The sequence below is a fragment of the Lontra canadensis genome, unplaced genomic scaffold (genome assembly GCF_010015895.1).
Source record: "Lontra canadensis isolate GAN:19392208 unplaced genomic scaffold, GSC_riverotter_1.0 scaffold6, whole genome shotgun sequence".
Lineage (NCBI taxonomy): Eukaryota > Metazoa > Chordata > Mammalia > Carnivora > Mustelidae > Lontra > Lontra canadensis.
In genome coordinates this window covers 34,780,846-35,069,203 of record NW_022631000.1, presented here as the reverse complement: position 1 = coordinate 35,069,203, position 288,358 = coordinate 34,780,846, and the positions used below count along the sequence as shown (strand labels likewise).

The window sequence follows — 288,358 nt, the reverse complement described above, 5'->3', positions numbered from 1 at the left end:
GAGAGCTGGAAAAGGAGGGAGAGCAGAGGGCAGGTGGGAGCAGCTGGTGGAAAGATAAACAGAGACCATTTCCTCTTATCTCTGGAGTGCCAGGTCATGTCACCCCGTGTGAGTCTCCCCTCCGCGAGTGCTGTGCAGGGGAAAGTACCTTCCCTCTTGTTCTGCATGACTTCTGTCTGGAAATGAGTATCTTGATGGTCGATGGTCTCATGAAGGCCTATGTGCCTACCAGTTCTACCTCAAAATACCCCAGGAACACTTACTTGAGTGCCTTTCACGTGCAGTGATCGTTCTAAGCAATGTGTACCTTATCTCATTTAAACTGCGATCCAGGAGGTAGGTCCTATTTTATCTCTTTTATGCAGACCAGGAAACTACCGCTTAGAGAGGTAAGCCACTTCACTAAGGCCATCCAGCTAGCAGCGTAGTCTGGCAAATCATCAAAATCAAACCCAGGGCTGTCTCATTCTATGCCCAAGTCTGGGGCACCCATCGTCACATTGCTTCTGATGTATTCGTGGTTATCTTTCATACCATGAAGACATTTAGTACACCTCATCAAGGAACTTGATAAATGCTCACCAAAGGAGCACCTAAACCATGCCACTAAGAGCCGGATCCGGTCCTAGGTGCCAGAATTCAGAAATGCAGCTTTGGTCACTTCCCACCGCTTCCTTGGATCAGTTTCCTTGTCTGTAAAATGGAGGCATGAAGCAGAAGCCTTGTAGGGAGCCTGTGCCTTTAGCTTCCTGTGGCTCCCTTCCAACGGTGCACGCTCCCGGAGGTGCCTCCAGGAAACCGGAGAGCGCCTAACCCACGCAGCTACCTCCTCCGCGGGCTGACCCCGGGACCCGCCGCCGACGCATGCGCGCCCCCCCTCCCCCGCGCGGACGCCCCCCCCCCCCACCTGCTCCACGCATGAGCCGGCTCCAGCGGCCGGCGCCGCTGTCCCGGCAGTAGAAGCGAGTCCCTCCCCCGGCGGTGGGGAAATCGGTGTTCCCTGCCGGGAGGGGGAGCGCCTCCCAGAAACGATCCCGCAGGGGAGGCTCCCGGCCCTCATTAGGAAAGGCCAGAGCCTCTCCTAAGGCCCCTGGGAAAGCTGCTCCCCGCACGGGAGGGAGTGTTCCGGCCCGGGCGCCTTCGTACTGGACGTGCCGGGCGGCACGGAGGGGCGGTTCTGTCCCGGCGCAGATGGAAGCGCTTTCCCGGCGCCGCGGCCTGGGGCGTGGAGGAGGGGAACGAGGCGGGTTTTCCTCTCCAGCGCCGCACTCCTGATCAAAACGAAAATGTCTGAGGTCACCGAAGACCTGTATCTGGCGAGGGGTGGGGAATGGGACGTGTGAGGCGTCACTTGATAGTACAATCTGCTAAAGGGCGTCAGGCAGTGCGGGGAGCTGCTGCTTAGGGATGAATAACAAAACCTGGACAGCTATTTTTACACACTGATTGAGACGTGTGTGTTGGGGTGTGATGGGCGAGGACGTGGGGAGAAAAACACGTGCAGCCTTTCCCTACCCATCCTCCTGTGATCTGATTCCTCTTCCTGCTGCAGAGGCCCTCCTCAGAACTTAAGGTTTTGTATTTTTTTGAAATCGGGGAAGAAAAAAGGAGGCTAATCAAAAAGTTCCCTGAATGGTGAAAATAAACAAGATCGCAGCATTTTGATTTTGCCTCTTTGATCCCCTCAGTCCTTCTTCCACTTTGCCATCTTTTCAATGTCCGAGTTGGAGGTTATCTTTTCCCTAGTGAGTTACGGTGGGATGATGACCTTTAGGAGGGTTGGATCAATGGGCTGGAGGAGCCGGGAATATGGAACCCTTCTGCCAAATTGCCATTCAGGTAGTCACTCTTAAGGGTATGACTTTGTCTTACTAGGACTTAAAGTCCTTCCTCAAACAGGGGTTTTTCAGTCCATGATAAGTGCTAGGAAGGCAGAAAGTTGTCCAGAGAGGGTGGTTGCCTTGCATTTTCAGCTGGTCTGGGCCAGCCGGAGTCTGCGTGTGTGCTTTCCTCTGTCAGAATAAATGTAGTGCTGAGCTCACCAGTCCCAGGAGATGTGATGTGGGAGAGAGCTGCTTGCGGAATCATTGCTGACATCAATTCATTTTGGATTACTCAATTTACTTTGAGCTCATTTAACTTCATTACATTTTCTTCCCAAGTCCTAAGAAGTCTGGAAAAGATACTAAATATAATTTAAAAAGTTAAACTAGGCATGAAATAACCCCCAAAATTAAAATGAGGCTGTCGAGATTCACCATCTGAAGGGTTTGCTTAGGTGACTTTTAGTGTTCTTTTTTAAGACTTACAGAGACAAAAAAAAGAAGAAGAAGAAGAAGAAGAAAAGGAAACCGTCATGAAGGCAGAAAGGTTACCTGGAAACTCTTTATTTAATTTGTCACTTCTAAGATTCACCATATCATGATAAGGATATAGGGTGGGAATGTGTGGGGCTGGTGAAAGGGGGTGGGGGTAGTTTTAAATGATGACTAATGTCTCCAACAGTACTCTTTGCCTTCTGCAAAGGGAGCTTGAACTTCAAAATTACGGAGAAGCAATCTACCCTGAAAGCTGCCACAGCATCCTAGGTTCTGGCACAGCTGGGCTCTTTGAAGTTCATTTACTTCTTCTAATAGCAGGTCAAGGAAGATGGTATTTTACTAAGGAGATAATACAATCCGGGGACTCTTTCATAACAGAAGACCTCCAAACACCCACATTATCTGTATGCCAGTTCCTTTTTAGCCAAATTTGAGGGGGGACCCTCAAGTTATTATCATTGTTTGTTTTCATGTATGTTTGTTTTGTTTTTAAAAACATAGGAGACCGTCTGTATTTAAATGGCTGCAGACCCTGAGAGCTTTCAGACAAGCCAAAAAAGTGGGAGCAGGGCCATCCACATACATCTCGGGGGAAAATTCTGTCCTAGTCCTCTTTCCTCCACCCCCTCTCCCCGCCGACCCCCCGCCATGTGGTGTACTTCAAATGTGGGCAAGTTGCTCTCCTCTCTAGCAACCTGTCACTCTGTCCATAGCAATTACACCCAGGTCTGAGAATCAGAAAACCAGACCTTTAAAGAGATGAGATCTCACAAGAGGTCAGTGTCAATAATTTGCTATTGTGGATATTCTATCAGATATCACATTTATTTGCAAGAAAAGAAAAAAAACTGTCAGAGTTCAAAAATCAGTTTCTGTTTTGTAATATAGTACAGGAAAAAGGGTTCCGGAAGTGGCAACTTAATTTGTATCTAATTTCAGCTAAGTAATTGCAGACTGCTTCCAGCTTGAATGAGCAGTGAGGTATAGCTCGCAGTAGTTACTTATTTTAGTGGTACTCCCTCAGGATGAATGTTAGTTATTTTCAGTTGCATGTGGGAAAACCAAGGTCCGCTGCCAAGCCGTGGCAAGTTGGCATGGCGCGTATGAGCTGTCAGCCACGATACTTAGTTCACTCAGATTCATTTCTAATTTTCAGTTGGCGTGTGACCTTTTTCTTGATTCAATTTGGGGTCCTGATCACTTCCTTTCTCTGCCTCCCTACCTTCCCACCTCTCTCTACCCACACAGGCAGCTTCTGGCTGAATCTAATAATAACAGTGTGAGTGCCAAGTGGGTTGTATAAAATCCTTAGGGAGAGACGTGAAATAAAGCACACTGTTCTTCAGGGCTCCTAGGGACCAGAGTGTACCCATCGACAAAAACAAACTAAGATGCAGTGAAATTATAGGTCTTTCTATATAATTTATGAAGAATGGGATGATGCTGGGCTTGTGTCTTAAATAGCTCTCCTCTATGTGGTAGGCGGCCTCCAAAGCAACCCCAGGGATCTCCACCTGTTAGTTTTCACACCCTGTGTAAACCCCCTCACCTGTGGGCATGGGGGCTGGATTTGGCGACTCTTTAAACAAATAGAATTTAAAAAGTAATGGGATGTCACTTCTGAGATTAGGTTAAAAAAAGACTATGTCTTTCTCTCAACACCCCCCCCCCCCCGCCCAACTGGCATGTTGTGAGCTGCCTTATGGACAGGTCCATGTGGCAAGGAACGGATGTTTTCAGCAAGAAGCCAGCAAGGACCTGAGACTGGCCAACAGCCACGTGAGTAAGCCTGGAAGGTGATCCTCCCTCAGTCGAACCTTGAGGTGACCGCAGGCCCTGGCCAACACTTTGATTGCAGCCTGTGAGACCGTGAGTCAGAGGACCACTAAGCTATGCCTGGATTCTTAACCCACAGAAATAGTGAGATAATACATGTCTGTTGTTGTATTATTTTTTTTTAAGATTTTATTTATTTTTGAGGCGTAGGGGAGAGTGAGAGAAGCGCAAGCAGGGAGAGCAGCAGAGAGAGAAGGAGAACCAGGCTCCCAGCTGAACAAGGAAGCTGATGGGGGGCTCAATCCCAGGAGCTCAGGATCATGACCCGATCCCAAGGCAGAGGCTTAAGCGAATGAGCCACCCAGGCACCCTCATGTTTATTGTTTTAAGCACCTAAGATTTGGGGTAATTTGTTATGCAGCAACAGAAATTCTAATACTACACTAATGTCTAAAGCAGGTAGTTAAGATCCTTTGTGACCCACCAATGCTGTCTCCAGTCTCACCTCTGGCTATAGCCCCACTGTCACCCCAGGGCCATCACTTTTTGGTCACACCTCATTCTTAGGTATGTTTGCGTCTTTGTATCAGCTATTTTTTTTCTGCCTGAAACAATCAGTCTCCACTTCTCCAGATAAATTCCCGCTCACCCCTTGACTTGGCTTAGATGGGCCCTCTGGAAAATCTCCCTAATTCTTCTATCCCTGCCTATGTTGTCGCCCATCACACCGTGCCCTCCTGACTGACGGGTCTGCAAGGCTGCAACTCCTGGAGGGCAGGACACTTTTCTTCCTCTTCCAGTCCTTGATGCCTAGCCCAGCACAGAGAGAAAACCGCATTCCTGAGATGGATGGGTGGCTGTGCTGTAGAAGCAGGGGTCCTAGCAGGAGGGCTTCTGGTAGCTAGGTGCACTCCCAGCCAACTTGGGAATCTTACAAAAGCATCCCCTAAGTGTGCAGTAGAAAAATACGTCAATTAATTGGACCATACATGAATTTCGAGCTCTCGGTCAGCCCCTCTAACACCCCAGCAGCCCGCAGTGTTGTTAAGCTCTCTTGGTCTTGTCCCAAACCTTCAACCCTTCAGCCAAGGTCAGGGAGCTTGGAAGTTGACAATCCTGTAATCTGAGTTGCTGTCATCCTTTCAATTTGTGACCTTTGAACTGATATGTTCCACGCACCATGGACCTTCTTTCCTTCATATTTAGAGAAAACTAGAAAGGAATCATGAAGGCCTCTCGAGGGACACACCTGACAAAGAGAATGTCGCATCTGTGTCTCAGATAGTAATCTAGCCCACGGAGAGAGGGCTTATGGCAGGGGGGGCTGTCGGAAGATCGGACAGGTGTGGAGTACATTGTAAGCCTATCTGTTCCATCACCATGTCTTGACAATTATGCATCCTAAATAGAATTCCCCGCCCCCTGCCCTCTGCCTGCCTTTGCTCTCCTCCTGGTCTCGAACTCGCCTGTAACGGCTTCCTAACTGGTCTCATGACATCCACTTATGACCTTTTCCACACTCTTCTCTGCAGGGCAGCTGGAGCAGTCCTTCTGCAATGCCTCTTTGATCACATGGCCCATCCGCTCAAGCCCTTCAGTGCCCACCCAACCCTGCCCCCACTCACTGGCCACGTCTGTCTCAAGACTAGCCTTGTCGTGCCTCCTGCGTGCCTTGCTGTCTGTACTCTGGTCACACTTGAGTCTTTCCATGGCCGAGACCTACCTGGCCTGGTTAATCCTATTGGTCCTTCAAATTTTATTTCATTCATTCCTTCCTCAGAGAGTTCCCTGACATCTCTGATTAAACCAAACCCCTTACTATAGCCTCAGAGCTCCCCATACTGCAGTGTCCCATAACTTGTGTGGGTATTCAATCAAGATCTCTCCTTTTCTATTGTGGAAGTGCCACAAGGGCAGAGCCTTGTCTGTTTTCCCTGACATTGTGTTCTTGGTACCCAGCCTGACCTGGAAAAGGGCAGGCCTTCAATTAGTGTGTATTGAGAGAAGGAAGGAATTATGAACCCATGGTGCGGGGGTGGGGGGTGGTAAGCAGGGAGAATGAGGATTTAATGGAACCCAAAGCTCGGGCACGGGAAGAGAATCTGAATGCACACCATCCTAAAATAGGATGGTGGAGTGTCTTCAGACTAATTATAACATTTGCAGGGGGCACAACATTTGTAGTTGTGTGTCTCTTTCCTTCCCCCAGGCCCCAACAGCCTCAGGGAAAGCCACAGATTTCAGGTCTGTCCCCAGAGGTCTTTGGCTCTGCCTTCCCACCCCTTCCACACTCTCCAGCCGCACTGGCTCTGCCCCCGTGGGGCCTCCTGCACGCTCTCCTTTGCCCAGGGTGAAGGGCTGGCTTGGGCAGAGAACCCCCAGACTCCTTTCTCAGGGGCTCCAGTGTTTGCGCCCTCTAGCCCAGCACTGTCCTGCAGTCCTCACCCGGGGCACCGCCTGCTGCTGACTCTCAGTTTCACCCCGCCCCAAAGGGGCGCAGGGCTCACACTGCTCCCGCTGCTCCTGCTGGCGCTCCTGCAACACAGTGGGGCAAGTGCTTTCCTCCGAGTGTGGAGAGTCCATCAGTGGACTGCAGTGGAGCACAGTCCATTCTCCTCTCCTCTCCTGGGATTCCCATCCTTCCTCAAGGGCCATCTCTCTCAGTAGTTTTGTGGCAGGTAAGTCATTTCCCCTTATTTGTTCATGAATCTTCAGTTGACAAGTCTAAGATCTGCCAGTGGTTTTGCTTCCCACCCCTGTTCCTTCCCGGGCTCAGGCAGCCTGACAGGACTCAGGGTGGCAGCCATTCTTCCCACAAACATTTATTGCCTCAGAGGGAAAGAGAGACAGAGACAGAAACTGAGACACACACACACACACACACACACACACACACACACACAGAGAGAGAGAGAGAGAGAGAGAGAGGGAGGGGGGAGCGAGCTGATGCCCTCACCCCAGGGACTTGTCATCTTCTGGGGCTCTTTGCAGGTCCCTTCACCTCCGGATGAGAGGTTCAAGATGCGTTCAACTCAGCTGTCAGGCCAGGGCTCAGACTCTGTCTTTTCTACACTAATTTTTTGCCAAGAGGCAGGAGTTTAGAAGAACATTAATCTGTTTCCTTCCAGCTTTGCCTACACAGATGACAATATTATTACCCTCAGGCTTTCAAAGTGAAAGTCTACACGGAGATCACAGAGTCCAGGAGGGCTCCTGAGTCATTGGAGATAATTACCTTTTTTTCTTTCTAGGTCTTCCAGAGCTGTGAATCAGCAACGTGCAAAACGGGAGCTTCAGCAAAATTAAAGGAGGCTTGAAGTGAGCAAAGCAGAGCAGAGTGTGGGCAGGAGCCGAGGGCTGCCACAGTGGGAAGATCACGCCCTGTGTCATCTGAGGGAGCTCCCGGCAGTGTCTGCCTCTGCTGGGACAGTCAGATCACGGTGACTTGGGCAGAGATGGAAATACCCAGCACAGCCACGGTACTCCAGAGGTGTGCGTTATCAGGACAGCCTGTGCCAGCCTCTTTCTTTCCCTGGCTCATTTGAACAAAGCAGTTGCTGGACTAACTCTGCTGTGCCCAGAGCCCATGACAAATTCAAATGCCTCTTCCCCTACTGCCTTATTCTGGAGGCACAGAACTGAGAGCTTCTTAGTGGCACCGACCTGATCACATGGCGATCGATGGATAAGCTGTCGCTTCCCTGGGCTGTGAGCTCCTCCAGGTGGGATCCTTGGTATCGTTTCCTCCGTGTCTCCAGGGCTGGGCATCTAGAAGGTTTCTGATGAACGAATGAATGCCTCTCTGGACATACAGGATGCACGAGAGGCTCCTACAGTGGGAACGTGTACAGCACCCTGTACATGTTTAATAGTAGAGCACCCTGTTGGTTCTGCACAGTTTGTAGGACTCAAAGAAGGAATAATTTGTCCTTTCTAGGAAAGGCATGTCTCCTGTGGAGACCACTCAAGGGACAATGTCTGCAAGTTGGGGATGGGGGCAGGCCGAGATAGACAAAGGCCCCAGGAAAAGGACACAGGAAGTGGAGGTGTTCATCCCAGGGAGATCCCAGGGTCTCCAGGCAGAGCTCTGATTGTCCAGGAAATCCACAGACAGTGCTTGGGAACAGGCCGGGGGGAAAGCATGCTCTCAGGGAGCCATATTTCAGTCCTCACAAAGCCGGGCAGGATGACTTCCACACTTCCCATGCTTGTCCACTAGGGGGCAGGCAGAGGCAGGGGAAGAAGTGAGATGGTGGCTGGTGGGCTCCAGAGCTGGGCTCTTCAGGTGGCATATTCAGGCCCACATACAACACACAGGGCTGTTTGTATTACTCAGACAGCAGGGCCAGGCCTCTCTTCCTGCTTGTCATGGCCTCTGCGATTTTATATGTGACATCAGATACCACGCGGCCACGGGAACCAAAGTATACAGCTTGGTGTGAGTGTTAATAAACAAATTTTAAAAAGTGATCCCTGGTTTTCTTATTTTGCTCACCATTGGTGGTTTTTCTTGTCATGTCTCACGTATCCTTTATTATCCTGAACAATCAAGACGTACCTGAATTCCACCACTTTCAAAATGAAAAGATAAATGAGGAAAATGTGCACTGGTCTCCTGTTCATCAAGCCTTCAAAACAGCTACTCATTTCCTCACTGGCCGAGTTACCTCTTCCTCTTGCTACCCTGCCCGGCACTTCTCTCGTGTACCAACACATCATTTCAAGGGAAAATTCTTTTCTTGACAATTCCCACATGCCTTGAAAAGTCATTTCCTCCTAAGAAACTCCAGGTGATGGAAGCACTTCATTGGTTTAAGTTTTTTTTTTTCTAAGCACCAAGGATTAAATGAAAACAACACAACTCTCCTTCTGTACACATCATCCTCATATCGAAATTATTGGGCCCATGGATCTGGGCCTAAAATAACCAAGCTGAGTGTAAATGAATAAACGTTTTACTAGGCCAGACTACAGAAATGAAATTCTTTGTGTAGAAAGGAGTCGCTTCATACAAAATCAGAGGGTTTGAAAGTGGCATTCTCCTGCCTGCAGAGAATGTCCGCTTAGAAGCCCATCAACGCTTGATAACCTTAACAGAAAGCTTTGCTTTAATGAAGTTAAAGACTCTTTAATGAATTGCATCTTTAATTGGAATGAGAACAAACCAACCATATTACATGAGCCAATGGAGAATGGAAGAACTGGCCTAAAAGGACTGGTTTTCTAATGGAATCAGAATTCTTATGCAAACCTTTTTATGTTGCAGTCTTTTTTGAATGCCACCCCTGATTTCATTCCAATAGTAATCACAGCTGAGAAATATCTTTTAAAGATAAAGCATGATGTCGTTACTTTAATGGTTTGCAAAATGCTCTCAAGAATTACCTAAAAATGTGCGTTTGCAATGCTACCATAGATGAGTTCATCTAAAATTGTTTGATTTCCAATTAAAAACACAAACAGGCTTGGATATATTTGGACACAGATGTTGCTGTAGTTTCCAGATTCCATTGTTTAAAGGTATTCCATAAATATGACAAAAAGTGTTGAGAAGGCAACCATCTGATTGGGTATTCAGGCTTACAAAGAAAGTAATTACAGGGCCAGAGCCTGGGAGCCAGCCCTCATTCATCTAAATTCCCTTTCGCATATCAACATAGCTTGACCTTGATTTTTTTAAATGCAAGTAAGGGACATTGATGTAATCTGAATAAACCAGTCTTTCAAATACTCTGAGGAGTCTGGAATAAGAAATGACAGAATTGATGGACAGAAGCTTGAAGGACTAACCAACCCTTAAGTAATTGTGGTGGTTTTAAAAACAATGTCTTCCCTTCCCATTGAGCTCAATTTTCATCTTCTTTTCAGGGAACAAGTGTTTGCCAGGCCCTTTGGAAAGTGCTGGCTCTCCCTTCCCTCCTGTTTTTGAGTCTCTCCACCACCATTCCCCCAGCAGGCCCTTGGTGTCTCCATGGTGGCCTCTGTGGTCAGCCACCATCTCTGCGGCCAAAGCAACCTCCAGCCTTCCTGGCGTTTCTCTGAGGCCGGGGCCTCCCTTCTCTCCCTGACAAAGCACTTTCAGTCAACTCTTGGATTTCTTCACGGGTGATTAAACTGTCTGTGTGTATTCAGGACCCTTCTCCTCTTTCTGTGTCCGGCGGCTGACCTTTCTGTGCGTTCATTGTCAGAGGAGAAAGCTCACAGGGCCGTCCATCTGACTACTTGTTAGCAGCTCTGGTAAAGATTTGGTCCCGGAAAATGTTTAGGCTGCTGAATTATTAGCACCTCTTCAAAGCATATGACTTTTCGCCTGGGTAGGTTTCTGAGTTGCTGTTTCTGAGTGAGGCAGAGGTATGGGAAAGGAAGCAACATCTGATGGCCTGTAAGTTAGAACCACCAGCATCACCAACATTGATGGGTTCGCCATTAAGCTCCACAGGGTTTCCCCCGGTCCGTGATTCCTAGTAAGAGTAGGTACGGCCTTATTTCTCAGAAAGAGTTAGGAGGGAGAGACACAGAGGTTTTGTTGAGTGACCAAAACACAAGTCGGGATAAAATCCTTCAAGCCAGAAGCTGCTTTGCAGAGATTCTTGCCAGCAGGACAAACAATCCCCCTCCCCCACACCCCACCCCCCAGTCACCCAGGTCTGGGGCTCTCAGGCAAGCTCAGCTCCCCCTGCAGTGCCCATGCACCAAGGCCCGGGTCACGTGCAAGTTCCTCCACGTGCAGGCAGTGCTCCTGCTGTGGAACACTGTAACCTGTGCTTGAGGTACCTCTCTAGAGCACATTTTCGTCTTTTGCTAATTAGCACCTGAATCCTCAGTCCCAGGTGACCGTGAGTGTTTGGAGGTACCCTCCGTGTCTGCCTGCCCTGGGGGGGGCACAAGACACTCCATGTTGCCGGGAACCTACGGGGTACAGGAGGTGACATGGCTGCCCTCCTCCGGCCTTCCTGTACATTCCTCGAATGCTACTGTATTTACCTGGGAGCCCTCTGTCTGCCCCTCAGCGTTTCTCAGCATTGGACTCAGTTTCCGGCTTGGCTTGTGCAATCTGCGTGGCCTGTGTCTCAGTTTGGTTATTTGTCTGTCTTGCCTTTGTCCCCGCTGCCCTGTCCTTCCTCCCCATCTCAATCTGTAGACCTGGGCTCCGTGGAACCCCTGGCCTACAACTCGGTAGCAAACTGTGAGTGGCTAGACGCTTAATGGACTTCAGCAGACGGTGGTAGGGAAAGGGATTCACTCACTAGAGCCCATTGCCCACCCGCTTAGAACTCAGGTTTAACAGTCCAGGAATCCGCGCATGTTCTCAGCCACTACTGAGCCTTCCCTCGTCAGGAATCGCCCACATACACTTTGTTTGGTGTGGCTGCAAGTGGGTTGGTGAGAGATCAGAGAATCTTTCTCTGCAGGCAAGGTTTCTCAAGGGAGGCACTTTGACACTTTGGCCATGGGGGCTGCGGTGGGCATTGTGGGATGGTTGGCGGCAGGCTTCATCTCTACCCTCTAGATGCCCGCCTGGCATCCCCTAGTGCAGCAACCAGAAATGTCTCCAGCCTTGTCGACTGTCCCCCTTGGGAGGGGAGCAAAGAGTATCATTTGGTTTGTAAGCCTACTTTCTGGTGAGTTCTGTTTGTGTGAATTATATGGCTCCAGCATCTTATTAATTGCTGGTTAGGAGCCTGAGGGATGAGGGCCTGAGGGAAGGGAATGAGAATCACAACCAGAAGTTCTCCCCCTCTTTGGAGGTTTTGTTTTGTTTTTGTTTTTTTTCTTTTCTTCAAAAGAAGTTATTTATTTATTTATTTGAGAGAGAGAGAGAGCACGAGAAGGGGGAGCTGCAGAGAGAGAGAGAGAGAAGCAGACTCTCCACGGGGCAGGGAGCTTGACATGGGGCTCAACTCCAGGACCCCTGAGATCATGACCTGAGCCAAAGGCAAATGCTTAACTGACTGACTTAACCAACATAACAAGGCACCCCTTGCTTTTGTTTTTAATGTAACCAGCATGGTGTTCTGCCCTAGTCATTTTCGGGCGTCTCCCAAAATGCATTTAAAATTATACAGTACTTCACCACTTTGCCCCCTTTCCGTCCTTAGGGGCCATTACTTTTCACCATTATCACTGGGCTGGGTCCTGCTCTCTGTGGTTCAGTCTCATCTAGTTTTGGAAATTCCACCAGCTTTCAGAAAACTCTCAGGGGCACAAGAGAAACTGTTAGGAGGGGCAGCCCATCAGAGAGGCATGCCAGGGCCTCCTGTTGTCCCAGAGCCCAGAGGGAGGGGGCACTGTGCTTGGGGATCTGCTCTTCTACCTTTCCCATCTGGGAACTAGATTTTTATCTTTCCTGGCAATTCATAAACCCTTGGGGCCATAATTCACAGGAACTGGATTCACCAGAAACTAGGCTCACAAACCAGCAGACACTATTGCTTTAAAAATGTGGATCTTCCTGGAGCTCTCACCAGGGTGTGGAATGCAGGGTAGGCAGCATGAAATGTGGTCCAGAGTGCACGCAGGGTCCCCAGGCCAGTGGGCTCCAGGCCCTGGCCGGGCTTCTGGCCCCTTCTGTCCGCCTTAGCTGCCAAGGAGATGACCCTTGTGGGATGGCTAGGGAAAGGGCGGGCAGGCTGGGATTTAAGAGGAGAGAACTGAAAGACAGTACAATCTTTAGAAATCATTTACAGTTTCTGCTTCATTTCAATGTCGGTGTCCTGAGGCCCAGCGCCAGTTGCCTGTCCCCAGTAGACACCTTTCCAGCGTTGCCTCCCATTATTAGGAAGACCAGGAAACTGCAATAGCTCTGGGAGATGAGGAATTAGGACAGAGGGAGTGGGGCAGTCTCATGAGATATTCTCTCTGGGCTGTGGAAAAACCTGATGAAATAGTCTCGCTTCTGAGAAAAGCTCACCTCCCGAGAGACGGGAGCTGTCACGGCTGCCCAACGAGCACTGCTTTCTTGCCAACCGGGGGAGCTGAGTGCCCCTGCGGGCTCTCTCTCTCCAGATCCCCTTGCCCTCCCTCCCTTGCAGACCACCCTCTTCTGTCGTCACATGATTTCCTCAAGGGTCTGGTCATCCACATTTGCTAACAGGGAGTCCCCCTGGGCGTGCCCCTTGGCATTCTGGGCTTGCTGAGCATAGCTTCTAGAACCCAGTGATGGGTAGAGATTTCTCCTGAATGGAGCTGCAACCCCAAAGTTGCCCTGAGCGATAACCCAGGTTAGGTGTGTTCTCCAAGCTTGTCAGCTGGCTGGACCCTGTGGGCTACCCCTTTTGTGGAGATGTCTTCTCCTTGATTGGCATCTAACGTTGATATTTCTTCAAAGGGGCCAGTGAATGCCTCTGAGAAGTTTGTATTTCTTCTAAGAGAGAGACAGGAGAAGGTAAAGAACATGGTGGCCTCCGTGTTTTCAAGCGATGGAAGCAGAAAGCTGTCTCTTTTTCCATGCTGTTGATGTTCCCGGGGCTGCCTTTTGAGCCTTGTCCATCAGAGGTTCTCGCTGGCTCCGGGCCGGGCAGGAGCGCAGCCCTGCAGGGCTGGCAGCGGGCCCTCTGGGTGTGGAAAAGCTTTGGCTCAACCCACTTTCCAGTCAGGAACCAAGTGGGGCAAGAAGCTAGCCACACGGAGAAGGCCTTTCTGCTACTGAGTCATTCTCGCTTCCATCGCCGGGCCTTTGTCAGAGTCCTTTGTCACTTTTGAAAATGTTATTTCTTTGGAAATAAAAGAACAGTATGGCCGTGGTTAGTGTTGCTGGTAAGTTCTATTACTTGAGGCACATTTACTGTAATAGAAAAATATGAATCTGATCAGTGTGTTACGAAGCCTATTACTGCCACAACCGTCATCTTTGTCCCCAAACACCACGGTACCTGAACTTCAAAAGCATGTTCTTCAAAAGCCATTGTGCTGGAGAAACAGGATGAACAGTGCTTACATGACGCTGATTTCCTTTAAAAAGGAATGAGAAACAGCCGTGAGCTTCCAACAGGGCTCTCGGCAAAGCGTTTCCACACTGGGCTGGTTCATCACTGATTATGGTCAGGGATGGTCCATATTTTCTCTGTGTATTTAATTTGCGTGGTTTCTTATTCAGCCCTGTCTGAGTCAATATTCTTCATGCTTGTTTAGGTTAAATGTGTCTTTGCCTCCTTAGAAGGGTCTTTGCTTCTTGGGGCTTTCACACTTGCTGTGAACCTCCTCGAAGGATGTGAACAAGTGTGGGATAGGGGCCTGGGATAGGGTTTTGGATTCCTAGGATCAATAAGGAGCAGTTTTGCGGATCACTAATTTTACTCACAGGCTTTTTGGGAAATGTTTTCATATTAAATAGTGAGGTAACAATGGACTGGAGCGCTCAATTTGCCTGGATTTTAAAGATAATGAAAAACATTTCAAAGACATCAGACTCCTAAAGTGGGTAATGTTATGGATTGAATTGTGGCCCTCCAAATATCTTGAAGTCTTAAACCCTAGTCCTTCAGAATGTGAGCTAATTTTGGAAAGATGGTCATTGCAGAGGTAATTAGTTTAGAGAAGGTCATACTGGAGTAGGGTGGGTCCTTCAAAAAAGGGACAATTTGGACATAGACATGGACCCAGGGAGAATGCCACTGAAGATGGAGGCAGAGATGGGGAGGTTGTGTCTACAGCTCAAGGAAGGCCGAAGACTACGGGCAACCCTCCAGAAGCTGAGGAAGAGGCCTAGAATAGAGTCTTCCTCACAGACTCAGAAGGAGCCAACGCCGCCCCTACCCCACGTCCATTTCCGACTTCTGGCTTCCACAACTGTGAGAAGATCAATTTCTCTTGCCCAAGCCAGCCGGTTTGTAGTACTTTGTCGAGGGAGTTCTGAACAAATGAATCCAACGTATTAGCTTTTTCTTTGGCTGAAGATGCTTCTTTGACAGAGTTTGAGAAACACTGAACCGTGTTGTGGGAGGAGCTCAAATTTTGGGGCTGCCAGACCAGCTTTGGATTCTGGCCATGCCACCTACTGGTCATGTGGCCTTGGGCGTGGATCCACATATCCCACTGTGAGGATTAAACAAGAGACTTCGTGTAATAATACCACAGATGGGACCTGGCAACCCGCTAGGTTCTTCGTAGATGTTATTCTTCTTTGCCCTTTTCACGTGGACCTTCTTACCCCCAAAGGTCATTTTGTCTGAGAGATGAGGGTCCTACTCAGGGCCAGGAGGGGGAAGACGACTTCTCTTCTGTCATATCATGAGCTGGTACAAGGTTGGATATCACCTTCCAGGCCTTCTGACTCCAATGTGCACTGTGGTTCCCCTTGATGTTATCTTCCAGAGCTCCCCGGCAATAAAATTTCTCCAGGCATTGTTTCTCACAAACAGTTGTAAAGGTGATGAAATGCATGGGCCCAGGATGCTCTTTACACCACCTAGTGAGAAGTACCTTATATGGGAAGGTTCTCACAGTACCTAGAAAACCTTCTTAATGGAAGAAATGTCCACTTCACTTTATTCTTTCTATATACTATTAACATGTAGTTGTTAGCATGAGGTAATTACTACCTCATAAAAAGATTATGTTTTGTTTAAAAGTGTTTTGCAACATTACAGGATAAAAGAGCTTAGGCCTTTTAAGAAGAAAACAAATAGGGGGGCACCTGGGTGGCTCAGTCGGTTAGGCGCCCAACTCTTGGTTTTGGCTCAGGTTGTGAACTCAGGGTTATGAGACCAAGCCCCATACAGGCTTATCACTCAGCATGGAAACTGCTTGAGATTCGCTTTCCCTGTCCTTCTGCCTCTCTCACCCGACCCCAACCTCACCTGTGCTCTCTCTCAAATAAATAGATCTTAAAAAAGGAAGACACCAATTAAAGTCCGAGGGCTGATCAAGGTTTAACAACTCTGGAGGCCTGTCCCACAGGAACTCAGCTCATTCCCTGGCAATAAGGCATTGATAAGCAAGGTATTACGACAAATTGGGTGGTGACCTGTTCCCGATGCAAAATGGCCTGAGTTAGGTCATCCTAATAGAAGAAAGGTATCAGGGAGATACCAGTTTGCAGATTTAGGATGGTTGCCTACGTTCCGAGTCAGTATGGATAAAGGCCAAAGACTGGAGTCAGACCTGTGTGGACCTTGCTGCCTCTGAGGAAGATGGGCACTGTCTGGGAAAAGCCACAGGCCCCAGCCCCGAACATGTCCCAGTGTTGCAAACAATCACAGGGGGTTCAGATTTCTTCCACTCACTCTTAGGTCCCCCAAACTCAGGTGAAGGGATATCACCGTCTCCCTTCTTGGCCCGTAAAGGGAAAGCTAAGTGCGAGCTTCAAGGAGTGTTTATGGCTTCTCTTCTGCTTAATGACTAGAGGCTGACTTGGAAACAAATTGTGCAGCTGGAGTGAAGAGTAGTTACTGGTATCGAAGCATTGGTGGGAGAAACTAAAACTCAAAGCTTCCTGAACCAGCAGCACAGTCAGAGGCGGAAAGGCCTGGCTGGGTTTGGGGCTGCCACCACAAGGTCATGGGGTTCGAATTAGTCACTGGGCTTCTCTCAGCCTCCGTGTCCCTGCGAGCACCCGCAGAAGGGATGGTGCCCAGCTCACAGCCTTGTGAACAGCCAACAGGATAATACCCTGCCTCACGTTGCACTGTGGAAACTGTCACACAGATAGAAGGCGATCTTTATTCGAAAAATGAATGTAGTGACAAAAATACCAAAGCACGTATATTTTTAGAACTCTGTTCTGAATTCTGAAAATTTTAACGCCTTCTAATAAAGACTATATTTCACGAACAAAAAAGGGTCCCATTTTATTCTACATGGGAATTTTTGTGTCTCACAGAAAGCCTACTCCACAAACTGCAAACCAGCCCACAAACATGTTACTTCACCTGCAGGGCATTAAACAAGTTTGGTTTGGTTTGTTTTTTAATCAACTGCCAGCAGGTAAAACTAGAGGATTTCCCATTAACAACAACAAAAAACCCCCCACTAAACCAAATCCTAGATTTCAGCTTTTCTTGGGGAAATAGAAGCAGAGTTGCTGGCATTGCTGGGCACTGGGTGCGGTGTCCCCCATCCCGGGCTGTTTACTACCCTGGGGCCAACCACACCCAAGGCGTCTCTGCTTCCTTGCTGTCACTTTCCCACTGGGAGGCCTAGAGTTTCAAACAGCAGTGTCCTTGCAAAATCAAACCCGTAAGTCTCTTACTTGCAAATGCTTGATGGAAGCTCAAATGCGGTGGGGGTGGGGTGGGTCTGGTCTTAGCCTTTGCGGGTCTACTTGGCCCAGGTGTGGTGAAGTGGAGCTTCTCTCAAGTCAAAGGAGCCCCGGATCTCTGTGAGGATTCAATGAGATGGCCTAAGTGAACCCTTGCAAAGAGTCCACCCGGGGCATGGCAGCTGTGAGCAGGGCGGCCCAAGCCACACAGGGCACACACAGATTCTGACAAGCAATCTGTGGTTCAGACTCTAGGAGTGATGGTCCCGTCCAACAGGAGGGCGCCCTAGGGCAGCCAAGCACCTTTAAAGGATCAGGCTGAGGAAGAAGGTGCTGAGAGCACGGCCTCTGAGAGCAAGAACACAGGCGGCCAGGACTCCCACGAGACCGGAAACCCGAGGTGGACACGGATCCTCAGCGTAGCACAGACACTCTTTGTTTTTGGTGACTCACTCCCATGTCACCGAGAGTGCTAGAAAGCCAGGCTAAGTGTGATACGCCAAGAGATGCCTCTTAGTTTTCCCAGGGCAGCATGGGGCGCCTGGGTGGCTCAGTCATTAACCGTCTGCCTTCGGCTCAGGTCATGATCCCAGAGTCCTGGGATCGAGCCCCGCATTGGGCTCCCTGCTCCACGGGAAACCTGCTTCTCCCTCTCCCACTCCCCCTGCTTGTGTTCCCTCTCTAGCTATGTCTCTCTCTGTGTCAAATAAATAAATAAATAAAATCTTAAAAAAAAAAAAAAAAACAGACAGCATGTAGCTGATTTGATGCGTACCTGTCTGCTCGGAAGAAACGTTCAGCAGGGACAGCCCAGCACCTGGGTGCCAAGTCCTCACCTCTAGTGCGAATACACGGCTTCCTGCGGAGAGCCAGGGCCCCAGAGCCTGAAAACCCATCCCTACTGCCTGAGCTGCGTTGGGGTGTTGGGGAGGCTGCCATTGGGCCCCATAGTGACCCAGATTGTGGCTACCTCTGAGGCTAATCCCTAGAAGCTGTGCCCGGGAGTGAGCTCACAGCTCTCTTCTCCTCGCCAAGGGTTCCACCTGAGCCTGTTTTGTAGGAAGGTGCCTTTCTTCTGAGCAAAAGGAGACTATCCTTGGGTTGAGCAAAAGATGAGTAAATGATTCCTGGATGCGCTAAAAGGATCTCGGAAAGCATTTCTGTTGTCCCACAAAAAGGATCTGGTTTTTACACAGCTGTCTTTTTCTTTCCTTTGTCACGGCAGAAGGCTGCCAAAGCCCTTCAGGGACACCAGGGGAAAGGCTTGCTTTGGGAGACTGTGGTAGCCAAGGATTTGGGATTTCCCCACACCATTTCCTCCTCCATCTCATGACCCGATAAAGGCAGGTCTCTGAGTCACCCCCCGAGCTGACTTGTATGGAGGAAATAATCCATTGGTGATGATAAACTAGGGAGGCCCTCAGAAACAAAACCAGGGCTCTTTCCCAAGTGGGCCTGCCCTAAAGGAGGGCAAATGATACAGCACTGGGGATGTGGAAATGAACAGGGGTGCATTTTTGAGGGAAACTTGAGGTCATTCCGGTTCAAGCTGCAACAGAGGCAGAGACTGGGAACCAGGGTGGGAGGGTCCCCAGGGAGCCTGGATTCAGGGAAGTCTGGGCTGGATCTCCAGATGTGCGAGTCTATTCCACAGATTCCTTGGAATGCTGTATGAAAGTGGGAGTGACTGACTCGATGTTGTCAGGGTTTCTCAACTTCAGCACAACTAACCTTTGGGCTGCATCACTCTTGGGTGGGGGGCGGCTGCACTGTGTACGGGGTGTGTAGCAACATCCCTGGTCTCCGCCCACTGGATGCCCATAGCATCTCCTCCTCCTCCGGAGTGTGACAACCAGAAATATCACCACCGGCAATGTCCCCTGGGGGCAGAACTGGGGGGGGGCGGTGAGAACCACTGAGGTAGGAGAGTCCCTGAGGAGGAAGGGAGGAAGTCTGAGACGGGCCCTCCCTGGTGAGGCTCCCTCCCTCCCTGCCCGGAGCCGCTCTCATCATCAGTGTTTTCATACATCAGCTGCAGGCAGCTCTTTATGCCTTCTGGCCAAATATTTTGCCCTGACAGCTAGTCAAATGCTGGAATTTTCTCTCATACGCTCTCTATTTCTTTCTTTTTTACTTTTCTTTCTTTCTTTCCTTTCTCTCTCCCTTCCTTCCTTTCTTTTTTAAGATTTTATTTATTTATTTGAGAGAGAGAGAGAGCATGAGTGAGGGGCGGAGGGAGAGGGAGAAGCAGGTTCCCAGCTGAGCAGAAAGCCCGATTCGGGGCTTGATTCCAGGACCCTGAGATCATGACCTGAGCCGAAGGCAGAGGCTTTAACCCACTGAGCCACCCAGGCACCCTGATTCCTACTTATTTTAACTTTGTCTTCCACAATAGAAGACCATAGCTCAATGCCTCTGTAAGTGCTAGAATTTTCTTAAGTGAGGTGGGGAAATAGAGAAGTAGGTAAGGCTCTTCCCTTGTGAATATAAATATTTTGGGTGGGTAGGTTGTAGCCTTGAGATAGCCTAACAGCTACCAGGAGGTGCCTGGGGTCACATCAGCAAGAACACAAAGGGAAAAGGTAACATCAAAATGAGACAAAAGACATATTTTTTCTGAGCACGTCGTGGGGAACCAACCCCACTTAACAAGCAAGTATATACAAACTCAAGGAAGGTGCACACCTGTTTTGACACAAGGCCTCGATCTGGGAGTAGGAATGGTTTGACATTCTGGGTGTGCATAGAGGTAAGCCTCATGCATCATCGCCCCGGTCTCTGGGGGGTGGGGTGGGAGGAGGCATCTGTCAGTCCCACAGTAGCCTCCAGGCAGGCAGAGCTGTGAAGAAGTGCATTTGCTCAGACACTGCAAATGGTGCCAGAACAAACCACCACTCTTGCTTTTCTCTGAAGCTATTACACTCTGTCATGTCAGGGAGCTGAGTCTGGGGATGCCCAAGTGGCCAGAAGGCACTTGCGGTCCCGGACTCTGGAGGAGCTGCAGGATTGTCTCCTCCACCTACCCCACCACCATCCCAGCCCCCCCCGCCCCCGCCACCCCCCACCCCCGCCCCGTGGAGGCAGTCTGGATTGATCTTTGATGCAGTGACTGAAAGCCATTATGCATTCACAGCCACGTGAATGGGGACTTTCGGCCGTCATGTAAAGCATGGGCTCAATGCTCCTTCATGCATGACTCCTTCCTCATCACATCGTTCACCTGCGGGGGCCCGAGACCTGTGCGATGTGGATGGCAAAGCAAGGGCCTGCGGTTTGGGGCAGAGCCTCTTAGGCCGCGATAGGAGAAGGATAGCCAGCCGCCGAGATAAGCAGCTCTGCCTGGCACAGTCGGGGCCACCTGGCTGCTCTCACATCTGACTTGGCTCTGGCTGCATTTGGCTTGGGGGAGCCAGCCGGGGGGGAGGGGGCTCTGATAAGAAAATCAGAGATTCGAGGCAACAAGCAGGTTGTTGCGATCCCACTCTCCTCTGACACCAGGAGAGAAACTCGCTGGCCGGGGATGAGCTGGGCTCGGCAAGGGCACTTTTTCATTAGAAGCCAAACATCGTCACAAAAGCAAGAAGAACAAGAGAGAGTTCCCGCGCTGACGCACAGATACTGACTACTGACAGAAGAGGCCTTTCTCGTGTTGACCTGGCTCTTCTAAGGGCACATCTGCAAAACAGGTCTCAAAGGAGACGGGGAATCTGGGCAAAGAGGCAGGGCAGTCCGCCCCTCAGAGCAGCCTGGAGGAGTCTCTCTCCCAGCCTTACTTTTCCCACCTGCGAGATGCATTATCACAAAGCCTGGGCCAGCTGCCTGGCAGCTTGGTGGAAAGAGCCGGTTTAAACAGGGCCTCTTAGCTTAGGGTCAATGGTTGGCCAGGCTTCGTGGGGGCTGCAGAGCCCTGAAATCAGCACCAACATTTTGCTGACATGTGATTATGTGCATTTTTCTGGGGAGTGGGTCACAGTTTTCGCTATACTATCATGGAATAGAGTTACTCTTAAAAGATTAAGAACAGTGGGTTGGATAATGCATGGAAGTGATGTGTATTTGTTATCCGCAACAATTTAAGCTATGATCAGTAAAGGATTTTGAGGAAAAAGGGACCCAGAAGAGCACTATACTAGGTGTTAGGGTTTGTGTGGGACATTCAGAGAAGTAGTAAGATTCTTGGTCTCCAGGAACATAGGAAGGACTTTTGGACAGGAGAACAAAACAGGTCAAAAATTAAGAAGAAAAGGGGCACCTGGGTGGCTTAGTGGGTTAAAGCCTCTGCCTTCGGCTCAGGTCATGATCCCAGGGTGCTGGGATCGAGTCCCGCATCGCGCTCTCTGCTCAGCGGGGAGCCTGCTTCCTCCTCTCTCTCTGCCTGCTTCTCTGCCTACTTGTGATCTCTGTCTGTCAAATAAATAAATAAAATCTTTTTAAAAAATTAAGAAGAAAAGATAACAACTATCAATGAGGTGGCTGGGAGGTGAGAGGAATTTAAGTGCCACACGAATTCAGAAGTGGGGAAGGGATTGGAAGGAAGTCAAGTCTGGGCTCAGGCGAAGGCAGAGAAGGGCCCCCACTGGGAGGACTGGCCCCACGGAGAGCCCACGCCCCCAAGCTTGCCAGGTGAGGGTAGACACACTCCGGGTGTGGGGCCCTCTGAGTGGGACTGAGAGTCTCAGAGGAGGGAGTTCCCAGGGAAAGAGTCCATCATGGATGCCCCTTGGCTGGTTCTTGGTCTTTCAGCCTTTGCCCCCTCAGAAGGGGCTCCCTTGGAGAATCCCTGTGGGGAGCACAGAGCCTGCCCAGGACAGAAATCCCTTCCTTGGGGAGGGATCCCAGTGACTCACAAGTTCCAGGCAAGATAAGCTTCACGTCTAGACTCCATTCTTGCTGTGAGACATCCAGGCTGCCTCCGCAGTGAGCAAAGTCCCTCTGGTCAGGCCTTGTGGAGACAGCACTTAGTTACCCCAGGCATGCTAAGCAGACAAAGCACTGGAAGATGGAGAAAAAGACTGGAAATAATTTCGTATTTCAGAAATAAAATTACTGAAGTGTTTCCCATGAGAAAAGTCATAACTTAAATGTCTTTGCACTTATCTTATGGTACGGCAGCTTCTAAATTCTCCATATGGCAGGGAACCTATAACCTCTATTTTCTTTTTTGGGGGGGAAAAGTCTTATTTATTTACTTTGAGACAGAGTGGTGGGGAGGGGCAGAAGAACAGAATCCTCAAGCAGACTCCCCACTGAGCGTGGTGCCCATCACAGGGCTCCATCTCACAACCCACGCGATCACAACCTGAGCCAAAACCAAGAGTCAGACGCTTAACAAACTGAGCCACCCAGGCACCCCCCACTCTAAGCCCTCTTGTGCCCAGGGCTCCCTCTGGCCCTACTCTGACCCTGGGCCCACTGACCGACAAGACCACCCTCCCTAACTCAGTAAGACCCTCGAACAAATGGCCATCTCCCCACTCCCCTCCAAGGTGCTGGAAAGGTTTTCTCAGGAACACATGAGATCTTGCCATCGTTCTGCAGATGTAAAAATCCCACAGTTGTTTTGTTTTTTGTTTTTTTTTACAATATGCTCTTGAAAACAGAAGTCGACTCTGGCAACCAGAACAGGACTACTCTCCCTACCTTGCACCCCAATGCTCACATCTCAAGGGAGCAGCTAATTACCTACCTTCCTGATGACTCAAAGGGAATATTTTAAGAAGTCTGATCTGTCATACCTTAAGATGATTCTCCCAGTAGTGGAAGCAATGGGGATCTGAGACCAGGGCTCTGGCCTCTTTCCAGAAAGAGTAGAATCTGTCATTCCCTAAACACCCTCCCGTCTTCATAGGCACCTCTTCCCCTTGATGACACTCTCCCAACCTAAGAACCCCTCCCTGACCCTGACTTTTTACGTCCTGTGTGTGCAATAAGGCTTGTGTTACCTTGCTTCTGTCCTTAAAACTTACCTGTCCCCTTTGTTATGCTGTCCCAGCCTGGCTAAACAACAGGGGTCTCTGAGTGGGGAATCAGGTCTCTTCTTCCCATTCCCAAGCCCCAGAGGTAACTTCGGGGTGAATGGCTTCATTTTCATCAGTTGCCAGCTAGCAGGGATTGACAAGTCTGGGAAGTAATTGCTCAAAGGGTGTCCTCTTGGGGAGAGGTTACACCCCAATCCATGTTTGACCTCCTCCTCAAACGAAGCCATGCGACAATCTCTTTCAGCTTCTCTGTTCTGTCTCGGGCTTACTAGGCGGTGGAGGGCCTCGAGCCTGGCCGAAGGCAGCATGTAGCCCATGGTTCTAGCCCTCTGCAGAGACTGCTTCCAGTCTACTTGCTTTCTGGTTGCTTTGAATCCAAGCTTCCAGACAAAAGGAAGTGGGGAGGGGAAGAGGCAAACACTCAGTTCAAATTAAAGCAGGATTGTTTATTTTAATATTTTATTCATCCCATCATCAAGCACAGTGCTTCACACATTGTAGCTCATATTTAGTTTCCCACTGGTTCCTCGGCAAAGGAACTGTGTCTCTTGTCATTCCCACAAGATTCCTACTTCAGTGTGGTGGGGTGTGGTGGGGTGGGGAGGCAGAGGCTCAGTGTGGCAAATGAATTTGGGTTCAGGGATTAATGATGATTGGGTACTAGTGTGCCTCCCTTGCCACGTAACATGGTATGGCAGGTAGTTTTTGGTTTGGTGGGCTGTGCCCTGATTTACCTCTGGTAGTTACTTCTCCCACACGTGGGAACCTGCTTTCCTGTCTCTGGCCCCAGGAGAGGCACTTGAACCTTGTGAGGTTGGTTGGATCTGCCTTGCCCAGAAACTGAAATTTGAGCCAAGTCATCAAAAGACAGAAACCAATTAGAGCTTATTCATTATTCACAGAGATGGACCCAGTGAACCCTGCTAAGAGGCCCTGTGTGTTAGACCCTTGATCCTATGCCGTTTCCTGCCCACTGAGTTTCCCACTTCCTGTCCGTTATGTTCTGGTGTCTGAGCCCGGTTTCCCAGTCATTGATAACCCAACTGTTTTTCCAGTAACCACCTCCCCATCCTTGGTTTAGATGAGCTGTGGTTGGCTTCTGTTGCTTACCACCTAAGGAGTCCTAAGTCATGCCCACAGTGAACCTTGGTTTCTGAGTGTCCTTCGTCACACTTAGCTTTAGAACATTGCCCCCAAGCTATGCTAGAAGCCAATGAAGCCTTTGCACCTACCCTGACTCTGCAGAAGTCATATCCAAAATCCATCTCTTTAGCTGCCAAGTCCATGCTGCTTATTAGTTGACTGTGGTTTATAATGCTTTTGGTTTCTTTCAGTGTTTTTTCGTTCAATTCAGACTGGGCCAAATATCTCTACCCCATACCCCAGGAACAGGCTGGCTTTCCACGTGGCCTGCTGCTTGATGCTCCTCAAACACATGCTAGGGAAATATAAACCAGGACAGCCTTTTTTTTTTTTTTTTAAGATTTTATTTATTGAGAAAGAGAGAGAGTGAGTGAGAGCAAGGACAGGCTGGGGAGGGGAAGAAGAAGAGGAAGAAGCAGACAACCTGCTGCTCAGGGAGCCCATTGTGGGGCTCGATCCCAGGACTCTGAGATCATGACCTGAGCTGAAGGCAGACACTTAACCAACTGAGTCACCCAGGCACCCCCAGGACAGCATTTTTGCAAACCAAACTGGAAAACTATAATCAAGAGCTCTGAAAATGTTCTTACTGAACTAGTAATTCAACTAACTCAGAGATTTATCCTATGAAAATTGTCGGCAAAGCATACAGATGAGTAAGCATGTTTAGTACAGTATTATTTTGTAGTAGCCAAAACTTGAAGACAATCTGAACATCCAGCAGTAGGGGAATGGTTAAACAAACAGTGGCCTATTCATATGATGATATATGATACATTCATTCAAGATCACAGTTTTGTAGAATATTTAATACCGTGAGGAAAATCCCCATACTATCTTGTGTATTGGGAGAAACAAACAAACCAGGACACAAAAACATATGTACAGGATATTCAAATTGAAAGGACTGCATCAACATATTAGATGTGGTATCTCCTGATGGGATGCTTATGGGTGGCCCAGTGTAGACTGTGCACACTTTGAGGGTAGGAACTATTTCTCTTTATGGTGATAGCTTTAACTCCAGCTCTAGGCACATATTTTGCCTATTGAAACAATGAATGAGTTTCGTTCTACTTTTCCATGTTTTTCTTTTCTTTTAATAATGAATATGCATTCTGTGTAAAATCAGAACATTTTTTTAGGAAATAAAGCTTCTGTACATGAGGTTTATTGGAATCCTGTTCATGCTTCAGGGTCATGATGGCAGTTTTAAAATATGGCAATAAATCAATGTTTGTTTACTCCTTCCATAGAGAGAGTCTGTGTCCTGTCCTTTTGAGTGAAACTGCTTCCACCAATGGGCACAATGGAAATGGTGCTATGTGATTTCTGAGGCCAGGTCATAAGAGACTATGCGGTTTCTGCCTCGTTTGTTAGGAGCACTTGAAACGGAAGCCCTGGATCTCAGCGTAAGAAGTCCAGCACTCTGATGCTGCAGCACAGGAGAGGCCATCTGGGGGCTCCACGGCTGGTGTTTGAGCTGAGCCTATCCTTCATTCCAGGGATATGACCCAGGAAGCCATCTTAGAAGCGGGTGCTTCCCACACTCTGAGTCGCTCCCAACCAACTGGGGTTCAGACAGCCTGGAGTAGAGACAGTCTCTTCACATTGTGCCCTGTTCCAATTCCTGACCCACAAACCCCCGAGCCTTACAAATGTGTGGTTGTTTCAGGCTCCTACTCTGGGGTGCTTGGTTAGACATCAACAGATACCAAAACAATTTTCCTCAAACTTCTCCCTCTTTTCGAAACCTTCCCTGCTCCTTCCTGTCGTTCCCACACTCCCAAGCCCCAAACTGAAATTAGTCATTCTTGTCTCTCATAGTCCTTTGTTAAACCTGTGTTAGAGGACTGACTCATCTTGTCTTTCTCCAGATGATGAGTTAAGGGAAGCAACGCTGTGAGTCATTTTTTGCCTTTTCAGAGCACCTAGTGCAGTGTCCAGCACACTGAATCTAAGGGATGGTTCTTCGATGCCTCGTGCTATTAGTGTAATGCACAAGAGAGATGAAAATGGACACAGAAGCCAAATTTGGTGTGTACGTCAGGCTTTCATGGAATTCTGGCTACTTCTTTGTTTCTGGGCTGCAACTCATTATCACAGTGGGATGGCATTATAGCTCCCAATGTTTTAAGTTTGTTTGGGCTGTCATAACGAAATACCACAGACTGGGTGGCTTAAACCACAGGAACTTACTTTTTCACAGTTCTAAAGGCTGCGAGTTCAAAATCAAGGTGTTGGCAGGTTTGGTCTCTCTGAGGTCTCTCTCCTTGGTTTGCGCACCGCTGCCTTCTCTCTGGGTCCTCGCTGGTCTTTCCTCTATGCACACAGACCGCTGGTGTCTCTTCCTCTTCTTATAAGGATGCCAGTCCTATTGGACTAGGGCTCCACCCTTATGACCTCATTTAACTCTACCTCTTGAAAAGTCCTATCTCCAAATACAGTCATGATAGCAAGTAGGGCTTCAGCATATGAATTGGAGGGGGACACAATTCAGGCTAGCATACCAAAGGACACAATAAATTCTGAGTTATTATTTGCATTGCCTGTAGCTGTAGCTGTCAGTGAAAAGAAATAATGAGCTCAGTGATCCAAATTCTATCCTTAAACACCTTCCTGGTTTTAAGTTCCAGGCTTACACCATTCTCACTCTCATAGCCTTTCCAATAATGGCCTGCTTAGGTGATGGACGGCTGCGATAGCTGGTCCTTCTCCACATCCAGTGGCAATGTTTGATAGCATGTGGGTTTTATTTCTTTGTTTGGTTTTCACTTGATGCCCAGTGCATCCTTCAGCAGATCTTCGGGATCACTGTCAGCCGTGACACAGTGTGGGCTGCAGAGTGAGCCACACACTCTGCTGTGTGTCCGTGGGTGTTCTTCCCCTGCAACCTGTTGGTTTACTGATGCTGAACCGAGCGTATCAGCAAAGAGGCTTGGGAAGGAAATCGTTGAAAGCAAACAGAGAATGATGTAAGGAAATGCAGGCATGTCGGGAGCTATAGTGACAAGCAATGACTTTCTGGAATTTTTCCTTTCAAATTAACTCCTAGCAATTTCCTTTTTGGCCAGCCTCTGTTTTTACTGTCTTATATCATATCACAAAACTGAGTGAGTGAAAGAGAGAGAGAGAGAGAGGAAAGAGAGAGAGAAAACACAACCTTCTACTGCGTTGAATTGGATCTGGGTCAATTTTATGCCCAGATCTGTGAGCTACAGGTGCTGAATAATGCATGGGGCAAATCTTCAACATCCCACATTTACCCTTTGCAATTCAAATGAAAGGGCACTCATCTTGCAGTTTTCATCTTTGTGTTCAGCTGGTCTTTGCCACATTACCTCTATGTCATTCCCCAGCCCTCTGCCCACTGTCCTCTCACTACTTAAGGAATAAGGGGGCACTGCTTACTCGGATTCCTGCTATCACCAATGCTCCACAAGACTCTGCTGACTCTCATTTTCACACAGGGTAGCATGTGTAGCCTCTGTGTTAGCGCTCTGCCTATATGGAGTGCTCGAATTCTAAACAGTTCTTTATGTGAGCATCACTTCTGAAATGCATTTCATCTGTTGGTTGAAACTGGTAAGAATTTTGTTCCAAGCTGTAAGGAGGCTTTATCCCTGCTCAACACTGTAAAGATCTTAAGATTTTTTTTTTGAATTGTCTAAAGGTAGGATGAGATTCAATTTATTAAGAGTCCTTGTTTTTGGCACAAGACTAATATGCATTCCTGTGCGACTTCACAAAACAATGATTTATTTATTTATTTATTTATTTTTAGATTTTATTTATTTATTTGACAGAGAGATCACAAGTAGATGGAGAGGCAGGCAGAGAGAGAGAGAGAGAGAGAGAGAGAGAGGGAAGCAGGCTCCTTGCTGAGCAGAGAACCCGATGCGGGACTCGATCCCAGGACCCTGAGATCATGACCTGAGCCGAAGGCAGCAGCTTAACCCACTGAGCCACCCAGGCGCCCCAATGATTTATTTTTTAAAAAACCCAGGATCATGAATTCTCCAGAGAGAGAGAGAGAGTGAACCCAAGTCATGCTTTCTCTATTAATTTTAGTATGTTCTCTCTCTATTGCTTCATTTCAGAAAAGAGGTATAATTACTGTGAGTCAGACTCATTGCCAAGCACCTGTTAGAAAATTAAAAAATATTTTCCCCACATCACATTACAAAGCAAGGCCCATTATTTTCGTGCAGTCGCTGGTATTCACGCCTTTGCCAAAATGACTATATCGGAGGTTTGAAAAGCCATAGTGATAATGAAAAGCAATGACTAGAGACTTTTCCAAATGCCAATACATAAAGATAGTAACATGAACTTGATAAACTCTGATTTTCATTCCTTTTAAATTGTTCATAAATTAATAAAGGAGAGTCTATTCTCCTAGGCCTGGCAAAATGGCACATACATACAGCTGAGAGATTTTTCTAAAAGCACACCCCAGGTAGTCACTTACACAGTAGGTATGGAATTCAGTCACTGTTAACTATGGAAGGAGAGTTGATATATTTGAGCATTTTGCGGACTTAAAAAGAATAATTTTAACTAAGTAAAACTGCTAGCATGACATAAAAACTATCTACCTCAGACATAAAAAAAGTCTACACAGTCAATCTCTTGCCTAAATGCTGTATAAAAAGATAAAAGGTCAAAATACTATTGTTCTGTAGATGATAGATGGTAGTTAGTGTTTGATCCCAGTGTCAGACAAAATACAGTTAGATGGTCAACTGTCTCAGCTTTGCCATACTTCCCCAGCAACTTTTTCAAAAGGGTGTTTCTTAACAAGACTAACTTGAAATTTACTTTGAATGAGAAATACATGCTGCACAGTCACATAAAACATTGGGGGTACCACAGGGCGAATTTCACTAACCCTGGCAACCAGCCCAAGGTACAGGTAACATTTCCAGGCCTCTGCTATGCACATAGAAGGGAAAAGCAAAGAGCGCGAGGCAGTACAGTATAGGCCCTTGGCCAATGATGACAGGAAGTAAAACGCAAAAGAGCTCAGATGCAGAGGGAAATCTGTGTCCTTTCTACCTAGGATTTTTGATTAAAGTCATTTTTCATATTTTTTTCCTTTTCCTGAAGCCATGAATCAACTGAATGAATTAGTGAATTATTGCTTGAACAGGCAATATGTTCTTCATCTCTTAAAGAAATTCCTTATTTCATCTACTTCTTTATAAAATAATCATAAGGTCAATAGTTTGCTAATGACAAGGTGAACAGAGCACCTGGGCTTCATTCAAATTGGAAAATTATTGGGAATCAATTTGAAGCCAGGCCAAGCAATGTTTTATGGTCAAACAACGAGTTGTGATCTGTAGAAAAACAGGGGTTTGATTTCCCTCTTTAATTTTTTTTTAAACAGTATTAAGTACAAGAAAATTCTCCATCTGGTAAAGATATTCCTTAATTCACTACCTCAGCATAATGATTGGAATAAAGAACTTAATAAATGTTCATTGAATGAATAAATGAACAGATGATATAAAATTAAAAATTATGGATGACCATTATACTTAAAAATCAGCATTACCTTTCTGGATTAATTTTATATAGGAAAGTTTATTCTAGTTTGCTATGGACTAAAATTAACCACAGAATCAAAATAAATAAAACATTTTCCTGGGTTGTTTTTTCCCCCAGACAGAAAAATTTGCTTCTCCCAGATTTGCTTCTCCCAGAAACAGATGACAAAGGAACTTTCTAGCTTTGAATTCTTATATTGGAAAAAAAGAGAAACATTTTAAATAATTATGCTAAGCCTGTACCTTCACAAGCAGGAATGGGAAGAAAATTTAAAAAGAAATAAAACAAAGGTAATAATAATGTTAAAATTTTTTGAGGGGGGACGCCTGGGCGGCTCAGTGGATTAAGCCTCTGCCTTCAGCTCTGGTCATTATCTCGGGGTCCTGGGATCAAGCCCCACATCAGGCTCTCTGCTCAGCAGGGAGCCTGCTTCTCCCTCTCCCTGCCTCTCTGCCCACTTGTGATCTCTCTCTCTGTCAAATAAATAAATAAAATCTTTTAAAAAAATTGGGGTCTTCTCGGAAGGAGACACAAGACAGAATTAGAAGTGTATGAATTTATTGGGGCAAATTCCTTTAAAAGGGAAAGAAGAGAGAGAGAAAGAACTGGCAGGGAAACCCTTCAGGCCATGATGCAGATGTGGCACCAATGAGTGAGAGAAAGCAGTCAGGAGAGTTGGGGGTGCAGAGTGGAACATGTCTCAGCCAGCCCAATGAGGGAGTTCCCCATGAGCAATCTTGCACTGGCCAGAAATTACAAAAATTCTCACTCATTGCTCAGGGTCTTCCTGGAAACATATGGCTTCAACTTGGAAGAAAAGGCAGATCCTAAAGGCTTCCATAGCTGGAGGTTACTGGTGAATTCACACCCCTTGGAGCAGGTGCTTAATTGGAGATTTGAATAACGCTCTTATGTGGCTGTCACAGTTTACTCCTTGGGCTACATGGATTTGCTTCCTTTACACATCTGGGGAACAGGCCTGCCATGGTTCCTGTATTCATTACCTACTGCTGTGTGTAACAAGTCATCCCCAAACTTAGCAGCTTAAAGAACACATTATTATCTCATACAGTTTCTAAGAGCCAGGAACCAGGGAGTAGCTTAGCTACATGGTTCTGGTTCAAGGTCTCTCATGAGACTGCAGTCAAGATGTTGGCTAGACATGGAGTCATCACAAGACTTAACCAGGACTAAAGAATCTGCTTCTGGGCTTACTCATGTGGTTGCTGCCTGGCCTCAGTTTCTTGCTGGCTATTGGTCTGAGATCTCCATTCTTCTTCATGTGGGCCTCTCTAAAAGCCACCTCAGTGTCTCATGACTAACTGTAGCTGGCAAGTTGGTAAGTGATATGAGAGAAAGCAAGGAAGAGAAAGAAAGAGAGAGACTAAAACAGAAGGCACAGCCTTTTATAACCTAATCTTGGAAGTGATACAGCATCCCTTCCACCACATTCTATTGGTTGCCCAGAACAACTTTGATACAGTGTGGGAGGGACCACACAAGGGTATATCCAGGGGCAGGGATCACTGGGGACTGTCTTGGAAGCTAGCTACTGCAGTTCCCATGAACATCCTTCCTGAAGGCAAACCTGGAAAAGGGAAGTTAGTGGGACAAACTAAAGCCCCTGCCACAGAAGCTGGGTTTAGGGCCACGATTAGTATTCATTGTCACACTCCTCCATTCCAAACTCCCCCAGTTACCTGCTGTCACCTCTGCTGGTCTTTGTGGTTGCCAGTATGATGACTCCTTTTCTCACTTACAGCTACCTGGGCACAGAGAACATAAAGGAACCCGAAGAACCTGGTGGTATCTGTAGCTTGCAATCTGAAGGGACTCTTGATGTGTTGGGTGAGACTGCATCCCCTTGAGAGATGGGGACTGCAGAGGCCAGTAGAAACAGGATGGAAAACTAAGGCCAGTGGGTCATTGGAATAGCTACATGGGGCCACATCTGTTTCCATCTTTTGGTTCCCAGATCTCCGTATTCTTCCAATGCAGTCCTTTATAGAGGTCTTCAACTCAGCATATATACTGCATTCTGGAGGATGGCACCCCATCTCTACACATTGCCTTTACTTTATTGAACTAAGCATGCTAAGAGGCTTACCCAGTGAAAACAACCAAAATGTGAGATAAAATAACAATGAAAACACTTTTAAAATGTGCCACTGAAATGGCACAAAAGTAAAGAATCTGCAGAGATCAAAAAAAGTTAAAAGTAACAACTTTAGGAGAGGAAAACCAAAGCCAGTTCTCTTTGTGTTAGGCCCACACAAAATTGGAAATCTTTTTTTTTTTTTGTACAATATTATTTAACAACTCTATACAGTATTCAGTGCCCATCATGGTTAAGAAGACCCTTAATCCTTTTTAACTATTTCACCCATCCCCCACCCACAAAATTGGAAGTCTTACAAAAGACTCCCACATGAAGCTGGAATCCTAAAGGGCTTTACCTTCAATTAAGGATGAGTGAAAAATGAACTGTTATGCAGAAGGGGAGAGCAACACGTCTGATTTGATTTTTAGGCTGGGGGAGAGTGGTAGGAAATCTCACTTGAGAATTTGTAAGTACAGCTTGGCCCTCACATGGCTTTCTGTATGAAGTTATACTCCCCATATCTGCAAAATTGAAATAGGAGAATTTTAATTAAAGTGCTCCTAGAATGTTTGTATAATCAACTGGGAGGAACAAATGAAATATTTTCTAGAAGAATGCAGTCTCAACCCAGGTCTCAAAGAATTCCTATAGATAAAGTTCCAAAGAACATAGCTCACATAAAACCATACATAGGCACACTCTGCCTTCACCTCTCCCCTGTAGGAAAGTAAAGCATTGTGAGTGAGAACGAGCAGAAACAGGTAGCAAAATCAGATCAGTAAAGGTGATCAGACACAGAATATAAAGCAACCATGTTGGGTATGGTGAAGAAATAAATATTTTGTGACCAAGGAATAAGAGATGGCCTTTGGAAAAAAATCAAGCAGGTTGATAAACAATTGAATAAAATTTTCTGAAATGAAAACCTGCTTTGTGCAGAGACATTAAGAGGCCAAATGGAAGAAGGGCTGCAAGAAGAAATGGTAAGCAAAGAAACGGATAAACATGTTGGGTAAATTTAAACAAACACTGACTACATATCATAGTAAGAATAATGTCTAATTTGTGAAGTTAAACAAACAAGAAAGAATTCAAATATGGGTCAAACTATAATATAAATTGGAATCGGGTAAAAAACTATAGTCTAAATATTCTAGCATTGTTTGGGTCGAGCAACAAGAAATGAAGCAAGTGTGTTCAAATGCCTAGGGTAACTCCTAAAAATAGACATAGAGGTAATTAATTCCAAAGGGGAGGTAGGGGGTGGGGTGGGAATAGCAAAAGATGAAAGGAAAAAAGAAATCTATTCAGAAGATCGCAAGAAAGGAAGAAAGAGAGAGAGAAATGGAGAGCACATAATAAGATGATAGAAATAAATCAAAGGAAGAAGAGCAAAGACAGAGTCTTAAGATCCTCTGCCCCAAATCAAAACAATGGAGGTTTATACACATTCTAAAATGATGGGTGTTAATTTCATACTGTTATTAACAATGAAAAAAATGGGCATAAATGACCTTTGAGAATAAAAGGCTTTATTCCACAAAAGAAACTTTAACTTCTGAAGACCTGTGTCTCAAAAATGGGCTTTTATAGACAATTCTTTATGAGCACTCTTATGATTACTAAATTTAGAACATGTTTTTATTCTTATAAATTTTGGCCTTTGACTTTATCTGGAGAGTTTTTCTTGTGAACAGCTGTATAATTCGTTATATCTCTCTCCTTTTGTACCCGTTTTAACACTCTTTTTCTCCTTTGTCTGTATTTAGAAGGACCTGCTTTTTTAAGGCTACAGCTAGGACATGATATTCTAGAAATAAATCAGAAAGCACAGGACCTAAAGACCTAATATAGAAAATGACACATAAAAAAAAAAAAAAGGATAGGAGACCTATAATATTCTGCTCCTACAGGATGCTAAATAGCTTCCCAAAGGGTCTTTGTAAGATTCTGCAATAGATCTTTTCCACAGATCTGTTTTGTCTTGTTTTTTTCCCTACCTGTTCTTTCCCCACTTCGTTCTATAATGCTTCTTCTATAGGTTCTAAGCTCTGTCTTTTATTTCTGTCTTTTCTTTCTTTTTCTCTACCTTTCCTTCTTTTTTTTCCCCCTCCCTCCCTTCCTTCCTTCCCCTTTCTCTCTTTCTCTGTCTCTTCTTAATTGCTGAACCTTAAATGAGGCTAGATCATCATGTCATCAGACACAGTACAGAGATGTCACTCAAGTTTGCTCTGAAGTGAGGGTCCTAACCCTTTTCAGAGACACAACTGGAGGACAAGGGGATATGCCTTGTCCCTAGTCCAATTCCCAGTTTACAGTGCCTATTTGCCAATCCAGACTTCACCACTTACAAGCTGTGTGACTTCGGGGGAGCTGCTTGAACCTCTCCATGCCTCAGTTTTCTCCCCTGTAAAAGGAACATAAAGTATATACCAAACTCACTGAGTTCTTAGAAAGATGAAATGAAATACTTCTAAATCATTTAGCACTGTGGAAAGCCCATCATAAGCGGTAAGTGTAACTACTATCGCTGTTGTCCCTCCCACCACACTGCTGCGTCATTGCTGTGACCAGTTCTTCAGGGCAGCCGGCCATTAAGACAGGCACATACCCGTGCTCTCAGTGCCCCTATGCTGACCCACGGCTGCCTCAGAGAGACTGCCATGTTCCCGGATGTGACACCTCACTGTCCATCTCTCTCTCGCTACTGCCACACGCACCAGCTGCTCCTTTAGCCTTTTTTTTTTTTTTTTTCCAGGAGTCTCCATCTCAGGGTGCTCCCAGCAGAGTGGCCTGGGTGCTTTGAGGGGCAGCGTCCATGTGGCACAGAGGGGGTAAGGGTGATCCAGTTCCTTGTGATTCTGTTACATGTGTGCTGTTTGACCTTTTCTGTCACAGGGTTTTTAACGAGTTATTGGAAGGGACTGCACCAAGGCCTACAAACCAGCAATCACACTATTTCATGCCAGAGATTTAGTTCCTGTTTTTAAATTGGGAAAAAAAAAATTGGGAACACAGAGTGAAGGCCCAGCCTGATGCCTGGGAGGATGGCTCTTTTACCAGGTGAGGCATCCAGGCCTTTCTTTCACGTCCTCTCAGTGATGAAAGAAAACCCCTTTGTCTCACCTGTGGTGAGACCTTGATTTTAACCTGAGATGGCTGAGGGAGTACCATAGCTCCTTTTGTATACACATTTAGGTAAGTTAAAAGATCTGAAGTGAAATTTTCCCTTCAGGAGTGCTAAGATGAAATCTAAAGATGGCCAAGGAAAACTGCTGAGACAACATTCTCATCATGCTTCCAGAAAAATGCAGAACATTTATGAGAAGCTCTTTATATGGAACCCCACGATATTACATTCAGAATCACATTTGTATTAAACCCGTTGTGACTGAGTTTCAGTAACATATGAATACACAGTTTCTTTATTAAAAGTTTGGCTGCTTTTACACTAAGAAAGGTCAGAAGAGGCATACGTAATACATGAACAGTTTACAAAGATGTTGTGATTGAAATACACTCAGGATCATACACTCAATCAGGTCACATGCCCTCAGACCCAGGTGGACACATAACTTTCCCTGTGTCCTTCCAATAACTATACTAATACTGGAGGCGAGGGATGGTTGGAGAAACTCTGGGTATCTGGGGGCTATTAATTATTAAGAGTGTGCCTATGAAGTTAGCATTACAAACATTTAGGACATTGTGACAAAAGTAAGAGCAGCAATACAGACTCTACACACGTGCAACCGAAATGCATCGTGACCAAGGCAAAACATGAAACTGCAGAGTACTTAACAAACATTTTAAAGATCCTTTAAAACATAAGCAAAGACACTGATATTGGTTGTGTAACTATATCTGAGTTATGAATAACAACATCAGAACATGGAAAAAATCTCTCTTTCCATCAAATACTGTCATCCCTCCGTACTAATGTACTATGTCCAGGGCACAAATGGTGAAAAGAAACTTAACCCACTTCTACATGAGTCATGTAGATATCAAGAATTTGGTGACATTAGTAGTTACTGAATTGGAGTTCCAGCCACATTATTTACAGAAAGTTTAAGCCCTCCTTGACCCCAAACTTGACTTTAATGGCTCACATTCCTCTTCACTACTTCTCCTATTGTTGCAGGGACTGGAAAATAACGAACTTTCTTCTTGGTGATTGCAGGTGTGCCTTAGACTGCATAAGGTGAATAGGCTTGGTCCATTCTGGGGTTCCTTTGGTTAAGAATGTTACAAAGAGTTCCACTGGGACGTGATCACAGAGAACCACAAAGATAGCACCAATGCTGTACTCAGAAATTTCCCTCTTCTCTGATCTGGGCCCAAGGCCAGAAGAAATATGAAGTGGCTCTCAGGATTCTCTCCGTGATACTCTGTACCCTGGGTATAGGCAGGCTGAGAGAAGGGAGCACAACCTCTGTCTTGGATCTGAAGTCTGGGAGACCAACCCTCTGGTCTGAGGTTTTCTACTTGATTTTGTCCAGCATGTCTAATGCTCCAATGCAAATAGGATTCTGGTTGATTTGACTTGCTAACTTAAAGCAGTGGCCTTTACATGGAGAACATGTACCCCACGAGTACATGAAAGGGTTGATGATTGTAAGTTCATAGAGATTGTAAACTTAAGATTCCCCTATTTCCCTGACTTATAAATATTGCTGTTAAAGTGTCATGCTATAAATGTAATATTTTAGCATACATGGGGATTTTCTGGTAGATTACAGAGATAGCAGTGAGATAGTTTTAGACTAATGATTCTCTTCTATGCCATGTATTTGTCAAATATCAATATGAGGGACAGTTTGATGAAAGCAAGGCAAAAATGACGTTAACTAGTGTTGAGTAAGAAAGGTTGATTGTTGAAAATGTCCCCTCTTGAAATGAATTTAAATATAAGCAGCTCTTTACAACTTCTTGATATTATCCCTCAGACATATTATTAGTTACGAAAAACAAAAACAAAAAACTTCAAATAGCAAAGCAGTATTGGTTAGTGTCCCTAATTCTTTTAAATGTAATTAGAATGTATTCTTAGACTACCAAACTTTTCAAGATACACTAGATAAAAGTTCTATGAGATCTGTCTACCTGGCACTTATTCTTACAATCAGGTAGTTAAAACTAATTTTTATCAGGTATGGTTTGAAATGTTTATTAAAATATAGTAAAAATCCTCATCTTCTTTTATCATAAAACATTTAATATTTTCTACCTCCTGTTAAAAAAAAGCAAACAACGGGATGCCTGGGTGGCTCAGTGGGTTAAAGCCTCTGCCTTCGGCTCAGGTCATGATCCCAGGGTCTTGGGATCAAGCCCCGCATCGGGCTCTCTGCTCAGCAGGGAGCCTGCTTCCCCCTCTCTCTCCACCTGCCTCTCTGCTTACTTGTGATCTCTCTCTCTCTGTGTGTCAAATAAGTAAATAAAATCTTAAAAAAAAAAAAGCAAACAATATCCTGTGTACAGACCAATTTTTTTTTACTGCATCTACCTTCTTTTTTATTAAATGTAAAAGGAAACATTAGATACTGATTCATTTCAAGAAGTGCATTATAAATAAATTGAACTTTTATGCTTAATAATTGTCAAAATTTGTAATATATTTATGTTGTTTAAATAGTAGTATATTAATAAGAGATCCTGGAGGGAGCTTGGAAAGATAGTGGAGTAAGAGGACCCTGAGCTTACTTTGTCCCATGTTTTCAACTAGATATCCTTATCCACGGCGATAAACTAGAGAGTGATCTGAGCAAAGAATGGCAGAACTAACTCCACACCTAAATGTAGAGAAGAAGTTGCCTCTGAAAAGTTAGGAAGGTCAGAAAGGTGGAAGGAGGATGCCTACAGGAGGGAGGGAGCTGCACATGTGGAGAGGGCAGAGAAATGGGCCCTTACACCAGGGGACTCACATGAAGAAGACTAACCCTATAACATCTGGATTTATGCCTCAATCAGAAAGGATGAATACCCAACTTTTGTATCAACATGGATGGGACTGGAAGAGATTATGCTGAGTGAAATAAGTCAAGCAGAGAGAGTCAATTATCACATGGTTTCACTTACTTGTGGAGCATAAGAAGTAACATGGAGGACACTGGGAGATGGGGAGAAATGAGTTGGGGGAAACTGGAGGGGAGATGAAACATGAGAGACTGTGGCCTCCGAGAAACAAACTGAGGGTTTTGGAGAGGAGGGGGTAGGGGGTTGGGTGAGCCTGGTGGTGGGTATTAAGGAAGGCATGTATTGCATTGAGCACTGCGTGAGGTGCATAAACAATGAATTTTGAAACACTGAAAAAATTTAAAAAATCCTGAGGGGCTGAATTCCATGAGTTTGTAAAGCCAGTGGGACTAGAGCCTGGACCTTTAAAATGGAGAGCAATAGCTGGGTTGCTCCACTTAAAGAGACAGCAGCCTGGCAGTTCACACAACACCAGAGGCAAATGGAAGATAGATGTGTTCATACTGATTTCAGAGTGTGTTGGGCGACTTCTCTGAAAATGAGGGAGCTAGTAGGTGCTACTTTTCTTCCCTGCCCCATAGCATAAACACAGAGGCATCTGTGGGAGACTGCACTGCATAGACACTTGCTACTTAACCCCCTAGTAGTTATGTAGCTATGCCTATCAGTTCTTCTGAGGACTTTCCCACTCAAAGCCTCCTAGCCTCAGCCCTGGGCTCAGAGCAAATTCTGTTAACCCTGAATGTACCACATGCAGGTGCCAGGTACACAGCTGTCTACACATGCCAAACCCTTCCACTGCACCATGTCTAGCGATGGACACCCAGCCACTGTTGTGTGCTGCACCCAGTCATGTACCCCTAGCCACCCTGATGTGCAGCCCCCAACCACCACAGCACTTCAGGGGGATCTGGACTAGTGGTCCAGTGCAAATTTTGCTAATACCACTGCCCCACTCCCAAGTTCCCTAGTGTGCACACTCTCCCTTGGAGCTGGTCTGCCTGGGTCCCACTACCACCTCAAAGAACAAGCACAGCCTACAGCAGGCAGAGAGTCGGTCCAGATGACTGCACTGAAAGGAAAAGCAACTCAATGACAACAGCCGGGCATAGGCAACACACATAGGATACTTTCCTGATGTTCTAGATTCTGGGGAACAGGGGACACTGCACTGGAGCATTCTAGTACCTCTTCTTCATAAACTCTCTATTTTGAAGAGGAGAAGATGCAGCTGACTTTGTTAGCACACAGAAACAAATACAGAGAGGCAGATAAAATGAGGAGATAGAGAAATTAATCCCAAATGGAAGAACAAGACAAGGCCACAGTCAGAGATCTAAGTGAGACAGATATAAGTAACACGCTGATAGAGAATTTAAAGAATGATCATAAGGATACTCACTGGATGAGAGAAAAGTGTGGAAGGCATGAGTGGAACCCTTAACACAGAGATAAGGAATAACATATCAGAGATAAAGTGCTCAACAAATGAAATGAGAAACACACTTGATGGAATAAACAGCAGGATGGAAGAACCAGAGAAGTGGATCACTGAACTAAAAGAAAGAGCAATGGAAAGTAATCAAGCTGAACAAAAGGCAGATGAAAGGATTATACAAAATTGAGAATAGATATAGGGAACTCAGTGACTTCATCAAAATAATAAGATTCATATTTTAGGAGTCCCAGAAGAAGAGAGAGAAAGGGCGTCACAAAATTTATTTGAAGAAATAATAGCTGAAAACTTCCTTAATCGGGGGAAGAAATATTTATCCAAATCCAGGAGGCACAGATAATTCCGAATAAAATCAAACCCACACCATGACATATTGTAATTAAATTTGCAAAGTATAGTGATAAAAAAAAAAAATTTAAAGCAGCAAGATAAAAAAAAAATGTCAGTAACTTACAAGGGAAAACCCATAAGGTTAGCAGGAGATTTTTCAACAGAAACTTTGCAAGACAGAAGGGAGTGGCATGATATATTCAAAGTGCTGAATGGGAAAAACTTGTAGCCAAGAACACTCTGTCCAGCAAGGCTATCATTCAGAATAGAAGGAGAGATCAAAGGTTTCCAAGACAAACAAAAAACTAAAGGAGTTCATGACCACTAAACCAGCTCTGCAAGAAATATGGAAGGGGACTCTAAGTGGAAAGGAGAGACCAAAAGTGACAGTGTGTAGGTAGAAAAAAGAAGTAAAATATGAAAAATTTACATAAAAATTATGTAAATAATATTTCTGTAAAATATTAAAATTTACATAAAAATATTTATGTAAAATATGTGAATATTTCTGTAAAAAATCATTCAAGGAATTAACAAAAAATAATATAAAGTATAATAATATATATCTAAAATGTGGGGAGGAGAGGAGTAAAGAATGGGTTCAAACTTAAGCATCCATTAACTTAATATAGACTACTATATTTAGAAGAGGTTATATACAAATCTAATGGTAATCATATATCAAAAACCACTAATAAATATGCAAAGAGTAAAGAGAAAGAAATCTAAATACATCACTAAAAAAATCAGCAAACCATGAAAGAAAGACAAAAAAGGATTAGAGAAAATCTTCAGAAACAACCACAAAACAAGAAACAAAATGGCAATACATATATATCTATCAATAATTACTTTGAATGTCAATGGACTAAATGCTCCAATCAAAAGTTATTGGGTGACAGAATGGATAAAAAAATAAGACTCATCTATATGCTGCCTACAAAATATCCATTTGAGACCTAAAAATACCTTCAGATTGAAAGTAAGAGTACAGAGAAGCATCTTATCATGCAAACGAATGTTGGAAGAAAGCCAGCATTACAATACTTACATAGGACAAACTAGACTTTAAAAGAGACTATAACAAGAGACAAAGAAGGACACTATATAGTAATAAAGGGGACAATGTAACAAGAAGATGTAATAATTATAAATACTTATGCATCCAACATAGAAGTGCCCAAATACATAAAATAGTTAATAACAAACATAAAGGAAGTAATCAATAATAAAAAAATAATAGTTGGGGACTTTAATACTCCACTTACTTGCATCAATGAACAGATAATCTAATCAACAAGGGAAACAATGGTTTTGAATGACATACTGGAATAGATGGATTTAATGGATACATTCAGAACATTCCATCCTAAAACAGAAGAATACACATTCTTTTCAAGTGTATGTGGATCATTCTCCAGAATAGATCACATATTTAGTCCACAAAACAAACAAATTCAAGAAGATCGAAATCATACCATGCATATTTTCTGGCAAAATGCTATGAAACTAGAAGTCAAAGGAAAAATCTGGAAAGTCCATAAATATATGGAGTTAAATAACATGTTACTAAACAAGGAGTGGGTCAACCAGGAAATCAAAGAAATTTTAAAAAGTACATAGAAACAAATGAAAATGAAAACACAAGGGTCCAAAACTCATGGGATGTAGAAAAAGTAGTTCTAAGAGGGAATTTATAGAAATACAGGCCTACCTCAAGAAGCAAGAAAAAAATCTCAAACAACCTAACTTTGCACCTAAAGGAGCTAGACAAAGAACAACAAACAAAACCTAAAATGAGCAGAGGGAAGGAAAGAATACAGATTAGAGCAGAAATGAATTGTGTAAGACTGATGATTCACAGACCTGTATCCCTAAAGAAAATAATACATTATATGTTAATTTAAAAAAAGAAAAAAAAAGGAATAAATGATAGAGTAACTAAAACAAACAAACAAACAAACAAGCAAACAAACAAACAAAAAAACAAACAAACAGTAGAACAGACCAATAAAACCAGAAGTTGGTTCTTTGAAAAAAATCAATAAAATTGATAAACCTTTAGCCAGACTTATAAAAAAAAATAAAAATGAGAAAGGATTCAAATAAAATCACAAATGAGAAAGGAGGAATAAGACAACTAACACCACAGAAATAGATCCATAACAGAATATTATGAAAAACAATATGCCAACAAATTGGACAACCTAGAAGAAATGGACAAACTCCTAGAAACATTTAAACTACCAAAACTGAAATAAGGAGAAATAAATAAATTTGAACATACTGAAAACCAGCACAGAAATTGAGTCAGTAGTAAAAAAACTTCCAACAAAAAAAGTTTAGGATCAGATGGCTTCACAGGCAAATTCCACCAAACATTTAAAGAAGATTTAATACTTATTCTTCTCAAATTATTCAAAAAATAGAAAAGGAAGGAAAACTTCCAAATTCATTCCAAGAGGTCAGCATTTTCCTGATACCAAAACCAGATAAAGATATTTCTAAAAAGGAGAACTACAGGCCAATATCCCGGATGGAGATAGATGCCAAAATTCTCAATATTAGAAAACCGGATCAAAAATACATTTAAAAAAATCATTTGCTATGATCAAGTAGGATTTATTCCCAGTATGCAAGGGTAGTTTGGTATTCACAAATCAATCAACATGATACAATACAACAATAAGAGGAAAGTTAAGAACCATATGATCATTTTAATAGATGCAGAAAAAACATTTGCCAAATCACAACATTCATTCATGATAAAAACCCTCAACAAATTGGGTTTAGAGGAAACATACTTTAACATAATAAAGGCCATATGTGAAAAACACACAGCTAACATCATCCTTAATGGGGAAAAGCTGAAAGCCCTTCCTCTAAGGTCAGGAACAAGACAAGGATGTCCACTCTCTACACTTTCATTCAACATAGTACTGGAAGTCCTAGCCTCAGAAATCAGACAACAAAAAGGAATAAAAGGCAGCTAAATCAGTAAGGAAGAAGTGAAACTTTCAATATTTGCAGATGACATGATACTCTATATGGAAAATCCAAAAGACTCCATTAAAAAAGTGCTAGAACTGATAAACGAATTCAGTAAAAGTCACAGGATACAAAATCAATGTGCAGAAATCTGTTACATTTCTATATACTAATAATATGGCAACAGAAAAAGAAATTAAGAAAACAATCCCATTTACAATTGAACCAAAATAACAAGGTATTAGGAATAAATCTAAGTAAAGAGGTGAAAGACTTGTCCTCTGAAAACTATAAAACACTAATGAAAGAAACTGAAGATGACACAAAGAAATGGAAAGACATTCCATATTCACGGATTGGAAGAAGAAATGTTGTTTAAAAAGCCATATTACCCAAAGGAATCTATAGATTAAATGCAATTCCTATTAAAATACAAACAGCATTTTTCACAGAACTAGAACAAACAATCCCAAAATTTGCATGGAATCACAAAAGACCCTGAATAGCTAAAACAATCTGGAGAAAGAAAAGCAAAGCAGGAGGCATCATAATTCCAGACTTCGAGTTATATTATAAAGCTGTAGTAATCAAAACAGTATGGTACTGGCACAGAAACAGACACATAGATCAATAGAACAGAATGGGAAACCCAGAAATAAATCCACAATGACATGGTCAATTGATCTTTGACAAGGCAGGAAAGAACATCCAATGGGGAAAAGACAGTCTCTCAAATGGTCTCTCAAGTGTCTCTCAACTCAAATGGTGTTGGGAAAACCAAACAGCAACATACAAAAAATGAAACTGGACCACTTTCTTATACCATACACAAAAGTAAATTCACAATGGATCAAAGACCTGAATGTGAGACAGGAAACCATAGAACACCGGCAGTAACTTCTTAGACATCAGCTGTGGCAACTTCTTTCTAGATACCTATCCTGAGGCGAGGGAAACAAAAGCAAAAATAAACTATTGGGGCTATATCAAAATTAGAGGCTTCTGCACAGCAAAGGAAACAACAAAACTAAAAGACAACCTACGGAATGGGAGAAGACATTTGCAAATTACATACCTGATAAAGAGTTAGTACCCAAAATATATAAAGAATTTGTTCAACTCAACACCCCCAAAACAAATAATCCAATTAAAAAATAGGCAGAAGACATGAACAGACATTTCTCCAAAGAAGACATCCAGATGGCCAACAGACACATGAAAAGATGCTCAACATCACTCATCATCAGTGAAATACATATGAAAACTACTATGAGATATCACCCTACAACTGCCAGAATGGCTAAAATCAACAAGAAATAACAGGTGTTGGTGAGGATGCAGAGAAAGGGGAACCCTCCTGCACCATTGGTGGCAATGCAAACTGGTGCAGCCACTCTAGGAAATGCTATGGAGTTTCCTCAAAAACTTAAAAGTAAAACTATCTTATGATCCAGTAATAGGACTACTGGGTATTTACCCAAAGAATATAAGAATGTTAATTCAAAGGGATACATACACACTAAGTTTATAACAGCACTATTTGCAATAGCCAAGATTTGGAAGCAGCCCAAGTGTCCATTGATTGGTGAATAGATAAAACAGATGTGATTTTATATTCATATATATAAATATATATATGTACATATATATACAGTGATTCTCAGAGAAAGACAAATACCTTATGATTTCACTCCTATGCAGAATTTAAGAAATTAGACAAGCAAAGGGAAAAATAAGAGAGCTGGAGACAAATCAAGAAACAGACTCTTAATTATAGAGAACAAACTGCTGGTTACCAGAAGGGAGGTGGATGGGGGATGGGTGAAATAGGTGATGAGGATTAAGGAGGGCTTTTGTGATGAGCACCGGGTATTGTATGGAAGTGCTGAATCACTATACTGTACACCTGAAACCAATATAACACTGTATGATAACTAACTGGAATTAAAATAAAAACTTAAAAAAATAAAAAGGTAATAAAAAGAGAAATATTAAAAATAAATAATAGTATATTAGTAACTAATAATGTATCAATCCACAAGGACTTTATAAAGTTATGTATATGTTGTGGTGTAATTTAATAACATACTCCCATGTTATTAAATAAAAGGTTTATAATCACAAAAGTATCTTAATGTTTTATTTTTAATGTCTTATTTATAATATACTGATTATCTTTACAACATCCTTTGTAACTATTTAAATTTATGATGAAATATTTTAGAGATATTTTAGAAATATTTTAGATATTTCTAAATATTTCTAAATATTTTAGAGATAAAAATGTGTGAGAGGTATGTAGTTTTTTCAAAGCAAATTTTCAGGGTACATACCTAAAAACATTGACTTAAAATTCTGGGGGGAATGATGCCTGGGTGGTTCAGTTGGTTAAGCATCTGCCTTTGGCTCAGATCATGAACCTAGGGTCCTGGGTTCAAGTCCTGCATAGAGCTCCTTGCTCAGCAGGGAGCCTTCTTCTCCCTCTGCCTGCCAATCCCCCGCTTGTGCTCTCTCTCTCTTTCTGACAAATAAACAAAATCTTTCAAAAAAATTTTTGGGGGGAATACATGGATTGGGTCCTTACTTCAAGACTGCTACTAAAGTAGTGGATTCTTTTCTCCCTAACTTCATCTTTTCTCACTAATCTCCATTCTATACGGAGTACTGTGTACCCCTTGGAAAAATAAAAATGACTCTGGTTTTGAGCGCCTTGGAGATCCCAGCTAAAATCTCAACCATTTGAAAAGTCTAGTAATAGTGAATGGAAATTTGGCCTACCCTGGATTTTAGGAAGTTCTGCTTTGTATCAGTGAAAAGAAGTAGTCAGTTCAATCTTGGCAGTAACCTTAATTCCCTAGAAATTTAAGGTTCCAGATAGAAAATTGCAGCTCTAGAACTCATTCACTTTAAGAAGACACGATACAGACGACGTCTATTTAAGTTAATGTGTTAGATCATGTCAAGCTTACTTAGGAGAAAGGTGGATGTATCTGACAATGGTGCACACTGCAAAGCCAGATGTTCATACTTCTCAGAAAAAAAACAGATTTCCAGTGTTAAATCTTATAGAAGGCTCTATTTTTAAATGTTTCAAAATTTTCGATTATATGTCTAATTCTTGTTTGAGTTATTACTAATGTGAATTATTAATAATAACAAATAAACATACAAGCTGAACATCAGCAGTAAGAATGTTAATAAAAGATATTTAAAAACTAAAAAAAAAAAGATATTTAAAAACTTTTTAATGGCAAGTGAAGGCAATCCTTCCGTTATTCTCTGAACTGAAAGCTTGAGGAATGTAGCCACTCTATAGCATTAATGATATGAGTTCACTTAATACTCACAGGCAAGTGAGTGTAATGCCTTATTGTGTTAAATACAGATTTTGAAATGTTAAATCCGAATCAAATTCTTATTAATGCTGCTATTTCTACCTTTAAAATAAATTGATCTAGGTGTAATACTACAAGTTACAGTTTTATATTTAAGTGGTTAAGAACTACTTTTGGGGGAATAATGGTATTCCAGTATCCCTTTCATGATTCTATTAAGTTATCTAAGTAGTCTACATTTCACAATCCTCAAAAGACAACCAAAATTACCAGATTTGCTTTTGAAAATCAGATATCCAAATATGTACCATTATGAGATTAAAATTTAAGAATATTCAGTAAGTTGCCAATGATCAAAATGAAAGCATTTCTATTGGATTTTTTTAAAAATAACAAATCTTCAGTTCTTTGCAGGCTCAGAAACTTGGATCAAGACATAAGATTTTATGACTATTGATTGGATACTGACTTCCTTTAATTCACTAGTTTTTCTGGAGAGCTTTCCAGATTTACAATCACCTGGGGGAAAAAAAAAACTGAATTTTGAGTGTACTTTTACCTGAGTAAAAGTTGGATGGGTCAACAATGGGATGGGTGGTCTCAGAGCACCATTGGTTTCAGTTAGGCATAAAGGAACTGAGTCTAGCAAGATTATTTCTATTCAATACTAATGCATAGCTCTTAGAGGCAGAATATGCCAGGGCCAAGGGCACCACTGTGAGCAGAGATTTTCGTACTTTAATAAGAATCACCTACAGATCTCATTAAATTTCATTCGGTACCCTTGGGTGTGAGGCCCGATAGTCTGCATTTCTAACAAGCTCCCTGGAAACACTGATCCTGCTGGATCACTTTGAGTGGCAAAAATTCACAGCACTTATACTATTCTTCCAGTCTAGAAATGAGATGTTTGGCCAAGAGCTGGAGGCCATGACTTTCTCATCAAGTCAGCTGTTAAGCAGTTACAAGGATTTAAAAGATTATTTAAAAGATTATTAATTATTTATTATTCTTATAAAGGTACCGATTTTCTCCTTCTGTAAAATTACAGGTCTGGTCCAGAAGATGTGACAGGTCATTTCAGAATGATAACATTTAAGGATTTTAAGATAACACTTATTTTTATTTTGGCTGCTATGTCCTGTATTTTTCCTCATAAACAGTTAACAAAAATCAAAAAAGGTTTTATTGCACTATATTACTCCCAAAGGCCACCACTGAGTTGTGCTTTGCATTCTTTGAGGTCAAGATGATAGCTATTTTTTTAAATGTCAATTTCCACATTCTTCCTCCATAATTCTTTGAACACTATTCAGATTTGAATTTTCTTTTAACTTTAAGGAAGATTCTTATGAATATGGAGTCTGTGGAATTAGTTACCGGTCGCTCAAATGAAAATGTAATTGCTATGATTTTACATTTTTCAGAGAAGTTGTAATATTCTTTTTTTTTTTTTTTAAGATTTTATTTATTTATTTGACAGACAGAGATCACAAGTAGGCAGAGGCAGGCAGAGAGAGAGAGAGAGGGAGGCAGGCTCCCTCCTGAGCAGAGAGCCCGATGCCGGCCTCAATCTCAGGACCCTGAGATCAGGGCCTGAACCGAAGGCAGAGGTTTTAACCCACTGAGCCACCCAGGCACCCCAAGAAGTTGTAATATTCTTAAGCAGAGGGTGATATTTTAATTGGAGCCAATCTCATACACTGCACCCCCTGCTAAGAGGCAATCACTAGTAACAGTTTCAAAATATATTTAACAGGGAACAAATTCTTTCTCTTCTCTGAATAGAATTGGAGTCAGCTCCTTCTTGTTTATTTCCATTATCAACATCTTTATTCAGAACTTTATGTAACTCTTGTCTCAACTACCATACTAATCTACCAACTTGTGTTCCATCTCCAATCTTGACACTCCATAATTATTCCTATAAAGCCCTGCCAGATTTCAACGAAGTGCATGTCTCTTCTAGACAAAATGCTGCAAAGGCCTTTATTTAACACCTTCATGCTATGGGGTCAGGTTCCTACTACTTCCCTTCGCCAAGTATTTTCTACATTTCTCATATTGGCACCTCTTTATACATCTCCTCTATGTGGTATAACTTCTTTTATAAAAGCCTACCAATTCTTTAAGACCTATGATAAATACCAATTCTTGCCAAAAATATTCCTTGATTCTTCCAGCAAGAAGTTGAATTCACGTAACACCTTGCTTTTGACTCTCTTCTCAACATCTACTGCCCAGGGTTACAGTTTTTGTATATGCTTCCTCCCACTCTCTACTATACAACTCTTGGGAATCTGTAGTCTGTCTTCATTATTGTACCTCTCAGAGTGTTTTTTCAATTCTCTATATCTGTTGAAGAAATGAGTGAATGTATAATATAGCTTCACTGTTATTCTACAGACCAAGATGCTCAGAAACTGTACAAGTTTTAAAATTATTCCTTAGTCTTGGTATTTCTTTTGGATAAATTACTTAATCTCTGTGACACAGTATTCTCTTATATATTTTGGGGTGGGGTAAAAGAGGGCTAGTAAATTTTTTTACTCATTAATGGATATAAAGCACTATGCTATATGAATGCTGGAGAAGAAGGAAATCTTTTGACTTTCTGGATCATGGTAAATATTGCCATTGGATTTGTGTGTTTCAGATTCAAGTACTGTGTTGTCAAGAAAGTTTTATGTGTGAATTAAGAATAAGCCAAGATGACATAATTTATATTTAAGATTCTAAAGATGCACCTAATTATATGGGCTTCACAATTTATCGCTATATGGGGTTAATATTTTCAAAAGGAAAAGTAGAATTTCTTCCTGAATATACCATAGACACCACCTTAGGAATGATGCCATTATTGTCTATCATGTCTTGGGGAGCCATCAAAGGTGTCTTGTGCAAGGTACGGTGGACATACATTATTTTCTTAAAATATAAAAGTGAAAAAGTAAAAAAAAAAAAGCTATACTTATTGTAGGATTTGTGAACTTGGGTACATATTAAATTGCTTTTTTGTGCTCCATTAAATACAATATGATGGTCAGGAATTTTCAGCTCCAGTGCATTAACCCTTTTGGGTTACTTAGGTTACTCTATCAATGCAATATTATAATAATCGTAAGAACATTACAAGATGAAGCTTGAGAAAACTTGTTTCAAAATCAAAGAAATTAGCTATAATTGATCTGTAATATTATAAAAATGTTTTCAGACTAACAGAACATCAAAAAATTTTTAGTTTTACATAATTTTCAACATTAATGCCTCTTTTAGTCCGTTTCATTGCCAGGAAATATAACCTTTAAGTAATTCTGACTAAGTATAAATATGGTAATTTAATTCAATAAAACTTTCATAAATTACTTGAGAAATCTATGTATGTTAACTATAGAAGAATTCTCCCATCTTTGTCTACCAATAGTAGTTTAAGAAGAAAAAACAAATACGATATAATTCTGTAAGGAATGTTTTCTGTGACATTCTTTTCTTTTTGTACCTATCAATCCTTCCATTGAGGTCATGGAAAACATATATATAGAGAGAAATGAAAACTAATAGACTTAAATTAATATGCGTTACATGCATTTGAGAGCTTTAATTCACTATAATGTTCACTACTTTCTTAACATTCCTGATACTGTTTCATGGCAAGAGTTAGCTTATCAGTGAGAAAATCTAGGAGTCTGTGTCCTTAATACCCTCTTTACATACAGTAATGTGATTCTCTTTCCTTTGTCTTTCTTTAAAAGATACCAGCACATAACTTAGATGGCACCATGCAAGTGGTCTAGTTTGAAACAAATATAAATATTGTCCCTCTGTTTATCCATGAACTTACCTTTCTAATATACTTGTGGACTATAACACAGCCTTACTGCACATCCTGATTCTCTCCTCAGAAAGATTATTGACATAATTACTCATTATAATGCAAGAGTGTAACAGCAAACCAAGAAACCAGGTTTTGCACTTTACATCGCTTTAGAAACGCTTACGTGTGACTTTCTTTACAAATTTAAATCTGTTCACATTTTGGGAAAAATATATCCCCATGGCTCCTGAAGAGAGCTGAAACTGCAAAAATTGGAAAAACGTGTATCATCTGATGACAAAGACTGCTGCCCCAAATATTCTTGTAGGCTTAATAAAGTTTTCACTAGTTTTGCCATCTACCTTATGTCACTGGTACTTGCAATAAACCTGCAAATACCAGACCAGAAACATTGAGGTTCCCAGAGTGTGGCATGAGTACTACTGTCATTTTATGAGATGATTTTAGGGGGTACACCAATTAACATTTAGTATTTTAAAGTATTAGAAGAAATATACCTAGCAAATCAAACTCGTTACTCTACAGTTATTCTTTCTTGGGTCAAGTTTTCTTTTTACATAACTTTAAGCTTAAAAAGTGAGTGCACTTAAAGAAAATATTAGGTAAATACTATGTAGGGCTTCTGTAATGATGGGAGGCTGGGGAATCTGATGAGTGGAAAAGCAAGGGCGAAAGTTGGGGTCAGTTAATAGTGGTCTGGTTTTAGCTCTGTCACTAATTAGCCATGCTGCTTTAGCCAAGTCAGACCTCTTTGGGCATCTATTCCTTATCTGGAAAGAGATGGTTGGGGGTCACTATTCTATGATGTTTTATTCTCTTTTCAAATGCCATTATAAGGAATTCTGGTCTCTGTAAAGCAACACTCAGCATTCTAAGTCTTAATACAAGATGTACTCACTTAAACTAGTCAGGGAAATCAGCAGACCTGATAGGGAATTTTTTTTTTTTTTTTGAGGTTAAAACACTGTACTGGTAGATTAGACTAATCCTTTGAAAGATTAGACATAAATCTGAATTTACTTAGTAGCTTTACTTTTTTTTTCCAGATGGTAAGGATTCCAAGTGCCTTTGGATTCTCTCATCAAGATGATAGCCAAACAGAGGAGAGTTTTACGTGCCATATTTCATGTTACTATATCCTTATCCAGGAGTAAGAAGCCTGGATGTCCCTGATAGAATCAGATGAAGGATTTAAGTAAAGTCAGTCCTGAAAGAAAAATACATTTCAGTTTCAAGGGGGAAAAAGACAGACGAACATTAGCTTAAGGTAAAGAGTTGTGTTTTAAGAAACAGGAGGGGCCTGAAGCTTTTTAACTTAAAATAGCTGATTTGGTTGCTCGTTTTAATTTTTCACTCTGAAAACAGAAAATATGTTAACTAGTCACCCATCTTGGGGAGTAATAAAATGTGAACCCCAAATTAGCACTATGTATCTCTATAGAACAGTCTTGAATTAGTTCTTTCCCCAATGGTTGAAGGATATGAGCATCAAATAAAAATCTGATTGTGATTACTAAAAATGTAGAAAATGTAGAAAATCTTTCTTGAATTGGAGTTGCTGTCCCTTTTCCTAGAAGGTCCCAAGTTCACAGGGAAGACTGCCTTCTTGAAGGATACCTTACCTATCATTACTTCTGGCCTAAAAAGAAACTGAATTAACCAATTAGACTGCAAGGTAAAAAAGAGGTTTCTATGATGATGATGAATTCTGTGAATATTTGAACTAAACACTTTGGAAATTATCAAATGTAGGACTAAAGTACTTCTGTTTTCTATTTGGAAATATGAATTACATCTATTTCACCCATTCAGCTCAACAAACAAAGGAACAAACGCTGACAGAACCAATACAATCTAATTTTTTGTGGAAATATATCTGCTTATAATGGTGCAAAATATATATATAGCAAAGATGCCATGAGTGAAAATTTTCACCTATGATATCTAAAAGGGTATATTCATAGACCACACCTAAAGATGCAATATAGAAATATGGACACTGGCCCTCTGGAATATCAACAACATCATTATCTGTGGCAACTTCAAAGGTCTCTTAGAAAATGTGGCTTCACAATTCCTAGTTTTCCCGATTATCTTATTAAAAACATCTATAAACACGCATTCTTGATCTGCGATAATAATTTGACCTTTGTCATCCTCAGTCACCGTGCATCTCTGGCCCGCTGGGGAAGACCAGGTGTGCTGGGGGGAGCTGCTCCTGACTGGACCGATCCCTGCTGACTCAGTCTCCTCCGCAGAATGGTGGCCAGCCTTTGTCTGGTCTCGTTTACTGAAGAAGCTCGACCCCTGGGAGGAGGATGGGGTTGGGGGACAGTGGGCAAACCTGAGTTGCTGAGCCTCTTGGACTGAGGCGAGGTTGGGGAAGCGGCGGGTTTTGACACTCTGTGCAGGCTGGGGATTTTGATTCCTTTTCCAGAGTTCAGTCTTGTAAGGCTCCTCTCTCCCTGATTACTGACCACTACAGCAGAGGAGGTTAGGCTGCCCTGGCTAAGGGAACACGGTGATAGAGGTGAACTTCCACTGAGTTTCCTGAACTCCAGGAGCTGTTCTCTGGCTTGACTCAAAGCCTCTGTCAGTTCAAAGCGTTCTTCGCACTCCCTCCTCACTGTTTCCTGAAGAAAAGTGTTCTGAAACGAGAAAAGAGCGGGGAATGCATCCCTAGCTTTAAACTGTACATATGGAGAGTTACTGGCAATGTAACTAGAGAATTGAACCAGAAATCAGAAGCCTTGTCTTTGACTGTCTTTGTGGATACTCTGCCACATGGGACAGACAAGTCAAAAATGCGAATGATTTGTGAAGCAGGAAAGAACTTTAAGAGGACATCCGGTTCAACCCTTGCAGTTTGCAGAATAGGAAACAAGAGCCAGGACCACTCAGATGGGTAGTGGGGGGCTGGGGCTGGAACCCAGAACTTCTGATGGCTACTTTAGTGGGGTTTCAGCTTGTTGGCAAGTGTGATGTGTAATAGCTAATATCTGTAGGGGCAAGTATGTTATTTTACCATGAAGGTAAATTGCAATATATATGATAAAATTGCTTGAATTATAAGACTGAAAGAATTGAACATATCAGCCATGATATTTAAATAATAAAATCAGTTACTTTATACAAGGCTTTCTCAGTAGAACTTAAATATACTGATCATTTGCTATTTTGTAAGATATATATCAAAATAGGGGTGCCTGGGTGGCTCAGTGGGTTAAAGCCTCTGCCTTTGGCTCAAGTCATGATCCCAGATTCCCGGGATTGAGCCCCATATTGGGCTCTCTGCTCAGCAGGGAGTCTGCTTCCTCCTCTTTCTCTGCCTGTCTCTCTGCCTACTTGTGATCTCTCTCTCTGTCAAATAAATAAATAAATAAAATCTTTAAAAAAAAAGATATATATCAAAATAAAGAACATCTTTTGCTTTTAATTCCATTCAGCAATCATTTGTCAAGTCACTAGAAACTGTAGTGGATACAATACTTGCTCTCAAGAAGTCTGCAGCCTCATGAGTTTGAGCAGAGCCTTTTTTTTAATGTCTCTTAACAGAATTTGGAGCCAAGGGCAAAAGCTATGGAGTTGAAGATAAGGAATAACTTTTTAATAGCCAGAGCTATCCAGAGGATACTCTGAAAGGCTGACTCTCACGTGACTGGGATATACTGGAGCAAATTCAAGCTTCAAATGTGTGACTAGACTAGAGATCACTAAGGCCTCTTCCAATTCTGTGACTCTACAGTTTTAGTTAAAGAGCTACCCATCTTTCATCTATGGAATTCATCCAAATTACTTCAAGGCCCATGATAAGAATGAAGTCTTGGACCTTTCTAACCTCCTGACGTTCATGTCTGTCTGATGTCAAAAAAGAGGTTGTACAGTAAATAAGGTAGCTTCACCGTAGCTACTTCAAGGTAGCTCACAATTAAAATGATTGTGCTATAGGAGTCTTTGACTAAAGTGAATTTCTGTCAGGTTATTGTGTTTGTAAAACTATCCAAGGCATTCCCAACTCTGACTCTCAGCAGGAAGTATCCTCCTAAGGCTTTCCTGACTAATCTGCTGTCAGTGGAACTAAATAACAAAGTATCCAAGAAAGTAGTATCTTGTGTATTTTTCTTGTGATTATGATCAGAATTCTATTCAATTCCAAATTTGGTAATCAGCATTGAAGAATATGGCACAATTCCAGATTAACAGTTGCTCCATAATTTTCTCTAAAATCAGCAGCATGTCACGGTCAAACAAAGTCTCATCATTTACATATATTAGCAACACACATATGTGTCCATATAATCACATATTTTTAAAAATCATGAGGGTTAAGTATTTGGTTCCAGTTAGGTTGGGGTTGTTGTTCCAGTTAGGTTCTTTTGTTGTTGTTATTGTTGTTGTTGTTTTCTTGTTGTTTTGGGTTTGTGTTTTTGTTTGTTTTTTGAGGAATTGGAGACCAAGGATGATGTTTGTGGCCTTCTCTTCTGGTTTTCATTAACTCTACCTGAAATTCTTGTTGAAAAGGTAAGGGAGGGAGGGCTAGAGAAGATTAATCAGCCGCTACATTAGGTGTCATCTCATTTTCTGCTCTCAACAACTATATTTGACAAGGAAAGACACAGAAGCCCCACTGCTTATGTGACTTATTGAGAGTAACCCAGCTCTGAAGTGGCAGGGTCTTGCCTGCTTCCAGAGCCCTGCTCCCAGCTGCCCAGGCCTAAATGAATTGTCTAATTAGTTATATCAAGCAGGTACCATTTTGTTCTATGACTCGGAAACAATTAAAAAAAAAAGACATTTGGTTTTGCCCAAGTTTTCTAAACATAATCTAAACTTTATTTTAAAAGGCACAACTATCAATGTATTATTTTCTCTTTACTAGTGAGTTAGCTGGCAAAATGTGTTGAAGTGATTAGATATAAGAGGTTTCCAATATCTTTGTATAAAAAATCCCCCGATTAAGAAAGCTGTAAGAAAGACTTAAGTTTATTTGAATATATAAAAGAGTGAATAGCAGTTAACTAATGAGGTCAACAAATTGGTGACATGAATAATAGGTCCACCAATATGGAAGGATAACATGATGGGTGATGTTATGACAGGAGCTCTCATTAAAAGAAAAAAGAAAATTCAATCCATTTACTAAAATTAAATTGAAGTCTGAAAGGAAGGGAGCAGTGTTCTATGGAAAACATCCATTAAGCAAGTCACTTAAAAGCTATTTTAGGCAAGTGACACTCTACTGAAGGGGGAAATGAAAAGATGGAGTGAACCCAAAGATGTCCCCATAGCAAGTCTAATGGCAGCAAAGTGCCTGCCAACTCCAGACTGAACTTTGGAAGGGCTGCTGACCATCTTGGTCTGGGGCCCACTGCTCTGGAACTCATCCTTCTTCAAGGCTATTAGCTTCCAGTACAAAGGACTATTTCTCTTTCTTCTATTATTTCCAAGCCAGGAGGACCTCTCAACTGAAAAAAGCCTGCAGTTAGAACTTCTATTTTTGTCTTTGCCACAAACGCTGTGAAATCTCAGGTGAATCTCACAATATCTGCATATCCTCTGCTACCTCCTCTTTTTTGGGGGGAGAGGGGTGGTTGCTGAGAGAGAGGGATTCTTCAGAGAGAATCCTAAGTAGGCTCCAAAGCACAGCCTGAAACAGGATTTGATCTTACAACTCTGGATATCATGGCCTGAGCTGAAATCAAGAGTCAAACACTTGACCAACTGAGCCACCCAGACTCCCCTGCTACCATCCTCTTAAAATTGATGTTACAACTCAGTTTTGTACAACAGGCAATTCAGATGTTATAATTTATTCAACTATGGAGTAACAAAATGGAAATAGAACACATCAAGTTGAGAGGATTGCTATTTCAGGGGTGGACTGTGTATGACAGGGCATGACAAGAGCACACGTGGATGGGGCCAATAAGTAAGTCAGTAAGGCACATTACTGGAAAATTCCATCATGTGTGGAAAAGAATCATTCACTTGTGATTAGATTGCTTTCAGTGATTTAGGCAAGATGTCTCTTTTGGGGCTGTGTTTTTGAAGGTGTATTGTTACAGGGTTTTAATGTGTGTTTTCATTGAACAACATAAGGAAAATGTGTAAGACAGAAGTGCAGTAAGATTGAAAATCCTGGGCAAACTTGAGAATAATCCGGGAAGCCATAACATTATAAATGTTTCAGGTAAAATTATCTTTGGCCATATCTTAGTATGATAAAGTGGTTTCAGTGGGTTGTAACTAAACTATAAGTCAAAATGAAAAGGTAGACATGAGCCAGGTGAAGAAGGGCCAGTGGAGTTTTCTAAGGCAAAGTAGACAGGGAGTGCAAACGCCTGGCAGTGCGACAGGGAGAGGCACATCTTGGGATGACACGTAGCTTAGTAGGACTTGGGCGCAGAATGCAGAAGGGGAAAGAGAGACCAGGACTGAGGCAGAGAAGAGTGAGCAGGGTCAGATTGAAGATGACTTTAGTAACATGATAATATGAGAGTTTTACCTTAATTCATTTCAAGCAGGGGGCTGGCATGGTCAAATTTGCATTAAGGAAAGATCCGTTTGCTAAAACGGGAAAATGGCCCCAAGTGGGGCAAGATGGGACGCAGGGAGGATAGGAGGCCATTATTTTCACAGAGGAGGTTCCTAAACCTTCTGCCCCCTGATTAGGATGGCCTGGGCATGAAAGAACTACTGTTTCTGGGTCTTTGAGCTCTGTTGATGGTGCAGAGCATTAACTATAGATGGGTCTATAACATTTTCAGATGAAGGCCCTTTGAGGGGGTTTAAAATATGGCTTAATCGCACTCTCACTGGGTAAGTAAATGTCAAAAAGAAAATATAAATTATCTCGCCATCTGTTTGAAATTTCTAATATTAAAAAATGGCCAATTTTTAAATTTCCCCCCATTCGTTGCAATGTAAGTATGGTTTATTTTTATGTTTGTTTTCATTTTCATCCTTAGTGACAGCTGGATTGCTTTCAATTCCAAAAATAGTGGAAGAAGCAAGAGAAGGCTTTGCTGGCTAACTTGATTACTCTGAAGGTGAGAGTCCCGTTTGCGATGGCAATCAACTGAATCTGGCGACTGGGGGAACACGCCAGGAAAGCAAGTCCTCAGTGAAGAATGAGCACAGATGGGTGTCTGTCTTTGTGCTTTATACCCAGTGAGTTCTGAACCAGTCATGGAATGATCAAATTATAGTTTTCATCTACCCAGACTAGATATGTCCCAGGGTGAGTGGATGGCTGAACAACTCGGGGCTGGGGAAGGGAGGGAACCCCGGGGGAAGCGGAGACAAAGGGAAACTGTGGGAAAGGTGTGGAAATCAGAACGATGAGTAGGAGCTAGGTTTCCATTTAAGGCTTCTGGTGAACTAATCTGATCAGTCCAAAACATTGCAGAAAAACAGTGAAAATGGCCCTTTGGTAAGACAGGAATGAGAATCTGAATATAGTTCCAGGAAATAAGTAAGATAGATGGATGTTAGGCCGGTTGTTCTAAAATTGCACTCCTATACTTACAAACATAATGGGCACTGCGAAATCACTACCGCTAATACACCCAAACAGAAGTAGAAACAGGAAAATAATCCCTTGGACTAATATGCTTCAAGAGCAGATTTTCTGAAGCGGGAGAAAGAGCCCATGAAGGCACAGAGTTCGGGATTCATTGTTCTATCTAGGTCAATAATCTACTAGGAATTTAATTGATATTAATTCAGTACAATAGAAACATTTTTTTTCTCATTCTGTCAATTTTCTGGCATCTATACTTTGCATCAGGACAAAGAGTCTCCGATGTGTAAAAGGCAGTCTTGTTTAGCTCTCCCTCTCAACTGCTGAAGCTTCTCAGTCTGACCACCACACTCCTGTCTGTCCCATGTCCCACCACTAAGGTTCTCAGGCTGTCACTATCCTCCCTGCCAACTGACCATAGGAATAGCCCCTGACTCCTAAAAGCTTTCCCAGTTCTCCCGCTGCTCCCTGGGGGAGCCAGAGGTTAGAGAAGAGATTCAGATGTTCTAATTGTATTTGGTCCCAAAGTTGAGAACTACTCATTGGTTGATATACTAACTAGTACTTTGTTTGCTCATAAATGGGATTACCAGAGAAATGTGTACCATTTTATCTATGTCAATTGAATATATGTAAATATAGAATATGCACATCCCAAAACTAAGCAAATACCTCTCACAAAAAAAAAGCTATCTGTTTGCAAACAACATGTATTCCTCAAATTTAATCTTGAGTTTACATAGATCCACTGTTGCCAGATTTATTAGTAAACTTTCCTAAATAAATGAGTTTTCCTTTTTAATAGATATTCTCTCAAAAAATATTTTAAAAACCCCCCAAAATTTTAAAGTCATCCATGATCCTCAAATTTTTGAAAAATATAAGAAGTGAAACCCTGCCATCTCTTCCTACCCTCTAGAAAGTAATCACTGTAGATAGTGTGGGGAAAATTCTTCCTTCACTTTTTCCTATCACCTCTCTGTGTCTGTAACCCTACAGAGCAACCTCATGCACTCTCCTTTTTTGTTTTCTAAACAAAATCATATCCAAGATGCCAAGAGATGATTAGGTGAATGAACAAAACCAACAAAAATAGCTATTGTCAAGAAAGCAAGTACACACCTACAATCCATTAGCCAAAATTTTGACATCCACCAACCTCTGAGAAGAAAAATTTGTGTAACTCACAATATTTGGTAACAAAATCTAATCTAAATCTAACAAAATCACTCAGTGGGGCTATTCCTATGCTTCAGCGCAGAAATAATTGATGTCGTTGCGTGAGAGGGTCTGCCCTAGATCTCTGGGGGCATAGGTAATTTACTAATTTTCTAAAATATGAAATAATTTGAATTTCAAAACCTATCTGAAACCAACGTTTGTATAAGGGATTGTGGCCCCATAGAAGTTGCGTGCTCCCTTCTTTAAATTCTTTTTCTCCTTAGAGTCCTTGCTGGTATTTTCCAGCTTTCCTCCTCATTAGATATTCCTTCTCTGACGCCATTGTTGGATTCTCCTCCTTACAGTCTCTAAAAGTTGGAGTGCCTGTTCTCAACTCTCTATTATCTCAATTTCCTGGGATCTCATTCAGTACCAAGACTTAAGTATCAGCTACATGTGGTTGTCTCAAAATCAGTCTCTAGTCAGCCTTCCCATGAACATACTGCCCATTTAATACCTCCATCTGTATATCTAATAGACACATTAAGATTATTTTGTGCCAAATCAAATTCTTGATATTCCTGCACAGTTACATTCCTTTCCTAATGTTTCCCATCTCGGTAAATGGTACTTTCACTCACTTCGTTGCTGACATTCCAAACTTTGGCATCCTCCTTGATTTCTTTTCTGCTTTCACATCATCAAACCCATCAGCAATTTCTGTTGCCTCTACCTTGAAAATATATCCTTAATCTGGCCACTTTTCACCCTTTTCATCACTATGACCATACATGCATTTCTAGACCTTTTCAAGAGCTTTGTAATTGGTGCTTCTGTTTTCATTTTTGCCTCTCTTCGACCTATTTTCTCCATAGCAGAGTTATCCTCTAGAAATAAATCAGATCATGTCACTGCCTTGTTCATAATCTCCAGGTGGCTTTCCATCACACTAAGAGAACAATCCAAAATCCTTGCTGCAAGTCCAGAGACTCCACATGAATTAGTTCCTCCAACCTTGCTTTCTACCACTGTTCTCCTTGCTCACTAAGCTTAAACAATGCTTACTGACTTCCCTGTGGTTTCTCCAAAGTTCCCAAGATGTTCTTGGCTGCAGGGACTTTACACTTCACATTTCCTTTGCCTGGAATGTTCCTGTCCTCACTTTAGGTCTGCTTGAATATTATCTCTTCAGACAGTCCTCTGACCACAGGACCTCTCTTTCAGAAAGTATTCTTTTGCTCTATTTTTCTTCTTAGCATCTATTTTTTATTTTTATTTTCTAAAAATTTTATTATTTATCTTGAGAGAGAAAGAGAGATTGAGAGAGAGAGAGAAGGCATGTACTCGAGTTGGGAGAGGCACAGAGAGGGAAGGACAGTGAAAGGGAAAGAATCCCAAGCAGACTGCGGTGAACTCAGAGTCAGAAGAGGGACTCAATTCCATGACCCTGAGATCATGACCTGAGCCGAAATAAGAGTAAGATGATTAACTGCCCAAGCCCAGGTGCCCCAGCATCTATTTTTTAAAAACCTTGCTTTTATCCTATTCTCTGCCACTTTTTCTATTAGGTCCTTTTTATGTTACTCTTTTCCATTGTTTTAAATTTTTTTTAAATTAAAATAATATCTAACACATATTTAAAAATTAAAATAGTACTACAGTATAATGAAAAAAAGCACTCCTTCATACTTCCAAGTCCTACGTCCCAGAAACAGCCTTTTTCAGGTTTTTTTTAGCAGTTTCCTGTGATATTTATTTCCATATTCCTAAATAATAACATTATGGTTATCTCATGATTTTTCAGTTTTGAAGTCATTATCTACCAGCTTCATGAATAGAAAATGAAGATTTAGCTTCCTATTCTAATTCCTAGTAGATATTTCACGGTCCCCCCCCCCACAAAGATGTTTCTCTTTTCCTGGGAGAAATTTCTATCTCAATTTTATTGGAAAATCTTCTCAACCTCCATGATGATTTTTAATCAAATCTATATTTTACTTTATATGATTATAGTATATAAATATTATGTATACCTGAGCCATGCAGTGTACTACAGTTACATTTTCCTTCTTGTATGGCTTCCTTCCAAAGTTAATTATTGTATCACTGTTTATCTGCTTAGGGTTCTAGGTGTTGATTACTAATTTTTCGTCAAACCCACTTATAGAAATGTAAATATTTTCAACATGTTCAAATTCTCCAGGTAATCCAGCAGCTTCTCTTTGTTTTTGGAAACATACTTCTAAAAATCCTCTGTTCTTCTGACGAACCCAGCCTGGTTGTTCTCTAAGTCTGGTGCCCTGCTGTAATTCTTGGATTTCTCCCTACTATCATCCTAGGGATTCTCTCCATTTCTCTCATATGTTGGAACTCTTACTTCCTGATTCCTGTATCTTCTCCTTTCTTATTTTGTTCCATCATTGTGGTGTCATATATCATCTGATAACTTCCCAAGAAAGGCTGCAAAGGGAAGTACCATTTTTGAGAACTCTAATATCTGAGAATATCCTTATTTGACACTTGCTTGATTGATTTGGCAGGCTATAGAATTCTAGGTTGAAAATAGTTTTTCTTCAGAATGTGGAAGCCACTGTCTTCTGGTTTCTACTGCTATTGTTAAGAATGCTGAGGCTATGTTGATTCTTGATCCTTTTTAAGTGACACCCCTCCCCCCACTCTCCCCAACCCCCAACCCCCAGCCCAGAAACTTTCTAAGTACTCATGTTTATCCTTAAGTATTGCTATATCATGATGAAGTGCTTTATATGCTTGCTTTACCATCCATTATAGAAATGTATATCCTTCAGTATGTGGAAATGATCTTGATTAGTTTCTGGATAACTTTCTTTTACTTTCTCTGTTCTCTCTTTCCAAATCTCTTCTAATTTTCTTTTCTTTTCTCCATTTCTGCTTTTTTCTACTTTTTTTTTTGCCTTTTAGTTTTATTTTTTTATTAATAAATAATGTATTATTTGCCCCAGGGGTACAGGTCTATAAATCATCAGGCTTAAACATTTCATAGCACTCACCATAGCACATACTCTCCCCAGTGTCCATAACCCAGTCACCCTATCCCTACCTCCCCACTGCCAAGCAACCCTCAGTTTGTGAGTCTCTTATGGTTTGTCTCCCGATCCCATCTTATTTCATTTTTTCCTTTTCTACCACCCCACAACCTCCCGCCCTGCCTTTCAAATTCCTCGTATCAGAGAGATCATATAATTGTCTTTCTCTGATTGACTTATTTAGCTCAGCATAATACCCTTTAGTTCTATCCACATTGTTGCAAATGGCAAGATTTCATTTCTTTTGATGGCTGCATTATATTATATATATGTGTGTGTGTGTGTGTGTGTGTGTGTGTGTGTGTGTATGTATATGTATGTATGTATGTATGTATATATATATATATATATATCACATCCTCTTTATCCATTCTTCTGTTGATGGACACCGAGGTTCTTTCCATAGACTGGCTATTATGGACATTACTGCTATAAAACTTCGGGTGCACGTGCCCCTTCGGATCACTACATTTGTATCTTTAGGGTAAATACCCAGTATTGCAATTGCTGGCTCGTAGGGTAGCTCTATTTTCAACTTTATCAGGATCCTCTGTGCTGTTTTCCAGAGTGGTTGCACCAGCTTGCATTCCTACCAACAGTGTAGGAGGGTTCCCCTTTCTCCACATCCTCGCTTTCTTCTACTTTCTGGAAAATTTATTCATCTTTATCATCTAACCCAAGTATTGATTTTGTTACTTCAGCTCTTATATCTTAATAGTTACTCTTACACTTTACTCATAGCCTCCTCCTCATGTTCTAAGGATGCAATATTTTTTCTTTTCTCTCTGAGGATATTAATTATGCTCTTTTTTGAAGCTCACATTTCCTCCCTGCATTATTTTGTATCTTTTTCTTCTGAGTTCTTTTTTGCTTATCTGTTTGATCTTTGTTTCTGTCTCAGATTAGAGGTATTTCTAAAACTTTTGGTGGTCTTTTGGCTGTTCATGTTTTTAAAAATGAGTCTCCAAAATGTTATTGGAAGCTACCTGAGAGTTTACGTGGGGGCTTATTGATTTGCTATACTTCTTAGTGGGCAGATAAGACATGACTATCGTCATTGCACTGGGAGACCCCAATTATCAGGATCCATAGGTCTTGTCTTGTCTTGTCTTTTGAGCCATCTCATTTCTCCAGAGAGGGCACTTCCAATTTCCTAGCTGTTGATATATAAACCCAGTTGTCTGTGTTCTGGGAAGTAAATGGGTAAAGTGGAAGAGGAGGTCTCACTCTTCAAGATAAAGACTTTCATTCCAGCCTTCTCCCACATTCTGCTGTTCTGTAACCTCAGGTCCAAAGCCTCTCACATTCAGTTTTTCTAGAATGTAAATCTTTGGTATCCTGCCAGAATGGTGAGTGAGGGTTGCTTAGGGGTTAGGGAGGGCATATGAGGATCTATCTGTTCCTTTTACATTCATACAATCCCATTTTCAGATCCACTCTTCTTTCTTTCAGAAGGTTCTGGTATCTCCAATTCCTGAGCCTTTCCAGGGCTGTGTCACACAATCCTTTTAGGGGTTCACCCCAATCCCCACAGGCATTAGGTTTTAACATCCTACAGTCTACTAATTACTTCTGAATTATTTTCCAAAATTTGGTCATTATCTCTTTCATCTGATGTCAACTCCTTCCTCTCCTGTTCTCTTTTCCTTATGGATGTTTTCACACTGTCATTTTAGTGCTGTTTTGAGATGAAGCATAGATAAACATATTTATTCAATTCTCCACATTTAACCAAGAACATTCCTTTTTATCTTTGAATGTCTTTGAGTTTCATTAGATGATTAGAGAAATTGATAGCTTTTAAAACTTTTGGACTTACCACATTCTTCCTCTGGATTACAACAAGACCCCTGACAGTGGGGTGGGGTGGGGCCACATTATCTTGACAGGACTCAAATAAAGCTAGTAGGAAGGAAAACTGGCAGCAAGAAGCATGTGATCTATTTTAACCTGGTTTTAAATGATGATGTTCTGTTCTTTAACATATTAAGTTTCTTTTCTGACTTCTTTCTTCCTTAAAAAAAATATTTCAGGGATGCCTGGGTGGCTCAGTTAGTTAAGCCTCTGCTTCCAGCTCAGGTTATGATCCCAGGGTCCTAGGATGGAACCCTGGATCTGGCTCCCTGCTCAGCGGGGAGCCTACTTGTTCCTCTCCCTCTGCTGCTCCCCTTGCTTGTGTTCTCTCTGTTAAATAAATAAATAACATCTTAAAAAAATTATTTCAATTTTTTTTTAATGTGTCTTCTCCCTATGAAAAATTTTCATGGGCCCTCTTTTCTCATTCACATTTCCCATTCAGTTTTACGTTCCATTTTTTCCCTCTTATTCACCTGCACCTCTCATTGCTTCACCTTCTTGACCCCCGCTGTCTCTGTGGACACTCTCCAATAATTCATGCAGGGATGCCCATTTGCCCTTTAGAGGCTCTGGCTTTCCTTCTATCCTTGAGAACATTCTTCAAACAATTAAAAGCAAAGTCCACCCATTGTCTGACCCTTGAAGAGAATAGGGCTTTCCTGTCCTTAATTAGCTTCCTTATTAGACCATTAATTTATCTTCATTCTAATGAGAATTTGCTCTTTACTTAAATGTTTCTTTATTTCTCTAGAATCTGAGAAATTTCAAGTGTCTGGAATGTATGCTCAAAATAATAGTGTTTTTCACTTTACATACTACCACCTCTATTCTTTCTGGCTCATAAATCCTATCATTTTATTGTCTCATTTCCTCTTTTTTATAAGAATATTCTGGACTTTGGCATGCTTAACCAGAGAACCAGCCTTAGTTATTTACTCTTACAGTTCAATGGTAATTATTTAACTTCTAATGGAAAATCTAATCTACCTTCCTTCCTCCCACGCTAGCTAAAGGAAGTCTGTTCCCAGGATTGTCCTTAGGTAACTTTACTTTTAGAATGATCCCTTTCTAGGGGTGCCTGGGTGGCTCAGTGGGTTGAAGCCTCTGCCTTTGGCTCAGGTCATGATCCCAGGGTCCTGGGATCAAGCCCCACATCAGGCTCTCTGCTCTGCAGGAAGCCTGCTTCCTCCTCTCTCTCTGCCTGTCTCTCTGCCTACTTGTGATCTCTCTCTGTCAAATAAATAAATAAAACCTTAAAAAAAAAAAAAAGAATGATCCCTTTCTATTCCCCAGTAATGATCAACGATTGTTTATGGGCCAAACCAGTGTCTTGTATATTTCAAAACTGTGCATTAAAAACACAAACAAACAAACTCCATCTCTAAGGGGCTTCCTTTTACAACTAATGACCAGGAAGGGCTTCACATCTAGCATCCTTTGTCTGAAAAAGAAATTCACTCTTCACTTTTAATCTAGCTTCTCTTGACAAAGTTATCTCTAGTGCCTCTGAGATTGGCAGCCTCCAGAATGGCCCCCAGTTATCCCCATCCTCTTGCTTATTCACCCCCTTGTGCAATCCCTTTGCCTTGAATTCAGGCTGGACTTAACTGACTCATTTCTAATGAACAGAATTTAGCAGAAGCACTGGGATGTCACTTCTGAAATTAGGTTAAAGACTGTGACACCCTCTCTTGCACTCTCAGTCTTGCCAGCTTGCTTGCTCTGAGGGAAGCCAGCTCCATGTGTAAGTTGTTCTATGGAGAAGGTCCTTATTGCGAGGAACTGAGGGAGTCCTCTGACCAATAGCCAACAAGGCGCTAAGGCTTTCAACCCAACAGCCATAATAAAATGTATCCTGCTAACAACCAAAAAGTGAGCATGGGAACAAATCCTCCTCTAGTTCAGCCTTCAGACAAAATTGTACCCCTGATCCCCTGACACCTACTTCATGAGAGGTTTTAAGCCAGAGGTACCCAGCTAAGCCACATTCAGATCCTGACCCACAGAAACTAAGAGATAGTAAGTGTTATTTGAAACTACTGAATTTGAGAAAAACTTATTATGCAGCAAGGGATAACAAATACAGGTCCTTAAGGCCAATTTTTAACACTTCAGTCTATGCTTTTTATATGTTAAGTCTTTGTTTAGGTCATTCTTTCCTCTGGATGTCAATTTTTTTTTTTTTTTTAAGAGGGAGTAGGGGAGAGGCAGAGGGAGAGAGAGGATCTTAAGCAAGCACATGCATCAGTGCAGGGCCTTATGTGGGGCTCGATCTCATGACCCTGAGATCATGACCTGAGTCAAAATCAAGAGTCAGATGCTTAACCAACTGAGCCACCTAGGTGCCCTGGATGTCAATTTAATTACTCATATAAGATTGTCTTTAAATTTTTCTTCGAAATCATGAAATGGCAGTTGTCAGTCTTGTTCATAATTGCAGAGATAGGGCCTAGCACAGTGCCTGGTGCCTACACAGAGGCTCAGTATATACTTACTGGATTCAACCCTTCTATTTCTCCTGCTTGTCCTAGTTTATAGGCTACTCCTTACTTTCCATATTGCCATTTCTTTGGTGATTTAAGAGTTAGAAAATCTGCTGGTCTAATTGCCTTGACCTTTCTTTCCCTTAACATGACGTTCCTTCTCTAGAGCTTCACTACTGCTGTCTCACTTGAAGCAAACCCACATCGCCTTTCTCCTTAGGGTTTCTTCAGTGGAACGGAGTCCATGTGTGCTCTCCCTTCCCCCTCCTGCCTGCCTGTGAAGCAGCTCCTTTTATCAGGGAGGCTGTGCATAAGACTCTCAGCTGACCCCCTAAACATCTGGAGAGGTAAGTAGTGTGCTTAGTGTTATTTTAAAATGAAGGAAGGAAGGAAAGGAGGATGGAAGGAAGGAATTAAGGGAGGGAGGGAGGGAGGGAGGGAGGAAGGAAATGAAATGAAATGAAATGAAATGAAATGAAATGAAATGAAATGAAACGAAATAAAACGAAACCTGGAGATGCTGAGTGCTAAGCCTGAGAGTCACTTTGAAATTTAGAAGCAGAATCACTAGAATTCAGGTTTCCTGAAATAGGAAACATTGTATCATGGAAATTCAAATATGAATCTTGGCTCCTTCATGCTGTGTGACCTAAACTGCTTAGCAGTTCTGAAATAAGACTTTTTTAGGAAAAAACCTCAAATCAAAATAAGTCTATTCTAGTTTAAATAAAAACATTGCTGAAATAATCTTGCATACATAAGAAAGAGGACCAACACATGTGAATTACCTTATAGTTTAGGTTGACAGAAAGATAAAGCCCAAAGAGAAATTACTTTTAAAATATATTGTCCCAGGGTTCCCAGGTGGCTCAGCCAGTTATGTGTCTGCCTTTGGCTCAGGTCATGATCTCAGGGTCCTGGGACAGAGCCCCACATCTGGGCTCTCTGCTCAGCAGGGAGTCTGCCCGTCCCTCTGCCCCTCCCTTCCCCCCCCCCCGCTCACGCTCTCTCTCTCCCCCAAATTAATAAATAAATATCTTAAAAAACAAAATAAAATATATTGTCCAAATTATTTTCTGAACTTAAGCAGCGGGTGCTCTAAAAGTTTCTTTAGCAAAGATTTAATGTCCAAACAAATAAGACATACAAACACAAAGATTTCTAGTCTCCAAAGTTTCAAATGGTCATTTACAACAGAGTAGAACTGGGTGCCAGAAAACCATAGAGATTATGTAGTCCAATGAATTCATTTTACAGAAAAGGAAATGAGGTGCAGAGAAGTTAAGTGACTGCCTAGATAAGAACACAACCAGGATGTAATTCCAAGTCCCTGACTCATAGTCCCCAACTCTTTGAGTGACACCAAGTTGCCTTTCATGTTTCTGTCTGCTTGTCTAGTTTTGGGAAAGAATGTGTGCTCTTTCACTAATGGTGATGCCACCATCCTCTGCTCCCTACCTGTTCCTGGGACTCGTTAAACTGCTGTATCAGTTGTGTTTGTGCCAGCATTACTCTTTCTAGCTCATCTGACTTCTGCTGCATTTCCTTCCTCAAGTCCTCCGAAACAGAATCATTACTAGCAATTTCCTTCTTCAAGCGGGATTCAAATTCTGCAACCACATTTTTCAGGTTTTTGATTTCTTTCTCCTTTGACTCAGAATCTTCAGTGTAGCGGATACAAGATTCACGGAGTTTTTCTTCAAGGGTGGCCACTTCCAGCCTTAGCTCTCTGGTAGCACCTGTGATTAAGTCTGATATCTGTAAGATAATATTGTCTATTAGGTTGTAGGCAATATCTCTAGGTAACCATAAAGTTCTTAAGGTTCTAAGAGGTTTATTCTAAATAATCAGTGTACTTGTCTGATCAAATGAAAATAAATCCTATGACATTATGTAGGCCTCCAAGATTTTCTTTTTTAAAAGTTAAGACTAAAATGTATTTTTATCACTTTAAATGGAATTGCATATTACTCACTTGGGCATCCTTGGAAATATATAAATCTGTGTCTGGATTGAGCTACCAAGGACAGCTCAAGTCTTGATCCAGGTCTGGATTCAGTATGGGGTGGCTTTGGGACCTAGAAATGCCTGATGTTTGGGGATGCATGTAGTGAGCACCACTGTTAAATTCTACTCATACCATAGCAATAAAGTTTTCATTTGATATATTTTTTTCTTATAAAAAAATGACTGGAGGTACCCCAGACACTACACCTTCTAGAGCAGCATTGCCCAGTAGAACTTTCTGTGATGACAGAGATATTCTGTGATGTCCAATATGGTAGCCACTAGCCACAGGTGCCTAATGACAGTACTGTATAAATATATGTTTAACAACGATTCACATACACACAAAAGCCAGATTTGTATCTAGTCTCCATGGTATAAATATTCTCACCACAGCCAATTCCTAGGTGACATCACCAATTATTAAGTTGGGAAGAGAGGCACTCAATAGGCTTTGGTTTGCCAGTACTAACTGGTGAGCATTTAAAATGTGGCTAATGTGACTGAAGAACCAAATTTTAAGTTTTGTTTAATTTTAATTAATTGAAATTATAGTTGCCACTCATGGCTAACATATTAGACTGGGCAATTCTAGAGACTACCAGAACAGTTTGAAAATATACTGTCTCTGTAGGTGGTACCTCTAGATAAAGAGATGAGAGAAGATGAACAGCTTTTCCTGAGAGTCATGGGAGCTTAGAAGGGAAAAGGCTGCTTGTTTTCTTTCTCCTTAAAAAACAAAACAAAGAACAGAAAACAAACCAGGAAGAGCAAAGCTGCTTCTGATGAAATATATCCTTATTATTTATGCTATGGATATCATCATATTATAAATATTAGTACAACCAGAAACCAATCCATGAAGAATCTGGAAAACATTCAGAGAACAAAGTTTCAAGGATTTTGTGAACTATTACTTAAGCATTATGTATCCAAAATCTGTTTCAAATGTTAAATTTACATTAAGAGAAACTTCTGTAATAAATCTATTCACACTTACTAACTTCAAAAATTAAATTAATATTCCATTATATTCAATTAATCCAGGAAGGAAGAGGATCATTGCTAGGTCTGAGCAGTAGTTTCCATCATTAAGAGGAGAGTTGACACTGAACTAGATCAGGTTATCCTCAGGAGAGAAGACTCACAGAGCCACAAATGTGTTTTGATCTCTTCAAAAAGGGAGTCAGCTTTTAAAAATCAAGAGAATTTACTTACAAAATCTGGGTTTATGACTTCTTTTGAAAAACCATAACCCTTGGCAACCCCTGCCTTAAGAGGCCTCTTCTTGGAGAAAACTAGTCTAGAAGAGGTAGAAATTTGGGTGAGCTGAGACTTCAAGCTCCCAGCAAATGCACCATTGTCCCAATAGAACATTATTTACAAAACACAAATTCAAAGATAAGATTATTAAGAATTTCAAGACAACATTTGCAGAGGATTAAACCCAAGTGGCATGAAGCCATTTATTTGAGTGTGGGGCCCTGTGATACTGTACTTGTCATATACTCACGTAGCTGGCCCTGCTTATCATACACAGTGCTATTGAAAAGGCTGTACCAGTGGTGCCTGGGTGTCTGCCTTCAGCTCAGATCATGATCCCAGAGTCCTGGGATTGAGCCCTGTGTTGGGCTCCCTGCTCAGTGGAGAGCCTGCTTCTCCCTCTCCCTCTGCTACTCCCCCTGCTTGTGCTCTCTTCTCTCTGTCAAATAAATAAATAAAATCTTTAAAAAAGAGAGAGAAAAAAAAGAGAAGGCAAGGCTGTACTGTATCTCTTGTACACCTGTAGAGGCCATTAACTCTCATTTGATACTTAATTTACCCAGACTGTTAGTGAGTTTACCCACTGGGTCTTGGTTAATACACACACATAGACATACACACAAACATAGGCATATACACAAAAACATGCATATATATGACACTGAGGTCTTGTAATAACATGGCAACCTAAACAAAACCTTAGATTATGGTTAGGGGGCTTCTGGATGGTTCAGTTGGCAGAGTATGGGACTTGATCTTGGGGTTGTGAGCTCGTGCCCCATGTGGGTGTAGAAATTACTTAAAAATGAAATCTTTAAAAAAATTATGTTTAGGACATACCGTTTCAGAAATTATGAAGGAGGATTATGTTCTTAAAATATTTCCCTCCATTCAAAAATATCTAGAATTGGAAATATTCGCAATTGAAAGAGATAGGCTTTAGTTGTTAGCTTTAGTTGTAAATAAAATGTTAATTATCATTACCATTATCATTTGATGTTGGATATTTGAGGTATTGGTATATCTAAACATGCTAATTATTAGTTATGTAATTTATGCTCTTTTATTTTTATTTATTTTAAAGATTTTATTTATTTGAAAGAGAGAGGGAGCATAAAGTGGGTGGAGACGCAGATGGTGAGGGAGAAGCAGACTCTCCACGGAGAGCTGAGCCAAACCTGGGACTGGATCCCAGTACCCTAAAATCATGACCTGAGCCAAAGTCAGATGCTTAACTGACTAAGCCACCCTAATGTCCCTAATTTATGTTGTTTTAAAAGTAGGAGTTTTTCTTTGGGGGCACTTATTTGGGGGCACTTAGGTGTCTCCGTAGGTTAAACATCAGATTTCTGGCTCAGGTCATGATCCCAGGGTCCTGCGATCCAGCCCTTAGTGCACTGTGCTCCCTGCTCAGTGGGGAGTCTGCTTCTCTTCCCCCCATCCCCATTTGTGATCTCTCTCTCTCTCTCAAATAAATAAAATCTTTTTAAAAAAGTTTTGTAGAAAAAATTCCATTAGTAGTTGTATTATATGCTTATAGGATTTATCTCAGCTATTCCTTCTGTAGACTATCCAAACCATTCCACCTATGTAGTTAAAACCAAGTCATAATGAAACTCAGGAATGCTCCTTGAGTTAAAAATACTGTAGAATGTTCTTAGAAGGAAATAACCAACATCTATAGTTTCAAACCCATTAAATAACAATGAACATCATGATCACAGACCTTTGTTTGTAGTTCCTCTTGTTCTTTCTTATACTTTTGGATTATTTTTTGGTGTTTTTCCTTTTCAATATCAAGTTCCAGTTTAGCTTCCTCCTTAAAAAGCAGAGCTTGCTCCTCAAATTCAACTAAGTGTCGGGCTCTTTCCTTGGCCAGCTCAGCTTCAATCTAGAAAACAGCATTTAACACACGTATAAAGGCATTTGACCTTAAGATGAATAAATCAAGCTTATTTTCAGACTCTAATTTTAAAAAATTCTAATATTAATTTTTTAATGAATCTAATTTTTAAATTCTAGTATTTAAAAATAATCTGACTCAGAACTTAGACCAGAAAAATTGATTTTAGGTCAAATATTTCAAGATCTTCTAAGACCTGTAAAATGAGTAGAGAAGTTAGGACCATATATTATGACAGTTTTCAGAAATATTAAAAGCTTAGTCTTCTGTATATTTGTATTACAAACTCAGTCCCTCCCAGAAACCCTATAAGAAAAAAAAAATTAAAAACATTTGGAGGACTTAGACTACATTCCACTGAAAGCTCAGTGGGGATACAAAGTACAAATGATTTTTGAATGCTCTTCTCTTGATGGTGATCCTAGAAAGTTTGAGAGTCATAAATTATCATTTTAACATGATAGAGGCCAGAAGGATGATTAAGGAAAACACAGTCAAGTTGGGGATGCCTTGTATTCATGTTGTACTTATACAGAACCGCAGCACTGGAAGGGACATTAGAAATCCCCTGGTTCCATTTCTCAAGCTTCTGTGCATTTGTGGAAAGAAAAGCAAGGGCTTTGAATTCAAATCAAGTTGAGTTTAAATCCTGGCTCTAAACCCTGGCTCTGCCACATTCTAACTATATAATCTTAAATTGTGACTGTAACCTCTCCTGGTAGAGTTACGACTCGTTCCCTTGGGAGTTGTTATGAGGATAAACGGGACAAAATATCTGTATAAAGCTCTAGCATGAGCAGGGATTCAATAGTCAATGGAAATGACTTCTGTGCTCTGACTCTTCAGTCTCTCCTACAGATAGACTGACTGCATCAAATGATTGTCTGCCCTATGCCTCAACACCACTTAGAAACCATAACTCATTCCTTCCCAGCAAGCATTTCCATCTTCAGACAGTGCTAAGTGTTAGGCAGTTTTTCCTTTAGCTGAGCCAACATCTCTCTCCCTGTGGTTTTTAACCATTGCTTTTGGCTCTGCCTAGCAAGAGAGAACAAATCTCTGAGTACTGGAGTCATTCAGGCCTGGTCGTTCATCTAGTGAGATTACAGCACCTCAGTGACAGGAGGATTCTGGATTTACATTGTGCCATTATTATAAAGTCCTAGAGGGAGTAAATGCCAGATAACTGGCGAGAATAATTGTCAAACTTGACTTACAGTGATTCACACCACTACGAGAGGAAGAAAGAGGTCAACGTGAATTTCTCAGGGAAACACTGAAGCCAGGGTACCAGGAAACAGAAAATTTGCTAAGAAAGTTTACATAAAGTCCTTCAAATTAAATAAAATACAGATAAAAGACTAGCCCCAGTATGGGGTCAGTCACATTTATTGTACCGTTATAGGACTAAGCATTTCCTCCAAGGCAAAACAATTATGTTTGTACTCAATGCAAGGAGTTATTTTGGCTCTTTCAAAGTAAGTTTCTAGATTGTTTGAGGAAAAGGATGCTAAGGATCATTTAGGAACATGATAGCATTGCTCAAATGTGTTTTTCTTAGACTCCTAAAGGCAAGAGAAGCCTCAGGGGCACTCAGGAAAAAACAAAAAACAAAAAAACAGATGTTCTTCTAAATTGCAGGTACTTATATCTACCCGGCTCCTGCTAGCCATTGAGATATAACACAGGTGTCTCAAATAAACGGTCTGAACCAGAAAACTAGATACAATCCCTCCCCACCTGTTCCTTCCCCAGTCAAGACACAGTAACCACATTCCATTTAGTTATTCAGGTCAGCAACTGGGGCATCATTTTTATCCTTTACCCTTAACCCAACAACAAGTTCTATTCACTTTGTCTCCAAAAGATGCCTTGAATCCATTCATTTCTTTTCATTTCCATTCCTAACACACTAGTTCTGGCCACCATCAACTCTCTACTGGCCTCCTTACTTCCTTTCCTTCTTCTCTCCAATTCATGATCCACCCAGCAGGGTGTTCTTTACAAAATGCAAATTGGATTATATTACTCCCTCTTAGTGGTTTCTCAGGGTGTTAGTATAAAATAAAAGTTCCTGTACATGATCTGCTCTTGGGTCACCACCAGCCAATGTGACACCTTTGTGTGAACTGACAAAGCATCCCTTCCTTAGACGAACATAGCCTCATGCTGAGCATGAGGCACCTGGTGGGCAGAGCACCAGCTCCCTTTTCTCTCTTGGCCCGCATGACTGTGTTGGGCACAAGGCAAGCACACTGTCTACGGCAGCCCTGGACTTCTCCCACCTGACTTGTACTTTCCCCATTTGATTCCGACACAGTGCTCCAACCACACTGGAATAGATAAAAACATATGAAAGGAGGATATCAAATGCAAAACATTTAAAAAACTTGCAAGGTATAACTTTAACAGTTAATAGCCCACAAGATACCTTGACACTATTAAAAAACACAACTAAATAAAACATTTTTTGAGAAGCTCAAGAAAAATGTGTGCTGAGGTACTAAAATATCAAGCGTTCCAAAAAAAATTCCTCGTATAGCTAATTGGTAGAGCCAAATAGTTGTTTTAGGACAAAAAGACATCTTTCAGAATATGGACCGATTGCTTGAATTAAGAGAATAAGCATATATGCAGACTAGACGGGACAGGACAAACTATAAATTAGATGACGGAAAGACTTTAGAAGTACTTAAAATTTTATTTTTTTATTTTTTATTTTTTTTAGTTTATTATGGGGAGGAGGCTGTGTAGGAAATCAGAATCCCTAGAAGATGATGAAACCTGAAAGTATTCAAGGGAAGAAAAGGAAGTAGCTGATAGACTGAATGAGTCAAGTAGCAAGTCAGGTAACAAGTCCTTCTTGCCCCTAACCTTGGAACCAACTACTGTAGGTAAAGAGACGGGGGGAAAAAAAAGAAGAAATAGGAGGAAGTGGAAGCCTGAGTGGCTCAGTTGATTGTTTGCCTTTGACCCAGGTCATGATTCCAGGGTCCTTGGATCTAGTCCTATGTGGGGCTCCTTGCTCAGCAGGGAGTCTGCTTCTCCTTCTGCCGGCTATTCCCCCTACTTGGGAGCAAACGTGCTCTTTCTCTCTCTCTGATAAATAGGTAAATAAAATCTTTTAAAAATTAGGAATAAAAGGAAGGTGGGAAATGAAAAGCATGTAGATAGAAAAGAGAGGAGTGATTTACTATTACTGAGTTGATTTTTAATTTGGACAACCAGAGAAAGAGAAGCAAAGTAATGAGTTTCAGGTGGGATTTCTAAACATTTAAGGAAGTTGCAATGCATGCAAAGGGCCATCTGAATGTGTTGACACTGTAGCATAGAAAGATGATACTACGGGTTCCTTCATAATGTGAACAGTTTGAACAAAATGATGAGCAAACAATGATTTTTATAAAAAATATTTTTTAGAAATCTTTTTTTTTTTTTTTTTTTAGAGTTTATTTATTTGACAGAGAGCACAAGTAGGCAGAAAGATACAGGGAAGCCAGGCTCCCTGCTGAGCAGACAGCCTGATGTTGGGCTTGATCCCGGGACCCTGGGACCATGACCTGAGCCGGAGGCAGAGTTTTAACCCACTGAGCCACCCAGGTGCCCCCATAATGATTTTTTTAAGCCAGTGTATTGTCATTGAGATGAATTCGTGCCAAATTATTGTGTTTATATTTCTTATATGTTGATATAAGCTCTTTAAAATATCTTAGATGGAGGCACCCGGGTGGCTCAGTTGATAAAGAGTCTGCCTTCAGCTCAGGTCATGGTCCTGCCGTCCTGGTATAGAGCTGGGCTCCCTGCTCAGCAGGAAGCTGCTTCACCCTCTCCCTTTGCCCCTCCCCCTGCTCCTGCTCTCTCTCTCACTGGCTTGCTCTCTCAAAGAAATAAATAAAACCTTGAAAAAAAAAATACCTTAGATTAAAAAAAAACTTAGGTGGGAGAACTTATGTCTATGCAAAGTAAATGAATGTGGTGATGGTGCTTATATAAAATATAAACCACTTTATATAGTAACTGATAGCAATTTTAAAAATCATGGGGAAATTCTGATTTCTAAAACCAAAGCATGAATAATATATGATCTTAGGAGTTAAACAAAGTAAAAGAAATTGTTATCTCTGTACGCATTTCATTTTTTTGGTTTTTATTTATTTATTTATTTTTGCTTTTTATTTACCCATATCTCCTATTACCTCAAACCCCTCCTTGGTGAAGACTTCCTGATGACTCTAGAGCAATCTGAGTATGTTGTTTTTAATTCCCTTTGTATTTGTGTTGAAATGCATAATTAGTATTTTATAACACCTGTGTCTAATACTGATGTGCAAAATTCTGTATTTTCATTATCTTCCAAGTTAGATATTTGTGATTGATTCTGCGATAATTTTCTGTCTATGGAGCCAAACACCATGTTGTAACATAATCACTCATTACTGACAATCCCTATAAGCAAGGGAATTTCAGGAAGTAGTAATTAGGTCATTTATTTATATTTGATATACGTATATAATATTAAAAAATATATCTCCTAAAAAGAAATTATTTTACTGTTTTCCAAAAGTTAAAAAAAAATGCTGGTTGAATACTAATTCTTCAGGTTATTTATGAATTAACTGCTGAATAAATATATTGCAAAAGTAGATGATTATTCAAATACACAGACTTTTCAGTAAAAAAAAACAATGCTAAGGAATCAGAATACATATTGAAGTCCTGACAAGAACTGTGTAAACTCAGGATGAAAGGAGAGAATATTCACTTGCTACCAATACAGGCTGGGGTGGCATGGTACAGAACACATTTTATATGTTAATCCATTTAATTCTTACAACATATAATAATAATAATAATAATAATAATATAATTATTATTCACACTGGATTATGAAATAGGTTCAGAGAGGTTAAGTACCTTCACCAAGATCACAGAGGTACTATGAGATGGAGGGGGTGTGCACACTTAGATGTTTCTGGTAGATCCCATGGCTCAGCATGTTTCATTTTTCCATGTAGCCTGACTCCCCACACATCTACATAGCATAGTCATTAAGGGCATAGACTAGGTATTTATCTAGTTTCAAAATATTTGGGTATCTTTCCAGATAATCTTTTGTTAATAAATTGTTTCAATTTCACTGTGGTCAGAAAAAATATTTTATATGTCTTGAATACTTTCAAATTTGTTGAGAGTTATTTATGCTCCAGAATATGATCTATTTTAGTAAATGTCTCATGTGTATTTGAGAAGAATGTTTATTCTGCTGTTAAATGGAGAATTTTATAAATATCAATTAGGTCATGTTAGTTAATAGTGTTGGTCGATGCATTTCTTAAAAATAAGTTGTTTTAAAAATCTATTATATTATTTTCCATAGAATATGTCTCTACTAATTTTCCAGGTATTTTTCTATCAGTTATTATTGAAAAAGGCCTATTACTGACATCTTTTACTCTAATTATAGATTTGTCTATTTCTCCTTGCTGTTCTATCAATTTTTGCTTAATTTTAAAACCCCATTATTAGGTGAATAAACATTTAGGGTTATTATGTCCTCTTGGTGGACTAATCCCTTAAACATTATGAAATTATGTTCATTATCCTTGCTAATATTCTAAATATTCTCTTATCTTTGCTTTGAAATTTACTTTTCTTTTTTAAAAAGTATTTATTCATTTATTTGAGAGAGAGAGAGAGAGCATGCTGGGGGGAGGGTCAGAGGGAAAGAGAGACTGAGAATCCTCCAGCAGACTGCGCTGAGCAGAGCCTGACAGGTGGTTCGATCCCAGGACCCTGATATCATGACCTGAGCAGAAATCAAGAGTCAGCCGCCCAACCAACTGAGCCACCAAGGCACCCCAAAATTTACTTTTCTAATAGTAACTAGTTCCTCTTTCTTTTGTTTGTGTTAGCATATACTTGGTATTATACATCCTTTATTTTTAATCTATTTGTTAAAATATTTATTTTAAAGTGTATTTTTTTTTTTTTTTTTTTGGTAGGGAACATATAGTAGAATCTTGCATTTTTATCCAACATGACAATCTCTGCCATTTAATGGGGGATATTTAGGCCAGGGCTTGACAAACTGTGGCCCATAGACAAAATGCAGCCACGCCCATTCATTTGCTTATTGTCTATGGCTGTCTTTAAACCACAATGGGCAGAGTTGAGTGGTTGCAACGGAGACTCAATGTCCCCACAAAGCAAAAATATTTACTCTGAAGTCCTCTACAGAAAAAGTATGCTGACCCCTGGTTTAGATGATTTACATTTAATTTATTGATATGATTAGCTTTAAATCTATCTTACTTTATGTTTTCTATTTGGCCCATCTCATCTTTTTGCTCTTCCTCTTTTTGTCTTCTTCTGAATTTTTTTTTAATTCAATTTTATTTCCTTTGCTGGTTTGATAGCTATGATTCGCTTTCTATTTTTGTGGTTGCTTAGAATTTATAGACTACATCTTTAACTTAATGCAGTCTGTGTTAGATCACTTCATGTATAGGAATCTCACCGTAGTGTACTTCCATTTTTCCCTTAGACACTGTGTTATCTTTGTAACGTATTTTGCTTCTACATGTTATAAATCTCATTAGTTGTTAATATTTTTGTTTCAATAGTTAACTATACTTTAAAGAAATCCAAATAATTAAATAATATGTTTATTATCTGTTTATCCACATTTTTACCATTTCTAATGTCCTACATTCCTTTGTATAGATCCATATTTTCATGTGGTATAATTTTTCTTCTGACTAAAGGACTTTTAACATTTCTCACAACGTGGATGTGCTGGTGATATATTTGCCTAGCTTTTTCATCTCTGAAAGTCTTTCACCCTTATATTTGAAAGATATTTTCACTTTGTATGGATTTCTAGATTGGCAGCTCACACTCCCAGTCCTCTCATTCTTTTAGTACTTTTAGTCCCACCTACTTCTTGCTTATATTGTCTTTTTTGTCCCCCCCACCCCAGAGAGAAAGAGAGGTAGGGAGGGGCAGAGGAAGAGAGAGAGAATCTTAAACAGGCTCCACACTCAGCATGGAGCCCAATGTGGGATTTAATCCCACAACCCTGAAATCATGACCTAAGCCAAAGTCAAGAGTTGGACACTTAACTGAGCCACCCAGGTGACAGATTCAACATTCCAAAAGAAAAGTCTGGTGAACTTGAAGACACACAATTGAAACAATCCAAATGAAACAAAAATAGAAGACTTAAACAAGAACATCAGGGAGCTATGAGACAAATGCAAGTGGACTAATATATGCATAATTGGAATTCCCAAAGGACAGGAGAGAGAAGAAAGGACAGAAAAAATATTTATCCTTAGGCCCTATCCTGTCTTTGATGAAAAATGTGCTGTCATCCTTATCTTTGTTCCTCTCTATATAATGTCTATTATTTTTTGGTTGCTTTTAAGATTTTCTTTCTATCACTATTTTTGAGCAATTAGACTAGAATATTCCTTGCTGTGTTTGAGGTTTTGCTGAGCTTCTTGAATGTGTGCTTTATAGTTTTCATTAACTCTTAATTTTATTCTGCTATTATTTCTTCAAATATTTTTTCTGTCCTTTCTTCTCTCTCCTGTCCTTTGGGAATTCCAATTATGCATATATTAGTCCACTTGCATTTGTCTCATAGCTCACTGATGTTCTTAAGTCTTCTATTTTTGTTTCATTTGGATTGTTTCAATTGTGTGTCTTCAAGTTCACCAGACTTTTCTTTTGGAATGTTGAATCTGTCATTAATGCCATCCAGTGTACTTTTTATCTTAGATATTGTACTTTTCATCTCTAGGAGTTTACTTTATATCTTTTTAATGTATTTTATATCTCTACTTAACAAGGTCACTTTTTCTTCTAGTTTTTGGGCAAATGGAATATGGTTATTGCAACTGTTTTAACGTCCTTGTCTGCTAATTCTACTATCTGTGCCTTTCTGAATCTGTTTTTATTCATTGATTTTTCTCTCATTATGAGCCATGTTTTCCCTTTCCTTTTGGATGGCAATGTTTTATTGAATGCAAGGCATTGTAAATTTTACCTTGTTAGATGCTGGATATTTTTGTATTCCTATGAGTATTATTGAACTCTGTTCTGGGATGCATTTGAATCAGCTTGATTTTTATAGATCTCCCTTTTAACATTTATTAGGCAAAATCAGCTCAGCATTTAGTCTAGGGCTAATTTTTTCCTACTACTAATGCAAGACCCTTCTGACAAGTTTACCCAGTGCACTGTGAATTATGGGTGTTCCAGTCTGGCCTTGTGTGAGCATTTGGTACTCCTCTCTAGTCTTTTCAGATAGGTCTTTCTCTGCCTTTGGGAGTTTCCCCACACATATGCACTGACCATACATATACTTAATGGGGACTCTTTGTAGCTCTCCAGTATTCTTTCTGTGTGCAGATAGCTCTCCCCAGAGAACACCATCCTGTGAATTGTAGCTATCTTGATCTCTCTGGTTTCCTTAACTCAAAGAACCTGACAGACCTCCTAGATTCACACTTCCTGCACTGTGGCCTTAAATTTATTTCAAGGAACTAAGTTTGGGCAATCACAGAGCTCGCCTCATTTGTTCCTATCTGTAAGAATAATTGTCCTCTGTAGTCTGATATTGAGTATCTCGAAACCATTGTTTTCAATCTTTTCTCCAGTGGTTTAGTTAGTAAAGACGGAGGGTAAATCTGGCTCCTATTAGTCCATCTAGGCCAAATGAGTAAGTTTTGGATTTTGTAGTTAGTTCTTATTTTTTTTTTTTCTAGGTTTGTATCAGTTGTTATTTCCTGGCTAAATAACCTTGGCAACTTACCTAACTCCTCTGAGCCTTATTTTTTCCCATGTGCAAATGGGAATAATAATTTTATAATGGTTAAAATTACATTTATGGAAAGCATGAAGCACAAAGCCTGGCATATAATAAACACTCTAATAATGGAGACTATTCTTATTATCTTGATTAAGGGTTTAAATCAGATGATATTTGCAGGCTATTCTAGATCTATAATTCTGTGATTTTATTAGTTCAATTTTGAAAATTACATCATAATTTTATAAATTAAAAGGTGCTCTCATTATTCTTTTTGGCCATTCAATTATGCATACATGAAAATTGATTATTTTATGACAGGTTCATCCCTGTCAAATTCTGTTATTTTACAAGTTATCCTTTTAAATTCCATTAATAGTACACTTAAACACATTAGGAATTTCTCAGCCATTTGTCTCTTCTATTTTGAAGAAGAATTTGAGATTTTCTGTTTGCTTCTCTTTGGTTCTGGATTTGACTTTTTGAGGTAAACTCCATCCCCCCCCCCATTTTCACTATTAATCCAATTCCTCAGGCAGGAAGTAAGGTTCTGTTTGTTTGAACTATTGGTTTTTAAAAGCTCTATGTGCTATTTAAAATGAGGTGAATAGTAGTACAATTCTAAAATGTTCCTAAATGGGATGATATCTTAATAATAATCTAACAAAGTATTTGGTTAGAATTTGTTTATTACACTACAAAATAATAGTCAACACACGACTACCACTTAATGTCATCAGTCTGGCTATAGGAAATTTTTTTAATTATAAAAGTTTTAACTAAAAAGTAACAACACTGTGTATTTGGGACCAATTTTAAATGTTCAGTATGCACATTAATTCATTTTTTTCCACATCAAAGGAATACTTGAAATAAATATAAATCTATGGCAATTAGTAAATATGCAGTTTATTTTAAAATGTGCCATCCTTGTTGCATAGCAACTATTGATTCTATTATGTGCTTTTTACATACCCTAAAATAATTAAGTACAGGCACAAATTGCTATCTACTTTTTTTGAATGTTAAAAGCATTTAAGCTATGAAGTTTATTCTAATATGTGTATTATATATTTGTAAAGGGAATATTTCACTCCTACATAAAGGCACAGTGACCCAAGAAAGAGATAACAATGTCATATTAGTGATTTTCCTTTCTCATGAGAGGACTTTAAGGGAACTTTTTATTCATAGTCTCAATAATGAGCACAACCAAGACATAATTATCATTCCTTGGCTTTACTGGTCTGGATCTTGATTTACTGCTAAGCTAAATGATAAGATTTATTAACAAGAAGTTATATCCTCTCAACAAAATGAAATGCCCATTTATATCATAGACAATTATACATGCCAAAATACATCTATGATATAATTAATTTATTAGAATGATATCACGGTCTTAGCAAGAACTTAGAAAATTTTACACAGGTTTATTTTCATCATCAGATTAATAGCATGAAGCAAGACTATAATGCTTCTTCTATATGATTAAATGCTACATTAACTTAGTCCACTTGCTATGTTAGCACCTCACAGACAGGGTACAGTAAGCAGCAGTAATAGGGAAGATTGTAAATGCAAAGCCTTCTCTAGTAGATTGTATCTCAAAGTCCTTCATGAGGTGTGACCATGAAGATAAGATAATACCAGTCTAAGAAAAGCTCAGGTATTTGAAGGAAGGGAAGAATCTGTGAATCTCTATTCGCATTAATTCCATCGTTGAAATTTTTGCATCAAAAATTAGGTATTTACAATATCTCTTCATACATACTTCCAAATTGTTCTCCAAGGTGTTGCTGTAACTTCCAGCCCTTTAAAGACTGAGTATGAAAGTTTACCTCACAAGACCTTACCACAATGCCAAAACTACTCTGTTAACTGAATGGATTTTAAAAAAATCTCATTGTTTTAATTTGCACTTTTTTGGATTGCTGGTTAGGTTAGTCATCTTTTTTGTATATTCAAACATGGATTGGTAAGGATGGAGGAAGTAAATAAGAATAGGCTAGTCAATTGAGTACCCCAAAGCTAATAAAAATGAGAAAGAATTAAAGAAATGTGGGCTTTAGAGAAGAAGGAAAAGAAAAAGTCCATACTTCAAAATAAAATAAGAATGAGCCATTTAGAGCAACTTTAGTCTGTACTCTCAACTTTTGATTGTTGCCTCTATGGAATTGTTATTATAGTGTTCATTTCTCTTTTAGCCTGAGTGTGCTATCCCTGAGGGACAAGGAAAGTGGGATTGAGTTTAGAAGACCAATAATGCCTGAGTATGGTCAAATGAGTAAAGAATGGAAATGAAAGTGAAAAATTTAGAACTGACCTGAGCCAGCAGCAATATCTAAAGTGTTTCAATTTGGTGGGTGGTAGGGTGGAAGAGTCCAGGTAGAGATATTAGCTTGATGTGGCCACTCATGTTGCCTGAGGTTACAAGTTATGGGATCTAGTCATCATAGAGAAGAATCTGATAATAAGCAAACAGGTTGTCAGGACTTTAGTCAAGCAATCTGATTGCTTTAGTCAAGCAATCTGAATTTCAGTAGCCAGCTCTACCTCTAGATGCAAATTTACAATGTTATCAGAAAACCAAGGATGAAGACTAGTGCTAGGGCAGACATCAGCTGGGCAAGAGAAAGAGTTGGAAAGGCTTCAGGGCATTTTTTTTTTTTTAAAGATTTTTATTTATTTATTTGACAGAGAGAGATCGCAAGTAGACCGAGAGGCAGGCAGAGAGAGGAAGGGAAGCAGGCTCCCCGCTGGCAGAGAGCCCAATGCGGGACTCGATCCCAGGACCCTGAGATCATGACCTGAGCCGAAGGCAGCGGCTTAACCCACTGAGCCACCCAGGCACCCCAGGGCATTCTTCAGGATAAGATCCTGGGATCATCAAGGAGTACCAGAAGTTTATGACAGGGAGATGATGGCTGTAGCCTTAATGACTAGACCTGTACAAGGCCTGAGAAGGTAGGGACCAATAATTTTTAGAATATTATTTGTATCCTTTAAAATTATACAAGTATTACATATTTATCATTGAAACTTTGAAAAATTTAGGAAAATCCAAAGACAGAAATTAATGCATTTTTCAGCATGGGGAGAGAATATATTTTCTTTTTAAGTAGTGAGCTAAATATTTATTCATTTTACTTTGCCAAAAGTTCATAACTGAGTAATTTTGTAATTTTCCATTCTCTTTAGTATCTTCCTAAAAGCAGAGAAATTGTGAGAATAAATTAATATTCCCCTGCTTCTAAGGATGTAGTCAAATGCAGATTCTGTCCCTTTACAGGAAAAAGGTAAATACTTAAAAATAAAAATCACACTTTTACATGAGTACTAAGGGCTATCTTGATTTTACAAGATTTTAAATTCTGTTCTTACCTTTTCATTTCCCATTATGTTGTCTAATATTTTGGAAAAGACATACACTATAAGCATGTTTGGCCTAGGAAATTCCAGAAGGAATCAAAATGTGCATAGAAGCCAAGATATCTGGGATAGCCCTCTGGCAACAGAATTTTTTTTTAAAAGATTGCATTTATTTATTTGATAGAGAGTAAGCAAAGGGAGAGTAGCAGGCAGAGGGAGAGGGAGAAGGTGACTCCCCACTGAGCAGGGAGCCTGATGTGGGGCTTGATCCCAGGACCCTGAGATCATGACCTGAGCTGAAGGCAGACACTTAATCAACTGAGCTACCCAGGTGCTCCAAACAGACAGAATTTTTTAAAAAGCAAAATAGACACATGCAGATGAAAGCTACATTATCATTACCTTCTCTCTCCAGTTATCATCATTCAGCAGCTTCTGTCTAAGGGTTTCCTGCAGCTGTTCAATGCTTTTCTGATGTGAAATCAGCATTAGTTCCCTGAAAACCATAAACCCAACAAATGAGTCAAGACCCTGACGCTTTTCCTAAATTGCAGTTCCTTGCTCAGAGAATAGTATTTCACAACTTAATCTGTTTCTTCTCTTTAGCAATATATATACTGCCACTAGATACTACTTTACCGTTAACAGCAATTTACAAACACTACATACAAGGTTAAGTATTTTCCCAGCCTTAATTTTTGTTTAATAAGTTATGTTATTACTTTTGCATGAAATAGTAACAAATATGTAGAGTCATAAATATCATAAAACATTGCACATTATGGTTCCAAAGTTTAATGACTAAATTCTAACACTAGACAATATTTTGTTTCCTAAAGAAAAGGAAAATATGTTGGGATATGCCATAAAATCAACACATTTGTGGTTCTCACTAGATTTATTTTTCTTTTACTTGTCTCAAGTACTGATAGGAACAAACCAAATTAAGTAGAAATTCATGTCTGAGATATCGTATAGTACAAAACATATTGGAAAATTGAAAAGAAAACACAAAGAACATTTTAATATTTTAATCCACATAAATGGATCTTGGAAGTTTAGTTTGTAATCCTCTGGGTGGGGTAAGTGCAGAAGATTCATAAGCGCATTTCACAGAGGCACTGAAATTAAGCTTTTGAATATCACAAGTAGTGGCAAAAGCACACTTGTTAATAGGACTCTCCCTCTTCCATAATCACCACGTCCCTCCTTAGTTTCGATGTAGGTGATTCTTCTCCACTGCTTATTCCTAATTCTAATCTCTTTGTTTTCTATCACCACCCTGTTCCTTGTAGCTCTGACTACTTTCTCAAAATTGTGACTTTCAATTGTAACCGCCTGTTGGACATCTCCACCTTAATGAACCATTAATACCAGATCCATTAAAAAACAAGTTTACTATCATCTGCAATCTTGCTTTTCCTTTTGACTTCTAAAAATCTTTAAGAGTCAAATCTTTGGTTTGAAATCCCTGAGTTTTCTCTCTTTCTTCTCCTTGTTCTACCACATCCATTCAATACCAAATTCTGTATTTTGCTTCCTGAGTGGACCCCAAACTATTCCTTCTCTTCCTTTCCCACTACAAACAGCCTTATTAAGGCTCTTGACTTTTTCTCCCACCTATAATATTATTATGGACTCTCAATCTCTCTCTTAATTTCTCTTCTACTCTCACTCTTTTAAATATTATTAAACTTTCTTCTAATAAAATAAAAATAAAATAATAAATATTTTATAAATAATATATATTATAAATAAATATAACTAATAAATATAAATATAAATTATAAATAAATTATTATAAATAATAATACATATTATAAATAAAATAATAAAAATAATGCTGACATTTCTAGGCTAGAAAATTTTAAGGACACAAGCATAAGAAGACATGTTGGACTTGGTAAGCAGGATTATGAATATCATTTGAGGGAAACTGATTTAAAAAAATTAAAACTCCCCAGACTTCTTTCCAGAAGTGTGTTGGACTAGGTACTTTGACAACTTTCCTACTGAAAATTAGTAAACATTTTTTAACTTATAAAAAAATCTTAAAATTCATCAGTGAGCTGGACAAAAAGTAGGAAGGATGCAGAGAACAAAACCCAAGTGAAAGAACAGAAGGATATGAGTGGAAAACTACTGAAATTTAAATAAGGTCTATAGTTTAGTTAATTGTATTATACAATGTTAATTTCTTAGTTTTTACAGATGTGTCATTGTTATTAAAAGTGGGCCAAAGAGAAACATACACTCTCTCTATACTGTCTTTGTAACTTTTCTGTAATTATTTCAAACTAAATCTTTAAAAAAGTGAAGTAAAAGGAAGAACCCCCAACAATAGGTAGAACATTGAAACCAATTCTCAACTTGAAGGTACCTTCCAAAATTGATGAACTTGAGCTTTAAATTTCATGAAGGGCTCAGGAGAGAAAAGGTCTAAGTGGAAACTCACCTGCATGAAGCTGCATCTCAAAGAGCTGCACGTTCAGTGTATGTGTGAAATTCACACCTAGTATGTGTAAAATTCAAATAACATCTCTCAAGGTACAAAAGAAAATTACTGGTTTTGAATTGTGGTGCTAGATACAGGGAAGAATATAAATTTCTCACAGGAATCTGTAAACACAAACTAACCCTAATGCAGGTTTTTATCGTGAATTCAGAGAGCCTGAGTGGTTCAAAAAGCTTCATGTTGAAAATATATATTAAAGTAGTAATAGGTTAACTTTATCTCCAGATGTCTGGTAGGAAAAAACACCAATATTTTAGGGAGCAACCTATCTTCATCCTGGGACTCAAAGGTTTTCTACAGATAAAAAGTCAAGACCTATGAGATCCTGATTTTTTAAAAAATCACAAAACTAGAAAAGAAAAAAAAAAAAAAAGCCAGTAAGAGAGAGAATAAGCAGACACAAATGAAAGCATAATTAAACTCATACTTTCTAAAGTGTTGAGTTTTAAGATACAGAATATAAAACCAGGATGTTCAATGAAATAAAAGTTATTTAAGTAACTAATGAAATATGAAAAAGAATCAAATCAAACTTGCAAAAATTAAAAACATAATAATCAAAATGAAAAACAGTGGGTGGTCCTGTAGCAAATTATTCACAGCTAAAAAATGAAGCAATAAACTGAAAGGGAGATTTAAAGAAATTATACAGAGTGAAGTACAGGAAGTGAAAAATATGGAAAATATAAAAGTGAAGTTGATATATGGAGGACAGAGGGAAAAGATCTAATATATATCTATGCACTATTTCAGAAGGAGAGGAGAGAAAAGAAAGAGGAAACAATATTTGAAGGGACTATTCCGGATTGATGAAAAACACTAACTCACAAATCTAGGAAGCCAAATGGATTCCAAGCAAGATAAATAAAAATAAATCTCCCATCTGGGCATCTGATAGTGGATATGAGGAACATCAAAGTTAAAGAGATCTTAAAAGAAGCTGGAGAGAAAAAATCCAGTATCTTCAAAGGAACCCAAACATATTGAAAGCTTATTCTCCAACACAAAGGAAGTCAGAAAGCAAAATATTATGTTCAAAATTTTATGAGAAAATAACCACCAACTAAAGTTGGGTACCCAGCAAAACTTTCTTTCAAAATGAGACTGAAATAAAATATGCTCGGATAAGCAAAATCAGAGTGTTTACTACCAGCTAAAAGAACTTTACTAAACCTTTTAAAGACTATGCTTTATAGGAGGGGTAAGATTTAGAAGGAAGGTCAAGCATGCAATAAGAAATGTGAGCAAAGAAACTGGCAAACACAAATGCAGGGAAGACTTCTAGAGCATGTGATCAAGAGAGTTGTACAAGGCGCATGCTCAGAAGGGGATCCTGTGCTTCAGAATTAATGCATTATGGTCACCAACAAGAAATTCTTAATAATTTTATCTTTAAATTTATGTTTTATGTGAGGTCTGATGGGAAAATTGAGCATGTACCAGGGGTTTGGCTTAGAGCCTTGGTTCACATACAGTCTTACCTCCTATCACCTCCCTGCCTTTCTAGGATGGTTCTCTAGCCCCTGCCCAGCATCTGCTTTGGGTGTGGGCTCAGGTGTAGGTACCTGCATGGGGAGGGTGAGGTTTGGGCATGTGTACTCCCCCTGCTCTGAATCATGGGGAAGAATACTGGGTGCTTGTGAAAGCCTGTATCCACTCCATGATCTCCCCATGCCCAAGGGAGCACAACATTCAATAGTAATCAAGAAAATACCAGGGGCACCTGGGTGGCTCAGTTGGTTAGGCAACTGCCTTCGGCTCAGGTCATGATCCTGGAGTCCTGGGATTGAGCCCCGCATCAGGCTCCCTGCTCAGCAGGGAGTCTGCTTCTACCTCTGACCTTCTCCCCTCTCATGCTCTCTCTCTCACTCTCTCTCTTAAGTAAATAAATAAAAATCTTTAAAAAAAAAAAAAAAAGAAAAGAAAAGAAAATACCATGTTGGGTTGAAGGAGGTACTGTGAAGGCAGGGAAACAAAGAGGTCCACATTTTCAATTTGTATTGGGCCCTGAAAATTAAGCAGCCAGCCCTGAATGCAGGTAACGGTAAACAAATATCTGTATAAAATATAGTGTTGAGCTCAAGTATTCTTTGGTCCTGGCATGATTCAAGGAGACTGTGAGATATTAATCTTAGACTTCACTAAGTATGCATAGTAAAATTTCTAAAGTAACCACTAAAAAAATACAAATAGAATATACCATTAGAGGAAAAAGCACAAAGAAAATAAACAAAACTCCAACAATACCCCTCCACCCAAAAACCCAAAAGGTAGAAACGGTGCAGAAAAAAAGGAAAAAATATAATGCTTAAGGTAGCAATCACAATGATGGTAAATAAGTTAAGCTCATAAGTTAAAATAGAGAAACAGTCTTGGTAAGAAAAGACACTGAGCATAAAGAACATGTACGTTCTTTATAAGATGCATTCCTAAAACATAAGGGCATGGAAAGATTTCCTTTTTCTTTTTTAGGAAAAGATGTAACAGGGAAATATTAAAGAAAGAGAAGCGTGCAACTATATTAATATTAGACAAAGTAAACTTAAAGACAAAAATCATTATTTTGGACTTACAGTGACAACAGGTTAATTCACCATAAGTAGTCTAAATTTGTATGTACCTGTTAAAATTGCCTACAAATATATAAAGCAAAACTTCATAGAACCATAAGGAGAAACTGTAAAATCCACACTACAGTTAGATTTCAACACAGTTCCCTCAATTATGTAAGTCAGTCTCTGGGATCACCACATAAGGCCATGGAAATGTATACTGCACAACTGCAGCCTAATGTGAGAAGTCTTCCTGTAATGTGCAATGCAACAACCCAAGGTCAAACAGACAAATAATTCAGAATATAGAGGATTTTAGCAATGCAGATAAGACTGATTTAAGGTTCATATAAGCCTATGTCAAATTAGTAGGAAAACACACAATTATTTTCCAGTTCACATGAAATGAACATCCTAGGCCTTAAAGTAAATTTTAAACAACTGTTGTCTGATTAACCTGTATAGTCCAATATGGTAGCCACTAACTGTATGTAGTTTCTAAGCCCTTAAAGTGTAACTGGCTCAAATTAGGATGTGCCTAAATTTAAAATGCATACCAGATTTGAAAATTTACTACCTCCCAAAAATCTAAAATATTTGTTATAATTTTTAAAGATGATTACATATTTAAATGATAATTTGTATATATGGAGTTAAGTGAAATATGTTATACATTTTACCTGTTTTTCTATTTTAATGTGGCAATTGAAAAATTTTAAATTACATAAGTGGCTCACATTATACTACTGAACAGCACTGTTAGAGTCTATATTCTCAGAAAACAAACGTCTGTAACAAAAGACACGTAAAATATCTCTACGTATTTGGAAATTTAAAACATGAATTTCTGTAAGTCATGGGTCAAGTAAAAAAAATCACAATTGATATTTAAAAATACTTAGAATTGAACAATAGTGAAATTGCTACATATCAAACCTTATAGAATATAGTTAAAGCAGAATGGATAAACCAATTGTGGTATAGTTTAGAATATAATACAGATAAAGAAATTAATGCTTTTCAGCTACATGCACCATAACGGACAAATCCCAGAACCATAATCTTGAGCACAAAGAAAAAAAAAATTGGGTAACCCTTACAGTATGATTTTATTTCTATGAAGATATATGCAAACTCTAACTTTTTTAAGGACTGTAAACAAGTCGGTAAAATTAAAAAGTGAAGCAAAGAAACATCAGGTGTTCTCTACAGGTTTTTATAGATCTTCTTTATCCATGTGAAGAAGTTCTCTTCTATTCCTAGTTTGCTGAGAACCACAAAATGCAAGCTGGCGGTTTCCTCTGCAGAATGAGGCACTGTGGTGGAAATGTGGAGAAACACAAAGGGACTTCAAAGTTAATGGTAGGGTTCTGTTTTCTAAACTGAGGGGTTGACACATAGATGTTCATCATATTGTACTTCTTCAGACTTTACACCTATGTTCACTTCCTCTTTATCTATTCAGTATTTATTTAAAAATAATTAGTGATTAAAGCCTGAGCACATGCATGTGGAGGAAAAAGAATCAAAAGGAAAGACTAAGGTGAAGGGCCAGGCAGGTGACCAGTAGGGTAGAGTTGACCATCAGCTATGCACACTAGGGACAAGGCAGTGTCATTGGGCTCTGGAAGCACAGAGGTGAATTAGGAAGGCAGGATCCCTGTCCAAACGGTGCTCAAAATCCAGTAATGTAAAAGAAAATTTATCTTGCTGAGTGTGAGGTGCACCGAGCAGGTTCTGATGCTTGCTTAGCAGTCTTCAGGCTAAGGAAAAGGAGGTGAAGCAGAAGAAACAAAGAATGAGGACAGCAAAAGTGGGATTGCACTAGAAACCTCATTTGTGGCTTTCCTCCAAATATTCAGCCATTCCTGTCTGCCTTGCAGACTCGTCTTCCTGTACTTGTCATTTAAAGATTTGTGCTCCTCAGCACTTTTTCCTTTCTCCTGTTTCTCTAGATGATCTTATCCACTCCTATGCTTCAAATGCAAACTAGATGCTGACAACTCCCAAACTTTATCTCTGGCTCAGATCTCCTCTCCGTATTCTCTGAGGATCTGACTCATGAATCCAACTCACCATCTGACTGCTCTACTTCTATATTTCAGAGACATCCCAAACTTAACATATCTGTAATCTCAGAGGCTCAAAGTACTAGAGTTTATTTTTTTGGCTTATGCTATGTGTCCCCTGCTGGTTTGCTCCCCATGTTTTGTTCCAGGGTGTAGCTCAAGGAGCAATTCTTACCCAGGAATGCTACTTTAGTGGCAAATGGAAAAGGGAGAGCGTTGAATCCTAACCACTAGATCACCAGGAAGCATCTGGCAGATGGAAAAGAAAAATCTCCAAAACATTGGGTCTGTTAAAGCTTCTACTCAGTATTGGTGCACTCTCTCACTTTTCAGTGGCAAGAACAAGTCGGGTGGAGAAGTCTGATCACGGTCAGGCATGGATAGAACAGTTCTCTCATTGGGAGGTGTGCACCTGGCACCCAGTGGAGCCCATCGAAATTCTGAAATTCCCCTGGAAGCCACTTTGAGGATCTCTATCCTGGAGGCAGGGGATATTCCTTGCTTACATTGTGGTTCTATTTTTGTTGCTGAGTAGTATTTCATTGTATGACTATACCACAATTTGATCAACTCACCTGTTGGCAGACATACAGGTTGTTTCACAGGTTTGGGCTCTTACAAATGAAGCTACTATCAATACCTCTGTAAAAGTTTTTATATAGATAATCCCTTTAATTCCTCCTGAGTAAAACACTGGGGGTAGCAAGTAAGTATAATACTTAACTTTTTAAGAAACTTCCAAACTGTTTCCCGAAGAGGTTGTACTATTTTATATTCCAATGAGCTGGGTATGAAAATTCATTTCTCCACATCCTTGTCAACTTTATGCTCAGACTTTTAAATTCTAGACATTGAAGGTGTGTAGTAAGTATCTCACCATGGCTTTAATTTGCATTTCCCTAATGACTAATGATGTTAAGTGTTCTTTTGTGTACTTATTGACCACCTGTATGTCTTCGTTGGTTAAGTGTCTGTTCAAATCTTTCATTCATTTTTTATTAGGTTGTTTACGGTCATATGACGGAGTTTCTGAAGTTCTTTACATATTCTGGAAACAAGTCCTTTATGAGATGTATATTTTGCAAATATATTATTCCAGTATACAGTTTGTCTTTTCATTCTCTAAACTGTCTTTTAAGTCTTAATTTTAATGAAGTTCAATTTATCAACATTATTTTTTTTCTTTTATGGAGTGTTCTTTTGGTGTTGAATCCAAGAAATCTTTGCCCAACTCAAGCTCATAAATGTTGTTCTTCCATGTCTTCTTTAAGAAATTTATGATTTTAGGTTTTATATTTAGATCTTTATTTTGAATTTATATAAATATATTTCATAGTATGAATCAAAGTTCATTTTTCACACATGTATATACAATTATTCCAATACCAATGGTTTCAAAAATACTATCTTTTCTCCAATGAATTGTTTTAGTACCCATGTAGAAAATCAACAAACCATATACATGTGCCTATTTCTGGATTCTCTATTCTGTTCCACTGATCTACTTGTCTTTCTTGAGACTAGTACCCCACTATTAAATATGTAGCTTTACAAGAAGTCTTGAAGTCAGGTAGTGACTATATAGGTTTCTTTCCAAAGTTGCTTTGCTTATTCTAGGCCCTTTGAATTTCCATGTGAATTTTAGAATTAGCTTGTTAATTTCTACAAAAAGTTCTGTTGGAATTTTTGTGATTGCACTGAATCTTTTCTTTTTTTTTAATGATACAGAGAGAGAGAGAGAGAGGAGGGGCAGAGGAAGAGGGAGAGCTGAGCATGGAGCCTGGAATGGGGCTCCATCTCATGACACTGAGATCATGACGTGAGACTAAATGAAGAGTCTGATCCTTAACTGACTGAGCCACCTAAGTGCCCCAACCCACTTATCATTATGAAATGAATTTCTTTATTCCTAGTAATATTCTTTGGTCTAAAATCTACTTTACATGGTATCTATAGTATTTCAGCTTTCTTTTGATTAGCATCAACTTGGTGTATTTTTTTTCATTGTTTTACTTTTAAATTATTTGTGTCATTACATTTAAAATAAATTTCCTACAGGCAGTTTATAGCTGAATCTTACTTTTTCTTATACAGTCTTATATAAAGATTCTTATATAATCTTCATCTTTTAATTGGAATGTTTAGACAACTTACATTTAATTCAGTTGTTGATATGGTTAGCCTTAAATCTATCCTCTTGCTATGTTTCTCCTATGTGTCTCATCTGTTGTGTGCTTTCCCTCTTTTTTCTGCCTTCTTGTGGATTTTGCATATGTCTTATGATTCAATTTTTCCGCTTTTTTGGCTGTTTAGCTATAAATTTTTTGTTTAGTTTTATTTTAGTATTTGCTATAGGAGTAATAAGGGCCATCTTTAACTTAACACAGTTGTAGTAGACTGAATAATTGCCTTCAAAGATATCCATGTCCTAATCTACAGAGTCTGTATGTTACTTTATATGCCGAAAGAGACTTTGCAGATGTGATTAAGAGTCTTGACATGGGGAAATTATCTTGGATTATTTGGTTGTTCCCTAAATGTAATTATCAAAGCCTTTATAAGAAAGAGGAGAAAGCATTAGTGTAGGGGAAGGTGATGATGTGACAAAGGAAGCAGAGACTGGATTCATGTGGCTAGGATGCAAAGAATACCAGAATGCCAGCAGCCTCTTAAAGCTGGAAGAAGCAAGGAATGGGCTTTCCCCTGGAACTTCCAGAAAGAACGTGCCCTAGGGACACCTTGATTTTAGTCCCTGAATACTCCTATGGACTTCTGACTTGCAAAACTATAAGATAAAAAATTGGTGTTGTTTTAAGCTGTTAGATTGGTGGCAATTTGTTATAGCAGCAATAGAAAACTAATGCCATGGTCTACCTTCAAGTGCTATTATACAACTTTAGGTATGAGATTAGAATCTTATAATAGTAAACTTAATCAAATAAGGAACAGCGGTTGATGGAAACTGAAGTTGCACTTGACCGGGTTTTTAAAATACCAGTATACAGAATGGACGTGGCTGGCTATGCACTTGTTAGAAGTAGCAGACAGCACAGTCTTGGCAATTTGGTCCATTTTATTTCATAAGCCCGGTTTCCTATTTGAAAAGAGGCCTTACTGATTAGAAAATTCCAACAGGCATTTTCAGATGGGTGCTTGTCAGTACATTAGAAGTTACCTTTTTTTTGTGAAATGAGTGGTAGAGTATTTAGATGCTCAAATTTCAGTCTCTCTGAAGACAAATATAATTTAGATACAACCAAGGTAAAATCCATTCCATATACATTCCTCTGATGGACTGTGTACAAAATGCCACTGCTGTTACATGTTTCCTTTTAGAATAAAAACTGAAAGTCTAGATTATAGATGCTAAAATAGAGTAGACTAAGGTTTAAACAATGCTAATGAAATGATAATTATTCACTGGATTTTCAAAGTTATAAAGTTCCCTATGACATTTCCACAAAGTCTAAGGTGTTTTGAATGAACTCTTTAAAAAATCATGGACTTAAAGTCTGCAGTGGTAAGTCTGCTTGATTTACTTATGGTTCTAGAAAGAGAAGGGCTTTCAGATCGCTTTGATTCCTTTTGAGCCTCTGACCCAGACTCTAAGACTCTTGTGTGATTCTTTAGTAGGACAAAGCAGAAAGAATAATCTTATGTGATTGTACAAATACTTACTACCCTTAATTAGCATGAAATGGGCATTGAGTAATATAAACAGAGATGATTATATGTGTGAAAAAGATAATCCCAATTCTAAAAACAAAAATCACACTTTCACACTATACCCATTGTTCAGGAATCCAAAACCATTTAAGTCACTGATGATGAAAAAAAAGCTTGTGTTGAAAGAAACTAAAAGGGATCAGTTTTGACTCTTGTGAGCCTTTCTGCTAGAAATCTAGAGGAATGGTAAGAAATAAGACATTGTTAGATGCATTTCCATATTTTTCCATGTTGTAAAAAGTTGAAAATGTATAGCCATTTTTGAATATTATAGAGACATCTAATTTCCTCTTCTGAACCCATTCTGGAGGTAAAAATGCCTTAGAGTTATAGGAAACAATACAGATTTAGGTCCTAAATTTGGATTTTACTAAGAATCTGACAAAGGAGATTATCACTAGAATCCAGGAGTTTGGACTGTATCCCCACCTCTGATTTTTGACAAGTCAGAAGCTCTCTGGACCTGAGAGAAACACAGGGAAATTTCGAACTTTAAATCATGCAATCAGTGGTTTCATAGTGATTAAATTAATTCTCATCCATACATCCATCTATCCAGCAAATATTTACAGAGTGCCCATTACATGTAAGGCATTGTTTTAGTCTCTAGGGATCGGTTCTTTCTCGCCATTTTTTGGTGATACACCTAAGGCAATTGACTAAATTTTAGAAGAAACAAGATTCCAAAGTAGTAAATGACCATCTAAAGTGACAGAATTCATCAGCAATTCTGGCTCACGCTCATATCAGCCTTGAGCTCTCTGCAATGGTATGCTGTCTTTGCTTTTTATATTTGAGAGAGGTGTGGCTATCTGCAGCACTCTACCCTGCACTTTCATGAAATATTGCTTAAAAATAACATTTCTGGAGTTGGCACAATAGGCAAATTAGGATCTCTCTCAATTAGGAGTATTTATTTTTAAAATTTTAACTTTTAAATTCATAGACCCGAAAGAAAATGAGAATCTAATTCCTTACATACATGCAAAAATCTAGATTCCCTTAATTGTAGTTAAAAACGTAACTGCAAACAAATGTCAAACCATAATGCCAAACGACAGCTTTAAATTCTATTTCACAAGTTGTTCTTTTAGAGATGTCTTCACATTGTCAATCAAAGAGATAATTTTGATTTTGCCACAACTCCTGCTTTAGTTAAAAGCAGTTAACTCTGTGGTATCATAAGAAGTTTGGCAAGCCTCTTGTTCTGAGAGCTGCTGACAGATAGGAAATCAGAGAAAGAGGTGAGTCTTAGGGGGAAAAATGATAACATTCTTTATTTTAGAATGATGTTACTTGAAACATTTTGTTTCATAATACTTTCAACTAATAGGATAGCATCCAAATTGAATCACTCCATGGTCTAATCTTTACAACTTGAAGAGTAAAGCAGAAAATATTGGATTGAATAGACATTTAATAAATAGCTACATCACCAGTGTAGGGTGTAAACATTAATGAGATATGATGCTTTAAGGGGTTAGCAACCTAAGAAAAGATGAAAGAGAGAGAATACATTTTCTTAGCACTTACATCCTACCAGGCACAATATTAAATACTTCAGTCTTCATGAGAAGATAGCTATTATTAGTATCCCCATTTTACAGATAAGGAAAATGATCCTTAAAGTGGCTGAGCTGTACAAATTTGATACGGGTCAAGTTGAGAGTTAAACCTATTTGCCTAACTCTACAGTCCGTTTTTTATACTTAAGCCACAGTACCAGGAGGTAACAGACCCTTTGTACACTGCTTCTGAATCTTTTAAGATTCAAAGCAACTTTTTAAAAGATTTTACTTATTTGTCACAGAGAGAGAGAAAGAGAGAGAAAGCACAAGCAGTGGAGGCAGCAGGCAGAGGGAGAAGCAGGTTCCCCCCCAAGCAGGGAGCTCGATTCAGGACTCGAACTCACAACCCCAGGATCATGACCTGAGCCAAAGGCAGACACCCCACTGACTGAGCCACCCAGGCAGGCATCTACATTTCTCATTTTTTTAACCTTCATGAAAATATGACAAGCCTCATTAAAGGAACTAAACAGTAAGCTTCTCTTCGTCTAGAATGTGTTGTGAAATATTGTTCTATTTTCATTCTGAAGATATAGCTCCATTTCTGATTTTACCAAGACACCAGAGAGTAGAAGACAAAAGTCACCATCTTATATTTATTGAGTGAATGGAAGAATCCTGAAAGAGTAGAGAGGTGGAGTAAGAAAGCAAGAGGGTGGGGAGAGGAGACAGAAAGGGAACACTCAGGGTTCTGCTGATTTTCTCAGGGATGGGAGTCCCCTGATGGCTCAGTGTTACAACATGGTTGAGAAAGAAGTCACACAGAGAGAAGCTGACAAAACAGCCTTTCAAGACAGATGCTGAGGGAACTATGTGAACTGTAGTGGAGGGAACATGGGTAATGAGGTTAGACACAGCAGAGCTTGATTACTATCTTTGCCAATTATATGACCCTGAGTGAGAGACTTAGCTTTGCTTAAACTCTTTCCTTATGTAGAAAATGTGGAAAAATGACCTGCTTCACAGGTGAAAGTTCCCAGATCTGCTAACCATGCCTTTGGGCAAATTTGGAAATAACTTGCCCTCTGGGTTGGTAAGACAGAAGGCGTGGTAAGGGGAGAAGGGAATGGCATACTTATGCAAGAACACTGAGCTCCTTCCCCTGTGGCATGTGGCGAGGATAGCAGAGTCTTGACTGGTTTGCAGATCCCTTACTCCTTCCACTGAGTGCCACATAAGGATGCCTCTCACTCAGGACATGATCCCAGAAGCCTTTAGAGGGCTCCCCACAATTGTGATACCTGTGGATTGTGTGTGAGAGAGTTTGAGAGGGAGAAAGAGGGAGGTGGGGCTGGGGGAAAGGGAGATGGGAGAGAGAGCATGAGGAAGAACACATTTAATTATGGGGTCGTATCACATATAGATGCTCCTGAGAAAAAATTGCTAGATTTTGTATATATTCCTCTGGGGTGAGGGTTTGTAGCTTTTCACTAAATAGGAACAAACAAACAAAAACCAAAGACAAAGAGTGAGAGGAGAGGATCTGGGAATTGGAAAGAAGTTAAGGTTACATGTGTGGGGCAGGGAGAGTAAAACCCTTCATTACAGTCTAAAAGATACCCTTCTGGAGGGATAGGGAGTACTTAAGTAAACTTCATTTAAAACAGATAAAGAGGGGCCCCCCGGGTGGCTCAGTTGGTTAGCCCTGCATTGGGCTCCTCACTCATGGGGTGGGGGGTTGGGGGGATCTGCGTCTCAGACCTCCCTCTGCCTCTTCCCAGCTTGTGCGCCCTCTTGTGCTTTCATGCTCCTGCATGCTCTCTCTCTCTCAAATACATAAGTAAATAAATCTTAAAAAAAAAAAAATAGAGTTAGGCAGATAAAGAGATACAGACGTATATTATTTATTTCACAGAAGAAATCACACCTAAGCAACTTGCACCTAACTTCGGTTACAACTAAGCTTTTCTTCCAACAAATGCTCTTCACTAATCCCATCCTGCTATTGGCAAGTCAGTCAAATAAGTATTTTCCTATAGTTCTTGGAATTTACCAAGATGGTGCTAATACAGCTCTTGGGAATGCAGAGTACGAGAGCTGTCACAGACAGCTGCGGGTTTCGGCACTCTGGTTGTAGCCCACATGTTAGTGCATAAATTTCTCTTAAGTGTTATGTGTGGGCAGTTTCCAAGCTTAAACACATATGTCCTTATAAAACGTTATTTGTAAGTTAGTTATAGGGAATTCCAAACACATTTTACCATAGAAATAATTTTCTACAAAAATGGAATTAGGCCTGTTTAATCCACCGTAGGCCTGAAGCACTGTCACAAATGCACAGTCTGAGCAGAGTTCTAGCTCTGGCTGATGAGACCTCACAGTCCAGAAGCAAAAGAGCAGAAAGCTCTTTGTATAGAATTGAGAAAACAGCTGCCCTTTTCTCTGGCGCCATCCACTGTGCCTCCTTCCTGTTCCACCAAGGAGACGTCTCTCTCCAACCTCAGTGTGTCTGTGACCAAGCTGGCCAGACCTTGACCCCCAGCATCCGTGATCTCAAAGGACCTACTTTCCCTCCTTCCAGGGGATCCTCATTTCCTAATAGAGCTTCCTGAGTGTGGGGAAGAAAGCAATGCATAATAGAGTAGATTTGTCCTAATACTTCAACTATTTCCTAGTTACCATTTCCCTTCCTGCCCCAAATTCAATTCTACCCCTTTTTTCCTTGGGGTCAGTTTTGGTCAGTTTTGGCTTTTGACGTCTTCCTTTTCTCCTCTTCTGAATCTACACTGCATCTGAATTGCACCTTTCTCATACTGGTCCCAGGGAAACTTTGGGTTCTATACCAGGATTGCTGAGGGAAGAGCGATGTGTACATGAGTCTGCCCGAGCTTACGGAAGCACATGCCGTCACCCAGAGCAACTTGGGTTTTGGCCTTTGGAGAGCACATCTGGCAGCCTGGTGGGTTGCAAGTCTTTCCATGATGGTCTTTTGGCAGAATTCCAGGCACCACCCTGTGCTACTAAACAAGAATCTCTGTGAATGTTAACAGTATCTCTATCACTTCTTCTTTGGAGGGACTTTTCACATCTCCAACTGCTTTAGGGACACCTCTAATTTAGAGGTCCCTTTGGCACTTCAAAGCAAAGCTTTACAGGGAAACTTGCTCAGTTGAGAGACAGTTTACTGTTAAAGGGAAGAAAGCGGAGAAAGGAAAGCCAAGAGCATGCATGAACCTAAGGAATGTCCGCAGTCAGGAGGGATGGAAAAGAACCAAACAGAGACAGAAAGGGGGCAGGTAAACAGATTGCCCCCACAGTCAAAGGAAGACTTGTATTATTTGCATGTATAATGCCTAATTCATGTTTATAATATTTTGAAGTTGTTCATTGATTTTGCTACTCCCTAGATGGGGAAGTTTTAGTATCACAGAACTATCCATTTTCTTAGTATTTTTAAAATTTTTCTTTAAAGTTAAAATTATAGTCTTTAGTTTCAAATGAGATTTTCATATATCTTTGATAAACATAAAAATATAGTGCCTAAAGTATACTGATGGTTTAAAAATTTTTTTTATCTTGTTCTATTTTAGGCATACCAGATTGCTTAAAAAGAGGATTCTCTGATTGGCTTGTCAACAAAAATTTCAAGGTAAGTTTGGACAGAAGTGTCAAAAGCTTCCAAAAGGTCATTATTCTTCAAGATATCTTTTTTTTTTAAAGATTTTATCTATTTATTTCACAGACAGAGATCACAAGTAGGCAGAGAGGCAGGCAGAGAAAGAAGGGGAAGCAGGCTCCTTGCCAAGCAGAGAGCCCGATGCGGGGCTCGATCCCAGGACCCTGGGATCATGACCTGAGCCAAAGGCAGAGGCTTTAACTCACTGAGCCACCCAGGGGCACCCAAGATATCTTTTTAACTTGGCTTTCTTTTCTTTCTTTCTTTCTTTTTTTTTTTTTTTTAAGATTTTTAAAGATTTATTTATTTGAGACAGAGAGTATGTGGTGAGGGGGCAGAGGAAGAAGGAGAGAAGACTACTCCTTGCTGAGCACAGAGCCTGATGCAATGCGAGGCTCCATCCCAGGACCCCAAGATCATGACCCTGAGGTCATGACCTGAGTTAAATCAAGAGTTGAATGTTTAACCACCTAAGCCATCCAGGCACCCAACTTGGCTTTCATATATCCCTTTTGGTTCAAAATGGAATGAACTCTGGCTATTTTGCCACTATCCACTTGGTCCAGACATTTAAATAACCTAGCACAAACTGGCAAGAGGTGGGAGCTGAAGATTTTCATTTTTCTCCTGTCTATTAGGCTTAACCACATATGAAGTCCTTTCATTAGTATCAAAACAGTAAATGACCTGAGTTGTTCCCACTATCACCACACCTTCTCCACTCAGCATCAGAATGATCTTGCCACAGTGTCACTCCTCTGCTAAAATCCCTTCAATTTCTTTTCATTGCACTGTATCTAATACCCAACTCTCAAAGGCCTGGGAGACCCTGCATGCTTTGGTCCTCACTTCTCTCACTCACACTTGTTAGGCCTATAGTCATGCTGCCATTTCTGAGAGCTCACCAAGCTTGCTCTTCGGTTGTAAAGCTCTTCCTGACTTTTGGCCTGGTTACTTTGACTTGTCTTCCTTTATATATCATCTTGGAAGTCACTTTTATGACTGCTCTTTCCAAATCAGGTCCCCTTTCTATCAGTCACTGCTACTATACCCTTCTACTTATTTTATATCCATTATCACAATCTATAATTATTGTAATTACTACTCACTTTTTTTTAACTGTGTCTCATTAGAATGTAAGCTTCCTGAGGACAGGGATGTTTCAGATTCACTATTATATCCTCAGGGTGCATAGTACCTGGCATATAGTGAATGCTCAACAAATAATTGTTGACTGACTAAATTACCCAAAGCAAGTCATTCATTCCCTCAACAAATATTTTTTGAGTGAATACATGCTAGACTTTGAGGGTACAACAGAGGACAAGGCAGACAAAATTTGAAGGTGGCCTAGGACAAAGAAAAAGGACAATAGGTTATGTCTAGGAATAATCCTATGACAGTATGATACATAAGCACATTTTTATTTGTTATGTGACAGACAGTAAACTTAGTGTCACCAAATGACTAGATAATATCATGCCTACTTTTGGATAGACTAAAGTGTAAAGAGCAAAGAAGAAAACAGGGCAAGTATATGAAAGAAAAAAAGAGGGGGAAGAGAAGGTGGTAGCTCAGTGATGTCTCTATTTTCTGAAAACTTAAAGAATTATCTTTCTCATTCAATACTTACAATGAGGGTAAGATTAGAACCATACTAAAATGTGGCAAAACATAATCATCTAGATGAGTGTGTATTTCAAAGCAATCCTCCAAGAAAGTTCTATATTTATTCTAATGATGCCATCAATCCTCAAAACACTCATAAGACTGTCTTTTTTCAAATTGCAGCAAGAGATAGTTTACTAACCATAGAGAAAAAAACAATTCATTTTTTATCCCACATGGTATTTCCCAGATTGAGTTCCTACCATATTCACTGGACTTGCTTTCTGAGATGGTTTTTAAAATCAAATTCATTCCTAAAGGGCAAAGATTTATCATACAGAGAATATTCTAAAACATATGCTCTTCAGTCAATCCTCAGAAAAGAGTTCCAGAAATGTTTGAGCAAAGACAGGCTCTTTTCAATGACCACTGTAAAGAAGATGGCATTCATTCTGATAAACAAGTAAATATAACTAATCTGACATCATTTGAAATGGGGTATGATAGGTAATATAGGAATATAAGAAAATTACTCAGATAACCAAAGTTATAAGCAGAAGATTTTAAAAAAATTATTTATTTCGTGGTGTCCTAGGACATATGATTCTGTACTTTTTATGTAAAGTATAAAGCTGATTTTTATTTTTCTCATTCAGGGTCATTATGATGGCCACCAGTTATTAACCCATGTTAATAAATACAGGAACATTCTAAGTTACTGATGTGTGTTGGCCTGTCTCTATTGCATATTGGGTCAAATTGCAATGCTTTTCATGTTTTTGTTCGGATTTAGGTTTTTTTTTCCTTCTTATGCAGGACCAATCTTTCAGTTGCCATTTCTTCTTGTTATTAGTAAGCTTGGACCTTGCAAATATCCTGCTTATGGAATTGCTGTTTCTAATATGTTATGGGCTGAGTGACTATGTAATTGTGAAAGGGCAGAGGTGGTGAAGAGTCCTATAACTATAAGGTATACCATCTTTGCAAGATGCAGGTTGTTGGTATTGCTGAGTCAGGAAGAAATGGTGGGTGGCAATTAGCATTGCAGTTGTTCATCTTATCCCAGGATGGACCAGAGATAAGACTTGTTCCCCTATGAAGTGGACAGAACTCCTTCTAGCTTGGAGTTAGAGACAGATGTAACCCAGGGCAAAAAGTTGATAAGAATGTTCTAAGACAACTTAATTCTATAGCTGCCTTTGTAAAGAATGAAAAAAAGTTTATAAATCTTCTAAGTTAGAAAATGGTCTAATACTTATAAAATGAAATTAACAAAATAAAAAATAAACTAAAAAAATTCTAGGAAAAATGAAAAACAAATAGCCAATTTTGGATTCTGTACACAGAGAGTAATATGACAAAAATTCTTGCCCTTATGGGACTTGTGTTCTTCTGGAATATAACAGTTATATCAATAAATGTAAATGGGATAATATCTCCCTTAAAGACTCCCAGATTTGACAAAAACTAATAAAATAAAAGCCCAACATGTGTGGTATATATCAGATATGCATTTAAAACTAAAGAACTTGAAAAGAATGAATAAAGACATACCAGGCAAATGAAAACAAAAAGAAAGAAAGCAGGGTTGAGATATTAAGTACAAATAAGGTTAATTTAAAGACAAATTAACTGAGCAACAATATCTAGGAAGGTTAAATGAACATGCTTTTTAGTTTCCCGTTACTACCTGAATGTCAGAGGTATCTGTGGAGAGCCCTCAAGAAGAGGTGTTGATAAGTAACAGAGAAGAAAAGTAGGAGCTAATGAAAGGAAAATGTGATACAAAAAGATATTTTTCTGTTGGAAAATGATAGAATCCACCAATTATTGGCCTAGGTGAAATTCAGTAGTATAAGATCACACATGGACTTTTTGATACTTTTCAATAAAAATCTAACACCAAATGTAATGTGGATTCCATCTCTACTTTCACTAACTATGTGACTTTGAGCATCTCATTCAACCCTTTCAGTTTAATCATCATCAAATGAGGTGGTGGGATGTGATGAGCTTTCCTGTGAAATAAGTCCTAAATGCCATGATTTCACTATCATTAATATACATAAGACCTTGATATTTCAAATATATATGGAACACTGAGTTAAATAAGATATTTTGGGAAGAAATTGTTGTGGACTGTACCTTTCATTTTTCAGTGTTACAACCTCTTCCTTTGTCTGAGTCAGAAGAGTTTTGGTTATCTGTAGTTCATTTTCTGCAAGGTTAATTCTTTTTTTCATGTCTTCTTCTTGTCTTTCTTTTGCAGTCAGTTCTTCCTGTAAAGTTTTATATATTTGTTGACAAGCCATTAAAGAATCCTCTTTCTCTTTAAGCAATCTGGTATGCCTAAAATGGAACAGGATTTAAAAAAAAGCTCACCAATACACATTAGACACTACATTTTTATGTTTATCAAAGATATGTGAAAATCTCATTTGAAATCAAAGACTGTAATTTTAACTTAAAAGAAAAATTTTAAAAATACTAAGAAAATGGATAGTTCTGTGATATTAAAACTTCCCCATCTAGGGAGAAGCAAAATCAATGAGCAACTTCAAGATATTACAAACATGAGTTAGGTACATGTATAAATAAGATAGTAAGAAAAGTTAAATATATCTCAAATAAAATGCTACTTAAAGTATGGTTTCAAATTCAATGACTAAAAATATTAATTTAAAAATTTGCAATGTATACCGTGATTCAGAAATAATGGATTCAAACTTCAGTTTTCTAAGTTCTCTTTGACAGTCAGCAGCTTCATTAGATTTATTCCTAAAATAATATAAAAGGTTCAAATATTTTATTTCAAAATAGTTCAAGTATAAATGTTTTCCTCTTTTAAAAACATGTTTTTCCTTTATTACTTTTCTTTTCTTTATATTCTATGCGTACTTCCTTGAGATTAGATATATAAAGTCGAGGGGTTTTTCTCTGCCAAAAAATCACCCAATCTGTTAGTCCAACAATGTGTTTTTCTATATCATTTTATTCATTTTTAGGAGAAATTTCTTAGCATCTTTATATTATTATTTCTTTAAAAAAATAAACATTCAGGTCACTTCTATAATGGCTAAGTAGGCCCCTGTCAGACTCATCTGCGTACAAATAAAAAGTCTAAACTTTGAAGAACATTAAAAAAAGAAAAACCCCTATTCGAAGGCATTGGAAAGTGAACAAAAACAAGAAGATTCTAGAGGGAAGCTGACACTTGGAATGAGGTGATAGCATCGGGTCAGGGTTTGTGTGTGTGTGTGTGTGGGGGGGTAATGATTTCAAACATGAGAGTCCAGTCTGCATCATGTAGGGGAACTAACATTCTAATAGAAAACATAGTCTGGTCTAAAGAATTAGAGCACAGTGTTCGGGTCAACCACAGTGCTGAAAAGTGAAGAGTGACTCAAAATAGGAGAGTCAAACACAGGAAGTCCCAATACTGCATATAGACCCTACACACACATCTGGCTGGGCTCTGAACTCTTCATGCACAGGGCAGACTCCAATTAGGATAAAGATAAAACAATTAAACAGAGATCTGAGCTGTTGTGGTAAAGACAGAGTTTACAGTCTGAGGCCAACCAAACTATCTGCTTAAAGCAGCAACACCCTCACCCCCACCAACAATAGTATTTGGAGTATTTGGAGTATTTGGAGAAATATAATAGAATCCAGAATTTCTATAATATAACATTTACAGTGCCCAGAATATAATAAAAATTACTCAACACAAGCAAGAACAGAAAAGCATGACCTATTCTTCACAGAAAAGACAGTTAATAGGGACTGCCTCTGAGATGACCCAAATACTGAAATTTGCAGACAAGGATTTTTCAAAGAGCAGTTATAACTCTGCTCAAAGACATAAAAAAAAATCCACTCAAATTAGTGAAAAGATGATAAATCTCAGCAGAAAAATAAACCATTAAAATGAACCAAATGGAAATTCTAAAACTGAAATAAACTTATGTCTTGATTTTATGTAATTGGGTTTCGTAACAAAACTCAAAAAGTTAATGTATTAAGAAAGAGTAATATTCCAGTTTAAGTTTATATAGGCTATTTATTAATAAGTCATTATCTGAAAGTACCTTAAAATAGCTTATAAACCTTACAATGAACTATATGTTAGATTGCCAATGAATTTGCCCTACTTGTAGAATGACATTAATTTCTAATAAGTAATTATTTATTTGCATAATGAATATGTACAACATTCATTTATTTTTTAAAACAATTTTATTGTAAAATATGATAAAATTATAAGCTATAGGAAAATTGCATAAAACAATTATATAATGAATTATTATAAGGAGAAAACTCTTATAACTACCACCCAGGTAAAAACATAAAACCTGACCAGCTACCCTAGAAGCTTCATATCCCTGGTCCCAGTCACAGCCAACAACCATTTTCATGAATTTCATAGTAATAACTTTGATTTTCCTTAGCATTTTATTACTCAAGTTTTATCTTTGAACACTACATTTTAGCTTAACTTTTTCTTCTCAAAAAAATGTCTTTTTAAAACATGTTATTTTCATTATCTGCTTTTTGTAAAATCGATGAAGGTATCATGTTGACACACAATGAAGTACATATATTTTGATATGTCTGACATATATACAAGCCCGTGAAACCATCAACAGAATCAAGCAGCACACGAGCCTACTCAAAGTCTAGATCTTGGTCTCTAACACCACTCCTATTCAAAGGAACCAAGAGTACTCAGAAATGGCTGATTCCAAGACTAAGGCAGAGTAAGTATATCCGAGATACCTTGTTATGTCAGAAGGTGAAGAAGTACTTATAAAAGATGAGGAAACCACATTCCAATGTCACAGAAGGCAGCTTGAAGGGACTTCTACTGGCTAAGCCTAGATAATTTATGTATCAAAGCAATTCAATACAGTAATCAATTATAAACCATTGAAAAAATAAGAGTTCATAGGTTCACACCAATAATAAATAAATAAATAATGGGGAGAAGTGGAGGCTCTTGCTTAAAGTAGGATGCTGAGGGCTAATAAATGGGGAGGGAGGGCTGGAGTCAGAAAAATCATCATTTAGCAACCACTGTATTAGAGTTTAGATAAGGTAAAAATAATTAATGGATGCTATATTGAGAGAGAAATTTTGATGAGGAGGAGAGCCTTTAAAGTGTATTTAAAGTGTCTCTTATAGACTGCTTACTAGTTGAAAAGGAACAACAACAACAAACCCAGGAATAAGGGAGTGAAAAAATTGAGCAATACCTTCAGGTGATCAAAATTAACATAACCTAGTGAAGGCAGGCAGGTAGTCATACCCTGAGAAGGACACATCCTCACTTACATGGTTTTCTGGTTAAGAGTACATGCCCCTAATCCAATCAAAAGGAAACATCAGACCAATATAAAATGAAAATTTTTATTTAAAAATTTTTGAGGGGTTCTGCATTTTTCAAAAAACGTCAATGTCATAAAAAAAGAGAAACTGGAAATATTCCAAAATTAGGAGGCTAAAAAGACATGCCAAACAGGCTGACTCTACTGGTCCTATACTAGAGGAGAAAATGCTAGAAAGGCCAACTAACAAAATTAGAATATGGATGGCAGATTAAAGGACTTTATATAAATTTATGACACAGATTACTGTGCTTTTTATTATGTTATGTTAGTCACCAAAGAGTACATCATTAGTTTTTGATGGAGTGTCCCATGATTCATTGTTTGTGTGTAACACCCAGGGCTCCATGCAGTGAGTGCTTCTGTATTAAAGTATCACCATCCTGAGGAAAGGCAAGCTAAAGTACTTAGAGGTAAAGGGTCATGTTGTATGTAACTTACCCTCAAACGATTCAGGAAAGAAAAATGTGTGTGTGTGTGTGTGTGTGTGTGTGTGTGTGTGTGTGTGGAGAGAGAGAGAGAGAGAGAGAGAGAGAGAAAGGAGGAGGCCAGGGAAAGGATGAGGAAGAAAGCAATGGGTTAAAATGTTAATCTGGGCAAAGGTTATTTGGGTGTTCTTTGTAGTATTATTATGTTTACAACTTTTTTAAAGTTTTAAGTTATTTCTGAATAAAATATTAGAAAAGAAGGAATAAGGAAGAGTTTCACATACCATTAGAAAACTGGGCAAAGATTATGTTCAGGTGAGTCACAAAAGAAAGAATTCAGAGTCAAATATGCAGGAGTACAGTGTTTCATCCATCAAACTAGTTTTTATTTTCTTTTTTTTTTTTTTAGTTATTATACCATTAGCTAGGAAGTGGAGAAATGGGTATTTACAAACAATGCTGAGATTATAAATCAGTATAATCTTATTGGAAGGCAATAAGTCATTATGTATTAAAAGCATTAAAATTATTTAAGTTTGATTCTAGCAAAAACTATCCAAAGGAAATACTTGTGTGTGAGATTTATCTATATGAATTTCAAAGTACTTTACTTATAAAAGTGAAAAATTTAGAAATTCTACAAAAACAAAAGCTTAGTAAGTAGTTATGATTCACTACACATGAAATACTGTATAGCCATTTAATAGTTATCTATAGATGTATCATGTAATGACATGAAAAATGTCATTTTTTAGAACATGTCATATATTTATCACTAACTGAAAATGATACATTATCTAAGTGAAAATATGCTAAAAATAGACATTACTTAGAAAAAGAAGACTTTAAGAAAAAGTTCTTAGAAGAAGGACTAGAAGGCTTTATCAAAATACAACTAGGATATTCTTTTTTACATATTCCCGTATTTTCCAAGTTTTATTTATTTGCTTTGAAATAAAAAAAAATTTTTTTTAACGTAAAAAAATGCTTTCAGGGACACCTAAATGGCTTAGTTGTTTAAGCATCCGAATCTTGATTTTTGGCTGGGGTCATAATCTCAGGGTTGTGAGCTTGAGCTCTGTGTCAGGCTCTGCATTGAGTGTGCTTAAGATTCTCTCTCCCTCTCCCTCTGCCCCTCACCCCCACCCCACTTGAATGTTCTCTCTCTCTCTCTCTAAAAAAAAAAAAAAAGGGCTTTGAGCCCAAGGTGATATATTGAATTGTTGAATCATTGTATCGTACATGTGAAACTAATATAACACTGCAAATTAACTAATTGGAACAAAAATAAAAACTCTGAAAAATCCTCTGAGGTACAGCATACCCACCACGACATTCACTCCATGTTCAGACTCACATACAACTTTTCTAATCTAGAGGCAGGGACAGTAGAACTTCTTTTATTGGTTATTTTGCTAACTATATGGACAATTAATCTAGAAAGCCTACTGTCCCAAGGATTCCCCTCACCATGGTCTGTTCCCACCCCCATGCCTATTAAGCCACTCTTTCTATGGTTTACTCTTCATGACACAATGGCTATCTTCATCTTCATTAGAATGGGGAGAGGGGGAACTGGATGGAATAGAAAGAAAGCCTGTATTTCTTTCAACACTACATTCCTTCCTTACTCTCAGCAAATAATGTCAATCTTTTCAAGGGCTTGGAATAAACCTTCAGGAAGGCCCCTGCTAATCAATAAAGGAAATAAGGTGAAATAATTGGATGTTTTTCTTGATTTGAAAGGCAAGTTTTGGGGTGCTTCATTCCATTAAGTGTCTGCTTCGGCTCAAGTCATGACCCCAGAGTCCCAGGACTGAGCCCCACATTGGGCTCCCTGCTCAGTGGGGAGTCTGCTTCTCCCTCTGCCCCTTCCCCTGCTTGTGCTCACTCTTTCTCACTTGCTCTCAAATAAGTAAGTAAGTAAATAAATAAATAAATGAAATCATTTTTAAAAGGCAAGTTTCTATACCATTCCACTGCTTCATATGAAATAACCATTTTCTAACTGTCTCCTTGATACTTCCACCCGGCTGTCCAAAAGGCATTCCAAATCGAATACCATCAAAAGCACAGTTTTTTATTTCCCTCGCCCCATATCTATCTCTTCTATAATTTTCACACTTCAATCAAGGACACCAACCCAATAATGACAAGGTAGCCCTTATTTCCTTCTTACATTGAGAAAATGGAGTCTAGAGAGATTAGTGCCACACGCGAGGTGACATACTAGTAAACAGCAGAGCGGGAAGCAGTCTGGATCCAGAATCCAGGCTCATAGTCACTCTACTCTAGCGCCTCTCAACTGTCTACCGTGATGCTGAAAGTCCCCAAATCTCATCCTTTATTCTTTCCTTTCCAGTCCTCTTGCTCCTCAGTCATATCCACTCCACCAATAAATCCTGTCAGATTGAACTGACACATATTTCTCTCCATCTCCCCACTAATACAGCTTTACACTCAACCAGTCACTTCTCACTTGCATGAGCTCATGCCCTCCCACCTGGTCTCCCCGATTGCTCTTGTACTCTCACTCCTGTCCACTCTCCAGGTAGCTGCCATGCTGACACATTAAAACAAATCAGATGAGTTCACTCCCATGTCAAACATCCTCTAATAGTTTCCCATTGCCCTCCATTATAAATCCAAAATCCTTACTAGGCTCTGAACACATGGGTGTGTTAATTTCTTATTGTTGCTATAACAAATTACCACGACCTTAGTGGTTTATGACAACACAAACTTACCTTATAGTTATAAGGTAAGAAGTCCTAAAATCAAGATATCTCAAGGGCTGTGTTCCTTCTGGTGGTTCCAGGAGAAGATCTGTTTCCTTCCCTTTTCTAGCTTCTAGAGACCACAGGCATTCCTTGGCTTGTGTCCCCTTCTTCTAACCTCAGATCACAACATTCCAAACATTGCTTCCACCTTCACAACTATTTTTGTGACTCTGACCCTCTTTCCTTTTATGAGTATCTCTGCAATTATACTTGTAAGTATTTCCTCTTGTAAGTATCTCTGCAATTACATCAGGCCTGCCCAGATAATCGAGGATAATCTCCCTCTCTCAAAATACTTAATCACATGTGCGAAGTTCCTTTTCTCATATAGAATAATATACTCACAGATTCCAGGGATTAAGCCATGAAAATGTTTGGATACCATTTTTCTGTCTATCACAACTGGCTTTCCTCGTGTCTTAAACTTGGTCAGCAAGTTCAATGGGCCTTCCTCATGTCATAACTTTTCAAAGCATCATAAATGATCTACCATGTTAGCAAGCATTACTGGTTGCCTTCTAGACATGCACTATAGCTTTCTTCCTGGCCATCAGAGCTCCATTATCATAACGCTACTTGGTCTACACTAATTGTGTTAGTCTTGTTCCCCTTGTCAGTGATTCATTTAGAAGAGGGTATGTAAAAGGTTCCAGCTAACGAGATGTAAAGAGAGGGACTCTGGGACATTTTTTCCTCATTTCTAAGGAGACACCAGAAAAACAGGCCCTTCCTGTCTCTGGCAGTTCCATCTGGATGTGGTACCATCTTGTAATCACAGGGGACTTAGTAGTTCTTTCGTAACTCAGTTTTCTAAAAATGGATACTTTGCCCATTTCCTAATTTTCGGCAGTTTTTATATAGGGCAGGAAGCACCAGTTTTATAAACTGAAACAAAAGCATTAGCATACCTGCAATTTTATAGTGATGTCCTCCAGCTAATTTGTTTGATGGACTTTAGTGATGTCGTATTTCTCACTCCAACTCCAACCTATTCTGACTCTTGTCATTTCTCAGAATTTATATTATAAATTATGTCAAAAACAATTAATAATGGGGCACCTGGGTGGCTCAGTTGGTTAAGTGTCTGCCTTCTATTTGGGTCATGATCTCAGGGTCCTAGGATTGCGCCCCACATCGAGCCCCACGTCAGGCTCCAGGGCCTACTCCTCCCTCTCCCTCTGCCTGCTGCTCCCCCTACTTGTGCTCTTTTTCCCTTGCTCTGGCTATCTTTTTCTCTCTGTCAAATAAATAAATAAAATCTTTAAAATATATATACATATATATGAGTAATGAAAAATATCACAAAGCATGTTAATTAATATTAAATGGGAATGTGCCTTGTATATATAGAAAATTCTGTGCCAATTTATCAAGTAAAATCAATTCATATCACAACCACTTAGCTTTATTCCTTTTCCTCAGTATGCTTATTTCTGTAGTTAGCATCTCTCCTAACTGCCAGGACTCCACTCCATATGCTAAAGTCTTGGTGGGTCTACAAATTCCCTTTGAGTTGAGTCAGGTACCAACCCTACTCCTCTATTCCTGGAATGTGCTTTTGTCACTTATTGAGATCTAAAAAACCAAAGTCACGCAGTAGCCATGACTTGATTAGGTTGCCCTCCACAAGAGACATCCATATGGCCAAAGCCCTCCCTAATGTTACTAGAGGGTGGGGAACAATGGGTTTTTTTTTGGGGGGGGGTGGGGGAGGTAATCGCATTTGCTTCTTTCATGCTTGTTCTCTTCCAGAAAATCACTTCCTGGGTCCAGTGAATCATCGAAGGACCTCCTGTCCACTCATTCCTTCAACCTCAGCCACTATACACTGATGATTGAATTATTGTATTTATTGTACTATTAACCACAGTGCTATAAAGCTTGAATATTTGATTTCTTTTGTTTTTCAAAGACAAATTATTTTGCTACAAATAATTCAAGTATACATTAATTTGGTAAGGCATTTTTGGAATTTGTTCTTCCTTGTGCTGCTAAGAATTTTATTTTATTTTATTTTATTTTTTCTTAAAGATTTTATTTATTTATTTGACAGATAGAGATCACAAGTAGGCAGAGAGGCAGGCAGAGAGAGAGAGGAAGGGAAGCATGCTCCCCGCTGAGCAGAGAGCCCGATGTGGGGCTCGATCCCAGGACCCTGGGATCATGACCTGAGCCGAAAGCAGAAGCTTTAACCCACTGAGCCACCCAGGCGCCCCCGCTAAGAATTTTATTAAACACATTGTTCTTAGGAGTAGTCCACAGTCAACACAACATCTCGTTGCTAAGCATTCTAAATATTTATATGTCTGATGAGGTTCATTCTTCCAAAATATAGGAACTGAAAACCAGAGCTACCAGATAACATACCAGAAAGTAAAAAAAAATTTTTTTTCAAAGATTACATAAATTCTATTTTAGTATTGTAATTATAGATGTATGATATTTATACCATAAAGTAATTTTTTTAAAGATTTTATCTATTTATTTGACACAGAGAAAGATCACAAGTAGGCAGAGAGGCAGACAGAGAGAGAGAGAGGAGGAAGCAGGCTCCCTGTTGAGCAGAGAGCCCGATGCAGAGCTCGAGGCAGAGCTCAATCCCAGGACCCTGGGATCATGACCCAAGCCGAAGGCAGAGGCTTTAACCCACTGAGCCACCCAGGTGCCCCAATACCAAAAAGTAATTTTTGAAACTTCTGAAGTAAATCCATTTCTAAAAGCAATACTGCTCTGGATATTTTACAAGGGCATTTTCTTGTCATCTGTTTTTCAATTTTTCTTTCTCACTTATATAAAGTGTAAGTACCCCAGCATTTCAAAGATACTCAAAGATACTTCTTCAAAGATACTCTCTTTTTGAACTTGAAATTGGTAATTGAATGGATAATAAAGAGACACGTTAAGAGAAAAAAATTCAGAATATTTCACATTGAGTTACACTTGAACAATCAGGGAAAGCTTTAATACATGACTAGGTTAAGTTTCTCATTGAGTGAAATTCTTATTTCATGTATTTAAAAACATTTACATGTCCTTTAATATACAAGACAGGCCAGAAAAGTGCCTGAGAAAAGCAGACCACATTCACAATGAAATCACTGCCAAAAGAGTCACAGAGAACAGATGGTAAGGGTGGGGGAGGTCTTTCTAAAATCTACAGGTTGTTCAATGTTTACCATCTTACATGAGCTTTTCTTTATAGTTGTCAATCTTGGTCACTGCCTTCTGTAGGTTTAGCCCAAGGGCCTCTACTTGACCTTGTAAATCTGAAATGACACAATGTATTCATCTGATTAGTACATTCAAAATGTCCAGATAGTTTCAGAATGTAAACCATATTCTTTGAGAACTGCCACTCAAGTTCCTGCAGCATGCTACAGCTGTTTACTCTGGTTTGCCAAGATATGCAGCCCATCTCTCCAGAAACCCCTCAGAATTAATGGTTTTTGACAGATCTAATTTATTGGCCTCTTTCTGCCCCCAACATCTTGCTAATTTAGCCTATAGCGAGTAGGCTAAATTTTATTAATGTTTTTAAAGGAAATTTATGTTGCTGACACACACATGTATTTCTGATCATGTGGCTCACCTCTGAAACATCTGACTGCCTGAGCTGGCCCTTGTGGCATGGAACTGAGAAGGATTACTGAGGCCTCCCTGTAGAACTGAAATAGACAAACCATGTGTGAGGCTCCCGGTAAAGAATCTGTTAACTCTGGGTAGCATCTAAGAGGCATTTTAATGACTTTCGAAGCCAAGAAAATACAAGCAGGAAATTGGCTTCCATGGTCTGGGGAATTCAAGCAGTGTTTGAGAAAGATTATTCAAGCAGCCGTGTCTAACGCGTGTGGATGCAGAACTGAAACTAAAGCAGAAAGAACAAATAGCTTGAATGAAGTAGGTCCTGCCATTAGCCTGTGTGTGGAAACTATGATCTGAATCCCCACTGCAATGACAGCCCTTGTTGGCACTCTTGTTGAGAGAAAGGCAGAAAACAAACTTAGATGGACTAACTGGTTTCTATGGAGAAAATAATTTAATACACTGGAACTATAAAAGTCTATGTTACACCTGCTCAGACATGTTTTAATAGTAAACTTTACAATCTTTATGCATCCATACAAATATATAACATTTCTATATATATCGTCAATCTGCCTTCTTTGCTTTGTTTTATGAAGAAGAGCCAGTGCTTTTAAATTAGGAACCAAAACAAAAATCAGAAAACAAATTTACTCTAAATGAATGTTGTAATTAGAATTTGCCAGACATTTAGTATAAATCTTCATGTTTACCCAGGACTTACACATACATTATTTAATTTTATCCCTCAAACCTCTATCTAGGTGCAAATAGCCCCATTTTTCAGATAAGGAGAAAAAAAGGAGATACTCTCTGATTCTCTTGCCTGGTATCTTAAGATATGCTTTTTTTTCCCTCTCTTTTTTTTTGTCTTTAAGATTTTTATTTATTTATTTGACAGACAGAGACCACAAGTAGGCAGAGAGGCAGGCAGAGAGAGAGAGGAGGAAGCAGGCTCCCTGCTGAGCAGGGAGCCCGACACGGGGCTCGATCCCAGGACCCTGAGATCATGACCTGAGCCGAAGACAGAGGCTTTAACCCACTGAGCCACCCAGGTGCCCAAGATATGCTTTTTATTTTTATTTATTTATACGTTTTTTGAAAGAAGGGGAGGGGCAGAGAGAGAGAGAATCTTAAGCAGGCTCCCTGCATAGCATGGAGCCCAAAGCAGGACTCGATCTCATGACCTTGAGATCATGACGTTAGCAGAAATGAAGAGTCAGCTGCTTAACCAACTGAGGCACCAGGTACCGCTTGCCTAATATCTCACAATGAATTAATGCATTAGCCAACAGTTAAACTGACAGAATGTTTTTAAGTCAACTGAGGGGATCAATTTGAAAGAATGGCCCCTCAAAGTAAACGCCAATAAAGACTTAACTCATAGATAATATTTTGGGGTACCTTTTCCCCAGTTATCAAGTGATATCATTATATGTGGAAAAAGATCACATATATATAGATTATTTTTGAATGTGACCTTCTGAAATAAAGCAATCTCTTATGAATACTGCACGATGGATTATTTTATCATTAAGTTCATATGGACTTGCAAAGGGGTTCTATTCACACAGGCATAGCCAAAAGATTTCAGCCCATCCTCTGAAGAATAAGGAAGGAAGGTGGTTAGTGTTTGTTGATGGTGCACTCCGTGGCACTGTACAAAATGCTTTTTTCCTATATCATTTCATTTATAGTCACAACTACCATAAAAAACAAATATATATTTTTACTAATATAGACTCTAAGAAGCTGAGTAATTAGCTAACTTATCAAAGGTGACATAGCTAGTAAGAAGTGCTCCCATGATTAAAACTCAGATTAGACTCATCCTGAAGTCCTTATCTTTCTAACTCTCCTACATGGCTCTCAAATTATAAAAGCTACAAGGGGATATGATATTTGTCTGTGAAAGTATGGTTAGTGTAGCTACAGATCTGTTTAACATCTAAGACTTGTTAAAGGGGCATACTTAAGATAGATGAAAAGTATTTTACATAAAATATGTAGTATATTAGCAGAATGTCTAACTCCAAGAGGGTTTAGATTTAATTTTTGAAAGTTTTAAAAATTAATATAATAAATGAAAGATATTAAGACAAACATGGTATCATTGTGACCAACTTTATGAGACTAACTTCAGAGAGAACAATTATGCCTTTTATTAATGTCCCTCGGTGCCTTCGTCAAAACATAATGTTAAACTAGATGAAGCACGGGTCTGAGCCCATGTAACAAATTTCATGTTATCACTTCCAAATATAGCTATTGTTAAGAGGCAGAACTGATTATCTTGAAAACAAATTCCAAATAATTGGTACTTGATATGTGAATTTTATATAGTTAATTTTCAATCACCCCAAAATTATAATAGTAGATAATAAAAATGGCAGCTAATTAAATCCCTATTTTTATAGCATTTATAGCATTTTAAATCCCTATTTTATAGCATTGAAAAGAGAGAGAGCGCAGGAGAGAGCATAAGAGAGCACAGGGGTGAGGGGGAGAGGGAAAGAGAGAACCTCAAACCGACTCCCCATTGAGCAAGGAACCTGAAGTGGAACTCAATGCGGGGTTCGATGTTACCACCCTAAGGTCATGACCTGAGCTGAAATCAAGAGTCGGAGGCTTGACCAACTGAGCCACCCAGGCGTCCTGCTTTGGAAAGTATTCTTAAGCTCACATTTGAATATAAATGTGCATCACAGTTCCAGAATTTACTAGGTTTAAAGGAAAATAAACTACACAGTCATGACCCACTCAAGAAAGAAAAAGCTACTGTACTTTCCAGTATTATTCTCTCTGCATACCCACCCAAATCTCCCTTTCTCCCTGGCTCAAGATAAGCATAGATAGCTTCGTCTAATTCACAGTGTCCAGTGAGTAAAGAAGTCACTTCCTTCAGAAAATTTACTATGTATTTACAGCAACTCTGAGTCAAAATAGGGAAAGGGAATAAATGTTTTACTCCACAACACAGAAACCACTGAAGGCTGCCATGTGAAGTAAACAGAAACAGAAAATACAAGTTACATCAACAAAGAAATCACTTTATATAAACAGAGAAGATACCACAGAGAATTGCGGGAAAAAAAGATTCATTATAAATAATCCATAAAGTAAACTGACCAGCAGTGTATAATTAAGAGTTAATATATTTTCATGGCTGGTTTTTTTTTTTTTTTTTTTTTTTTTGCAGTTGCTGTTTTTACTTTTGGTTACATTTTCTCTAAAAAAGAAGCACTAAGAATTATTTTAAAAATACACAGAACTTATTATTACTGTTCTGAATGAGGAGTAAGCATGCTACTGGTTTATTATCGGTTCTAGTAGACTAGCAGGGTCGTTTTGTTTTTAGAAGCAGAGTGCCTAGTTTCTGTCCTCAATAAAGGAGCACAGTTAGGATAAGCACCAGAGAGATTAAGCCACCTGCACAAGACAGCTCCTTCAGTTCCTGAGGCAAGGAGTTCTTAAATAAGTGTATTGTTCTGTGCAGTCCTTCTGTATAGTTAAATAAATTCAACTTCAATTTTCTGTCATTCAGCATGACATTGGATTATGAGGCAAAAGGCCCTAACTGCCTACAAAAAGAAAGGAAGCATTGGCTTTAAACACGATGCAGATGTAAGGCGGAACCCATGGAAACAATCCAAAATTTACAACAGCAAATTCTACTATGATGTGACTGCGTTCTTTGCAGATATTAAATAAGAAGCAAATGATTTTAAATGAACAAGACAAAAAAGAGCTCTTAGCCTCTCTTCATACGAAGCCAGCTGCTTGCTGGATAGCGTTACACAGGCATCAGCTTTGGGGTAATTAGTCTTTTAAGAGAATGCTGTTATTCCAAAAGGTTTCTAGAAACTACAAATACAAAAGGTATTCATAGTTAGCTATTTTATAGAAGGATATGAAACATTACAGACACTTGGAGAATATATTTAGCATGACATTTGAGAAAACAATAAATAGAACCTTTATAGTGGAAAGATACTTCAAGTTTAAAGCTTTCTGGATAAACACCAAAAAAAAAAAAAAATCTGGTTCAAAGTAGAGGAAACTGATTGCAGGTTCAAGAAGCAGAATGAAAGATTAAGCAAGCAGAATTGGCCCCCAGAGATCCCAATCAGGGGAATTTTTTTAAAATGAGAAATTGAAGGCTCTATATTTTTTTAAATGGTAGAGATAACTGAGGAAGAGGAAAAACAGAAGTTCGCTATTCCCAATACGTTCCTATGACAGGGTAACATAAAGGTACATGTAGTGCACGGACCTCTAAAGCCAGACCACCTATTTTCAAACACGGGCTCTGCTTCTATGAGCTGTGTGACTTTAGGTACATTAGTTTTTTATCTATAAAATGGTGACTACAGCATAGGACTGAGAATTAAGAGATTTAAAATATGTAAAGAGAAGAGTGGCAAGCGTGTAGTGAGCACTCCCTGCTAGGTCTTATCATTGGTGGCACTAGTGAGGCCAGAACCTGGCTCCCACCCTCACTTCCTCTCTGAATCTCAGCATTTTTCACCTTGAGGACCTTGTTCTTGCATTGGGCCAGGTGTCACCAGCCGTTACCCTTGTATGAGGAAAGGTGAAAATGAAGAGTTTAACTGCGTATTTTTCTTTAACAATATACAGAGTAACAACAGCCATGTTAAAACTTGTTAAATATGGGTGATGGGTCCACCCACATTTGTTATATTATTCTCTGTATTTTTCTGTGTTTGGCATATTTTATGAAAATATTGTTTGGGAAGAGGTCTTGCACAGTCATCGATGACAGTATGCTCTGTACTAAGGAGTCTAATCAACTCAGTTTTCTGTGGTCAAGGTACAAAGAAAACAAGGGTTAGAGAACTTGATGTGGAAGTGGGGGATGAGGTTGAAAAGTTAAAGACAACGTATTCACTTCTATGAATAGCTAGCTAGAGGGCTATATAGTAATCAGGAAGTTTGTTAGTTTAATTTTTAAGACATTGGGACATATTATTTAGATTTGGGAATGATCCATTTTAGAGGGAACCATTCTAGAGCATTTGTGAATTTGATGTACACTTTCTAATTTGCTTATGTGTGGAAAAAGAGTACTTTTTGCAAGTGTTTTTAAAAACTACCCAAGTGTTGTTAGGCTATGCATCTCATTTTAATTCTTACTTGTCTTCACTATACATTATTTTGAGACCTACCCATGTAACCATATATAAATGTGATTCATTTCTTTCGGACTGTCATGTAATATCTAATGTGTGTACATGTCACTTTTTACTGATCTAGGCCTATAGTGATGGAACCTGGTTGCTTGAAACTTGTGTCACCATAAATAATCCTGTGACAAAAGTTTTTACCCCTCTTCTTGAGTACTTATGGGGGAGTTTTTCTGCAGCATGTCCCCAAAACAAACTTATGAGGCCACAGGCATACACACACTTAATTAATGCCAAAGGGTTCCCAGGATGGAGGCACCAATGTACATTTCCACCTCACTAAATGAAGGCCCCTGCTTTCCTAATACTTATCAGAAAGAGCTATTTACTTTTTTTTTTTTTTTTTGGTCAATCCACAGGGTGCAAGATAGTGTCTCATTGTTGGTTTAATCTGCAGTTCTCTGCTCACTATTGAAGCTGGTCATCTCATTTTATACTTCTTAGTCATTCCTGTCTCTCTTTTCATGATTTGACTTATTTCCCCCAGTCTCTTTTCTATCTACTCCAATCGAGCTTTCTTCTTCACTCCTCCACAGAAAATAGCTCTTTTTTAAAAATTTTTTAAAAGATTTTATTTAATTTCTAGTTAGTTAATATATAGTGCATTATTAGTTTCATGCATAGAATTTAGTGATTCATCAGTTGCATATCATACCCAGTGCTCATTACATCATTAACGCCCATCACCCAGTTACTCCATCCCCCCACCAGCCTCCCCTCCAGCAACCCTCAGTTTGTTTCCTATGGTTAAGAGTCTCCTAAGCTTTGCCTCCCTCTTTTTTTTTTTAATTTTTTAAATCTCTCTTTGTCTTTAATCTTACTTTATTTTCCGTCCCTTCCCCTATGTTCATCTGAAATAGCTCTTTTTAAAGTTATGAATGACATACTATCCTGGCAATTCCAAAATTCAATTCTCTGTTCTTTATAATTCAACCTTTTAGCAGCATTTGACACAACTGTTTACTTCCTCTTTGAAACACTCCTCTTGTCTCCATTAAACTATACTCTCTAGTTTCTTCCCACTTCATTGGCTAATTGTTTCTCAGTCTCTGTTGAGGATCCTTATTCATAGAACACTCCAGGGTTCAGTTTGTAGCCCTTTTCTCTATGTGCATTTTCTCTCTAGTGGATCTCATCTAGTCTCATGGCTTTGAATAACATATATAAGGTGTCTTTCATCATCATCATCAGAACTAAGTGCTGAGTACCTACTTTACCAGGCATGTCATTCTATGTGCATTACACTAATTTAATCTTCAAAATACAAAGTCACTAGAATATAAATTCTGCAAGAGCAGAAACCTTATCTGTTATATTCATAGTATTTGAGACATGGAAGGTATTCAAAAAATAATTGTTGAATGAATAAATGAAATGTTTAGATAGAAGAAATAAGAATGCCTACAATTAAATGCTTAAATTTATGTATCTAGGGTTTAAAAGACATGGAACAGAAAGAGTTGTGCAGTTTTCATTGATAATATCTAATATGTATCTTAGCATTAAATGCAAACTTTCTTATAAATAGGTAATTTTATTTCACTAGACACTCATTGAATATCTACTCTGTTATAGGTAGGGTCCATGCAAACTGGATTCAGTCCATAAATACCAATAGGATATATTCCCCTGTCATTAGAGAAATTATAATGAAGTGCCTCCTTCTGCCTTCAAGATGATGAATAATGTTTTAGATAACAAATCAATAACTCCTTTAATCCTAAACTAGTTTTATTTCTCCAATATTTTAAATGACTTTATTTAGCTAGATGGTTAATTATATGGCTGAAATTGTGGGATTTTTGATCAGATATAACTGATGTGAATGAACATACTCAGTATGCTGCATTTAGAGGATATTTATATGTATACATTATTACACTATAGTTTAATGAACTTAGACTTTTACAAAAGTAAGATCTCACTGAAATTTTTTTAAATGAGCATTAACAGGGGAAACCTTGGCAGATGTAAGAATATATACCAATAATAGAAGAAAATTCTATAATGAGTATTCAACTGTATCAATTGCAAATTAACATATTTTAACTTTAGCAAACATTTTACAAAGCTCAGATGGTGATACAGCCACTTAGAAAATTCATTTCATTTTAGGGTTTATGTTTCAGAGGTTTGATTCACATCTATTTTGCAACAAGTATACTTGATGTACATTAACATTTTCCACATAATGCCAGAAAGGACTGAAATAACATTTGGAGATTTTAATACATCAGATGCTAGAACAGGTGTGGATATATATCTAAAAAGTTGTAATTCATTCCAGATGTAGTTATATTAAACCCAGAAAATTATTTCTCTAGGTGTGTATGGGTAGGAGAGAATAGGAATATGCATTAAATCATGCTAAGGAGATAATCAGATATTTAAAATTTGGAAGTGAATTACATTCTAATACTAAGAATCAAAAATTTACTTCAGAATGCAAAAAAAAGTGCTTCTAAACCTTCACTGTAGTTTATTCTAAACATTAAACTAATCCAATATAACATGGAAATAGAAATTCTAACTTATGGGGCACTTATGAAATATTACAAATTATGGATGGATAAGATAAGAGGAGCTTAATTCTAATGTTTTTACCCTGATTAAAACTACTCTCTCTCTCAACTGGCAAACAAATAACATCATTTATCTCATAGGAATAATCCTAATGGATTTAGAAACTACTGAATACTTTAGAATAGTACTGTTTTCTGAAAATTTGTACATATAATTCATAAATCATACATACATATTTTAATGAGATTTTTTTTTCAAGACTAGAAAATACTAGTAATCGATATGGACAGGGACCTACTATGAACACAACAGTATTAGCTAAAAATATTTATGGGATAAAAAGAAAAATACTTAGGTTTAATAATAAAGGAAATGAATACATGGAAGATAGAGAAGTTTAGATCTAAAAATACTTAAGACATTTTCAAATAGAGTCATATAACCATATAAACATCCGTTTCTTTAATGAATCAGTGTGTTTCACAATCAGAATGCTTACAGAGATTTCTATATGCAGGACAGTTTTATGCAAGACTATGAAAGAGATGAAGTACATGGTCAACCACACAGGGCTCTGATTCTTGCTACCCTCCTTCCCCTTGCTGTGCTGGGATGGCAGGAAAATAGGCAAAGGGCAAGAATTTCTTCAAAAGATTGCTTTCATACTTTGTGCTAATTGCATTAAACAAATTCTACCACCCAATTACGTAATTTAAAAGCGTCAAACAAAAAAACAAAGACAGTTTATAATTTGAAGACAAAAGAGATGATAAGGCAACACTCAGATATGTGAAAAGATTTACTATAAGGATATGTATCACAATATTTTAATAGAAAAAAAGTGAAAACAACCATCCAAAACTAGGATACAGTTAAATAAGTTATGATTCACCCTAAATCAAAATACCAAGAATACTTTGACATGGAAAATTTTCAGAAGAGAGGAAATGGGAGACTGGAGATTATAAAACTCTATTATTCTATTCTTATAAAAAATATATTCAAGACAGAGGGTCTAGGAGGATATGCATTAAATGTTTAGAACTCCCTCTGAATGTTGAGATTCCCCAATCAATAGTGAACATGGCTTATTTGGGTAACAGAAAACAAAAGAATCATATTAAAGTAGCCTAAAACATACCCATACCCATACCCATCTCATCACCCATTACATAACCCATCAGGAGTTCCCATAACCTATCATTAGGTGTCTACTGTCCTCCAGACCTCTTCTGCCTACCCCTTATGGAAACTTGTGCTTATCACCAGTACTGGAAATGGTCTGGTACAATAGCTCTCCTGAAGCATAAATTAATGATAACAAGATATATGTTTTAATGCTCCCATGTGGTGGAATTTAAGAGTTAAGAGCCCAAGTTTTGGCAGCACAGTTCTAGAGTCAGGTTCCAGGTGTGCTCATTAGTAACTGTGTGGCTTTGGACAAATGACTTTATTCCTCTAAACCTTGATAAACTCAACTGTAAACTGGAGATAACAAAAGTGATTAATCTAGGAGGGCAGGAGGGTAATGATAAATGAGTACACTGTGACTATATTGTGCATGGCACGTGGTTAGTAATTCATGAATATTAGCTATTATTTAGACTGTTGTAGGAAAGCTACCTGAACGTGTAGGAATGATTTTTATTTTTTAATGATGTAAGGATAGTATTAGTGATTAGCAAGGAGGAGAGGGATGCTGGTAAGAGCTGAGACATTGGACACAGGGCATGTGGGGTGGTCATTTATTTCTCATTCTGACAGAATAGCTATTACTCATGCTATTGGCCGAGACAAAGTGGATAATCTGTAAATGTCTATGAGCAGTAGGTTGTGTGCCTGGGTGAGTCCATGAGTGAAAGAGTAACTAGTATTGTTAAAGCAAAGGTTGACTAGAATATAAATTAGTGGAGGCAAATGGACCTTTGGGCAAACAGGAATTAAAATTCATAGTTTTCCTTTATTATTAAAAGAGTACTTTTTAAATTCTAATACTTTAGCTCAAGTATAATAATTTGGATGACTATTATACCAGGAAAACCAACTTAAAATGTAGTTAAATATTCTGTATTTGTGTAGTTCTGTAGGGGTTCCTACATTTTATTTTTTTAATTCTCTTAATGGTCTAAGATAGGTTAGAGCTCTAAGACAGGTCACATTTCCATTTCTAAGATAGGTCATATTTCCATTTTACCGGTGCAATAATTGAGTCAAAGAAATTAATAATTTGTCCAAAATCTTCTAAAAGGACTGTTTTTACAGAGCCAGAAAGCAGAAGTATTTGACTGCTGGATCACTATTTTTTTTAACTGAGCCACATTGCTCATTATGACTATTTTTCACCTTAATAGAGAAGCTACTAATTAAGGAATACAGCATTTCCACATGTTACAACAGATGCTAAGTCAAAGAAGTGAGATATGAAAGATTACATATTATATGGTTCTATTTACATGAAATGTCCATACCAGGTAAATCTATGGAGACAGAAAGTAAATTAATAATTGATGGGGGAAGGGAAGCAAGGTACAGGTAGTGACTGTTAAAGACCATGATGTTTGTTTTTGGGAGGATAGAAAGGCTCTAGATTTTGATGGTGGTCATATACTTCTATAAATATCCTGAAAACTATTAAGCTGTACACCTAAAATGGGTGAATTTTATGGTATTTAAATTATTTCTTGATAAGGCTATTTTTAAAAAATGCAATGAAGATGTTAAAATATATGCAAAATAACTTTATTAAAATATTTGTGTGTTATTTATTACACCAAAAAGCTTACTGAAAAATAATGTAAGTTTTCTCACTTGGAATAAATTTGGAATTGGTCAAATAAATTTTAGGAAAGACGATAATGCTGAAATGACTTATCTGAACTCCATCTTCCAATATTTGTGACTACTGACAAAAAATAAAGGACATTCTATCCTGCCAGGTGAAAGGAAAATCATTTAAGTGGACTGATTTGTGGGTCACAATGACCTCTGAGAAGAGTATTATCAATTTAGATAAATTGTGCATTTTGGAGGTTATGTTAGTGTAAGCTAAACATAAAATTACAAAACTTACATAAATAAATCTTTAAAAAAGAGCCAAGAATTTAGTCCTCAAAATTTTATATGCTTACTTTCCTGTGAAAAAGATTAAATTTTGACATTAAGAATTAGGCTGCTATAGGGCACCTGAGTGGCTCAGTCAGTTAAGCATCTGCCTTCAGCCTAGGTCATGATCTCAGGGACCTGAGATCAAGCCCCACATCAGGCTTCCTGCTCAGCCAGGAGCCTGCTTCCCCTCTTCTCCCTACTCATGCTCATTGGTCATGATTGTGCTCTCTGTCACTATCTTTGTCTCTCTCTCTCTCTCTGTCAAATAAATAAATAAATAAATAATCTTTTTTAAAAAAAGAATTAAGCTGCTATTAATAGCTGCTACTTTTAAACCACTATTAAACTATATGGGCCAGAGTTATCACTTGAATTTCAATTTTTGAATGTCTATATTTTAAAAGATAAAGGGAAATGTGGAAAAAACAAGGCTAAAATTTTTTATGTAGAAAAATGATCATGAAAACTCTAAACCTGAATCAAAGTTGAAATCATTTAATGGTGATTTAAAAGAAAAAATAAAAATGTAAAAATAAGAACATTTATTTAACTTTGGAAACAAGCAAATGCCATCAGAGTTAGAATCAAATTACAGCACAATATCACCCAGAGGGGTCTCCAAGGCCTTAGTCCAACCCATCCATTGCCTAGATGTGGACATCCCTCATCAGGGAGAAATGGCATGTCAGAGTCACATGGCTAATGTCTAGTCATCATCTTCTGATTCTTGGCCCAACATGCTTTCATTTAATACAACATTAGTGGGAAATGTTGGTAGGGGGTAAGTGGAGAGACACAACAGAGATAGTTATATATTTTAAAATGGAGAAAGATAAGTTTATCTAAAGGTGAATTCTAAAAGTAAGAGAATTGGGAATATAAATAAATTTTATTTTTAAGGGAACACAATAGTGATATAATAGTGAGCATAGGTCTAAAATTGCAAGTATAATATTTCTCCTAACTCCTTTTACTAGGCCCTCATTACCCTGATATCAACCAGACAGGGACACTATAAGAAAAGAAACTTATAGGCCAATATCCCTGATGAACACAGATGCAAAAATCCTCAATGAAATACCAGCAAACCAAATTGAACCATACATTAAAAAGGATCATAAACCCTAATCAAGTGGGATTTAGGCCAAGGATGCAAGGATGGTTCAATGTCCACAAATAAATCTATGTGATACACCACATTAACAAAATGAAGGATAAAAATAATATGATCATCTAAACAGATACAGAAACAGCATTTGATAAAATTCAACATCTACTTATGGTAAAAATTCTCAATAAAATAGGTATGGAGGAAAAGTACTTCAACATAGTAAAACCATATGTGACAAGCCCACAGCTAATACCACACTCAATGATGAAACACTGAAAGCTTTTTCTCTAAGATACAGGAATAAGACAAGGATGCCTACTCTTGCTACTTTACCCAAAAGAGTATTAGAAATCCTAACCAGAGACATTAAGCAAGAAAAAGAAATAGGCATCAAAATTAAAAGGGAAGTAAATGGTCATTATATGCAGATGACATAATATTATATATATGGGAAACCCTAAAGACTAAACCAAAAATTTTAAGAACAAATAGATGTTGCAGGATACAAGGTCAATAAGCAATAAGCTGTTGTGCTTCTCCCTAATAGCAAACTATCAGAAAGAGAAATTAGGAAGACAATTTCATTTGCAATTGCATCAAAAAGAATAAAATATCTAGGAATAAATTTAACCAAGGAGGTAAAAGGCCTGAACACTGAAAACTATTAGACATTAATGGAAGAAACTGAAGGAGACACAAATAAATGAAAAGTTATTCTGTGTTCATGGATTAGAGGAATTAATATTGTTAAAATGCCCATATTACCCCCAAAAAACTGTATCAGTGCAATCCCTGTTAAAATTCCATCAACATTTTTCACAGAAATAAAATAATAAAAGAAACTAACTAAAATTTGTATAGAACCACAAAAGATTCTGAAGAGCTAAAGCAATCTTGAGAAAGAATAGCAAAGCTGAAAGCATCATGCTGTCTAATTTCAAACTTTCTTACAAAGCTATGGTAATCAAAACTGTCATATTGGCATAAAGACAAACTTATAGATCAATGGAACAGAACTGAGAGCACAGAAACCCAAACATTTGTGGTCAATTAGTTTACAACAAAAGAGCCAAGAATAGATGGTAAGGAAAAGACACTCTTTTCAATAAATGGTGCTGGGTAAACTGGACAGCTACATGCAAAAGAATGAAACTGTACTACTATCTCATACCATACACAAAAATTAATTCAAAATGGATTAAACACTTGAATATAAGACCTGAAGCCATAACACTCCTAGAAAACATGGGTGGTAACCTCTTTGATATTGGTTTTGGCAATGATGCTTTAGATTTTATATCCAAAGCAAAGGCAATAAAAGCAAAAAATCAACAATTAGGACTACATCAAACTAAAAACCTTCCAAATAGCAAAGGAAACAACCAACAAAATTTAAAGGCAATGTACCAAATGGGAGAAAACATTTGCAAATCATGTATCTGATAAGAGATTAATATCCAAAACATGTAAAGAACTCATACAACTCAACAGCCATAAAGCAAACAATCAGATTAAAAAGTGGGCAGAGGATCTGAATAGCCATTTTTCTAAAGAAGATATACAGATGGTCAACAGGCACATGAAAAGGCACTCAACATCACTAATCATTATGGAAATACAAATCAAACCACACTGACCTATCACTCCACACCTGTTAAGATGGTTATTATCAAAAAGACAAGAGGTAACAACTGTTGGTAAGACTGAGAGGAGAAAAGGGAGCCCTTGTGTATTATCAATGAGAATGGAAAGTGGCGGTATAGCTACTATGGAAAACAGCATGGACATCCTGAAACATTTAAGAATAGAACTATGAGGTGGTACAGCAATTCCACTTTTGGGTATTTATCTGAAGAAATTAAAACACTAACTTAAAAAAATATATGCAGCCCAATGTTCATTGCAGCATTATTTATAATAGCTAAGATATGGAAGCAACCTATGTACCCATTCCTGGATGAGTGGATAAAGAAAATGCAGTACGTATATACAATGTGGTATTACTCAGTCATAAAAAAAGAATGAAATTTTGCCAGGGATGGACCTTGGGGGAATTATGCTAAATGAAATAAGTCAGACAGAGAAAGACAAATACTGTATGATCTCACGTGTGGAACCTAAAACATATTCAAATACATGAATATGTTTAGTCAGTCAAAAAAGTATATTGACCTTGAAAAACATGGGGTCTAGAAGCACTGACCCCCTGAAAATCTGCATATAACTTTTGACTTCCCCCAAACTTAACTGCTAATAGTTTATTGCTGAACGGAAGCCTTACCAATAACATAAACAGGCAATTAACACATATCTCATATGTTACATGCATTAATACTACATTCTTACAATGAAGCAAGAAAAAAACATTAAGAAAATCATAAGAAGAGAAAATACATTTACAGTACTGCACTTGTATTTACTGATACCATAAGTTCACATTATTTGTTTGCAAAATGGGCATCTGTCAGTACCCACCTCAATATTTTCTTATATGCTACAAGAGACCGTAGATGTCATATGTGTTACTAACACTAGACATCAAAAATGAAAAGATAATACATGGTCTGTGTTTGTATGTGTAGTTTTGATAAATTTTATCTTTTATAATGGATTTGTGCATTTATGGTAATAAAATTTTATGGTAGTAAATGATAAAACAGACTAGTGTCTATGTATGTATATCTATATCTATTATGCATTCATGGCATACCTAACTTTCATATTTTTTGCAATATCTCTAGCCTATACAGTTTGTCGTGAGTTTTTTCATATTGGCCCAAATCTCCAAAAATATTTCCAATAATATTTGCTGAAAAATAATCTGCATATAAGTGGACCTGTGCAATTCAAACCTGTTGTTCAAAGGTCAACTGTATAACATGTTAGCTCATTTAATGAGAGAAAGAATCTAAAAGAGAATAAGAAACTATTAAGAGCATGGATAATAACAAGCTGATTGAAGGACAAGGGAGAATATATAGTATAGGGCCTGAATGAATGCTCTGAGGAAATAATGGAAGGCAGAAGGTGGAGCAGAGAATTAGGCAAGGAATACAGGAGGGAAGTTGTTCAACTAGTACTAGAAAGGAAGCTGTATTGTGACACTTATCATTTAAAGCTAGTTCTGCAGCAATGGAGGCCCAGTAAAATGATTCATAGAAAGGATCATACACCATGCAAATGCTTAGAACTGGATTTAGGATTATAAATAATAAACCATTTATAGTGATCATCAAAAATGAATTTAAATACTATCTATTGTTTCCTTGAGCAAATTATTACATTTCTTAAAAATAAGACACAGAAAGAGTTATGAGATGAATGATATATCAGTCTGCCTTTATTTTAATTTGCCCAAAGAAAATTTAAAATGCTATGCCCATTATGTTAATCCAGTCATTTATCTGGGGAGAAGATATCTACTGTGATATGCTGGTTTTGCTTCTTCACAAATGGTTGACATGATTTCTGAAAAGACATTAATAAGTTGGAGAAGCTATAGATGATGATTATGAAGAAAGGAGAAAATCTTAAGGACATTAATTGGTTAGTAAGAGAAAAATTAAGCATGCATTTAAAAGAAAGCAGAATAAAAAGTAAGAGTGTTAAAGTTCATGAAAATTATGAAAGTAAATGCCATGTGATGGCAGAAAAAGCACAACTAAAAATAATTTGAATGACAACAAAATTGGAGCTAAAGAAATTTGTAGTCTATTCTTAATATAGAAGAGAAAAATATCTGTCAAGAATGGCTAAAGTTAAAGAGTGCCAGCACATGCATCCAGTATGGAGTTAGGAAGTCAGAAATCCTGTGAAGACCCATGAAGAGCTGAAGAATACCTATACGCCAGAAGTCAAAGCAACGATGAGGCCAGTTGGCCACATGTGGTCAATGTCCAATAAACACTTGTTGAAAAAATAAAGTTAAACTCAGAGGCATGGTCAGCCCAGGGACAAGAGGTGAGGTGTGGGAAGAGGCTAATGACTAGGTTCATGGACAGTGGGCAGAAATAAAATCAGGTGGTCCCAAATAGAAAATAGTGAGAAGAGGAGAACAGGAGGGCAGGTTTGGGTCCCTGGAGGTGAGGACACCTGAGAAAAACCTCAAGAAAGTTTACCAGATTTGTGATACAAAACTGCTAAGACCTGAGACAGAAACTTGACTGCCTCTCCTGCACTTGTAGTTTTCTTAAACCATTGTAACCATCTTGGAAAAATGAATTACGAAAAAAGGATACACTGGTACAATCAGTTCACTAAAAGGCTACTTGTGGATAAAGCAAGAGGTACATTTATGAACATTTTTCTAAATGTTCTGACAATTTCTAACATGGGCATAAGATTGTGTGTAGGCGGTGGTGGTAAAAACAAACAAATGAATAAACAAAACAAAATCCCCCAAACCCAGTGCCCTTCATAGGTAGTTTCATAGGAAGTTCTATTTGTCATCACTAGTTGAGATCATTAGAGTCATCATTAGCTTTAACGATCCTGTCCACTCTGACTTGCCAATTTTAAATAGTAAGAGAGATGTAACAGCCTTTTAACATGCTTTCTCTCTCTGTTAACATAGTTCGGGTGTTACCCATGAAGTGAACCTATTCAGCAGCACCAGAAATGAAACCCTAATTTAGTCTTGAAATTATGCACCACTTTGCTCTGCAATTACACTGTCCTTTAGATGAGTTTATATTGCATCCATAACTATACAACCTATACATACACTACTGAACAGATCAGAGTCTCTAGCTGCACGTTTGATTTGAATATAGCTGTACTTAAATGAAGGTGAGGTCTTAATGAGTATAGAAACCATGACTAATTAGTACTACAATGTTTTGGTGAGGTTTTTTAATGTAGGAAGTGGAGTGTGAGCTAAATCTTAAAAGATGTGTAAAGTTTTTTTTCATTTTTGAAGAAAGGTAATTAAAATAACAGTAATTTAAAAGAGAGGAAGAATCACTTATATTTTTATCACCCTAAAACTTATAAAAATAATATTTTCATGATGCTTTCTGGTTTCCATTCATGAATAAATGTATTTTGACCTAATTGTAAGGTACATATAATTTTGTCAGTTCTTTACTATGTAATATTACAATTATAGTATTTCCCATGTTGATACCCCATGTTCATATTGTCATTTTATAAGTCTGGATAATGTTCTAGGTGATGGTATATGATAATTTATTACCCATTTCATTAATGTTGCAGATAAAGTATTTCTAATCATTCACTATTAAAAACATGATCTTTACATATAAATAATTTTTTGTCTTCCATTTCCCAAGCATAGATTCTCAATAAGGAGATTACTTGATCACAAACATTTCTGTGGGTTATAAAAATACATAATTATTGTCATCAAATGAAGGGAAACTTTATCATTGAAGTCTCTGTACTAATTTTTTAAAAAGATAATTTTTTGTTTATTTAATTATTAGTGATCAAGCATTTTGTGCTTATTTTATTTCCTCTGTTTGTTTCTGTTTTTTAGCCATTTGCCTGTTTGTGGTCTTGGGAGTTTTCACACATAGTTAAATAAATTCTTTATATGATACAGATTGTAACTCTTTGCATACCATATATGATACATTTTATTGTCCATCTTCTATCTTTAGGTGGTTTGGCAGGATACAAAGTCAATGTACAGAAATCAGTTGCTTTCTTATACACTAACAATGAAAATACAGAAAGAGAAATTAGAGAATCAATTCCATTTACTATAGCACCAAGAACCATAAGATACCTGGAAATAATCCTAACCAAAGAGGTAAAGGATCTGTACACGAGGAACTACATAACACTCATGAAAGAAATCGAAGAAGACACAAAAAGATGGAAGACCATTCCATCCTCTTGGATCAGAAGAATAAACATTGTTAAGATGTCTATACTGCCTAGAGCAATCTATACTTTTAACGCCATTCCGATCAAAATTCCACCAGTATTTTTCAAAGAACTGGAGCAAATAATCCTAAAATTTGTATGGAACCAGAAGAGACCCCGAATTGCTAAGGAAATGTTGAAAAAGAAAAACAAAACTGGGGGCATCACGTTACCTGATTTCAAGCTTTACTACAAAGCTGTGATCACCAAGACAGCATGGTACTGTCAGACACATAGACCAGTGGAACAGAGTAGAGAGCCCAGATATGGACCCTCAACTCTATGGTCAAATAATCTTCGACAAAACAGGAAAAAATATACTGTGGAAAAAAAGACAGTCTCTTCAATAAATGGTGCTGGGAAAATTGGACAGCTATATGTAGAAGAATGAAACTCGACCATTCTCTTACATCGTACACAAAGATAAACTCAAAATGGATAAAAGACCTCAGTGTGAGACAGGAATCCATCAGAATCATAGAGGAGAACATAGGCAGTTACCTCTTCGATATCAGCCACAACTTCTTTCAAGATATGTCTCCAAAGTCAAAGGAAACAAAAGCGAAAATGAACTTTTGGGACTTCATCAAGATCAAAAGCTTCTGCACAGCAAAGGAAACAGTAAACAAAACAAAGAGGTTTGGCAGTTTTAAAGTCAGAGATTTTATATTTTTTAAAGGCAAAATCTGTCTATCTTACCCTTTGTAATTTTTAAAGTGTTGCTTTATCCCTCCATGATTTGGATAAGTTCTGTATCCTTTTTTTTTGGTACTAGTTTATCCTGTTATTTTTTTCTTACTGAATTTGAGGTTGATTTTTGAGTATTTGATTTATTTTGTTTTAGATATCCCTATGCCACTTATCACATAATTTTGCTTTTCCCCATTTGTTAATAATGATTCTTACCTTAAAATCTGATTCACCTTCTGAATTTGGTATTCTGTTCTAAAAATATACATTGCTATTTTTTAAAACTGCAACACATTCCTATAATAACATATTCTAAATATGCTAGGGCTAGGTGGCCAAACATGGTTCTTACTTTTCAGACTATTTTTAAAATATATTTTTCCCAAGAGCTGACCCAAAAACAATTGGCACCAAGCAACAGAAACTTTAAGAATTCATTCCAAGATCAACCAGTATTCAGGACCAGAGGAGGAAGTAAGGGGATTAGGTAACATATATACATTACAGTTTCTTAAAAGAATATAAGATATCACATTCTCTAATGTTTTACTGTTCTTCTAAGAAATTATAATATTCAAAGAAACTGGTTACTTTCTAAGCCAGATTAAAAGGATGAAATAAAAGAGAGGCAAAAATGAAAATCTTTGTTTTGAAGGAAAATTGCATTTTTTTTTTTTTTAAGGGAGGGAAAGGTGGGGCAGTGTGGGTAACAAGGGCTGGGGCAGAGGGAAAGGAAGAGAGTCTCAAGCAGACTCCACACTAAGTACAGACCCCTGCAGGGCTCAATCTCACAATCCTGAAATCACAACCTGAGCCAAAACCAAGAGTCAGATGCTAAACCAATTGTGCCACCCAGGTGCCCCAAAACCTTGCATTTTGAAGAAAGTTATTTATAAGTGTGAAATGCACATTTTAGCAAATGTATCTTAAATGTGTCCTCTTCTTTTAAGTCTAAAATAAGTAGCATGGCATTCAGAGTTTATTTAACATTTTTTGTTTATTTAACTTTATTTAATTTTATAAATAAGTAATTCACTTAGGTGATTCAAAATATTTTTGCAAATATCATACAGTTGAAATTGTTACACTGACATTCATAATATAAATAGGCCTATAATATTCCTTTAATATTTCTTTGTCTGATTTTGGTAGCAGTGTTGCCTTGGCCTTGTAGACTTATTTGGGAAATAGTCCCCAATTTTCAGTTGTTTAAAAAAGACTGTATAAATTAAGATCTTTTGTTCCATGAAAGTTGGTAGAATTTACTTGAAAAAAAATTTGGTCTTTTCTCTGTGAGAAGACATTGATCCAATTTCTTTAGTAGTTATAGGACCATTTAATTGCTTTGAGTAAGTCTGGGTAAGGTATTTTTCTAATAGTATGTTTATTTAAGATTTCAAAGTTGTTGGTGTAATGTTAATAGCATCCACTTTTATTTTATTTTTTTTACTCTTTATCTGTAGACATTGCCCCTCTTTAATTGCTTGTATTTTTCATTTGTGTTTTCTCTCATCTTCTGACCAAACTTGTCAAAGGTCTACTTCGTTAGTTTAAAAAAAAATCAATGCTTTATTTTGCTTATCTTCTTTATCATCTTTTTGTTTTCTATTTTACTGATTGCCTCTTATTTTTATTATTATTTTTTCTTCTATGTATTTTGAGTTTGTTCTTTCCTTTTTATATCCCTATTTAAAGCTATACATCTCCCTCAAAACACCTCTTCGGCTGTGCCCCACAAGTTTTGATAATATAGTTTTTTAATGTCATTCTTTAGTTATTTTACATTCATTTTAATTTCTGCTTAAACTCCAAAGTTATTCTGCAGTATATTTTCATAAAACTGTGAATGAGACAAGGATGTCTGCATTACCCTTCTATTCAAGATTATATATAAAGTCCCAGCCAGTATATATGTGTCATGACCCAAGGATTATGAGTGATCCAACTGAGGCCCAATGGAAAAAAAGAGAAAAAAAAAAAGAAAAAGAAAAATCTAACAAAAGCTTTCAGGAAAAAGAATGAGTTACCTTTAAATGAAAAAGGATCAGAGCTACAGTAGACTTCTCATTTGCAGCACTGAAAGCTAGAAGTCAGAGCGTCTATAGTCTAAGATAAAAGAACCCAATAATCTTACACTTAACTGAAATAAACTTATATCCATCAGGCTGAGAATTATTTTGTATTTCTAAGGAACATTTATAATACTTGATCATGTACACAACATAAAGGCAAGCTTAACAAACTCAAAAAGGTATTATAAACCTCATTACTTACTCAGAATACCCCCAAGTTAAATAATAAGAAAGTAACTCCTTCCCCAAATAATTAACTACGTAGAAATTAAGAAATATACTCCTAGATAACCCTTTCACCACAGAAAAAAATTAGAAATTACACAGTATTTAGACAGCACTGAAAAGGAGAATTCATATTAAAAATATGACATAGAGAAAATTTTACTTAAAGGAAAACTTATTACCTTATATGTTTTTACTATTATATAAAAAAAAAGATGAGAAATAAAAGAACTAAGTACTCCCTTCAGAAGTCTGCAAAATAAAAACATACAAACAAAAAGAAACTAGGAATAGGAAATTAACAAATATAGAAGTAAAAATTAATGTTATGGAAAATAAAAGTAATGGAAAGCATAAAAAAATACAAAGGCTAGTTCTTTGAAAAGACTAAAAAATAAAGGTTCTGCAAGCTTGATAAATAATAAAAGATAAAACAAAAATAGACAAGATTAAAAATCAGAAACTAGGCCTAACCACAGATAGAGGCAATATTTAAAAGTAAGAGTATTTATGGGGCACTTGGGTGGCTCAGTTGTTGAGTGTTTGCCTTTGGCTCAGGTCACGATCCCAGGGTCCTGGGATCGAGCCCCACATCAGGCTCCCTGCTTGCCGGGGAAGCCTGCTTCTCCCTCTTCTACTCCCCCTGCTTGTTTCCCTCTCTTGCTGTATCTCTCTCTGTCAAATAAATAAAATCTTTAAAAAATAAATACATAAAATAAAATAAAAGTAAAACAAGAGTATTTATGATAGTCACTTAATTTTAAGGCAAAACTCTGATAAAATTAGTGCCTCCTAATAAAGAAAAATTTATAAACCAATCTCACTTATCAATATATATGTACCAAATTTATAAATAAAATATAACCATGCAGGAAATGATATATTCAAAAACTAAATGGTATACGGCTTATTCCATGAGACAAAAGATGCTTCAATATCAGGAAATTCAATAATACTAATCCATTTTACCAGCTGGTTAAAGGGGAAGACATACTATTATAATGACAGATGCTGAAAGGTGCTTAACAAAATCCAAAAGCATTTCATATAAAATATCTAAGTAAAATTAAAACAGAAGTAAAATAGTTAATTAAAATTAAGTATTTACCAAAAACATCAAATATAATCCCAAGTGGCAAAACACCAATAATTTCAATTAAGATCAGGAAGAAAATGTGGATGCTCAATGTCATCATCATTAATACAGTCTCAGTTCAAATGAATTTAAAAAGATATGAACAAGACAAGAAAATAACAGATATAAACACTGGAAAAAACAGATGAACTCTTTTTCAGGGGTATTGGACCAGGTGGTATAATTGTAAAACTAGAAAATCGAAGAGATACTAGTAAAAAACTACTAGAATTAATGAGAACTTTATAAAGTTGGTGGATATAAGACAAATACATAAAAACCATAGTCTTTTTTTATTCTATCAACAAGTACCAAGATTTCCAATCTTCTTCCATTCTCTTAATTAAAACTGCTCTTGTTCCTAAAGCCCTGAAAACTGATGCTGGACAACTTGAGGGTAGTTTCAAAGCAACTGCCACAGAACTCATATATACACAATCTTTGTGCCTGTTGCACTATGGGCCATTCAAAAGGATCACCAGAGTTATTAAATTACAAACCAGAAAAACTCATCTGATTCCTACTGCCTGATCCCAGTCTGTCTGAGGATGCTTCAAACCTGACATCTGAAAATCTTCTCACTGGCAGTACTGGAGACTCAGACACTGGGTTTGTAATTTGCTCCATCCACTAACCTATATTTTTCTTTTGTTCCCATGAAAGTCCCTCTTATTAATTATCTGATTGCTTGCTAAACAGAACAGTCTATATGAAGGCTAACACCACCTGCTCCACAGTTAAAGCCTTAACTGACTCTTAAAATAGCATTACATTATTAAACATTGAAATAACTCATTCATAAAGCACTTCTCCAAAATAAAATGGTATATTATAACTGTTGCACAGGATGAACATGTGCCATCATAAAAACAGAATGCTATGTATATATTCCAGATTATCATAAAAATGTAACAGAATTGCTAAAAGATATAAATATTCAAACTGGCATTTTAAACAATCCCTCCCACTCCTTTAATAATTGGTTAAATTCCTGGCCTGGAGGAGGATTTTAGTCAACTATCAAAGATCTCTTTATTGGGCTTCTTTTTCTCATAATTTTAATCATTTTTTTTTCCATTGTCTCTCCACACAGTGCCAAGACTCCTTCAGTGCCATAACTTCAAGCTGACAGATGATCCTTTCTACTCAAGAAGATTCATATAGGCTGTCTACCTTGGATTCAGCTGTCTCTGCCTTTCATAACTCCTATATCCCCAACTGACTAATGTTGACTCCTAGGTAGGGACATTTCTACGCCCGTATTCATCAGGAAAAAGTTACAGATGATAAAATCTTTCACCCTCAGCACCCTGAAAAATTTAAGGGTCAAAATTGTTCACAAGATAAATGATAAGGAGAACAAAGGCAAGAGAAATGCACTAAAATATTCTCCTTAAACTGGCAGCCCGCTGATACATCCCTGAGACATGCAGAGTGTGACATTCCTCAAGGAACTCATGGCTGCCTTACTGTTGATGTTTCACTGAAGACTAAAGCAAACTTATCTTAATAATAGCAAGCCCTCCAACATCCTGGAGACCTTGCTTTTAACATGCACAAATTCCTTACAGACTATCCCTAACTCCTACTAACTAAAGGGTATAGAACCTGTTACTCCTCACAATCCCCATACAGCTCTTTCTGCCCATGGTCCTGTCCCTGTGCTATAATAAAAACACCTTCCTACGCCAAAAAACAAACAAACAAAAAACATTAAGAAGCTGAAATAGAGAAAATATTCCATTTATAGTAGATGCAAAACCATGATAGTGATAAATTTAACAAAAATGACAAAGAAACATTCAAATAAAACTATGAAATCATTTGAAAACAAACAAATTTAAAGAAATGAAAGGACATATATTCTTGAATGAGAAGATTTGATATTAAAAAGGCTTACTATCACTAAAATGTCAATTCTCCAAAATTTACTATATAAATATAATGTAATTCCAGCTAGAATCCCCGACGGGATTAGAATTAAATGAATTGCCTTAATGTTTATGTGGAAGAATAACTGCTTGTGAATCTATAATAAAAGTATAAAGACTGGAGGAGAAATACTTTACTAGATAACTATTTAGAGTCTTTGGGTTAGAAGTAAATAAAGGATCTTAAAAAGTTCAAATCAAAGAATAACTCCAAACATATATTTAAAAAGTAAGAATGGTGGAGGGAGAAAAGACTTACCAGCTATGAGAATATGCTATCAAGTCACTACATTCGAATGAATATGTATTACTGGTATTTTAAATAAATTAGTGGAACAGAACAGAGAACACAGTAATCAATGTTATTAGCATATATAAAATTTTAACATACGACAGATGATAGTACTATTCAGTGGAAAGGATGGATTATTTAATATATAAGACTGATACAACTGGTTATCCACTTGGAAAGAATAAAATTAGACCCCCACATCTCACACCATATAAAAAACACATCTTACATGTTTGTTTTTGTTGTTGTTGTTGTTGTTTGACAGACAGATCACAAGTAGGCAGAGAGGCAGGCAGAGAGAGAGAGGAGGAAGCAGGCTCCCCGCTGAGCAGGGAGTCCTATGCGGGGCTCAATCCCAGGACCCTGGGACCATGACCTGAGCTGAAGGCAGAGGCTTTAACCCACTGAGTCACCCAGGTGCCCCACATCTTACATGTATTAATGACTTAAATGTAGGAAAACTCAGGAGACTATCTGTACAATTTAAGAATGGGAGGCATATTCACTTAAGTCTCATCACTCTAAATAGCAGAATGGGAAGGGAAGATTGTAAACATGGATCGCAGACACAGTTATTGACATAGTTACTAGTAATTAGGCATATTTGCAACAGAAACTAATTAAAGCAAGATTTTATTATGGCTAGTTGCTAACAACAGCAAAAAACAATTCTCTTTTACCTAGTACTTCTTTTTGCAAGTCATGGCATCTGGTTTGCAAGTTTACTTCCTGTTGTTTGGATGTCTGAATCTGCTGAGACCTCAATATGGCTGCATCTGACAATAATTTCAGATTTTTCATTTCCTCTTCAAGGCATATCTTATTTCTCTGGGACACTGTCAAACTTTTCTTCAGTATCTCTATTTCTGTAAGGAAGATTCAAAGTTTACAAATAGACAAAATTGAATCATAAAACATTTCCCCATAGAATGATTATTTCCTTTTAGAAAATTAATAGTTGAAAGTCAAGATGACTTTTCTGTCGGCATAATGACACCTAACCAAAAAATTTAAATTTAGTAGTTATTCTGAAAAAAGAAATAAAAAGGATTATATTGCTAAATGATGCATGAAAACTTTTAGTAGTTTAGCCTTTAAATTGTAATAAATGGCAATCCATCTTGCTTCTCAAATACATAAATGAATAACATAATATCTGCATAATGTTCCGAGTTTTATTGAAATTGTTTTCTTGGCAACATGATTGAGAAAAGTAAATTTAAAATGTGCTAGCATGAGCTAGTTGGGTGGCATTTCTAGGAGAGTAACTAGAGTACATTCTATACAAATTATGAAGAAAGGCGGTAGCGATGGAGAGGAATAAAAATATGCAGTGTCTAAAACTAATAAATTTATGGACAGAAAGTATTAGTTAATATACCTTAATGATTCTAATAATACTCTGTGCCCTCAAAATGAGACCAGAATTTCATTATAGCAATCACTTGTCATTATTCTATCTACCTAGATTAAACTTAATAAAAATATGCCTTCATAGCATTATGTAGATTTAAATGTGCTAGTTTTGTACAATTTTGTGAGAAATGCATGGAGCATATTATCCTTCAGAATAATTATCAAGCTCTCCTTTAATCAGTCTCCTCAGCACTACTGTCTTAAACCAGTATTAAAGTATTTAAAGAACCACACAATAATGATAAAATACTATAAAATTTGTACAACCACAATTAATTTGAATTGATGAGGATGTGGTCTACATGAAAATCTGGACAGTCTGCTTCTTCAGATAATTCACTCGGCATCCCCTTCCTTGGTTAGCTTATCCTGGGCCATGTGATGGGTTTAGCAAGTGACTGGGTATCAGATGAGTTTGACTTGGTCTTGGAACCACCATAGCAGCCAGAGGGGCAACTGAAAACCAGAATCAGAGATCCATCAAACAGACATGGCAGCAGAGGCAATATAGCTGGCAAGTGGTTATAGGAGAAGTAAAGTGGTAGGCTAGACAGATAAGGAGAAGAGAACATGCCTTAAAGGACGGTGATGAATAGGATTAGGAATGTGGTCCAAGGAGAGAAAAGCAAAATATCTCTTGTGGGTGAAGAGTATGTCTAGAAGAAAACATGATCTTTAAGACAGATCTAGGGCATGAACACACGGGGTCTAGCATCTTCTTCACTTTTAATTATTGCTCAAAATAGAAAAGCTGGTGGAGTGACTGGGTTGCTCAGTTGGTTAAGCATCTACCCTTGGCTCAAGTCATGATCCTCGAGTCCCGGGATCAAGCCCCACATTGGGCTCCCTGCTCAGTGGGAAGTCTGCTTCTCCATCTGCTCGTTACCCCACTAATGTTCTCTCTCTCTCTCTCTCTCTAATAAATAAAATCTTTAAAAAAAATGGAAAACCTGGAGAAATAACCTGACAGAGACCAAATAAGTAAGGTTCTACTATATTCTAATGAATGATTATTTATATGGGAATCTTTTTCCTAAGAAAAACTGTATGCTTCTAAATACTTATGGATATGCACCCATTTGTATAAGGAAAACTGCTAACCCACTAGTGCATAAGATTTTAAAAGAAGAGAGTTTTAAAAATATGGAGGTTGCAGTTTTTCTTCACACCTAAAAAGTCTTGGGTATTTCTGTATCCATAAAGGTGGCTCCTTGTGCTGAATAAATTATATAATATCCTAATCATATCTATGTTTAAGTCAGAATGACACTGCAGAGGAGCCTGCACATGCTGTCACCTATTTTTCATTTGCCAGAATGATACTGCTTAGGTTAGCAGGCTGACTCTGTAAGTGTACACTATTCTCGGTCTCTAAAATAACTACTCATGTCAACATGACTTTCTATCTGACATTAAAAGAATAAGAATCTGCGATACAAATTTATTTGTGAAATATATTCTAACACATGGAAAAGTACAGCAAGATTTCCAAACTAACAGGAGCTGTTTCTAACATGAAATTTGGAGAGTAAACTCAATGAAATTTGGAGAGTAAACTCAAACTCAAATTTCTAACATGAAATTTGGAGAGTAACTCATCCTTGGCAAATTACACATCCCCTGTTGTTTGGCAATCCTGCTGTCAAATATTCAATCCTACCTTCATCCTTCTATAACCTCATAACTGTCAGCCATGTGTCCCAGTTTGGAGTTCAGAAGTTATGATCTTTACCAGGTTAACCTATTCTGGTCATTGTACCCATCTTGTATTTCCCCTGTCTCGGCACCCCTATGAAGAAGGTTCTCCTAACCTCATTCATTTGGCCTGCCACTGTTTATATGCTACCAGGGCCTAGAAATCTTGTCTGATGCAATCTGGAAGTGACCTAAATCTTCCTGGAACTTTTACCAATTTACACCATTTTTTACTGCACTGATCATATGTTTACACATGACCAACTATTTGACTATAAATTATTTTAGGCCAGAGATAATACCTTGCTTATTTTTTTTATTAACCCATAATTTCTACCATGATGTCCTAGAAATAATAGCAGCTCATTACATACCTACCAAATGAGTAAATTCATTTCTGAAAAAAACTTCTAGTTTCTGATATACTGGTTGAATATCCTGAATATTTTTTTACCCTTCATTTCATAGGCAAGCATTCTGAGCCCCCGATTATTTAATGTCAGACTAGATAAAGCAATAAAAACACATAAGCAATTGTGTGTGTTTAATAGGCTATGCAAACAGGCCTATTCTATCCCCAATTTCTTCAATTTTACGAAAAATGTGGACTATATTTCTAAGACTAATTCAGAACTTGAATTTTAAAAGTTCAAGAGCTAGTCAATCAAAAGTTACTTTGAGGATGGAAGCAAATTGATTATACACTTAAAATACTCTACCTTTGTTGTGGTGATTCTACAATAAAGGATTTTTTCCTGAAATTTCTCTTATTAAAATAGGTGTGCTTTGGTTTAAGAAAACCTAATCCATGAACATTTGAACTTAAAAATCTTGATTACATAAAGAGAAAGCAACTCATTAGAGGGGTAAGAAATATTTCACTCATATCTGCTATTCAATAATAAACATACTTTGTCAGCAAGAAAATATTAAGCAATGCCTTTTCTAGGAATACTGTTTTGGCTTTGATTTAAACCTAAATTTTAATGTGCAAATCTTTTAAAGTATCTTGAATAAAATTGTGCAATGTGTATGTGGTTCATGATATTTATTAATTTGTTAGGGCTGCTGTAACAAAGGACCATCAATGGGTGGCTTAAGCAACAGAGATTAATGTTTTTCACAGTTCTAGAGGCTAAGAAGTCTGAGATAAGGTATCAGTTGTGTCGGTATCTTCTGAGGACCACAAAGGACAGAGCTGTTCCAGGCTTCTCTTCTTGGCTTGTAAATGGCTCTTCCCTCTGTGTGTGTCTGTTTCCAAATTTCTTCTTTTTTATAAAGAACACAATCACAATAGAGTAGAGCCCACCCACTTGCATTTATTTCTTTAGGACCCTAACTCCAAATACAGTTATATTCTGAGGGATTGTGTCTTCAATATATGAATTTGGGGAAGTGACAAAAATCCAGCCAATAACACTACATTTTAGAATATTTATTGGCATGTATATTGTGATTATAAATATGCCAAAAATAAATGAGCATGTGATGGATTAAAGATAAAATGGGAAAATGAAAGCAACTGTGTTAGGACAAAGGAATTAGGATTGTGAATTAGGAGATTATTTTACCTCTTATAGAAATGTTTCATTTTTTTATGTCAACTTTTCAACTGAAGAACTATGCCATGCATAATCAAATCACCCCATAAGGACATATCCATGTAGATCACAAATAAAAGCTGGTATTTTAAAAAAAGTATTTATCATTTAAAATGCTTGTAATATCTTCAAAGTGTAAAGCTAATACAGGTTTTTAGATTTAGAATAAGTATTATATAATGTTAGCTAATGAAAGTACAATTACTAGTATTAGTCTTATACAATCAATTTATCTTGATAAGATTTTTCTGTTGTTCTTAGCCACATGGACTTAAAATTATTTTAAGTCATTATGTTTTTAGGAAACCTCTATAATTTTAGACATTCTAATAGATGTGTATTTCACTTCATTATAATTTTCATTTCCCTAAATGGTTAATGATTTTAAACAATTTTTCACGTGCTTTTTTCCACCTGTATATACTTTTTTGATGAAATTTTTCCTGACATATTTTGCCCATTTCCTAATTAGTCTGTTTATTTAAAATGTAGAGTTTTGAGAGTTTTTCATGTATTCCAGATTAAAGTCCTTTGGCTGATCCACGAATATCTTCTCCTAATCTGTAACTTGCCTTTTCATCCTCTTAACAGGGTCTTTTACAGAGCAAAATTTAATTTTGTTGAGGTTCTATTTATCAAGTTTTCCTTTTATGTATCGTGCTTTTAGTTCAAGTCTGAGAATCTTAGGTCCCAAAGATTTCTAGCTGTCCTTCCTCCAACTGAATGGCTTACTTACCTTCATCAAAAATCAGTTTAGCATACTTACATGGGTCTAAATTTATATGTAAATATATTTAATATATTAATTATATACTAAATAAATATGTTTATCAGATAAAGGGCTAGTATCCAAAACCTATAAAGAACTTATCAAACTCAACACCCAAAGAACAAAAAATACAGTCAAGAAATGAGCAGAAGACATGAACAGACATTTCTCCAAACAAGACATCCAAATGGCCAACAGACACATGAAAAAATGCTCAACGTCACTCGGCATTAAACAAATATAAATCAAAACCACAATGAGATACCACCTCACTCCAGTTAGAATAGCTAAAATTAACAAGTCAGGAAATGATAGGTGTTGTCGAGGATATGGAGAAAGGGGAACCCTCCCTATACACCGTTGATGGGAATACAAGCTGGTGCAGCCACTCTAGAAAACAGTATGGAGGTTCTACAAAAAGTTGGAAATAGAGCTACCCTAAGACCCAGCAATTGCACTACTGGGTATTTACCCCAAAGACACAAATGTAGGGACCCAAAGGGGCACCTGCACCCCATTGTTTTTAGAAGCAATGTCCACAATAGCCAAACTATGGAAAGAGCCAAGATGTCCATCGACAGATGAATGGATAAAAGATGTGATGTGTGTGTGTGTGTATGTATATATATATATATATGGTGTGTATATATATATATATATATATACACAATGTGGTGTGTGTGTGTGTGTATATATATATATATATATATACACACACAATGGAATCCTACTCTGCCATCAGAAAAATGAAATCTTGGGGCACCTGGGTGGCTCAGTGGGTTAAAGCCTCTGCCTTCAGCTCAGGTCATGATCCCAGGGTCCTGGGATGGAGCCCCACATCGGGCTCTCTGCTCAGTGGGGAGCCTGCTTCCTCCTTTCTCTCTGCCTGCTTCTCTGCCTACTTGTGATCTCCATCTGTCAAATAAATAAATAAATAAAATCCTTAAAACAAAAAGAAAAATGAAATCTTGCCATTTGCAATTATGTGGATGGAACTAGAAAGTATTATGCTAAGTGAAATAAGTCAATCAGAGAAAGACGAGTATCATATGATCTCACTGATATGTGGAATTTAAGAAACAAAACAGAGGATCACAGGGGAAGAGAAGAGAAAATGAAACAAGACAAACCAGAGGGGAGACAAACCATAAGAGACTCTTAATCAAGGAAACAGCCTGAGGAATGCTGGAGGGAGGCAGATGAAGGCATGGGGTAAATGGGTGATGGACATTAAAGAGGGCATGTGATGTAATGAGCACTAGGTATTACATAAGACTGATGAATCACTGACCTCTACCTCTGAAACCAATAATACATTATATATTAATTAATTGAATTTAAATTTTTAAAAAATATTTAAAAAAGAAAAAAATAAATAAATGGAATACCACACCATAAAAAATCAGTGCGGCATATTCATGTGGGTCTAAATTTATATATATAAATATATTTAATATATTAGTTATATATGAAATTTATTTAAACTATAAGAACATTAATTTTCTTCCCTTATTTTAAGGCTACAAGGTGCCACCAGGAACACTTCTTTAGGATAAATGTGTGGACATACGTTTTTACTTGCGGGGAGGTGGGGCATAAATAACAAAGAAAAGAATTTCAAGGATCATTGGATATGTGTATATTTAGTTTTATAAAAAATACCTGTCAGATCTTTTTGCAAAGTGGCTATAATATTTTATACTCAAACCAATCTGTGTAAGAGTTTCAGTTGCTTTCCTTCCTCACCAGCATTTGCTGTTTTAAATCTTTTTCATTTTAGCCAATTTGGTGGGTATGTACTCTTGACATTTCCCTCTTGACCAGTAACACTGAGTGCTTTTTCACGTCCTATTGGTCATTTGTAAATGTTTCCTTATGAAGTGTCTGTTCAAATCTTTTGGCCATTTTTGATTGGATTTTTTTGTCCTATTATTACTGATTTGTTGGTGTTCTTTATGTAGGCTGGACAGCAGGTTTTTGTCACATATTTTTTAAAAATATTTCTTCTGTCTGTGGCTGACCTATTCATTTTCTTAATGGCATCTTTTGATGAATAAGTTTTTAATTTTGATAAAATTTAACACATCAATTTTTGGTCTTTTTCTTACTTCTTTGCCCTATCCAAGAAAACTTCACTTACTTCCAATTCATGAACACAGTTTGCTCTATTTCTTTGATATTTTTAGCTTTTATATTTAGTTCTATGATTTAGCTTGAATTAATCTCATGTACAATGTAATGTAGGAGTTGAGGTATATTTTCCCATATGGGTATTCAGTTGTTCTATTACGATTTGTTGAAAGACTTTCTTTCTCCCACTGGATTGTTTTGGCACATCTGTCAAAAGTGAAATAATCATACAAATAGGATCATTTACCTGGCTATTTTATTCCATTGATCTATTGATGATCCAGATGCCATAATACATAATAAATCTTAGAGACAGGTGACATTAATTCTCCACTGTTTGGAGACCTTTAGAAAAGTTACTTTTTAGTTTATTTATTATCTTTTTAGCTTTATCTTTTTGTATTTATTGGTTAGTCATTGCTTTATGAGTTATATATCCTTTTTAGTCTACATATAAAATATATTGCATCATATCACATAAAATACAAAAGAAGTGCAACCATTTGCATCTATTTACTCCTTCCCTCCATCCTTTATGTTCCAGCTGTCATAAGTTAAATCAACATACTTTATAAAACCCACATATAATAATTCCTACTTTAAATAAGAATATACAATTTTTTTAATTCAAAGGAAAAAAGTCTTTAATAATACTTACCATATTTATCACTTATGGTACATTTAATCCATCACAAGGGCCCTGGGGTTCTGTTCACTTTTTTTCAATGTTTATCTCTCTTCTTCAAAATGAATAATTTCTACTGATCTATCTTAAATTCACTGGTTATTTTTTCTATAATCACAATATGCTATAGAAGTCTATCTAGTAAACTTTTATTTCAAATATTGTACTTTTCCATTCTTGAATATCCAATTTTTAATAGTTTCCTGCTGAGATAGTCTATCTTTTCATTCATACTAGCTTATTTTCCTTTATGTCACTGAATATAATTAACAGGTAATTTGAAATCTTGATTAGTTATTTCTATCATCTGGATCAACTCAGGGTAGGTCTCTGCTTATATCTAATCTCTTGAGTATGGGCCATGTTTTGTTGTTTCTTCCCAGATCAAGAAATTTGGGGTTATATCCTGAACATTGGGGATGTTATATTATAGAGACCCTGAATTCTGTTATGTTCCTCTAAAGGGTAGTGATTTTTGACATTGTTTTACTTTAATAAGCAGTTAACTTGGCTGAACTCAAACTGTAAAATATATCTCCCCTTGGGTAAGCAGCAGTGAAAATATCAATTATCTTAGTCTTTGGTGGGTTGTTTCAAGTCTTCCCTGTGCACATGTATTTCAGGAATAGGCCAAAAATTAGAAAGAGCTTATATGCAAACTCTGAGCTCTCCCTCTCTGATCATCTCTTTTCTAGAAAATTCTTTCTCAGAGGCTGCCTTAATCTGTGTTCTCCAATCTTCAAGCCAAAAGACTATAGATTTCTATCAGAGTTTTAGCTTTCTGGCATGGAACACACTGTACCTGCCCTCAATCTAATAGCCTTAAACAACAAACAAAAATAAAAACAAAACCCCTAAGGAATTCACCCAGTTCCATTTTCTTCTTTTAACAACAACAACAAAAAAAATCGTAGCCTTTTAGAAAAATGCCTCAGTTTTAGGTTCATAGAAAACTTCAGCAGAAAGTACAGAGAATTTCCATATAACCTCTGTCTCCACACATGCATAGCCTCTTCCATCATCAAAATCCTGCACCAGAGTGCGACATTTCTTACAATCAATGAACCTATACTCACACACAATTCCCCCCAAATCCTTAGTTTATATTAGGATTCACTCTTGGTGTTTACATTCTATGGGTTTTGACAAATGTATAATGGCATGTATCCACCATTATAGTATCATACAAAGTATTTTCATTGCTCTAAGAATCTTCCATGCTCAACGTATTCACCCTTCCCTCACACCCTGGCAAAAACAGATTCCTTTACTATATCTATAGTTTTACCCTTTTGAGAATGTCATTTATTTGGAATCATATATTATGTAGCCTTTTCAGATTAGCTTCTTTCACTTAGTAATATGACTTCTTTCAATATTTGGCATTCCCTCTGTTACGTGCTTGACTTTAGTCACTCTCCGGTGTTTTTAAGTAGTTATTCTGTCCAGAATTTATCAGTTATCTGAGGGAAGGCTGATCCAACATGACATACTAAATCACGAACAGAAGAAAAAGTTTTAAAATACAAATTGGCACATCTAAAAGTAATAAACAGACTTCTGGTCATAGCTCAAGATAGATGTATCTGGTTTATTTTAGATCAGCCTATAATTATTGAATTTTAGGATTCAAAGAAGTCATAATGGCCAGCTAGTTTACCAACCCCAACAAATTTAAAAGTTGATCATAAGTCCCATCACATAAAATGAAGTATAAGTATTATCTCATTACTTATGTACCATATAGCAAAAAAAAGAAAAAAAAAGATGATTACATTCTAAATATGCACAACAAACCTGTAAAGGCTGTTTCACTTATGGATTTAATTTGTAGAAAAACTTCTCCTTTCAGTGAAGTCCAGTTTTGAAAATTATCATATACTTCATTTTTAATACTGGTTAGCTCCCTTTTAGTAAAAGTAAGTAATGAAAGAGTCTTATTCCAGAAATATTTGTACTCCACCAATCTTTGACTGTAAAACAGTTTAAAAAATTAGGAATTTTAAAAATAGCAAGGATAATAACAAATATTTCTTTGAAAAAATGGTTTTCTTTGAAAAATGGTTTGAGAATGACCATATAACCTACTGTCTAAGTGGAGACAATTTTGAACATAAAAGGAGGCATTATTTGTATTCTTTGAGATGACAGATATAAACTGGGAATATCCCAGGAAAACAGGTATATGGTCACCCCAACTCATTTCCATTATTTTAACTATAAAGACAGCTAACTATTCCATACACATTAATTCAATTAATGTTTTAAATTCATTAACAAAATACTTAGTGAAGAAAATTAGGTCAAAGTGACATAACCACAGAGACAAAATGAGAATCTCAGATTCATAGACAATATTCTTGCTCCATACCATGGTTCTCCATGCTGTATGAAACCTGGGGTAACAATATAGAATACCTTTTAAAGTGATTGATCCAGTGCTTTTGCTTCATGAAATGTCACAGTTCAAAGTAATCACAGATGTTTTGCAATCTCAGTGATTTTATTATTTCAGATGTCCTGGCTATAATTTACCTAATAGTCAAAAAAGATTCAGGCATAGATCTGGGAGTTATTAGCAAAAAAAGTGGTGACTGAAGCCATGGAATTGTAATTATTTGGTTAATAATTATCTTCCTGGGGGTACCTGGGTGGCTCAGTTGTTAAGCATCTACCTTCGGCTCAGGTCATGATCCCAGGGTCCTGGGATCAAGCCCTATATCAGGCTCCCTGCTCGGAGGGAAGCCTGCTTCTCCCTCTCCTGCTTCCCCTGCTTGTGTTCCCTCTCTCACTGTCTCTCTCTGTCAAATAAATGGATAAAATCTTTTAAAAAATAATGGTAATAATCATCTTCCTGGATGAACTGTATCTATGATGCAGAGACTAAATCTGTCTTATTCATCACAGTTTCCCAAACACCTAGCACAGTATTACCACACAGTATATGCTCAACAAATACTGCCGAATGGATAAATGAGTAAAAATAATAGATCACCCAGGTGGAGGAATGAAGAAGCGAGAAGGGTTGAGGATAAAACACTGGACAACACTAACGTTTATGGGACTGAAACAGAAAAGAATGCCTCAAAAAAGACTAGGGAGTAAAAGAGAAGAAAAACCAAAAGAATAATATCTGAAATCCAGGAAATACAAGAATTTAAACAAAAAAGTAGTGGTCAGTGTTTAAGCCTTCAGATAAACACTGAACAGAGTCCACTGTATCTGGTATTAAGGAGGATCTGGTGATCTCAGAGAGAGGCATTAGGTAGGAAAGACAGGGCAACAAAGTGGAAGTGACAAAACAGGTGATACCAGCAATCAAGAACCTTGACTTAAGTGGCAAGAAGAGAAGGAGGAAAATGCAAAGTAGAATGGTTTGTTAAGATAGGAGACACCTAAGCGTGCACACAGCTGAGTAACAATACATGTACAGTCAGAGGCTAAAAACACAGACAAGAGATGCAGTGAATTTCTTGTGCAGTCCTAGAAAAGACAGAGATAGGGTAGAGGCTGAAAGAGTAGCCTTTGTCAGGAAAAAGGGTGGTGTCATTCTATTGGTAACTAAGGTCCATCTGAGTGATCAGAAGCCACAGGGGATGCCTCACTCAGCATGCAGAGCTGGAAGCTAAGAGAGATGCTAAAACTGGTAAGACAGGGAGAGAAGAGCTATGAACTAAATCAAGGTCAAGGGGCTAATGGTTTGGCATAAGGCAGCTGCTGAGAATAAGCCATGTGGATGGGAGTCAGGGCTTACAAGGATATTTAACAGAAAAAAGACTGGATGTGGATGCAGGTGCTTCTGTAAGTAGAAAGGCAGAAAACAGAAAATTCAAGGTTGTTAGCCATAAGAAGATCAATGTTCTGTGGATATCTTATAGGATTAGTGGTGAGTGGAAGGAGAGCTTTCTTGAAAAACAGAATACAAGAATGATATCTACATGAGGCACCTGAGTGGCTCAGTTGGTTAAGTGACTGACTTGATTTAGGCTTAGGTCATGATCTCAGGGTTGTGAGATTGAGCCCCACCTCTGGTCCCATGCTAGGTGTGGAACCTACAAGATTCTCTCCCCCTCTCCCTCTGCACCCCCCTATTCTCTCTCTCTCTAAAAAAAAAAAAAAAAGATGTCTATAAATTAGGTTAAAAGTGTGCAATTATCCACAGAATGAGAAAAATCATTACAAATAAAAATTTTAAAGTTGATGAATTCCACTAATATCACAAAATATAGGAAAATAATATAACTTCCTAATAAGTAACAGCTCTATAATACCTTTTATTTTTTAAAGATTTTATTTATTTATTTTTAGAGAGTGAGCCTGGGTACCATGCACGAGTGGGGATAGTGGGAGGGGGAGAAGGAAAGAATCTAGAGCAGACTCTGTGCTGGGTACAGAGCCCAACTTAACCAGCTTAACCTATGTGAGCCACCCAGGCATCCTATTTGCAATTTTTGTATTCATGCTCTTGTTCATATGAGAATCATTTTATATAATACTTTATGTGGAGAAAATATAAAAATTATGTAGCTTTTCATCTAGCATAGCCACTAATTTTTCATAATTCGTAATTTTGAAATTCTTTCAGCTTTATAGTTCATTATTGATAACACTATGTAAATATTATACATAGTCCAATTTGGAAAAATCTTATCAAATTTCTTTATAGGATTATAAGATTATAACCTAATTTATAGCATTTTACCCACAGTAGAACTTCTTTCAAAATTTGAGTCAATCCCCTCAAATCATGCCCATCATTTTAGCAACTAATTTTATATAATATTCTAAATCTTTTCTGTCATTTCAACAATCTTCCAAGCATCTTCACCAAGAGTAGATTCCATCCCAAAGATTAGGAACATTTCAAGTGTTTTAGAAAATGACTAGGCGGGGCACCTGGGTGGCTCAGTGGGTTAAGCCTCTGTCTTCGGCTCAGGTCATGATCTCAGGGTCCTGGGATCGAGCCCCGCACCGGGCTCTCTGCTCAGCGGGGAGCCTGCTTCCCACCCTACTCTGCCTGCCTCTCTGCCTACTTGTGATCTTTCTCTCTGCCAAATAAATAAATAAAATCTTGAAAAAAAAGAAAGAAAGAAAGAAAGAAAGAAAGAGAGAGAGAGAGAAAGAAAGGAAGGAAGGAAGAAAGAAAGAAAGAAAGAAAATAAATGACTAGGCTTAAATTGACTTTGAAATGAGGAAGCTCATAAACTAATCTATCTTAGATGCCCTTGATGTGGTATGATTTTTATGTTGTATTCAGTGATAGTAGCTTTTGTAAATCAGCAAGACACTTAAATCTTTCTTCAATGTATTTGAATAATTAACTCCATTTCAGTAAATGGATTATGAAATAATCCATTCAATATTTAATTGAAAATATTTCTTTCTCTGAATGAATTCACCTGTAATATAATCTGAAAAAAGTTACAATTCTTTGTCAAAATAATTTCTATGCTTAAATTAATCTTTATTGTTTTTATTCCATTAATTTTTTTAAAATTCACATACACCCAAATTTTTCGTCAGTGATATCTTGCTTGTATTATTGAAGCATTTTAGAATGTCTTTCCAAATGGCAACTTTAATAGTGTATTCCCAACTCAATTTTCCCTTACTCAGATTCACAAAATGCTTGTGACTACTCCACTGGCACACCAACATCAGAAGTTTAAGAAAGGGGAAATCAGACTGGAAAAAGAAAGGATTTTAACCAATTACAATTAGATCATCTTACTATTGCTAGGGGCCCTCAGAACCTTAAAAGGGGCTGCCGAGTGAAGGGGTCTGAAATTTGAGCATCATTGAATTCATAGTAAAGGCTGTGTTTATAACATTGATTTCCTTTGTGAAATAGGAAGGAAGATACATAGCTGCAGAGAGATGAGTAGTTGAAGCAAAAGAGTGAGGAGTTAGAATAGTGCTGGAGGAACTAAAGGCTTGGTGTTTCACAATTTGTTAAGTATGAAGACTGAAAGTTGTAAGGGTAATGACAACTAAATGAGCAGGGGTAAAAGGAGTTGGAATATTGGAAACTCCTCTAGACAGAAACATCCTCCACATAAAAAATCTGAAAGAATACACACACACACACCCCAAACAGGTTGATGAACAAACAGGTTCATCAATGTCACAGGATAGAGGATATATGATCCATATGCAAAAATCAGTGTTATGGCTATATACGAATGGTAGTCAATCACAAAAATAAAATTAAGAAAATGATCCCACTCATAATAACATCAACAATAATAAAATACTTAGAAATAATTTATAAAAGGAGTGCAAGACTTATACAGGCATAACTTGGAGACATTGCAGGTTTGGTTCCAGACCATCACGATAAAGCAAACTTCACAATAAAGTGAATCAAATGAATTGTTTGGTTTTCTAGTGCATATAAAAGTTACACTTAGGGGCGCCTGGGTGGTTCAGTTGTTAAGCGTTTGCCTTCGGCTCAGGTCACGATTCCAGGATCCTGGTATCGAGCCCCACATTGGGCTCTCTGCTTGCAGGAAACCTGCTTCTCACTCTCTTCCATTTGTGCTTTCTCTTACCATCTCTCTCTCAAATAAAGTCTTTTTAAAAATTAGTTAAAAGGGGCGCCTGGGTTGCTTAGTCGTTAAGCATCTGTCTTCAGGTCAGGTCTTGATGCCAGGGTCCTGGGATTGAGCCCCGCATCAGGCTCCTTTCTCAGCAGGAAGCCTGCTTCTCCCTCTCCCACTCCCCCTGCTTCTGTTCCCTTTCTCACTGTGTCTCTCTCTGTCAAATAAATGCATAAAATCTTTAAAAAATTATGTTTACACTATAGTCTATTAAGTGTGCAGAAGTTTTAAAAACAATGTATATATCTTAATTAAAAGTACTTTACTGCTAAAAAATGCTATCATATGCATTTTCAGTGAGTCCTAATCTTTTTGCTGGTGGAGGGTGTTGCCTCCATGTTGATGGCCTGCTAACAGATCAGGGTGATGGCTGCTGAAGGTTTGGAATGACTGCAGCAGTATTTTTTTTTTTTTTTAATCGTACACAAAGGTGATTTTTGTTTTCTTTTTTGAAAAAAGGGTGATTTATTAAAGTATGGGGACAGGACCTGTGGGCAAAAAGAGCTGCTGCCCTGGAGTTTTGAGGATGACTGATTATACATTTGGGAGTTGAGGGAGGTAAGTAAAAAGGAAGGTTTCCAAAAGGACTTTAATATGCTAAAGAGGACCTAAAATAAGACAGCAATGAAGTCTGTCATGCCAATTGACCCTTCTTTTCACAAATGATTTCTCTGTAGCATGCAATGCTGTTTGATAGCATTTTACCCACAGTAGAACTTCTTTCAAAATTTGAGTCAATCCCCTCAAATCATGCCCATCATTTTAGCAACTAATTTTATATAATATTCTAAATCTTTTCTGTCATTTCAACAATCTTCCAAGCATCTTCACCAAGAGTAGATTCCATCCCAAGAAGCCAGTTTCTTTGCTCATCCATATGAAGCAACTCATCTACTAAAGTTTTATTTTGAGATTATAGTGATTCAGCCTTATATTTAGGTTCCACTTCTAACTCTAGTTCTCTTGCTTTTTCCAGCACACCAGTTACTTCTTTCTGAAGTCCTGAACTCCTCAAAGTCATCCATGAAGTCTGGAATCAACTTCTTGTAAACTTCTGTTCATGTTTATATTTTGACCTCTTCCCATGAATCACAAATGTTCTTAATGGCATCTTAATCTTTCCCCTGAAAATTTTCAGTTTATCTTTCCCAAACCCATCAAAGCAATCACAATCTATGGCAGCCAGAGCCTTACAAAATGTAGTTCTTAAGTAATAAGATTTAAAAGTCAAAATTACTCCTTGATCCATGGGCTACAGAATGGATGGCATGAAAACATTCACCTAATTGTACACATCCATTAGTGCTCTTAGATGACTGGGTGCATTATCAATGAGCAGTCATATTTTGAAAGGAATATTTTTTCCTGAGCAGTAAGTATCAAGAATAGGCTTAAAATATTTAGTAAACCATATTATATACATACTTGCTTTCATCCAGGCTTTGTTGTTTCATTTCTAGAGTACAAACAGAGTAGATTAAGCATACTTCTTAAGGGCTCTTGAATTTTCAAAATTATAAATGAGCATTGGCTTCAACTTAAAATCACCAGCTGCATTAGCCCCTTACAAGAAGAGTCAGCCTTTTTTTTTTTTTTTAAGCTTTAAAAACAGGCCTTGACTTCTCTCTAGTTAAAAAAGTCCTAGGTGACATCTTTTCCCAATAGAAGGCTGTTTTTTTCTATATTGAAAATCTGTTGTTCAGTGTAGCTACCTTCATTATTTTTCTTAGCTAGATCTTCTGCAAATTTGCTGTAGAGCTTTGACATCAGCACTTGCGGCTTCATCTTGCTCTTTTATGTTATAGAGATAGCTTTTCTTAAACATCATGAAACAACGTCTGCTAGCTTCAAACTTTTCTTCAACAACCTCATGCTTTTACCAGCCTTCACATGAAGAGTTGGGGCCCTGCTCTGGATGGGCCTTTGGCTTAAGGAACGGTTGGGACTGATTTGATATTCTATCCAGACCACTAAAACTTTCTCCATATCAGCATTAAGACTGTTTTGCTTCCTTATCACTCATGTGTTCACTGGAATAACACTTTCAATTTCCATCAAGAGGTTTTTTTTTGTTTTATTTTTTGTTGTTTTTTTTTTGCATCCACAACTTGGATAACTGTTTGGCACAAAGGGCCTAGCTTTTGGCATATCTTGGCTGTTTGTTTGTTTCCTGATTTCAAGTTTTTATTTAAATTCTAGTTAATTAACATATATAGTAAAATTGGTTTCAGTTATAGAATTTAGTGATTCATCACTTCCATATAACACCCAGTGCTCATCACTAGTGCCTTCCCTAATACCCATCACCCATCTAGCCCCTCCCACCCAACCTCCCTCCATCAACCCTCAGTTTGTTCTCTATAGTTAAGAGTCTCCGGGGCACCTGGATAGCTCAGTGGGTTAAAACCTCTGCCTTCGGCTCGGGTCATGATCCCAGAGTCCTGGGATTGAGCCCCACATCGGGCTCTCTGCTCAGTGGAAAGCCTGCTTCCTCCTCTCTCTCTCTCTGCCTGCCTCTCCGCCTACTTGTGATCTCTCTCTCTCTGTCAAACAAATAAATAAAATCTTTAAAAATAAAAAGAAAAGAGTCTCTTATGGATTGCTTCTGCCCCCACCACCACCTTTTTTTTTCCCTTTCCCCTATGTTTATGTTTTGTTTCTTAAATTCCACATATGATTGAAACCATATGGTATTTGTCTATCTGTGACTGACTTATTTCACTTAGCATAATACACTCTAGCTCCACCCACATCATTGCAAATGGCAAGATTTCATTCTTTTTGATGGCTGAGTAATATTCCATTACACACACACACACACACACACACACACACACACCCCTTCTTTATTCATTCATCAGTGGACAGACATTTGGACTCTTTCCATAACTTGGCTATTGTTGGATATGTCATGGTTTTTGACATGCCTTCCTCACTAAGCTTAACCATTTCTAGCTTTCCATTTAAAGTGAGAAATGTGGAATTTGCATAGAGCCATAAAAAGACCCCAAATAGCCAAATCAATATTAAGGGAGAAAAACAAAGCTGGAGACACCACAAACACAGGTTTCAAGATACATTACAAAGCTGCAATAATTAAAACAGTATGGTATTGGCACAAAAATAGATACATAGATAACTGCAATAGAACAGAAAGCCCAGAAATTAACCCACAATTATTTGGCCAATTAATCCATGACAAAGAAGGCAAGAATATGCAACAGAATCGGGGGAGACATCCAGGGAAAACTGGACATTTACATGCAGAAGAATGAAACTGGACCACTTTCTAACAACACACAAAAAACAAACTCAAAATGGAGTAAAGACCCAATATGAAACCTGAAACCACAAAAATCCTAGAAGAGAGCACAGGCAGTAATGTGTCTGACATAGGCAAAAATGGACTATTGGGACTACATCAAAATAAAAAGCTCTGCACAGTGAAAGAAACCATCAATAAAAGAAAAAGACAACCTACTGAATGAAAGAAGATTTTGCAAATGCTACATCTGATAAGGGATTAATACCCAAAATATATAAAGAACTTATACAATTCAAAACCAAAAAACAAAAACAAAAACAAAAAACCAAACTCATTAAAAATGGACAACAGACCTGAACAGACATCATTCTAAAGAAGACCTTCATGGCCAACAAACACATGAAGAAATGCTCAGCATTACTGGTTATCAGGGAAATGCAAATACAAACCACAATGAGATATCATCTGTCAGAATGGCTAGTATCAAGAAGACATGAAATAACAAGTGTTAGCAAGATGTGGAAAAAAAGGAACCCTCATCCCCTATTGGTAGGAATGTAAACTGGTACAGCCACTGTAGAGAACAGTATGGAGGTTCCTCAAAAAACTAAAAATAGAAACATCTTGTGATCCAATATTTCCACTACTGTATATTTACCTAAAGAAAAAGAAAATTATAAATGAGCATTGACATGTGCTAATTCAAAAGATATATGTACCCTTACATTTACTGCAGCATTATTTACAATAACCAAGATATGGAAGCAACCTAAATGTCTATCGACAGATGAATAAATAAGGAAGATAAAATACCTCTAAACAATGGAATATTATGCAGTCATATAAAAGGTTTAGATCATGCCATTTGCAACAACATGGATGGACCTAGAGGGCATTATGCCAGGGGAAGTACATCAAACTAAGAAAGTCAAATACCATATGATTTCACTTGCATGTGGAATCTAAAAATAATAATAATAATAAAATAAACAAGCCAAAAGTTAATCAGACCATGTTGTCTGATTCCATATATCCAAAAATGTCCAGAAAAATGCAAATCTATAGAAACAGAAAGAAGATTAGTGATTGTTAGGATGGGTGGTGAGAACAGTGCAAATGGCATGAGAATCTTGAGAATGACTCAAATGTTCCAATATTGGATGTGGTAAAGCCTGCACAACTTAGTAGGTCTTACAATGTAAAAATCATTACATTGTGCTCTTGACATGAATGAATTTTGTAATAAGTAATTGTATATCAACAAAGCTGTTCAAAATAAGATGTGATATGATAAACTATGAGATTGAGGCTACAAAACAAAACAAAGCCAGATGACAGTCTAGATGGACAAATTACAAAAGTAAGGGAGCACTTGGGTGGCTCAGTCACTTAAGCATCCAACCCTTGCCCTTGGCTCAGGTCATGATCTCAGGGTTGTGAGATCAAGCCCTGCACTGGGCTCCATGCTGGGTATGGAGCCTGCTTAAGATTCTCTCTCTACTCTACCCCTACCCCGACTCTTAAAACAAAAAACAAACAAACAAACAAAAAAGTAAGTACTTTATATTTCAAACAATTTATGAAAGATTCACAATAGGAATCCTCTAAAAATAAACACTTCCTAAAATATTTCAAATATGGATTGATTTGGAGCACTGGATATATACAGATTTATGTAAAGTAAAGCATACTTATATTCCATACTACTTTTTAGTGTCCATTTTACAGACCTTCTAAACTTAATTTCCACTCTAAAGGCACTCTATTCTGAATAGCAGATGTGCTGAGCCAGCTGAGGCAGACCACACCTACTCCTGATCACCTCCTTGCATGAGGAAGGTTGGAAATGATGTCAGGAAAAACAGAGCATGAAGAACATTTTTCTGGAGGCTAGGTGATTAAGGCCCAATTGCAATTAAGTAAATGACAGAATAATTTTAAAAGAGCAACGCGACTCAAGGACATAGTTCAATGTTCTATTGTAAGTTTCTTTTGGGAAGCCTGTGTGACTCAGTTGGTTAAGCATCTGCCCTTGATTCAAGTCATTGGGATACAGTCCCACATCTGGCTCCTGGCTCAGCAGGGAGTACTGGTTCTCCCCCACCCTGTCACTCCCCCACTGCTTGTGCTCTCTCTCTGTTACCTCTCTCTCTGACAATTAAATACAATCTTTAAAAAAAGAGAGAGAGAGAGAGGAAGTTCTTTTTGGGCTCCACAAATAAAATGATTATATCTAAGTACCTAAATCTCATGCTTCTTTTCTTTGCCATGTTTAGAGAGATGATAAGCTCCTTTTCTCCTGTATTCTAGTAGATATTTTTAAGATATACAACTTTAAAATTAGCTTTTGATAATGCAACAAAATCACTGACCTTATGAATCTTGATTTTATTTTCACCAGACTGCCTGTTTCTATGCAACATACCTACTAGTGAGGAATAAAACCAGTAATCGTTTCTATCTGTATATCATAAACTTTTATTTGTACTAAGTGTTTAGTTAAACGGTTACTTCCAAAATTGCTTTTTAGTAAATGCTATGTTTTTATGTAAGTCAGACCCCAGACTCCCAATTTGTAATCTTTTAGCTAAAAATAAACAAAAGTCACATATCTATTGAAAATTTTTTAAAGAAAACAAGCAGTTAAAAGTATAACTCAAAATGATAAAATTAAAACATAATAAAAGTAACAAATACACCTGTTTTTTCAAGAGTTTAAAATGCTACAAAACCACATGTAAAATCTTAATATTTTGAAGCAGCATTAATTATTTAATCTAGTTCTGGCCTAACCTTTAAAATTTAGTCCATCTTACCACCCACTACGGCATTAATGGATAAAATAAATGGGACTTCCTTAGCAGACCTGAGCCAGAGATATTGGAAGAGCCAAGTTTGAATACTGGTTGGCCTAACTAAAGTAAAGAACTAGAATCACCTGCTGGTTCAATACCAGATTTCTAGGACAGGACAGAAAAGATTTCTGATGACAAAAACGATCATCTGTTTTATGAGTAGACTCATTGATTCAAAAAGTATTTCTTGAGCGTCATTATGTGCAAGGCATTTATGAAAGGTAGTTGAGGCAGATGATCACCAGATAGTATATTAAAAAATTATTAGCCCGGGTAATTTTTTTAATGGAACAATGTTTCCAGCAACAACTAGTAGATTGGAAAAGAAAAGAAAGGGAACTAACATTCAAAATATTCATTCAACATATTTTTTAGTAACCCAGAAACTGTCTATTTATAATGTTCACTTATTTCCCTTTTCTAAGAGCTGTTACTCAATTTTGAAAAGAATCATTGTTTCTGATATTCTCAATATTTTCAATTCAATTTTTTAAAAGAAAATGAACTTCCTAATTTATTTAGAACATGGGGTTTAGATATTATAAGCCCTCCAAAGATTATATGAAAACAGAATGAACACCATTTATGTTGGAGATTTTGAAATTTAGGAGGTCTAAATTACTATCATTTAGAAAGTTACCCTATTCTAGGGATGCCTGGGTGGCTCAATTGGTTAAGCATCAAACACTTGGTTTCGGTTCAGGTCATGATCTCTGGGTCTGAGATGAGCCCCTAGCTGGGCTCCACACTCAGCAAGGAGTCGGCTTGAAGATTCTCTCCTTCTGTTCCTCCCCCACTCACACAAGCATGCACACGCTTCCTCTCTGAAATAAATGTTTTTTTCTAAAGTTATCCTATTCTTCTATTACTTTTTGTACCACTAGACTATCAGGCAGAGAATTAAAACACCAAGAAATACTGGTCAAGAGAAAGAGAAAAATGAATTAGTTATTGTGCTTTCATTCTAAATGTTACTGCACAATAAAAGCAAGGTGTTCGTCTGCTAAAACTCTTAAGTTGAGATAATGGCCAAAAAAAAAACCCCAGGTGAAGTTGTTTCTTTTTTTTTTCAACCACACAGAATACAGAAACTATATTACTAAAATCTGTTTGAATGTTTATCAAGTTGGTATTAAAAGTACCTTTTCAATCCTTATCATTTTCGATTCTTTAAAGATAATCTTACCTGAATACTTGTGATTGTCTCTGCTTAATTTTTAATTCATGTTGTAAATGATTCAATTCTTTCTGTATTCTCTGAAATTCATTTTGCTGACTTTTTAACTGCATGCTCACATCTTGAATTCTAAAAATATAAACAAACAACACCCATTACAAGCATAAGTATTCCTTACTGAGAATTTTATTAGATTTAAATATACTTTTAATAAAAATAAATGTTAAAAAGCTATACACATCTTTATATATGCTAAATGAATGTACAGAAAAAGTATGGAGAGACACATATCAAACACCATTAACTCTGGAGAGGAGAGTAGAACTGATGGGTAGGGAAAAGGCAAAGAACACTGAAGGGAGGCATAATTTTTACTCTGTATCTTCTGTATTGTTCCAATTTTTCAATGAACATGTATTTTTACTTCAATTACTAATTAGAATATAACTAAACAAATATTAATTTAATTTTTATTAAAAGTAATACATGTATACAATTTCAAATGTCAAATATTACTAAAAAATCTAAAGAAAAAACAGTAATCATTTGCCTTGACCTCAATTCCCACTGCCCAAAACAACTTTCAACTTTTTCCCCTGATTTCTCTAGTATTTCTTTCTACATTACTAAATAACATGCTTATATTCTTATTCCTTAATTCAGTATTACCTAGTAAATTACAAATCAGCTAGGATCTGATACTGCTACTAATAACTGAGACATAAATAAATAGCTTAAATATACAAGAGTACATTATATTGCATAAAACAAATACATTGTTAGCCAATCCAATGCTGATAATAATAGCTTTATAGAGTCATCAGAGCCCCAGGATCCTTCCAACTCTCTGGTCTACCGTCTTTGGTGTGTATTACTTTCATTGACCATGGCAGAAACCAGTGGCAGAAACCCCAACAACTCCTTTCCCATTCCAGATCAGCAGCAAGATGAGAATAATGGCTCATTCTGTTTTAAGGAGAATTTTTGGAAGTATCGCCAATTACTTCTGCTGAACTTAGATATTAGACACTTGACCATACCTATTTCAAGTAGAGCAGATATATCCACAGTTCTCTTACTAATGAAGAAGGAACAATGATGTTAGGGTAGGTAGCTAGCAGTTTCTATCACAATCCTAGTGAGAACTGATCCTTCTACACATACCAATACTCTTATATACGCATACAAACACATCGCCTTCCTCGTCTCACCCTCCCAGTTTACTTAAATCAAATTTTTAATTTAGTATTTACATTATTCTTCACTAATGAGCCCTATGTTATGATATGATCACATTTCTTTTCTTATACAACTTTTTATTGTCCCTGGATTAAAAAACCATTTCCTTTTCTTCTTAGTTTTCTGTGTACCTATTACTGATACATCTTCCAAATCTGACAGAGGTGTAATTCTCTCTCAACACCTTCAGACACAGCAGAAAGCTCTTCCATATCATTTCTTTTCTAGGAAACATCCTTCCCAGAGCTCTCTATTCTCATTCTCCAATCTGGGTATTCTCTCAATTGACTGTAACAACTGTCATCCTGGGACCTCCCTTTCTTATCATTTCAGGAACTATCCTCAGCTCTTTCATGTCAAATATTCTGTATCCTGGCTCTAAAATCTTCCTCCTCTGTGGTGTACTCCTTTTGGTGGAATAAATCCTCCAGAAGCATTTTGTGCATGAGAGGTAAATTTGAGAATGTTAATATCTGAAAATGTCTTTACTATATATCAGACTGGACAGTTTAGCTGAATATAGAATCAAAGATGAGAAAAATATTCTTCATGTGAAAATTAGGGCACTGTCCTCTGTTTCCTTACTTCTGGTGCTGTTTTCCAAAGTCTGATGCCATTTTAATTCCTACTTCTTTGTATGATACATGGTAGATTCTCCCTACTCTTCCCCTGCCCTGATTCTGAAGCTTTAAAATTTTTTTCTTTTCACTTAGTATTCTTAAATTTCATCAAAATATATTATCATGTCAGTATTTTGTCGTTCTCTGTGCTGGACACTTCATGAGTATTTGTTTTGGAAACTGATGTTTAGTTCCAGGAACTTTACCCTAGGGAGAATGATTCCTTCCCCTTCATTTTGTTTCCTTTCCGGAACATCTTTCGATTTGGATGTGGAACCATCTGGAGAGATCTAATTTTCTTGCCATCTTACTATTCTGACATTTTGTTTTAGTTCCATGATCTTCCATTCTGCCTATAAAATTTTTAATTTCTGCTATCATATTCTAATTATCAGGAATTCTTTCTTATTCTCCAAAAGGTCCCTTTTTTTATTACCTCTTGTTCTTATTTCATGGATACAATTTCTTCTCTTATTCTTTGATGATAATTTTGATATCAGCTACACTGTGTTTTAAAATTTTCTTCAGCTTACTGCATTACTTCTGTTTTCTCTGGGTTTTTAAATTTTTTCCTTGCTTTGTTTTTTGTCTTTCACATTTGAAGCCTCCCTTATAGTCTGGAGATCCTTTATTGTCTATTCATATTTACAAATGAACACAATTGGTCCAGTTCCTACAAGTTAATAATGACGAAGGGAGAAAAGGCTTTTCTTTTCTAGAAAAGTGGCTTTTCTAGATAAAAGAGAAGCAACAGGGGTGCCTGGGTAGCTCAGTCCTTAAGCATCTGCCTTTGGCTCAGGTCATGATCCCAGGATTCTGGGACTGAGCCCTGCATCATGCTCCCTGCTCAGCAGGAAGCCTGCTTCTCCCTCTCCCACTCCCCCTGCTTGTGTTCCCTCTCTTGCTGTGTCTCTGTCAAATAAATAAATAAAATCTTTAAAAAAATAGAGAGAGAAGCAACAAAAGTGACATGCACACCTTCTATAGAACTAGATTCAAACAAATAAGCTAGTTTTTTAAAAATATTAAGGAAATTTGATTATGAACTGAGAATTAGAAAATACAGCAGAACTATTGCTAATTTGGGGATAATGATACTGTTGTTACATAAGAAAATGGCACATCACACTGAAGTAAATAGAAATGAAAATAGCATGCCATCTTGGGTTTTCCTTAAATTACTTTAGCAACAGAAAAAAGGGACAGATGAAACACAAATGACAAAAATTGTGGTAATTTTTGAATCTGTATTAATGGACATTTATTATACTATTTTCTCTTTAAAAAACCTAACAAATGAGGCACTGAAATGCCTTAAGTTTCTGTGGTGTGCATTGGAATTATTAAACGATGGGCTTCAACTGCAGGAGACCATGTGGGGAATTAGCTATTTTGATAGTACCTATGCCATATGCCAGAGTCAGGACAAGGTAATTAAAAGCCTTTGGGGAGGAAGAGTTGGAGAGAGGTTCTGCAAGCCTAAATGCACTTTTTAAATATTTTTGATAAATTTTCCCATTTTTTCAGCCTCACTTTGTACCCCAACAAGTATTTCTTTTGACATACTAAGAGAAAAAAATCAGCCACATGTTGTTTTCAGGAGTCACATATAAAAAAAATAATAATTAACAGAAATGTAGAAAATAAAAGTTAGAAAAATATATACCAGGCCAGAGCTTTAAAAATGATAAAAGATATACATTAATATTAATAACTAGCAACACAGTAAATAGAACCCTTTAGTTTTGATAAAAACCAAGAAAAATAATAATCATGAACTTTTACATACCCAAAACATGGCTCTAAAACATAAAGAAATATCTGTTAAAAATTCAGTGAGAACAAATTATTAATCATAATGGAAGGTATTAACACATTTCTCACAGAAATGGAATGGTTACAATGATATGAAAAATAGTAAAGATATTGAGGATTTGAATAACATAAGTAACAAATGATGTATTGATTTAATTGGAGGTTATATCTAATAATCATTCTTTCAAACACATGGTAAAATCACAAAAAGTGACAATATAACAAGCCACAATTAAAATTTTAGTATGTTCTTAAAAAGAAAAAACATCATATATGCACACTCATTGCTTACAGTAAAATTACATGAAACATTTACAGCAAAAAGCCAATTAAAAATCCATATACATTGAAACTTAAAACATACATCTAATAAACATTGGGCCAAAGAAGAAATAATAATAAAAACTATGTAGAAATAAATAATGGAAACATGATATACCAATGTATGCAGAGAAAAATGTATAGTCTTAAATGCATTTATTTAAAAAAAATGAATGGGTATTCTGAATGTCATGATCCAAGGGAAATGTATAATGACAAAAATGTATAAATGACAAAAAACAATCAATCCTCAGAAGCAAGCAAGAAATAAGCAAACCCAATTTTCACATCTTGGTTTCTAATACCATTTCTAATACCATTTTCTAATACTATTTTCCAATAAAAGAAACCAAGGCATCTTAAAGAATTGGTTGATTCCAGAATTTGTTGGGGCAGAGAAAATCTAAGGCAAGCCTAGAACATTTTGTGGTGCCAGAAAGTAAGGAAGAGCTCAAGAAAGATAGGATACAGGTACCACCTGAGAGCTCCTAATAGCTAAAACAGAAGAGTTTAGAAACAAAATAAATAACTATAGTATTTGAGTATAACCTATAAAATAAATGATTCCATACTGATACTAATAAGTAACTGAACAGATAAATAAATGGAAGAGAAGGAAAAGCCCTTCCCTCACAAAGAAATTCTAATTAATAAATATAGAAGGAATAAGGGAAGTATTTACTCCAAGATATCTGTTAATTGCAAAGGGAAAAATAATAATTCTACAGTGGAGGAACCTGGCAAACACCACCTTATCCAAGTGATCAAGGTTAACATCACCTGTAAGAAGACATACTGACAGCATATACATTCTATATGATATACACATTGCCTCTGTGGTATTCTTGCCAAAAATGAATAATCTCAATATAATTATGAGTAAATATCAGACAAACCCAAATTAAGGGACATTCTACAAAATAACTGAAAAGCACTCTTGAAAAGCCTTGGGTCATGAAAAGCAAAGATTAAGGAACTGTCAGAGACCAAAGAAGCCTAAAACAGTATGAGCTCTAAATGTAATGTGTGATTCCAGATTGAATCCCAGACTGGAGAAAAAGATGGTAGTGGCAAAACAGATACAATCAAATAAAGCCAGTAGGTTAGTTAATAGTATTGTAGCAATTTTAATTTCCTAGTTTTTATAGTTGTACCATAGTTATGTAAGGTATTAACATTAGGGGAAGCTGGGCACATGGAAACTCTTTGTACTATTTTTGCAATCTTCCACAAATCAAAATTATTTCAAAATAAAAAGTAAAAAAACAACACACATACATATGCAATGAATAATTCGTACATGTCAAACATATATGTAGTACAAATTGTGTAAAAAGGTGGGTGTATTTTAAGTTTTGAAGGTTATACAATATTTTTAATAGCAAAATAAAAGGAAACAAATTTCATGGTCAATGCTAGACGAATACTAACTAACCTATATGTAATATATATGTAATACTATATAAAAAAAGAAAAAAGAATAAAGTAGATCTCTATGTCCTGGCATGGAAAAAATACCAAGACTAATTATGGAGGAAAAAGAAAAGCTGTAATTCGGAGATCAATAAAAGCTTTCAAACACCTTTAGTGGGAATGTAAATTAATACAACTACTTTGAATACATAGTTAGATCTATAAACCCGGCCATATGTATAAGGCCTTAATCCAGAATTTCCACACCTAATACATACCCAACAGAAATGTGCTCATCCATTCACCAAAGACATGCCCATGAATGCTCACGGCGCCAGTGATTATAATAGCCCTGAATCAAAAACAGCCCACATACCCACCCACAGCAGACCAGATGAATCCACTGTGGTATATTCATACTATAGAAAACTGAACAGCAACAGGAATGAACAGCAGCTACCCAGTACAACATAGATGCATCTCACAAACATAATGTGAGTGAAGGAAAGCAGACAAAAGAATGTACACTATATAATTCCATTTACATAAGGTTTAAAGAAAGGCAAAATTAATCTATGGTGTTATAAATCAAGATACTAAATTCCTTTGGGTGGGTGACAGTAAAAGAGGTAAAGAAAGCCTCTGTTTCATGATCTGGGTACTGATTACGTGGGAAATTCACTTTGTGAAATTTAATTTAGCTGTACATGTGTATTTATGCATTTGTCTCTATATTGTACTTCAATAAAAACTTAGAAAGATAAAATAGAATTTAAATAAACATCTAGATAGCTTATTATGTGTATATAAGCCTACCAAGATTGATAAATGTAGAAAATTCCAGAAATATTAGAGGAAAATTTAAGTTAATATACTGCTGGATTAAATGACATTTGTATTAAAACATTCCTTAATTAAAGCTCACTCCAACTATTTATTTACCCAGAAAAGAATTCTAAGCTTGCATTTTTACAAAATATTTTCCTTTCTAGAATTAAAAAAAATACACATTAAAATGCTTTCCAAGTTTACTTCTTTTAATATGTTCCCCAAATGAATGTTACATATAAATAGCATCTCAGACCCTCTAACAATACTCCCTAAGAAGTTAGGCCACATTACTTCACTCTGTTCTGGCTATGTAAATTAGCCTCAATTCTTTCAAAATTAAACTGATATGGTTTAAAATGTCATGCCTGGAAAGGCACTAATGTTTGCTTTTACTGCATGTATCAACTTTACGAAATAAACAATTCCCATAATATTGTAATAAAGTATGTACTGGGCAAGCACACATTTTTCCTCTAACAGCTGTAATTCTGCATTAAAGTTGAATACCATGTTGATGTGAGGACATGTTGTTGTCTAGTGAGAGGGTGTTCCAAACAGTAGGGACTAACAGCATGTTCTAGTGTAGAGAGCCCTGTGCTGGAACTTAGAGACCTGTATTATAAACCTCTTGCCAATGCGCCCATGAGAACACCACATTTATTACCCTTATCTATTTCCCAGCTTTTCCCTTAGCTAACTTGACTAAAATGAGTTTTGTGAGAATCATGGAGTTGTTAAACAAACTTGGGAAAGGTATTACAGTCTCTATTTCCATTTGGATCATCTATTAAAACCACTCATAATGAAAATATTCTAAAGGAAAATACTTTAAAAACACCCTTTTAACTTCCCTCCACTCTGTAATCAAACACTTTAGAAAACACAACAAGAAAGCTAATCACATCATTGGGGATTTTACCACCTGTAACCTACGTTCTTTTATGTCAAGCTCCTGGATCTAAGGATTCCTTTATTTTTAGTCATTCTCTCAAACTGGTTTTGCAGCAATCTAAGATGACAGGTGGAAGCTAGGGGTCTAAAGAAACGAGGTGGGGGATTTTCAGGATTATATCCCACCAAGATCTGACAGGCAAGGCATCCAGTTATCAAAGGGAAAATTAGGACTACAACAAAGAAATCAACCAAAATATAGTACTTCGAGAGTTTTTGGGAAATGGATCTGAGAAATGGACATGCAACTAACTGCCAATTACAAAAAGTGGCTTCTGTAACTGCTCCTTTGGAATTAACCACTGCCTAAATGCATCCAAAAAATTAAATTCCTTTTCAAGAAAGTAGGGAATATGAGATGGGGAGCCCAAGTATATGGGTAGGTAATCATTTAGGGTTCAATTAAACCAGAAAGAATTCTTATTTTACACAGAAAAGTCACTAAGCACTTTGTGAAACTCTGGAGACAGAAACCAAACTTCTTTACCTATTATCAGGAGAATGGCAACTTCAAACATGTCACTTGGAGAAAGCCCAGGACCAAAAATGTCACTAACATCCAAGCGCATAGGACAGTAGCAATATTTAAAACAAAATTATTTATGGGGCGTCTGGGTGGCTCAGTTGGCTTAGTGTCTGATTCTTGATACTGGCTCAGGCCACAATCTCAGGGTCGTGAGACTGAGCCCTGAATTGGGCTACGTGCTCGGCACAGAGTCCACTGGAGATTCTTTCCCTCTCCCTCTCCTCCCCCACCACTTTTGAGCTCATTTGTGTTCTCTAATAAATAAAATCTTTTTAAAAATAAATAAAAGAAAATTATTTATGAATACAAACACGTTATTTCCTTTTGAGTAATATCCTATTGCTTTCCATTATAGAATTACTATGATACCTATTTACATCTTCTTACAAGAGTTCTGGCTTAGTTACTAAAACATATCCTTTTTTGAGGTAATTTTATCCCAGTCATTATTGTATACATTATCAATGTATTTTCAGTATATTGATAACAAATGTACTCCTTAATAGTTTGGCTCCTTCTAAAGGGTGATTTCCCTATTGAGGTAAGGATCAGGAATATTTACCTTTGCTAAAAGGTAGAGGTCTCAAAAGTCTAACTATAATAAGCTGTTGTCTTGACTTTGAAATCACAAATTCATTCCTTCCCCTCTCCTCCTCCCCTTTCTCTGTCTCTCTCCACCCTCTTCCAACGATGTGAGAGAATGGTACCTTGCATTGGACTGCATCAACACTGCTTTTTAAATTAACTTCATTTAATTAATCTCATTTGAAAAAAGTAAAAATAATTAACTACATTTGAGCTTTATTCAGTCTTTGATTTCTTCCTTGGTCTCTTTACTTACTTTTTACTTTTTTAAATGGATAAATACCATAACTTCCTAAAACTAAAGCAGAAAGAAACAGAAAATTTGAACAGACTACAGCAATGAAATGGAATCAGTAATCAATAACTCCACTGGCCTCTTTAATATATAGTCTATTAAATAGATCTTCCTTTGACTAAGTATGATACTCTTAAGCTTTACTAGTACATAAGAAGTTAAAAATCTTAACCCTGACTTAATAAACAAACACATAATACTGTATTTTAGGGTTGATATATATTTTCACAAAATGGGGGAGAAATGTTTTACTATATTTTCCTTGAAGGTAAGGGGCATAGAAGACAATTTGGACAAAAATGGAAATCTCCATCATTTTAAAATGCTCTTAATAAAATCACACTGTTCATGTAAAACGCATTTAAATATCACCACCATCATTTTAAGGTACTCTAAATAATTACATTATTTATTCTTTATTGTACGAACTTACAATTCTTACTTCCCTAATTGTTCTGTCCCAGTTTTGGTAACAGCAGGCATTGATAAATATTCTGCTTTTGATTAACTCTAAAGGATGAAATGCATATAAAATCCCTGGATATTCTCTTTTTCATGAAATGGCTAGCTACTGTTTTATCCACCCAAAATGATTCTTTTTCTATGGAATCATCGATACTCTTTGCAAGGAGGAATTATTTTTTTCCACTCCACTCTGAAAGCTCAACTATTCATATGATTGCCACAGAGGTTTCCACGTTCTAGGGCCCAACTCCACTGGCTAGATAGATAAAACACCTCCCCCAGAATGGGTCAGTCAGAGCTCTTTTCTACGATGTGTTTTTCCCCCTTTCGCGAGAGAAAACAGTAGGCAGTCCCTCTCAGGCAGCAGAAAATATAAGTAAAACTTAGGCATTGTGGGCAACCGCTTTTCCTTCTGAAAGGAGAAACGTAAATCTGCAGTGGTAGAGAATAAAGCCAGTATGCAAAGAAAAGCAGAGATGAAAGACAAGAAAATCTTAGGGGTCGTCATGACCTTTGTTCAGGTTATTCCTGAGGCCTAGTTTCATAGGCCCTTCCAAGGTGATCCATTAAACACTTTTTGCCCAAGCTGGGTCAAGCTAGATTTTAGTCACTTACAATTAAGAGGGTTTTATTTATTTATTTATTTATTTATTTGACAGACAGAGATCACAAGTAAGCAGAGAGGCAGGCAGAGAGAGGGGTGGGGGAAGCAGGCTCCCTGCTGAGCAGAGAACCTGAGGCGGGGCTCAATCCCAGGACCCTGAGATCATGACCAGAGAGAAGGCAGGGGCTTAACCCACTGAGCCACCCAGGCGCCCCCAATTAAGAGTTTTAACTAACAGTGTATGGCTCAGGATCTATTATATAGCAAACTTACAATTAACTTCTAAAGTTAGACTGAAGATTGAATGCTTTCTACTAATCTTTAAAAATGGAAAACATTTAGTGAAATAAGCTCATGATAATAAACAGGCAACTTGGAGGAAAGCAATATTCTGAGTAAAAAACTGAAAAAAATGTACACCACTAAAATTCAGAGAAATGGAACTTGAAATATTCATAATTGTTAATTATAACAATTATATATTTATATACAATATATATAACATGTGTTTGAATTTCTACATGTATAAATCCCTCATTGTAGAGTTTCTGTCCCTTACAGCAGAACTCACTTTAACCAATACACTTTGTGTTGTCTAGGACCTGGGAAGTCTCCATGGGCCCTTCAGAGTTACCAAGGGGAAGTGAGCACAGGTCCTCTTGCTGTTAGGTGTTCAGATTAACTTGAGGACTCTATCACACACTCTCCTATTCTGGGACACTAACCAGTACCTACTCTCTCTCTTTTCCACTTTTTTCTCATTTCCTCAATTCACAGGGTCTTTATCTCTCCTAGTAAAGGAAAAAATTATTCCCTTACATTCATCCAAATCTACAATTTTTGCCATGAACTGCTTGCCCTCAGTTCCTTGGGGCTTTGACTTTTCTTTTTAGTGAAGTATAATTAACATGTTATATTAGTTTCAGTATACAACATATTGATTGAACAATCCTATATATAATTCAGAGCTCATCACTATAAACATATACACCATCTGTCACCACACATTATTACAATATTATTGACTATATTCCCTATGCTGTACTTTTCATCTGACTTTTTTTTATAACTCTAAGTTTGTAACTGTTAATCCTCTTTATCAATTTCACCCATCACCCCACCCACTTCCCCTCTGGCAACCACATTTGTTCTCTGTATTTAAGTCTGTTTTTTGTTTGTTTCTATGTTCTTTTGTTTTGTTTTTTAGATTCCAATTATAAGTAAAATCATACAGCTTTTGTTCTTCTCTACTTATTTCTCTTAGCATAATACCCTCTAGATCCATCCATGTTGTCATAAATGACAAGATTTTAGATCTTTCTTTTTAGGGCTGCATAATAGTCCATTACACACACACACCACACATACATACACACACACACACACATACATCCCCCATATCTTCTTTATCCATTTATCTATTCAGTGGACCCCTAGAGGTTGTTTCCATATCTTGGCTATTGTAAATAACATTTTAAAAATATTTTAATCTAATAAAATAACAAAAATTTTAAAAAATGAGTATCCAATCCAATATTGGTAAATTACAATGAAACAACATCCTCTTACACCATTTGTGGGAGTATAAATTTTTAATGGTCTGTTTTTGTAATGTATTTAGAAACTATAGATTAAGAAGCTTAACATATTCATATTCTTTGACTCAGGAATTCCACTGCTGGGGTCTAAATTGAGGAAACAGATCTAACTACAGAAAACTTTTTTGTTTTCTTTGGCCTTGAAGAAAGCCAATCACCTTAGTAATTTGTAGTAGCAAAAATATGAGAGCAATACAAATGTTCATTTTAATTAAAAATTATTAATTGATTTACTAAGGCAATTTTAGTTATTAAAAATAATTTTATAGTAGGTGTGCAATAATACAGAAAAATACTTACCATTATGGTATTAGATTTTTAAATATCAGGATATCAAATTACATAACTTTTTTAAAAAATAAACAATGAAAATTATTATAAATATAAGCTAGATATCATTCTGTATGTTTACATGGAATGCATTCCAAAGACTGCTATTAGTGAAAAGTCGATCTCTATGAAAGTGCTAACACCTTAAGTAAAGGGACAGGAACCACTGTTCTCCAAATATAGGAATACATAGCTAACCTGTATAAGGGGCTGGCTACTCAGATGACCTTGCTTCTATATTTTAAATCTTGGTGGTTCTGACATATATAATAATTTCTTTTTTTTTTTTTAGATTTTATTTATTTATTTGACAGAGATCACAGGTAGGCAGAGAAGCAGGCAGAGAGAGAGGAAGAAGCAGGCCCCCCTGCTGAGCAGAGAGCCCGATACAGGGCTCGATCCCAGGATCCTGGGATCATGACCCGAGACGAAGGCAGAGGCTTCAACCCACTGAGCCACCCAGGCGCCCCATAATAATTTCTTAAAACTCAATTTTAGTGTAGTCTTCCATACTATTCAGGAGCTCCTCAGTGACATTTAGGTTTATGTCCTTTTAGCTAAAATACATGTATTTATTCTTTTCATCCTATAATAATAAAATAGCTATATATAAGATTATTTTTTAAATCTTTTATTAAAATTCTTATAGAAAAAATAACTTTTGATTGTGAAATTCAGCTTCTAAATCTCTTTTTCTCATTAAAATATACCTTTTAAACTGTGATTTTTTTTTTTTTTAATGCTTTTAGGGTAATAAAATGAACACATTTTAAAAAAAGAGATTTGACTCCAAAAGCCAGAATCAGTTACCTCAGGAAGTGACATTAAGGGCAATCTTTTTCATCTACTTTCTACTTTCCAAATATTCTATCATGTGCACAGTAAAATCAAGATACTTAATTTAAAAAAAATAAACAATAGCAAATAATTTATAATATTTAAAGCAATAAAAATGAGGACATTTGAAAGACAGTATGATAGCCCATTTACTAATGTATAATTAGATTACATTAGTTGCTTTAAACATTAGTCTATACATCTGTTCTTCTTTGAAAAGGTTCAAGAGTTATATGTGAGCTTCTAGAAATAATGCATAGAACTGTAAGATATTCAAAGAATCATTAAAATTTGAGGCTTCCTTTCTTCCCATTTTTAGGTTTGAAGCAATAATAAATCTGCCTCAATCAAGGAAAAGAGAATATGTAACAGCTTCAGGTCACTATTTTGAATCTTCTGGTAAAACTGTAATTACATTAAGGAGGAAAAATAAAAATAGAAATCATTTACTCAAAAATGTGTATGACATGCCCACTATGTACATGATAGCACACAGTCATCGCTGAAGATTGGGAAATAAAGGGATGGCACCAGTCTTCTAGTGATTCAGGGTTAGTTGTGGGAGAGGATAAACATGAAGAGTTACATTACAGCAGGTAAAAGAGGAAGGCAGATGAGAGGAGTCAGAGAGGCAAGGAACCAGCTGCTCTTTGTGTGTCCTTGAAAGTATGAAGAACTTTCTGATTAGAGTATTCTCCGATTGCACCATGAATGCTATTGAAAACAGGCAAGGAAAAAGAGGAGAAGATAAGAGGAAAGAGGTTGCCTGGGCATAATGGAAGGAAGAAAACAAAATTTGTTAGAAAGACTTTTATTTTCTTCTCCAAGTATTTAAAAAAAAAAAAGAGGGAAAAGATGTGAATAATTATAGTTACCTCCAATTGAAAGATCATTCCATGATCTTCTTTAATACAATAGTGACATTTAAAAATGCCCAAAGAATCTTTTTGACAAGATATTACATGCACTTCATTTTACTATTCAAAGAGTTAGATAAGGAAAAGAAATATAGTAGTATTTGTTCAAAATTCAACTTATTTCCTGCATACTCCAAGGAAATAAAATTATGAAGTATTCTCGAACTACACATTTTTAAATGACTTAAGAATATAATAGCTAAATATTCTTATAGTTAACAAACCTACTGTATTTTTGGCCAGTTTTTCTGCTATCAGTGTTTCACTAAATATTTTCTAATTCAAATCCTGTAGGCTTAACACTGAAAGTTTTCTAATTACAATGCCATTAAGAAATGTAATATGACTTTTGTAGATCATCAAATAGTGGCACCGTGGTCTCCAACTAACTTAAAGCAGATGTTTATTAGGGTGAAAAAAAAGCACCTCAATTATAGGGTTGGATAAGAATTGTTATACAATTTCTTTGTAGAGGGTTCAGTGATAAACAGAACCCAGAGCTGAGCTGGTATGAAGACTTGCCTGGGTTCTGCTGTATGCAGTCTTACAGTTGCCCAATTCTGAAGTTACAAACCAGTCCCTGAACATGCTTTATTTGGCTTGGTTTCTCATGAGCACCACCATTTCAAATTTCAGAGATTTTATATAAAGATCCAGATTCCCCACTTTTCTTTAAAAATCAAGTAATTCAGGGGCACCTGGGTGGCTCAGTTGTTAAGCATCTACCTTCCCCTCAGGTCTATGATCCCAGGGTCCTGGGATGGAGCCCTGCTTTGAGCCCTGCATCCAGCTCCTTGCTCAGCAGAAAGCCCGCTTCTTCCTCTCCCACTCCCTCTGGTTGTATTCCCTCTCTCGCTGTCTCCCTGTCAAATACATATATACATGCATGCATACATACATACATATGTACGTACATATACAAATCAAGAAACAATGGGTCAACGTTCCCCCCAAAAAACAATCTCCTGGAACAGTTGCCTCCTTAATGAGCATACATTTTCTGGTTTACTATATAGTTCACCCCCTGCCTGTTTCACTCACTTACTTGAGATACCTGCATTTAAGCTTGCCATTCTAAATTCTAATTCCAAAAATTCACTAGCGGGATTTTAGATGTTTTTATAATCATTGTAAAGTCCATCTGAATGAGCCTTTGGCTATCTCAAATATTTTTTCTCTGAAAATTATATAAGGTGGTTGCCTGACATTCACTTGAAGAATTCTTTAGATTAAATGAACTACATTTTTATTTTGCATAATGAAAAATATATATTATACACAGAGAGATAAACAAAGAGAGAAAAGAAATAGAACAAACCACAGAGAAAAATCAGAATTTATACTGTTACCAAGATATTAAAACTTTTAAAATTATTTTTATTTAAATTCAATTAATTAACATATAATGTACTATTAGTTTCAGAGGTAGAAATTAGTGATTCATCAGTCTCATATAATACCCAGTGCTGATTACATCATGTGCCCTCCTCAATGTCCATCACCCAGCTACCCCATCCCTCCCCAATCCTCCCCTCCCCTTAACAACCCTGTTTCTTATGATTAAGAGTCTCTTATGGTTTGTCTCCCTTTGATTTCATCTTGTTTTATTCTTCCCTCCCTTCTCTTATGATCCTGTTTTGTTTCTTAAATTCCACATATCAGTAAAATCCTATGACAATTGTTTTTCTCTGATTGACTTATTTTGCTTAGCTTATGATACCCTCTAGTTCCATCCACATTGTTGCAAATGGCAAGATTTCATTTTTTTGATGGCTGAGTAGTATTCCAGTGTGTGTGTGTGTGTGTGTGTGTGTGTGTGTCCATCATCTGTGGATGGATATCTCAGCTCTACATCTCAGCTCTTTCCATAGTTTGGCTACTGTGGACATTGCTGCTAAAAACTTTGGGGAGCAAATGCCCCTTTGAATCACTACATTTGTATTTTGGGGATAAATGCCCAATAGTGCAATTGCAAGGCCATAGGGTAGCTCTATTTTCAACTTTTTATAGAACCTCCATACTGGTTTCCAGAGTGGCTGCCCCAGACTGCATTCCCACCAACAGTGTAAGAGGGTTCCTCTTTCTCTGCATCCTTGTCAACATCTGTCATTTCCTGACTTGTTACTTTTAGCCATTCTGACCAGTGGGAGAGGGATCTCATTGCGGTTTTGATTTGTATTTCCCTGATGCTGAGTGATGCTGAACATTTTTTCATGTGTCTGTTAGCCTTTTGTAAGTCTTCTTTGGAGAAATGTCTATTCGTGTCTTCTGTCCGTTTCTTGATTGGATTTTTTGTTTTGGGGGGTGTTGAGTTTGATAAGTTCTTTACAGATTTTGGATATGAGCCCTTTATCTGATAAGACATTTGCAAATATCTTTTCCCATTCTGTCAGTTGTCTTTTGGTTTTGTCTGCTATTTCCTTTGTTGTACAGAAGGTTTTTATCTTGATGAAGTCACAATAGTCCATTTTTGCCTTTGTTTCCCTTGCTTTTGGAGAGGTGAATTGCCAGAAGCTGCCATGGCCAAGGTCACAGAAGTTGCTGCCTGTGTTCTCCTCTAGGTCTGATGGATTCCTGTCTCACATTTAGGTCTTTCATTTATTTTGAGTCCAAGTTTTTATATCGCATAAGGAAATGGTCCAGTCTCATTCTGCATATGGCTGTCCAATTTTCCCAACACCATTTGCTGAAGAGACTTTTTTCCACTGGATATTCTTTCCTGCTTTATTGAAGATTAGTTGACCACAGAGTTGAGGCTCCACGTCTGGGTTCTCTATTCTGTTCCCTTGATCTGTGTGTCTGTTTTTGTGCCAGAACCATAGCATCTTAGTGATTCTAGCTTTGTAATATAGCTTTAAGTCTGGCATTGTGAGGCCTCCAGCTTTGGTTTTCTTTTTCAACATTCCTTCAACTATTGGGGTCTTTTCTGGTTCCACAAAAATTTTAGGATTATTTGTTCCAGCTCTGTGAAAAAAGCTGAGTGGTATTTTGACAGGGATTGCATTGAATGTATAGATTGCTCTAGGTAGCATAGACATTTTAACAATATTTGTTCTCCCAAACCATGAGCATGGAACATTTTTCCATTTCTTTCTGTCCTCCTCAATTTCTTTCATGAGTGTTCTATAGTTTTTCAAGTACAGATCTTTTGCCACTTTGGTTAGGTTTATTCCTAGGTATCTTATGGTTTTTGGTGTAACTGTAAATGGGATCGGCTCCTTAATTTCTCTTTCTTCTGTCTCATGGTTAGTGTATAGAAATGTAACTGACTTTGTGCATTTTATATTCTGCCATGTTGCTGAATTCCTGGCATGAGTTTTAGCAATTCTGGGGTTGGAGTTTTGGGTCTTCCACAGAGTATCATGTCATCTGTGAAGAGTAAGAGTTTGACTTCTTTGCCAACTCAGATGCCTTTTATTTCATTTTGTTGTCTAATTGCTGAGGCTATAACCTCTACTAGTATGTTAAATGAAGATACTAAATCTTGAGGGCAAGAAGAAATTATGATTGTTTGCTCCAAAGTTGCAGTGGATCCTTAGTTGAAAAATTAGCTGATATCTACCCTACCGACAGCAACTTCTCTCTCATATGGCTGGCAAGAATAAGCCCGTACCATCTCCTTTCCCATTAAACAACAAAAACAGTAACAATAGCAGCAACAAATGACCCAGCACCAACCACAAAAGGCCCAATGCAACATACATTACAGGTGTTTTCTCATTTAAACCTTTTGGGGAATCCTAGCTCCAGCTTCTAAATTTTCTTTTGGTTTGAATCAAGGGAATTTTGCCTGATTTTTAGCAGTCTCTTTGTCACATCAAATATTTTATTAACCCTTATCTTAGTGTTGTCAAAGTTCTACAGTAAGCCCCCAGCACACTCCAAAAATAGTTTCATAGTAAACTAAAATTAGAAATAACAGATTTTTTTTGTACTGTAAGACTTCTTAGGGATTTTACTATGCCAATATGTAAAGTGAATCACCAAGAGAAGATAGATATGGAGTATGTTCCAAACTTAAGATTTGGCCATATGATACTTTTTCAATGACACTTCTTAGGAATCCCTTGGAACACTCTTTGAGGAACAATGTTCTATTTTTAGTATCAATTTTATAATCATTCTATATGATTAATTTTACTGAAAATAATGTTCATTTAAAAAGGGTATCAGAAAGTATTAGCAAAAGGCAGAAAGTTGAGCAAATAGCACTCGCAACAAGAATAAAGGTCCCTCTTTTTCTAGTGAGTATTGAAGAAGCTCTCTCTGGCCAAATGAGCTCTTCCCTTTATGAGGACTCCTACCCAGGATGGAGTCTTGTCCATCAAAAACCTCTTTCTCATACACACTATTTTAGGGGTTGTCTCCAGCTCTGTCCTACAAACTAGCTTGATCATCAGACTGGTTTCCAGGTCCTGATCCTTTACTTCTGCCTATCTAAATTCATCCTTGGCCCATTGCTCTCAACTTGGAAGACTCCTTGGACAGGTCAATGTACCCCAAACTTCGCCCACCTGGAAGGGTGGGGCATGTTATCCACCCCCAACCAATTTTCTACTCCAGACCCAGACAGTTTCTTTGACTGTGGGAGAAGATTGATAGTACCATACCTAAAGATGCTATTCCTATCATTTTGGTGAAGTTGACTATTACTTTTTTTCTTGTTAAAGATCAATAAAGCCAATACAAAAGACACATGAAGGGAGACAATGAGAACAGAGTTATCTTATACTCACAGCTTGTCAAAACGTCAAACAAAGCACAGAGTCTGACCTATCTGATCTTCAGATATTTGCCAAATAGCCTACACCATGAACTTTAAGAGCTGTGATAAAAATTAGAGCTAGGGAAGGTCTTTCCAATGCCATTTCTCCACCAGGGTCTTAAAGACAGAAACTACATTATTTCTTTTAGATTTCTACACTCTCCAAAAAATAGAACCTAATACCTCCCAGGACAGCAAAGGCATAATTGGAATTCCAGAGGCCTTTAATAGCAGAGATTCTCCTATAGATCCTGACCTTACAAGGCTCCAGTATCCTACAAAGGGCTCTATTGAGAAACAGAAACCAGCCAAGAAGGATCTCTTGAGAGTTTCTGGATGGCTCCCTCACTGCAAACACGAAGCTATCATTAGTAGGCCTAAGGCACTTCAATCAAGCCAACTAACAAACTGGACTGTATCTTAGTAATAATTCTCTCCACTCAGGGTTTCATCTGTGTCATGCATTTACTCATTCATCAAAGAACTTCAGTTATGCAGAAGACTGGTTGGTTGATCAGCCCTAAAGTTTAAGTACTGTAATAGCAGGCACGTACATAATTTTATGTGAGCTCAGGAGATCAGTCAAGGAAGCTGAATGGTAAAGGATGAGTTAGGGTCAGTGTGAAGCAGTGGAAGGCAAAACAAGCAAGGAATTCTGGAAGGGCATTAGCCAAAGCACAGAAGTTTTAGAGAAGATGTTATAATCTGGTTAATTCTTAGTGGTTCATGTGGAGTGACAAGAATTGATGGCAAACTGAAGATCATGTGAACCACGTTATGAAATTTGCACTTTTCCCTCAGTGCTACAGGGCCCCTAGAAGATTTGAAGCAGGAGTCAGATAAGCATTTTAGAAAGATGGCTCCAGAAATTACCTAAGAAATTGCCGCCCAAACAGGAATATTTATGTCATTGAACCTCCCTCTCCTCTCCAGTCTGTCCTCTCCAGAATCTTTTTTCTCCTATAAAACTCAATTTATACATGTTCCTATTGATTGATAATATCAATCACACTTATTTTACCATGATCACAGCTACCACCATATGATCTCCCCACTTAGAGACTCAACTTGACCTCCAACCCTCATGCCTTTTCTCTTCTCCCCTTTCCCCTTCTCATCAGGACCAATTCTGACTTCAGACATAAATTCAACAACCCTGTCCTCTTCTCCACACCCAGTCATTCTTGTGCTGATTCCTTTATCCTCCTTTAATCAATAGGCTTTTATCTGCTTTGTTGTAATCTTGTCTTCTATTGGTAACCCCATCAAAGACGAGATCCTTAATATTCTCTTTCCAGGCCAAGACCACAATCTTGCAATTCAGCTTTCTCTAATTATCAGTGACTGAGTGATTTAGACTTTTCGGATTTATAAACATGAACCCTGCTATCTTTGGGGCAGGTTATTAGTACTTTGCCTTTAACTTCTCTTCTTAACTACTTATCCAGATACATCAACCTTAGAAACTCAAGGAGGGTGTGTACGGGAGGGGAGGGTGGTGTGGGCAGTGGTAGTGGAAGACTACACCTTCACAGTGTAAAGCTGAAGCTGTTTTCCTCAGCACCTGATATAGCCAAAGTGGGTAAGTGTAATTCCAGGTCCCAGCCCCTTCTAGTACTAGTCCTTTTAAGAAACTGAGTGAAGCTCAGCTGAGCGCAGGAAGGTGACAAACACCACTTACTCTAACTGTTCTCTGGGATGACAATCTGGCCCCTCAGGTGATCCTCACTAACACCTAATCTAATGTGGCATGCCATAAAACAATATCCTTATGCTTCTCCCTTACTAGCCCTTTAAGCCTTTCCTTTCCTCATTTAGATTAAAAAGGTTCATGATCCCTTCATTCTTCTACTCTGTCTATAAGCTAGACAGTACTGGGCCTATCCTAGTACTAATAATTTCTTAAGTATGGAATCCTGTAACTTCAAAAGGCAAATATGTACACGTTTTCTTACCCTTAAATAATCTTGGATTGCACTTCCCCAAGTTAAAATTCTTCTGGAGTGTAATAATGTAAACAAACAGAAAAATGCTTACTGGCTTCCAATACTACAGTCCTCTCTGCTAAAAAGAAGCATGGCTTTTAGAAAATAACTGCCTATACCCAGTTGCTGCCTATTCTCTTCCATCCTTCTGTCAAAGTAATGCTGGCAGAGTGTTACTTTGGGGCAGTCTCAGAATGCTGACAGTTGACAGCACAGAGAGGCCTCAGAGTTGCCTGGTAAATATAATGCTAAATTACAATTTTATTTCAAATACACTAACCGGGAATTTCTGATAGTTGGGGGAAAAAGGCTGGGCTGAAGTTTGTCTGCATTATTTTTGATGGAAATATTAACATTAACCTTCCTTTAAAACTTCAGTAAAGAAAAACTTAAATATGAACTGCTTAAATTTAGAAATAAATAAAAATTATAATATTAGGCTTGGGGGATTACTAACACTAATCCATGAAGTATTAAATCACACAGTACTTTGTTGTCTAGTTTTATTAGTTATATGTACTTGCATGAATTAAAATTGAGCACTTACAAAATATTCTACCATTTAGATACTTACTAATTTGGATTGCTCTGGCCAAACAACTGAATGGTGAAGTCACACATTACATATTGGGCCAATTTCGTTATAATTTCTCAGATTTCACTTCTCTTCATTGTGTCCTTTAAGTAAACATCACAATATTCCTAGGAGGTAGATCCCTTATCAGCCCCACTTGTTAGATAAGGAAATAGAGAGGCAGAGACAGAAGAAAGCTACAATAGGGCACACAAGTGACTAAGCTGGGATTTGAACCCATGCAGCCTGACTCTTATCCTGCTACTAATATATAGTGGATGATACTTTGCTCTGATTTTGTACTTTTGATTGTTGCTTTGCATATTATTTTAGAAGATGGGTTTTTATTGCATATTGTACTTTGAATTCTGCTTCAATTAAATTGATACTTAATAGCAATAGACAGGAATTGAAGAGTGGGAAATGGCATTACCAAAAAAGGAAAGAGAGCAATGGCTAAGAACCACAAATGATATGCACACGAAGAAAAGTGAAACACCAGGCTAAATTTGCACATATTTCCAAATATACGTCTTTTTAAAATCCCCTTGCAAAACCCAGGGGTTGACAGAGGGAAAGAGTTCAGTGGTAATTCTCACAGTCATTTGTTTTCATGGGCATAAAAATGTTTTCAGAATCAACCCCAGTTAGTCTCTGTCCTTCAGCAGGGTAAGAATTTGGCATGCTACTCCTTTCTTCCTGAGAGAGAAATCTAAATGCTTGCCAAAGTACTTAATATTCTAGCTTCCACAGCAAATCGCTTTCATCTTCTTCTAGCCGCCTCCCAACTGACTTCAGACGTGGGTAAAAGAAAAGCACTGGAGGAAAGAGGCACAGGGGTGGTTGTTGTTCCTATTTTTTTCCACTGCGACAAACAAAACATGCTTATAATTATGTGAAACATTCATTTTTTTTTTAGTATAATTCTTATCAAACCTAGAAAGCTCTCTAATTGTAGTCTTCCTTCCCATAATAGCATAAAATACCAGGCCAATATAACAGTGTAAATGAGGTACTAAATGACTGGCTTCTAACTTGCTGACAATTTTGAGTTTTACCTCAATAGGCAACTTTTCTTCCCTTTAAAAGAGGATAGGAAATGAAGAAAATTATAACCTATTCTTGTAGATATAAAGATATAAGTGAATAAAATATCTAGCCAAAGAAAATAAGATTATAAAGAAGTCTATGATTTAGCATTTACAAGAAAATAAAACTTTTCTTTTTAGAAGATAGGAGCTATAAAACAGGTTATACTGAAGTTAATTTTTCAAAGGCATAAACATACTATGTTTTCAGCTCATACTCTAATTAGTTTTACATTAAGTTAAGCAGAGGAAAAAAAAGACAGGCTTGTGTTTATTGCTATGCTGGTAAGAGAAAACTAACAACACTGGACAAAGTCTGACACAGAAGAACAATGGTGATAAATATTCCAAGAAAATGCTGCTTTTAACAGACACAATTTACAAAATAAAGCTAGGCTAAAACCAAAAGGTTAGAGAAAGAGAAAACAAACTTAAGCAAAAGAAAAACCGTAGAGCAACAGAGAATGTTTAATTAGTTATCTCTTTCCTTGGATTAGCAGCTGCCCAAATTTACAGAACATTCTTACTAGACATTTTCTCTTCTTTTTTCTTTAAAGATTTTTATTTATTTATTTGACAGAGAGTGCCCAAGAGAGAGAGCACTCACAAGCAGGGGGAGCAGGAGAAGGAAAAGCAGGCTCCCTGCTGAGCAAGGAGCTAGATGCTGTGGGGAGTAGGGGAGGAGGTTTCTTGGGGCTCTGGGATCATGACCTGAGCAGAAAGCAGACACTTAACCAACTGAGTTACCCAGGTGCCTCTGACTAGGCATTTTCAATCTTCTAATTTTTGTTTCTCTCTCCCTCCTCTCCAAAGTCTTCTGGCTTAATATTAGAAGGCATTTACTTCATGTCACAAAATTATTTATTTTGCAAAAACAAAGTTATTAACAAAAGGGTAAGGCAAAGTTAAATCACAGAGCTATGAATGGCTCAGTGAGAGTGTTGTGGATTTGGCCTTAGTTCTTTTACTTGGCAATACTGTACTTCCAGTCTAAGCTTGAGTCTGAGCTATCCTGCTGTTTAGATTGGTCATAAATACTACCGTGTTTCCCAACCGTACATTTGCTTTTTAACAGAAGTGTTGACCAACTGCTTTGTTTTAATTTTTTTTCCTTCCCTATCCTAATCCTCTCCCCACTCCTAACTCTCCTACCTTCTTTGATCATCTGTTACACAGTCACATTAAACTAGTTTCATTAGACATAGTGAAGAGGTACGTGAACTGAGACCATATTTTTGACAGAATTACATTGAAAAACAAAGACATTCTTTGAATTCCCTGATTATAGCATTGTGTTTATTATCACAATTTTATTTGCATGTTAATGATCGAATTTGGAATAAACAACTCTCTGGAGAGTGTCAAAATAACAACAGAATGATGTGAAATACATACAAATGAATATTCAAATGTCTTTCTCAAGGTATACCATCTGGAAAAAATTAGAAAATGATGAGTCATTCATGAATGAATGAATGAGTAAACCTAAATGTTTGTCTATAGAATTTTCTCAAATGGTAGGGAGAGGGCAGAAGGATTATTCTGATCCCAGTACCTTAACACAATAATTATGACCCATTTTTAATTTTTTAAATTTCTAATAGATAAAAATAATTCTAAATTAGATCAATAATAGGATTAGAGGCACCTGGGTGGCTCAGTCAGTTAAGCCTCTGCCTTTGGCTCAGGTCATGATCTCAGAGTCCTGGGATGGAGCCAGGTATCAGACTCCCTGCTTAGCGGGGAGCCCGCTCCCCCCTCTCCCTCTGCCCCTCCCATAGCTCCTGCTCTCTGGCTCTTTCTATCAAATAAATAAATAAAATCTTTAAAAATAATAATAATAATGGAATTAAGACTCATATAGTTAAAGGAGTTGCTGTTTGATTGCTCTTCCCTGAGCAATTACCAGGGGCTTTCACTAATATACCAATAAAGCAGAATGTATAAATTAATCATTCAAATGTTTTTCAGCAGAGAATTCAGAATCATTCTTATGAGCATATAGAATTTCAAAAAAATCTATAATATTTATGAATGCATTTCTAAGTATGAAATCTTGTTTCCTGAAAAAAAAAAACTATTATTTTACAAACAAAAAATTTGTGAAGAAAAATGTTCTCTGTAAAAATAAATTTGATTTTCTTTATCCTTATCTCATATGCAGTATGAGTCTCTTTAACACAAAGGATCCTGAAGGGGAAAAAAAAGCCCTAAAAAGATTGGTCAGCTCATCTATATAATCACTGACAAAAAAATGTATAATTATTACAAATTAAAAATTTTTCTCTTCTTCTGAGCCTTGAATAACTAAAAGCTAATACCTTTAAATATGCATTTTCCTTCTTCCCAGCATCCTTGCCATACTCCACCCCTAACATGGGTAAGGAAATTTTTGTAAATCATTTTACACTTTCCCTCTGTTTTTCTGCTCGCCTTTCCAAGCTCAGGCACAGTTGCACACGGTGCCTGCTGTCTGGCAGCAGATGAGAAACGCCCCTCCTCTTCTGAGGGCAGACAATGACAAAACCCAGGAGTAATCATATACGGGCAACAAAACTCAATATAAAAATTCATGTCCATTAAAAGAAAAAAACAGAATATAAATTCTAGGAAATTATTATGATTCAATATTTTAAATTATATTTGAATGATATACTTTCCAATGTGTCATCGACATTCATCTGAAACCATGCAGAAGCAAAGAAAGAAAATCTTTCACAGCTCTCTAAGCATTTATCTGGGTACAAATATTAGAGGATTCAGCGTGAGTGAGGTTGCCTGCTGAGAACAGAAACTGAAAGGCCAGGAGGCATATTAAAAGCCAATGTAAATGATGCAATTCATGGCGGAGAGCCATCTATAGGCCTACATGCATTTACTGTTAATAGGAAACAGAAGTGGCAGCAAGAGATATACTGTTCCATATCAATCCTTTCTTGGCATGGATATCATTTGTAATACAGAACAGCACATTAGCTTGAGTGCATTTCAGGAGATGTGTAAACATTCTTAGGTTATGTAGAGTGGTAAAATCAAATGAAATATAATATGAAAACCTTAGCTTCACGATTCATTTCATACATTCCAATCACTCAGCAAATTAACAAACATCTATTGTCATGCACCCACCATTGTGCTAGCTCCTATGGGTATTACAAAGGAAAATAAAGACAGTTACTGTTCTCAAGGATTCTGACATGCAAAAAAGGCAAGACTTAGAACAAGCACCAAATAAATAAGTAAACAAATAAATACAAAAGAAGACATACTCAACTGCCAGTTTGTTTAAAATTATAAGTGCTATAAGGTATCAAAAAGATCATTATGGGCTAGAGTAACTGTAGGTTAACACCATAAAAAAGAAGGATTTAAAGAATCAAAATAATCTAACCACAAAAACGGAAATGAAATGGGTAGTTTATTTTGGCTAGGGAAAAAAACATGTGCACACACACTGAAATGGGAATGGCCTCAGATAGTTCTATAACTAACTCAAATCTATATCAAAATTACAGATTTTTTTACATATGTAAATGAGTTATTTTCTTAAAATTAGTCATAAGTCCTAGCACAGTTCTGGTTTAAGCTTATTATTCAAGAAGACTTATAGAGGGTAAGAAAACCTGAACTGGAACTAATAAACTGCTGGAGGCTCACTGTGGATAACTCTAAGAGTTAAAAACTGCAGGGGGACCCAGTCATAGCGCAACCTTCACAACACTGTGAGACTTAGCCCTAGGAAACTGACCAGGGTCTCATAGCAAATACCAAAGAAAAATCCCCTGGTGAATCCATCAGGGGGAGGGCCAAAGGAATCCACTAGATCAATCTGTTCTCTTAACAAGGCCTGCTCTCAGGGAAAACTAGCTAACCAGAGCGTAACCTGCTTAAGTATTATTAGATCCTAACTGACCTGGCAAAGGGAAATATCCAGCTCCAATCTAGTCTAGCCATCCTGTCTTACCTAAGGGCTGGGGGCAGGGGAGGGAGGAATGGGCAGGGGCAGAACTGAGAACCTTGTGAAGTTCACAGTCCAGAGGCTCACTACAAGACTGAGACTTAATCACGGGACTATAGATTGCTTCCCCTCCCCCTATACCTCATTACTATACCATATTACTAAAGGCTGCTGACAGCAGTTCCTTTTACACAGTAGATCATGTCTGGCTATCGGAAAAAATTACAAGGCACACCAAAAGGCAAAACACAGTCTGAAGGGACAGAGCAAGCATCAGAACTAGATATGCCACGAATGTTGAAATTATCAAACTATGAATTTAAAACAACTATGATTAGGGGTGCCTGGGTGGCTCGGTTGGTTAAGCATCTGACTCTTGATTTTTGTCTCAGGTCATGATCTGAGGGTCATGAGACTGGGCACTGTGTCAGGCTCTGCACTGGGTGTGAAGCCTGCTTAAAATTCTTTCTCCCTTTCCCCCGCCCAAAAATTATAATAATAAAATAAAACTATGATTAAAATGCTAAGGGCATTAATGGATAAAGTAGAGAGCATGCAAGAACAGATGGGTAGTGTGGGGGAAAGATGGAAATCCTAAGAAAGAATCCTAAAGAAAGAATCCAAAAGAAATGCCAGAGATCAGAAATACTGGAACAGAATAAGGAATGCCTTTAATGGTCATGGTAGACAGCATAGCTGAGAAAGGATCTCTGAGCTAAAGGATATATCAGTAGAATCTTTGAAATCTAAAAAAATCAAAGAGAACAAAGACTTCAAAAAAAAAAAACAGAATATACAAGTATTATGGGACAACCATAAAAGGTGTAACACATGCACACTGGGAATACCAGAAGAAGAGAGAAGGAACAGAAGAAGTATTGGAAACAATAATGACTGGGCATCTCCCAAATTAATGTCAGGCATCAAAGCACAGACCCAGGAACCTCAGAAAACACCAATCAGGATAAATGCCCCCCAAAACCATACATAGGCATATTATCTCCAAATTACAGAAAATCAAAAAGATAAAGAAAAAATTCAGAGTGCAAAATACCTTATCTATACAAGAAAAAAGATAAGAATCACATCTGACTTTTCCCCAAAAACCAAGCAAAAAAGAAGAGAGTAGAGTGATACATTCAAAGTGTTGAGGGGAGAAGAAAAACCACCAACCTAGAATTCTGTATGCTGCAAAATTATCTTTCAGAAGTGAAAGAGAAAAAAGACTTCCTTGGACAAACAAAAACTGAGGGAATTTGCTGCCAGTATTCCTGCCTTATAAGAAATATTAAAGAAGCTCTTTAGAGATAAGGAAAACAAGTCAAAAACATGAATATAGGGGCACCTGGGTGGCTCAGTGGGTTAAACCTCTGCCTTCAGCTCAGGTCATGATCTCAGGGTCCTGGGATCGAGCCCCGCATCAGGCTCTCTGCTCGGCAGAGGGCCTGCTTCTCCCTTCTCTCTGCCTGCCTCTCTGTCTACTTGTGATCTCTCTCTCTGTCAAATAAATAAATAAAAATTTAAAAAACAAAACAAAACAACAAAAAAAACCATGAATATATTTAAAGAAAGGACGAGCGTCAAAGAAGAAATAAGTGAAAGTAAAAAAATTACTTTTCTTATTCTTAATCGATAATAGTAACAATATACTTATGTGTTCTTATGTCTTTATTTTATGTATATATGTGTATGCTTTTATATAAGTGAAATTAATGACAGCAATGATACAAGGAAGAAGAGGAAGGAACTGGAATTATTTTGGTTATTATAAGGTACATACAATACTACCTGTAATGTGTCTAGTGTTATATGAAAGTGAACTTGGATTAGTTGTAAATTTCTATTACAAACTCCAGGGCAAGCACTAAAAAAGTAAAAAAGAAGTATAACTAACATGCTAATAAAGGACAGAAAGCATAATCATATAAAATGCCCAACCACAGAAGACAGAAAAAGAGAAAACAAAAATCAGAACAAAAAACAATGGCAATAAATAGAAAACAGTAAGAAATATAGTAGATATTAATCCAACTATACCAATAACCATTTTAAATGCCAAAGGTCTAAGTGCACCAAATGAAAGCCAGAGATTACCAGAATGAATCAAAAGCACAAACCAACTATATACTGCCTGCAAGAAATCCACTTTAAATATAAAGAAACATATAGACCAAAAGTAAATAGATAAAGGAAAATCAACCATTTTGATTAGCTAATACTATTCAAAGGAAAGCAGGAGTAACCACATTAATTTCAGACAGAACACACTTCAAAGCAAGAAAAGTTACCAGAAATAAGGAAGGGAAGTATAATGATAAAGAAGTTAATTCTCCAAAAAGACATAAGAAATCTTAACATGTATGCACCTAAAACAGAGTATCAAACAAGCTATGACAAGACTGATAGAACTGCAGTAAGAAATACATATATTCACTACTATAGCTGGAAACTTCAACACCTCTCTAAGAAATGGATAGGAGATCCTGGGTATCTCAGTCGGTTAAACGTCTGGTTTTAACTCAGGTCGTGATCCTGGGGTCCTGGGATCGAGCCCCATGTCAGGCTCCCTGCTTGGCAAGGAGTTTACTTGTCCCTCCCCCTGTGCCCCCTCCCCCAACTAGTGCTTGCTCACTCTCTGTCTCTCTCTTGAATAAATAATTTTTTAAAAAAATATTTATAAGAAATAGATCCAATAGGAAGAAAATCAGAAAGGACATAGTTGAACTCCATAATACCAGTACAACTGATATAACTGATATCTCTAGACTACACCCAATAAGAGCAGAATATAGATCCTTCTAAAGCTCACATGGAACATTCACCAAGAAAAACAATCTTCAGGGTCATAAAACACATCTTAACAAATTTGAGAATAGAAATCATATACTATCTGCTCTCTCAGACCACAATGGAATTAAACTAGAAATCAGTAACAGAAAGATATCTGGAAAATCTCCCAAAGTGTGGAGAATAAATCATTCTAAAAATATATGAGTCAGAGAAGAAATCTCAAAAGAAATTGAAAAATATTTTGAACTAAATGAAATCATATCTTATCAAAATTTGTAGGATGTGGGAAAAAAAAAAAAAGACCAGTGTTTAGAAAAGAAATTGTAAGTATCAAAAGCACATATTAGAAAAGAATCAAGATTTAAAAAAATCAATAATCTAAGCTTCTAACTTAGAAAACTATAAAAAGAAGAGCAAATTAAATCCAAAGTAAGCAGAATAAAATAAATAATAAGAATTAGAGCAAAGGTGTGCCTGGGTGGCTCAGTCAATTAAATGTCTGCTTTTGGCTCAGCTCATGATCTCAGGGTCCCAGGATCAAGCCCCACATCGGGCTCCCTGATTGCAGGAAACCTGCTTCTCGCTCTTTTCCCACACTCACTCACTTTCTCTCACCATATCTCTCTTTCTCTCTCTCAAATAAAATCTTTTTAAAAATTAGTTAAAAGGGGCACCTTGGTGGCTCAGTCGTTAAGTGTCTGTCTTCAGGTCTTCAGGTCGGGCCTTGATCCCAGGGTGCTGGGATTGAGCCCCGCATCTGGCTCCCTGCTCCACGGGAAGCCTGCTTCTCCCTCTTCCTCTCCCCCTGTTTGTGTTCTTTCTCTCACTGTGTCTCTCTCTGTCAAATAAATAAATAAAATCTTTTTTTTTTTTTTAAGACTGCATCAATAATTAATAACATCCCAAAAAGAGAGCAAAGCCCATATGAGTTCACTGGTGAATTCTAACATTTAAGGATAAGTTATACCAATTCTCTACAATCTCTTTCAGAGAGGAGAAGCAGAGGGAATACTTCCTAATTCATTTGATGAGGCAGGCATTACCCTAATTGCAAAACCAGACAAAGCCATTACAAGAAAACTCAGATTATTATCTTTCACGAACACAGATGCAAAAATTCTCAACAAAATATTTATTACCATGACCAAGTGGGATGTACCCCAGGTATTCCAGGCTGGTGCAACATTCAAAATTTAACTAATATAATCCATCACATTGACAGTATCAGAAAGAAAAATTACATGATCATATGACCAGATGCAAAAAATGCATTTAACAAAATCCAATATCCATTCATGAACAAAAATCTCACAGTAAGCCAGCAATAAAGGTGAATTTTCTCAACTTAATAAAGACTTTCTTAAAAAAAGAAAGAAAGAAAGAAAGAAAGAAAGAAAGAAAGAAAGAAAGAAAGAAAGAAAGAAAAGAAAGTATAACTAGCAACATACTTAATGGGGAGACACCAAACCTTTCCTGCCAAGATTAGGTACAAGTTAAGGATAACCCCTCTCATCACTCTTTTTCAACATTGCACAAGAAGTCTTTGCTAATGCAGTGAGGCAAGAAAAGGAAATAAAAAGTATATAGACTGCGAAGGAAGACATAAAACTGTCTTTGTTCTCAGGTGACATGATTATCTATGTAGAAAATCTGAAAGAATCAAACAAAAACACTTCTGGAACTAATAAGCAGTTAAAGGAATGTTGCAGGATACAAGGTTAATATACAAAAGTAAATCACTTTCTTATATATATAGGATATAAAAGATATATGCCAGCAACGAACATATGGAATTTTAAATTAAAAAGCACATCAGCATTTCCCTTAGCATCCCTCAAAATAAAAGTTATGTATAAATCTAACAAATATGTACAAGATCTATTTGAGGAAAACTACAAAACTGATGGAATTTAAAAAAAATGAAAGAAATCAAAGAACTAAATAAATTGAAAGATATTCCATGTTCATTGATAGGAAGACTCAATACTGTCAAAATGTCAGTTCTTCCCAACTTGATCTACAGATTCAATTCAATGCTAGTCAAAACCCCACAACTTATTTAAAGGATACTGACAAACTGATTCTGAAATTTATATGGAAAGGCAAAATAGCCAGAATAGCCCACACAATATTGAAGGAAAAACAAAGTTGGAAGACTGGTAATACCTGACTTTACCATAAAACTACAGTAATAAAGACAGTGTGGTATTGGTGAAAAAATAGACAAAGAAATTAAAGAAACAGAATAGAGTGTCCAAAAATAGACCCATATAAGTATTGCTGGACAACTAGACATCCACTTGCAAAAGAAAAAAAAATGAACCTACACAAACCTTACAACCTTTACAAAAATTAATTCAAAATGGATCACAGACCTACACGCAAAGTGCTGAGCTAGGTGAGCTTGGGTATGGTGATGCCTTTTTAGATACAGCACCAAAATCATGATCCACAAAAGAAACAACTGATAAGCTAAACTTTATCAAAATTAAAAGCTTCTGCAAAAAGCAGAAGTATTTTTTGCTCTGCAAAACACAATACTAAGAGAATCAGAAGAAAATCCAGACTAGGAGAAAATATTTGCAAAAGACACATCTGATTAAGTGACTGTTATTTAAAGTATATGAAGAACTCTTAAAACTCAACAATAAGAAAAGAAGCAACCCAATTAAAATGTGGACCAAACACCTTAATAGACATCTCACCAAAGAAGATATACAAGTGGCAAATAAGCAAAGAAGAAGATGTTCCGCCAGCATATGTCATCAGGTAAATGTAAATTAAAACAACAATGAAATACCACTGTACTCCTGTATGAATGGCCAAAGTCAGATCACTGCCAACACCAAATGCTGAGAAGGATGTGGAGCAACAGGAACTACCACACATTGCTGGTGGAAATGCAAAAAAATACAGCCACTTTGGAAGATAGTTGAGCAGTTTCTTACAAAACTAAATATACTCTCACCATCTGATCCAGCAATCATGTTCCTTTGTATTTACCCAAAGGAGCTGAAAATGTTTGTCTACACAAAGCTTGCACATGGCTATTTAGAATAGCTTTATTCATAATTACCAAAACTTGAGGCAACCAAGATGTCCTTCATTAGGGAAATGGATAAACAAACAGTGGTATGCACAGACAATGAGATATTATTCAGCACTAAAAAGAAATGAGCTTTTGAGTCATGAAGAGACTTGGAAGAATCTTACATATGTATTACTAAGTAAAAAAAAAAAAAAAGCCAGTCTCATAAGGGTACATGTTGTATGATTCCAACCATATGAAAAGGGAAAACTATGGAGACAATAGAAAGAACAATGGTTTGGGGGCAGAATGACGAATAGCTATATCACAGAGGATTTTTAGGACATGTGACTATTCTGTATGACACAAGAGATAGATACACATCACTATACATTTTTCCAAACCTATAGAATACAACACTAAGGGGGAACCTTAAGGTAAACTATGAACTCTAGATGATCATGATATATTGATGTAGGTGCATCCTTGTAAAATATGTACACTTCTAGTGAGTAATGTTGATAATGGAGCAGCTATGCATGTGTGGTGGCAGGGAGGATAGAGGAAATATCGATAACTCCTTCTTAATTTTGTTATAAACCTAAAATTGCTTTTTTAGTCTTAAAAAAGAATAACTCTTACTAATACCCCCTTTTACTCTCAATAAGTTCCTGATATGGACTACGAATTTTATGGTCATCGTACTTATAATATGCTATCTCAGTAAAGAATTATGCTACTTGGCATTGTTGAAGCTGTGATGCCTCCAAGTGGAGATGTCAAATGAAGAGTTATATAGATTAATCTGGAGCTCAAAGGAGAAGTTAGAGATGGAAGTAGAGATTCATAGGCCTACCAAAAAAGTGGGTAACTGAAGTCTTGGGATGGGATAAGAGAAACTGGAAAGTAAGAAATGAAAATAGAAGAAAGCTATGGATGAAGCCTTGAAAGGCTCTATTATGTACAGAGCAAGAAAAGTGAAGAGTCCAGGAAAGGATAATGAGAAGCAACACTTAAGAGAAGCCACACATAATCCAGAATAATATGATATCATGGAAGCAAAAGAAGAGTATTTCAAATAGAACGGGTGAAATACTGTGTGTCAATGCTGCTAAGACGTCAACTAGAGTATTTTTTAGATTTGGTAACATGAAGTAGCTGGTGACCTGAATTACAACCTTTCCTTTGAAATGATGCTGAGTGAAGCCAGATGACAGGAAGACACACTGTGTGTGGAAATAACAAAATGGAGACAGTAAGCTCAGATAATTTACTTAATGAGACTGGCCTGAAAAGGAAGAAGGGGCTAAGGCAGTCAGACTGAGAGACCGTTTCATTTGTTTGTTTGGAGAGTCCTAAGGAATGCTGTTGGAAAGGAAGGAGTTTGTAGAGAAAAGAAGAAAAAATACTCCAGAAAGAGGAAATAATTAGTATCAGGTTCCTGGTAGAGAGGGTACCAGTATAGTGTGTGATAGTTATAGCCATCCACAGTAGGGGTTTTTCGGGTTGATATGCTAAAAGGATAATGGGATAAGGGACTTTTTAACATACTGTCAAGGGAATAATTGACATCATGGTCCATGGAAGCTAAGCTGAACAGGAAAAATGTGTTAACAGAAAGGGACAGAGAAGGTAGAGACAGCGATAGATTTCAGGCCTCAATGAAAGTGACCAAGTTGGAAAGTGAAGAGGCTATAAACAAAGAATGGATGTCTGAATTAGTCATTTCAGATGTGGAATCACTTTGGCTAATGGAAAGAATTTTCCATTTTCATTACATCTTCAATTTATTTTTTAAAAAGGCATGTAATACATGAAGATTTCTTATTAAGTTCTTCACATTGTTTCCAGGGACAGCTTTCCTAGTAGTTCTGCAAATCCAACCAACCCATTTCTTGCTAATGCTACTGGATGGCTTTCTATACAGTGGGTTTCTTCAGCACAATAAGGCAAGACTCAAGTTCTGGTGTGCCCTGTCCCTTCAAAACAACTCTCCAATGACAGTATCTTCATGCTATTTTTTGCCATGGCTGCATTTGTTTGGTTTCTTCAGTGAATTGAAATAGGAATATTATAGAAAAGACAAAGTAGTTAATCAGCTGTGTGACACTGTTATTTAATCTTTTTGTTTGTTTAGCCATCTATGAAATGGATATAACAGGAGTTGTTGATGATACCTCACTCAGTGAGTTCATTCATTTTTTTCTAATTTAAAACTGTTCCCATTCAGAAAAATGTAAATAATATATAAATAATCTGAGAAGAAACCAAACTGCATGTTTTTGAAGATGTGTTAATTCAAATCTGCAACAAATAAAAACCATCCTATTCCTAAGCTAAAAATAACAGGATCTGACTTGTTTATTCAGGCCTAGTGGTAAGTGAAACAATACGAAGGTAGATGGAGAGATGAAGATTAAGAGAAAGCTAAGGGAAAGATAGGATGAGACTGTGTTCTTTCGAAAAGTTTTGCTGCCTCCTCAATGAACAGCAGCAGTAGAGGGGCATCTCCCTGTCACCTATCAGGACTGGCTTCATGCTACACAGATAATGCAGGTTCTCACTAGGGCCTAATGGCCCTCCTAGTTACTTCCTGTAGACTTCTTGATTTCTTCTGGCGCTAAGTCAGCCTTGATTAAATAAACAAATAAACAATCTACATATAAAACCCACCTCTCCAACCCCTACTCCACTCCTGTTTCTAGAAAAAGGCTATGTACAGAACTCCTCAAGTTCGGGTAGGATTTTCAAGAAAGCTGCACTGTTGACTCTAGGGGTTCACCTATTCTGTTTCTTGGTTTTTGTTCAACACCTCCTCCCTTTTTTCTGTCAAGTTGTTAATTTTATTATGTCCTTTTATAACACTTCATATCCTCTTTGGAAATATGGGTGTATAACAAATAAAAGTAACAATTAATTCTAAAATTATGCTTTCTACAAGATCTCTACTCTATTGAGCAGAAATACAGGCTGTGGGGGCGCCTAGGTGGCTCAGTGGGTTAAAGCCTCTGCCTTCAGCTCAGGTCATGATCCCAGGGTTCTGGGATGGAGCCCTGTTGTCGGGCTCTCTGCTCAGCGGTGAGCCTGCTTCTACCTCTCTCTCTGCCTGCCTCTCTGCCTACTTGTGATCTCTATCCGTCAAATGAATAAATAAAATCTTAAAAAAAAAAAATACAGGCTGTGGACATAATCAAAGTTGGTTAGGCATTTTCAATCACTAATTAAAATGGAATTCATTGTTTTGGTAGAGCTGAGATAGGGATATTTCCTAGACCTAAGAACTTCCCTTATGATATTAGGTAATATTCAGATATCCAGGGTAGGTAGGAATGTGATGATACCTATGGAGGAAAAAACTGTATGCTATTAACCTTAATTTAAAAAAGGGAAAAAAAGGTGGGGGGGGAGGAAGATAAAGGAAGTAAGACATAACTGAATTCCTGCCAGGCACAGAGTAATGTATACATCATTCCTGTGAAGTAGCTGGTTCTTTGGCCATTTTCTAGATGAAGAAGCAAAAGTATGAAAAGATTCCAAGCCAAGGTCATGGAACTAGGTAACAGCAGAGCCTCTACTATTTATACCATATTATACACGGCTTCCCTTCATTCATTCTTATAACTCCCAATAGCAATTAGTCCAATAAAAATTGCATTTTATAATGATAAATAACTAATTTTAAGCAGGAGAAATTCAAAGGGAAAAGATAAAAAGAAAGAATATTGAATGTCTGGGACGAAAATTCTACAGTGCTGACTAAAAACTTGAGGGAAAAAGAGACCTCCTTTAAAAAGACAAAGCAGAAAAATATGTACCTTATTTTGGTAACTATGTTGCTATAGAAACAACATAATGGTACACAGAAGAGTTTTCAAAGTTATACTGGTAATAAAAGATATACATGTATACATAGGTCTATCTATGTTGTTGAATAAATATCAGTCTCTATAACCTTGCCAGATTTAGTAACAAGGAAACCCATGTAAGCATTATTTATGCCAATAAGTAAAACACCTGTCAAACTTTATTTGTTGTTTGCACATGTCCACAGAAAGAAGGAATAAAGGAAAATAGTATGATGTATACCTAAGGACTTTGGTCCAGAACATAGTCTAGTACTGTTGAACAACGAAAAGACAATAAAAAGATTAGCTAGTCTTAGACTATATGGTATGAATAAAATTTGTTTAGGTTTCCCAAGGTTTAAGTAATGAATAGTTAAAGATATCAATATAATAAACTCATATGTATACACCTAGACTGGAAAAAAAAACATGATATCGGGGCGCCTGGGTGGCTCAGTGGGTTAAAGCCACTGCCTTCGGCTTGGGTCGTGGTCCCAGGGTCCTGGGATCGAGCCCCACCTCGGGCTCCCTGCTCAGCGAGGAGCCTGCTTCCTCCTCTCTCTCTGCCTGCCTCTCTGCCTACTTGTGATCTCTGCCTGTCAAATAAATAGATAAAATCTTTAAAAAATAAATAAATAAAATAAAAAAACATGATCTCAACTTCCAGGTTTAAATTATTTGTTAATGACCCTGTATCTATTGGAGCCATTTTCAGTGGCCTGAAAAGGAATAAATGCTTTCCCCAGTGGAACTCTACCTTATTTTTCTTGCCTTCCCCATGTTCAGCCCAACCACACTCCCATTCATACCAGCTTACTTCACTGTAGCTAGTATTACTCCACCCCGAAGGCAAAAAATCAGGATCTTAGAAGAGAGGTGAAGGCTTGAAAAGCCCCAGAGATCGAAATGATTACCTAGGAAGTACCCCACCCCATGGGAACTATAGTTCTTTGTTCTATAAAATGTTAATTATTCAAAATCAGTTGTCACAAACATTCTTAATGTGTCTCTTTTAACACTACTTCCACAAATCCAGAGATTACTGCAAAAGTAGAAAAAGCAGAGCCTTGACATGTACAAAAGACCCTTTTAAAAAGGGAGTCCTTGATATATTTCTTTCCCTGGGTGATTATTTCTCTCCCACTCAAGAAACTAAAGGAAGCATGCACGTGTTATTTTCTGGAGGAAGAGGTGATGGTCCAGTTAGATAGGCTCTGCTAATGTCTTCTTCCTTACAACAGAACCTGATACTTCAGCAAGCAGTGAGCCAACTCCCTGCAGTCAGTTCCCCAGAACCCCTGCAGTTGTAGGCAAGCTTTTGATCTTCTAATACAGGAATTTCCCCTGAGTGCTTCACCCCTCATATTCCTGCCTAGAAATGAACATGACATCTGGCAGTGTTGAAGCCATCTTGAGATCACAAGAAGACCAGCATGAGACTCAATTCACTGAGAAAGACAAAGTGAGAGATGGAAAGGGACTGGGTCCCTGGTGACATTACTGAGCTCCCTATATACCCCTTCTTCATGATTTGAGAAACAAAGCCATGTCCCTTTAAGCCACTTGCTGCGGAATGCATTCCTAACTGATATAACTAGTCTATGTGGAAAGCAGATTTGGCAGGGAAGATAATTCATAAAATCTACTTTGTTTGCCCAGTGACACTCTATTCCAGCCAAGTACATTTATAAACTCAGAGACATAATAAACTCTCTGTATTAATTCTGATCCCAAACTGGGGACTCAGTCTGAGTCTCTAAACCCTTGGTACCTACCTATGCCCATTCCTTGGCTGACTGCTTTAGACCTGACTTCTATGGCACAGCTAATTGTTGAGAACAGCCAACCCTGATCAACAAAACTTTCAAGTCTAGTGCCTCACAGTCAGGCCTATTGTACAGCTGCTTAAATCTCTATGCCACAGTCTCAATTTGGTATTAGCAGAATAGAAGTCAAAGAAGAAATGTTTAGCAAACAGAGATGCATTTATATAACTACTGACTTTTGTCAACTAGCTATTGACATTTGTGAAAATGTAATCAATTACTTTGAAAAGTTTTTAGTTATTCAGAGCAATATTTAATTTGGCTAAAATATCAACCCAAGGTCACAACCAAGATGGAATAGCCCTGTTACTCTCAGGTCCTCCCTCTTACAACTAAAAAACCCTGATCGTAACATAACCCAAGTATAGAAAGCCTCTAAAAGGTGAAAAGGAAGACAGATGGCCTAGGAATCTCAGGACTTGAGAAATGCCAAGGCAGTGAGATCCCTGAGTTCCTTATTATCTCCATATATTCCAGACAATGTGCCAAAGTCTCCAAACCAGAAGCACCAATAGCCACAGACAAAAAAGAAAAAGTTCACAGTCGATCAGCAGTAGGGTGACTAACCAACAAAAAACATTCTTGGTAATATCCACCCTCTCGGAGCTAGACATCAACTACAACTGTACCTCCTACCCCACAGTTTCAGTGGGGCTGGGGCCAAGTAGAAAGTTGATCCTCTAATTCACCTGAGTGGTACAGTGTCAGTGGGCTGATCTGGGAGCTGATCTTCCATCTCCCTCTTGCAGAAGTTAAGATATGCTCCAACTCCCCCACAGGGGAAGTATCAGCAGGGCCATTGGAAAGCTAAGCCTCCGCTCCCACGCTGCACCAAGTCTGTACAAAGTAATATAAAGCAGTAGTAGTGACCACTCCACTTTCCCTTCCACTCCTGGAGTCAGTGAGGCCTAGTGGGGAACTAAACCTCCATACCAAGGGACAGCAAAGAGACGAATGAAGCAGTTAAAAACAGTACTAGCAGCACTCCTCTTTCTGTTCTCCAACCAGATCCTGTGTCAGAGGATCTCAGTTAGGAGCCTCCAGCCCTACTCAATGCCAATGAGGCAGAATAAGGTAGTATGAAAGCGAGTAGTCAACAATCTGCTTCCTTTCCTCTGGTGCCAGTGGGACCAGCAGGGAGCTGAGCCTCCACTCCAAGCTGGCATCAACAAAGCAGAATAAAGTGGCAGGAAGCAGGGCTGGGTGGCACTCTACCTCTCCTATCCCTTGGTGTCAGTGGGGCACATAGAGGAGTCAAACTTCTACCCATTCACCTGCAACAAAGCAATGTGAGTCAGCTCTCTGACTCACAGTCTTTGGTGACAGTGAGTTCAGCAGCAGGGAGCCAATGATTTAATCCAGAAGAGACACAAGACAGTGTAAGTTGGTGACCCACTTTAGCCAGAAAAGTGTGAATGGGGCCAAGGGGATAAGTGAACTTCCACTCCACCAGTCTGATACAAGGCAGTATGAGTAAAAACCCACTTTAGCTGGAGTAGTGTCAGTGAGCCCAGCAGGAAGCTGAACAAACATACCCATCTGGCTTTCATGCTATACCTCAATAGGGGGAGTGCCTGCTTAAAAAAAAAAAAAAAAAAAAAAAAAAAAAGATGAAATAAGACGCAGAACATCACAGTATAACCTCAAAACAACCAGTATTCAATGGAAAATCACTCATCATGCCAGAACCAAGAAAATCATAACATTAACAAAAAAAAGATAAACAACAGATCCAACACTGAGATAAATCAAATGTTGGAATTATGTGACAAAGATTATAAAGCAGCCAGCATAAAAATTACCTTAAAAGCAATTAAATATCTATTGAAACAAAAAATAAAGAATCTCAACAAAGAAATAGAAGTTACCAAAAAAAAGAACCAAATAGAGATTATAGAACTGAAAAATGTAATAACTGAAAGAAAAAAATTCACTAGACAGGCTCAAAAGCAGAGTGTAATGACAGAAGACAGAATCAATAAACTTCAGGATAAATCAACAGTATTCACCTAAACTGAGCAGAGAGAAAATAGAAAAAAAAAAAAAAAGACCACAATTAACAAAGTCTCAGAAACATGTGAGACAGTAACAAAAGAGCTAACATTCGTATGATTAGAATCTAAGAAGGAAAAGAGAGAAAGTAGGACAAAATAATAGTCAAAGAAAAAATGGCTGCAAACTTCCTAAATATGGCAAGAGATATAAACCTATAGAATCAACAAACTTTAGGGAAGAACTTTTTCTGTCCAAATATAAATAAGATATATATATATCTTATAGATATATATATCAGAATATAATCCTAAAAATCTTCAAGAAACCAACAGAAATGTAAGAGAAATGGAAAAAAGAGAACCAGAGGAACAAACTGAACACAAATAATTCAATGGCACATTTAAACTCTAACATACCAATAATTGCCTTAAACATAAATGGTCTAAATACATAAATTAAGGGGCACCTGGGTGGCTCAGTCTTTAAGTTGCTTTCAGCTCAGGTCACAATCACAGGGTTCCTGGATGGAGCCCCAGGTCAAGCTCCCTGCCCAGTGAGGAGTCTGCTTCTCCCTCTCCCTCTGCCTTTCTCCTTGGCTCATGCTTTCTCCATCTCTCTCTCATCAAATAAATAAATAAAATCTTTAAAAAAAAATACATAAATTAAAAGATACTGGCCAAGGGCTGCCTAGGTGACTCAGTTGGTTAAGTGATTGACTCTTGATTTCCACTCAGGGTATGATCACAGGGTCATGAGATGGAGCCCCATGTGAGGTTCTACATTTACCAAGGAGTCTGCTTGAGATTCTCTCTCTCCCTCCCCTTGAGCCCCTCTCCACTCTTTCTCTCACTCTCTCTCAAATAAGTAAAAGAAAAAGAGAGACTGGCAGGGTAGATTAAAAAAAAAAAAAAACATGGTTCAACAATATGTTGTCTACTGCATGCTGTCAAAATTTGCTCATAGGTATATTGAGAGCAAAAGAATAGAAATAATAGGGGCGCCTGGGTGGCTCAGTGGGTAAAAGCCTCTGCCTTCGGCTCAGGTCATGATCCCAGGGTCCTGGAATCAAGCCCGCATCGGGCTCTCTGCTCAGTGGGGAGCCTGCTTCTCTTCCTTTCTTTCTGCCTGCCTCTCTGCCTACTTGTGATTTCTGTCTGTCAAATAACTAAATAAAATCTTTAGAATAGAAATAATATACCACGTAAACAGTTTTAACTTTTTTATTTTTTTAAAAGTAGGCTCTACATCTAAAGTGGAGTCCAACACAGGATCTGAACATGGGGCCTGAACTCATGACCCTGAGATCAAGACCTTAGCTGAATTCAAGAGTTGGATGCCAGGGTGCCTGAGTGGCTCAGTGGCTTAAGCCTCTGCCTTCGGCTCAGGTCATGATCTCAGGGTCCTGGGATCGAGTCCTGCATTGGGCTCTCTGCTCCATAGGGAGCCTGCTTCCTCCTCTCTCTTTCTCTCTGCCTGCCTCTCTGCCTACTTGTGATCTCTCTCTGTCAAATAAATAAATTTTATATATATATATATATATATATATATATATATATATATTTAAAAAAAAAAAAAAGAGTTGGATGCCTAACCAACTGAGTTATCCAGGTCCCCCTGTAAACTGTTTTTTTAAAAAAAACAGTAGTGGATATATATGTATCAGATAAAGTAGACTTCTGAGCAAAGAAAATTACTAGAGAGAAAGAAGGACATTACATAATGATAAAAGAATCAATCCACCAGGAACACATACTGATCTTAAATGTGTTCACATTAAACAACAAGATCACAAAATATGTGAAACAAAAATTATCGACTCAAAGAAAAATAGACACATCTACAACCAGAGTTGGGGACTTTTAAAATTCCACTTTTAGTAACTGATAGACGGAAAATCAGCAAGGAAATGAAAGAACTCAACAAAACTATCAACCTAATTGCCATATAAAAAATCCCACCCAACAACAGCAGTACACATATTTTTCTCAAGCACCCATAAAACAGTCACCAAAGCAGCACATGTACTGGGCCAGGAAACCAATTTCAACAAATTTTTAAAAGTTGAAATTATATAGAGCATATTCTCTGACCATAATGGAATCAAGCTAGAAGTCAATAACAAAGATAACAAGAATATCTACAAACACTTCGAAACTAAACATCACACTTTGAAATAACGCATATGTCAAAGAAGTCTCAAAAGAAAATTTTAAAATTATACAAACACACACAGAAAACTAAAATGGAGATGAAAAGTATAGCATATCAGAACATGTACAACACAACTAATAAAGTGAAGAGAATCAAATTCATGAGTAAAACTTTCTATTGGAAATATTAAATGCGTCCATTAGAAAAGAGGGAAATGCTTCCACTAGAAAAGACAGAAGTTCTCAAATATACAATCTAAGAATCACTATATTGTATACCTGAAACTAACATTACACTGTATGTTAGCTAACTGGAATTTAAATGAAAACTTAAATAAAGTTATAAGTTCTTACCTCAAGAAATTAGAAAAAGGAGAGTAAAATAAATCCAAAACAAGCAGAAGAAATACGACAGATAAAAGCAGAAATCAATTAAAAACAAAAAAATGTAAAAAAAGAATAAAGAAAATTTATGAAACAAAAAGCTGGCTCTTTAAAAACATCAACAAAATTTATAAATCTATAGCAGGAATTAAAAGGATAAAAAGAAGACAGAGATTAACAATATCAGGAATGAAAAAGGGAATATCACTACAGATCCTCTAGCCATCAAAAGGATATTAAGGTATTACTATAAACAATAACCCCCAAAATTTGACAACTTAGGATAGAGTTGCTTGAAAACCATGAATTATGAAAGCTCAACCAAGATGAAATAAATAACTTGAGTAGTCTTATAAAAGGCATGGAATCTGTGATTTAAAAGCTATCTAAAACAACAAAAGTCTCCAGGATTAGATGACTTCACTGGAGAATTCTACCAGACATTTAAAGATGAATTAATCAATCTCTTCCAGAAAATAAAAGATAAGGAACCACTTCTCATTAACACAATACCTACACCAGTCAAAAACATAACAAAAAAAAGGAACTACATACCAATATCTCTCAATAATTTAGACAGAAAAACCCTCAACAAAATATTAGCAAATAAGACCTAGTAAACATATATAATATACTAAGACCAAGTGGGATTTATTCTAGGGGTACAAGTCTGGTTCAGTTTTTTTTAAATTAATCAATATATTCCACCATATATGCAGGATTAAGGAGAACAATTACATTACATCAAAGGACAAAGAAAAAACATTTAACAAAATCCATCATCCATTCATGATAAAAACTCAGCCAACTAAGATTAGAGGTGAGCTTCTTCAACTTGATACAGAACATCTACCAAAAAAAAAAAAAAAAAAAAAAAAAAAAAAAACCAACCTTAGAGCTGATGTTACACTTAATGCAGTGTAAGAATGAATGCTTTCCCTCTAAGACTGGGGAATAGGGCAAGAATGTACACTCTCACCACATTTAATCAACATATTACTGGAAGTTCTAGTCACTACAGCAAAACAAAAACAACAACAACAAAAAAGAAAGTAAAGAAAAAAGAAAATTGTCCATATTTGCAGATACCATGATTGTCTGCATTTCTATATGCTAACAATGTCTTTCTGTATACTAACAATGAGCCTGTGGAACAAAAATTAAAAACACAGTATCATTTACAAATGCTCCAAAAAAAAATAAAATACCTGAGTATAAATCAACAAAACATGTACAAGCTCTATATGCTGATAATTACAAAATGCTGATGAAAGAAATCAAAGAAGACCTAAATAAATGGAGAGATATACTGTGTTCATGAATTGGAAGACTCAACATAGTGAAGATGTTAATTCTCCCTAAATTGATACACAGGTTAATTTAATTCCTATCAAAATCTGACCAAGATGTTTTGTAGACACAAGCTTATTCTCAATTTTATATGGAAAGTAAAGAAACTAGAACTAATATAATCTTTTTTTTAAGAATTTATTTATTTTAGGTGTCTGGGTGGCTCAGTTGGCTAAGCGACTGCCTTGGGCTCCGGTCATGATCCCTGAGTCCCAGGACTGAGTCTCTCATCAGGCTCCCAGCTCCACAGGGAGTTGGCTTCTCCCTCTGACTTTCTCCCCTCTCATGCTCTCTCTCTCTTTCTTAAATGGATAAATAAAATCTTCTTTAAAAAATTTATTTATTTTATTTTAGAGAGAGTGTGTGTGAGTTGGGGGCAGGGCAGAGGGAGAGGGAGAGAATCTCAAGCAGACTTGGCACTGAGTCCAGAGCCCAACATGGAGCTCAACCTCATGACCCTGAGCTGAAACCAAGAGTTGGATGCTTAGCCAACCAAGCCACCCAGGTGCCCTAAAACAAACTTTAAAAAGAATAAAATAGGAGGAATCATCCTACCTTTCATATAAAGACCTGCCAAATTCCTATAGTAATCAAACTGTGTGGGACTGGTGGAAAAATAGACACATGGATAAATGGAACAGAATAGTGAACACTAAAATAAACCAACACAAATGTGCCCAACTGATTTTTGACAAATGTGCAAAAGCAATACAATGAAGGGAAGGTGGTCTTAAATAAATGGTGCTGGAGCAACTGAACATTTATAGGCAAGAAATGAACTTTGACCTAAGTCCCATACCTTATAAAAAAAAAATCAAGACAAACAGAATCGTTCTTAAGTGTAAAACATAAAAACTTTTAGGAAAAATGAAACAGAACAAAAAACGTAGAGGAAAATCTTTGGGATTTATGGCCAGGCAAAGAGTTCTTAGACTTGACAAAAGCATGATTTATAGAAAGAAAAACTGCTACATTAAATCTCATCAAAGGTAAAAAGTTTTGTTCTGCAAAAGACCTTGAGAAGAGGATAAAAAGATTGGGAGATAGTATTTACAAACCACATATCCTGAAAAGAACTAGTATTGAGAGTACACAAAAATTTCTCAAAACTCAACACTAGAAAACTCAACATTTCAACTAGAAAATGGACAAAAGATATAAATAGGCACTTCTCCAAAGAGAATATACAGATAACAAATGAGCACAATATTAAGGACTGAAAAGGTCCCTCCAAAATTTGTATGTTGAAGCCCTAATTCCCAATGTGACTGTATCTGGAGATGGAGTCTTTACAGAGGTAATTAAAGTTAAATGACACCATGAGGGTGGGGCCCTAATCTCATAGCACTGGTATCCATGTAAGAAAATGAGGAGACACCAGAAATCTCTCTCTCCAAATGAACAGAGAAGAGGTCGTGTGGGGACACAGTGTGCAGGTAGCTATCTAAAAGTCAGGAAAAGGGGCACCCGGTGACTCAGTCCTTAGGCGTCTGCCTTCGGCTCAGGTCACGATCCCAGGGCCCTGGGATTAAGCCCTACATCACTGGGTTCCCTAATCCTCGTGAAGCCTGCTTCTCCCTCTCCCACTCCCCCTCCTTGTGTCCCTCTCTTGCTGTATATCTGTCAAATAAATAAATAAAATCTTTTTAAAAATATAATAAATAAATAAAAGTCAGGATAAGAGGCCTTGTCAGAAATCAAGCACTTGATCTTGGATTTCTAGCCTCCAAAACTGTGAGAAAATAAATTTCTGTTGTCCAAGCCACACAGTCTGTAGTATTTTATTATGGCAGCCCTGGCAAACTAATACACACATGATGTTTAACATCACGAGCCATTAAGGAAATGCAAATTAAAACCGTGATGAGGTCCCCACTACACACTACTCAGAATAGCTAAAACAAAAAAATAGTTGACATCAAATGCTGGTGAATGTGGAAAAACTGGATGACTCATATACTCCTGGTGAAAATAAAATGGTACAACCACACTGGAACATTATTTGGAAGTTTCTTATAAAGCCAAACATGCAAAAAAATAAATACCAAAAAATAAATAAATAAATAATAAAACTAAACATGCAATTACCCTATAAGCCAGCAACTACACTCTGAACATTTACTCAAAGAAACAAAACTCATGTTCACACAAAAACCTGTTTATAAATATTCACTGCAGCTTCTTTTGTAACAAGGAAAAGCTGAAAATAACCAACATGTCCTTCAGTGAATGCTTGTTGTAAACGATTAAACAAAATGTGGTATATCAATACAATGTAGTACTACTCAGCAATAAAAAAGAATGAACTAGTAATATACACAACTTGGATGCATCTCCAAAGAATTATGCTGAGTGAAAAGGCTATCCCAAAAGACTCATATTCTATGATTCCATCTATACGACATTCTTGAAAGGACAAAATTATAGAAATGGTGGCTGCCAAGAGTCATGAACGGAGGTAGGAAAGGGTAATTGTGGCTATAAAGAGCAACATGAGGAATCCTGTGGTAATGAAACTGTCCTGCATCTTGACTATATTGGTCAATATCTTCATTGCGATGTTATACTATAGTTTTACAAGCTGTTACCAACTGGAGGAAACTGGGTAAATAGTACACGGGATCTCCATTATTTCTTACACTGCATGTGAATCTATCATTACCTCAAAATTAAAGTTTAATGTAATAAATTCATTCAATTCTAAATACAAATATTTCTGACCAATAGTCTGCCATTATGGTTCTTGAATTCTCTGAAATACCCAGCTGTGATCAGTATGCTACTCCATAATGACTAAAGGTAAAACATGCTAGATGTCATTCTGATCAGTTGGTGAGAACCATAAGCTTAAACTAATAGTTTTGATAAACTTAAAATCAATAGAATACCCTAGTAGTAATAATAATAATATATTTAGCTATACAGCATCAATCTGTCTACAAACACAGAATCTCCTTGTGGCTATTCCTTTCCAGAGGAACTGTGAAGTAGACCTCCCAGAGGAGCCCCAAAAGACATTTCTGCCACAATGTCACATTGGGAGCTCACTAATAGATGACAGACACCAAAGGAATTGATATAGAAGTAATAGCATTAATGTATTATAAGCAGAAAGTCAAGGTTAGAAAATGTTATTTGAAACCTATACTTTTTTTTTTAAGTTTCAGACACTCATAATTTTCTGCTTATTTCCTTTGTCTGCTATGTCCTGTTCTTCCTCTTGGTGTGTCTATACTTTGATTGGTTTCATGAGACTTAATGATTCCAGTTGTAAACATTTACACAACATGAAAAGAATAAAAATTTTTAAAGTATTAAGTCACATTTTCAAGTGCCAGCTTAAGACCTCTGGTTTCCAGTCAGGAATGTAAGGAGCTTAGAAGTCAATAGGCTACCCTAATAATAAGTAAAAAGATGAACAAAATGAAAATGAACAGCTCTTGCTAGATTTGTCAGAGAAGTGAGGGCCTAAAGCAAACCACTGCCCCCAAAACTGGAGATAAGGGTAGATACAGAGAAGTACAACTTTTCAGAGCAGAATCCCAGAGAAACCTCCATGGGAACCAATGCGAGGAAACAAAAACCTGAATTGTAACTTGCAAATGACTAGAAACTCACTGTGGACAAGTCTGAGAGATAAAAACTCTAGGGGAACACCATGTTTTTGTGAGTTTTACATCCAGGAGCCCTATCAGGTCCTCAAAGTGAAGATTAGAGAAAAATCTACTTGTGCCTCTGACAAACAGAAGGGAAAAGTAAATATGTTGAAAAATACCAGAGCTTTGTATTCTGTTTAACAAGGCCTGCTCTCAGGAGAAACTATCTTATCAGAGTTTAACCTGCTGGGGTTTTATCAGAGCTCAACTAACCTGGCAAAGGAAAATACCCAGATCCATTCTAGCCATCCTGACCCACATAAGGGTGGGAGTGAGGAGGGGTAAGGCTCTGGCAACTAAGGAACATCTGTGAACTTCACAATGCAGAGGCATAGGCTTACTACAAGACTGAGGTCCAGTCACAGGACCACTGAACACCTCCCCTCATCTCCCACCCACCACATTGCCACTGCATTACTAAAGATCCATTTAGAGCAATTCCTTTTACCAAGTACATTATATCCACCTTTCAAAAAATTGCAAGACATTATTAAAAGGAAAAAAGAAAAAGTTTGATGCAACTGAACAAGCATCAGAACCAGAGGCAGATATGGCAAGAATGTTAGAATTATCACACTAGGAATTCTTTTTAAGACCTTATTTATTTATTTGACAGAGAGAAAGAGAGCATGTACACAAGCAGGCAGAGCGGCAGGCAGAAGGAGATTTCCAGCTGAGCACAGAGCCCAACATGGGGCTCAATCACAAGATCCTGAGATCATGACCTAAGCTGAAGGCAGACACTTAACTAACTGAGCCACCCAAGGTGCCCTGAGACTAGGAACTTTTTTAAAACTATAATGACTATGAAAAGAGTTTAATGGAAAAAGTAGACAACACACAAGACATGTGGATAAGTAAGCAGAGAGATGAAACTTCCAAGAAAGAATCAAAAAGAAATGTTAGAGATCAAAAACATTGTAACAAAATGAACAATGCTTTCAATGGGCTTATTAGTAGACTAGACATCATTTAAGAAAAAATCTCTGAGCTTGAACATATGACAATGGAACAGAAAAGCTTCTAAAACTGAAAAGCAAAGTGAAAAAAAATGAAAAAGAAAGAGAATATTCAAGAACTTTGGGACAACTATAAAAGGTATAACATATACATAACAAGAATAAAAGAAAAAGAAATAAAGGAAAAGAAGAATTGTTTGAGATGATGACTGAGAATTCTTTCCAAATTAATGTCAGATACAATACCACAGATCCAAGAACCCCAGAGTATACCAAGCAGGATAAATGCCAACCCCCCTAAAAAAAACCCAATATGTAGGTATAACATCTCTAAACTATAGAAAATCATGACTAAAGAAAAAAGTCTTGATAGAAGCCAGAGGATAAAAACACCTTACCTGTGGCACCTGGGTGGCTCAGTAGGTTAAGTGTCTGCCTTCAGCTCAGGTCATGATCCCAGGGTGCTGGGATGGAGCCCTGCAATGGGCGCCTTACTCAGTAGGGAGCCTGCTTCTCCCTCTTTCTCTGCCTATTGTTCCCCCTGCTTGTGCTCTTTCTTTCTGTCAAATAAATAATTTAAAAAAACAAACAAACAAACACCAGAAATGACAAAAGGAAACAAAACAAAACAAAACAAAACCCCACCTTACCTATACAGGAACAAAGATAAGTCTTCTATACAACCTCTCCTCACAAATCATGCAAGCAAAAAAAAAGAAAAAAAGAGTGGAATGAAATACTTGCAGTTTGAAAGAAAAAAAAATTAATATAAAACTCTGTATCCTATAAAATTATCCTTCCAAGGTGAAAGAGAAATAAGACTTTCTCAGAGAAACAAAACTTGAGGGTATTTGCCTGCCAGTCAGCATGCTTTGCAAGAAATGTTAAAACACTTCTTCAGAAAAAAGTAAAAGAATACAGAACAGAAACTCAGTCAACATAAAGCAAGAGCATCAGAGAGGGACTAAGTGAACATAAATTAAAAACTTTTTAAGAACAAAGAACAAGAGTAATAAAAATGGTAGATCTGGACCTAACTATATCAGTCATTACTTTGAATGTCAATGGTCGAAATCCATTCATTAAAAGACAGATTGTCAGAGTGTATCAAAAAACAAAACCCAAATATACTTGTCTGCAAGAAACCCATTTTAAATATAAAGATCCAATAGATTAAAAATAAAGCAGTAGAGAAAGACGTACCATGCTAGCACTAATCAAAAGAAAGTGAGAATGTACATATTAGTTTCAGACAGAAAAGACTTCAGAGCAAAGTAGTTACTAGAGTTAAAAAGAGGTATAACATAATGATAAAAGGGGTCAAAACCTCAAGAAAACATAACAATCCTTAACAAGAAAGTCTAACAACAGAGTATCAAAATATGAGGCAAAAGCTTATAGAATTACAAGAATAGATAAATCCACAATTATAGTTGAAGACTTTATAAAAAATGGACAGATCCAGCACATAAAAAATCAATAAGAACATAGTCGAACACAACAGCATCATCAATCAACTGATATAATTGACATTTATGGACTACCTCATCCAAAACAGAATATACATTTTTTTCACGCTCACATGGAACATTCACCAAGACAGACCATATTCTGGGCCATAAAACACATCTTAACAAATTTAAAAGAATAAAAATCATACAGTGTCTGTGCTCAGACCAAAAGGAAATTAAACTAGAAATCAAACAGAAGAGCTGGGAAATCCCAAAATACTTGGAGATGAAAAAATAACATATGGGTCACAGAAGAACTCCTAAGAGAAGCTTAAAAATACTTTAAGTGAAAATGAAAGTACAACTTACTGAAATTTGTAGCATGCAAATCTATATGATCACCTGCATAGAAAATATGAAAGAATCACCAAAAATCTCCCAGAACTAGTAAGTGATTATAGCAAGGTTGCCAGATACAAGGTGAACATTCAAGAGTCAATTTCTTATATACTACAAACACATGGAATTTGAAATTAAAAACAGATTACCATTTACATTAGTACCCCCCAAATGAAATACTTGGGCACAACCCTAAGAAACTCTAACAAAATCTGTACAAGATCTAAATAAGAAAACAAAATGTAGATAATCCAGCTTAGAAATGGGCAGAAGTCATAAGTAGACATTTTTCCAAAGAAGAAGAACAGATGGCCAACAAACACATGAAAAGATACTCAACATCACTCATCAACAGGGAAATATAAATCAAAACCATGATGAGATACCACATTATACCTGTCACAATGGTTAAATTAACAACACAGGAAACAACAGATGTTGGAGAGGATGCCAAGAAAGGGGAACCCACTTACGCTGTTGGTGAGAATGCAAACTGGTGCAGCCATTCTGGAAAACAGCATGGAAGTTCCTCAAAAAGTTAAAAATAGAACTACTCTATGACCCAGCAACAGCACTAATAGGTATTTACCCAAAGGATACAAAAACAAAAACAAAAACAAAAACCCAGATTCAAAGGGGTACATGCATCCCAATGTTTACAGCACATTATCAATAATAGCCAAACTATGGAGAGAGCCCAAGTCCCATCGGCTGATGAATAGATAAAGATGATGTGGGAGATATATCTATCTATATCTATCTATCTATCTATCTATCTATCTATCTATCTATATGAAATCATTTGTGGAATTTAAGGAACAAACATAAAGGAAGTGGGGGGGGAGGGGAAAGAGAGGGAAACAAACCATAAGAGACTCTTAACAATAAAGAACAAACTGAGGGGGCACCTGGGTGGCTCAGTGGGTTAAGCCTCTGCCTTCGGCTCAGGTCATGATCTCAGGGTCCTGGGATCGAGCCCCACGTCGGGCTCCGTGATCAGTGGGGAGCCTGCTGCCCTCACCCCCTGCCTGCCTCTCTGTCTACTTGTGCTCTCTCTCTCTCTCTGTCAAATAAATAAATAAATAAAAATCTTTAAAAAAATAAAAAAATTAAAAAAAAAAAAAGAACAAACTGAGGGTCAATGGTGAGAGGTGGGTGAGGGATGGGCTAAACAGAGGGTGGGTATTAAGGAGAGCACTTGTTGTGATGAATATTGGGTGTTATATGTAAGTGATGAATCACTAAATTCTAAATATTACACTATATGTTAACTAACTAAAATTTAAATAAAAATTCAAAAGAAAGAAAAAAGAAAACAAAGAATAACTAAATAAATTGAGAGATATTCCATGTTTTGGACAGGAAGACTCAGTATATGAAGTTATCAATTCTTCCCAACTTGATGTACAGATTTAATTCAATATCAATTAAAAATTCTACAAGTTATTTTGTGGCTATGAAAAAATGGATTCTGAAATTTACAAGGCGAGACAAAAGACCTAATAGCCAATTCAATATTGAAGGAGAAAAAAAAAATTTGGATTGACACTACCTGGCTTCAAATTTACTATAAGCTACAATAATTAAAATAATGTAGTACTGGTAAAAGAACAAAGATTAATAGAACAGAATAGAGAGTCCAGATACAAAGTCAACTGCTCTTTGACAAAGGAGCAAAGGCAAACACAATGGAGAAAAGAGAGTCTCGTTAACATAGCGTGCTGAAAGTAACTAGAAGACATCCACATGCAGAAAAACAAACAAAAAAACCTAGACCTTACAACCTTCCAAAAATTAACTCAAATGTATCATAGACCTAAATATAAAATACAAAACTAGAAAATGACAGGAGAAAAGTTTGATTACCTTGGTTATGGTGATAACTTTTTTAGATACAACACCAAAGACAAGTATCATGAAATAAACAATAAGATGGACTTCATTAAATTTAAATATCTGCTCTGCTAAAGAGAATGTCAAGAGAATTAGAAGACAAAGCCACAGACTTGGAGAAAATACTTGCAAAAAACATATCCAATAAAGAAGTATTATCAAAAATATACAAGGAACTCTTAACAACACTAAGAAAACAATCAATCTGATATAAAAATGGGCAAAAGGGCTGGGGTACCCCCACTGACACAGCTGGTTAAGCATCAGTCTCTCAGTTTTCACTCAGGTCAAGATCTCAGGGTCATGAGATAGAGCCCCACATTGGGCTTCAAGCTCAGTATGGGGGCTGCTAAAACTCTCCCTCTGCCCATCCCCACCCACAAACACATAAATAAATAAATAAATCTTTTTTAAACAATGTGGGGCGCCTGAGTGGCGCAGTCATTTAACCATTTAACTCTTGGTTTCAGCTCAGGTTGTGATCTCGGGGTCCTAATATCAAGCCCCGAGTTGGGCTCCATGCTTAGTGTGGAGTCTGCTTGAGATTCTCTCTCCCTTACCATACCCCTCCCACTCATGATCTTTCTCTCTTTCTCTAAAATAAATACATCTTTTTAAAAATGGGAAAAAGACCTAAACAACACCTTATCAAAGAAGAACAAATAACAAGCATTTGAAAAGATGTTCAACATTATATGTCATCAGGGAAATGAAAATTAAAACTACAATGAAATACTACTACACACCTATTAGAATGGCCAAAATCCAAAACACCAACACCACCAAATTCTGGTGAAGATGTTCTCACTCATTGCTGCAAGGAAAGCAAATTGATAGAGCCACTTTGAAAGACAATGTGGCAGGTTCTTACAAAATTATACATACTCTTACCATATGATCCAGGAATCAAATTCTTGGGTATTTATTAAATACAGCTGAAAATGTAGGTCCATACAAAAACCTGCACATGAATATTTATGGCAGCTTTACTCATAATTGCCAAAACTTGGAAGCAATCAAGATGGCCTTCAGAAGGTGAAAGGAGAAATAAACTGTGGTGCATCCAGACAATGGAATATTATTCAATGCTAAAAAGAAATGCCCTATCAAGCCATTAAAAGACATGCAGGAAACTTAAACGCTTAAATACTTACTACTAAGTAAAAGAACTTGAAAAGGCTATATATTGTATGATTGTATATATGACATTCTGGAAAAAAAACAAAACTATGAAGAGAGCAAATGAAACAGTGGTTGCCAATCCTTAAGAGGGAGGGAAGGATGAATCAGCAGAGCATGGAGGATTTATGTCTTCATGAACGGGATTAGTGTCCTAAAAGAGACTTTGGAGAGCTCTCTTGTCTCTTCTACCTTGTAAGGATATAGCAAGAAGACAGCTATCTATGAACCATGAAGGGGTGGGAGGAGCTACCCTTCCAAATACACCAGCATCTTGATCTTGGACTTCCCAGCCTCCAGAATTGAGAGAAATAAAAAAATAATGTTGTTTATAACCATCCAGTCTATGGTACTTGTTATATCTGCCCAAATGGACCAAGACATCAATAGTATAAAACAGAAAAAAAAAATAGTATAAAACAGAGAGTCCAGAAATTTACTAGAATAGAAATTAGTAGGTGGCATTTCAAATCAAGGAAGAAAGAATAAAAGATATAAAAAAATAACATTGGGACAACAAGTCACACATTTAGAAAACAACAATAAACATGAAATTATAAATCCATCAGACAAAAATTAATTCCAAATAGATTAAAAAATTAACTAAAGGGGCACCTGGGTGGCTCAGTGGCTTAAGCCTCTGCCTTTGGCTCAGGTCATGATCTCAGGGTCCTGGGATCAAGCCCCACATCAGGCTCTCTGCTCAGCAGGGAGCCTGATTCCTGCTCTCTGTCTCTCTGCATGCCTCTCTGCCTACTTGTGATCTCTGTCAAACAAATAAATAAAATTTTTTAAAAATTTAACTAAAACATCAATGCTATAATAATTTTAAACATATGCTGGTTTTTCAACTGGGCTAAATCTAGGTTATTGTTAATCAGGTAAGTTTCTGTTGTTCACAACCAAGAGAACTTGACACAGAACCCTGATCAGAATTTGGCATGGAATAGTAAACAAACAAACAATCAATGCAGAAAAAACACAATGAACAAAAAGATAAGCAACCATGAGAAAATATTAGCAACATATATAAACAAAGTATAATATCCATGTTATATTAAAAACTCCTATAGATAAAATTAACCTAATAGAAATTTGGACAATAGATATGAACAAATAATTAATAGAGGAAGAAATATAAATGTCTAATAAAAACATATGAAAAAATGTTCAACATCATTAGCAATAAAGAAACACAAATTAAACACCAAAGAAGTAACTTTTTTGACTCAAGAAAAAAGCAAAAATTTGATGGGATGCCTGGGTGGCTCAGTCAGTGAAGCATTCAACTCTTGATTTTGGCTCAGGCCGTGATCTCAGGGTCATGAGATCAAGCCCTGCATCAGGCTCCACAATAGGCATGGAGCCTGCATGGGATTCTCTCTCTTCCTCTACATCTGCCCCTCTCTCCCCTTAAAAAAAAAGTAAAAATCTGAAAAACTCTAATATTAACAACAAGTAGGAAAATGGCCACTTTATAAACAATTGGCCAAATAAAAATTAACACTATCTTCTCAAAGGACAATTTGGTATAACATTTATTAGAATTTTAAATTGACTTTTCCTTTCTTTCAGCAACTTCATGTCTAGGAATTTATCCCACAGAAAATATACATACAGTAATAAGTATTGGAAATAATCTAAATGTTGAAAAGAAAAACAGTTAAGTAAATTATAGCATATTCTTAGTAAGGAAAATGTAACAGATAAAAAGATAAATCTATATATATTAACATGGAACAATTTTCAATATATATAAATTAAGTGGCAAAAGTCACAGAATGATATATTTAATATATTGCTTATATTAAAAACTGGCCTATTAAAAGATAAAGGTTTTTAAATTATGTGTCTTATATAATACATTAGATATCTTAAAGAAATATATCTATAATGAGGGTAAAGGCACAACAAAGGACCTAGAAAGATATACACCAAGCCATTAAAAGCAATTTTATCTCCAGTAAGAAGAAATCAGAATAAAAAGGGAACTCCTTGCCTTTTCTTCTATATACTTCTTTTATTTTGTGTATTTATATATGACTTATATAATGTAATATGTTATTAAAGTAAAATGTAAATACAGCAAGCAAAAGAATTTCTGCTCTGACAGGCAAAAACCCTCCAACTCTAAAATTTTAAACTGAATATTCAAACTTTTTATTTTTCTACCCAAATATTACAAAATACTTTATTATTCAGATTTGAAATTCAAGAAACTGTAACAAAATTTTCTTAGTAATAGTCTAAGAACTATCAGGCTCAATGGAGATTTAATGTAATTATAAAAATTTATAATAAAATGTAATTGAAGTTCTTAATCCTAGGAGATCTAACAAAGTTCCTACTTTTACAAAGACCTGATACTCATTACCTTCATTAATTCAAGATTTACTAACATCAACTGTTGATATTTTAAATGGAGAAATATTCACTTATAAAAAAGGAAAAGCTGTAAAATACCAGCAAAACCCTTCTACATAAGTGTCTGTATAAAACCAGTGAGGTGTCTTTAAGCAGACTAAATTGCTTAATTTATTGATTCAACAGCATCAAGAACCCATTCTTCAATTTTATTCAAATTTCAGTGATTTAGAATCATGTACCAATATTAATGTTTTGGCAACCTTTTCAAAACATGAAAGCCTTATTCTATAATCTAAATGTTTGAGGCCATTTAAAAACAACATCAAGTATCAAAAACTATCAAAATTCACCTGGTTTTTGCTAGACAAATCTTCCTAATGATAAAATTAGGATATACATCTGGGGAAAATTAAAACTTGACCCATCTCACCATATAATTGCTGAATTAACTGATCTGTAATTATTTAAATACATGTCTTAAAGAAATGCTCAAACTATCGTAATTATATTTAATAATTATTAATAATAAAATGAACTCAAAAATATTAAATTGTAACATAACTGATACAGAGAAATTTTAGGAAAACATTCAAAGTCTATTTCTTTCCTGTACTTTTCTTTCAAACTAAATAAATGACAGAAGAGAGTAATAGACTCTAACCTTTCTGTTTTGGATTCATTGTCAATTTTGTACTGTTCAAAATCTTGAATAAGAGACCGTAGCTTTTCTTGAAGTCTCTTTTCACGGTCTACACTTCCTTGATAAAATTTCATCTCTTTTTCCATCGCCTTCACTTTTTCTTCCATAGCCTTAAACTCGTGAAGGATCAGATAGCTGACTCCACAGTACTTACAAACTTTTTCTTCAGGAGACATCTAGAAAACAGACAGACATACATACATTGAAAGGATATTTTTTAAATTCTGAAAAGCAAAGTTCCACTGAAGATGTCATTGCAATTATGCCAGTCAGCTGAAGTAAATGTACACTGGACTATGCCACGGAGTAATAATTATGACATTGATTACATCTGGGTAAAATTTTTAAAACTGGCATGATACCAACTCTGACACAAAATCTTGGAATTAGAAAAGGTCTTTCGGAGTGATTATTTCTCCACAGTATCTCTAAGAAAGATTTACCCTTGGAATATTTTCCATAAAATAAAACTAAAAATGATGAAAACATCTTTAAAATTCTTGTTTTAAGATGAGTTTTCCATGAAGTGGAGAGAAATCACTGGCCTTTTACTGCCAGCTGCACTGTGAACCTGGAGATGCTTCTTGGCTTTTTTCAGATCTTATTTTTCCTCATTTATAAAATTCTGGCATTGGACCAAATGAACTCTTAAGTTCCTGTTCAGTTTTTAACATTTTATGATTTTTACAGAATTTAGCAGAATTTATGCCAGAATTCTATAATAAAACCACAAATAGCAAAAACATTTTGTACCCAACCTCTTCTCTCTCTGTTCTTTTCCCTTCACATAGGTACAGTAGATACCTGTGGTAGATTTTCTAGATAGGGAAATGGTGACCACTGAAGTTGAATAACCAGTTGATACATGGAGACACAGGTTAAACCCAAGTCTATCTAAACCCAGCACCTACGCCTGTAACCATTTATGTTATACTTATCTGCCATATGACGGTCAGCTAAATCGTCTTCCTTCCATCAAATAAAATGTTCATACATCTCCAGTCAACATAAGAGCAGTGAAAAATGGAATTTTAAGCAAAGTCAAGAGAGAGGTACTTCTTTTTTCTGTCTCAAGTATATAAATATTCTTCAAGTAGACTACTCTACTTGTCCTGCTATTCACAAAGAATGAGAGACGGCTTCATTAAATATTTGCTCCAAGGCACTAAAATGAAAGCAACACTTGAAGGGTTACTTTTAATGCAACCTCCCTTACGATTGTAGAAACTTCTCCCTCTCCCACTCCCTCTGGCTTGTGTTCCCTCTCTTGCCGTGTCTCTGTCAAATAAATGAATAAAATCTTTTTTTAAAAATTGCTTTTAAAAAAAGAGGGGGGGGTGCCTGGGTGGCTCAGTCATTAAGCGTCTGCCTTCAGCTCAGGTCATGATCCCAGAGTCCTGGGATCAAGCCCTGCACGTGGGTCTCTCTGCTCAGTGGAAAGTCTGCTTCTCCCTCTCCCACTCACCCTGCTTGTGTTCTCTCTCTCGCTGTGTCTCTCTGTGTCAAATAAATAAATAAAATCTTTCTTAAAAATTTCTTTTAAAGATTGTAGAAACTGCTCCCATAACTAGGAGTGACACTACCTCATCTGCCTATCAGTACAATTACACAAGAGTCAGATGAAACAAACTAGTAACAAATTCTTACACAGTAACATTTTGCTCATCTAAAGTTCAATAATAAAAATTTCAAATTAAAAAACATAATACTGTGGGATACAGATGAATAACTATGTCAATCATCTAACTGCCAGCAATACCAAATTTACAGATTTGTAAAATAACAAGTTTGGAAGAAATCATAAAGATAACTTGGTTCAAGCTCTGGATGGGTTCCTAAAGTCTATTCCAATCTAGTAAGTCGTTATCCTGACTTTATTTCAACATCCCAAATGATATAAGCAGCCTGTCTATCTTCTGATGGCTTTGTCTATCAGGAAATTCCTTCTCATGCTGACCCCAGATCTGCCTCCCTGGAACATCCACTGGCCCTAGACCTCCTAGAAACCATGTGGAACAACACGGAGCTCTTTCTAATACTTAAAAGCAGCTTTCAGGAACACTCCATATCTTCTCTTCTCCAGGTCAACACTTCCAGTTCCCTCAGCTGTTTCCCATATGACATGTTTTTTAATTTCTTCCTTATTCTAAATAATTTCCTCTGAACTTGTTCCAGTGTTCTATATATGTCTCAAAGTATGGTGCCCAGAATTTAATACTCCAGTGTGGTTGGTCTCACTAAAACAGAGTAAGAGAGGGCTCAAACCTCCCTCATTCTAATATCTCATAAGTAATAACAATGGAAGTATTTTCTACTGCAACCTTAGATCACAACTGTCTTCCGTATTTTCAGCAATTATATGTTAATATTATATACTACAACAGGGTTTTGTGTTAAATAAAGGCCCTATTTTTAAAAAGTACTTAGTACAAAATTATCTTTCATTATATTAGATATACCAATCTATTCCTTCCCACCTATGTCTGCTTTTTTAGAGAATCCACCTTCTACGGTAGTGACTGCTCTGATTGGTAAAATGGCTAAAACTCTGTCTACCCATCCTCCCTACCCATGGCTGATTGGGGGATGAGGATTAGATATTAGACCAAGAAGAACCAAGCCCTAAGCTGGTATAAGCCAAACAGACTTATAAGTGTTGAAGACCCAGGTATTTGGGACACCTTTAGGCAGTCTTAATAGAGAAGGATCATATGCAAGGTACAGAGTTAGCCACATTACTGGAATGAGGGAGAAAAATGAGAAGACACACAGAGACAAGATAAGACAAAGATAATGTGGATCCAGAGTAAGAGAGGAGAAAAAGAACCAATGCCCTGAGAATTCCTCACCTCAGTTCCTCCTGAGACCTAGCTGCCCTACTTGCCTTTAGGGGTCCATGCCCAATCTTCCTGCACTACTCCCCTACCCCCTTAAACTACCTATTGCTTATAACCAAAAAACTTAATTCTATTATGTAATAGGTTTTCAGATAGAAAGGCAGAAAAATAAATATAATTATAAATGTCAATAAATAAATAACATATATACTTATACATAAATATCTTAGGCACACATGTATTTTGGAAATAGGTGTGTCTTAGACTCAGCCTTTATTTACTGACTTTGGTATCCAGGAAATTTTAAACTTTGTGTCTTTTTCAAAACTGATCCTTATAAGTTGCTTTATTCATCCAGTTCATTGATTAAAAATATTGACTATGACAAAATTGAGGAAAGAACTCCACAGCATGTCAGCACATTTGAAGAGCTGAAGATACACTTTTCAGCTGGTTACTAAACTACCCAATTATCTTTATACTGATTCATATCATCCTCAGGAATATTATGACAAACTTTGTCAAATGTCTTTATAAGGCCCATATTTTCTATGGCTACCACAGTTCCTAGATCTAGTAACTGAAAACAAAATGGAATGGCAGAACTTACATAACACTTCCCTAATGAACATAAATTTGGCTCAAGAGTTATTGCTTTCTCTAGCATATCCTCACAAATCACCTTTTATTTTTTAAGATTTTATTTATTTATTTATTTATTTAAAAGAGTGAGAGCTCACATGCCTGTGCATGAGTTGGGGGAGGGGCAGAAGGAGAAGGAGAAGCAGACTCCCCACTCAGCAGAGAGCCTGATGCCAGGCTGGATCCCAGGGCCCTCAAACCATGACCTAAGCTGAACACAGATGTTTATCTAACTGAGCCACTCAGGTACCCCCCATCACTGTCTAATAAATATATTCTAGTATATTGTCTGGGATTGAAATTGAGTTCCCTGGTTGTGACTTATGGTTATTTTACACATGGGATGGCATGTGTACGTTATCCTCTTACTCTCTCCATGTTCTCAAAGATCACCAAGAGTAGTTCCACAATCCCATTTACTAGTTCCTGTAAATATAATTTATCTAGGTCAAGAGACCTGAACTAATTCTGAGCAGATGGGTATTTTCTTATAATTCCTTTGCTCATTGTGAGTTTTGGTTCCTTCTCATCAATTTGAAAATTATATTTCTTACGTGGAGGCACTTTCATTCTTAACCTTATGCCCATTATTCATGGTTCTTGCCCAGATTCTGGCAAAATGCCTTATCCTCATCCCAAAGAAGACTCTTGCTGGCTGGAGCTTATTTGCAGCCTGATGTACAAAACAGAAAGAGTACACATTTCATAGTTACAAAAGCTATTAGAATGTTATTCTACCACAGCCATTAAGGTGGGGTGGAGGGAGCTGAAATATATGAAGTAATACTTTTTATAGAACAGGTCTTCTAGAAGTTCAACAAAGAGAGCCCAAACATGACATTATGATCTAGGAAACAAGACAATCAAATTACAAAATAATAAGTCCATAAGAAGAGTCTCCAAATTTGGCCTAGTACAATCTGAATCACTGATTGATCTATGCTAAATAAGGATATTGAACAAAAGTTTTCAATGTTATTAACTTGTAAATAATTTTCCATAAGTAAAACTACAATATTAAGAAATGTAATAACCCTTTCAAATTCTTAGTTTGTATGGGATAATTACTTAGGACATTTTTGTCAAACTTGAGAAATTATTGAATACTGTAATTATGTTTCCAAATGAAGTAAGTAAAAGTTATCTGTTTTTTATGAAACATAATTTGTGCTTCATTCTTATAACTTGTGTTATATCATGTCCTCATTTTGTAAGTAAAATAATGACATGCTGTCATTTTTGACAAAAGAGCTATCATTAGCAGGATGTTTTTGCTTTCTACAAGATGCACTTTGGCGGAGGCATTAACAAATACAGGATATTAAACAAACGTACAGTTCTTTAAAAATAAATTATAAAATAAACTGCTCATGTGCAGTGTTTGTACTTTTAAAATTTTGTTATTTAACATATGTTATTTTAACATAAAAATGATGCAAAATTTTTTAAAGGTTTAATTTTCAAAGTTCTTGTTTGTGCTTTACCTAGAAAAGGCACTCGAGTAACCTACTTCTTGCTGCCCATCTGAGGCATTCTCTGCTCCAAAACCCCTCCCAGGCTTTTCATACTTGAATAAGGAAGAAAAAAATAGGTAAATTATTTCACAAAGGTAAGAGTGACAGCAATATAAAATGTTAACCTTTCTAAGAGGCTTTCCATTCAAAAAGATGCAGAGTGTCTAGCTAGTGAATTTCATTAGGATTAGGAGAAACACTCTAAGACAGGACAGTGTACCTCTTGAATCATTAAGTATACAGGCCACCTGACCATTTCATAATACCATCAGGACCCTTCCTTATCAATAAGTCAAACTGCTATACCACCAATTTAAAGATCAACTGGCAAAAAATATCTACAAAAACCCCTATGCCAACATTATAGGTAACAGTGAAAATTTATGTGTTTTTTCCTCTAATATCAGTAGCAAGGCATTCTCTCCACTCTTATTCAACATAATTCTGGAAGTTCTAGCCAGGGCAAGAAGGCAAGAAGAAGTAAATGGTATACATACAAGAAAGAAAGAAAAAAAGAAAGAAAAGAAAAGGGAAAGGAAAAGAAAAAGAAAAGAAAACTGTTCCTATTTGAGAGGACATGATTGTCTACATAGAAAATCCCAAGAATCTACAATAAAACTAGAACAAATAAGTTCAAGCAAGATCAATAATCGAAGAATAACATACAGAAACTAATTATATTTGTACAGACTGCCAGTGAACACATGGATAGGGAAATTAAAAATACAACACTGATTGCTCAAAAAAATGAAATACTTAGGTGTAAATCTAACAAAACATATACAGTACTTATATGCTAAAAACTATAAAATGCTGATGAAAAAAAACCAAAGAAGATCCAAATACACAGAAAAACATACTGAAGACTCAAAATATTAAAAATAGCAATTGCCGGGGCGCCTGGGTGGCTCAGTGGGTTAAAGCCTCTGCCTTCAGCTCAGGTCATGATCCCAGAGTCCTGGGATCGAGCCCCACATCGGGTTCTCTGCTTGGCAGGGAGCCTGCTTCCCCCTCTCTCTTTCTGCCTGCCTCTCTGCCTACTTGTGATCTCTGTCTGTCAAACAAATAAGCAAATAAATAAATAAATCCTAAAAAAAAGTAGCAATTGTCCCCAAATTTATATATATAGGCTTAATGTAATTCTTTCAGCAAAATTTCAGCAAAATGTTTTTAAAGATATAGATGAGATTGTTCTCAAATTTATATGGAAAGGCAAAGGAACCAGAAGAGCTAAAACAATCTTGAAAAAAATGAAGTGGAAAGAATCATTTTACCTGATTTCAAGACATACTATAGCAATCAAGACTGTGTGGTATTAACAGAGCGATGGACACATAGATCAAGGGAACAGAATAGCAAACCCAGAAATAGATCTGCATAAATATGCCAAACTGATTTTTTGCAATGGTCCGAAAGCAACTCAGTGAACGAAAGACAGCCTTTTCAACAAATGGTGAGGGAACAATTGGATACTCATAAGTTAAAAGGAAGGAGGTAAGGAAGAAAAGAGGGAGGGAAGGGAGGGAGGGAGGAAGGAAGGGAGGAAGAGAGTGAGGGAGGGAGGGAGGAAGGAACGAATGAACAGACTTATATTAAACTCATACCGGATACAAAAATTAACTCAAAATGATTATCGACCTAAATGTAAAACATAAAAATATAATTTTAGAAGAAAAAAAAAAACCTAGGAGAAAATCTTCAGGATTTTCTAGGCAAAGAATTCTTATACTTGATACCAAAAGCATAATCCATAAATGGAAAAACTGGTAAGCTGGATTTTATCAAAATCTGAAACTTTCGTTCTGCAAAAGACCCTGCGAAGAGGATAAAAAGACAAGCTATAGACTAGGGAAAAAATATTTACAAATCACATATCTGACAAAGGACTATTATCTAGATTACACAAGAACTCTCAAAACTCAACAGTGTAAAAAAAATCCAATTGGAAAATACATGGTCAAACGACATGAAGAGAGACTTCAATTAAAAAGATATATACAGACGCCAAATAAGCACATGGAAAGACATTCATCATTAGCCATTACAAAATGCAAGTTAAAACTACAATGAGGTATCACTATATACCTATCCAAAAAGCTAACATAAACACTAATGACATCAAATTCTGGTAAAGATGCAGAAAAGGTGGCTCACTCATACATTGCTGGTGAGAATGCAAAATGGGACAGACCTCTGGAAAAATTTGACAGTGTCTTAAAAAACTAAACATGCAACTACTGTACAATTCAACTACTGTAGAAATTGTACTCTTGGGCATTTATCCCAGGAAAATGAAAACATATGTTCACATAAAAACATGCACATGAATATTTACAGCTTTATACATAATAGTGAAAAACTGGAAAAAACCCAGACGTCCTTCGACAGGTTAAACTGCAGTGCCTTCATCCCTGGAATACTTCTCAGCAGCAGAAAGGAATAAACTAATAATACATGCAACAACCTGAATAAAGTTCCAGAGAATTACACTGAGGGGAAAAAGGAATCCCAAAAGGTTACATATTGCTTGATTCCATTTGGATAACATAATTCTTGGAGATTGATGTTTCCCAGGGGTCATGAATTAGGTGTGGGAGATGGGGTAGTGGAGGTCTGTGAAGAGGTAGGCTGAGGTGAGTGTGGCTATTAAAGGGCAACATGAGGACCCCTTGCTGTGATAGAACTGTTCTACACCCTGACTGTATCGATGTCAATATCCTGGTCATGAGACTGCAGTTTTGCCAGATATTACCACTAGGGGAAACTGGGGAAAGAAGACGGGGCTGGGAAGAAGAAGCTGTCATCTCTTGGTATTATTTCTTGCAACTACATGTGAATCTACAATGATCTCAAAATAAGAAGCTTACTTTTAAAATAATAAGAGTAAAAATAAATCTGAAATACAGAGATTAACCCATAAAGAAATTTTATTGAGCAATTTTAAGAAATGTTGGCTTCACATATAAATTATACATGACACACTCAGTTTATATAAATATACTTCCAAAGTGTATTTCCCCCAATACCTATTTTTCCACTGGGAAACCTCACCTTAGACTCTATGACTCTCTGCAGCCAGCCAACAAAAGTATTTTGGACTTAAAAAAGAAAAAGGTATTTTGGACTACAGATTGACAGATGCAGAGTTTTCAAGATTCATAGTACTATTTAAAAAAAAAAAACTATTTTTCCTAACGAACTATCTTGGATCACAATATTAACTGAATAGTCTCTCCAAAAATTACAATGCTTCCTATTTCTTTTGTCATTAAGTTTTAAAACTACGACTGCTTAAAATCACAACACACATACACCCACATACAAATATCACTTTTCCAGGACGCTAGTGCTAACATTTCTATGACTATATTCTCTTTCTTTTTCTACTTTAACTCAACACCAAATCTGACCCTAGCCACAGTGGCCCAAAATGACCTGGAAAATTACGTTTTATTTTTTCTGGCAATGACAATATGTGCTTGGAAATATAAAACTGTTATTCTGAATAAATTTCAAAGTTCCAAAGTACTAAAATTACTTTACTGAAACAGGACAAAATGAGCTGTTACTCTAGAGAAAGGGATTGTTATCCCAGAAAGAACAGTGTGCTCTCCAGCCCTTGCAGCACCACTTCTGTTTTGTAAAATAAACAACTCTGGTCTCTTTATTTTACTTTGTGTTCTGTGGTAATAAATATCTTCTGAAGCTAAAATCCTATTACAAGTGTTCATTTTGTCACCATTTAAAAAAAAAAAAACAAGAGATCATTTCTACTTTTGCAAAAGAACTAATTTTTCCATTAGCTTGTTGGAGTTATTTTGACTTCTGCTTATGTCCCCTAATGAAATCAGCAAAAGGAAAGTCGTTCATTGCTTCTTTTTCTAAAAACAAAAGCCCACCTGTCCCTCACATCAGCTGACATTCACAAAGGGAATAAATAAAGAATTACTACTTTGCTGATTTAGAAGCGTTGTTTTAGCTTTAAATTGTGGCAATTCTAAACTTACACCAAGTGCATTCTTCCAGAACACTGGATGAAAATTCAAGCAAAGCTGTTGGATACTGGAGGTCGGACACAGGCAGGGGTTAGGTCAGAGAGAGTAGATTTAGAGATACAGTCTGAGAACATTCAGAAGAGAACCATAGTCTAGCAGCAGACAAAGTGAACAAGTGTGGTCCTGCTGTCCAGCCCACGGGCCTATTTTACATTTTCTTCCACTGAGAGATATGGATGTCTGAGGTATGTTTTATGCTCAGTCAGAAACTATGATAAAAGGCAGAAAGAGTTAGGAATGGGAGTCAAAAAGATTATTTTATTCTTTCTTCTCTAAGATTTCCCTAAGAAGATGAGATCAGGGGGAGCTAATTTAACAATTGTAGGCTTCTAATCAGGAAATGGGTTCTCTAACTGTAGCTGGTTGTCATCAGCGTTCTTCACACCTGTCCCTACCACCTTTACTTTTTCTTGCAACTCTTTCAATTACTACCTATTTTGCTATTAATAGTACAATATAGTACATTTTCACATTCTTTATCATATATCTTTCAAGGGATTTATTGACCATCTATTTCCTGATCATATAGCAAAAGTACAGAAAGAAAGAGATAGGAAAATTTCACCTTTTCTTTCCTAATTTCTACACTAACCTTCCTTGCCTACACACAAGGGGGGGAAAAAGGAAACACAGCAGGGGCTTCTCTAGAAAGAAGAACCAGCATAAAAACTAACACAAAAAGTTAACAGAAGAACAAATAAATAAATAAATAAATAAACAAACCTTTGAAAAACTTGTCACCACATACTGACCAACACACCTCACATACTTGTTTATCTAATAAAGAAATGAGCACAATTTCAAAGCCATGGTGGAAAAAATGATTTGTTTTCTTCATATTAATAATGAGATGGTTCTAGGATTGTTGAACACTAAAACGTATACCTAAAACTAATATAACACTTGTATGTTAACTGTACTGAAATTAAAATAAAAACTTAATATAAAAAAACTGAAAAAAAAATAATGAAATGGTTCTAATCTGAAGTATTCCTATTACCATTATAAGCTATTTATCTATTTAACATGGTTCTGTACAGAATGATGTATGCAAGCTGACGAAATAGACCGCCTGATCGGTGAGCAATTTAACAAGTTACATTATGGACAATCTAGAGGAATCACAGGTTGGTAAGAAGTTGTGGAAAACAAATAGCTGATTTGTTCTTAGATTGTGCTTAATAGGCTGTGGCTACATGCACACATTTTCACTGCTTTTTAATCAAGTATCCAGAATAGTGTCTAGCACATAATAGGCACTTGATAAATATTTGTGGTATAAATGTATCTAACTTAGGTCTGCAAAAGTACAGAGCTGCACTTTACATTCTAAACATTCACCAGAAAAGGGCTACAATCAGCATAATTGTCCAGGGCCTTAGGCAGCTGAGTTTCTCTTGACGTCCCTTCTCTGCACTGTATGGACAGCTGCCTGCCATTCCTCTCATAAGAATATAACTGCAGGGCGCCTGGGTGGCTCAGTGGGTTAAAGCCTCTGCCTTCGGCTCAGGTCATGATCCCAGGATTCTGGGATCAAGCCCCACATCAGGATCTCTGCTCAGCAGGGAGCCTGCTTCCTCCTCTCTCTCTGCCTGTCTCTCTGCCTACTTCTGATCTCTGTGTCAAATAAATAAATAAAATCTTTGAAAAAAAAAAAAAGAATGTAACTGCAGATTTATGAAAGGTTTGGTTTTTATCATTTTTAAACAATTTACTTATATAGTAACTTAAACATGAGAAAAAAGCATTCTGCAACTCTTATAACAATAGTCAAAATAAATACATACTCTTTCATGTATTCAAAACATTTACATTGTTAAACATCCTCTAACTTGGCCAGCTTTTTCTCACCAGCAAGCTTCTGTTACCCTGGCCCAGGATATCCTGTTCCCATCTGTCTATAGAAATACTCTGCCTTCAAGGGCCTATTCCAGTTCTATCCCCCACATAAAGCTCCTTATGTGGACCATCCCAATACCAGGGATTCCTCCCCCTTGCCTGTCACCTCTCCATTCTCAAAGAAGACACTACTTTATATGACATTTAAATCATAAACTATCTTTTAGAGTAATTTTTTCATGTCATTATATATCCTCTTCTTTGGGATCTGCAGTGTGAGTATTGTTTCTTTCAGACTATTTTGTTCTGTTTCTCTTAATCTCTACCATACCAGCCTAGCACAATGGAAGGAGTTCAGTTGAGCGAGAGAGGAAGAATATACCATGTCTTCAAACATATACGAGTACCATTTCTCAGATAAATATAGCATAGCTAAGCTCTCTGTGTGCTTATTATCTCTTACATGTAACTTAAAAGGTGAAGAAAATGAAATGCAATGGTTTAAAAGGTCTTTTTCTGGGTCTTTTCCCTTCCAGCTCCTGCTAGGTTGCATTTTACATAAATCTGAATGACATGCAGTAACATTAAGCATCAAGTTAAATCAATGGAATGATTAATGCTAACAGGCAGCCCAAAGCAATGTGCACAAAGGATAAAAGCATATCTGAGAGATGACTGCAATTTTTAATTAAAAAATAATGGATTGGTGGTTAATTAAGAGTTGACTGTAGATTTACTAAAAAACCTCAATGATTAATGATAGTTAATGTTTGAGGTTTCAATATACAATTTGTCAATCAGTTTCAAAGAGATATTTTAAAAATTAAACTGTTAACAATGTATGCATTGCCAAACTAAATATAGGATAAATGCTTCTGCCTGAGGACAGATAGGAACTCACAGGGAGGGAAGGAGGATAGAAACTGTAAAGAAAAATTGATGTTAATCAGATTCAATGAGCAGATATATATGAAAGGTTTTAAAACAGTGTCTGGTACATGATAAGTGGCAAAAATTAAGATGAAACTGAAATAGACCTTTATATGGAGAGAGACACCAACATTTCGCATCACAACATTTAGCGTTTGTAACAAAAAGTTACAAAGTAATTGTAGTTTCTATAATGGCTTACTACTAATTATCCATTTTGCAAATACAGAATAAGGTTCACTTAAAATTTTAAACAGGGCCATGTATTTTCATTTTTTACAAGCTTTCTTCTCCTGAAAAGCTACAAGAAAAGTACCTTAGTATTTGGACATTCCACAAAAGCTCCACAAATACCTGGTCAAATACTATGCTGGAATTAAAGAAGTCTCCTTCACAGGTTAAACATTCTTTGCACTGAATTGAACTCTACAGTTTGGCCATTATGATTATTCTCCTTAACCACGCCATCAGTTCATTGCAGATGCCCTGACGAAAATAAGTGTAAAACCTCTAAAATCATTCTCCCAGGTTTTATAACTAACTACCTTAAAATGTTCTTAATGTTATGCTGTAATAACACAATATCATACCTTTTGGATTTCTTCAGGTAATGCATGCATGGGGATGTGACGATCCATAATTTCCCAAAATGTGAGTTCTCAAGTAAAATAATCTAAAAACATTGATAGCAATAATCAGAATTGAAACAATGTGAATAAAATTCAAATTAAAAGATTTAAGTTCTTGGGAGTACTCAGAGATGAATGGTGATAACTTTCAACAGTTATTTCATCAACTCAATGTTAAAAGGTACAAACAACTGGGCTTTTCTCAGTTATTAGGCCACTAGAATGGAAAAGATAACAGACAACTTAGAAAACTTCTCTTTCTTTATAACTCTATAGTCTAATTGTGGTTTCTGTGGTGGCTTACTACTAATGATTTGTTTTGCAAATACAGAATAAGTATCACTTAAAATTTTAAACAGGCCCATTTATTTCTGTTCCCTTATAAAAGGGGGGGTTCAAAAACTTAACAGAAAAATATCTAAATATAGTAGTTTAGTTCAGCAAATAGGAAAAACAATTGTGACACAAATGCTGGTTTAAAGGATGAAGTATGAAAAAACAGTTATCAAATTAAATATCATCTGCAGGCACTGAAGATCAGTGCATCAGAGCATGAGTAGTGTTCAAGATGAACATTTACATAATTTTATGCAGATATTTTACTTTAATAGATTTTCATTTTCTTTTTTAAAAGATTTTATTTATTTATTTGACAGAGATCACAAGTAGGCAGAGAGGCAGGCAGAGAGCAGGAGGGAGAAGCAGGCTCCCCGCCGACCAGAGAGACCCACGATCCCAGGACCCTGAGACCATGGCCTGAGCCGAAGGCAGAGGGTTAACCCACTGAGCCACCCAAGTGCCCCAGATTTTCATTTTCTAATAAAAGAACTCAACATAAAATTATATCACTACTTTGTTATAACTACACAAGGTGAATGAAGCAAGTACTTTTGGGGTTTTGTTTTGTTTTTTTTAATCTTTCCCAACTATGGAGAGAGAATACACAGTCCAGTTTTGTAAGAAATGTTTATATATACATCTAAGGAGTGAGGAGTAGAAAGAGGGCAGCAGAGTATGAACAGGCACAATTCCATAGCAAGGAAGAAAGTCTGAGGGCCAGGAGTGGTAGAGATGGAACAACCTAGGAGTTCAGAAAAGAAACCTGTCTTATCTTTCGGGTGGGAATTGGAAACTATGGAAGGCTTCCTGAAGCCGTTTGCTTTTGATCAGAGCATGATTTTGACACAAAGATAGACTGGAGATGGAGTACTCTATCAGAGACAGCAACCTCAGCCACTACAAGGTCTTAGGGAAATTGTAGTTGACAAAAATTTCTGTAGTAGCAGTATTTTTTTTTTAATCATGCAACCATTGTTGGAAAGAAAATTCCTCATCCCCTGTGTTAACACAAAGCCTGCTGTTTTAATGAGATGCTTTTTAAAAACAAATAACTAATGAACTGTCTTCCCATATAAAGATAATGTATGTATGTGGTAAAGTTAACTGGAGTTAACTGGAGTTAACTATGAGGGTAAAGTTAACTGACATAGCTAACATAGGCCCACATAGCCAAGTACATAATAATCTGATGTTCAGCAGACTGTCTCTGATGTGGCAAGAGCTCATTATTCACAGAAGGCTCATTATTCTCTCTTCTGTCATTTTACAATGGACTCACCATCAGTAAAATAAGATGGCATCACCTTAATTAAACTCTGGTGGGAGTAGAATTTTTCCTAAAATTACCAACGAAATCTGCTTTTTAAATTCCACCCATAAAATTATTTGAGAGTATGAATCTAGTGACAGTATAAACAAGGGACCAGTGGAACAGTTTTTGTTTAGTACCCTCTTTATCTCTAAAGCTATTCCAACTTTGTAGCCTTATTATAGCAAGTGGGGAAATTTGGCAGGTTCTGATTACTGAAGAATTAAATACTGCCAACCCAGAAAAATCTCTCCACAATGCAGAAAGAAAACAGTCTTATTACTGAATAAGCATTTAACTAGATTGTGATGCACATCAGAGCCAATCTGCTAATGAGACTACAAAGATATAAAGTAACCCCACTTTTTTTATATAGCTATGTAGATACAATCCATTACATACATCTTCTCAAGAGAAACGGTAACTCGTTCTCAGTACAATCTGTTATACAATTTCATAGTTTGTTTTCAATTTACCTAGTAATTGAAGAAGCTATCTGCGCTAGTTAATTGCGACTGTTTTAAGGAATACAAATCTCTATGACAGAGTCCTTAGTACTGATGTAAGGAGCCTAGGTGAAATTCCCAAGGTGACAGGAGATAGCTTCCTTGATGTTTACATTTTAAAGAAATTTTCCTCAAGTCCTCAAGAAAAATTGAGTCTTTTTAAAAATTGCATAGGTATTAAAGGAACAGTGTAAACATTCACAAATACAAAGTTTCTCAAGAAAGGGAGGGGGAAAGTCTCTTTCCCCTTTGGCAACACGGCAGTTTTTTAAATTATTACTTCACTCTTATATTATTTTGCATGTTTTATGAGGTCAGTTTCTTTTATCCTTGCACATTACATACATGCAGGCTGCCCTTGAGCAAGAGGTGCGGTGAAACTGGCAGCAAACACTAAGTATTTGTGAACCTGCTCTCTTAACAGGATCACGAGGAAGATGTCGAAAACACAGGAACGAACTGGATTGTTCACTTCCGATTCCCTTCCTCACAGCAGTGTCACGTTGGGCCATTAACTCACGTTCAGCTTTCGGGCCCTTCCGTAAACACACCCTTCCCCTGGTGTGAATCACCCGCAAACGAGGTCACGTTCAGGTGAAACGAAGTTCACGTTCTAAGACATTCCTGAAGCGGCAGGATTTTCCAAATAGAAACCAACTGCAAGGCCAGCTAAAACTGCTGGATTTTGAAACCCGTCCCCTTCTAACCCCGTACCCTCGGGACCTGCTGTGGCAGGAGGAAGGAGGAGGGTGCAGGGCGGAGGACGAGCTGCGCTCTCGGTAGAGGACACCGGGGCCAAGCGGGCTCACGGAAGCTGTGCAGGGGCCGCGAAGGGGTGCGGGGGCGACGCTCGGGGCCACATTCCCTCGCCGCGGCGCCGCGGCTGAGCTTTCCGGCCCTCTCCCCCGGTGTCAGCACGCCTCCGCTCCGGAACTGCGTCCCGAGGACTGGGTAGGCCGGGGGACTCAAGGAAGTCATTCACTGTCTCACCTAGACCTCCACTTTCGCGGTCTCCCGGGAGACCAAGCTACACGTCGGCTCGACGTCAGGGCGCAGTGACGTCACGGCCCACGCCGTTCGCCAACGCAGAGCGGGGCTCCCTTGCCACGCCTCGGGCCCCACGCGCCCGGAGAAAGCCGGAAAGCTCGCGACGGGGTTTGCGGGGAGTGAGGAGGGGGCTTGTCTTATACCGAGTGCTGTGTGAGGGAAGGAAGGGGCGCAAAGGACAACGTGGGGGAGGGCGGGCTGGAGTCCTAGTAGAAGCTGCAGAGAAGAGAAATGTCCCTAGGTTCAAGTGGGTTGGAGAGAGACAGCCTGCAGTGGTTGCCTAGGTCCCTGTACCTCTGATCCCTGGCTCTAGAGCCCGCAAAGCGGCCACAGCAGTGGGCAATTATAATACTGAGCGCCAAGAGGAGAGAAGCCAGTTGAAGAGGTCATGAGTATAAAGGGAAGCTCTGGCCATTGGCATTGCCACAAGGGCAATTGGGAAGGCGTTAGAATTTTCATAGCCCAAAGTACTCGGGATGTAGTAAGGCTCATTCAGAAGGTACCTTGAGACTGCCCTCGTACACAAGTTATTTGCAGGAGGCTGCTTAGCTTTGCACGTGACTTACTTCTCTTCCTTCATAAAGCAAGTGTTTATTAATGACCTACTACTAAAAGACAAGCACTGCATACCGGAATGGGGTGATTCTGTGACTAACGCAGGTAGAGACAGCTATTGGTGTGATTTTCAAGTGACTCATCAATAGTCCCAATCTCGCCTTTCCGAAGATTATATGAGGTCAAAAATGCAGCTCTTACAAGAAAAATCATATGTGGCTCACTAGCATGGAAAGAGACTTGTTACTTTCGAATGAAGTAAGGTTTAAGAAAGAGAAAACTAGTTCAAACCTATAGATTTAGGGGTGACCAAACCATGCAGAGCAGTGCTGAAATGGTAGTCAAACTGCTGGTGAGAGCTGTTTATCAATGAAAATGACAGCATGAAGTAGTGAACACTCCTAAAAGCCTTGTTCCTCAAAGTCTTAGAGACAGATATACCCTGTACACTTAACCTGGCAGATATTTCTGCCCCAATGCCTACCAACGACTTTGAGTTTCCACCCCCTCAAAGAGCGTTTTTCTCCATTTGAAAAAGGTAAGCAACAAGAGGACTGAAGAGGTTAAGGGGAGTAGAGGACAGCCAACAAAGTGATCAGGTAGGGCATGCTTATGAGAAGTGCAAAGGACTTTCAACAGCTGTTTATGTTCAGCATGTTTCTTTGAGGGTCAACGAAGGCAGGATTGTTCTCAGTAATTGGGTTTACAAATGAGGCACAAAAAAAGGAGTTCAGCTAGGTCCACTGAGTGCTTTATCTGGAACAGAAACTGTTCATCTAAAGCAAGGTGACTTTTCTGAGGCTAGTTTGGCTAGTAATATGGTTATCACCAATAATATTTATTGAGTACTTCTTGTATATGATAAGGAAAGGAAACACCTTAAGGGTGGAAGAAGATACAGCTGAAAGGCTGTAATTCATTCTGTGATTTAATTTCATCTGTCCTTACTCATCTCTACATAGCCTTGAGACCAGTTTTCCTCCCACCATAAGCGTCCACACCACAAACGTCCCTTAGACCTGCACTGTCCAATTAGATAGCCACGTCTGACTAATTAAAATGAAATTTAAAAATTCCTTTATTGTACTAGCCACAGTACTAGTGTTCAGTAGTCATATATTGCCACAGCATCAGACTACCCATATTTAGAACATTATCATCATCAGAGCAAGTTCTGAACAGGGAGCAGTAGGCTCAGTAAGAATTTCAAGGATAAAGAAAGTTAATAAATTGTGAAGAATAGCGTTTGTTAAAAAGTAGCAGTGAAAGGCATTATCCCTGAAGACCACAGCACAGATGAAGGGTTATGACAAGTTGTTACTTTTTAAAAAAAAGAAATCCAATAAGCCTCTCCTCAGGGTCTTGTGTGTTTATTCTTGGCTCTCTTGATCTCAATCTCTCCTTCTCTCCCTCTGAATTTCTTTTCTTTTTTGTTTTTCCACTACTTTTCTTCACCCCATTATTGGCTAACTGGAACTGAAGTAGAATTTAAAATATTCCTATCATTAAACATACTGAATAAAGTTTTGTGTTTTCTGTTCTTAAATTTTAAATCATGTAAGTTTCACTTTTCACTGTGACTTTATAAAGTAATCCAGTGATAATTAAGTTATTTTTCAACTTCTATGAGACCCTTTATTATTTGTTTTCCCCTGTGGGTCAGTGACCCCTGAGAGAAAAAAATATATTCCCTGGTTTTGGAAGAAGAGTCTACAGAGCCTAAAGTTTAATCTAAAGTGACTAAAAGCTTTCCACAATGTCTGTAGACCTTTGTGTTGTAGTAGTAATATTTATGAGAACACAGTGTCTGTGCTTTTGTTTCTATCAAGAATTTACCTAAGATATTGATCCATCAAGGCACTGTCATTCATCCCATTCATTTTGGTAATAGTATAACCCCCTTCCCTCCCTCCATAAAAAGCATATGGAAGAATAGGTACTTCGGCAGCAAGTCTGATGAAAATATCAGGAAGTCTCCCCAAGGTTGCTAATTTCAAAGTGAGTTCAGAACTGTACCAAAAGGAGCATGGCAAAATTATAGTTACCCAGCTTTATTTTTATCTTGTTAACCAGAACACAGTTCCGTACTAATACCTCAAAAGTTTGAATAAAACAGTTGCAATACAGGCCTCCCAGGTGGAAGCAACCATGGATTTCACTGCTATTTCTGGGATCTATCCAATGCAATTGCAGAATTTTTAAAAAACTAACATTTATTGGGCTCTTTCTGTGTGCCAGTCACTTCATACACAATGTCTCATTTATTGAGAAGCCTTCCAAACATAACTCAGTCAGATCCTTCTTATTGTTTACTTTTACCCAAATGATGGAAATGGCCAAGGGCAAGGTCCAACAGGTGAACACTGAAGTGTACTTGGAGTGAAAAGTATAAGCAGAAGCACCTGGGCCTCATGTATTGTGTTAGTTGACTCTGTTGGGCAGTGAGTACCCAGGAGGCATCAGCCTACTGTGGAGTAGTAACACATGTAAATACTCAAAAAGTATTGAATTCTGGAAACTTAACTTTGTCTTAGACTTACCTTTTTTTATAACTTTTCTGATATAGCTTCCAGTTTTCAAAAAAAGAGGCCAGCTACAAGTGACTACTTGCTTTGTTGTACTTACCCCAACACACTTTATTCTCACCAAGATGTGGATTAGATGTTTCTTTTCCCTAATACTGTTTTTGTAAGTGCTAATCAACATTTAAAGTTGCAGATTCCTTTGTAAAGCTGCTTTGTATACTTTGAATTCCAAATAACCGGTCTAGAGGTAACTTTGGCCACAAAATATTATTTGTGGGGTTTTGCTCTGTATATTTTTTAATCCATCGTATGTGCAGTATAAACTTGAGTACCTAATAAAATGAAAGTCACAATGTTTAAATAGCATCTCTCTCTAGGAGTTCAAATGTGTTGTGATCTATACAGTAATAAATTCTATATTGAATTCTTTTTAGCCCTGAGAATAGAATTATTGAACAAATTTCCAATGAGACATCAAGCCTTTAAGTGATAAATGTCTACTCTCAAATATTAAAAGTAAGTCAGGGGCGCCTGGGTGGCTCAGTGGGTTAAGCCACTGCCTTCGGCTCAGGTCATGATCTCGGGGTCCTGGGATCGAGTCCCGCATCAGGCTCTCTGCTCGGCAGGGAGTCTGCTTCCCTCTCTCTCTCTCTCTCTCTCTGCCTGCCTCTCCGTCTACTTGTGATCTCTCTCTGTCAAATAAATAAATAAAATCTTAAAAAAAAATTTTTTTTTTTTAAAGTAAGTCAGGCAGTATAGCAAAAACCTCAGTGATTGTAAGTATATTCTTTTGTGGCCATTCACTACTGACAAGAGCTTTACCCAAAAATGTACTACCTGCCAAGTATACTTTAATATTTGTTACATGATGGGTGTCTGGGTGGCTCAGTTGGTATGCCTCTGCCTTCAGCTCAGGTGTTGATCCCAGGGTCCTAGGATGGAGCTCCACAGCCCCATGTCAGACTCCCTACTCAGCAGGAAGCCTGCTTCTCTCTCTTCCACTCCCCCAGCTTGTGTTCCCTCTTTCGCTGTGTCTCTGTCAAATAAATAAAATCTTCTAAAAAATATTTTTTACATGAGTATATTTATTTTTATTGAAATATAATTGACTTTTCACATTTTATTAGTTCCAGGTACATAATATAATGAGTCAATATTTGTATATATTGTGAAATAATCACCACAATAATTTGAGTTAACATCCATTACCACACATAATTACAAACTGTTTTTCTTGTGATGAGAGCTTTTAAGATCTATCTTCTTAGCAACTTTTCAAATATAAAATACAGTATTATTAACTATCATCAATATGCTGTCCAAAACATCCCCAGGATACATTTACTTTCATGAACATATTTAAAAACAAAAAGAACAAAGCTCTCATGTAACTGACTAAAACTCTTGTAATGAATTTGATGCTCAAATATATGGCCCTGCTAACTCTTTAAACTCTTAGCATCAAATATATAGCCTATAATAAATGTTAATGAATTCAAAGACTGATAATTGAGAACTGCCTTATATATTTAAAAACAGCTTTTGTAGAATTTGCTTGTTTAATGAAATTATAGCTTATTTCTGAGATTTCCATAGCATTCTAATGAAGCATGTAAGAGTCTAACGTGTGTTTTCATAAGTGATTGGCAGAAGTTATTTCATTCTACCTTTGTAGAGATGAAGTTCATGTTTCTGTACCTATAATTTTAGGTAATTGGAATTTATAGGTGTCAAATTATAACAATTTTCCTGTCATTTTGTTATATTTCTATTAATAGAATGATTTGATTCCACTAAACAAGGAGTTGTGGATCATCTTAAAGATATTTTCTTACAAATTATTGATAAAAAATATCAAATAGGATTACCAGATCTATTAAATAGATAAAACAATTAAAATACTTATAGTAGCCCTGGTTTGCAAGGGTGTAGAGCAATAGCAGTCTTAAACACTGCTTTTAGGGTAAAAAAATAATACATATATTGTGAACACCTTGAAATGTTCAAAACTATTGTAGTGGACATCTGAGTCCCATTCTTCCTTTTGTTCAAGAATCTAGACCTCCTCCCCCTACCCTCCCCCTACCCTCAACCCAAATGAATCAGCCCAACTCCAGGAAACAGCTCAGATTAAGTCAACTCTGCTAGCCCCTTTCCCTTTACCAGTGATTTAAATCAGTAATGGGCCTGTTGGGTCACCTGGGTGCCTCAGTCTGTTGGGCGTCAGACTCTTGGTTTCAGCTCAGGTCTTGATCTCAGGGGTCATGGGATAGAGCCCCAGGTCAGGCTCCTGGCTCCATAGGGAGTCAGCTTGAGACTCTCTGCCCCTCCCCTGGCTTGTGCTTTCTGTTTTGCTCTCTGTCTCTCTCAAATAAATAAATCTTAGAAAGAAAGAGAGAGAAGGGAGGAAGGAAGGAAGGAAAGATAGATAGATAGATAGATAGATAAACAAACAAATGGGCCTATGACCCAATTCTCATCAAACAGTCTCCATGAGAAGGCTGCCAGAAGCTTCTGGGAAAGTTCTTTCTTATTAGTACATATATTTAGTGTTCATCACAATCTTGTTTAATGCTTAAAAGTTGGAAAAATCAAAATGTAAAATAAACTGATATACCAAATATCAAGGTTGTGCATCTTTTAAAGAAATGATGATATCGTTGCTTGGCAACTAATGTCCCAATGGATTGTTCTGTGAAAAAAAGCAAGTTAAAAACAATATTATAAATCCAAAAAATAAGTTTTCCAAGTAGCATTCTAAATATACATTCTGTTATTTGTGTCTATAGATGTATATTTTCTTAGGATACCAGAGTACCTCACAGAGTCAACAGAAGAGTTGAATAACCAAGCTTCAAGAAAGCAGGAAAACAGGACTTGAGAACTTCAGATATGGATTCTTTAACTATAATAATCATGGTGCGTCTCAGCCCTTTGAGTTTACCACTTAATGCAGGTTGGCTCTCTTCTTTTACAGTGTCTGCACATGGAAGGGCAGCAGTGGCTGACAGTCCAGATTTGTCAGCAAGAGGCAAAGAGGAGGACGCTGCTCCCAACCTCCAGTTAGAAAAATGCCAGGAAATAACTGTTCCGCACACTTAAGTTACACAGCAATCCTTTGACCAAATTGCTGAAGCTAGGAGATAGCAGGTACATGCCTCCTGACCAGTTGTGAGGATCAGGTAGGCAAGGCCACACATGATGAACTTCCCTTTCTAATTACATGCCTAGAACAGTAAAGGGGCACTTCTGCCCCAGAGGAAACAGACTGCTGGGCAGACAAAATAAACATCCCCAAATACACTTAAGTAAGGATCAGTTGACTGGGAAAACATTTTAAAAGTGAACAGTGAACCTTGTTCACCCTTTAAACATGTGATAAGTTGGGAGGTAAATACACGTATTTTGAAGAAGTTTCCTAGTTTACGGCAGGTATCCTAACCCAGGAAAATCCTCCTCTTCACTAATAAGATAATAATAATAATAATCCCATCCTAGGACCCTGGGATCAACACCTGAGCCGAAGAGCTTAGATCCACCATATAAAAATTTATAAATAAATAGCAGATAAGCTGAAAGCTTTTAGTCCACCGGAGTGGTTTTGTGTGTTAAACTATTTTGGTGTTAATATTTTGTTCTGCCCTCCAAACTTCATTTATCTAGATATCTACAAACATATGAGTTACGTAAATAGATATCTGAGCGAAAAACACGTTTTCTCATGATCTTGACAAGGAGCTTGGATGTCTGTTGTCTTCTCTTTTTTAAATGCGCTTGGGACTTCAGTAGACACATAAAAGAAGTCTCTCTACATTCAGTATTCCAGGGAAATAGGTACTTCTGATTTTGGAATAAAACACTGGAAGGAACGCTTCGAAGAGAAATAACAACATGCACGGAATCTAGACTCTCTTATCCATCTTTGTGCAGAGTGGACAAAACGACCTCCCGAAACCGCCGTCCTTGCTGTTCCTGTCTGTGTAAGCCTGTCACACGCTTCGCACCTGTGCGCCCTGCCTCTTAAAGTTGTTGTTTTCTTTGTTTGGTAAACTTTCCCAGCACGATTACTTATTGATTAAGCAGCTCCGGTTCCCAGTTCGTCTAATACATCCTGTGTGAGCGGTTTTTATTACCGAATGCTACCCACGTTCTGATAACAAGGAGAAGCCGTGTCCTCCCCGGTGAACTCACTCCCTTTCCCAGAAACATGGCGTGACTCCCCTCCCGGCTGGGGCTGTAAAAGTGGAAACCGGGTGCCGCCCTCCAGCACCTGCGCCTCCCGCCCCGCGGCGGCGGCGGCCAGCCAGGCAGGAGAGGGCCGCCACCAGCACGAAGTGCGTGCGGCCGCCGGCCGGCAGGTCACGCAACCCCGGCGGCGGCGGCCCCGCCCCCGCCGCCTGCTCTCGGCGCTTCCGTGCTCGTTCGGGGTTTCCTGGCGGGCACGGAGCCCGCCTTGCGTGCCGACCCGGCCGAGTAATCCCGCGCGGAATCTCGGATTCCGCCGGGCTCCTGACACACCGCGCCCTCCGCCGACTTCAGCTGAGAGGGTGATGCCCTCCACTTAACGTCAAAAAGTTTCCACCTTCGCGGCTGTAAAGCAAACACCGCGGGCGGCGGAGGGAGGGAGAAGGGGAACGCCGGCGACAAATCGGTCTCGCCCCGCGAACCCCTCTCGGTTTCTTTAGCAGGCGCGGCGCCTCCTCGGCGCCTGCCAAACCTGGCCTCTCGGTCGTGGGGGTCGTGGGCCACCGCCCGGGGGCCTCGCGCCCTGGCCGTCCTGCGCAGGAGGAACGCGGAGACCCGCCCCCGGCAGGGAGACCCGGGAAAGGGCCCCCACGGCGCCCCGGCTGCCGGGAAGCCGGCGCGGTCGGACGCCCGGGGCGCGCGGGAGGCGGGGTGCGTTGCCGGGCGACTGACCCCGGCGACCTGGCGTCTACTCCCGAACTCGGAGCGGGAGGCGGCTGTGCGTCAAGGGGCGGTGAGGGGCAGGGCCCGCTGAGGCCAAAGAGGGTGAAGGCCAGCCCTTGGGAGGTGAGGTTATTTGTTGACGTCCCGGGAGCTTTTGTTTGGTTTTGTTTTTGGTTTTGGTTTTTTTTGTTTGTGTTTTTTTGTTTGGTTTTGTTTTGTTTTTTGAAGGCAGGATGGTGGCGTTGTCGCCAGGGGTAGGGACTTGCTGCATCGCGGGCCTCAAAGCGGTCTGAAGGGCGCGTCCGCCCACCCGAAGGCTCAGGGGTGAGCGCGCCGACTGTCCCGGAGCCTCTCACGCTACGCCGCGTGCAAGCGAGGAAGCGCGTGTCGTGACGACAGGCGATGAGATCAGTTTGAATTACCACAGCGCCGTGGCTGGGGAGTGCAGCCTGTCACGCAGCCGCCGCCGGGCCCCGGCGCCGGCTCTGCCCTGGTGGCGGTGACTGCGGCCGCCCCGCGCGCGGGCTCCGGCAGAGGGAGCTGGGGGGTGAATCAGCCCCGTCCTGGCGGTCGCCAGGGGAGCGTCAGAACTATTCCCAGAGGCCGCAAAGGGCTGGGGAGCCCGAGAAGAAAACCGGACAAAATGCAACTTGCACAGTTAGGGGACTGGATTCTTTGAGCAGTCCGGCTGGCACACGGAAAATTACTTCTGTGAATCAGTGTCTTACACTGTGCCCAGTAGGTAACTGGCTAAAAACCACTGTAACGCGGAACGCAAGGGTCATTAAAATGTGCCTTTAATTTGTTTATAGTACTTCGTTTAACAGGCGGTGCACACGGCTTGCACATGCATGCATGAAATTTAATTTATACAGTCAAGTCTGGAGGCATGGTTTGGCAAGAGGAACAATTGCAAATTCAGTTAGGGTACAAACAGTAAGATTACTTAAAAGGACAAATGAACTGAAAAAAAAAAAATTCAGACCATGACACAAGGAAGCCATTACATTCAGCTTTTCATGGTCTTGAACATCTTGTACCAACTCAACTATAATACACGGCGGAAACTTCTAATTAGACACAGAAAACGCAAGTATTTAGCTGTACCAGGCAAACATTTTCTTTTTAAAAGCCTTATGTTATAGACACGTGATTCACAGCCATAAAATGGAGAAATGTATCTTTAATTTTTGTTGTGTTTCAGTCATTTCCTTAGTGAGTCAGTGATAGGTATGTCACTATGAAACAATTAGGATTAATCACAATTGCAGAAAAATCTCTGCTTTGAATTTTAAATATTATGAGTGGGGTTTTTTTGTTTTTAGAATTGTAATGTTTATACAGTGTGAGTTCAGTAATGAAGTAGGGCCTTGACCCTAAGTGCTTAGTAAATGCATCAAATAAGTATTTTCAATGAAGAAATGAATGAATATGTGAGCAGTACTCTCTGACAGAGCTGAGAACTATAAAGTGTCATGAGTGAGTAATGGCAGCTCTACCACTGTCTCATGACTCATGTGTGATCCTAGTACGATGGAAATAATGCCTACAGCATACCCACCTCACCAGAGGTGTGGGGAGGAATATTCCTTACTCACAAAAGGTGCTTTGAGATCTTTGGAGTAAGGTGATAAATTCAATTATTACAAATAATATACTGCTGTTATGGCAGCCTGTATATAAAATTACAAAAGTATAAAATAATGTTTAAATGCAGCTGTGCTACCTTTTTTTTTTTTTTTTGGGTGTTTAGCCCATCGAGTACTAAAATACAGTGGGAGGCTGCATCCTTATGTAAAATATTTGACTTATAGACATTTCACTGTCAGTTGACAAATACGATGTGCGAACCGGAAGTTCTAAATAATCAGTATTGAGTAGCATTTGTGGTGACGATTTTTTATATGAAAGCTGAGACCTCTGGCCTATGAAGTACCTAGGAGAAAACTAATTTTTGATAAGCCTTCCTAATTTGATTTGTGGAATCCTGAAGACAAAGAGATCCTCTTGGTTTACTTTCCTGTTGCTCAGTGACCAAAAGTCCTGGATTCGAGATTTACTCAACACATTAAGGGACCTACTGTCTGTTGAGCATTGCTCTAGGTGTTATAGATACACAGCAGTGAACAGAACTGTGGATTGTGTAATATTTAAATAATTTTGGTCTCCCTAACTACAAGTAACCTTAGATATGGTAATACATGACATATATTTTTGTGTAAATGTAAAACTTGTTCCTGGTCTCAGCTTTTAGAAGCGATCTCTAAGAGAGGGAAAGGAAAAGCCAAAACCAAACAATACCGCTGTTTTCCATTATTCTCCATATCCAAGTTGCCCTCATCTTTCTTAATGCCCTCTACCATCATTTTAAGGCTAAACATGCCCTTTTCGCCAGGACACCCTACATTGTACAGTCTGTTGACTGTATCATGGTGCCTTGCAGAGGAGGTGGGTAGGCACTGAATTCCAGCACCTACCTTCACCTAAGACAGGTGTTTTGCATCTACCTGAGGAAGGGGTATCTTTTTCTAATTTGAACACAGCACTGTAGCACCACCATGGCTCTCTTTGTTCTTCAGAGTTCTCAGGCAACTGACTGCCATCTGCCCTTGACATGTATTTTCATGTTATACTGAATAGCACTGCTCTGAGTAGCAAGACAGGGAACACTGGGGGATGGGGTGAAGTCAAGGCTGTAGAAATGAACCAGCAACCCTGATCACCTTCCGTGATATTTCAAATAATATATAGATAAATGAAAACTAGCTGAGGCGTGATGCTGTGTGAAATGTTCTGCAGCAAAGAGGAAGCAGTGACAGAGCAACAAAACTGCCTTTTCGGTTTTAGCAAACTGGAAGAACTGTCAACTCACAACAGGTTGCCTTAGTATTGCATTGCAACTGCAGAACATGATACAGTCAGACCACATGGCTCAACCTTCTGGCCGAGCTCATTTGTAGGATTTGATATCAAGTGATTTGATATAGGATATATGTCCTGCTGAACCCCAGGGATGGCCTTGGGTATTAAAGTGTTTTCTTTTTCCCGTTGCTAACTTCGCTGTGGTCTGTTGACATTACATCATGTTGCAAACAATGAGTGGTAGAGACTGCAGTGTCAGGATGTAGTGACCTGATTAGTCCAAACTCTTGCAGGGGAGCCGTGCGGATAGATGAGCCCCAACAAGACCTGAAGAACCATGTCGTTTTGAAATCCCAGGTGGATGGACCCCACCCTGAATACACCTTAAATCTCTTGTTGCTTTGAAGGTATAGTCATTGCTCAATAACTCCCAGGATGGAGTTAATTAGTTCTTTATATGACTTGATTATAACAAAGTGAGAGTTTAAATGTAACTTATTAAAATTGTGCAAATGTGGGCATAATATAAATATATTTTAAAACTTGGAGTTAATATCATATAAGAGCAGGGAAATGATCCAACTGCCTTAACACCTTCTAAAATGTCATCTCTTTCTAATAGTAGTCAAGCAGTTAGATTCATGGCTTAACATATAAGCCTAAAGCAAACAAAACATATGAAGAAATATGATTACTTTGCACCATACAATATATCATTTTACTTATCAAGTAAAGATTCCTATGGTATTTATTAAATTGATTAATGATTATTTACAAAAGCCTTTGGAGAGTATTGCTTTCAATTTTATTGAAATTGAGAGCATCACTTTTCAGTTTTCAAGGTGGGGAAACAGATTAGTTAAAATACTCCATGAATCCAATACCTACCAAAGACAGAATTAAAACAATTATGGAACTTTACACACAGAACACTCCTAGTAAAAATAGTTTACTACTATAACTGATCAATGTAATTCCATATCTGAGGCAATAAATGTTGCATGAATTATATTGTTTGTTTTCTGTTTGAGAACAAATACTGCTACATGTTGATATTTGCATTGCTAGTACCATGCAGTCAGTCATGATGATTGAATGAGTCAGTTAATGAATGAGTATGAGAGAAAACCCGTAAGAACTAACTTCGAAGCACTCCATTCTAATCCCTAGGCCCTCCCAGTTTCTCTCTTGCTCATTGCCTTCCCAGATTATTGATGCCTTACAGGAGCAATCAGGAAAAAGGAAGCAATCCAGATGGGAGGCTAGCTATGGTCAGATGCCTCTGAAATGAAAAAAGTATTTGCAGATGTTTCAACAAGTGGAGGGGTAGGGCTGAGTCTAGGCCACAGGAAACAACTTCCACACCTTGGGGCTACTACAATAAAGGTATCATCACTCACCAGCACAGGGTTCTGTTAGAAATTTGAAAAGGCACTCAGGATTGGAATGTTGCATGAATCCAGACTTGCCTCAGGAATGCCACAAGTGATCAGAACTAAGTATAGAAATTAATGTGATTTGTAAAAATAGCAATAAGGATCATAGTTATCTGGGAATCAAATCCTTTCATCACTTTAGACAGAGCTAATGAAACTAGAAGAAACCATCATTGATTTTGAGAGTCTCCTTCTAAATTAGTTGGCCTTTGGCTTTTGGAGAGCAAAGTTCAAATTCCAGTTCCTGCCTGACAGGAAAATCAGTCAGACACAAAGTAGATAGATAGTCTTTTAGACTCCAAACTGAAATAGCTGTGCATAAAGAAGATTGGAGTCGAAGAAACTTTGTTTTCAGAGTTGCTGAATTCATTCACCTACTGTGTGATATTTTCCATTGTGCCTTTTGAGGCCATTCACTAGATTTATGACATTTGCCTTTGTTAGCTAATCCGTTCAAATGTTTATAAGAAATTTTAGACTTTTTAATGAAAAAATGCTAAGTTCTTTTATGTTCTGTGCATGCCCTCTTCCAGAACACATTAGTTCTCTAGCTGCACAGTGGATGATGGAGCACATGATCATAACTACCAGCTGTTTAATAAGATACTAATAAAATAGAAAAGCACTTTAAAAAGTGCTTGGAGGGGTGACTAGGTGGCTCAGTAGGTCAAGCAAGCTGCTGCCTTGGCTCAGATCATCATCTTGAGGACAGAACCGGCAGGGAGCCTGCTTCTCCCTCTTCTCCCTGCTGGTACTCTCGCTATCTCTGTCTCTGTCTCTCTCTCCCAAATAAATAAAATCTTTATAAAATAAAAAGTCCGTGGAACTAGGCTCAGCCATTTACTGTTTTTGTGCCCTGGTCGTATTACTACATGAGCCTATTTTCTCATCTCTAAATATGTAACAACTGGAGAATGGTTTTGTTTTTGGCTCAGTGAACAAGGAAGAGATTTTCTAAAACAATAATCTGAATGCTTGGCAACATTGGATTTGTTCCATAAAATCCTAAACTTTTCAGTTGAGAAGAACTTATAGTAGCATAGCTGAGGACTTGACTAATAGAGTTTTTAAAAAATTACAAGGAATAGAATAAAATGCTGACAATATTACTAAAAGTAACCAGGATATATGGGAACTAGAGAAAAATTAATTAACCCTAACATTATTAGAGAATTATACATATGTTGCTATTCTTAATGAATTGCCTTTTGTAAATAATGGAATTCAAAATACGAAGACTAAATGAGAATGCTGGCAGCAAATCCTTTTGTTTTTGTTGTTGTTTTTAAACCTAAAAAAACACAGAGGTGTGTCAGATATTCTGAGATAGAATTAAATCATTAGCACAAGGAAGAGATTTAAATGTCAGGATCACATTCCTCATTTTATGGATGAGGAAGCAAATTCAGAGAGGAAAATTAATTCATTTAAAAACAGTATTACTGTTGTTACCATCGTCATCACTACAGGTACTATGCAAGGCACCGGTGTCTGTTGTGGGAATCCCGCAGTGAATAAGACAGATGTGGTCTCTTGCCCTGAATCACTCAGTTAATGGAGGAGCTAGGAACAGAAATAAGTCTGTGGATTTCTAATTAAAAGAGCTTCCATTAATCAAGTACTGACTCCAGACCAGGCCCTAAAGTGTTTCACCTACATTAAGTGACATAATCTTCACTAATTTACAGTAGGATGGAGTGTGTCTTCCCACTCCGGTTGTCTCCTTCCCTGTGAAGGGAGCTCCATTAACATATGAGTCCTGGCTTTTCTCCCTGCCTTGTTTACTATGCCCAAGGGGAGATAAAGTGACATCTGAGTTTGGAAAGAGTGACTGTGCCTAACTAAGTAGCTCAGTCCCTTTCCTTCTCTTTTCTTAGGACAATGGTGCCTGAAGGGAAGCTTTGTCTTTTGCTCTTCTAGGCCCAAAGATGAACAGGGCAGAAGGAGGCCTCTTCAGGTCTTGTGAGTGGGGAAACAAATTTCATAGCGGGGTTTTACATTAGGAAGCCCACTTTCCCATAAATACTAGCTTTCTCATCAATAAAATCTCTGTGTGTATGTATGTAAGAGAGAAACATTGCATAAAAATAAAAGAGCAAATAGGCAAGTGTGTCCTAACATATTCAAATCACCCCAAACCAGCCAAGATCTACCCAGTGTGCACGTCTATGCTCCACATTCTGACCCCACCTGCCCCAGCACTGAGGAAATAATATCTGAAAATAATCTCAGCATACCCTTCTTAGATCATATGCCCAAGCAGCGAAGCAGCTTTGCACGGCAGCCTGGACCTTTCGCAAATGGCACCAAAAATTAACCATCACAGCTTCTACACAGATTTCGCCCAAGTTTTCACGTTTCTGGAACTGTGTTTGCTGCTGGGCTTTCTAGGAGACAAAGTGGTGGAATGAAAAGACCTTGGGATTTATAGAAATAGAAGCCCCAGATTTGACTCCACCTGAGTAAGTCTATCTAACTTGGAACCTCTGTTTTTCCTCTAAAGAACAACATGGATTGCCTTAATGAGCTCACTCGGTCATTTGAGACCCAAAGAGGAAAATGTATGTACCGGTGCTTTGTAAATGATAAAGGACTATAAAAATGTTAGTTGTTTTATAGGCTTAAAAATACAAGCTCTAGATAGTAGTTCTCATGTTTACTATGCATTTTAAGCTTGCCTTCATGCCAAGATGTTTGTATGGCTAGGTGGTTGATAGTGGCCTAGGTGATTATTATTTAAAGACTAATAACAGCTCCACCAACTAAGCTCATCTCTCTCCCAACCAACATTACTTACTTAGTGTAATTAAAAAATAAAAACCTCTCTTCTATTGCTGTCTACATTTTTGCCATTCATCTTTGGTGTTAGGTGGTAACTCTCAGTGACATTCCTATAAATTCTGAGCAAGTCATAAAATACTTTTCCCTTAAGAAGAAGCAGCAGCACATTTGAGAAGTAGGGGCCAAGTTGGGGAGGTTGATAGAGAGGCTAAACTCAAGTGAAAAGCATGGAAGGGTCAGGGCTGTCAGTTTCAACAAAAAGTTCTGATTTAAAAAAAAAAAAAAAAACCTGAGGAAGGAAAGGAGAAGGTAGCCAGGAGCAAGGGAACATTGTTTCAAAGTGGCATCCTTTCCATAAATTATCTTAAGGCTTGTCCCCCACCCCCCGCCCGATCAGTCTACCCTATCTCAACCTGAAAGTCAGAAAAAAATGGACTCCAACCCTGTCTCTCTGACCATCCAGCTGTATGACCTTGGGTATGTAACTTTACCTCCCTTGGTCTCATTTTCATTATCTGTAAATGAAAACTTTGGATAAATATTCTCTAAAGTCATTTCCACAAAAAAATATTCTGTAATTCTAGCAAAGAGCCTGTGAATTCCATCCTCTTTCGACATTTAAGTCTTACCTTCCTCCAGGAGAATAATTTATCTTAGAAATGTGCAAAGAAGTAGGTGTGTATGTCTCTGTATGACTATGTGTTAGCATGTGTGTATAGACACCAATGGTAAAGTTAGATCATAGGCCGGAGAGAAGCATTTCTGGAAAATTAGAACAGAAATTAGTCAATTGTACACTATCTTATTTGAACCATTTCTCTTATAAACAAAGAAACTCCCCAAGAAGTTTTTCCAATTTTGGTTGTATTCAGACACATTCACAGTTCAGTTAAAAAAAACTGTTGAGCCTTACATATCACACTTGAAATATTAAAGAATACATACTGGCATTTAAAGCAAGCACCAGCCTAAAAGCATACAGACTTCTTGATAATTGCTCTGTAAGTCGCCAAGAGAATAAATGAATAAAATGTCTATAATAGTTGTTAAATTCTCAAAATGATACAATTTTCTCCTGAGTATACAGAAGAGATTCTCCATGTTTTTCTGTATGGGGATAATTTTGCTCACTGCATGAGTAGGACGAAGCAAAAAGAATAACAAAGAGGTCAACTATATGACCTCAGGCATTAGAACAATTTAGGGAGAGGGATTCATTGATTCAGTATTAATCATTTCTGAAAATCTGGTGGAATCAAAGACATTCCCATGTCTTTCATGTACTTTAATAAGCTATTAATAACTTTGGCATCTATTAAATAAAATTCTACTCTCAGAACCAACAAGAGATAGGAATACTATTGTCCTGTTTCTTGTTTATATAGATGACCTATCTAATTACTTTCTCTATTAAACATGACTACTGCTTCCAGAACTGAAAACTGTAAGCATTAGACAAGGCTAGAGATGGGAGACCAGAGAAAATCAAGAAGTTTGGGAGGAAGGAGAGTACACAGAAAAGACTGCAGTCTTTGAACTGATATATGGGCTTAAATCCTAGTTCCACTAAATCTAAGATTTATTTGATTTTTGTCGTCCATAAAATAGGGCTGATACCTGCCTTACAGTTGTGAAAATTCCTGATATTGCATGTGTACTCAATACACAGTAGGCATTATCATTATTCTCTTGTTAATAATGTGTCCGTGTGGCAAATAGCTGGTCTTCCTGATTTAAATTTGAAATCATGCTCCTTCCAGGTCCTAACTCCTATGAAATTATGCCGTTTCAGAAAAGTTATGGAATATTCCTAAGACTACCTGGGAAGATAATGATGGTTTTTTAGAATACAGTCTAACTTCTGACATAAAGAAAAGAAAAAGAAGAGAGGGGGGAGGAAGAGGAACAAAAGGAGAGGGATTAAAGAAAAATGAAGAGAAGTCAAAAGAAGAAAATGAGCAGAAACAAAAAGAAAAAGGAGACCTAGGTCTTTGTACCTGCATTTAGCCACATTCAAGAGTTACTTAAGCAGCGCCTGGATGGTTCAGTCAGTCAAACATCCTCCTCTTGATTTCAGCTCAGGTCATGATCTCGGGGTCATGGAATCTAGCCCCACAATTGCTCTGAGCTCAGCTGGGAGTCTGCTTGAGATTCTCTCTCTCTTTCTAAAAAAAATAAATCTTTAAAAAAAAAAAAAAGTTACTTACGTCCCCCCTGATGGTTTTCATGCTTTTCTTGCTTGACTCATCCAACTGTAATAGTTCTTTGAGCTGAAATACCTTTTTTGGACTTTTTCCAGACCAGCAGATTTCTACTCATCTTCTAGGCTCTCACTGAATCTCACTGGAGGACCAACATACCTAAAGCATATACTATGTGCTCAGTATCTTGCTAGGTGCTTTACTTGAGCTGCCTCATTTATGATGGGCATAGTCCTGAAAGGGGTATATTATCAATCCTTTATAGAAGGAGGCAACGAGGAACTAAGTCAATTAGCCAGAAAAAAAGTCAAGCCTGGAATGGATCCCAGGACTGAAGGATCCAAAAGCATTCATTTTATTCTTTGCATCACAGTGCATATAATACTGACCCTCTCTATCAGAATGAATGAGGGGTCGAGTGGCAGAAGGAGAGGGAGAGAGAATATTTTTTTTTTTAAGACATTTATTTATTTAAGAGAGAGAGAGCAAGCATGTACCTGCACGGGGAGGGGAGAGGCAGAGGAAGAAAGAATGCCAAGCAGACCCCAGCTTCTTGGGGAGGCTGACAGGGGCTCTATCCCATGACCCTGAGTTCATCAGCCCACCACTTAACCAGCTGAACTACCCACATGCCCCTGTTTTGTTTTGTTGTTTTTTTTTAAGGTTTTATATTTTTAGGTAATCTCTACACCCAACATGGGGCTTGAACTTATAACCCTGAGATCAAGAGTCTCATGCTCTACCGACTGAGCCAGCCAGGCATTCCTCACTCCATTTTGTTTTAATTTGTTACTTTTATTCTCTCGTCTGCCAATTCTATTCTGTTAAACATTTGTTGAGCATCATCTATGGGTGAAATAATGGATTATATTCAGGCTTTTAGTAGACTATAATTTTTTTTTAATTTTGTTTTGTTCTTATTTATTATTTCCTTGTTTTTTAAATTGTGGTAAAAAAACACATAACAAAATTTACCATCTTAACAATTTTTAAGTGCACAGTTCAGTAATGTTAAGTATATTCACATTTTATGCAACTGTAAATCATTTTGTTAATGTTTGTAATTCCTATAGTGCTTAGTGCATGTTTGCTGAATAATCAGGACTTTGCCACCCGATCTTAAAACTGCCAGTCCCCAAATCCCAATGCTCCTGAGTGCACCATGCCTGAAGGGATCCTAGGTAGCCCTGTGGGCAAAGACAGAGTTAATATTTCTAAGTTCCTATTTAAGAGCTGTCATGTATCCTAGATCTTGAATTTTATTTACTAATTTTCAAAATAGCTCATAAACTCGCATGATTCAAAATTGAACAAGTATAAAAGAGCGTACAGCGAAAATGTTCCCATTCACTCCCCAGCCATCCAATTTCTCTCCCTGGAGATGACATACAGAAGCTACAGATGAGTTCCCTGTTGATCAACATTGAGTGATTTGAGGGGGTCCAGTCTTTTGCTGGTAAAACACTGCTGCAGCAAACAGCCTCGACATAGAGCGTTTTGCAAGTGTGCAATCATATCTGTCTGATACATTTCTAGACTTGGGATTACTGGGTCAAGGGTGTGTACATTTGTGGTTTGAGAAGGCATTGCTGGGGATTTTTATATTACCGCCCTCCCTCCCCACTCCCTAGCCGTGGAGAACTGTAGTGCAATGACAGCTGTTACTTACTGACAATGGCAGAGTGAATTCAACATGTGAACAGTGTGGAGGCAGAAAAAATAGAACCATTACCGGATGGCTTCTTTTGGTCAAGATTTCCAATTCATGATGGAATCTGCTTGACCAGAATCATCCTGTCTCGCCAAGCCTCCTCGAGGTCTCCTGGAGTCACTACCCCAGGGTTATTTACCGGCCTTGAGTCACATGCTCAACTGAAGTACAGGCTGTAGGTTGAGGATCAGCCCAGAGAGCCTGTGGCTGCCTCTCCGGTGGGGGCCGTGGACAAAACAGGATCCCTTTGGAAGCAGCCTCTGCAGGCAAACATTGGGATTAGGATATCTGTAGGGTGACCAGACTCTCCATTTTCCTAGGATGGCCCCAGGTTATGTCTGTTGTCTAGCATAATTACCAACCGAACTTACTTCCTTTCATGCTAAGAAGCGTCCCAGTTTGACCTATAACTTACTAACATTGCCTAAGTTAGGGCAGTGCTGTTCCTACTGGGTTTAAAGAGCCCTTGGATCTGTATAGGTGCCTGAGGAGAGACTTTCAGAGGGAAAGGAAGAGGCTAAGCAGGTGACAACCCGTTGCCACTGTCTGGTGTGACTAAGAGGAGATTAAGCTTATAACAATGAACACATTTCTATCTAATAGGAGTTAGATGTTTCTCAAAACTTTTAAGTCAGTTGCATTTGTCCCCTCTCTGATGACACGTTAAGTACTGTCAGGCATTTCCTCCACCAGAAGAGATCACTGAGAATCTCTTGAGGCGGTAATCGCTTGACCTCGGCAGATACAGCGTCTGAATTTACCATTTATTTGACAGTGCAGATGGGCCAGGCCTTAATCTAATGGACCACTTGTGGCTTTTAACAAGAGCTTCCCCGAATGCCCATTTATTTGCTCTACGAGAGTCAGAGCAAATGGAGCCTGGTCTAGGTGAGAGAATGGGCAAGAATGACATTCTGAGTTCAGTTCAAAGATGCTGCACTCTGATTTATTTCCAAAGCAGCATCCAAGGAGTGCGAAGGATAGACATGAGGTAAGGCAGATGCAGCTGCCTGTTGCCTCCTTTATTCTTCAGAGAGACACATAAATTTGGTGGTGTTGGCAGCCTGAAGAAAGTGAGATGTCTGGGAGGTCAGGGGAGCCCAGAAGTAGGGGCTCACTATCTTTCATACCTCCCACCACATCAGCAACCAGAAACAATTTATGCTACCATATAAGGCCAAAATGTAGTTCTCCAGCAGGCTACTTCCTTCAGGCTAGTGTCCAGATTCCAGACCTTGAAATGGTTGCTGTGCCCAGCCTGGGGCAGTCTCTCCTTATCTACACCTGGGCGGTGGGGTGTAGGAGTTTTCTACTTACTTTGCAGGCAGGCTTGGCCTTGGTCTACCACAAACATATTTGAGCCTTTAAGTTCTCAAACAAACTCTTGGCCTTCTCCTGAATTAACACAGGCTAAAGGACATCTGCGTTGATTGTGATCCTCTAACCCCATGGGCCAGGCTTTCCATTTGGTTAATCATGTTGCTTCATCTCTTGCTGATTACTCTTGATTGCAAAAGCCCAGCTCTTCAATTGCTGCGGGATTCTCTTTGTCCTTCAGAACTGTTCCTTCTGTGAAAACAATTCATCCCTTGCACACATACAACTCTCATCCTTTTTTCCTCGCTTAGAATGTGTATTCCCTCCACTGTTGTTTCCATCCTAGCCATATGTGTCTTCTTACTAGCTCTTCCAACAGTCTCGCAGCTTCTGTACTCTCTGGACACAAAATGGTGGAGAGTGTTCCCAAAGCGCACCCCCCACCTAAATCTGTGCCCAATCACAGCAAACATGGCCAGTGACAAAAACCAGCCACCAACAACTGGTAATACCACTAATCTATGCCAAACAGGACAGATGAACATTTCCCCTGGAGCCCAGTTTTGTTCAAATCTATGGAAGCGTGTTGTTGTAAAGTTCTTAAAGAGAGTAACTTATTTTCCTCCCTGTTTCACTTCCTTTTTTCCCCCTTTTCTCAACCTCTCAATCAAAGATGGTTTAAGATGGCTTGTAGAGTCCAAAGAAACTGATGAAGGCTTGAATAACAGGAAGAAAGTGGGTGGCCTATAAAAACAGGGAGACTGCAAAAGTAAAAAGAAGAAGAGTGGAGCAGATCACTGCTAACTTGGATCTTCTAGATGCCCATTAAGTTCAAGTTTGATTTGTATCAGTTTGCAAAAGCAAACACAAGTCCAGCTCCTCTCTACTGGCCCCTTCCAACAAGGGAGGATGATTTTGTAGGAGAGGCTGTGCTAAGAGATTACCCTTCCCACACACCAATATTATGTTTGGCTTTCTGACTTGCTTCGACTAATGAAATGTGAGTAGAGAGGGCATGTGACATTTCTAGCAGAAGCTTTAAAAACCATTGCATGGTTCTGCCATGGCGTTTCCCTCTGTTATAAAATGACCAATGTGTCACAGGTGGGGATTGCTCCTTCAGTCCAAGTCCCAAAATAAAGATGACCTGGAACAGAAGCTGATCTGTTATTGACATGAGTGAGAAAATAAACCAGGAAACAACCTTTGTTGTTATAACCACCAGAATAGAAGGTTCATCTGTTATTGCAGCATAATGCGGCTTGACCTGGCTGATAAAGCCATTAATTCCAGAAAGCTGAGAGAGAGAGCAGCAGTAGAAATGTTTGGGGTGGGGGGAATCAAGGGTATTGTGGCACAATAACACAGGAGACTTAGGAACCATTGAAACATCAGGAGGACCTCCAAGGGGAACAATACTGGTTCTTAGAAGAGGAGTCAGTATCAGGGAAAACCTACACAAGGACTCCTTCAGGAAGTAGGAGGGGAGAAAAGGGACACAATTCAGAATGAACTGCAGAACCGAAGTACCTTATTCTTAGTTATCTGTAGTGTAGAAATGAAATAGACTTTGAGGGCTAGGACTAAAAGAAAAGCCAATACTTTCCTTTCCTCTGGCCCAAGTTTGACTGCTTGCAGTATGATCTTGCAGTAGGATCGAAAGCCCCAGATGGAATTCCTAAGGTGCCCCACACATGTCTCCATGTGGAAGGTACTGTTTTAGAGAGCACATGGAAGTTATGGTCATTTCAGATCCTGCCTACTGCCTGGGCCAATTCCTATGGTTATAATCCATCTAGGGAGGCTGCAGGGGTCCCAGCTAGGAAAACCAGGTCCTGGACTGGCATGAAGCTCAGAGGGAAGTGCTTTTAGGGCCATTTCTTACCTTTCTATATTCTTTGTCTTATCTGTGCTTTGGATTCAATCAATGTTGAAAGCGAGGATTCTAATCTTCTCTCTGGTGCTGAGAGAAGTTGTATTTAGAGGTAGGTTTTCCCCACAGGATGAGAATGCTGTTTTCCTTGTTCACACTGCTACAGAGCTGGTTAACTTCTGTCTGTAGCAGGTCCAGAATAGAAGGTCAGAGTCACACATGCCGCCTAGGTCTCTGGGAGGCAGCAGGGCAGTGGGTTCCTTTAAAGTGTCATTCTTGGAGCATCAGCATCACCTGGAAACTTGTTAGAATGCAAATTCTTGGGCCTCATCCAACACCTACCAAATATAAAATTCTGGGAGCGGGGCCCAGCAATCTGTGCTTCAACAAGCCCTCCAGGGGATTCTGATACACACATAAATTTGAGAATCACTGCATTAGGGGGCATCTGTGAACAACATGCGTCTTTCTCAAGACCTGTCTTAATAGACCCAGGCTAAGACAGGATCAACTCCAAACCCTCCTCTGAGCTTATTGAATGAGGATCCACTCCACTTGCCAGCAGGGCTTCCCTATCTTCATAGCACACCTCAAAGTGGAGAAGGAATGAGAAGGGTTCAGGTCTTCCCATGGTGCCATATCGAGTCGAGCACATTCGCCAGCACCTCTTAGGCCAATCCAGCTCAAGCTGAGGCCAGAATTGGAAGCCACAGATAAATGTCTCGGTTCCCATAAGGTCCACATAAGACAAAAGAGGCTGGGGATGAAATCCACTCTGTGAAATTGGTATCGTCTCCATTTTACACACAGGAAACCTGACAAGAAATTTAAATAACTTGTCACAATCATAAAATTAGCAAGTGATGGAGCTGGGATTTAAATCCAAACAGTCTAACTCAGAATCTGCTGGGAAATTGTTTGCAACATTCCCGGGCACACACTTTGAGAGTCCTGCTTGGAAATAATTGATTTGATCGATTTGAAGCCCATGCCCAAATGGTCCCCTTATGTCAGCCTGCTGTCACCAGTCATTTGCTTTCCAAACTGAGGCAGTTGACCCAAACATTAGTAAATGAAGGTATAATTCGAATTCCAAGATAGACATATTGTTATTTCTCTTAAACGATTTGCCCTTTAAACTCTTCTCCAAATGTAGGGGCAAGAGCTGCAAATAGAGCTCTAAGCTCTAGACACCTCCGCTGGAGTATCTCATGGGCATCTCACATTGCGCATGTGCTGGTAGAGCTCTTCATTCCAGCCCACAGCCTGCCCCTCCCCCGGCCTTGCCTAGCTCCGCGAACACAACACAGTGGTCCAGCCAAAATCTTAAGCGCCATTTCTTCTTCCTTCCTTCCCTCTTTATCCCGTATCCATCTACTTGACTTCAACAGCAAGTCCTGGTAGTTCCCAAACTGTATTCCGAATCTGTGCCCTTCTTCCCACCTCTACTGCTACTATCTAGGCCAAGTCGCCATCTCCTCTCATGGACTGCTAGATTCGCCTTCCAACCAGACTTCCTGTATTTACCATCTCACCTCCTCAGATCCATTCTGGACATATATTCGGAATGACCTTTTGAGAATACACCAGCTATCCTTCATCTGGTTATTCAACTTACGTGGTTGTTTTCGGTTATAAATGGTCACATTTGCAGTTACTGTATTTGTTCTTTTAAGTTTATTTCTGAATCCTAAGAAAATAAATTGGCCCAGGGAAAGCAAAAAATAAATATAAATCAATAAATTAATAAATGCACACATACATGCATACAATACACTGGCTATGTCCCTCTCCTGTTTAAGTCCTTGAGTGTTTCCCCATTACATTTAGAGTAAGAGCCAAATTCCTTCCTTGGGCCCACAGAGGCCTCAGAGGCTCCAGACCCTGACTAGTCCCTGGCCTCCCTTCCTCCCCTCACCCTAGCTCACATCTCTGCACCGCGTCTGGCCTTCCTTTCGTTCTTCAGCAGGAGAGGCTGCTCATTGCTGCAATAGGGTAGAAATGCTATTCCCTCCACCCCCAGCTTCTTTCTTGGGATCTTGAACTGACAATCCAAGATATCATCTGTCAGTCCTCCGAACAAATACATTTCCTAAGAAAACTTTTTCCTAATCACTCTTTTTTTTTTTTCAAGATTTATTTATTTGAGGGGGGAGGGGTAGAGGGAGAGAGAATCTCAAGCAGACTCCACACTGAGCATGGAGCCCAATGTGAGACTCAATCTCACGACCCTGAGATCACAACCTGAGCTGAAACCAGGAGTTGTATGGTTAACCGACTATGCCACCCAGGCATCCCCCCAAGCCACTTTTTTAAACTAATATGCCCATCCCACTAATCTTCCTAGTGAAGGGATCAGAACATGCACTCCCAAAGATGCTACTTTGGCATACTGATTATTTTGAGCTGAAGGCAATTGAAAAACAGCAGATACAAGAAGGGCTCTCTGCCCTTCCCCCGCTCTAAAAATGCAGGGCATAAATTTCCTATGAGAAAGATGCCCTGCTGGTACCAGAAAGAATAGAAAATTTTTATCACTGGAGCTGGGGAGTTGATGCCAAGATGAGCCCACAAAACAACAAATCTTATTAAAGTAATCCTTAGCTTCCATTTGTTTCCGTCATATATTTCCTAGTCACTTTCCCACAATTTACCACCCCCAGAGGCCCAAACCTCTTCCCTTTATCCAGTTACTTCTTCACAATTTCTCACCTTTTGTTGAAATAGCATAAAAGCCCCCAAGTCTATTTTCACCTCTTTCCTGTGATGTCCCCTATGCCAAGTAAAAATACTAACATCAAATAAAATGTGTATGCTTTTGTCCTGCTTAATGTCACTTGTCAGCTGAATTTGTAACCCTAGTTACAGAAATAAGAGAGTTAGAGAAAAAATTTTCCTTCCCTACAGTCGCACTTACTTATTGAAATGTATATTGCATACCTACTGTTTTGTTTAATGTCCTCTGCACTAAAATGTAAGCTCAGTGAAGGTAAAAGGAGCACTTGTCCTATTCATACAATATGTCCAGGCCCGGCACATAGCTGGTGCTCAATAAACATCTGTTGAGCTACTAAATCTGCAGAAAGGTGATGTAGTTTAAGCCCCAAGGAGAACGAGGTATCTGAGAGAGAATGTTAAGAGCCTCACTAACTGTCCACCGTTGATGGCATTATTCGTTTCAGGTCCCACACATGGGCCAAGCCACCACCTTGACTGAATACTTATTAAACATGATTAAAGGTAGCAGGTCTCCTAGTTTCAAGAGAAAGGAAGAAAAGTGTGAAGATTTGAAGAAAGGGAAAGTGAACTACCAGGAAAGGGCCTTGTGAATAGCACACAGCAAGAAGTCTAAATGTAGAGCAGATATCGAATCCTAAATGCCTGGTTTTCAAAAGCAGTCTTAACACAGAATCCTGGAGAGAGAAAATGGGTAGGGGTGTGGGGTTCAGAAAAAGAAAGCAAGAGAGACGGAGACACAGGGAGAAACTGGGGCAGAGAGTCATTAGATCATAAGCCCTATTCTGCTCAGCCGTGGATTCAAACTAACCCTTCGCACCAAACAACATGCGTACATCTATTCACTGAGGATAAGGGTAGTCAACAGAGTATTTTATCATATACAAAGAGAAAGAAAACAAGTGTGAAGTGGAGGCCTTTGCCAAGGTGACAGCAGTAACAGCCTTCTAACAATAGTGGGTTTGCCCAGTGACACGGGCACGCAGCCTCTGACGGCCATGATGACCTCTTCAGGTTTCATGTGCTACGTGACACCTCCCATGAAAAGTCTGCTGTGGGGAGTCTGGTGTGTGCTGTGCAACAGTGATGGTCTCCCCTGCAATCAAGAGTTTATTAGCCAAGAAGTACCGATAAAGCGTCAGTGTAAGGAAATGCCAAAACAGAAAGCTAAATGATTTTTTAAAACATAAACTTCTTAAAATGGAAGAGGTGTTACACACACACACACACACACACACACACGCATTCATTTATAGACCAAGAGAGCTTCATAAAGTGGCTTGTAAATTTAGATTGTTTTAATAATAATATGAGGGGCGCCTGGGTGGTTCAGTGGGTTAAAGCCTCTGCCTTTGGCTCAGGTCATGATTCCAGGGACCTGGGATCAAGCCCCGCGTCGGGCTTTCTGCTCAGCGGGGAGCCTGCTTCCTCCTCTCTCTCTCTCTCTGCCTGCCTCTCTGCCTACTTGTGATCTCTCTGTCAAATAAATAAATAAAATCTTAAAATAATAATAATAATAATAATAATATGATTTTGGGCCATTTCTACTTTAAGCTAATACTATGGAAAATGCTTTTTGGGCGATTCTTTTTCTAAAAATTGGTGTTTAAAGAAAGAATATCATGAGGGAATTTATAAATGTAAAGTAATACAAAAATACATTTGATAGGAAGTACTCCCCTTGTCAAAATAGGCCTGTGATAGACAGAAAATGAATTTGAAGAGATTTTTTAAATTGCATCAGATTTTTGTCTCTAATCCATTTGCCCATCACTTGGTATCACTGATGTCAGTTTATTATCATTGTGGTGACCAAGGCACACAAGGGTCAAGCAACCCTTGATTCTGATTCTGGCTCTAGCCTGCCCTTGCTGGCTGAGTCATTTAATCTTCAAGCCAAGCTTTTGTCACCTATAAAATGGGGCCACAGGATTGTTGTAAAGATAAAATGAGATAATGTATGTAAAACATCTGGTACAAAATAATATACAGTGCACGGTCCTAGTACTTATTATGAATTACAGTAATTCAATAAATATCACGTGCCTTTGGTGTGGGAGGCCTTGTTTTAGGCATGAGGAGTGGGATCAGGGCTGCCTGTGTGATTGTACAGGTTGTGCACAAAACAAATCTGCAGGCCACCATTTGCATCATCATCCAAAGGAACAATGCAACCTGAAGACAGTAGGATACAACCTGGGAGTCATACTTTGTTGCCCCAGTAGTGGAAAGTAAAATGGGGAAAGCTTACATTCCAATGAAAGGAATAACATTTGTTATGACTTAGCACTTTATAAAAACATTATCATTCTATATAAGTAGTGAACCAGTAAGTATTATTCAAACATTTACCAGACATTCAAAGCTATTCTAGACAGAGTAGGCAATGTAGAAGTAAAGGATTGCTTTGCCTTATTTCTGTAATTAAGCAACTTAAAATCCAGTTGGAGTCAAATACACAAAATATACATAAGTGCTAATCTGCATGACATAATTAAGTACAGGCAGTCCTCACTTTGCCCGGCAGTGTGGGAACATAAAAATGACCTATATAAGCTGAAGCCATGCAAAGTAATCTTAATAATCAGTAGGGAAAATTACGATTATTCCAAGATCTTTAAAAACTTTTGTGAAAACATTAAAAACTCTCTTAAGGTCAGTTATCCATGTATTGGGAAATGGAAAAAAAAAAAAAGTAAAAACTGACATTCAGTAACCTAGAATTTAAAACAATAAAAACGAATGAAAATGGGGCACCTGGGTGGCTCAGTGGGTTAAGCCTCTGCCTTCGGCTCAGGTCATGATCTCAGGGTCCTGGGATCGAGCCCCGCATCGGGCTCTCTGCTCAGCAGGGAGCCTGCTTCCCCCTCTCTCTCTGCCTGCCTCTCTGCCTACTTGTGATCTCTGTCTGTCAAATAAATAAATAAAACCTTTTAAAAAAATGAATGAAATCGTCTCACTTCCTTGTGAAAAAGCATCAAGAAGAGTTTGAACAGTACTTGCTTTCCTCTCATCATATAACTTTCTATGCATCTTCCCACTGCCTTGGCAAAATTGTCACATTCCTTCCTAAATCTGGATCAGTTTCCAACACTTTATCCTTTGCACATTCAGTGTCACGAAATACCTCCAAGACTTTCTTTAATGTGAAGTATTTTCCTGAAGTCACTTCCCCTGGGACATTGTCATCCTTTTCATCATGGTGGGTTTCCCCACTGATGGCAGGAAGTTGGCTTTGCTGAGGGCCTGGCTGCCAGTCTGGAGGGGCTCACACTGCACTGACCAGCAGTGTCCTCAAGAATTCCATTCCATGGCACTCAGATTCTACTTCCCACATGTCTCTTATCATTTCTCTGCTGCACTTCCCTCTTGGTTGGTCAATTCACTCCTTTGATGAACTCTTCCTGTAAAATGTCACAGAGGTTTATCCCTGGGCAACAAGGAGACAACAGCACACTTTGCTATCTGTGGGTGAACTGAATAACAGATGCGAGGGGACCCCACAGACTTTCAAGGAAGTGATTGGTCATGGATTGTGATTCACATCTGTTATTTACATAGTGATTTGTGTGCTGAAGGGCTAGGAGCAACGTTTGTACTTTGGGCAAATACAGGAAAGATCCCACAGAGCATGGTAACTACAATTTGAACTGTGTTATTGGCACACTTGCATTACTTAACTACAATGTAGTAACTGATATCCATGCGTATCAGAGCCATGCAGAGGACTGCCTATCCTGCATTATTATCTTTGTTAGTTTTTAGCATATATATCAATGGAAAATGCATCCTCATGATAGAAAGCTATCACATCTATTTTAAGTGAATTGGATTAAACATGGAAGGTTAATAAGAGTAACACATCAAATGAAGCGTTAAACATTTATCTTAATGTAACATAAATAAAGCTGATAAGCATCTACTAAATCACAAAGATTAGTATACCTAGTATACAGTAGCATGACGCTAGAGACCAGAGTCCAACACTTCAGGTGTTTTCTGACACTTTAATCCATCTTTTCCCCCTTCTACTTTTGCCTTTTTCCTTTTCTATTGAAATTCAGATACAGTTAAATGTAATATATTTTATTACAGATAGCAACACAGAATTTGACTTTTATGAAAGTATTTCTCTGTTTCCCTCCTCCTTTTTTACCCTTCTATCTATCCTTCTGTGTCTATATGCAGAGAAAGCATCCAGACATTGTTTTCAACTCTTAGTAGTGATAATATTATTATGAACTGGTGAAAAGTGTGACTTTTTTTCATGTTCATATTTGTACTGTGTGCATTATTTGAATTTTCATGATGAGCATTGATGTACATATTAATGTTTACAAAAGCAAGGGATTTTCCTCAAAATCAAAACAATGAAAAAATTTGGATGTCTTTTTAAAATAATTGAAAGAAACCCTTTCGATTTTTCCTAAATGGCCTAGCTTTCTCAGAATTTCCTCAAGGAAGGTTTAGTTTGGCATTTTGAATAGCAAAGTTGGTCCCTGATCTTTTCATCTACACACAACTTGATTCTTCTTTTTAAAAAGGAACTGACATTGGCGGAGGGTCTCCCACAAAACAATCAAATGCTTATTCTCTAACCCCCACCTGGTGCTCAGCTAAAATAGTTCTTCCTCTACTATTGGAGGTGTTACCAAATTCTTTTTTTTTTGTTGATGAAATTGTAAGCTTCATGAGAGCAGAGACCATGTCTTCATTCTTGTGTACAGGTACTAATAAATATTTGGGACTATGAAAATTTTTTTACAATTTTTGTTGAAAGATAAAATTAAGGCTTTGCTACATAAAGAGGAAAGGGTTGGTTTAAAAGACTGCCTGAAATTTTGCTCTGCTTTGTTTTGAGACTCAAGGGTTTCAAGTTCAAGATCATCAGCCTTTCTAGACTACATAGAGAGGTTGCAGATTCTAGGAAAACACTCAGGTTTATATTCAAACATTAAGTAATCATCAATAGTAAGTAAAAATTAAAAGCCTTCCAAGCGAGGGCACCAGGGTGGCTCAGTTGGTTAGGCAACTGCCTTCAGCTTGGGTCATGGACTCCTGGAATCAAGTCCTGCATCAGGCTCCCTGTTCAGTGGGGAGTCTGCTTCTCCCTCTGACCCTCTCCCCTCTCAAACTCTCTTTCACTCTCTCCCTTGCAAATAAATTAATAAAATCTTAAAAATCTTAAAATCTTACCTTCCAAGTAAGTCAAATTTTATGTTTCTTTAAATTTTGCTTCAAAGAACAACTTTTAGTAAAACACATCAATATTTATTACATTGATATAGAATAACTTCCTGCTTCTAACAAGTATTTTTTCTAAACTTGAGTTGACCAAGGGTCTATGTTTTTTTTTCCCCTGATTAACAGATCAATTTAAAAAGCAGAACAGAGCAGGGGTACCTGGGTGGCTCAGTCAGATAAGCAGCTGGCTCTTGATTTTGGCTCAGGTCATGATCTCAGGGTCTTGAGATGGAGCCAGTTCCCCCCACCCCCACCTCTGGACTCCATGGTCCCTGGGAGTCTGCTTGAGATTCTCTCCCTCTCCCTCTACCCCTCCCCCCTGCTTGTGTGTGTGTGTTTGTGTGTGTATGTGTATGCTCTCTCTATAACATAAATAAATAAATCTTTAAAAAAGAAAAGAAAAGAAAAGAAAAGAAAAGGAAAGAAAAGAAAAGAACAGAGCAAACACCTAGTTACCCTGTACTTTCAACCTTGCTGTGGATATAATCAGGGTTTAGTTTTTTTACCTGATTCTCTTCTTGACATTTCTTTCTAGGAAAGTTTTCTCTATTCTCCTCAATCTCTACTGATACAAAGAGTAGTTCCAAACCTCTCTCCTGCCCTCAACTCTCACCTCCAAGGCCTCTCTAATTTTGTATTTCTAATTTCTTATAATATATATCTTATGAACCAGTAAGAGTTACTATCTTGATAAATTCCCTCCTATCTTAATTATCAAGACTGCTTCCAAAATGGCTTCCAACTCTGAAATTTAAGAGATCCTCACAACAATTTTCCTCTCCTGTTTGTTTTGCCTTACAACAGTTCATCTGTTTAGTGTCCATGATACTCATTTTCCTCCCCTCATTTCTTGTCATTCTTGACTGAATCCTAATCCTCCCTTATACCTGGACTTGTACAATAGCCTTTATCCAGAACTCCTGATCTCAATCCATCTATACTCAGCAGACTCTCATACACCATCTTTGTCACTGTCTTTCTGCCCGCTGAAATCTACAGCATTCCCCCAAGATTAGCTCTATTTCATCAGCTTCCTTTCAAAAACTTCCATTATCTACCTCCTTTTCTCATGAAATTATGCCACTTTCTTATCAGAAATGGTCTCTATATAATCAAATTATGCCGCTTCCCTGTGGGCAACCTCATTTCACTCCAGACTCCTTACCAAAGGCTAATAAGTGTCTGCCAATCTTTCCAACCGTGTTTTTTATCGTCCTTGCTACAGCTCACATTTCTTTCTCTTCCTTCCCACCCAAGGCCCATAGCACTAGCTTTCTTCTCTGTCTTGAAAGTTCTTAGCCCAGACCATTGCATGATGGCTTCTTCTCATCATTTGGGATTCAATGCAAATGCTTTCTTCTCAGAGAGGTCTTCCCCAACTATCCTGTCTAATGTGCATTCACAGATGTACCTTTCTTTTAGTTTTATTTCATTCATAGTACTTTATATTATTTTCCACTTGTTTTTTACCATGCCACTGGGGAAAAAAAAGAGTTCACAAGAACCCAGATTGGCTCTCTTGTCCACTGCTTTATCTACAGGGCCTAGAATAGTGCCTAGCACACAGAGCCCAGGAAATATTTGCTGAGTGAATTATAGTGACATAATTCTTACTCCCTGATTAAGCCAAGCCATTCTCTACATTGTCTTACATATCCATTTGTGAATTATTTGTTATATGTTTTCTTCATTCTATTCTCTTCTACCTAATTCCCCTTACTGTTATCTTTTATCAATTCATATTAGTCATTTCCTTCAAAATCTAGCTCAGATGCCACTTGTAAAACCTTGAGTTCTTCCTACTATGAGTACTCTTTTACTTCTTCTCCCCATAAGATTCGCCTCATCATTTTCATGGTTATTTATCTTGTGCTTTAAAAAAAAAACAAAAAACAAAAAAAAAACTTTAACATATTGCTTTATAACTACATTTTTTTTTCTTTATGAGTCATCTAATTGTTTTCTTGTTGACAGAAGGTGTAGTTAAGTGACAAAAGCTTTGGACTCAGAGTCCTGGAGAATAATTCCAGACTGCAGAGGGGCCATTTCCCACATCTGCACATTATGGAACCGTTAGTCTAGACCATAGGTTGCAAAATGCCAGCCCTTGCGTTTAATAAGGCCCACAGATGTGTTTCATTTGGCCTTAGTGAAACTCAAATTAATTAGCATGTTTAAAAATTGGGAAATTTTTGGAAAGCTTGAAATTCTACCCCCTCTGGGGGGAAAAAAAAATCAGTAGAACAGGCAACAAGAGACCTACATTTATTTATTTATTTATTTATTTATTTTAAAGATTTTATTTATTTATTTGAGAGAAAGAGCATGAGAGAGAGCACGAGCAGGGGAGGTGCAAAGGGAGAGGAAGAAGCAGGCTCCTCACTGAGCAGGAAGCCCGATGAGGGACTAGATCCCAGGACCCCAGGACCATGACCTGAGCCTAAGGCAGCCACTCAAAAGACTGAGCCACCCAGGCGGCCCGAGACCTACATTTCTGCATGGTGACAAATCCACTGAGAAAGGATGCCTGGGTGGCTCAGTGGCTAAAGTGTCTGCCTTCAGCTCAGATCATGAGCCCAGGGTCCTAGGATCGAGTCCCACATGGGGCTCCCTGCTCAACAGGGAGTCTGCTTCTCTCTCTCCCTCTGCCCCTCCTCCCGGCTCATGGTCACATGCTCTCTCTCTCTCTCTCAAATAGGTAAAAATATTTTTTAAAAAATCCACTGATGGGACGCCTGGGTGGCTCAGTTGGTTAAGCGGCTGCCTTCGGCTCAGGTCATGATCCCAGCGTCCTGGGATCGAGTCCCACATCGGGCTCCTTGCTCGGCAGGGAGCCTGCTTCTCCCTCTGCCTCTGCCTGCCTCTCTGTCTGCCTGTGCTCGCTCACTCTCTCTCCCTCTGTCTCTGACAAATAAATAAATAAAATCTTTAAAAAAAAAAAAAAATAAAAAATAAAAAAAAAAATAAAAAATCCACTGAGAAGGAAAGCAATTATCTTTATTTTTAAGATTTATTTATATATTTGAGAGAGAGAGCATGAGTGCGTGTAAGCAGGGTGAGGGGCAGAGGGAGAGAATCTTCAGACTTCTGGCCGAGTGTATAGCCCAATGCTGGGCTCCATCTCACAACCCATGAGATCACCACCTGAGCTGAAACCAAGATTCGGACGCTCAACCAACTGAGTCACCCAGGCGCCCCAACAATTGTCTTTAACATGGGGTGGGGACCCTCTGATGTTCCATGGTGAAGTAGCCTGCACACTTCACTTGTTTATGTTAGTTCTCTGTTAGAATTTGAATATATAAGCCAAGACTGTCTCCTTTCTGGAACCCTTCTAACTCTACATATTCATGATTCTGGATAAATATATCTTCTCTCGCTAGCCAGATTTAATTTCTGGAAGGGCAGTGTCTGGGGCTTTTCTTCTGCCTTTGCAGGTTACAGTGCTAGGCATTGTTTAAAAGTCATTTGTTGAACATTAATTTAGTTACACACAAATATGTGGCAAAACCAGATTCCACCCAATTAAAAATGTACTGTTCAGTTAGCTTTTATAAAGAAAGACTCCCTATCAAAGTGGAATTCAAATAGTGACAGAGTTTGTGTGATATAGAAAATTTAACGCTGACAGATAACAACCAGATGAAGTTTCATTTGGGCAGCAGAAAAGAGATGTAGTTCCTCAGTCTCTTCCTTCTGTGTGTAACTCCCACTAATGGTTCATGGTAGTTATGCAGGCATATCAAGAGCAGAATGTACTCTGGAGATGGAAAAATATTATTATTTGTACTCCTAAGTAATGATCGTATGTTCAACAGCTGGAACTTGTGAAGACCCTTAATTACAATACCAATAACTACATTTGCTATATTCCCACAAAACCAAAGACCATTTGGCATGGTTCAAGAGTACCATATTTAATAAATCCCATTATTCTTTTTGCAACATTTTATTAACTTTTAAGGAGAATGCATCACGCTGAAATAATTTAACACCAGTAGCTAAGCTTCCACACCCAGGTTGTGCCCTGCCTGGTATAGCAAAATGAATGGAAGTCCCAGGTCTATAACCCAGGGCAGATCCGGTAAACTGTTGTCAAAGACTACAGTCTGAACACTTTCTTCTTCATTTTTCCATCTTCTACCATAAAGAGTACTCATAAATGACATAAATATTTCATGTGAGGAAAGATCGCATTCCTCAAAAACTGTCTACTTTAACAGAGGACACAGCTGATATTATCCCATTCATATTAATACTAGAATAAATATTTTTATGAAGTTTGGATTACTGTAATACTTGAAAGACATTTCAAAATTTACATTTATTTGGAACATTATATTCTAAAGAATTAAAGGGAAAATACATTAACCTGATTAAAATATTTTAACATTTACTTTAGACAGCTATAATCTCTAAGTTTCTTATAATGCATGCAGGAACTGAGCAGAAAGTGTACTTTTGTACTCTCTGTGAGAAAACCTGACTTCCTTAGTAAATGAAGACTATAAATAATATTTGAAAGGAAGCATTTACTTACCAAAGAAAATAATTTGTTTTTCAACACTCGAGATTGCTTTCATTTTTTTTTTAAGATTTTATTTATTTATTTGTCAGAGAGAGAGGGAGCACACAAGCAGCCAGAGGCAGAGAGAGAAGCAGGCTCCCTGATGCAGGACTCGATCCCAGGACCCTGGGACCATGACCTAAGCCAAAAGCAGAGGCTTAACCAACTGAGCCACCCAGGCAAGATTTCTTTTATTTATAAAACACTCTATTCAAAGTGTAGGCAAGACCAGAACTTCTTATATATATTAATCATTTTTATCTATTTACTGAATCTGGGCCTGAACTGCCAGTACTTACTAGCCATTTTTTTTCTGGTTACTGTATGTACTTGAAAGTAATAAAGCCCACATATCCTTTGAAATGGCCCAGTTTTCCAGATTAGTGAATTTTCTCTATGTATTTGTATCTTGGGTTTAAATGATTTTCATCTTCCATTGGGGTCTAAACCATTGCAAATAACACAGTTTACATATTAAAGAAATCTAGTTGTTCTCAACAGTGAGAAATAAATTAGAGGTCTCTCTGCAAGTTGTGTGATCTTAACCTCGCTAAACCTCAGTTTCCTCATCTATAAAATGGGGGTGAAAATAATATCTATTTCCTGGGGACGAATGGGGAGATTAATAGAGATAAGGCAAGCATTCTCTTAGTAAACAAATTCTACATTACTGTCTCTCCTACTGTGTGTGTCAAAGGTCCCCTATGTAATGAATTATGTATTTTCTAATTTACACGGCATTACCCCCATTTTGCAGAGAAAACCACAGAGGCTCAGGCAATTAAGAATCTTGCTCTAGACCACACATGTTGAGGAGCCAACCTCCTAACTGTTTCTGCTCATAAAATGACTGAGCAGAGCACTCTTCTTTTACAAAAGCAATCTTAGAAATTAATCTTCGAAAGTGGAGTCAACAATCACCCATGAGTAGTGAATGCAGTTCTGAGACTGGTTTTCATACACACTTTGTAGGATTGGCATCACTATTTTGAGGCTGCACCCTGTGCAGGAACATGAGTCATTGCCTACCCACGCACTCCTCCACACTCTAAGGCTCTCCTTTATGAATTAAGTCCTAGGAATTCTTGTCTCATTACTCCCCAAGGGTGCTCAGTCACAGCCATCTCTGACTTGTATTTTCACCCACCTAGTTAATTGCTTTATTCGACGCTTCTAATAGGCCAGTCGATGTCTATGTCTACCTCAGCAAATAACTTGACATCATTATAGAGGAGCGAGAAGTTGTTGGGATTGGGGAAGAGTTTACAAATGCTGTGCTTTCCATTTTATACCATCCCATGACCCAGTAACTGTGGGAGGACAGGGCCCTGAGTGCAGAGGAAATTCCCTATAAAACGTTGTTTCCCTGGGTCCTTTCCCAGACAACCTGAGGGTTAATGGAAGGAGCATATTGCTGGTGGTTGTAATAGCAGTGGGGATAACATGGTAGTGGGAAGACTTTATCCAACCACGTGGGCACCTCACCCAGGAAGAATTTCATTCTATTCTGACAATCTGAACTTATTTGGTCGATGTTTTATAGTTTATTAGTTGCTACTGAAGTTCCCAAATAAAAGTATCTCCATCTTCCAGTGGCATATGCCTTCATGTATGTTGCTGAATTTTTTTTCCTTTAAAATTTAAAACAGCCTCTACCATTTGCCTAAAGAAAATGCTTTTAACTGAAGACCCAGGGATAGAAGGAAACCATGCTATATGGATTCAGGTAAATCCTCAATTCTTGGCAATCTAGGCGTGGCGCCCGTGCTAACTAAACCTTGAGCTCCCAAATTAGCAGTATCTTCTGGAGAATGACAGTCATACGCTTGTCATTTTGAATAACTAAAAAATTTAGAAGAAATGTGATTTTGTAAGATTCTTTACATCAGTGAGATATTTCTAGCCATGTTTGCGGATCACAACACCATTCCGCCTAGCAGCAGAAGGTGTTTTAAGTGTGTTCAATCTCAGGATGCAGAGGAGGCAGGCCAGAGAGAAAGGCAGGACAACACCCTGGGGAAAAGTCTTGGTATGGCCTCAGGAAGCACAGAAAGGACCGCAGGAAGCCGGGACTGGGTGCAGAGTTTCCTGGGCTCTTTTATGGCTTTGTCTGTTCTTGCTGCCTATGACCTTAGGCACTGGGCAGCCTCCTTCCTGTATCTGTCAAAGGGAGGAATGCAAATCCAGGACCTCTGCTCTGCTTTTCTCCCCTAGGGGGCCAGAAACTGCCTAAGCCTCACGCTATAAAACCCAGATCCTTTGCTCTAGGTGTGGTTAAAAGAACAAAATTATTATAATTACTGGGCGTAACTTTAGTCACTCTGCATCACATCTTCCACTGAATGTGTGCCCTAGGTTTGCACGTCGGTTACCAAGAAAAGAAGGTGACTGTGGGTATGGGAGAAGTGCTGCTGAAATGCTGACTTTTCCACTATTTTCTAGAGCCTGTCTTAATAATCACCTGCAAAGCTGCAATTGTGGCAATGTGAGCTGGCGGCCTAACCCACCGTTACTGGGTCTTGGATTATCAAGGTGTCTCCCCACATGCCCAAGCCTGCTGTACTCTCTTCTCACTCTTCTCCAGGTTTTACCATATCGCCCTCTTTCACACACCCAAGTCTCCATGTGCATCACCCCACAGAGCCTCAAGGAGCCAGCACGGGCCCTGGGCAGAAGCAATAAAGCCAGTCCGAAAGAAGTGTGAAATTACACACTCAATTTCCAAGACCCAGGGTAGAAAAAAGAATGTAAAATATCTCATTAACAACTTCCAATATGTCTTGCAGGTCGAAATGAGACTATTTGGAACATACTGAGTTAAATAAAATATACGATTAAAATGAATTTTACCTGCTTTTTCAAAAAAATTCTTTTCTAATGTGGCTATTAGGAAGACTAAAATTAAAATGTGTGACTTGCATTTGTAGCTCACGTTGTATTTCTGTTCTTTAGTGGTCTAGTTTCCAGTCCTTTGCATTACTGTGCTCTACTTAAGAAAAAGCATCTCTTGGGGCGCCTGGGTAGCTCAGTTGTTAAGTGTCTGCCTTCAGCTCAGGTCATGATCCCAGGGTCCGGGGATCAAGCTCCACATAGGGCTCTCTGCTGGGTGGGAAGCCTGCTTCTCCCTCTCCCACTGCCCCTGCTTATGCTCTCTCTCTCTCTCTCTGTCTCTCTCTGTGTCAAATAAATAAATAAATAAAATCTTAAAATTAAAAAAAAAAATTTTTTAATCTCCTTAGGCAATACCATTGAAAAATTTTTAATATTTTTATATAACTACCAAATAGTTTCCAATGAAATCTCAACTAAATTACGTATTTTTAACTTTTTAAAAGAAGGCATTTATGTCCCCCAAACAAATTCAGCTGTACTGGAAGTTCAAATCCATTGATATTAGGACAGATATTAGGACAAGCTAGAGTAATACAGAGGCATATAATAAAATCAGTGGTACTGATCCTCTTCTGTGTCATGGACCCATATTGTTCATTGAACCAGTATTTATGATTTTTCTACTGTATTTCAGACTGTGCCAGGCTCTAGAAATACAGCTAATAACTCTGATGAAAGTTTTAGACCCTCTCCCCAGGGGAGAAAAGAAAGTGTACATGAACATATTTACATACCTGCATTCTGTTCTAGGCTCTTGTGACTCTTCCGAAGCTTACCATGCATCCTAAATTAGTAATTTCTAAGTTTGAAAAAAAGAGCATGGACCAGCCAGATATGGGTTCAATTGTTGCTTCCAACAGCTTCTGGGGTGGCCTTGGGCTGTATTTATCTTCTCTAAGTTCAGTTTCTTCATCTATAAGATAGGAAGATATGGGCAAATTGTGGGGTATTATGAAGATTAGCTCTGAGACATATAAAGGCCTTTCTTGCTCGTTCCTTCTTAAGCACCTTAGTAGGTGTTACAGGTCGTAACTACTGTTTCTTTTCTTGAGTTATGTGGGGAAGTGGCTCGAAGAGAAGAGAATGGATTCTTGAGCCTGAATCTTCTTTTCTATGTCACGTTCTTAATTCATGTAGTAGCCCTAGAGGTTAGTTGCTGAAAAAAAAAATAAAAGAGTTTGGTTCTCCAACCACGCCATGACCTTTTAGAGAAGATGTCCAAAAATGGTGTGCGAGTGGTCTAGGGTAATGTGATCTGCAGAAATGAGAACATGTCTGCCCACACCTTGAGAGATGCTATGTGGTATGTGCATGTTTTTCTGTGGTTTGAAAACAAATTTCTGTCTGCAAACCTACAGATGAGTTTCTGTTTTGGGGAGTTATTTTTTGTTTGTTTGCTCATTCATTTAGAAAACCATGCTGGTATGTACATTCTCCTCACAGGCGACCTGCAGGCAACCTCCAGCAGGCATCAGCAAACTTTGGGATGCAAGTAACCTTGAATGAGTAAGAACTTGAGCTAAGAAGCAGAGCGCCATGCCATTTCTACACAACTTCTCCTTCCAAGGCCACACTCTGGAACAATCCATTCTCCAAATCGCCAAGTTAAAGGTAGAGCGATTCACCAACTGCCAGCAGGTGAGGGGAAGCCAGCCTTGTCATAATTTTACAGACTCTTTTTCTACTCACGAAAACCAGTTATGTATGGTATTTATGTACATCTGTGTTCCTGGGCATTTTCCAAATGCCTTTTGGAGAACATTAAACAGGAAATTGATGCCACAGGGCAAATATTCATTCTTCCCATCCTCTCTCACAAAAACAAGTACAGATTTGCTGTGGCTAGACTGACTTCCTGCAGGGTGCTGCAGCTTATTCGATTTTACACTAGGAGGGAAAAAAAAAAAAAATAGCATTCTCTGTTTCAATTTAGAGCATGTTGAAAATGGCCAAAATGCATCAACGGAAAGCTTCCCTCACGAGAACTCTGAAGGCTGGAAGTCAGTGCTTTATAAACTCATAAAATTGAAAGGTTAATGATTATTTTTCGTGCCTATTGATGAAAGTAAATCCATATTACACTGGACACATCAAATTTGGTTAAACAGCGTGTTCTCTAGTTCTCAAATGAAAAAATCATTCAGTATATGGCCGCTGCAGCTTTTCATAGAAGGACTGCCTCTTTTTCTAACCTGTTACAGGGGTCTTTGGTTAGTGTCCTCTTCAACATCTGTTTTTCCCAGTTCACTTTCTTATCAGCCCAGAAACTATTTTGGGATCTGTGACACTCTGGAAGAACTTAAGCTACTTCAAGCCCAGGAACAGAGGATGTGACTTAGGTTAAGCTATTCAATGCGTTATCTCTCCTAGCCACAGAGATTTCGTGCAGAGGCCTATGAACTAAGTTTATCCAACCAAAGTGAATCTTGAGGCTTTTGCTGGGAAAACATTAGTCACTTTTTCCTGATGGACAAGCCACTGAAACAGTTGGCAGTCACCTTAGGGTCATAATGGGGACTACCCATTTGCCTAAAAAAGGCAAAGACCACAGAAGGCAGGATAGAGAAAGTGAAAAAAAAAAAAACTGTTACCGTTTTACTGCTGGATCAAGCTTTGCCTGAAGATCTATCTCTGGACCATTTAGTAACATAAACCATTAAGTTCCCCATACTGCTTAAACTAGCTTGATTCAAGTTTTTTTGTAGTTTGTAACCAAAGCTTCCTAACTGTCATACTTACCTGTTAGAAGACATTTACAAAAGAAAAATAAGGGGACAAGGTGATAATCTAATGGGCTACTATTAAGGTCAATTTCAGAACTAATTACAGAAAAGCAAGATCAGTAAGGAATAAGGAAGTGATTGCTACTGATAAAAGGATGAGGAAAAAAATGTTTCCAAGGGGTGAGTAACTACCGCAGCAGTGTGGGGCTGTAGAAAAGTCAATCCACATACTTCTTCTAAGGCCCAGCCTGAGTAGGGACTAGGAGTGGGGACTTAGCAGCAGGAAGGGTCTACCCTAAGCTAAAGCCATTCTTAAATTATTCCCTCTCCTTCAGCTACTACTGGTGAACTACTTAGCAATAGATGCAGTCTGCAATTTTTAGTCATTTGACTTCCATCCTCTCTGTTGATCCTTGCCACCTCCATCTGAAGAATTATATGTTGTTATTATTATTATTATTATATCCCATTTTATAGATTGGGAAACTGAGGCCCAGAAACCGCAAGTTATATGCACCATAAACAAGCTGTAGAGAATAGACTCAGAGCTCAGATCTTCTAATTCAAAAGCCTTTGTCCTACAACATACATCCTTGAAGATTGTCTTTTTATAATATATGTGGTCATTGGATTCATCTAAAGTGAGGCCTGGAGGTATTTGACATCTGGCTTCATACCTACTGTTTCTCTTACCAAGACTAGCCAGAATTTATTTTGTCCACACGGTCACCATACTTTCCTTCAGCAGTGTTCCATGCTCTGAAAATGTCCCCTTTCTACCTCCTGTGACCATCAAAACTCCCATTTCTTCAGTCCCTGAAGACAACAGACTATAAGGAGGGGGTTTCTGAATGAATGCACACTGAGGTGGGAAATACTGATACCAGCTTTGTGTGTTAATCCTCTTTCTGAACAGAAGTACTTTGTAAGTGGGCGCTTGCAGACAGAGTGACTTCCACTGGAGAAGTTACTCTCCCAGCATCAAGTTCAGGCAGTGTGGGCAAACCGAAGGGAAAATTACTTTGGGTGGGGGGTCCTTCCTGGTCATCTTGCTGCATAAACCACTTTTTGCTTCATCTACTCTCAAGGCTTCACTGTGCTTCAGCCCACATGTTTTCGGAGAGCTTTGAATACACCTTGAAACTTGTCCAGAACTACTCTCTCACCGGTCTACATGGACGCAGTCACTTCCAAAGTCATTCTGTACATCTCAACATGGCATTCAACCTACCCTGCCAAACATTTGCTGTATGACGGCCATAGGCAGCATGTGGACACTTTGACAAAGATGCCACGTTGTTTAGGCTCTTTCAAATGGCCAGGTACAGAGGACTACCCAGGATTCTTCAGGAGATGGAAATTATTGGAAAGACAGTGGGGGAACTCTGGAGCTATGAGAAGCAGCTTTTAGCTGGCCGGTTTCTCACAGAGAATTAGAACATGGTACAGCATGTCACAAGAGCCTCTGATGCCCTAAGGATACAAGAGCTCTGGTCAGGAGGTCATCTGGTCATTGCCTCGGGCTTGTTTATTTATTCCCACTCCAGTGAGCCCACTATTACTGTGACTCAGCTACTATTTCCATTCATTTTCCTTCCTTTCTGATGAACGGTTCCTCCACTTCATGCCTTCTATGACCTCATTGCTTCTGATTCCAAGGCTCTAAGAGAGAGAGTCTGTTTGAGTCTATTGGGAAGTGTCTAGTCCTAAGCATCTGTTTAGGGTTCAGCTCTCAAACCAGGCACCCCATGAGTTCCCTGTGGGCCAGACACCAACCTCTGGCTAAAGATGTCATGAAGTCCTAACCACGGCAACCCTTGGCAGATCCCTGGGACTCTAAAGAATCCACTTGGGAAATTTCCTTCTCTGCTCATTTTAGCAATAATCCTTTCCCAAAAAAAGCAGAAAGTGAGGCTAGACTAGCCAGAGCAGAATGACAGGTCACTGTATATTTAGTGGTAATTTGGAAGAAAAGAACAGAATACTAGTGTTAGGGTCCAAAGTACTGAAAGCAACATGGGAAAAATAAGGTAGCAAAATTGATGAGGTTACTAATCAAGACCTAAAAGGAGTGTTACATGTTCCAAATGCACCTTAAAGACAAGATAATGGGGACCCACAAGTAGAGTTCACAGAAACATGGAATATAAGAGCTGGAGAACACACAGCAGGCCACCATCCAACCCTCTTATTTCATAATTGGAAAAAGCCCACAAAAGTTAATTGACTAGTTAATTAACCCATATAATTAGTGGTGGAGCCCCAACTCCCGAGTCATGACTAATAAACCACCAGTCTATATTTGTGAGCTAGGAATGGACTTTTCTTCCTAAAGATGGTATAGATCACACTTAATGCTCAAAGGACTCCACTCATTGTCCTACTGAATATGGACAAGGGCAAATAGCAAAGTTGGGGCATGGTGGTTTAAGGTATTCACACAAGGTAGAGTCTGTGTTTTCTACAGGAGTACAGGATATAAAGAGATGTAACAGAAAAAAAAAAAAAAAAAGTAGGACTTTGGAATTCGAGATTCCAGTGTCATTCTCCTGTAACCAGCCAGCTGTGTGCACATGATCTACAATCAACTCTCTGAGCCTCAGGCTCTTTATCTAGGGAAAAATCAGACCACAGGACCCCACAGGTCCCCTGTACCCTGACTTGTCCCATTCCAGTCATTCTAGGAATGATCTACGTTTTGAGGTTAAGCCCAGAAGACCAGGAGTACCAAACCGGCTAATACCCAATCAACATAGGTTGTTCTCAAAACTATCTAAAGGCAGATGAACTAAGGAATGAATGTCGCCTTTCATAGAATCTTGGCTTAGCTTTGTTGCCATCTCTGAAAGTACCCAGAAAGGCATTTAAAATCATAACATTTCACACAGAGTTAAAAAAAAAACAAAAAAAAACTATCTCTAGAGTATACCATATATGGAGACATATTTAAACATGTAAGCATTTTTTTTCTTTCTAGTGAACTCAAAATGGAAGAGACATGACAAGTATCCAGGACACTGACTGGCATTTTAATACATTCTCTTAACAATAAATTGTAATGGATGGAAACTAAAAATGGACCATGTAGAGAGAAGGGTCTCCCAGTTGGAAGTCTTTCTCTGAGAAAGCTATTAAGTCTGTAGGCCACTCGCAAGGCCACTGCAGATAGTTAAACCCAAGCAACTCTAAGATGTGCCAATCATATCCAGTCTCAACGGGTCATGGCCTGGGAATGGTCTTCTGCACAGGCTACAAAATGGTCAATGGTGGCTCTGACCGTGGGAGTATTAATGATATCCTTCAGAACCCATGGTGTTAAATGATACTTCACTAGCTATCCCTGGCACTGGTTCTTCTCATGATGTTTCAGAACAAGCAACTATTCAAAAGAACAGGCATGTGGCAAGCATGTGGAAATTATTGCAATTGGATGAAGAAAACATTTTCATTTACATAACCAAGTTTCAATCACGGGAACATCCAGTAGCGAGAAACTGCCTGGATTTTAATCTCAGCTTTGGCATTGACTACTAGCTCTGTAAGCCTTGGGAACACTATTTAATCTCTCTGTGTATCATCTTCCTCCTATATAAAATGGGGATAATAATAGTACATATGTCATAAAGTTTTTATAAGAATGGGATTGAATGGTTTCCTATTTAAAGACCTTAGAACAGTGCCTGGCACATAGAAAGCACTATGTATGGATTTGTTAAATAAGTAAGTAATATATACAAGTATGTATTTATCATCATTTATGACTGTTCCAGTATATTTAATTTTTAGACAGAATGTTATGTTAGCCATGGTACATTTTCAGTTATATATCCAACTAAAACCTAAGATAATAGTTAAAACTGAGATAAAAGATAATCGTTTAAACCTGTCCTTCTCCAAAATAGATTAGACATGAAACATCTGAGTTAAAGAACTGTGTTCTTAATTTAGGTAGTATTTTGGATTTTAAAACAAGTGTGTGAGTTCAGTATGGGGGGCAGAAATTAGATCATCAGACAAGGTGAAAGAGCATATCCAGATGAACACCTTCCTATAGGTTTCATTTCTTCTTCCAAAAATCATAGATATATACTGGTTTCATAAGCTGACTGCAGCCCATTTCATTATAAGACCATATGAACCCAAAGAAGTTAATTTTCTCTTCGAATCTGGATTTATTACACAAATAGTGTAGCAACAATAATAGAAGGAAGGAAATACCATTAACACTTACACCCCAATACATCAGTTGTTTTCATTTTTCTCTGTTCCTTTCTATACCAAGTCCATTTGCCTACCTTTTTTTTTTTTTAACCTAGTGGTTGAAAGAAAAAAAAAAAGTTAAGTGCTCTATAAGCCCCAGTCGTCTGTCCTCTTCCCTATCACACCACACACTCCCTCTGGGAGAAGGTTTTCTCCATTCAGTAAATATTTATTGAATATCTCCCACATGCCAAGGATTGTCCCAAGTACTACAGATATAAGGATGAACAAGACAGACAAGGCCTCAGGCCTCAAAGAATTTAATTCTAGTCAGGAATAAATATGTAAACCATTACGTAAATAAGATAATTCCTGACTTTTTAGGGTCGGAGAAGGCTCCTATGAGGATATGTAGGCAGATAGAAGAAAGATGAGGTGGTAAGAGCCATGCACTGAGCTGAAGGCCTCAGGTACAACAGACACAAAAGCTTGGACATGGGAAAGAGCTTTGTATATTTGAGGAAGCTAAAGGAGGCCAATGGGAATGAAATTAGCTAGCAGGGACCTAAGGGGAAGGCAGGAGTCAGCTTTGTAGGGCCTTGTAGGCCATGGTGAGGAGATTGGATTTCATTTTAAGTGCAACAGGAAGACTTTGGAAGATTTTCACCAAAGGCAGCACGTGTTTTGCCTTATTAGGTTATTCTCATTGATAGGTGAAGAGCGAATTATGGTGAGACAAGAAGAGAAAGAAAGAGACCCATTAGTGGTCTCTTGTAGTAGTGAAAACGAAAGAAGATGGTGACTTAGACTAGGATGATAGAGTAAAGTAGATGGTTTCAAAATGTATTCCAGAAGTAGCACTTACACATTTGCTGATGGATTAGATACAGAGGATGAAGGCAAGAGGAACCTAGAATGATTGGGATCCTTGTTTTGGGGGGTGAAGCAACTGGGTGGATGATGGAGGTATTGACTTTGACTGGGATAGGATCAGATTTAGGAGTCCTTTTTCATGTACATTTAGTTTACAATACCTATTTGGAGTTTAATTGGAAATGTCAGTTATGCAATTGGATCCGTGAGTCTGAAGCTCGGGTCAGTTCTATATCAGCACATAATAACATTTAAAGCCATCGGACCAAAAGACAAGTAAGAAGGGAGAATTGACTACCAGGCCCCATGACACTCCAGCTTTCAGATGTTGGGCCAATGCAAAAAGCCAGCTATAAAAATTGAGAGAGTTCATTAATTTGGGAAGGAAATCAGGACAGTGTAATGTTTCCGAAGCCCAGAGCATAAGTTGATTCAAAAAAAGGAGAGAGTTCTTATCCGTGTTGAGTAATGTTATCGGGTCAAGTAAAGTGAGGATGAAGACAAATCCACTCCATGTGGTAATATGGTGAGTTTCGGTGATTTTGGCAAATCACTGCAGCAGAGTCCTAGAGATTGAAGTCAGAATGGAGTGGGTTGAGACTGAATGGATTTCATGAAATTCCAGTAAAAATCCTAATAGACTATTTCTTAAAAATTGACAAACTGACTCTAAAAAGCATGTAGAAAATCAAAGGGTCAAGAACGGCCAAATTACTCTCACAGACCAATGAGTTTCTTCGTTTCAGATATCAGGACTTCTTAAAAATCCAAAGTGGTTACGGAACATCGAAATATGGACACGTATATCTCTGTGTGGCAGATTATTCAGTAAATGGAATCATTGATTATCCATGTAAAAAGCATAAAATTCAACCCCTCTGCCATACCATTCTGAAATACCAATTTATAGGTGGATTGAGAATGTAAAATAAATGACCCAATTTTAAAACTTTTAAGAGAAAATTTTATCGCCTCCGAGTAGAGAAGAATTTCTTGAATACAAGACATAAAGTTTTAACCACTAAAGTAAAGTCTGATCAATTAAAAACATCTGTTTCTCAAACGACACTATTAAGAAAGTAAAAACTCATATCACAAACTAAGATAGGGATATTTGCAAGAACTATAACAAAGGATTCGAATCCAGAATATCTACAGATCTCTTACCCATCAATATTAAAAGGCAAGGGACTTGATAGCGAAGGCAAAACAAAACAAAACAAAACAAAAGGAATTTCACAGAACAGAATTCCCTAATGACAAATAGACACATAAAAAGATATTTGACCTTTTTAATCCTTAAGAAAACGGAAATTAGGGGCATCTCAGTGGCTAAGTCGTGGAGCATCTCATCTGCCTTCAGCTCAGGTCATGATCCCCTGGTCCTAGGATGGAGCCCCAGAGCAGGAAGCCTGCTTCTCCCTCTCCCACTCCCCCCGCTTGTGTTCCCTTTCCAGCTCTCTCTCTCTCTCTCTCTCTCTGTCAAATATATAAATAAAATCTTTTAAAAAAAGAAATAAAAGAAAATGGAAATTAAGATGATAATAGGATAATATTTTGCATTCGCTAGAGTGACAAAATTAAGAAGTCAGATAATACTAGGTGGTGGAAAGGATGTAGTCAACAGAAACCTTAAAAATACTGCTGAGAATTCAAACTGGTATAACTAACTTGGAAAACTTCTCATTACCGTATAAAATTGAACAGTCACATAGCTTAGAGCCTAGCAGCTCCACCCGTAATGAAACAGATGCCTTGTTCACAGTGTTGGGAAGAGTCATAACAAGAAACAGCACATCCGTTGACCAGGAAATGGATTACCAAGTCAGAGAATATTCTCAGAATTCACTATATTCGAATGAAAGCGAATGAACTGCAGCTACATGAAATAATATGGAAAACTCCAGTTCCACACCTGGAGTATACCATTTTGTAAAGCTCGAAAACAAAACCATTCATTCCACTGTTTGGGGATATACTTTCCCAGGTGCATCCTAAGGGACCATTGTGGCCCCAGGCTAACACCAGGCTTCTCCACCCAGCAGGCTGAACAGGCTGTCGTTGGAGAATTGAGGAACAGACTTTTTGTTCTGGGACTTAGAGTTAAATGTCTCTGGAAGTTCACACACACACACACACACACACACACACACTCCCCATCCTGCCCAGGTCTTTCCCAGAAGTGGGGGGTGAGGAATGAACACAGCAGGAACACTGGAATCTGACATTGTGGTTGGTGGCTCCCCTCTGCTGCTGAGGGCTTTTCTTTTGTCCTGTGGAACAGCAACGTGCCTTCCCTTCCGTCCTATCCTGTATATCCCTACTCGATGGCTCCTTAGAATAAAGTCTGGTTTCTTGGCTCCTGATAAAGCTTTTGGAGTGTTGAGTCAATCTTTATCCGTTTCAAAAAGCCATACTTTTGCAAATCAAAAGGGCTTGTCCTCAGGCTATCTTGTTTCCCTGGGGACTTAAAAAAAAAAAACTATTTTGAAATTCAAAAATGGAGGCAATGACCTATTTGTTATGGGCTATATCAAATACTCCCCTTCCCTGGGACAAAAAAAAAACTCAGGTTCAAGGTTATTCTTAATGACTGTGAGGGTAAAACAAACACACACACACACACACACACACACACACACACACACACACACCCTGGAAAACTGAAAGGGAAAAATACAGCAGGAGCTATTTTATTATCTGGCTTTGCTCTTTAGCCCCAGAGTCCCTGCCCTTTCAGCCACGTGGTTCCTTTCAATCCCTCCAGTTGCACTGCTCAGGACTTTCCCAATGTGTCTGGCGTTCCAGCTGCATGGGTATCAGCACTTAACTCCCAAGAGCACCAAGCCCTGTGATGGCATCACACCTTAGCACCCGGGATTTCTTTCCACCTGCAGTGCCCTCTCTGTAAACCGGCTTCCTCACTTGATCGGATTTATACTCTGAACCCGGAGATAGGAGATGAGGCTGTTCTCTGGCAGCTCTCAACCCACTTTCCTCTTCCCTCTTTTGTGAGGTTGGGGTTGATAGATGCGAACCACCTTTTTCTTTTGTCAGCAGAATTCCTTTTGGTTTTGTCAATAGGAGGTGCTAAAGGGAGTCCAGAAGGCAGGAGGAAGTCGAAGGGACCTGTGCTTTCTGATTTGCTCACTTTTCCTGTAATGTCACCCAGCAATGACCTTTGGTACTGACAATAGCCCTTATTCCCCGTTCCCAGTTTCTTTTGGCATACCCAGAGCCAGCTTCGCCCCACCTTCCTTGGAAACACCAGCACCAGCAGGCCGGGATCCCCTCTGTGTATCATCTCTCTCCAAGCTTCTGAATTCTGAAAACCCCAAAGTCTTCTTTGTTTGCTCAGACTAGAAGGTGGTTTTGCTTCCTTAAGTTACTATCTCTATGAAACCTCAGTGTTCCCTTTTTGTATTTTCAGTTCTCTCTAAGATCTGGTTAACTAATTCCCTGTATTACATTGTCTCTATTGAAATTCTTAATGTGTTTTTGTTTGTTTTCCTGACTGATTTATCCTCTGTTAAGTGGTGGGTAGCAGATTATGTCACCCCAAAATATGCCACTTCAACGTCCCTAAGGATTATTTTGAGCTGAAGGCAATTGATTAAGAAACAGATGAGAACAAAGCTCTCCAACCTCCCCGTATTTGCCTAAAAGCAAGATGAAATTTGCTAAGGTGTCATCCCCCTGGCTTCAAACCCCCCCCGCCCCCCTCTCTACCAGGAAGGACTGAAGTTAACTACCCCAGGGAATCTGTGTAACAAACTTTACTACCTAGCCCTTATCATTCATTAGTTCCCCATATATTTACCTTACCACAGTTTGCCACCCCAGAAACTCAGTCCTTTCCCGTTGTCTTGTCACTTTCTTAAAAATGCATTGTGTGTTTGTTAAAACTCCATGAAGTCCAAGTTCTAACTTACACTGCCTTTGAGTTACTCATCACTGAACACTCCTGTGTACATGGGCAATGCATGCACTAACCACCTTTTTTCTCTTAATCTAATTGACAGAACATCAGCCAACAAACCTGAGATGAACAGAAGGAAGACAGTTCTTCCTTCCTTAGATAGGACTCTATCTAAGAGATAGGACTCTATCTTCTATAGAACTTTGTAGATGGCTCCTTTGAAGTGCTGATTACCACAGTATTAACAATGCTTTTCTTTGATGATGGTGTCCCACCACTAAGGTTGTTAGCGTCTCAGAGGTGGGATCATTTTTTATTCATCTTTATAGTCCCGGTGTCTACCACAATGAATACATGCTTAATAAGTGATCCTTGAATTAACAAATAAATACTCAAGTGAATGAATGAATGCATGACTATAGTAGTCATATATTTTATCCTCCTAAGACTTATAATAATACCTCTTTATCCACACAATAAATCTCAAGGGCCCCTTAATCTGGCCCACATCTTCCTTTTTGGCTCCACTCCCTCCCACCCCTCTCTTCCTGGCCATACTGAATGGCTTATAACTCTCAGAACATACCTCTTGCCCTCTGTTTTCATAGTCCGATTTCTTCTTGAAATGCTTGTCCATGCCTGATGCCTCTACTACAGTGTCAGCTATTTGAGGAACTCCTTTATTTCCACTGCCCAGTAGAGTCCTAGACTACAGTAAGCACTTAGTGCATAATTATTAAATAAACATGTCCATATTGCTGTAGTTTCCATAATGATCAACTTGGATTCTTGTGCAATACTTTATATAGGTTATATGCCATGATTTACTTAATCAATACCTTATTACTGAATACTAAGATAGTTCCCAATGTTCGTTATTACAATTAATGCAGTAGAGTACTTTCTTGTGCAAAGAGCTTTTCTGTTATAGAGTTATTTTTTTTTTCCTTTTTCTTAGAGAGTATGACTTATTAAAAAAAAAAAGAGTTCTCATTTTTCTCAGTTGGCATTAGTGATGGTGGCCCTAAGTTCTAGGGGATGCTTTTGAGGTCATCATGTCTCCAGAAGGTCAATGAAATAATTTGGCTCACAATAATTTTAAATATTTCTCCAAAGACTTGCAAATGAAGATGTCAATGTCTGAGTATTCCAGACCCAGTATACCTGCATGCCTGAAACTTCATTGTCTCCAGCTTCTCTTTGAGTACACAGAGGCAGGAAGCAAACAGGTGCCATTTGACTTTGGGGATGGGGTGGTTGGGGTTTGAGGAACAGGGTAATATATAATTAGCTTGTTGATAGAAATTAAAATCAACTGAAACCACCATCACTGAATCATACGAAGTTTTGTTTTGTTTTGTTTTGTTTTTTCACTCTCTTCATCTGGAAATGTCCCAGAAATAAAGAAATCCCTTGGTACACAAAACAGAAACACTCAGGGCACCTGGGTGGCTCAGTGGTTAAAGCCTCTGCCTTCAGCTCAGGTCATGATCTCAGGTTCCTGGGATCGAGTCCCGCATCGGGCTCTCTGCTCAGCGGGGAGCCTGCCTCCTCCTCCTGTCTCTCTCTGCCTACTTGTGATCTGTCAAATAAAAAAAAAAAAAAAAAAAAAAAACAGAAACACTCATGAAAAATCTAAGTACAAGTCCCCTCTACTGAACTGTTTTCCAAAATGGTTTTCAGTTTGTAATTGTGGATGTGTCTCCGACTAGGACATGAAGTCCAACCAGATCCTTACCTGCACTGCCCCAGGCCACTATCGTTTCAAATAGGTTGAGAATTTCCAACTTAAGAGAGAGAGGTTGACAGAGAGAGATTAAGGGGAAAGTGGTGTGACCCTAGAAGTGACTTGACTTCCTGTTGTGGGATGGAAGCCCTCTGGACCTGTGTCCCCATTTTTAAATTGGGTAGTAGGTCCTCAAAGTCCCTTCTAACTCTGAATTTCTAGGACTTTCTGTGTTTTAGTCCTGATAACGTGCAGAGACCTCAACTAAGCCTGAATTGGTTTTTGGCTTTCCTGAGTCTCAAGAACAAACAGCGGAGCCTAATTCCCTTGCAGGTGTAACTCATCTAGCATCCCCCTATCCAGATTTAAAAAAAAAGAAAACGTCCAAAGAATCTAACTGCTGTGACTCCTCAGGAAATCTTTTTCTACTTCATTCATTATGATTTGCATGTTCTCCTTCCTCCAGATCTATGTGGAATCTGACTTGAACTCATTTTGCACTCTTTGTTAGCATAGAATCCTGAAATAAATCTCTTACAAACTGCAAAAGACAACTTTACCCAATTTAGCTGATCCACAGACCTAATCAGGAGAAATCTAACGGAAACGAATGCTCCTCCTTACAACTTTCCTGTCTGTTTCTCATTTTATATTGTTGTTTTTTAACCTGAAGTTAACAAAGATCCCCTTCAATTTGGAGAAGTTGCTCTGGGTCATACCACATGCCCCGGGCTTGGTTTGCAGATAATAAAACGGCCACTTACCTCCTTTGCTCCTTCAGGTTTACCCAAATTTATCAGAAGAAAAGCCCTTCTACAGCTCTGTGTTTCTTTTTTTTTTTTTTTCAGCCAGCCTGTTCCTCCAATTTCCTCTCCCAAAGAACATGCAGCTGTTTACAAAATGCCTCTATTTGGAAGTCCTCCTTAGGAGGCAAAAGGAAACCTCACACTTCTATCCTGTTTTGGCATTTTACATCTTTGTTTTTAGATAACAAGTGGTAACAAGCGAGGGCTAAGAATAAAAAATATATTGGGGCGCCTGGGTGGTTCAGTGGGTTAAAGCCTCTGTCTTCGGCTCAGGTCATGGTCCCAGGGTCCTGGGATTGAGCCCCACATTGGGCTCTCTGCTCTGCGGGGAACCTGCTTTCCCCTCCTCTCTCTCTGCCTGCCTCTCTGCCTGCTTGTAATCTCTGTCTGTCAAATAAATAAATAAAAATCTTAAAAAAAAAAAAAAGAATAAATAATATATTCCTGTTTGTTAGGGGGAATACAAGAGCAAAATCAATGCCTCCCCCAGTACCCAGAGGGATGAGTCCTCACCATGGGCCTCTGCTTAGAAAAGGTGTCCTTCAAAAGGCAACCAACCCTCTTGACTGCCAGCTCATTGGCTACGAGCCAGGACGGCCACAGTCCAGTTCAGCTAACCCGGAGGCACAGTTTTCAAGGTGAGGTGGAGGTCACTTGTTAGGGCAGCCTGTCTTTGGCCAACTCAGCTTTTAGAAGCAATACTAGGCATTCAGAGTGATGAGAATCAAGCCAGAATGTTCAGTAAGGCCAGCTGGTCACAATTAGGAAAGCAGATTTCCCCCATATTCTTCTTCTTTGAATGAATTTAAGGGGTTGGTGTTTTGCAAAGTTCAATTGATATGACAAATAAATGATCCAGTAAGTCATGACATAATGCAATGTATATTTTAAATACAAGCTAGAATTCTTTATTTACTTATAATGCTGCAAAATGAATACAATGTTCCTTTATCATCATTATAGCCTCAGTTAGGAAAGGGCAGCATTTCACTCCTTGGTGGTCATATTCAAGCCAGAGTGCCTTCAAGAGTCCATACACTTTCATCAAATACCAACTATCTGCCCATCTGATTCTGAGTTAGAACCTTCATTCAGGCTCCATTTGTTACTTTATTTTTTAATGCAAACATGAAAACAAAAACACTATTATTTAAGTCCTGTCCTGAGTCAGTGATCCATTATTCTGCAGGCTGACCGAAGAGAAAACCGCCCGGACACCTTCTGCTATTTCAATCCAAAGAAGTCATAGGTCTCGAGATACGGCCCCACACAAGAAGCACTCCCTGCTCCTGAGAGGGGTCTTTCCACAGGGGGAAGCAGACAGCAAACAGGTAAGTAATTGAAAAGTAATTTGAGATAATTACTGTTGCTATTAAAAAGAACTAAAACAGAACGCATGATAATGACTGACAAAGTAAAGGAGAGCTGCTTCGAGGTGGTCATAGAAGAACCATTCCAGAGGAAACCAGTAAGCCAGACCTAAATAGTGAGGGAGGCCCAGCCATGGAAAGTCCGGGGGAAGAATGTGGGGAGCATCCAGGGAAACCCAAGGGGAAAGCTGGGCATGTTCAAGGAATAAGAAGAAGGGTAACCTGGCAGCTGGGCTGTGAGTCAAAAGAGGTACAGGAGATGAAGTCATATAGATAGGCAGAGGCTGGAGAATGCAAGTCCTATAGATCATGATAAGGTAAAACCAGAAAACATCTCAAGATTTCTAGCAATACATAATATTATTGATGTTTTAAAGTTATTATTCCGGCTGCTCGACAGGAAACAGATGAAAGCAGGAAGACCAGCTTAGAGTAGTTGCCAAAAGATTGGCAGCTTAATGCCGTCAGGGACACGAAACACGGTGGATGGATTCGAGATGTTTTAGAGGCAGAACCTCCAGACCTGCCCAAGAATTCAATGTGGGGACCAGGGAAAGGTCGGCAACCTGGAAAATTCTAGGTTTGAGCAACAGGGTGGATGGTGCTGTCATGACGGGGAGAATTGCCTTCAGGGTGGAGGGGAGGATGAAGTTTGAGACAAGGTAGGAAGCGAGGCTCTTTGCAGCTCTGTGGAATGGGAGATTTCTACTGGAGATCTGACCCGAGGCGTGGAAGCCGGGGAAATTAAAGTAGGAGCGATCAGCATGTAGAAGATACATAAAGCTGGGGGAGGAGGGACAAGTAAGGAGTCCAGGACCAAGCCATGCTGCACTCTAACATTAGTGTCGTGGAAACGGATACAGTATCTAACACGCAGTAAAGGGAGGCCCAACACAGAGCATGAAATACATTGGAGAAAGAGTTAAAGGTGACACAGACGGAAAGCTGCAGCATTCTCATATGCCAACTTTCCGTGGCGAAAATAAAGATGAAAAGCATTTCATCTGAGTTAGCAAATATTACGGAAAAGGAAAGAAGATCCTTATTCCATGAGGGTATTTATAACAGGTGACTGTCTCCGCATCACTGGAACCCTGGTAAGCAGTTCTTTGGGAACTGGGATTTGTCTCAGCAGTGTGTATGGCGGCGGGGGCGGGGGGGGCGCAGGGGGGTGCTCTGTATCCTGGACGAGTTTGGGGGAATAGACAGCACACCTGTGTTTATTCAAGATTTGGAGACTCGTGTTTGGTAATACTGAGTCATTTCCCCTTAGCTTCTAGAACTTAAAGATGGGGTGGGGATCTTCCGTCTGTGTGTAAAGTCTCCAGATTTGTTCCATAGCGGGGATGGTCCAATCTGGTCAGTTCCTAGTCACCAAGACTTTCGGAGTCCCCTGGGGGTTGTTCTCGTGTTGGCATGATAAGCGAGCCATGCCAACACCAGCCAGGACAGAGTCCCGTGGCTCCGGAGGTGACCGTGGGCTCTGGAGTCTGGCCCATCTCTCTTCAAATCCCAGCTCTGCCTCTTGCTGCCTGTGCCGGAGATGAGTCCCCCAAGTGCTCTAAGTCCCAGTTTCCTCATCTGTAAAATGATGACAACATGTCCCAAGCCTGTTGTGACGTTTAATGAGATACCACGTGCTGAGTGACTAACCTAGTCCCTCCATGAATAGTCAGGAGGTGCTCAATAAACCTCGGTCTTCCCTCTTTCTTTTTATCCCAGAGCTTGTGGTCATACACTCTAACCCACAGAAACCCCGGGTAATCCTGATTACTTTTTGAATGTAAGAATTAAAACAAAAATGTTAAACATTTAGGTCATTTCCTGAGTCAGTGATCCTTTCTGGGAGCTGGCAGGGAGAAAATTACCTTGGCAACTTCTGCTCCTATTTCAATACGAGAAAGATTCTCAGTCAATGAGCAGCTTTGCTTTCTCAGTCTGGTTAATTTCCTCAACATTGCTATGGTGCTAAAAACTCCTATTTATTGTAGGATCTGAGTCTGGTATCTAAACTCTCAGTAAGAACAGAAACTCCCAATCAACAGCTTGCCAGATTTCCCTGTTACATGTGGTACAGTCATTTGTCACAGAACCACTGCCTTTTTTTCATGTCCCATTTCATTTATTAATTCAACCAATCTATACTGAGACCATGCTAAGTGCCTGAAACAGAGTAGATACTGCAGTGATCATGACAAGGGAGAGGGTCACGGCTCCCGCACTCACTCCTGCACGGGCCAAGGTTAACGAGCCGGTTCCACTGGCAGAGAGGCGGCTTTCCTTTCCCGCCGCATTCCCAGGAGGTTTTTTACTTAGACAAAAATGCAACTTGTTTAAGATTCCTAGAATTGTTTAGAAATATGAACTAAAGGTTATTGTCATCTTTCCCCAGACGGCTTTCTCTTTAATTGAAGAAAAGGATCTGCTTCCTTTATGTTTGCGTCTTTAATTATAGAAATAACACGGGCTTGCTTTAAAATGTGTTAATCTAACCTAAAATGGGAAGACTCTCCTCCTTAATAGTGGAGAAAAATTAAACTTTGGAATCTGGTGTCTACATTTCCAGACTCTTTTCTAAGCAGATACAAATATATGTGTATGTAAACTCAGCTATATACACCATGTACACACAATGTCCTGCTTGTTTTCACAAAGATAATACATTCACTTACTCTTCTCTCACTTGGTGGTTTTTTTTTTTTTCCAGGTAGCAATATGTCACAGATATGATATTATTTTAGTATATTAAACCATTCTTCTATTAATAGCACTGCAGTTTGTATCTAACTTATTGCTATAAGGGCAGTTATTAAGTAAATGTTCTTGTACATATGTATTTTCACATTTGTGTATACTTATCTGTAGAATAGAATCCTGGAAGTAGAATTGCTAGGTCAAAAGGGTTGTGCATCTTAAACTCTGATAATGTGAAACTGCCTTTAAGAAAGATGACACCCGGGGCACCTGGGTGGCTCAGTTGTTAAGCCTCTGCCTCTGGTTCAGGTCATGATCCCAGGGTCCTGGGTCCATCCCCACATCCATCTCCCTGCTCAGTGGGGATACTGCTTCTCTCTCTGCCTGCCACTCCCTCTGCTGTGCTCCCCCTCTCGCTCTCTCTCGCTCTCTCTCTGTGTCAAAGAAATAAAATATTAAAAAAAGAAAGAAAGAGAGAAAGAACACACCCATGGAGTGCCTGGGGTGGCTCATTCTGTTAGGTGGTCAACTCTCAGAAAGGATCAGGTCATTATCTCAAGGTCATGAGCTTGAGCCCTGCATTAGGCTCTGCCCTGAGAATCGAGCCTGCTTGGGATTCTCTCTCTCCCTCTCCTTCTATGCCTCACTCCACTCATGTGTGTTCTCTCTCTCTCCCTAAAGAAGAAGAAGAAGAAGGAGAAGGAGAAGGAGAAGGAGAAGGAGGAAGAAGAAGAAGAAGAAGGAGGAGGAGGAGGAGGAGGAGGAGAAGGAGAAGGAGGAAGAAGAAGAAGAAGAAGAAGAAGGAGGAGGAGGAGGAGGAGAGGAGGAGGAGGAGGAGGAGGAGGAAGAGGAGGAGGAAAGAAAGATGACACCCAATTTAGATTCCCATCAGGACCATATGAGAATGCTTGCTTCCTTCCTCTCTCTCTGCTACTGAATATTATCATTCCTAAATTTGCCAATCAGATAGACAAAAAAAAAAAAAAAAAGAAAAAATGGGATTACATTTTAGTTTGCAGACTGCTGGTTTTCACCCTGACATGTAAAAAGCTTAGAAGTTGCACTTCCCATCCTCACAACCAGGAAAAACTGGACAAACTGAAAGCCAGTGACTTTTCTTAGATCCATCAGGGAATTAAAGTTTCAAATCAAACTACGCTCTGAAGTCTGGAGAAACAAGAGCTTCCAGAAAGATATAATGGAACAAACACACTTGAGTGGTAAGGGTGGGGCCACTTAACTTCACTAGTAATTGTGATAAATTGCTGGAGGCAACTAGTGTGATAGCGAGAAACACTATGGGGTCTCATTCATAAGGGGGTCCCACAGTCTGAGGTCTTTCTTCCTTAGGAACCCCAAGTTCTCATGGTGAGGATCTGAGGAAAATCCTCTGTTGGCCCTGGCAGAGAGATGGGAAGAATAGCAGTAGTATAACCTTCATGGACACTTCTCCAAACCAAGGTCT

General features: G+C 38.3%; 1 protein-coding gene and 1 long non-coding RNA gene across 6 annotated transcripts; one reads left to right on the top strand and one right to left on the bottom strand.

Moving 5' to 3' along the window:
- Positions 1-51,888: 51,888 nt before the first annotated feature.
- On the bottom strand, positions 51,889-236,727 carry LEKR1 (leucine, glutamate and lysine rich 1). 5 transcript variants are annotated; one of them, XM_032852585.1, is made up of 13 exons: positions 236,672-236,727; positions 227,735-227,817; positions 215,289-215,503; positions 159,648-159,767; positions 147,540-147,715; positions 138,127-138,312; positions 112,872-112,953; positions 103,793-103,870; positions 103,238-103,441; positions 83,841-83,934; positions 71,075-71,239; positions 67,537-67,836; positions 51,889-52,638 (listed from the first exon to the last, which is right to left on the bottom strand). In XM_032852585.1, exons 2-13 carry the CDS (start codon positions 227,780-227,782, stop codon positions 52,153-52,155), a joined length of 2,154 nt encoding a protein of 717 aa, XP_032708476.1. In that variant the 5' UTR covers positions 227,783-227,817; positions 236,672-236,727; the 3' UTR covers positions 51,889-52,152. The 5 variants fall into 5 exon arrangements, with proteins under 5 accessions (XP_032708476.1, XP_032708473.1, XP_032708475.1 ...); XM_032852582.1 differs by lacking the exon at positions 236,672-236,727 and adding an exon at positions 230,448-230,896; XM_032852584.1 differs by lacking the exon at positions 236,672-236,727 and adding an exon at positions 230,642-230,896.
- On the top strand, positions 231,549-235,021 carry LOC116864718. Its single transcript, XR_004382078.1, has 3 exons — positions 231,549-231,634; positions 234,096-234,181; positions 234,991-235,021. It is a non-coding gene; the product is annotated as an uncharacterized LOC116864718 (long non-coding RNA).
- Positions 236,728-288,358: the final 51,631 nt, after the last annotated feature.

What these genes read in the sequence shown, in the direction of transcription:
- LEKR1 (XM_032852585.1), bottom strand. Translation starts at nt 227,782, where the DNA reads ATGGATCGTCACATCCCCATGCATGCATTACCTGAAGAAATCCAAAAG. An exon ending in TACCTGAAGAAATCCAAAAG is followed by an intron (nt 215,504 to 227,734) that starts GTATGATATTGT and finishes TCTGTTTTCTAG; the next exon opens with ATGTCTCCTGAAGAAAAAGT. An exon ending in TTAACGAGTCCCAGGAACAG is followed by an intron (nt 52,639 to 67,536) that starts GTAGGGAGCAGA and finishes TTCTCGTTTCAG; the next exon opens with AACACTTTTCTTCAGGAAAC.